At 46.4% G+C, this 288,358-nt stretch overlaps 3 protein-coding genes across 3 annotated transcripts; 2 read left to right on the top strand and 1 right to left on the bottom strand.

The window, feature by feature from the left end:
- The first annotated feature begins 17,722 nt into the window (after window positions 1–17,722).
- On the top strand, window positions 17,723–57,636 carry OS9 (OS9 endoplasmic reticulum lectin). Its single transcript, XM_056867233.1, has 15 exons — window positions 17,723–17,875; window positions 30,548–30,724; window positions 33,462–33,525; window positions 34,467–34,543; window positions 37,321–37,419; window positions 38,655–38,856; window positions 40,037–40,147; window positions 43,374–43,483; window positions 43,877–43,919; window positions 48,507–48,595; window positions 49,270–49,506; window positions 50,707–50,935; window positions 52,967–53,134; window positions 55,329–55,441; window positions 57,379–57,636. Exons 1-15 carry the CDS (start codon window positions 17,723–17,725, stop codon window positions 57,517–57,519), a joined length of 2,013 nt encoding a protein of 670 aa, XP_056723211.1. The 3' UTR covers window positions 57,520–57,636.
- Window positions 57,637–88,057: 30,421 nt separating this feature from the next.
- On the top strand, window positions 88,058–95,217 carry LOC130493477 (glycoprotein-N-acetylgalactosamine 3-beta-galactosyltransferase 1-A-like). The gene is made up of 3 exons (XM_056867230.1): window positions 88,058–88,262; window positions 90,025–90,689; window positions 94,996–95,217. The coding sequence occupies exons 1-3, from the start codon at window positions 88,058–88,060 to the stop codon at window positions 95,215–95,217; spliced, it is 1,092 nt and encodes a 363-aa protein (XP_056723208.1).
- Window positions 95,218–103,588: 8,371 nt separating this feature from the next.
- COL2A1 (collagen type II alpha 1 chain) lies at window positions 103,589–216,275 on the bottom strand. The gene is made up of 54 exons (XM_056867231.1): window positions 216,154–216,275; window positions 211,539–211,748; window positions 208,962–208,978; window positions 207,774–207,806; window positions 207,626–207,658; window positions 207,470–207,523; window positions 205,776–205,868; window positions 201,941–202,018; window positions 197,811–197,855; window positions 197,643–197,696; window positions 190,603–190,656; window positions 188,232–188,285; window positions 186,079–186,132; window positions 185,596–185,649; window positions 183,423–183,467; window positions 181,898–181,951; window positions 175,090–175,134; window positions 172,398–172,451; window positions 164,726–164,824; window positions 161,325–161,369; window positions 160,495–160,593; window positions 159,557–159,610; window positions 158,695–158,802; window positions 156,284–156,337; window positions 155,921–156,019; window positions 153,782–153,835; window positions 153,071–153,169; window positions 151,815–151,868; window positions 150,502–150,555; window positions 148,768–148,821; window positions 147,069–147,122; window positions 144,909–144,953; window positions 144,685–144,783; window positions 143,019–143,126; window positions 142,325–142,378; window positions 139,329–139,382; window positions 137,768–137,821; window positions 136,339–136,392; window positions 136,130–136,237; window positions 135,249–135,302; window positions 132,387–132,440; window positions 129,573–129,734; window positions 129,337–129,444; window positions 127,526–127,633; window positions 125,080–125,133; window positions 122,073–122,180; window positions 118,770–118,823; window positions 115,232–115,339; window positions 111,559–111,612; window positions 110,379–110,486; window positions 109,372–109,660; window positions 107,940–108,127; window positions 105,835–106,077; window positions 103,589–103,737 (listed from the first exon to the last, which is right to left on the bottom strand). Exons 1-54 carry the CDS (start codon window positions 216,245–216,247, stop codon window positions 103,591–103,593), a joined length of 4,467 nt encoding a protein of 1,488 aa, XP_056723209.1. The 5' UTR covers window positions 216,248–216,275; the 3' UTR covers window positions 103,589–103,590.
- Window positions 216,276–288,358: the final 72,083 nt, after the last annotated feature.

Genomic DNA, 288,358 nt, shown 5'->3' with positions numbered 1-288,358 from the left:
GCACTTAACACACTTAACGGCACTTAACACCCACACGCACATACTAACACAGCTACCCAAAGTGATCTTTCTTTTACCATATGAACACATGAAGCTGCCTTATACTGAATCAGACCCTTGGTCCATCCCAGTCAGTGTTGTCTACCCTGACCGGCAGCAGCTCTCCAGGGTCTCAGGCAGAGGTCTTTCACATCCCCTACCTGCCTAGTCCCTTTACCTGGAGATGCCAGGGATTGAACCTGGGGCCTTCTGCATGCCAAGCAGATGCTCTACCACTGAGCCACAGCATCTCCCAAAAAATCCACATGGAGCTGCCTTATCCTGAATCAAACCCTTGGTCCATCAAAGTCAGTATTGTCAGACCGGCAGCGGCTCTTCAGGGTCTCAGGCAGGGGTCTTTCCCATTACCTACCTGCCTAGTCCCTTTAACTGGAGATGCTGGGGATTGAACCTGGGGCCTTCTGCATGGCAAGCAGACGCTCTACCACTGAGCCATGGCCCCTCCCAAAAACCCACACGGAGCTGCCTTATTCTGAATCAGACCCTTGGTCCATCAAAGTCAGTATTGTCAACTCAGACCAGCAGCGGCTCTCCAGGGTCTCAGGCAGGGGTCTTTCCCATCACCTACCTGCCTAGTCCCTTTAACTGGAGATGCTGGGGATTGAACCTGGGGCTTCTGCATGGCCAGCAGACGCTCTACCACTTAGCCACGGCCCCTCCCCAGTAGGACTTGGCTTCCATAGGCCCCAGAGTCCATCTCACTTATCCCACCTGTGTGGTAATCCATTAGATAGGCATTTGCTTACAACTCAAATAGCAAGCACAGCCAGAAACCAGGCAGGCTTCTTAATGGGAGCTGTGCTTTGCAGCCCCATAATGGTGACAAGGGGCATGGCCTCCTCTCACACCGTCGCTCAACAACTCCTCCCAAGGCCCCTGGGACAAAGAGTCTCTAGAGATATTCAAAAGCACCGTCTCTTACCTCCATCCATCCCATCTTTTCTCTCTCAGGTCCCTAGATGAGCTGACCCTCCAAACAGCTGCTCTGGAAGCCTTTCGGGGCTGGGGAGGAACGGGGCTTGATCGGAAGGCCTGATCCTAGAGCCCTCCCGGCACCTGCCATCCTCTGATTTAATTATCTGGCTCTCCTTGGGGGGCAAACCCCAGGTCTGCCTGGTTGGCAGGCTACCTCCTGTCATGTTGGTGGGAGGTGTGGGGGAAGAAAGAGTCCCTCCCCCAAGCTTTGCCTGGAGAGGCATTTAACCCACCTCTGCTCCGTCAAAAGCAGCCCTCCCGCAAGAAAGGAGCGAATGCCTTCAGCAAAACCCAGATCCGCAGTGTCTCGGTTTAGGTCGAGGCCTGCAGGTCCACCACCCAGGACATCTTTTTTTTAAAAAACAAAAAAAACAAAGCAGATCCTCTTTACACAGACTCTCCACCCGCACCCCACAGCTGCATTGGCATAAATCTCGATCCCCCCATGCCCACCCAATGCAATCCCGTTTTGCTGGGATCCATCAATCCCCCCCCACCCATCTCCATCACACACACCCAGCTGTAACAAAGCCTATTCGAGCATCGCAGGGCTGAAAATGCTGGCTAGCGCTCTTTTTGGGGAGGGGGATGTACCTTGCGCCGGGGAAGGCAGGGGAGGACGGGGTCCCCGCGTTCAGCGCCGCAGCATCGTCCTCGTCGAGATCCCTGGGGGGTTTTCTCGCATCTTCGTCTCGGGCTCTCCTTCCAGCCCCCTGCTTCTCCGCCTACGGGATTTAAAACAAATAAATGGATGGATGGATGGATGGATGGATGCAGCCCAACGTCTACAGGCGAAGGCTTGCCGGCTGCTCCATAGAATAAAGGGGAGGATGGCTCCGCCCTGCCCCTAGCGGCAGGAGCGGGGAACGGAAGCCGGAGGACTCTGCGGAACAGTTGACCGCACGCCTGGGAGGTTGGAGGCGCATCCAAAGCGCTTTTTTTTTTACTGCGACTTTAAGGCCATTTTTGCGTGGTCAGTTTTGATGCTCGCTCGAAGCTCTTTTTAAAAATGCCAAGGGAGAAGTTCCGCTCCCCCCCCCACTCGCCTGCTCCTTGGTTCCTGTTTGCATAACCATCAGCATCTGCATGGCTAATGCGCCTCTGTTGTTTTGCATTGTTCCTTGAGGAGGATTCTTCACGGCAAAGGTAGCGTTAAGTGGGCTCTTTTGTTGTTGTTGTTGTTGTTTAAAAAAATATATTTTCTTATACTTTTCCATACAGTTAATTAACATTGTCAATTAATCCCTTTACAGCAGTGGTTCCCAACCTTTTTTTGACCAGGGACCACTAGGACTTTTTTGTTCGGTGCAGGGACCCCAAGGTTCAAAATAAAAATTCCGAGAATTTGAAAATAAACTTTAATCATAACTGTTAGTTAAACATTAAACTTAGAATAATATTTGAATATATATTTTTATAATAGAGAACTTTTAATTGAAAATATTAATTTATTATGGTTTTATAACTTTGTTTCGCGGACCTTAATTTAGTTCTCGTGGACCCCTGGGGGTCCACGGACCCCTGGTTGGGAACCAGTGCTTTACAGAGACGCTGTCCTTCAGTGTTACTGCTCTGAAGATGCCTGCCACAGTTGCCGGCGAAACGTAAGGAAAGAAAATTCCAAGACCATGGTTACACAGCCCGGATAACCTACAAGAACCAATGAACTCTGACCATGAAAGCCTTCGACAATATTTTAATCCCTTTAAAACCTATGGTTTAATCTACAGTATATAATACTACATAAAATTTCTCGAACTTCCCCTCATCCCTCTTCTATCACTAACTTATCTCAGTAGTCCTCTTTGCAATTATCTTCTAATTCATTATAAAATATTTTATCCTTATTTTAAGCTACTTAATTTCCTCTTTCTTTTAATAAATGCAATATTGTTACTATTAACAATTGAAGTAGACTAAAACATAACCTTTAACATCCTTCATGTTAAGTTCATTGTCACAGTATGAAATCCATACCTCCCACTCCCTCACAAATTCATCATTTTCGTTTTGATTTACTAACGCAGTCAGTTTGGCCATTTCTGCTAGTTCAAACATTTTATATATCCAGTCAACTTTGTCCGGTGTCTCAGACATTTTCCATTTAGCTGCATAGACCATTCTTGCAGCAGTGGTGGAGAGGAGGATTCTTCGCGGCAAACACCAAAGGTAGCGTTAAGTGGGCTCTTTTGTAATGCTATGCGCCGGCTGCGCAGTCACTTCCGGAATGACAGTTCAGCGTGCAAAATTCAAAAAAATATGTGGGGCACTTCAGCCTGGAACGCTCTGCTAATTACCATGCAAAAATCCCCTAAAAGTGCCTATTCACAGTCCCGACGCAAAAGGGGAAATTCCACCCCCCCCCCACTCGCCTGGAAAACAAAACAATGGCCCACAGACTGGAAACAATCCATTTACATTCCAATTCCCAAGAAAGGAGACATCAAAGATTGCAGCAACTATCTGACCATCGCATTAATTTCTCATGCAAGTAAAGTGATGCTCAAAATCTTACAGCAAAGGCTGTTACCATATTTGGAACGAGAAATGCCTGATGTTCAAGCTGGTTTCAGAAAAGGAAGAGGCACTAGAGATCATATTGCAAATATACGCTGGTTACTGGAGCATACGAGAGAATTTCAGAAGAAAATCAGCTTGTGTTTCATAGATAACAGCAAAGCTTTTGACTGTGTGGATCACGAAAAGCTGTGGCTGGTTTTAAAGGAAATGGGTGTGCTACTACATCTGATCGTTTTGATGCGCAACCTGTACTCTGGACAAGAGGCCACAGTTAGACCAGAATATGGAGAAACGGAATGGTTTCCAATTGGCAAAGGTGTCAGACAAGGATGTATTTTATCTTCCTATCTCTTCAATCTATATGCAGAACATATAATTAGGAAAGCTGGATTAGATTTAGATGAAGGTGGAGTGAAAATTGGAGGAAGGAACATTAATAATTTGAGATATGCTGATGACACTACATTATTGGCAGAAAATAGTGAAGATTTGAAACGACTACTGCTGAAAGTTAAAAGAGAAAGTGCCAAGGCAGGACTACAGCTGAACATCAAGAAAACAAAAGTAATGACTACAGAAGAATTATACAACTTTAAGGTTGACAATGAGGAAATTGAAATTGTTCAAGACTTTCTATTCCTTGGCTCCACCATCAAACAAAAGGGAGACTGCAGCCAAGAAATCAGAAGGAGACTGAGACTAGGAAGGGCAGCCATGAAGGAGCTAGAAAATATTTTGAAGTGTAAGGATGTGTCACTGGCCACCAAGACTAGATTAATTCATACCATCGTATTTCCTATTACTATGTATGGGTGTGAAAGCTGGACAGTGAAGAAAGCTGATAGAAAGAAAATAGATTCCTCTGAAATGTAATGTTGGAGGAGAGTGTTATGGATTCCGTGGACTGCAAAAAAAACAAATCAGTGGGTTATAGATCAAATCAAGCCTGAACTGACCCTAGAAGCTAAAATGACTAAACTGCGGCTATCGTATTTTGGTCACACCATGAGACGACAAGAGTCACTGGAAAAGACAGTCATGCTAGGAAAAGTTGAGGGCAGCAGGAAAAGAGGAAGACCCAACAAGAGATGGATTGACTCAATAAAGGAAGCCACAGCCCTCAGTTTGCAAGACTTGAGCAAGGCTGTCAAAGATAGGACATTTTGGAGGACTTTCATTCATAGGGTCACCATGAGTCAGAAGCGACTTGATGGCACTTAACACACACACACTCGCCTGCTCTTTCGTTCCTGTTTGCATAGCCATTAGCATGTGCATAGCTAACGCGCCACTGTTGTTTTGCATGGTTCCTTCAGGGGATTCTTCCAGGCGACGGCAGAGCAAACACAAAAGGTCACATTGTAGGGGCTCTTAAGTAAAGCGAAGCAGGTATGCGCCGGCTTCACAGTCACTTCCGGAATGACGGTTCAGTGTGAAATTTAAAAAAATATGCAGGGCAATTCAGCCTGGAGTGAGCTGCTAATTACCAGGCATAAATGGCCTAGGTGCACCTTTTCCCCGTCTGAATTATTAAAACTCTGCATGGGGGCTTACTTTTGAGTTTTGTGAACTCAGATGGGATATATGTGCATCTAGAGAGCAGCAAATCCAAGGCAAAACCTCCCGTGCATAAATGGCCTTGGAGTTCCATCTATCAGAGATACAGTGAGGGGAAAAGTATTTGATCCCCTGCTGAATTTGCCCGTTTGCCCTCTGACGAAGAAATGACCAGTCCATAATTTTAATGGTAGGTCTATTGTAGCTGTGAGAGACAGAATAACAACAGGAAAAACCCCAGAAACCCAGAAGACAAAAGTCAGAGATTGATGTGCATTATAATGAGTGAAATAAGTATTTGATCCCTTTGCAAAAGATGACTTAGTACTTGGTGGCAAAACCCTTGTTGGCAATTACAGAGGTCAGACGTTTCTTGTAGGTGGCCACCAGGTTTGCACACATCTCAGGAGGTATTTTGTCCCATTCCTCTTTGCAGATCCTCTCCAAGTCAGTAAGATTTCGAGGCTGATGTGTAGCTACTTGAACCTTCAGCTCCCTCCACAGATTTTCGATGGGATTAAGGTCTGGAGACTGGCTAGGCCACTCCAGGACCTTAATGTGCTTCTTCTTGAGCCACTCCTTTGTTGCCTTGGTCATGTGTTTTGGATCATTGTCATGCTGGAATACCCATCCTCGACCCATTTTCAATGCCCTGGCTGAGGGAAGGAGGTGCTCACCCAAGATTTGACGATACACGGTCCCGTCCATCGTCCCTTTGATGCCGTGAAGGTGTCCTGTCCCCTTAGCAGAAAAACACCCCCAAAGCATAATATGTCCCCCTCCATGTTTGACGGTGGGGATGGTGTTCTTGGGGTCGTAGGCAGCATTCCTCCTCCTCCAAACACAGCAAGTTGAGTTGATGCCAAAGAGCTCGATTTTGGTCTCATCTGACCACAACACTTTCACCCAGTTCTTCTCTGGGTCATTCAGATGTGCATTGGCAAACTGCAGACGGGCCTGTACATGTGCTGTCTTGAGCAAGGGGACCTTGCGGTCTCTGCAAGATCTCAGTCCTTCACGGCATAGTGTGTTACCAACTGTTTTCATGGTGACTATGGTCCCAGCTGCCCTGAGATCATTGACAAGTTCCCCCCGTGTAGTTCTGGGCTGCTTCATCACCGTTCTCATGATCATTGCAACTCCACGAGATGAGATCTTGCATAAAGCCCCAGACCGAGGAAGGTTGACAGTTAGGGTTAGGGTTAGGGTTCTCACCAAGCTGCTTGGCAATAGTCTTGTAGCCCAGTCCAGCCTTGTGCAGGTGTACAATCTTGTCCCTGACATCCTTGGACAGCTCTTTGGTCTTGGTCATGGTGGCTAGTTTGGAATCTGATGGATTGATTGCTTCTGTCAACAGCAGAACCCTAACCCTAACCCTAATCTGGCTGGTTGATAGGAGATCAAATACTTATTTCACTCATTATAATGCACATCAATCTCTGACTTTTGTCGTCTGGGTTTCTGGGGTTTTTCCTGTTGTTATTCTGTCTCTCACAGCTACAATAAACCTACCATTAAAATTATAGACTGGTCATTTCTTTGTCAGAGGGCAAACGGGCAAATTTAGCAGGGGATCAAATACTTTTTCCCCCCACTGTATGTCCTCTTCTTCCTTGCCCCCCCCCGCCCCCAACATAAGTTCTGTCAAACGTTAGAAAGGGTTTTTTTTTTGTTTCCTGGTGTTTTTTAAGTGCACCAAGAGAAGAGAGTGCAAGTCACCGTGAGTTAATAATTAAAGTTAATAATCAATAGATCCTTGTTGTGGCCAAGGTATTCCCCTACCCCTCCTGCTAGGGCTTTTATGACTTCAACAAGCTCAGGATAAAGGAAGAAATTTCAGCTGGGAATCTTGTTCCAATCCCAGCACCAATCTGGCCAGGAAAAAGCTTCACTTGCTGGAGGAGAGGGGGGCTATTCATAGCTACTAGTAAAAATGGATACAAGTCATGATGCATACCTATTCTCTCCAGGATCAGAAGAAGAAGAGTTGGTTTTTATATGCCAGCTTTCTCTACCACTTAAGGGAGACTCAAACCGACTTACAGTCACCTTCCCTTCCCCACAACAGACAACCTGTGAGGGAGGTGAGGCGGAAAGAGAGCTCTAAGAGAGCTGTGACTAGCCCAAGGTCATCCAGCTGGCTTTGTGTGTAGGAGTGGGGAAACAAATCCAGTTCACCAGATTAGCTTCCGCTGCTCATGTGGCGGAGTGGGGAATCGAACCCGGTTCTCCAGATCAGAGTCCACCGCTCCAAACCCCTGCTCTTAACCACTACCCTACGCTGGATCAGATGAGCATGCCAATTATATTAGGTGCTTTGGAACACAGGCAGGATGGTGCTGCTGTAGTTGTCTTGTTTGTGGGCTTCCTAGAAGGACTTGGTTGGCCACTGTTTGAATAGACTGCTGGACTTGATGGGCCTTGGTCTGATCCAGCAGGGCCATTCTTATGTTCTTATGCTGGATTTTTTTGGGGGGGGGGTGCATGGTAACAGCACAGGAGCTTTGCTAGGGAAAGAAAAAGCTTTAGCTCAGTCCTTACAGTTGCATGCTACTAAATGAACTGATCTCCAGCTGATAGGGATCAGTTCACCTGGAGAAAAATGGCTGCTTCGGCAACTGGACTCTATGGCATTGAAGTCCCTTTCCTCCCCAAACCCTGCCCTCCTCAGGCTCCACCCCAACAACCTCCTGCCGGTGGCGAAGAGGGACCAGGCAACCCTATGTGTGAAATCACCCTTCAATAAGGCTATATAAAGCTGGGTATCGTCCGCATATAGATGACAACTAACCATAAAGCTATAAGTGATTTAACCTCAGGGCTTTACATAAAGATTGAAAATCATGGGGAATAGAACTGCACCTTGTGGAATGCCATAGCTTAGGTCCCACGCTGATGATAAATGGTTTCCGATAGCAACCCTTTGGCCATTTATGCTTGGTAATTAGCAGCGCGTTCCAGGCTGAAGCGCCCCTTATATTTTTTTGAGTTTTGCACGCTGAACCGTCATTCAGGAAGTGACTGCGAAGCCGGCGCATACCTGCTTCGCATTTCTTAAGAGCCCACACACCAAAGAATCCCCTGAAGGAACCATGCAAAATGACAGCCGCGCGTTAGCTATGCAAACAGCGGTTGGCTAATGGAAGGAACAAAGGAGCAGGCGAGTGGGGTGTGTGGAATTTCTCCTTTTGCGTCGGGACCGTGAATAAACATTTTAAAGGTTGCATTTTTAAAAAGAGCTTTGAGCGAGCATCAACATCGGCCCAGCATAAATGGCCTTTGAGTCCGACCCGTGAGGAATGATTTGAACCAGTTCCCCGCGCATCCCCTGATACCTACTTCTGCCTCCAAGCGCCTCAACAAGATGGTAAGATCTACTGTATTGAAGGCAGCAGATAAATCCAATAAAAGCAACAAAAAGGCCTGCCCTTTGTCTATTTATTCCCCCATGCCAGCTGGCAATGCGAGCTATGCTGCTGCTCTTCCCCCTCAGCCCGATACCCAGAACACTAGCTGGTGAAGCTTACATGGAGACACAACCGGTGGGCTGCTTAATTGCTTTTATCCATAAACTTAAGTTTTTAGATTCGGGATTGAAAGTACAATCAGTAACAGAGGGCCAAGAATAAATAAAGAAGAGGAAAGAAGGGGGTTTTAAAGTTACACTAAGAGAGAGCGGGAAGGATTCATGTGGCATATGCAGAAGGAAGGAGAATAGAGACTTTTGCTGGAAGAGAACCACATTGTGTTCATCAAATGGAACAGTATTTCAACAAGGGCCATTTCCACACGGGTTATTTCCTCCGGGTTCAACACTGTTGGGACGCAGAGTCCCCACCCCACCCCTCTTCCCTACAGCATCATGGGGCATTTGAGCACCTCTCAGGCTTTCCCTGGCTTTCCCTCATTTTTTTCTAAACCTGCTTTGCCACAAAGTATGGATGGCTGCCATCAGATTTTCCCAGACCCTCCCTAAACAGCAGCCATTTCCCCTGTCCCTACAGCAGCCATTTCCCCCAATGCCACTAAAAAAAAAAAAAGTAGTTGACTGATCAGTATCAGCTTCTCTGAATTCCCAGCTTTCATTTTTTTAAAGCATGTCTCTAGCCTCTTTTGTTGCAGAAATATACCTTTCCCCTTTTACCTCTGCAATGAAAGGGGGAAGAAATGTGCTTTTTACACAATGAAAGCAAGAGAAGAGGATAGAAGCTTATTCTTTCTTTTTTTTATGAAAGTTGGGAATTCAGAGGAGGTGGTTTTCAGGTTCCATACAACGCACGGTTGACCTATAAAGCCCTAAATGGTTTAAGTACAGAATACCTGAGGGCATACCTCCACCCGTATCAAACAAACTGAGTCTTGAGGTCCATACAGGATCTCATGGGTCAGCCTCAGGAATCATCTCCTCCACCGTGCCCTGACTGAGGAACTCCCTCCCCTTCACAGAAATTGAGCCCATCTCTGAAGTTCTTCCAGATGGTTCTGGCCTGTCTTTTCTAGAAGGCCTTTGAGTAGGGATGCCAACCTCCAGGTACTAGCTGGAGATCTCCCGCTACTACAACTGATCTCCAGCCGATAGAGATCAGTTCACCTGGAGAAAATGGCCACTTTCACAATTGGACTCTATGGCATTGAGGTCCCTCCCCTCCCTAAACCCTGCCCCCCTCAAGCTTCACCCCAAAAACCTCCTGCCAGTGGCAAAGAGGGACCTGGCAACCCCACCTTTGCACTCGAAGCAAACAGAGTTGTATGCGGGAGCTGCTGTAAAATTACCATCTGTATATGATGTTTCAGCATGTGGTTTCCCCTCAATTAGACTGTGTCTAAATGAAATAAAATTATAAACTGCCTTGGGAATCATTTGGCTCTAAGTCTACACCCCAGCTAAATAAGTAAATAACCTCAAAATCCTTCTATTAACATGAACCGAGCACCGTGGCGCAGAGTGTTAAGCTGCAGTACTGCAGTCAAAAGCTCTGCTCACGACCTGAGTTCGATCCCGACAGAAGTCGGTTTCAGGTAGCCGGCTCAAGGTCGACTCAGCCTTCCATCCTTCCGAGGTTGGTAAAATGAGTACCCAGCTTGCTGGGGGTAAAGGGAAGAGGACTGGGGAAGGCACTGGCAAACCACCCCGCAAACAAAGTCTGCCTTGGAAACGTTGGGATGTGACATCACCCCATGGGTCAGGAATGACCCAGTGCTTGCACAGCGGACCTTTACCTTACCTTAAGTATAACCACCATGTGTGAATGTACATGTCTGGCTCATTGGAGGAAATGGCAACTTTGGAAGATGGACTCTAGGGCATTCCATCCCCCACTGAGTCACCCCCCCCCCAAATTCCACCCTCCCCAATTACTACCGTCCAGGAATTTCCCTGTTAGCAATCCTAGGAGGGGGAGAAAAAGAGGGATATTGAGATACCCTTGCAAGTAGGGTTACCACCAGCTCTGGGTTGGGGAAATACCTGGAGATTTTGGGGGTGGAGCCTGAGGAGGGCAGGGTTTGGGGAGCGGAGTAGGGTTGCCAACTGCCAGGTAGTAGCAGGAGATCTGCTAATTCAACTGATCTCCAGCCGATAGAGATCAGTTCACCTGGAGAAAAATGGTCGCATTGGCAATTGGACTCTGTGGCATTGAAGTCCCTCCCCTCCCCAAACCCCACCCTCCTCAGGCTCCGCCCAAAAAATCTCCCGCCAGTGGCGAAGAGAGACCTGGCAACCCTAGAGGGGAGGGACTTCCATAGAGGTATATATCCCCCATAGAGGGGAGGGACTTCCAACGGGGTATAATGCCATAGAGTCCACCCTCCAGAGAGGCCATTTTCTCCAGGTGATCTGATCTCCAGGTGATCTGGAGCTCAGTCGTAATAGCGGGAGATCTCCAGCCACCACCTGGACGTTGAATGAAAAACAAACAGCACTAATGGCTAACCAATTGATCTGCTTATTAATTCAATTTGCTAACTGATAATTTCAAAATTATTCTTACTATGAAAAAAGATAGATGCAACATATAACGACAGGTACTGTCTCTATAAGCATAACCAAATAAACATAACGTTGAATCTAGTGAGATACCTCGAACATACAAGTCATGTATTCAAATACAAGATTCGAACACAAGGGTTATACCACAAGATGCCACATATAATTCTGACCATATGAATCCAGTGTCAAAACTATCCTGAAGGTTGGCAACCTTACTCGCGAGTCCTTGTCGGTCACCCATTTGTAGAATTCTAATCCCTTTTCTGTAATTATTCTTCTCCCAACGCTAATCTGTCACTAAAGAATCAGATTTTTGCCTGCAGTATTTTATCGTGTCCCTTAAGCTCAGCCGTATACGGTCTGACTCTGTCATCCCATCATCCTTAATTACATTGAATAAAACAACTCGTACGGCTGAGCCTCCAGGATTTCCCTCTAACTAGCCTAGATTGAGGGGATCTGTGTGTTTAAACCAAACACAATCCCTTCCCTCCTAAAAGCGCAGCCCTGGGCAGCAATAGAGTAATCCAGTAATCTGGGCACTCTCATCTGCTGCAAAAACCCTCACCGAGTGGGCCGGGCAGCCGCTGAAAAAGAACAGCCCTCCCCACCAAAACGGCACGGTACAAAGCTTTCCATTCTATTCTCTGCTGCTGAGTTCCCGACGGTGTCATTCTGTGCAAGGGAAAGGCCCTGGGGTCCAGCACAATGCCTGATTCATGGAGCCAGTGTGCGTGTTAACGCCAATGAGACAATAAAGAGGCTGGAGAGAGCTGTGAGGGGCTGTGGCTCAGTGGTAGAGCCTCTGCTTGGCATGCAGGTTCAATCCCCGGCATCTCCAGTTAAAGCAGGGGTGAGGAATCTTTTTTCCACCAAGGGCCATTTGGATATTTATAACATCATTCGCGGGCCATACAAAATTATCAACTTAAAAATTAGCCGACCAAGCCCCAAGCAGACAGCTTCCCCAGATGACCCCCTTTGTGCAGGCAAGCAGGCAGGCATCCAACTGGTGGCACACTCGCCCACCTGGTGGCACAGGATGATCTGTTGCACCAGCCGGGCTTAGCTGTCCAGCCACATGCCAGAGTTGCTCTTGCTACCTCCAACACACTGACTAAGAACTCCCCCCCCCCTGCATTCTGGCCCTGCCCCCTTTAATCCCTCCATTTGTCGCCACTTCCGCCCCCAGCCCTCTTGTAGTCCAGAGGGAATATGTTTCTCCATGGCCCGGGTGGGAAAGGGTTAACACAGTTTCTTGGGCAGCCCCAGCAGCTCCATAGCTAATGACTCTTCTGCAAGGGGGAGAAAAAGCTTCCTTTTCTCGGCAAAACAAACTCACATCCGCCTTGAATAGAGGCTATTCCTGTCCGTGGGACGGGGCGGATCGCCAGTCTTAGATCCTTCTGAGCTAGAGATCTGCCAGGACCCATGAAGGGCCAGACCAAATGACTTCGCGGGCCTTAAACGGCCCCCAGGCCTGACATTCCCCACCCCTGAGTTAAAGGGACTAGGCAAGTAGGTGATGTGAAAGATCTCTCCCTGAGACCCTGGAGAGCCGCTGCCAGTCTGAGTAGGCAATACTGACTTGGATGGACCAAGGGTCTGACTTAGTAAAAGACAGCTTCATGTGTTCATGTGTTCAGCTCAGACTAATTTCACCTAATTTGCCATGACAGCCTGGCTGGGTAATACCAATGGGACCACCGCTGCTTAATTTAGATAACAAAAATGTTAGGGTTTTAAAAAATGCAAACTTTGTTTCTTTATTTATAGAGGAAGAGGATCGTTTCAGTTCTTCCTCTTCTGCCTGACATCTGAAAGAAAGCAAAAGACATATTTACAAACATTTCTTTGTTAAGTACTACATGACATTGATAGTGTATTATTTACCTTAAGTAATACAGTACTTGGCAGTAATAGGAAATAGGAGTCTTTCACTATTGTTGGTGTTTTTGTTCTACTTATGTGGAAATTGTATTAATATAGTTGTTACCTTGAATATTGGGGTTAATATTTAAATCTGACTGTGCTTTTTTTGGTTGTAACTAAGTTGTACACAGAAGTGTCTATATTTGTTCGTTACCTGGAGGTTGGCAACCCTAGAGAATGGGTGCCCATTACGGGAAAAACAGTGGAGAATAAGTAAAATAAATGTTATGGGGATTTTAGTTGTGGTTTGTAGATTGTACAGATAAGCCTCATCCACTTGTTGCAAAGCCCATTGTCGTTTGTTCTTTTGTTAATGGATCAGTTTTATAATATCTTGGTGGTGGCTGTTTACCTTTGCATCCTACCCTTCCTCCAAGAGGATGGTGAACATTGTTCTCTCCTCCTCCATTTTATCCTCCCAACAGCCCTGTAAGGTAGGTATTAAATGATTGCACCTCTTTCAATTTCCTATTTAATTTTTTAAAGGATTATCAGATCACTGTTATCCCTGTCATGATTAAAACGATTGTTTTCTTGTATGGGTTAACCCTTTGTCTTTTTATTTTGCATCCATCTGCTACTTCAAACAAATAAAAAGGGGAGGGACAAACTGGGGAGTGGCTGTGGCTCAGTGGTAGAGCATCTGCTTGGCATGCAGAAGGTCCCCGGTTCAATCCCCGGCATCTCCAGTTAAAGGGACTAGGCGAGTAGGTGATGTGAAAGACCTCTGTCTAAGACCCTGGAAAGCCACTGCCGGTCTGAGTAGACAATACTGACTTTGATGGACCGAGCGTCTGATTCAGTATAAGGCAGCTTCATGTGTTCATGTGTTCTACTGCAGTATTCTAATCTGTGCGCCACTGATAATGATTAAACCATGGCTTCAAATTAATCATAGGATAAGGACAAAATCCTGCATTTTGGATTTGCAGAGTACATTTTGCAGAGTACAGCCGTGTAAATGTATGCTATGAAATAATCAGGTGGGGTTGGCGGCAAGCTTATGCGTGCAGTGAGATGGGCTGCCAATGGCTTGCAGATTGTTGAAGGCAGAGATGTACCCATGCTGCCCCCTAATGGTGAAGGTACTGCGGAAACAATCCGCAGTGACAACTGTGGAAATTAAATCTAGGGCAGATATGAATGTATTTTTTTTAATTTTGCTTCTCCAGCTTTCACAACTGAATCCTAGAGAATCCACTTTGAGAGCCAGTGTGGTGTAGGATAGCCAGCGTGGTGTAGTGGTTAAGAGCGGTGGTTTGGAGCAGTGGACTCTGATCGGTAAAATGAGCATGGGGGTAAAGTGTAGATGACTGGGGAAGGCAATGACAAACCACCCCTTAAACATAGTCTGCCTAGTAAACGTCGGGATGCGATGTCGCCTCATGGGTCAGTAATGACCCAGTGCTTGCACAGGGGACTACCTTTACCTTTAATCTTACCTCTTTTCCACCCCCTTTCTCACCCAGACTCCATGGCAAATTTGTGATAAAACTCTAGTAGGTGAGATCTTCAGACAAGTTTACTTCTGAAATACCCTCTCACTGGAAAAGACAATAATGCTAGGAAAAGTGGAAGGTGACAGGCAAAGAGATGCATGGCTCCATGTAACATGAGATGCATCGACTCCATCAAGGAAGCCATGGCCCTCAGTCTGCAACACCTGAGCAATGCTGTTAACAACAGGACATTTGGGAGGTTGCTATTTCGTAGTTTCCATAAGTTGGAAGCAAATAAGTTGGACAGAAAATGATGCACACACACAGATCAAATCAAGCTTAAACTCTCCCTAGAAAATGACCAAGTTGAGGCTAGTGTCCTTTGGTCACATTATGAGAAGACAAAGACTCGCTGGAAAAGATTATAATGTTAGGAAAAGTGGAAGGCAGCAGGAAAAGAGGAAGACCCTGACGCGGAAGCCAGCAGATTGGCAGTCTGTCCAGGATAACACTATCAGAAAGTCCTCTGCTACTTAGAAAAGGGTAGTTTATTTCACAGTGCAAAGATATAATACAGATACTTCTTACACACTCTCCGCTCATAGCATCCCACACAGAGCTTCAGTTCCACTCCATTATATACACCTGGTGGATGCAGCCACCAATCACAGTAGATGCTTAGTCATTCTGACATGGCTACTGTATTGCATCAGCCTCCTGGCCATAACTGGATCAGGCCAGCTCCCTCTAGCTCTCCAGGGACTTTCCAGGCTGATTGCATCATTACTAGATCCATCTGATCTAACCTGCACCTGTCAAACTAATCTGACAGCCTTGTAATCTTGACAGACCAGACATGAGATGGATTGACTCCATCAAGGAAGCCATGGCCCCCATTTGCAAGATCTGAGCAAGGCTGTTAAGGATAGGACATTTTGGAGGACGTTGATTCATAGGGTTGCCTATGAATGAAAAGTTGGAATTGACTTGAGTGAACATAATTCACACAGACAGACACCTGGCCCCAGGTTCCTTGCAGAACCACAATTTCACAGTGTATAAACACTGCATGGGGGGAGGGACCAGTAACTCCAGGTGAACTAAAACAAAGGAATATGTGATGTTTATTATAATTTTTGAGTGGACAGTTGGGCCATTAGATCCTTTTCAAGTTTAAGATTTTTCTTTTGGAATACCTGTGGGATATATTAAAACAACAGAAACAAGTAATGGTTTGGTCCATAGCAAAATCCACAAATAAGGTAATACTTTTTAGCAATACCAAACAAAATAGAATACAATATACAAACTTTTCAATTCTGTAGAACTATTTATCCGGATAGATGTTTCAAAAAGAAAGAAAAAAGTGTGTATGTGGTGGGTGAATAACCTAAGAGATCTGAAAGATGTTCCCATTTAAAAAAAAAAATTCCCAGCCTGATGAACAGTTTTGGATAGCTCAAAAGCTTGCATGCTGTTTTATTTTATTTGCTCTTAATAAAAAGGTATTACATGGTGTTTGTTAACATGGATTAGTTACTCCTTTAACTTCACGCAAGTGAAAACAATTAGAATTGGTAAGGGCTTTCAGTGCTTACACTGGGATGGCATACAGAATACTAATAAACTAAGGACATATTTATTTATTTATTTTTCAAATTTATAGCCCGCCCTCATCCCCAGCAAGCCAGGCTCAGGGAGGGTAACAACAATTAAAAAACATAAAATACATAAAATCATCAATAAAACATTTATATGCAGGTGGCCATGTTTACCCTGACTTAAACTGACTTAAATGATACATAATTGACATATAAACTGACTTAAGTGCACAGTTGCACAGTGCACAGTGTATGCACTGAAAGCCATTACCTTTATTTACATATTTTAGAAGCACATCCAGAAATACATATACATATAAAGAGACTTTTATATGTATATCTTTATATGTATTTCTGGATGTGTTTCTAAAATATGTAAATATATATGTGACCACTGAAGAAGGCCACATGGGCCGAAACACGTTTGGGTTATTTATTGGTTATTGACATTGATTATGTTTATCATCAACTATGTTGGAAAATTAGCAACTATTTTTATATATTCTTTTAATAGATCAGCCTATATATTTAAGGCCCAGTGTTTTTCATTTAGGGTGAAAACACATAGTTGCTTTAGCCTTCTTTATTCCCTGTTTCAGCCAGGATTCAGCCAGGATCGAACACACGTTCGGCGAAACGCATGCTTTTGATCCTGGCTGAATCCTGGCTGAAACAGGGAATAAAGGAGGCTTAAGCAACCATGCGTTTTCGCCCTTAGTGTACACCGCATAATAAATAATATCAGCGTTTTGTTATAATGTTCAGCTTGACTTTTAGGTTCTTCGTTAAGGTTGAGTTTTTTCTTTTCCTTCTTTTCCATCCCTTTTCAGTAGTTTCATCCTCACAACAACCCTGAGAGGTAGGCTAGTTTGCGAAACAATCAGCTAGCCTATGTTTGCCACTGAGCTACGATGGCAAAGGCGAAGGGAGATTTAATTTTTTGTATCATCAACTGTTGGAAAATTAGCAATTATTTTTATATCTTCTTTTAATTGATCAGCCTGTATATTTAAGGCCCAGTGTTTTTAATTTAGAGAACACTGCATAACAAACAATATCAGTATTTTATTATAATATTCAACTCAGTTTTTAGGTTCTTTCTGTAGTTAAGGTTGAGTTTTTTCTTTTCTCTTTTTCTTCCCTTTTCGGTAGTTTCATCCTCACAACAACCCTGAGAGGTAGGCTAGTTTGCGAAACAGTCCGCTAGCCTATGTTCGCCACTGAGCTACTACGGCAAGGGGGGAATTTGGGCTATTAAAATGTAGCCTTGAGGCTATTCGGGCATGCCCCTGAAAGCGCGCTTAGCACCCATCCTCTGTTGTGCTATAGGCGCTCGCTCTCCTGATTGGCTGCTGTACCGTCCGACTGCGGGCCAATCGCTTTTTATCACATCTCCCCCATTGCCGTCTCCGCCGAGCGCGCGCCCTCCCGATTGGCTGACGGAAACGGCCCAATCCCTTTTCACCAGGGTGTTTCCCCCCCAACGCAGCCTCACGCCTTATGTCAGACGCTTCCTCCGTATCGTCCAATGGGAGGAGGCGTCGCTGCATGATTGACGTGGCAGGCGGGCCCTCGGAGACGCCGGAGCGCGAAGGAAGGGCGGAAGTAGGCGCGAAGGAAGGGCAAAAGCCGACTCGGGGGGAAGCACAATGGCGGCGTCCTGCGGCCCTCGGGTGCTCTTGGTGGCGCTGGCGGCGGCGGCGCTGGCCCCGGCTGAGGCTCTGGGGACGCTGAACCTGCACGAGCTCAGCGAGCTGAAATATGGGATCGAGATCGGGGCGGAGCCCGTCATGGCTGGGCAGGTACGGTCGGGGCCGAGGGAAGTTGGTGGGGGGGGGGCGGATTCCCCGGGGGAGAGCCTGTTGCAGCAGAAACAGCGAAAGGCGGCTTCGCTCCTTGGCTATTCTTAGGCCACAGGCTGTAAACGTTCTGGGGAGGGGCCGTGGCTCAGTGTGTAGAGCGTCTGCTTGGCACGCAGAAGGGCCCAGGTTCAATCCCCGGCGTGTCTCCAGTTAAAGGGATTACTAGTAGTTGATGTTGAACCTCAGCCTGAGATCCTGGAGAGCCTTGCAGAGGCTCAGTGGTAGAGCATCTGCTTGGGATGCAGAAGGGCCCAGCAGAAGGTCCCAGGTTCAATCCCCGGCATCTCCAGTTATAAGAGACTACTAGTAGGTGATGTGAAAGACACCTCAGCCTGAGATCCTGGTAGAGCCTTGCAGAGGCTCAGTGGTAGAGCATCTGCTTGGCATGCAGAAGGTCCCAGGTTCAATCCCCGGCATATCCAGTTAAAGAGACTACTAGTAGGTGATGTGAAAGACGCCTGAGATCCTGGTAGAGCCTTGCAGAGGCTCAGTGGTAGAGCATCTGCTTGGCATGCAGAAGGGCCCAGGTTCAATCCCCGGCGTCTCCAGTTAAAGGGACTGGGCAAGTAGGTGATGTGAACCTCAGCCTGAGATCCTGGAGAGCCTTGCAGAGGCTCAGTGGTAGAGCATCTGCTTGGCATGCAGAAGGTCCCAGGTTCAATCCCCAGCATGTCTCCAGTGATGTGAAAGACACCTCAGCCTGAGATCCTGGTAGAGCCTTGCTGAGGCTCAGTGGTAGAGCATCTGCTTGGCATGCAGGAGGTCCCAGGTTCAATCCCCAGCGTGTCTCCAGTTAAAGGGGCTAGGCAAGTAGGTGATGTGAAAAACCTCTGCCTGAGAGTCCAAGGCTTGGAACTTGGGTTTTCTTGGCTTATAAATTCACTGTTCTAAGGGGTAAGGAACACCCCTTAGAGGTTTTTATATCAGAGCTGGAAGGTAACACCAGGAGTCATCTAGACCAGGCCCCTTCACAATGTAGGAAATTCACTACTACCTTCCCCCCCCCGACACACACCCTCTGGGCTTGATGAGTCTTCCATCACATCCTGGATGCATGCACCTGGTAGACAGCGTACCTCTCAAGATGACAAGTCTGGTCAGCACACTTTAGCCTCTACCCCTCTCAGTAGGGAATATTACCAGCACACACCTCCTCCTTTATTGGGAAGCTTGAGTCCTCTTGTCCACAGGGGCCTGAGAAATTTCCTTCAAGCTTCAGGGAGGCTGGGGAAGTAGCCTTGTTTCAGTGGTCCAGAATCAATATCTATGGGGAGATTCTGGGACCGATCGCTCAGCTCAGAATGTCTCCTGATTTTCCTTCTCCTGTGGGTTACAATCTTCCGTGTGCCTGTGTTGAGTGCTCCTCCATGTGCTGAGATATCTTTTCCTCCTCCTCCTGTTGCCCTCTCAAGAGAGTTTCATGCGTTCTGTCCATGAACTCTTCAGCTTCCCTTATAAAATGGAGTGTGGGCAAGCGTGCCTTGAGCCCCTGTATCTTCTCCAGTAGGGCTACCAACTTACACTTGCTGCATATGTAATTGCTATTACCCTCAGGTAAGAATACAAACATGCCACAGACTTTGCATGTTGCTGCCTCAGCTCCCTCACTAGCCATGCTTCATCAATCCATTGCAGAAGTGGTTAGGTTTTTGTTGTACTTCTCTAAAATCTCCCCTGCCAAACTGTTTGGCCAGCATGGTGTAATGGTTAAGAGCGGTGGACTCTGATCTGGAGAACTGGGTTTGATTCCCCACTCCTCCACAGGAGTGGCGGAGGCTAATCTGGTGAACCGGATTGGTTTCCCCCCTCCTACCCATGAAGCCAGCTGGGTCACACTCTCTCAGCCCCACCTACCTCACAGGGTGTCTGTTGTGGGGAGGGGAAAGTGATTGTAAGCTGGTTTGATTCTTCCTTAAGTAGTGGAAAAACTTGGCATATAAAAACCAACTCCTCTTCTTTTGCTGCTTCACAAGACTCCCAGCTTGCAGAAGCAAAAAGCTTAACACGTATATAAGAACAAAATCAGGCCAATAGGCAATAAAGGGATTCTACTGATATTTCTATCAGAAAAATCAGTGTTTGATATTATCCAACACTGATTGCTAGACATCGAATTGCAAGAACTCAACAGCAAAGTCAGGAATGGGGTTTGTGTGTGTGTGTGTGTGTTTTTTATAAATTTTTATTGGTTTTTTAAAACTATAAATTCTTCATAATTTTAACAACAATGTAAAAATAATATCACAATCACAATTACATTAATTGTTGTCTTGATTACCATTAAACATAAAAAATAAATCGACTTCCCCGTCACCTCCATCTACCTCTTAATGAAGTGTTATTATCCTTCGTTAACATATTCTGATCCTAGTATTAATCTCATTCTAAAGTTTCATGTTATATAAAATTTTACATTCTGGATCAGAGTAAAAAGTAACCTTCCATTTTTCCCAGATCTTATACATTATCACAATGATTCCTTCAATTCTCCCCTTTTCCCTAGTTTCTCCAACTCCACCAGTTCTAACATTTAAATGATTTAATCCCTTTATTCTGAAACCTTTGTCCCTTTCCATTTGGCTGCATAAGATTGCAGCCAGTATAACATAAATTTAATCATATTAAACAACATCCTCTCCAATATTTTAGGGATATTTCCTGTTTAATCGATCTTATTTCAGTGTAAATCATATCCCAAATCCATATCACAAGTCCACCCCTTATTAAAAAAAAGGAGAAAAAACCAATATCCTTAGTACATTCCAACATTTTCCTTAAAGTAATAATCACATATTCCAGTATATTTTTATATCAATTGATAGTCTATATAAGGACTTGTTTACATAATCCCAAAATGATGTCTAAATCTTAATTCCACTACATCATTAATAGCCATGCCACCCTTCCACACTGTCAAAGCCTTCCAATCCAGCAATCATATTTAAATCAGTCCTTTAACCATGGTCTAATACTTCCTTCTGCAACTGAAATAAGTCAGTCAGGTATGGAAACAGGATTTCTTTATGCTCTCTCATTTCCTCTGACAGGGTGCGTGTCCAAAAATAATTCTTTCTGGGCTTCATTTCCATCATGGCTTCAATCTGTGTTCCTTGACCTGCTCTCTTCTTCCTTATATCCACACGTCCTTCCATGACTTTTTTAGATGAAAAGTCCATTTCTTGTATGTCTGATCTCTTTGTCACCAGCTGGTTACCTTCTTGGACTTGTGTCCTTCTTTGTGTGTGTGTGTGTTAAGTGCCGTCAAGTCGCTTCCGACTCATGGCGACCCTATGAATGAAAGTCCCCCAAAATGTCCTATCTTTGACAGCCTTGCTCAGATCTTGCAAATTGAAGGCTGTGGCTTCCTTTATTGAGTCAATCCATCTCTTGTTGGGTCTTCCTCTTTTCCTGCTGCCCTCAACGTTTCCTAGCATGACTGTCTTTTCCAGTGACTCTTGTCATCTCATGACGTGACCAAAATACAGTAGCCTCAGTTTAGTCATTTTAGCTTCTAGGGTCAGTTCAGGCTTGATTTGATCTACCGTATATACTCGGGTATAAGCCGACCCGAGTATAAGCCGACCCCCCAAATTTGAGGCCAGAAAAGGGAATTTCTTATTGACCCGCGTATAAGCAGAGGGTCAATAAGAAATTCCCTTTACCGGCAATGCTGCGCTCTAAAATGGCGGCCGCCATTTTAGAGCGCAGGGCCCCTGCCCCAGGTCGCCCTCCCACCGGCCTCCCAGGCCCTCCCGCCCCACCCCACCCCAACCCCAGTGCCATCCAAGGGGGAGAGGGGGAAGAGCCCCTGAACCCCCTACTTACCGGGAGACGCGGCGAATCGGCGGCGTGGCCTTCCTGGGCCGGCAGGAGGCCTTTCCAGGTCCCTGCCGGCCGGAGGAAGGCACTTGGGCGCGTGGGTGGCGGCGGCGCAGCCGGCAGGGGCCTCCTGCCGGCCCAGGAAGGTCCCTGCCGGCAGAAGAAAGGCGCCCAGGCGCCTGGGCGGCGGCGGAGCAGCCGGCAGAGACCTCCTGCCGGCCCCTCCAGGACCCTGCCAGCAGGAGAAAGGCTCCCTGCCGCCTAGGCGGCGGCAGAGCGGCCGGCAGGGGCCTCCTGCCGGCCCCTCCAGGCCCCTGCTGGCAGGAGAAAGGCTCTCGGGCGAGGCTGCGAGCGGTAAGTTCCTCCCTTCCTCCTCCCCCCTCCCCCCTCCTACCGTATTGACCCGTGTATAAGCCGAGTTCGGCTTTTTCAGCCCTTTTTTTGGGCTGAAAAACTCGGCTTATACATGAGTATATACGGTATAACTCACTGATTGAGTTTGGGGATGGCAAAATGTGAACATTCAGTGGCAACCTCATTTAACAGACCCGAAACAAAGGAGGGCATATAGGCTAGCAAGATTCAATGTGCTACCCTCATCAATATTACAGGGGAGATTTCAATCAGTACCACTCACTGCAAGGTTATGCTCCTGTGGAATGAATCACATAGAATCAGTTGCACTGGTTCTTTTGCCCGCCCCCCTTTATCAGAGAATCCACCTTAAGTTTACCAACCCATTGTTTGCTAGTAGGGAATGGGCACCCAGTTGAGTGTAAGGTAGCCTTTCTCACGTCTACTCAGGATGTGGCCACAATTGACCATGTAGCCAAGTTTTTGCAATGTGGAGCCGCGAAAGATACTGTAAATGGGAACAGGCGAGCTCTGTTGAGTAAAATTGTATAGTTATATCCTCTGTAGGCATTGTGTATGCCAATAAAGATTTTGATTGATTGAACTTGGCCATCTTTTTGGCATGGAGTAGAGGTCACTGGGTGTGTGGGGGGGAGGTAGTTGTGAAATTCCTGCATTGGGCAGGGGGTTGGACTAGATGACTCTGGTGGTCCCTTCCAACTCTATGATTCTATGATTGATTGAACACGTATATAATGTAAGAACTTCTCAGCTTCTTACAGGGCCTCAGCCCTGAACCCTCGCCCTTTGGCTTGCACCGAAGGCTCACACCTCTGGTGAGGAGTAGCCTTACACAGTTCAAGGTGCACCCAGCAGAGGGTGTGCCCAGCAGACAGACCCCCCCTTCCAATCAGCTACAACCCAGGCAAAAGAAACACCACTCTCCAGCAGGCTGTACACACCTGCAAACGCTGTCCTCCCACATAGTAACCTCAGCTAATTCTCCCCAGCAGTTGAGGAAAGCCCCTCCTCCCAAAAAAACCCTCACCACTCCAGCAGCTCTCTTTCCTGCTCCTTCACCGAGCCCAGCTGTCTGCCTCTGGCGAGGAAGAGCCTTTACTCAGTCCAAGGCTCACCCAGCAGGAAATTCACAACTACCTTCCCCACCACTCCCTTAGTGACCTCTGCTCTATGCCCAGAGGAATCAAAAAACCTCCAGGATCCCTGGCCAATGTTGCCTGGAGGAAAATTCCTTCCTGACCCCAAAGTGGTGATCGGCACTACCCTGGGCATGCAAGAAAGGGCCACGAGAGTCAATCACTGACACGACCCTTCCTACCCTCCCTCTCATGAGCTGCCTAAGTTCACAAAATCAGCATTGCTGTCAGATGGCCATCTAGCCTTAGCTTCAAAACTTCCAAAGAAGATGAGGGGGAAATCCCTTAAGGTTCCCAGGCCAATCTGACCTGGAGGAAAATTCCTTCTTGACCCCAGAGTGTCAATCGGCACTACCCTGGGCATGCAAGAAAGGGCCACGAGAGTCAGTCACTGACTCAACCTTCCTGCCCTCCCTCTCATGATCTGCCTAAGTTCACAGAATCAGCATCTAGCCTTTGGTTAAAAAATCTCCAAAGAAGGCAAGCCCACCACCTCCCGAGGAAGCCCGTTCCACCGAGGAACCGCTCTAACTGTCAGGAAGTCTTTCCTCATGTTTAGCCAGAAACTCTTGATTTTCTTTCAACCCATTGGTTCTGGCCCGACCTTCTGGGCCAACAGAAAACAACTTTGCACCATCCTCTCTGCAAAAACTGGGTTGGGAGGAAGCCCTGCTTTGGCCGAAGGAGTCTTCGTGGCTTCATGACCGCGTAGACTAGTGATGGAGTTCCCAGGCCTGATACCTGTTTTCAGGCCCCTCTCAAGGCTCGCCTTTCCACAGCTGAATCCCAAGGGCGGGTGGGAACAGGGACACCTTTGACTGCTTGGCAGGTGACCTCGGTGTGCGTTTGCAAGCGTGGCGCAGGTTGCGTCATCCTGCCTATGGCTTGCAGCATCTGTGCTGCGCTTGACCCCGCGGGAAACCCGATTCTTTAGAGGCTGCTGGAAGGGTATTGCCTTCGGCCTCCTTTGCCGTTTGCAAAGAGCCGGCTTAAGCAGAGGAAAGCCAAACGGCTCCTTCTCGGCTTGTTTTGGCCTCGGCTTCCGGCCTTGATCTGGCACCGGGGAGGAAGGGAGGCGAAGCTTTTGCCTCGATGACGGGGCACTTTCTGTTCCTATTGATTCACAGCTGTGTCCTGCGAGAGACTCCAGGTGGCAGGAAGAAGGGGGTGGGGGGGTCTGGAGACCAAGTCCTATGACGAACGGTTGAAGGAGCTGGGTATGTTTAGCCTGCAGAGGAGAAGCCTGAGAGCTGATATGATAACCATCTTCAGGTACTTGAAGGGCTGTCATAGAGAGGAGGGTGCCGAGTTGCTTTCTTCTTCTTTTTTTTGAAATTTTTTATTGGTTTTTATAATATAAATTTTCCATGTTGACAAACAACAATAAAAGTAATATAAAAAACTAAATCATAAGTAATGTTGTTATAACTATTTAAGTACTTAACAAATTTTCCTTTATTTTTTATTTTATTGACTTCCCCATCACCTCCGTCCGCCTCTTAATAAAGTATTCTATCCCATCGTGATATGATCTGATCTTAATTATTCTTATATCTCAGTTAAATTTCAATCACAATATTCTATTAATATAATTAATTACACTTCTTTATGTTAGCAATATCATCTACGGTAGATCAGATTAAAAGGTACTCTTCCATTTTCCCCAGTCCTAGTTCATATTCACAATATTTCATCCAAGCCTCCCATTCCCCCATAAATTGAACATTGTCCTTTTGGTTTAAAGTAGCTGTAAGTTTTGCCATTTCCACCAGTTCAAACCCGAGTTGCTTTCTGTTGCCCCAGAAGGTCGGATCAGAACCAACAAATTGAAATTAAATCAGAAGAGTTTCCGTCTAGACCAGGGATGTCTAACTCTTTTGTTACGAGGGCCGGATATGATATAAATCACATTTGGTCGGGCCAGGCCGTTAAGGTCGCCAACCTCCAGATACTAGCTGGAGATCTCCTGCTATTACAACTGACCTCCAGCCGATAGAGATCAGTTCCCCTGGAGGAAATGGCCGCTTTGGCAATTGGACTCTATGGCATTGAAGTCCCTCCCCAAACCCCACTTTCCTCAGGCTCCGCCCACAAAACCTCCCGCCGGTGGCGAAGAGGGACCTGCCAAACCTTCCGGCCCTGTATACCATAAAATTTAATGCCAGGTACCGGAGATACAAACTTTATAGAAGACACAGGCAAAGCCAATTAATGATATTATTTTTTACGTTATTTTTTACTTAAAATACAAACATGCTTAACACAATAACACTGTTACAGAATTTTCTTTTATTTAACAGTCATTGACACCTTAAAACTGGGGGGTTGGCTAGCTCGCAGGCCGAATAAGAGCTCTCAAGGGGCTGGATCCGGCCCCCGGGCCTTATGTTTGACACCCCTGGTCTAGGAAGAATTTTCTAACAGTTAGAGCAGTTCCTAACTGGAACAGGCTTCCTCGGGAGGTGGTAAGCGCTCCTTCCCTGGGGGGTTTTAAGCAGAGGCTAGATGGCCATCTGTCAGCAGTGCTGATTCTATGTCCTTAGGCAGATCATGAGAGGGAGGGCACCTTGGCCATCTTCTGGGCATGGAGTAGGGGGTCACTGGGTGTGTGTGGGGGGATGTAGTTGTGAATTTTCTGCATTGTGCAGGGGGTTGGACTAGATGACCCTGGTGGTCCCTTCCAACCCTGTGATTCTAGGAACAGCAGTGTATTTGTTTTAAATTGCAATTGAGGCTTTCAAAAGGAGGCTGCCTTAAGAGCAGGAAGGAGACCAGTAGGGTGACTTCCAGATTGGGATACGGTCTGTGCTGTTCCCTAGGCGTTGTGGCATCTGGAAGTGGCATCTGGCTCGGCCAGTGTGGTATAGTGGTTAGAATCTCTGGATTAATATCTGAAAGGGCGAGGTGTTCCAGATGACTCGGGTCAGGCCAGATTCAGATATGGAAGCACTTAACGCCCTAGTCATCTAGTTAGCATTTCCATTTCAGATCACTTAATTCCTAGCCAGAAGTACGTGGCAGTAACACTTCAGATGCATTTCCGGATATAGTGTGTTTGTGAAAAGGGCCGTCAAGTCGCTGCCCAGTAGGTTTTTCAAGTCAAGGGGCTGTCAGAGGTGGTTTGCCATTGCCTTCCTCTGCGTAGTGACCCTGGTATTCACATGGACACATGAAGCTGCCTTCTACTGAATCAGACCCTTGGCCCATCAAAGTCAGTTTTGTCTACTCAGATCGGCAGCAGCTCTCCAGGGTCTCAGGCAAAGGTCTTTCACATCACCTACTTGCCTAGTCCCTTTAACTGAGATGCCAGGGGTTGAACCTGGGACCGTCTGCATGCCAAGCAGATGCTCTACCACTGAGCTATGGCCCTTCATGGTCTCCCATCTAAGTACTAGCCAGGACCAACTCTGCTTAGCTTCTGAGATCTGACAAGATCAGGCTGGGCCGGGTCATCTAGGCCAGGGTTTCTGGATGTAGTACTCAAGTAATATTATTAGAGAAACTCTGCTTCCATTTTAAGCTTTTCATTAAAGCATGGCTGTTGCATTCTTACCACTGACTAAGGGGGTTACCGCACTTTGTGTTCCCAGCGATGTATTCCGAGTTTGTAAATGTTATTAAAAAAACATCACTTTAAAAGGGTTTTTGGATACTACGGCTTATAAATGGTTGGAAAACGTCTTCACAGCTAAAGGGGCCAAACAAAGTGCGAACAGTATTTTTTAAAACGTTTTCAAACTCTTAATACATCGCTGGGAATACAAGTGCGGTAACCCCCTAAGAGAGCCAGTGTGGTGTAGGGGTTACAAGCGTTGGACTAGTATCTGGAAGACCCAGGTTCAAATTTCTACTCATGCCATGAAAGCTCGCGGGGTGACCTTGGGCCAGTCACAAACACTCAGCCTAACCAACCTCACGGAGTTGCTGTGAGGATAAAATGTAGGGGGAAAGAATGACGTAAGCTGCTTTGACTCCTCTTTGGGGAGGGAGGTGAGGTACAAGTGAATAAAGTGAAAAATAAAATAAATAAATCAACAAACTGTTCATAGAATCATAGAGTTGGAAGAGACCCCCAGGGTCATCTAGTCCAACCCCCTGCACAATGCAGGCAATTCACAACTACTTCCCCACACACACACACACACCCAGTGGCCCCTACTGCATGCCCAGAAGATGGCCAAGGTGCCCTCCCTCTCATCATCTGCCTAAGGTCATAGAATCAGCATTGCTGACAGATGGCCATCTAGCCTCTGCTTAAAAACCTCCAGGGAAGGAGAGCTTACCACCTCCCGAGGAAGCCTGTTCCACTGAGGAACCGCTCTAACTGTTAGAAAATTCTTCCTAATGGTATGTTGTACCATCCATAATTAAAGGAGAGCAATTACACAAGTCCATAAAAGTTTCTAACCCCAAGGATAGGCAGGTCACAATCAAGGAGCCCCCTCTGAGAAGAAGCTCTCGATCAATTGAACTTCTCCTATTTTATAGGATTTTAACATCATCTCCCAACAATAGCCAACTTTCCCACTTGATGAGTTAGCCAAGAATGTGCACCCTTATCTTATAACTTCAAACACTGTACAAAGTTATCTATAGTTGAAGTATCTTCTTAAAATATATAAAAATGTTAGTTCGTTTTTGCTACTTTCTATCTTAACAAAAGTTTATTTGTGATTAGCAATTACAGGTTTCTCTTATATACGAATATCTTTTGGCCCTCAGTCAACACACCCATGTTTGAATGATACCTCCACTTCTTGCCATACAGACACTCCCAAACCTGGACTTCAAAGCATCTGATATTGATTGATATGCGTTAGGAGGCTTCTAATCTACACAAGGCCATCTAATAATGTTACTACTTTCTTGTTCCTCTCAAAGGGTATTCTGTTCTGGGTCTCTGAACTCTCTTTTAGCATGCTTCATTTAGAATCGTAGAGTTGGAAGGGGCCATACAGGCCATCTAGTCCAACCCCCTACTTAATGCAGGATCAGCCTAGAGCATCCCTGACAAGTGTTTGTCCAGCCTCTGCTTAAAGACTGCCAGTGAGGGGGAGCTCACCACCTCCCTAGGTAGCCGATTCCACTGTCGAACAACTCTTACAGTAAAAATTTTTCCCTAATATCCAGCCGGTACCTCTCCGCCCTCAATTTAAACCCATTATTGCGAGTCCTATCCTCTGCTGCCAACAGGAACATCTCCCTGCCCTCCTCTAAATGACAGCTCTTCAAACACTTAAAGCAACCACGTTCCTCCTCAATCTCCTCTTCTCCAGACTGAACATTCCCAACTCCCTCAGCCTTTCCTTGTAGGGCTTGGTCTCCAGGGCCCTGATCATTAGAGGCCAGGCCGGCTCCGTTTCCGTGCCCGGATACATTTTCGGCCATCTTTTTGGTCAAGTCCAGCAACTATTCCCCTATGTTTCTGTCTGTCTCCGTGGCGCAGGTTCAGGCCCCCCCACTCTGCCTCGGAGTTTGCTTGGTGATTTTTCTGCCGGGCACCTGCAGCCTGGCCTACCTTGTGGGGGTTGTTTTAAGGGTAAATCACAGGAGGGGAGAATGGTGCGCACTGCCCTGAGCTCCTTGGAGGAAGGGTGGGATAAAATATCCTAATGCGTGATGTGGTGGTTAAGAGCGATGGTTTGGAGCGGTGGACTCTGATCTGGAGAACCAGTTTTGATTCCTTACTCCTCCACATGAGTGGCAGAGGCTAATCTGGTGAACCGGATTGGTTTCCCCACTCCTACACACGAAGCCAGCTGGGTGTTCCTGGGCAAGTCACAGCTCTGTTAGAGCTCTCTCAGCCTCACCTACCTCACAGGGTGTCTGTTGTGGGGAGGGGAAGGGAAGGTGATTGTAAGCCCTTTTGAATCTCCCTTAAGTGGTAGAGAAAGTCGGCATATAAAAACCAATTCTTCTAAATTCAGGCTTGCAATTAGCCACTTGTCCGGTTGCCTCTGGGACTAGGAATCCTTTGTGGGTGATCAGGGAACTCTTATGAAGTTGGCTCTATTTATTTTTTTTAAAGGCCTGAGGCTGCTGCGTGTGGGTGACAAGGGAGGAAAACCTTGTCCCTTATTTGCAAGGCAAATGGAATGCATGGCGTTGTGAGCCCGAAGCGGTTTCTGCAAGCATTTCTCACTCTTCGTCTGCATGCAAATTTGCCCAGAGCAGGTGCCCGCCTGTTGCAGATCTGCCAGCTGGCATGGCGGTGCTCCAGAGCAGAAGGAACCGACATGTATTACAGCAGCATCCTTGAGACACATGAGCCTTCAGAAAGGGAGCTGTCGCTTCACTGCTCAGCTGGGGGGAATCTTGGTCACAGTGGGGTTTCCCATGTCAAGGAAGTAACTGTCCAGACTTCCACAGAAAGGGGGACAAATAGGGTTTTTAAGCTTGCAGTCATTTCTGTACAGTGCTGAGAGTTGGCGAGAGCAGGATCATACAGTGGATCCCCAAACGCCTTCTGCTTTCCTTCAAAATCCAAAAAGCCAAGAACACAGTCCACGTAATACCTTTATGAGGACTGACACATTGAGACACAACGGTGTGAATGCTTTTGATTTCACCAGAACTCTTCCAGGCCAGATGTTACAGAATCTAAAAGAGAGAGGAAAGAAACAGATGTTAAGTTGTCCACAAACCCACCAGATGCTGGAATGAGAAGGTCTTATTAAGAAGAAGAAGAGTTTTCTCCAGGTGAACTGATTTCTATCGGCTGGAGATACATTTTAATAGCAGGAGATCTCCAGCTAGTACCTTGCAGGTGGCAACCCTACCTCCCCACAACAGACACCCTGTGAGGTAGGTGGGGCTGAGAGAGCTCTAGGAGAGCTGTGACTAGCCCAAGGTCACCCAGCTAGCTTCATGTGTAGAAGTGGGGAAACTAATCCAGTTCACCAGATTAGCCTCCGCCGCTCGGGAATCAAACCCGGTTCTCCAGATCAGAGTCTATTCCAAACCACCGCTCTTAACCACTACACCAGGCTGGCTCTCTTAAAACTGTGACCTGGAAAAAAATCCATTTTTTGCCCTAATAGCTGGCCTGATGAAGAGTTCTGGGGAACTCAAAAGTTTGCATATTGCCATGTCTCATTGTGTTGGTCCTCATAAGGGTATTCCATGGATTGTGTTTTTGTCTTTTAGTTATGGACCAACGTGGCTGCAAACAGCTTTCCTGCAAAACCCTGCCTCCCCATCCCAGGCGTCTCACTGTTTATCTCCCAAAATCCTGCCGCCTCTTTTTCTCACCTTCCCACTCCCGTTCTTGTGCCCTTTCCAGAGTAAGGCTTCTGATGTGGTGACCATCTCCTCCAAATACAAGCAGAAATATGAATGCCGGCTACCAGCCGCCGCTGTGAAGATCCATCAGGAGAAAGACGAGGATCCGCAGAGCTACACCGGACTGGGGGTCTCAGAACTGCTGAAACCCATGGAAGCAGCTCCTTGCCTTATCAAGGTGACTTAGGGGCAGGGGTTGGGAGGCCCTGGGGACAGTCAAGTGAAGTAGGTGGCACCCTGGGGGTCTGTCTTAATAGTCCTGCTTAGCCCTCCCTTGGGGTGGGGTTTTCCTTCCATGCTGTCAGCATAGCAAGCGCAGCATATTACTGGGTCTTTATTTAGTGCTTAGACCAGGCAAAATGTTCTTATGGTATTAAAGCGCAATCCTAAGAGCGGGGGTGGTTAAGAAGCACCCAGGGATGGTGGAGCCACGCTGCCTCCTGAGCGGCTTCCAGGCCTGAAAAAGGAAGGCAAAAAGGGGATTTTAACACAACCCTGTGAAACTTCTCCATAGGGTTTCACAGGGCTACACCTGCCTTTTTACAGATGCAATTCAGTGCCATAAGCTCCGTGGCGCAGAGTGGAAAGCTGCAGTACTGCAGTCAAAAGCTCTGCTCGCGACCTGAGTTCGATCCCAGCGGAAGTCGGTTTCAGGTAGCTGGCTCAAGGTCGACTCAGCCTCCCGTCCTTCCGAGGTCGGTAAAATGAGTCCCCAGCTTCCTGGGGGTAAAGGGAAGATGACCGGGTAAGGCACTGGCAAACCACCCCGAAAACAAAGTCTGCCTTGGAAACGTCGGGATGTGACGTCACCCCATGAGTCAGGAATGACCCGGTGCTTGCACAGGGGACCTTTATCTTTAACTCAGTGCCAGCTAAAAGGGGCGTTGCTGGGCCAAAAGGGCTTTGGGAGCTGACTAAGGACAGCTCCGCCCCTGGGAAACGCCCCCTTCTGCGCCAGCATAAATGGCTGCCATGCTGCTCCCCGGAACTAGTATAAGTGGCCCCGCACCGGTGTTAGTGCCAGTTTAGCTGGCGCAAGTGGCACTGACGCCAGCACTGGGGTCGCGCCGGCTCCTAAGCCGGTTCAGCCCCCTCCGTTAGGATTGGAAAACTCAGTCTTTGGAAAACTCCTTGGAGGAAGTTTCACAGGGTCGCTGTGTTAGTCTGTAGTGGAACAGCTAGATTTAAGTCAGCAGAACCTTGGAGACCTACAAGATTTGCAGGGTATGAGCTTCCGAAAGTCAAAAGCTTAATCTGATGAAGGGAAGAAGTGTTAAATGTTCTTGTTTTTTTAGTATGTAGAGAGGCAGTACGCTAAACTAGAACTTCGCATTTGAAGTCTGCAGTTTTAGTTCAGTTGATATAGAAATGTCTATGTGTGCAGTCTATCATAAAAGCTGTTTTCTTATCATTAATTACTAAAGAAGTGCTTCTAATTTTTTCCTTCTTTGCTTTTTATTGTCTGATATAGAAGAATGATAAATTAATAACTTGCATTCAAAACCAATTTAAGTTTAAAGCTGATGAAGGGCGTATGCATGTATTATCACATTGAAACTTGGGCACAGACATATTTCTTTGCCCGACTTTTCCCCATTCTTTTTCCCCTCGTTTTCTTTTTTCTGTACCCTTATATATAAAAATTATATTAAAAAAAAAAGTTCAGACCCCAAAAATCTTGTTGGTCTCTCAGGTGCTGCTGGGACTCTGATTTAGCTGTCCTTGGAGGTAGCTCGCTAGCAATTTCATTTTATAGGCAGGGGACCTGAAGGTAAGAATGTATCTTGCCTGGGACCACTCAGTGAATGTGTGGCTGGGATCTGAAATAGGATTTCCCACCTCCAAACCCACTACCTTCGGTTCCTGTGCTTCCCTTCCCTTTTAAAGTAGGGCAATCTGTCTTTTAAAGGATTTTCTTCAGGTGATCAATCATTTGCCTCTTAACTAATTAAATTACATGTTAATAAACCTTGCTTCAGTTCCCCTTGTGAGACTATCAAAGGAAATGTGGGGTATTGTCGAAGGCTTTCACGGTCAGAGTTCATTGGTTCTTGTAGGTTATCCGGGCTGTGTAACCGTGGTCTTGGAATTTTCTTTCCTGACGTTTCGCCAGCATACAGATTAGCTTTGGATTACACACATTAACAGATCACTTCAGGATACAATGGTTCCATATTAACATACCATACCCTCATTAGCACATTATCTTGATACTTACAGGACAATACTTTTGCAGGACAATACTCAGCTCAAACCCAACCCCTTTCTGACTATATATTACTCTTCCTACACCCTTGACACTGAGAGACACTGTCCTTCAGTGTTACTACTCTGAAGATGCCTGCCACAGTTGCTGGCGAAACGTCAGGAAAGAAAATTCCAAGACCACAGTTACACAGCCCGGATAACCTACAAGAACCAATGAAATGTGGGGTCTTATGAATCATTTCTTCTGTTTGCCATTTCTAATTCCTTTCCCTCTCTTGCATGCTCACACACAGTAATATATCAGTAGCTAAAGAGCTGCCCATGGTTCTCGGCCTCGCGGATATTTAAAATTTGTCCCCCACCAGTTAATCAGCTTGAGATTTAATATACCAATTGAAGTGTGCAACCCTACTAAATGCCTATTGTTATATTTCTTTTTATTCTTTTCCACTGTCCAGATCTTGGAAAAACCTCTAATGCAAAATCGGCATGAATTTTGGCTTCTCCTACCAAAATTTAGCTAAATTGGACATTCCACTTATCTTGTTTATTTGCATTGGAAAAGCAGGGTTTTTTCGGGTTATAGAGATGTTAGTATGGTCCCTTCTCTGTCTCTTTTGTGAAAATGTCTACTGCTAGCGGTGACTTAGTGGGTTTTCCCTTTGGCCGAGTATCCTAGACTTCAGCATTCTCCCCTTTTGTTTCAGACTAAGGACTGGTGGACATACAAATTCTGCTACGGGAAACACATTCAGCAATACCATATGGAAGGTACTATTGTCTCATTTACCTGCCTGCCTGTCTATTTTATTTTATTAAAACCTTTATATCCCACTTTTCTTTATGGTTCAAGGCGGCGTGAACTCTTCTGCTTGCTGTTTCTCCATTGCCAATTATACCACTTTACACCACTCTCTCACCTTTTCACAACATAAATATTACCCATGGCAGCTCACAAAAAAACCAACAACTCTCATAAAAATCATACAACATAAAACAGCAATGTCAGCATTATCAAACAGCGATGCAAACAACGGGGCATTAAGACAACCAAACAGTACTATTGCCTGGTTTTGCAGGATTGGGGGACAGGGCTTGTACTTCACCTGAAAATAAGCTCTTGTAAGATTTTTGAAATTGGACGAGAATGAGCAGAGACAGATTTTCTTTTTTCCTTCTCCATGTATCGGTTTGGTAAGCCTGCTGCTAGGCTTGTCTACAATTTAGTAATGGCTTTTATGGCGCAACTAATATCAAAGTTGGCAGACGAGGGTCTGGTAGATTACTACTGGTGGAGCGTAGGGCCCTTTCTCACTGCTTTTTCCGGGTGCAAGGTTTAAAGGCAGTCAGAAGTCCTCCTAGAATCTTGTGATACTCTCTAGAGAGAGGAGACATCACTGAGCGACTTGCTTCTGGAATGTGCCCCAAACTCAACTTTGGGGTAACGACGAGACTAATCCACTCCCATCCACACATGTGTATTTAAATAGCCCCTGCTGCAGCCGTGTTCATAAGTCTGCAGGTATACCCAGCCCAGTAGCTTCAGTGTCGACCTGGAGGTGGGGTTCAGTTCGTTTCCACTTCGTTTCCAGTCTTTGGGCCATGCTAGAGTTTCTCATACGCCATCCTGCTTTAGTTCTCCTTGTTATCCCACTTTCCAAGTTGCTTACCTAATGGACATTTCCTCCTGTGTCTTTGTTTGTTCTCCCCAGAGTCTGAAATCAAAGGTGACATTCTGTACCTGGGCTATTACCAGTCTGCATTTGACTGGGACAATGAGACAGCAAAGGTAGGTGTTCCTTCGGGCCTGGAGTTCCTAATGCAACGGGGAAGGGCTAACATCGTATGTACAGGGATTTCTGAGAGCCGGCGTGGTGTGGTGGTTAAGAGCGGAGGTTTGGAGCAGTGGGCTCTGATCTGAAGAACCGGGTTTGATTCCCCGCTCCTCCATGTGAGCGGCAGATGCTAACCTGGTGAACCCGGTTGGTTTCCCCACTCTGAGGGGAGACCTGATAGAAGTCTATAAAATTATGCATGGTATGGAGAGAGTGCACAGGGAGAAGTTTTTCTCCCTCTCCCATAATACCAGAACGCGGGGTCATCTGCTGAAGCTGGAGGGTGAAAGATTCAAAACAGATAAAAGGAAGTATTTTTTTCACACAACACATAGTTAAATTGTGGAACTCCCTGCCCCAAAATGTGGTGATGGCTGCCAACTTGGAAGGCTTTAAGGGGAGTGGACATGTTCATGGAGGAGAGGGGTATTCATGGCTACTAGTTAAAATGGATACTAGTCATGATGCATACCTATTCTTTCCAGGATCAGAGGAGCATGCCTATTATCTTAGGTGTTGTGGAACACAGGCAGGATGGTGCTGCTGCAGTCGTCTTGTTTGGGGGCTTCCTAGAGGCACCTGGTTGGCCACTGTGTGAACAGATTGCTGGATTTGATGGGCCTTGGTCTGATCCAGCAGGGCCTTTCTTATGTTCTCTTCCACATGAAGCCAGCTGGGTGACCTTGGGCTAGTCACAGTTCTCTTAGAGCTCTCTCAGCCCCACCTACCTCACAGAGTGTTTGTTGTGAGGAGGGGAAGGCAAGGTGATTGTAAGCTGGTTTGATTCTTCCATAAGTGGTAGAGAAAGTTGGCATATAAAAACCAACTCTTCTTCTAAAGTATGGAGGGGGGGTGCAGAAGCAGCTTCCCTCCTCCTCTAGGCCAGAAATTGGCCTGGAGCTCAGAGGAGACTCAAGGATGGAGGTACGTCTTTCTCTCCTCCTTTTCCTTTCTTCCTCTTAGCCCTTATTCTCTCGGGGCACATTTACACACACTGAATAATGCACTTTCGCTCCACTTTCAATGCACCTAAGCGATTGTTTGCTAGTGAATTTTGCCATTTGGCACAGTAAATAAACTAGTTGTAAAGTGCAACGACAGTGGGCTGAAAATTCATTTATTCAGTGTGTGTGAAAGTCCCCTTTGATTTGGAATACCTTAGTACCAAAGACTAAACCATCCTGGAATCGGTAGGCTACAACATTTATTACAGGTAGAGTATCCCTTACCAGACATCCCATATCTGGACTGATCTGAAAACCAGACCCTTCGAGGCAGCAGGCAGGCAGATCCGTGCTGCCTGCTTTCAAGGTTTCCCCTCACCTAAAAAAATAAAACACAGTGTACACTTCATCACAGGTAGAGACTGAAAGCCTGCCGTTGTTTGTTGTTGCTCTAATTCAGTGGTTCCCACAGTGGGCAGTACCATCCCCTGGGGGGGGGATTACCTAGGGAGGCACTAAGAGGCAAGAGGGCAGCAGGGGGGCGCTAGAGGTGGGCCCCTTCAACTGTGTTGTTCACTAATTTACAATAGATCAAGCTATGGCACCATGCTGGCAAATTTGGTGGAAACTATCAGAATTTTTTTTCCAAACTTTGAAGAGCTGGTACCACTGGATCGAGTTCATCAGTTTTGTTGAATAAATTTCCACTAAAAAGTTTTAATTTGATTTTGAATAGATGTGCAATTCATTGTCACTGTTTTGAAATTTTATTCTTCTTTAGTGCATCATGCAAACCCCTATTTTGAATAATGCTTTTTATAGGGTAGGGGGTGCTGGAATGAGTTTGTGGAACCAAGGGGGGGTGGCCCCAAAGATTTGGGAACCACTGCTCTAACTTAACAGCTGACACAGATATTCTGGTGAGATGGTTACACCTTTGCTTTCTGATGGTTTTTGAACACAAAATAATTAAAAATATTGTTTAAAATTACATTCGGGCTATGTGTATAAAGTGTATATAAAACATAAATGAATTTGGGTCCCATCCCCAAGATATCTCATTATGTGTATGCAAAAATTCCAAAATATTCCAATATACAGAAAGATCCGAAATACGGACCACTTCTGGTCCCAAGCAGTCCGGATAAGGGATACTCAACCTATATGGCCAGAATTCAGTGAAACTACTCAGTGTTGGCAGGAGCCCCATGGCGCAGAGTGGTAAGCTGCAGTACTGCAGTCCAAGCTCTGCTCACAACCTGAGTTCGATCCCGATGGAAGTTGGTTTCAGGTAGCCGGCTCAAGGTTGACTCAGCCTTCCATCCTTCCGAGGTCGATCAAATGAGTACCCAGCTTGCTGTGGGTAATGGGAAGATGACCGGGGGAGGCACTGGCAAACCACCCCGTAAACAAAGTCTGCCCAGTAAACTTCGTGATGTGACATCACCCCATGGGTCAGGAATGACCCGGTGTTTGCACAGGTGACCTTTACCTTTACTCAGTGTTGGCACAGTATGGCCAAGTTATAAAACAGAAAAAAAATGGAGCATATAGTATAATCAGAAAGTGATCACCTATTATATCTATCTAGCTTATGTAGTATCTCTACAACCGAAATGGTTATCTAACTTTATACTTAAAATGTCATTACCATTAATTAGTATCTACTTTGTTGTTTCATGCTCGGGGGGTCACATATCTTATATTTGAAGGCTGGTTCTTGAGGCTTCCAGCCCCTTTCCCAGGCCGACTTCTGAATTGTCCTCTAACTCGGACTCCCCTTGCAGGCTTCTAAGCAGCACAAGCTGAAGCGTTACCACAGCCAGACCTACGTCAACGGATCCAAGTGTAACCTGAACGGGAAGCCCAGGGAGGCTGAAGTCAGGGTAAGCCAGCATGGTGTAGTGGTTAAGAGCGGTGGTTTAGAGCGGTGGATTCTGATCTGGAGAACCGGGTTTGATTCCCCACTCCTCCACATGAGCGGCGGAGGCTAATCTGGTGAACTGGATTTGTTTCCCCACTCCTCCACACGAAGCCAGCTGGGTGACCTTGGGCAAGTCACATTCTCTCAGCCCCACCCACCTCACAGGGTGTCTGTTGTGGGGAGGGGAAGGGAAGGTGATTGTAAGCCGGTTTGATTCTCCCTTAAGTGGTAGAGAAAGTCGGCATATAAAAACCAACTCTTCTTCTTCTTCTTCTAAGCGAGGGGGGCTGTGCGGTGGCACGAGGGCAGTGGCGGCAAATTCAGTGGGCCAACTCAGGGGTGTCGAACTCCCCTGTTACAAGGGCCAGATATGACATAAGTGTCACTTGGTCGGGCCGGGCCACGCCTCGCCAGCCCTGATCGAGAGAGGAGGGGGGTGGCCTGCCTCGGCTGGGTTGCGGGCTGGATAAGAGCACTCAAGGGTCCGGATCCGGCCCTAGAACCTTATGTTTGACACCCCTGGGCTAGCTCCTGTGACCTGCAAGGCCCTACCTCGAGGTGGGGCCTGGAGCTTGTCGGAAATGACAACTGATCCCCACAGTACCAAGATGAGTACAGCTGGAGGATACAGCAGCTTAGGAGGGTGGGCTCCGAGTCTGGGAGAAACCAAAGCCCTAGAGTGAACACATGAAGCTGCCTTATACTGAATCAGACCCTTGGTCCATCAAAGTCAGTGTTGTCTACTCAGATGGGCAGTGGTGATGTAGAGCCTCTGCTTGGCATGCAAAAGGTCCCAGGTTCAATCCCTGGCATCTCCAGTTAAAGGGACTAGGCAAGTAGGTGATGTGAAAGACCTCTTCCTGAGATCCTGGAGAGCTTAGGGGAATGACTGTGGCTCAGTGGTAGAGCATCTGCTTGGCATGCAGAAGGTCCCAGGTTCAATCCCCGGCATCTCCAGTTAAAGGGACCAGGCAAGTAGGTGATGTATAAGATCTCCACCTGAGACCCTCAAGAGCCGTTGCCGGTCTGAGTAGACAATACTGACTTTGAAGGACCAAGGGTCTGATTCAGTGTAAGGCAGCTTCATGCGTTCATGTGTTCAAGGTCCGACAAGATCGGGCTAGCCTGGGCCATCCAGGTCAGGGCCTGTATAAGGTAACTTCACGTACTTTCATTTCCTGAATGCCTTGATTATAGTTCCTGTGTGAAGAAGGCTCAAGCGACTACATTGCCCGCGTGGACGAGCCCCAGTCCTGCTCCTACGTGCTGACCGTCCACACCACCCGCATCTGCAACCACCCATTCCTGAGGCCCCCGTCGACCGCCACTCCCCAGACCATCCACTGTCACCCGGCCCTGAGCCCTGCAGAGTACGTGGAGTACTTCAAGGCTCAAGTGTGTAAGTACACCCGGGTGGGAGCTGCTCCCTTCTGCTCTTAGCCAAGGCTGAGGCTCTGAGCCTGTGTGCATCCTCTCGGTAGCACCATGGTTGTGCTGCCCCAGAAAGGTAGACTTAGCGCTGCTGCGGAGCATCAAACCCCCCCCATCACTGTGAGCAACTACCACTTTTGAAAAATATGTAAAACACAACCCCAGAAAGAAGTAACAGTTGCTTAAAATCAGGCGTGAAGCCCATGAGCCTTATGAGTCACTCCCATGTTTGCGCCCCACCAGGGTGATGGGGATGGCTTTACCTGGCTCTCCCTCCCCTTCGTTCTACCTGGCAGGCCACTGATGAGAGCCAGCGTGGTGTAGTGGTTAAGAGCGGTGGTTTGGAGCAGTGGAGTCTGATCTGGAGAACTGGGTTTGATTCCCCACTCCTCCACATGAGTGGCGGAGGCTAATCTGGTGAACTGGATTTCTTTCCCCACTCCTCCACACGAAACCAGCTGGGTGGCCTTGGGCAAGTCACATTCTCTCAGCCCCACCCACCTCACAGGGTGTCTGTTGTGGGGAGGGGAAGGGAAGGTGATTGTAAGCCGGTTTGAGTCTCCCTTAAGTGGTAGAGAAAGTCGGCATATAAAAACCAACTCTTCTTCTTCCTCTGATGGGAGTTCCATCAGAGAGGAAGATTTATCGGGAGTGGGATTGTTTACAAAAACAGACCTGAAAAGGCTTAGAACTTAGGGTCAAAAGGTGGTTGATCACGCAGCTGGCCCCTTGGCCTCTGTCTCCTGTTTCTGCCTCTTTGGCTCATTGCCCTTATCTAGGTTCCCAAACAACCAAGGCATGCAAATATTTTTCACTTGCGTGAGTTGGTTCCTAGCTAGCCATTTTGGTTTCTTGACTTAGAACACCATAGTTCTGTCTCTGGATGTTCCTATTTCAGATGTCTCCCACGGTGTATTAAAAGAGCTATGGGGCAGGAGAGCAGACTTGAGGAATACTTCAGTATCGGCTGTGAAAGAATTCTTGGTTCAGTTTAACTCTGCCTATGATGGATCTTGGCGTTTCTGGACTCTTCTGCGTTCAGTGTTGCAAGGCTGATCTTTTTGGCTTCTGTGGCGGGCAGATCCTTGTACGAGACCGGCTTCTCTCTCTTTGTCTGGTGTTGAGTAACATTTCCTCCCCCCCAACAGCTGACACCAAGCGCAAAGTGGAGGAGATTTCTGAAGAACTGAAGACTCTGGACACCCGGCTGTGGAACGAGCGGGACACCAGCTCTGCTGCTGCGGATGCAGATGGAAATGGTATGGCCCTGCTGCGTGAAAGGCAGCCCCACAGGGATTCTGCAGAAATCCTAGTGCATGGGGACGAGGGAGGTGGAGCCACTGCCTTGAACCCAGAAGCAGGTTTATGTTACCTTTTTTTTTTAAGTCAGAGAATGTAGACTTTCAATGCCTAGTATAAAGCTATAGCTGTATCGATCCTAGAGAGCCCCGTGACACAGAGTGGTAAGCTGCAGTACTGCAGTCAAAAGCTCTGCTCATGACCTGAGTTCAATCCCAACGGAAGTTGGTTTCAGGTAGCCTGCTCAAGGTTGACTCAGCCTTCCATCCTTCCAAGGTCGGTAAAATTAGTACCCAGCTTGCTGGGGGTAAAGGGAAGATGAGTGGGGAAGGCACTGGCAAACCACCCCGTAAAACAAAGTCTGTCTAGTAAATGTTGGGATGTGACGTCACCCCATGGGTCAGGAATGACCCAGTGCTTGCACAGGGTACTACCATTACCATTTACCTATATCGATCCTTGGACACATGAGCAGAAAGTGATGCACAATGTTCTTGCAGTTCTCCTTTTCGTGGCTGAGTGTTTTTAACTGCACATGCGTGTGTGTGAAGTGCCGTCAAGTCGCAGCTGACTTATGGCGACCCCTTTTGGGGTTTTCATGGCAAGAGACTAACAGAGGTGGTTTGCCAGTGCCTTCCTCTGCACAGCAACCCTGGCCTTCCTTGGTGGTCTCCCATCCAAATACTAACTAGGGCTGACGCTGCTTAGCTTCTGAGATCTGACGAGATCAGGCTAGCCTGGGCCAGCCTGAATTCTATCAATGCAAACCTGGGGCTCCAAAATGAAGCTGCTGTTTTGTGGAGTTTGTATGCATGTTGCCTTTTGGAAAAAGCAGTCACTGCCAGTGCAAGAACTTGCCAAGCTGGACCAGACCCGATTTAATGTACCGTGACATGTTTAGCAGTGTGTAGCCTGTGCGATGGAAAAGTTTCGTCCAGGGCACAGTGTTCAAACCTGCTTCCATAACCTGGTACAGGTAGAGTATCCCTTATCCAGACATCCCATATCCTGACTGATCCGAAAACTGGACCCTTCGAGCCAGCATGCAGGCAGATCTGTGCTGCCTGCTTTCAATGTTTCCTCTCACCTAAAAAAAATAAACTACAGTGTTCACTGCATCATAGGTGGAGACCGAAAGCCTGCCGTTGCTAGGTTGTTTGTCGTTGCTCTTGTTTAACAGCTGATACAGGTATTCTGGTGAGATTGTTGCACATTTGCTTTCTGATGGTTCCATGTACACAAAATTATTAAAAATATTGTTTGAAATTACATTCGGGCTATGTATATAAAGTGTATCTAAAACATCAATGAATTTGGGTTCCACCCCAAGATACTTCATTATGTATATGCAAAAATACCAAAATATTCCAATATACAGAAAGATCCGAAATACGAACCACTTCGGGTCCCAAGCAGCCCGGATAAGGGATACTCAACCTGTATGGCCAGAATTCAGTGAACCTACTCAGTGGCTGTACTACCATCAAGCCATTCATGTGCATATCTACCTTGGGATACTCTTTGGGTGAAAGGTCCCCTCTCTCTCTCCCTCCCTCCCTCCCCCCCCCCATTTTAGAGTTTGTAGGCTAAGCTCGCACACTTGGATGATCGCCTGGGGATCTGGGGATTTTTGCATATGCAAAAATTCCAAAATCTTCCAATATACAGAAAGATCCGAAATACCAACCACTTCTGGTCCCAAGCAGTCCGGATAAGGGATACTCAACCTGTAACTGGTGTTCTGCTTCTGTAGATGGTAGTTCCATTGTAGCCTCATTTCCTTCTTCCATTATAGATATTTGGAAAGTGCATTACTAATTGGCACATCTTCTCATTATTATTCAAGCTCACGTACAGCTTACTGTCTTATATAATTAAACTCCCACTGCGATTGCATAGCCATCCTTGAAGGGGGGCCACTTTCTAACAAGAGGTGTGTTCTGGCCACATTTACATCACTAAGGAACTCCCACAGTGCATTCCTAAGGACAGTTACTCCAGTCTAAGCCCTTTTATTTCAATGGTCTTAGACTGGAGTAACTCTCCTTAGGAGTGTGCTGCCAGTCACTTCACAAGGTCAGCCTGAGCTCGTCATGATCTTAGCAGTGTTGATGAAACCCCAGATGTTCCTCTTATTTATCTGCAAACTCTAGACACATCTAAATGTGAGTACAGTTAGGCCTTTTTCCTATGCGCTTTTGAGCTTAATGAAACCTTCATCCAGTAGAAGTGTCTGAACCTTTATTTAGGGTCTGAACTTTTATTTAGGGCTAGAAACATCTAAATGTGAGTACAGTTAGGCCTTTTTGCTGTGCGCTTTTGAGCTTAATGAAATCTTCAACCAATAGGAGGGTCTGAACCTTTATTTAGGGCAGGGGTGTCCAATCTTTTAGCTTCCCTGGGCCACAATGGAAGACGTTTTGGCTTCCCTGGGCCACATTGGAAGAAGAAGCACAATCAAGTCACACAAAAAAATTGGGGAAAAAATCTCATAATGTTTTAAGTAAGTTTACGATTTTGTGTCAGGCCGCATTCATAGCTGTCCTGGGCTGGATGCGGCCCAGGGGCAGCAGGTTGGACAAGCCTGATTTAGGGCCTGGGTCTCTTAGACCTGAGTATCAACTAATAGGCCTAATCTACTTCTTGACCCGGTGCGAGAGGTAGGAGAAAGAGCACGTCAGAGCCTTACGAATGTTGTCTTGGGGAGGAGCGAGCTGCTGTCCAGGGTGCTGAAGATTTGCCTCCCAGCTCCTAGAAACCCTGTTCAGCCCATGTCCTCCCTTTTCTCTAACCTGAAGCTTCAGAGCATCTAGGCAAAGCCCGTCTTTGCCGCCTTTGGGGCACTAGAGGCTTGGAAGCAGGAGCTGAGGGGAGGGGCCGTGGCTCAGTGGTAGAGCATCTTCTCGGCATGCAGAAGGTTCCAGGTTCAATCCCCGGCAACTCCAGTTAAAGGGACTAGGCAAGTAGGTGATGAAAGACCTCTGCCTGAGACCCTGGAGAGCCGCTGCTGGTCTGAGTAGACAATACTGACTTTGATGGACCAAGGGTCTGATTTGGTATAAGGCAGCTTCATGTGTTCATGTGAGATCCTCAGCATGTTTTGTCCCAAGCCGACGACAGAAGCTGCAGTTGAGAATCCCTCCTGCTTCCCACCCTCTTACATGCTTTTCATTCCGTGTTGGTCAGTGTCTCCGGCTCCTCCTCCTCCTGAGAGTGACTCGGGTGATGACGCCGACTTCTGGGACCAAGTGCTGCTTGGAGACGGGAAGGTGACCCAGATGCCAGACCAAGGAAAGGTAACGTGTGCTGGCCTTGGGACCCAATGTGGGTGTACTTAAGGCAACAAAGTGTGTCACCTTTACCTTTTAATTAATTGTTACACCAGGTTGTGAGCAATATCATTGTTCCTTTTTTTACAACAACAAAAAACCCTGTTGAGGTGCGATGACTCGGCCCAGCAGGCAGAAGACTGATTTGACGTGCTTGACCGGGTTGGTTTCCCCACTCCTCCACATGAAGCCAGCTGGGTGACCTTGGGCTAGTCACAGCTCACTCAGACCTCTCTCAGGCCCAGCTACCTCACTGGGGAGGGGAGGTGATTCTAATCCGGTTTGATTCTCCCTTAAGTAGTAGAGAAAGTCAGCATAGAAAAAACAACCCTTCTTCTTCTTTTGTATCCTCTTCTGCAGGATGAAGAACCCATCATGAAGACGGCCGACAACCACCTAGCGGGTAAGCATGGGCCCGTGGTCTAAAGGTGCTGAGTGGGGTTAGTTCGATGAAAAATAATCCTCTGTGGGTCATGCACCTTTCCATACATCTAGCTCCCCAGGTGCATTTTATCATCAGCCCTTTGTTATGAGTTTGGTCTTCGCTCAACAGAAGCTTGTGCCTGGGTATGCGCCTTTAATTATTGGTTTCATCTATTTTTTGAGGCCCCGGAGGACAGCTTGGTAAGCTTAACCCTCAAGGACTCTTATAAGGCTCCCTGGCTCCAGCATTTTGAACATAAGCTGTCACTTGTAAATTTGAAGGTGGAAGACCTTTTACACTTCTTCTGTAGATCAATGTAAAAAACATGTGGCCAAATTGATCTGTGCTAGAGATAAGACACTCATCTTGATGCTCAGAGGACATGTTCTCCACTTGCCCTGGGCCTGTTATCTAAGGGTAATCTTCCTTCCTATCTGGATTCTCTGGTTAGTCCAACGTTATGTAGAATCTTTATGTGTTCAAGATTTAATTGCCCCTTTTCAAGGGATTTGCTGGGCCATATCCCAAGGATCCCTTTTCCAGACCGGCTGTGTCCCTGCCCTCTTCAGTCAGCGGACTCCTTGGTGCATATCCTTTTGCACTATCCTTACATATACCAACTCAGACTAAAATGGATTATACCAGGTTTTAACAAATGGTCCACATCTTCTCGAGCAACTTTGGAGCAAAAGGTTCAGTCCCTCTTAGAGGACTCTGACCCTCAGCATACCTATTTTGTTGCTCGCTTTTTGGAGGCCGCAGAGAAGAGGTGAAAAGAGGTGTTTTTAAAGAGTGGCCCCATTTAAGTTTTATGGTTTTCTGTTCTTAGACCGAGGTCTTGAACAAGGGGGAAAGAAGTGTGAATCCATACAACTAGCTGTGTTGCATTTGGGGGGTGGGGCGGGAACTCGTCCTGAAGTGTAGCAAGCATAGTGTAGTGGAAAGGAGCGGCGGACTCTAACCTGGTGAACCGGGCTGGCTTCCCCACTCCTCCACATGACTGATGACTGAGCACAGTGAAAGGAATATAGGAGCCTAAGGTTATAAAGGCAACTCGGGATGAAATATACATAAACAAATTTTAGACTGCACTACTTACAAATGTCAGCTTACTCAGTTCGAAGGATTGCGATTTTCTTCTACGTTCATGCACTTTCAAAATGGCATAGAATTGTATTATTCGGACCGCTGAAGGAGGCTTCACAGCCGAAATGCACATGGTCTCAGCTGTGATATTGTTTGGGTATATGTTGTAATTTTGTGTTTTTACGTTTATTTGGCATGTTCAGCACATACATAGAGGCTAGGACGGCTACATACAATTTGTTTATATTTACATTAATTTTGTGTTTGTGTTATCTAATATTTTGTCTAATAGTTATTATATATTACTCACAAAATCACTTGTATCAATATCAGCCCATGATTTCAAGTTGATTCCTTACCTTTTGGGTACCCTATTCTAGTTTTTTAGGGTTAAGGTTTTTTCTCCCCCTTTTTGTTGTTGCTCATGCGACTTTCCATACATCTAGCTGTGTCGCATTTGGGGGGTGGGGTGGGAAATAGTCCTGAAGAGCATGCGGGAGCCAGCATAGTGTAGTGGTTAGGAGCGGTGGACTCTAATCTGGTGAGCCGTGTTCGGTTCCCCACTCCTCCACCTGAAGCCAGCTGGGTGACCTTGGGCCAGTCACAGTTTTCTTTGAACTCTCTCAGCCCCACCTGCCTCATAAGGTGTCTGTTGTGATGCGGTGGGGGGGGGGGGGAAGGCGATTGTTAAGCCGGTTTGATTCCCCTTAAAAAGGCAGAGAATGTCAGCATATAAAAACCAGCGCTGCTGCTGCTGCTTCTTTCCCTTGCCTCTTCTGCCCGCCGCTTCACTCCTTAGGATTGGTGTCCCATAAGGCTGGCCTCTGGCTGGCTACTTGCCAAGTGCTCTAATCTGCTGAAAATAGTATCTATGAAAGCCGCCTCTAATAGGTTTAGTGTTCATCAGTGTAGATTATCTGTTTCTGAAAGGGCGTGTAGGTAACACTGCCAGAGGCTAAAACTGCAGGCCTTATTTGTGCCTTCTAGTGCTGCCCATACTCCTTGGCTTTCTTTTTGAAAATAACTTTAGATCTTTTACACCAGGGGTGCCAAACTCAATTGTTATGAGGGCCAGACATGACATAAATGTCACTTGGTCGGGCCAGGCCATGCCTCGCCAGACCGAGAGTGTGTGTGGGGGGTGGCTGCCTCGGCTGGATCCCAAGCCGGACAAGAGCTCTCGAGGGGCTGGATCCGGCCTGTGGGCCTTACGTTTGACACCCCTGCTTGTCTGACTTTTTATCAAGAACAGTAATGTATAGAAATGTTGGTTTGTGTAGTGAAGTGGTGAGTTTATTTGTATAGCCATAGGCTGTTATAAACCCAGATAACCTACAAGAACCCCTATCCTAAAATATTTACAAAATTCTAAGAAAACTGATTAAAAATTAGTTACAGGATAAAAAGTGAAACAATAGTTATCACACAATCACAAATCTATAATCATACAATAAAGCTGGGGGGGGGGGAATCCATTAAAACTAAAAGTGCTTTCACTCGATATGCTTAAGCAGTTTCCTTTTTAGCGGCCTCAAGGGCTCTTATCTTCTAAGTAGCCAGGGAAAATCCAAACATTTTATAAGTCATGTATGCATCAGAGTCTGATAGTAGAAAAAAATCAGTGTTTCAGTTTCACAACAGAAGTTTACGCCTTTCAAAATCCCGTCCGGAAATTTAGCTCTGGCAGCGGGCATTTGTGTATCTCCATTTGCACAATCCCTTTGCACAGTTCATTCAGTTGTTGCCGGGGATGGGGCAAAGAGTTCCACAGGGCACCACGCTCTTCCCAGCCTGAAAACTCGGCACCCTCCTTAGCTCCTGGGACTTGCCGAAATGATACCCCAAAAGCACTTTTTAAAACTTTTTCTTTTCGGTCTTAACAATCAGAACCTTGGAATGAGAAAGTGAATGCCTCCGGGGGGTGGGGGCAGAGCGTAGGCCTCTCTGGTTATTGCAATTAGAAAATTGATGGAGCTGCTCTTAAATTAGGTCTCTCAGTCAGTAGTGTGCAGCAGGTCATTATTTCCATAGTTACCAATACAAGGCAAGTGACACTGAGGACTAGTGACTTGCTCGTGCCAGCTGGTAAGTTTGGGGCTGAAGAGGAACTGGGACCCAAATTTATCAAATCCAGGTTTGCTATGGCTCCACTGTTTTCTTGCACGCAGGACTGGCACGAAGGGCTGTGTGTATATTCTGTGACCACACCAAATAAGCACAGAAATTTGCACTGGGTGCAAAATTTGACACTTTTAAGAATCGTTGCTTTTATTTTTCAATGTCTTGACGTGTGTGTGTGTGGCTTTTTAGGAAGCTGCTAACTTTGAGTATAGGAGCCCCGTGGCGCAGAGTGGTCAGCTGCAGTACTGCAGTCAAAAGCTCTGCTCACAACCTGAGTTCAATCCCGACGGAAGTCGGTTTCAGGTAGCCGGCTCAAGGTTGACTCAACCTTCCATCCTTTCGAGGTCAAACAGGTACTGAAGAGGGGAGCAGGTACTTCTGCTCAGAAACAACAATTTTTTAAATGTTTTATTTTCAGTTTACGACTTACAAATACACAGATGCAAATACACCACATACATAATAAAAAAAGGAAAAACAACATTCATTCTTTTAACACCTACCCATCTAAACACTTTCTAGTAAACACTCATCACACATCAAACATTACATAGTGCCTTTCTTTGGACTATATCCTCTATCAAGATGTTGTCTCGACCACCTACTCCCCTTTATTTCTTATTTCATATTTTCTCAATTAGTGTTAACTACCCATTCTGTTTCTCATTAGAATATGAGAAACATATTCACTATATCTCTTATATAGTTTTCCAAAAAAAAGTACATATTACCGTTAGTGCGGTTTCTACTAAAAATCTTTACTTAATGTACTGTTACTTAGTATAAAGCTACATCTATATGATTCATCTATTACTTCATCAATTCACTCTTAACATATTACATGTTACATAAACTCATCCATTACACCACCAGTTATCCAAATTGGTGAAGGTTTACATGTTTGCATAATAATTATATGGCTTCCATTTTCTTTCAAACTCTTCCGTTAATCTTTCATTCAATAGATGTGTCAGCCTAGCCATCCCTGCAAAACAATAAATTTTTCACTGCAAATATGTGCCGAAATCCAGCTTTTTCTGTGCAGTGCGTTGTGTGCGAACCTTGTGGTAGTGGAGAGCTGTAAATAGCAGTTAGACTTACTATCAACATATGCTGGTGCCTCTCACCAAGCACTTGATCCCTCTCGCTCAGTCCTTTCTCTCTGCTGGGGCTTCTGCAGGGTCTCCAGCAGAGAAGCAGCTTACCAATACCAGCAACTGGAGATCCTGTAACTGGGGATGCCAGGGATTGAACCTGGGACCTTTTGTTCATGTTTCCACATCGTCTCGAGGGAGGCGATTCTAGCCAGATACTGGGCGCCATGAGGGTCCTAATGCTTGTTTGCCTGTAACTTTTCAGATTTCAAGAAAAAAATCCATTTCAAAGTGATCCGCAACCCAGGCGACCTGGTTCAGTTTATTCACGAGCTGAAGGACAGTGCCAGGAAGGTAAGCGTTTGTGTGGATGGGGGACGGTGCGTCGCCTTCTGGATCTTTCTGGCCTGCTTGTACTTGCAGTGAGAGTGTGGCTAGCATCAGGTTTCACCCACGGCCTTCTGGAAGGACGTAGGGAAACATTGGCTGCCGTCCAACTGGAAAAGTCCTGCGTTCAGTTGGACAGGGGTCTTTTATGCATGGCCGTTTCACTTCTCCATCACCCCCTCCGATGACTTCGGGTCTTTGTGTTGATTATGCATGCCGTTTCCAACCGTCAGAGGTGGCCTCGCTCTCTTCCTGCGTTTCTCCTCGTTTTGCCCGTGTCTTAAAAATTGAGATAAAACAGGTCTCTGAAAATGCTGGGAAACGTGGGGGGGGGGGCAAGGCGACCTCTGATGGTCGAAAACAGCATGCATAATCCAAAGACCCGAAGCTGTTGGAGGGGTGACAGCGAGTGAAACGGCCATGCATAAAAGACCACTATCTGTGTTTTTGCTGCTCCTTCCCAGAAGGCTGTGGGAGCAACCTGGCACCAACTGCCCCCCTGTACTGCTGTTGAACACCATTCTATGCAGGGGGCAGACAAAGGCCTTAAGACTTGCGGCGTGAAAAATCTCCTCTTCCTCCCTCCCTCCCTCCCTCCTCCCAACCTTTAATAATTTCTCTGCTCCCCTTTGTTTCCTCAGGGTAAAGAGAAAGCCAGCACATCAGAGGCGGCAGCTCAAGAAACCCCACCAAAAAGCGAGCCCACAAAAGAGCCAGAGCGTTCCGAGGAAGGAGGGCAAGAGGAGGAGGAGGAAGACCTGCTGGGGAAGTTTGAAAAGGAACTGGAGGACATCTTTCTGCCCAAGTCGGAGATGGCCAAGCTTAAGGAAGAGGTGAAGTCGGAGATGGAGAAGGAGTTTGACAACATCATTGATGAGGTGAGGAGCAGAGAGTGGTCCTGGCTGCACTCTGTCCTGGTCCCCAAAACACTTTAGTAGAGCCAGTCTTTGATAATCCCCGTTCTCGTAGCCAAACCACACATTACAACACACACGGGGAAATTTAGCTGTTTAAAAATTGCCACGGCTGTTTCGGCACTAGAAAAGGCCGGCGGGGAGGGCACAAGATTGTCTGGTGCCGCCACTGTGCAGGCCCGATTGGGCCCTCACAACAGTTTTTAAGTGGCTACTCCAGCATGGTGTTGTGTTTAAGAGCAGTGGTTTGATTTCCCACTCCTCCACATGAGCGGCGGATGCTAATCTGGTGAACCGGGTTGGTTTCCCCACTCCTCCACATGAAGCCTGCTGGGTGACCTTGGGCTAGTCACAGTTCTCTCTGAACTCTCAACCCGTCCTACCTCACAAGGTGTTTGTTGTGAGGAGGGGAAGGGAAGGTGATTGTAAGCCGCTTTGAGACTCCTCAAAGGTAGAAAAAAAGCAGGGCATAAAAACCAACTAAAAATAAAAATACTCCAATTACTTAGACTGGGGAGCTTAACCAACAGATGTGATATACCCTGAGATCTTTCTTTCACAGCTGTTAGACTAACCTTTCTCTCACAACTTTCAACCTCTCAGTTTTGGCCCTCAGAGCTCCACTGACTAAACCTCCCCCATCAGATCTCAGTTTTTGTCACTCACACATGAAGCTGCCTTCTACTGAATGAGATCTTTGGTCCATCCAAGTCAGTATTGTCTTCTCAGACCAACAGCAGCTCTCCAGGGTCTCAGGCAGAGGTCATTCACATCAACTGCTTGCCTAGTCCCTTTAGCTGGGAATGCCAGGGATTGAACCTGGGACCTTCTGTATGCCAAGCAGAGGCTCTACCACTGAGCCATGGCCCCTCTCCATGGCTCTCCAGGGTCTCAGGTGGAGGTCTTTCACATCACCTACTTGCCTAGTTCCTTTAGCTGGGGATGCCCCTCTCTTTCCTTCGCTCCCTGTCCTGGGGGAGCGATTATCTTTCTATGCCTCCCCACTCCCAAGACCCAGCAGCTGTAAAACCCCAGTTGGAGCAAGTGCCCCCCCCCACCAGCAGCAAAGGTTCTTTTAGACTTGTTGACGAAGTACGACTGCTGGCTTGAAGGCTCTTGATCCTTCCTAGAAATCTGAATGCGCCATTCCTCTTCTGACGGCAGGTAGAGGATGAGCTGGAAACGGAAGGCCTGAAGGGGGAATTTGATCGCAAACAGGCCTCCAAGTCTTTGGCCTCCACCCTCAACAAGCTAATTGACAAGCTGGATCCGGGGAAAGTCCCCAAGAAAGGAGATGAGGAGGAGCAGCAGCAGCAGCCAGAGGAGGAGGAAGAAGTGGCAGCAGCTGGAGAAGGAAACACCGCTCAAGACAGTACGGCTGCATTGGCAGCAGGTATGCCAGCGTGCCGACTGCTCGCACGTTTCTGTGGTTATGAACACATGAAGCTGTCTTATACCGAACCAGACCCCTGGTCCATCGAAATCAGTATTGTCTACTCAGACCGGCAGCGGCTCTCCAGGGTCTCAGGCAGAAGTCTTTCACATCACCTGCCTGCCTGGTCCCTTTAACTGGAGATGCCGGGGATTGAACCTGGGACCTTCTGCATGCAAAGCAGATTCTCTCCTACTGAGCCACAGCCCCTCCCATAATTCCAGAGGGCTGGCTATTTTAGTTTGTTGCAACCAAATGAAACTGAAGTCTAGTGGCACGTTAACCTGTGTTAGCCTTGTAAGGTGCCGCTTGACTTCTGTCTTATTGTGCTGTTAGGGTTGGAAATGTTGAGAATCCCTGAGTCAACCAGCAGGGGGCGGCGGTGTGCCGCAAGCTAAGGGTTCATGTTGACGGACTTCCTCCAAGATCGATTCAGGATGTTCAGGGGTTCTCCTGAATAGTTACAAAGGCTTGTGGGAACAGCTGGTGATGGGCAAGCCTCTGAGCTCTCCCTTCCAACAGTTGTACTGTGCCCTTGAACTGTTCTTCCCTGTACAGATTTGTAAGGTACGCGGGCAGGCCAGAAAGAGGCTGGAAATATGGATCTTGGTAACATATTGGATCTGGATCTCAAATGTGTGTAGCCAGACTCTCCCCGCATCTGACTTTCTAAATGCTTCTCTACACCTTACTGGACTGTTCTGCTTTCCAAAGCCTTCCTCCCTCTCAGAATGCTGGATTTTGACCCCTGTGCATGCGTGATGCTTGCAAGGAGTAACTAAGCTCACAACACTGGAATTGGCCTTTTCCCAATACGATGGCAATTTTATTTTTACTGTAGCTGGGAGAACTTGTGACCTAGTTGAATGCAGCCCACTAGCCATCTGCTGTGGGCTTCTAGGTGCTTGACAGCTGCCTGTTTGCAATTCCAAGCAGGGAGGGAAGGGACAAACAGGCAGGTCTTTATGCATGGGTACTTTCACACATGTTCACCCCTGGTCTGTCTCGGTTGTTCCTTGGAGATTTCCTTCTGTTAGAGATGACCTCATTGCCAGCCCTCGCAAATCCTGGGACTTCCCATCTCTCTGTTAACCCGATTCTTCCCTCTCCCCTGAGCTCAGCCCGGGTGAAATCCCCATGCATAAGGCAAAGTACGGGGCACGCCAGTTTGGTTTCTCTCACAGCCAGTTACAAAGCGGCATGTATAGAGACGGGGATTCAAATGCTTCCTGCTTCCTCGGAGCTCCTTCTGAGCAGAAAAAAGGCTTTTTAAGACCGAGGCTTAGATTCCCCCACTCTTTCAGATTGCTCCGTTTTTTGTTCTTATAATGCTTTTTTTGCAGCAATTGCGTTTTTTTGGGGGGGGCGGGATTTTCTCTCACAGTAAGCTCTACAAAGTAAGCCAATTACAAAGCAGCATTTAAAGGGGCGGGACTTGATTTGAGCTTGGAGCCTGCAGGTGCATAGATTCCCAACAAAAAGGTGTGGGTCCAGTGAGCAACGAACCTCAGGTAAAACTCCCAGGCATAAACGACCGAAGTGTTCTGGGTCCCAGTGGCTTTCTGTATGTTTCTGAACTGCATTCTCTTTTGGGGGCTGCCTTTTTCCTCTTGCTGCCCGGGACCACCTCGTTGCAAAATGGTCTGAATGTTTTGAAAACCTTGATTGTAATTAGACCAGGTCAGTGTAATAACTCTCTTGTATAATTTTGGGTACAGATTTTCCTTTTTATGAGCAGACAATACATTATTTTATTGTAGATATTTATATCCTGTTTTCTCCTCAATGGGAGCCCAAAGCAGCTTACAACATTTTCCCTTCTTCCATTTTTTTAACCTCTCATCCCTGTGAGGTAGGCTAGGCTGACAGAGAGTGACTGGCCCCAGGTCACCCAGCAAGCTTGCATGGCAGAGAGAGGATTCGAATGTGGGTCCTCCCAGATCAGCACTCTTAACACTTTTCCCACATTGCCTTCTGCTGCCTCTGTTCCAGATGACGACTCAGATGGACGCGTGAAAGTCAGGGTCACGAAAGTGCGGCCAGGGAGCGCTCAGCAGAAGGAGCTGCGAGTTCGAGAGATGAGCAGGGACAACCCGCAGCTGCGCCACGTAGAGGGTGTCGTTAAGGACCTGTTGGAAAAGGAGGGCCTTAAGGCAGAAGGTAAACACAGCCATGGGTAGTGGGAGGTGCCAGAGCCTTTCTGGTTTGGCTGGGATGGGGGGAGCCTTTTTGTGTTAAGGTGCATTCTTAGGAGGAAATAGAAAAGGACGTAAGGTCACTGCAGGCCTAGAAATGCAAACGCAATTGGCAACTACTAAAGGCTGGTAAACTCAAACCACCTTCCAGACTCATTTCGGCCCCCTGGCCTTCATCAGAGTCTGAAAAGAATAAGAAATAAGAATAGTTAACCTCAATTAAACTTTCCTAAATTTTGTAATTCTTCATAGAATTTGGAAAAGTTTAATTGAGGCTATGTAATTAATATTATTTATTCTTTTCAGACATTCCTGCATACATACCTTGGCAGTTTCAATTTTGCTACAATACTGTTATATATGTTGTATCATGTACCTGTGTGCATTATAAGTTACTACATTACACCACTGATGAAGGCCAGGGGGCCAAAACGCGTCTGGAAAGCTGTTTGAGTTTATCAACCTTTAGTAATTGCCAATTGTGCTTTCTTTTAATAAAATTTTTATGGTTTTAAATATATATATTTGCGCCTTAAAGTAACACATTTTTACACTTTTAGTCTTTTTCCACCCAACCTTTGGGTAATCAGCTTTGTTTTTTAGGTTGGGTCTTTCCTTTCCCCCTTTTCTTTTTTGCTGGAGATGCAAACCGCAAGGAGTCAAGGGCCATCCTGAGCCAATAATCTGAAGACTTAATCTGATCTTTAAAACTGTTCCCTGGAGGGTTTTTGAGGTCGAGGTTGTCCACTTTGGCTTGTCCAAGGAAGCGGCTGAGCAGGGGACACGCACCAAACAGGTTCAGCCCCTGATATCTTCTTCAGTGTATAGAATCTTGGGTTGTGGGGTTGGGAGTGATCTCTGCTCAAAAGCCTGGAGAGCAGCTGCCAATTTTGGCATCCTGACCTTGTGGAAAGGCAGTTTCTCATGCAGTTCCAGGGTCCTCTCTGACTTGCAAAGTCCTTGCAGAACTTATACAGGGGGAGGTGTTTGGGACAAACTGTGCTTGTCTTAAAGCAGGGGTGGGGAACCTTTTTTCCGCCAAGGGCCATTTGGATATTTATAACATCATTCGCGGGCCATACAAAATTATCAACTTAAAAATTAGCCGACCGAGCCCCAAGCAGGCAGCTTCCCCAGATGACCCCCTTTGTGCAGGCAAGCAGGCAGGCATCCAACTGGTTGCACACTCGCCCACCTGGTGGCGCAGGATGGCCTGTTGCACCAGCTGGGCGTAGCCGTCCAGCCGCATGCCGGAGTTGCTCCTGCTCCACATGGTTGGGGCCAGATTCTACAGCCGGCTCCTGCTACCTCCACTGGCAGGGATGAAATGAGGACACACTGGCTAAGAACGTGCCCCCCCATGCATTCTTGCCCTGCCCCCTTTAACCCCTCCATTGTCACCACTTCCACCCCCAGCCCTCTTGTAGTACAGAGGGAATACGTTTCTCCATGGCCCGGGTGGGAAAGGGTTAACACAGTTTCTTGGGCAGTCCTAGCAGCTCCATAGCTAACGACTCTTCTGCAAGTGAGGGAAAGGTTCCTTTTCTCAGCAAATCAAACTCACATCTGCCGTGAATGGAGGCTATTCCTGTCCACAGGAGGGGGCGGATCACCAGTCTTAGATCCTTCTGAGCTAGAGATCTGCCAGGACCCACAAAGGGCCAAATCAAATGACTTTGCGGGCCTTAAACAGCCCCCGGGGCTGACGTTCCCCACCCGTCTTAAATGGTGTAACAAACAATGCTTCTGTGTTAAAAGTATGGGCCAGCCCTAATTTACAGAAAAACAATATGTTCTTTTTCAGTAGACTTGAGAGGCTTCTAATCCCCTGCTTCAACTAGTGGTACTCATCAGAGGGTTAATAATGAAACAGGACAATTAAAACACTTGTTTTAACCCAGCGACCTTAAATTGAATTCAAACCATGTAAGTCCCATTTGTTGAGATAGTAAAGAACCGACAATGGGAAGCTATTATAGTACAATCAAAAACACATCTAAAGTCCTTGGATTTTAGCTAGTATTTGTCAACACCTAATAGGCAAAAGAAGCCAGAAGAGCCTCTCTCACCAAGCGTTCCCACTTGTCGTTTCTCTGAAAGTGAATCCCTGTACAGTTCAGGGAGTAGCTAACAACCGGCTGGCTTTTGTACCCGGGCAGGTAAAATTGAAATCAAGATAGTGACGACCGGTGGCCTCGGCGACGATGACGACGCCCACTGGCTGTCTGAAGAAGACACGAAGAACCTCAAGGACATTTTTCTCAACATTTTGGTGAGAAGCTTCAGATGTGGCAATGGTGTAAGAGGGAGTCCTCGTACCATGTGTGTGCGTGTGTTAAGTGCTGTCAAGTCGCTTCCAACTCATGGCGACCCTATGAATCAACGTCCTCCAAAATGTCCTATCTTTGACAGCCTTGCTCAGGTCTTGAAAACTGAGGGCTGTGGCTTCCTTTTTAGAGTCAGTCCATCTCTTGTTGGGTCGTCCTCTTTTCCTGCTGCCTTCAACTATTCCTAGCATGACTGTCTTTTCCAGTGACTCTTGACTTCTCATAATGTGACCAAAATACGATAGCCTCAGTTTAGTCATTTTAGCTTCTAGGGTCAGTTCAGGCTTGATTTCATCTATAACCCAGTGATTTATTTTTTGGCAGTCCATGGTATCCATAACACTCTCCTCCAACACCACATTTCAAAGGAATCTACTTTCTTCTTTGTACCTTCTCCAGGGCAAATTGAATTACCAGGCCTTTACAACTGCTATCTGACATGGAAGTCCCTCCTCCAGTCCCAAGAAATGGCCTGCCACTATGGTTGGCCGTGAGGGCAACAGTCCTTGGCAAATTGTTCTTTCTTTCTTCATTTTGTATCTTAAAAGAGGTGGCCCTGTCGTGAGGTAAGATTAGGTGACTGCCTCAGGTGGATTTTGCGCCTCTTTAAAGGCGATGACTGTAGATTCAGCCCACAGCGCACCTTCTCCCATGGCCAAACCCCGGCCTTTCTTCACTAAACTTTAAGGCTTGGTCAACCAGAATAGACTAGCTCCATTTTTAAAAATTTGAAGATCCAACGTCCTCTTTCTCTCGTCTTCCCCTCCCCATGCCTGAATTTTTATTGGGCGCTTGAAGCAGCAGCTCTCCTGCTCTCTTCCTGCTAAGATGCCTCATAAGAAATACGGTAATTGCCTCATGACCAGTGAGATAATCTCTTGCCTTACATCTAGCTCAGGTATCAAAGCCAGCTTTGAATACACCTTGTGACTGCCAGGCCTTCAACCCTTTCTCTCTTGGTAAAAGGGCAATTTTCTCAGCCAACCCTGGCTGGCTTTGTTGTTGTTGTTCCCTGTTTGTGGAGAACCCTTCAGTTAGAACGAGAAAGTGTGTGCTTCAGCTCAGGCTAGTTAAACACAGCTGGACATCCGGGGTCTTTTTTTTCCCCTTCTGAAATGGTTTGAAGGAGTTTTGGTAACATTAGTGTGGGGGGGTAGAAGAAGAAGAGTTGGTTTTTATATGTCGACTTTCTCTGCCACTTAACTTAGTCTGGATCCAACCCTATGTTTGTAACTGCGATTTTTAGGAATTTTCTGCGTGTCACCTTCAGAGTGCCCTGTAAACTTTTGCAGTCATTTTTTAAAAAAACTTTTATTCTGTGTGCATGACTTTCAGAAAGTTAATTCCTGCCCTAGTTATTCCCCAGTACTATGTGTGGGTGTGACAGTTGGACAATGAAGGAAGCCGACAGGAAGAAAGTTGGAGGAAAGTTTTACGGATACCGCGGACCACCAAAGAGACAAATAAGTGGGTTCTGTGATGGTGGGAAGTGTCTTTCATATACATGTCTGTGTGAATCCTGCTGGATCATGTGCTCATCAGATGATGGGAGGAAGGGTGTTCTCTGCGGTCCAAAGAGGTGCCAGGGTTTTTGATCATTTTTAAACCCTTGGCTGAGTCAGAAGATGGGGCATTTTCACCCCCAACTCCTAAATGCCTTAAAGCAGGTGTCGAACTCAATTATTACGAGGGCGGATATGACATAAATGTCACTTGTTTGGGCCGGGCCATGTCTTGCCATCCCAGATCAGCTGGCTCACAGGCCGAATAAGAGCTCTCAAGGGGCCGGATCCGGCCTGCGGGCCTTACATTTGACACCCCCACCTTAAAGCGTGTGTGTGGCTCTCCAGAGCTAACGGTGCCTATATTTCTCTTCCTCCAGATCCAGGGCACGCAAAGGGAGGCACACAAAGAGCAGCAGCGTCAACGCCAGCTGGAAGACAACTACCGTTTCGTCTGGGGGCACAGCCAGGAGGAGCTGCCGGCGAGTGGTGGTGCCGATTCGGACGATGTGGATTTCTGAAAGCCCTCGACCTTCAGAACTTGGGCAAGGGTGGCTGCTCTCTTGTAGGACGTGGCTGGCACCTTTTCTTTCCCTGGAGGATCGGTGTGTTCGTGTAGAGGCCGAGTCCCACCTGAATCCGTACAGAGAAGTGGGGAGGTGTGAGGGGTGGGATGTACCTTGCTCCCCGGAGTAGACCCATCTTCCTAGACAGGTTCCTGTCACACGAGGCTCTTTTGAACTCTCAGTTGCTCTTCCCGTCTCGACCTCATGGCTTTTCCTCTGGACAGAAACTTTGAGTACCTTCCCCTACCAATCAAAGCCCCGGCCTCCTATCAGCCGATCGTGCTCGGCATTAGGAACGCTGGCCACCTGACTGGCAGTTTTGAGTGGCGCTCCCCTCCCTCCCCCTTCCCAAAAGCAACTTGGCCTGAAACTGCTTGGCAAGGTGGCACGCAAAAGGCGACCCCTGTGGAAAGGCCCTGCAGATCAACCTCAAGTCCAGATGGAAAGCTGGAACTGGCGACCCTCCCTTTCCCCAGATCTTTCGCGCGCTCAGAGGAAATTTCACCCCCAGGCTTGTGCAATGACAAGACACTTTGTGTGCCTTGAATCGACACAGCTGCCGGCGGCGGTGAGGATGGGGAAAGGAGGGCCCGGGTGTTCCCCTCCTTCCCTTTGTGCTCTTCCGGCACCTCCTCCTTCCTTTGAACGAGGCAAAATTCTGCCCCTTCGTTTAGTTGACTTCTAAGCTGCCTTCACCCCACGTTGCAGCTTTGGGCTTCAGTGAGCCCGGCAAGAGAGAACACCATTCAAAGGGGGTGGGGCAGGGAGAAGGTGACTGACCCCTCTTGCGGGCGCTGTCCTCCGGCCGCGTTTTCAGCCACACTAGGGCCCGTAGACACAAGAGCGTGCGGACTCTATTAAAACCACGACAAAATACAGCTTTGCCTGTAGTCTGTGTGGCAAAGCCACGTGCAGAGTGCTGGCTGTGTTTTACTTCTGTGAAGTCTCAGAACTGCAAGCATGGTCTCTTGCAGAGAGGCGCCGACGACAATCTACTTCAAACGGTGACTAACCAGGGCTACTTAACGGGTGACTGGAGGTGGAGTATTCTCCCCAGGGAAGAGGTGGGGCAGGAACCATGTGGCCTCCCACCGACCTCATCAGCATACACGGGATGATTCATTGTTTATTTTTTTCCTGACAATAAATCCAGCTCAACCCAGTCTGGATATCTGTGTCTGCTGCTTGTTTTTTGGGGTGTTTTCATGTGAGCTAGGAGTGTCAGATTATCCCAATAGTGGAATAAATAGGTAGTGCGATGCACATCAAGAGGTACTGGTTTATTAAAGAAAAGAAATGATGCAAGTATGCCATAGGGCTGGGCAATCACTTGAAGATCCCATCAGCTGTCTGTTTTTTAAACCAGATTGATTCATTGATTAAATAAAATTTTATACATCGCAAAACTTCCATGAAGGTGCCATAATGTTCCAGTTAAAAAATTGTATCAGGGAATGGATAGAGGAGCATAAATTGGAAGACACAGAAAGGAAAAAGAATTCTGGGGGTGGGGGTGCTAGGAGGGAAGGAGAGTGGTAAACTGCAGTCAAAGCTCTGCTCACGACCAGAGTTTGATCGCAACGGAAGTCGGTTTCAGGTAGCCGGCTCAAGGTCGACTCAGCCTTCCATCCTTATGAGCTCAGTAAAATGAGTACCCAACTTGCTGGGGGTAAAGTGTAGACAACTGGGGAAGGCAGTGGTAAACCACCCCATAAACATAGGCCCCAATCACATTACCATTCTAAACTGAATGTCATCTGTTGTTGGCCTGTTTCTGAGTAAAGCGATACAGAGATGGACATTCATGCAACTCATTTCAATCTGTCTATGAGCCATCTCTAAAATACTCTGACCAGTTCAACAGTGCCACTATTGTTTTCCTTTCTTTTTTGGCCCTTTTAAATTGTTCTAAGAGGAGTTCTATAGCACCATAGCCATTCAATACATCTGAATGGTGGTGATACAGCCATTCAGTCATATATCACCAGCATTGGGATGCATTGAGTTGTTATGGTGCTATAGTGCAGGATAGCAATAGCTGCCCTTTCGGAAATGCTCCAGACAGTTCAAACAGCACCCTGGCCCAATTTAAAAGTGCAAGAAAGTGAAAAATGGGAGAAAGCAGTTTTAATAAAAAGTGGCAGAGCCCCGCGATGCCAATGGTATGCAAGCGACTTTGTCCAAACTGGTAAAAAAAAAATCTGTTGTCAAACTGGTTGTGTCTGAACTGACACAAAAATCCACTAGCAACCCGCTGCTCAACTGGATTATAAGAGACGTTTGAAAGGCTTTAACCTTTACTAGGAAGGAGCTATTTTATTTTCCTTGAGGAAAACTGGAAATGCTAGAAATTTTGGAGAAGTGAGAGAAAAAATCTGTGACTTGCTTTCAGAATAAATAAACTTATGTTCATAAAGAAGTTCTGGAAACTCTTCAATCTGACTTTTGACATCACTACTGAACAGAAACCACCTTGGTCACTGATAACTATGCTGGTTTACTACTAGATGCAGTGTGTCCTTGTTGGTTCTTCTGGACCTTTCCATTTAGTCACTAATGGTATCTTAGTGGGATGGTCCTGGGAGGTACAGTTTTGAGATGGCTGTACTCCTTCCAGATGTTCCAGTGAAGTGGAAGAAAGCTCTTTGCTTTGGGAAGGAAACCAGTGGGTGCCATGTTAGGGACTCCTGACCTTAGGCCTACTTAATTGCATACCACAAGCAGAGAAATATTTCTGAACATGTATATTCTGAAGAAGAGTTGGTTTTTATATGCTGACTTTCTCTGCCACTTAAGGGAGACTCAAGCCGGCTTACAATCACCTTCCCCTCCCCACAACAGACACCCTGTGAGGTAGGTGGGGCCAAGAGAGCTCGAAGGGAGCTGTGACTAGCCCAGGGGTCAGCAAACTCATTAGTCAAAAGAGCCAAATATCAACAGTACAACGATTGAGATTTCTTTTGAGAGCCAAATTTCTTAAACTTAAACTATATAGGTAGGTACACTGTTTATTAACTTAATAAACTTTAATTAAAGTTTTAAGTCTTAATTAAACTATAGGTACACTGAATAAAACTTGATATCATACTTAATAGTGATCTGATTTATTGATAAAAATTAAATTTTAAGTCCCTGCCATTTCCCCCTCCCCGTCTGGAGGCCTGGTCTACAGCCATAAAAGCCTATTGGTAGACCTGGCCTCCGGCTGAGTTCCATTGGGAGGCCAGGTCTACCCATTGGCTTTCTTGGCAGTAGACCTGGCCTCCGGAGGCCTTAGAAGCCAATTGGTAGACCTGGCCTCTGAAGGGGGACTTTCCCCTCCTTGGAGTCCAGGTCTACCGCCAAGAAAGCCAGTGGGTAGACATGGCCTCCCAATGGGACTCAGCCGGAGGCCAGGTCTACCAAAGGAAGCCCGCCCCGCCCAACAGCTGATAGGCGGGCAGGGGGGCAGGAACAGCCGAGCTGCCCACCCAGCAATTGCACGGCTAGAGGGGAGGGGAGGCTTTAGCCTCCCAACCATTGAGGGCAAGGGAAAGGGGGACCTGGCCATTCTCCACGGTGGCGGGGGGGAGAGACAGCACGCTTGCTCTCTTGCGCTCACTCTCTCTCTCTCTGTCTCAGGCGTGCAATCTCCGCAGCCCGGCTGCCGGCGCGAGTGGGCACGAGCAGGGGCTCCAAACCAAGTTCAGAGAGCCGCACTCAACGGGCCAAAGAGCCGCATGCGGCTCGGGAGCCGCAGTTTGCAGACCCCTGGTCTAGATAGTGCTCCATTCAGTTCTCAGGTTGGTGAACGGCGCATACAAATTATAGGAGACAATTTAAAATAACAATAAAGCTAGTTAGTTTAAATATTATCCATCAGGCTGTGAAAACAAGATGGGGGAGACCAAAAAAACACCCTAACTGATTAAATACCTGGGTAAACACAACACCCTCTCCCCCCCGATAACATAACAATCCAGTTTAGAGATGTTACTAGGATATGAGTCACCTCATCAAGGAGAAGGCCAGTTGGTATACCAAATGAAACTGGGAAAAGACACAGCTAGCTGCATCTGCTCCTGTGTTATGCTAACAGCAGCATCAAATAAGTGTGCTTAACACTGAACTGTTTATTTAGACCACGTATACGGAATATCCAATGCAGTGAAACACATCTTATTCCACGTGGTCTTTTGGACTTAAGCTCTTCCTGAGTCCTTCAAATGAAAAGCAGCAGCTGGCAACTTCTGAAAAAAGTGTGCGCTGAATTGCAGAGCAAACCTGCTGAATAGGTGACCTGAAAATGCAGGAAAACACAACACAACTTGATTCTTAATATTGTCGAAGGCTTTCACGGTCAGAGTTCATTGGTTCTTGTAGGTTATCCGGGCTGTGTAACCGTGGTCTTGGAATTTTCTTTCCTGACGTTTCGCCAGCAACTGTGGCAGGCATCTTCAGAGTAGTAACACTGAAGGACAGTGTCTCTCAGTGTCAAGGGTGTAGGAAGAGTAATATATAGTCAGAAAGGGGTTGGGTTTGAGCTGAGTATTGTCCTGCAAAAGTATTGTCCTGTAAGTATCAAGATAATGTGCTAATGAGGGTATGGTATGTTAATATGGAACCATTGTATCCTGAAGTGATCTGTTAATGTGTGTAATCCAAAACTAATCTGTATGGCTATTGTTGAATGTTGTCTTTGGAGGTTTTTCAGGGCAGGAAGCTTGGCTTCCTGCCCTGAAAAACCTCCAGACAAAGACAACATTCAACAATAGCCATACAGATTAGTTTTGGATTACACACATTAACAGATCACTTCAGGATACAATGGTTCCATATTAACATACCATACCCTCATTAGCACATTATCTTGATACTTACAGGACAATACTTTTGCAGGACAATACTCAGCTCAAACCCAACCCCTTTCTGACTATATATTACTCTTCCTACACCCTTGACACTGAGAGACACTGTCCTTCAGTGTTACTACTCTGAAGATGCCTGCCACAGTTGCTGGCGAAACGTCAGGAAAGAAAATTCCAAGACCACGGTTACACAGCCCGGATAACCTACAAGAACCAACTTGATTCTTGTTTGAGAATCAAGTTGCTGGGGCCAGGGGTATTTCCAAACTAGCATTCTGCTCTTTTAGGGGAAGTGTGACCCAGAGCAGGACTTCTATCTGGCCAACTTCCCTCAACTCTGCCTTACCCAGACTGAGCATCCGCTGGATTACAATTTAGTTATTCAAAACATTTTTATGCCACCTTTCCACCCAACTTAGGGTCTCCCAAGGTGGAGAACATTAAAACAGCTATAAAGAGTGAGCATGGTGTAGTGGTTAAGAGCAGTGGATTCTAATCTGGAGAACTGGGTTTGATTCCCCACTCCTCCACATGAGCAGCAGACTTTAATCTGCTGAACCGGGTTGGTTTCCTCCCATGAAGCCAGCTGGGTGACCTTGTGCTGGTCACAGCTCTCTTAGAGCTCTCTCAGCTCCACCTACCTCACAGGGTGTCTGTTGTGGGGAGGGGAAGGGAATTGTAAGCCAGTTTGATTCTTCCTTAAGTGGTAGAGAAAGTCAGCAATTGTATATTGTCCTTCTTCTCCAGTGGTAGTATTAGCCTCTCCCAGATGAGGCTGTTGTATCATAATGGTTGACATATCCTCAGGTGATCTCACTCATGTCAAATCGCAGTTTAATCATTAGCTGCATTTTCTTGTATAAATGTTACTGCTAGGCTGTTCTGGGGGGAAATGGTTTGATCGCGAGAAATTCTGGCCCAGAGCCAAAGGGCTACTTCAAATACACCCCAAGGTTTGTCCACACACGGTGGGGTTTTGCTTTATCTTCTCCCAAACAGCATTTCCCCAAGGAAGCACTGTAAACTGCTTATGGAACCTTCCTCAGTGAGTGCAGAAGACCGCAGGTTTCGTTCCACGGCATCTCATAAGAACATAAGAAAGGCCCTGCTGGATCAGACCAAGGCCCATCAAGTCCAGCAGTCTGCACACACAGTGGCCAACCAGGTGCCTCTAGGAAGCCACAAACAAGACGACTGCAGCAGCACCACCCTGCCTGTGTTCCACCGCACCCAAAATAATAGGCATGCTCCTCTGATACTAGAGTATTTCCAGTTCAGAGGATTTCAGAAATGGCTGCTCAAGATTAACGCATGGGCAGAATGTTCTTGGTTCGCTCCTCCCTTATCTCACAATGGGCGAAAACGCACGGTCGCTTTATCCTCCTTTAATCCCTGTTTTAGCCAGGAGCAAACGCACATTAAGTGAAACGCATGTGTTCGATCCTGGCTGAATTCTGGCTGAAACAGGGATTAAAGGAGGAGAAAGCGACCGCGCGTTTTCACCCAATATTTTGATCCGAGACTGGATAGTCAAATGCATGATGCTAGTCCATCCCACTATAAGTCCGAAGCAAGTAGCTGCTGGAGGCTCCCCGTGCGTTTGAGCCACCCGTATGATGTGGGATAGTAGGGGAGTGACCGCCGTGTCATTGCCCAAGGATTGGCTGAGGGGTTATCCAACCAAAGGCCGATTCTCCCCCTTTTTTTCCTTGGGACACCAGCGTTCCGGTATACAATCGTGACGGTGTGAAGCGCCCCCCCCTACAGGGCTGGTCGGGGGGGGGGGGTCTGTCTGGCCTGGAGAGGGTCAGGGCTTGGGGCGCCTCTTCAGCCTCAGACCAGTCCGAGGGAGAGTCTGAGCTTTCCTCTCCCTCGGAGGCTACCCGGGTGGCTCTATGCTCAGCCAGCCTTGGTCACAGCCCGCTTCCTCCCTGGCTACAGCTCTCCTCTGGCCTTTTATACTCTTCAGGCCAGAGAAGCTCTGCCCCTTCCACCCTCTGCCCTCCCCCCGGAAGTCCATAAAAGGAGCTCTCCTTCCCCGTGTCGTCATTTCCCTTCCTAGCCAGCGGCTGGCACCTGCCCCGCCCTTGCTCACCCACTGCTCAGCTGTTGGTTGGGGCTGGGAGCTTCGGGCGTGGGCAGCGACTTCCTCCACGCATCCCGGCGCGGTTGCTGGGCTGCTCCCGGCTTGTCGGGGCTGCGGCCGGCTTTTCTTCCGTCTGCTCCTGCAGGGAGAGAGGGGAAGACGGGCTTTGACTGGGCTGGGGCTGCTGGCACCGTGCCTGCCGCACCCCACAGACTCCTGCCCACAGGTAGGTGCTTCTGCTTGTGAGAGTCCCGCGGGACAGACAGAATACGGGGAATGACCGAAAATGCCGGGAAAGGGGGCAATTGCTCGCTCAGAAAAGGGGGTGGGACGGGGGAAACCAGTAAGGTCCTTGAACGAAAGGAGGTTAGTCGCGGGCTAGTCGTGTGATCACACGCATGCCGGCGTTCCAGTAATGTAGCAAAATAAAAGTAGCGGTTTAGCACCAAAACTATCGCTATAAACCAGGGATTGCTTAACCCGTTTGAAATTCGTGCCTAAGGTGGGTCCGATGCGCAGCCCATGGACGGTCATGCGTTTAGACCACGGGAATTCGCTACTTTTGGGGCACAAAGGCGAGACAAATTGGCCATGCGTTAATCCCCTGTGTGTGTGTGTTTTAAGTGACATCAAGTTGCTTCTGACTCATGGTGACCCTATGAAACAACGTCCTCCAAAATGTCCTATCTTTGACAGCCTTGCTCAGATCTTGCAAATTTAGGACTGTGGCTTCCTTTATTGAGTCAATCCATCTCTTGTTGGGTCTGCCTCTTTTTCTGCTGCCTTCAACTTTTCCTAACATGATTGTCTTTTCCAGTCACTCTTGCCTTCTCATAATGTGGCCAAAATACGATAGCCTCAGTTTAGTCGTTTTAGCTTCTAGTTCAGGCTTGATTTGATCTATAACACTGGAGAACAAAATAGGTCATGTTGTGCTAGATGAACTGATGGCCACTTTGTATGTTCTGCACGGAGATGATCAACAAATGCTGATTCTGACGACTCTTGAAAGAGTTGATCCATAAACCATTGTGTATAATCTCCACCACCCCACCCCACCCCCAGTGAATTGGATAGTTCAGTCCCAGCATCTCTACTTAAAAGGGCCTCAGGTAATTTGAGAAAGACCTCTGAGATGCTGGAAAGCCGCTGACAGTTGCTATAGACCATTCCAGGCTATGATGTATAACAGCTTCATACTGAACACACACAATGAGTCAGACCCTTGGATTATCATGGCCATTATTGTTTACTCTGATTGGCAGCAGCTCTCTGGGGTCACAGGCTGAAGTCCTTTACATTAACAACTATTAGTGTTGGTACTGGGAGACTGGCTGGAGGAACTTGTGTGTGTGTGTGTGTGTGTGTGTGTGTGGACTCTTATCAATGCCATGCAACATGCACTGTGTGTGTGTGTGTTAAGTGATGACCAGTCTCATGGCGACCCTATGAATCAGTGTCCTCCAAAACGTCCTATCTTTAACAGCCTTGCTCAGATCTTGCAAACTGAGGGCCGTTGCTTCCTTTATAGCTGGGGTGGGGAACGTCAGGCCCGGGGGCTGTTTAAGGCCCGCAAAATCATTTGGTCTGGCTCTTCATGGGTCCTGGCAGATCTGTAGCTCAGAAGGATCTAAGACTGGCAGTCTGCCCCCTCCTGCAGACAGGAGTTGCCTCTATTCAAGGCGGATGTGAGTTTGTTTTACCGAGAAAAGGAACCCTTTCCCCCTTGCAGAAGAGTTGTTAGCTATGGAGCTGCTAAGACCGCCCAAGAAACTGTGCTAACCCTTTCCCGCCCAGCCTGTGGAGAAATGTATTCCCTCTGTACTACAAGAGGGCTGGGGGAGGAAGTGGTGACAATAGAAGGGTTAAAGGGGGCAGGGCCAGAATGCACCGGGGGTGGGGGGAGTTCTTAGCCAGTGTGTCCTCATTTCACCCCTGCAGGCGGAGGTAGCAGGAGCTGCCTGTAGAATCCAGCCCCAACCATGCGGAGCAGGAGCAACTCCAGCTTGTGGCTGGACAGGTACGCCTGGCTGGTGCAGCAGACCATCCTGTGCCACCAGGTGGGCGAGTGCGCCACCGGTTAGATGCCTGCCTGCCCACAGGGGGTCATCTGGGGCAGCTGCCTGCTTGGGGCTTGGTCGGATAATTTTAAAGTTGATAACTTTGTATGGCCCGCGAATGATGTTATATATATCGAAATGGCCCTTGGCTGAAAAAAGGTTCCCCACTCCTGCTTTATAGAGACACTCGGCTGGAGATAGCAGGAGATTATCGGTTGTAATAGCAGGAGATCTCCAGTTAGTGCCTGGAGATTGGCAACCCTACTGGCATCCCTAATTAAACCTGATATCCCTCTTCTCCTCAAACCCTGGTGCCCAGGCTCCACCCCCACCCCCGTTTCCTGGAATTTCCCAGCCCAGAGCTGGCAACCCTAGGCCCCTGCCACCTAGCAGCAACTGCTTTCTGTTGTTCTTGCAAAGAATACTGGACTTTTTTTCCCCCTGTTCTTAAGCAGGAATGTATGCTCAGGGTCTCTTAAACACAGATCTGTTATCCCTGAACAGTACCAAGATCTTGAGTAAGCAAGTTTGCATTATGAAGTTAGAACACGTCAGCCCTCCATCAGAACAAATAAAGAAAAATAGATGTGCCCGTTCCCTGCTAGGTAGAATGTCCATGATTAAGATGCAAAACGCTGACGATTTCTTTAAAATAATAAACGAATAAAGGCATTAAAGGAGTGGGACCACACAGAGAGTCCGGTTCAAACCATTAAGGTGTGACATAGAACAGGTCTCTATAACCATCCTTTTTTCCATACCTTATTTCCCAGTGACATAGAACAGGTCTCTATAACCATCCTTTTTTCCATACCTTATTTCCCAGTGACAAATGAACAGGTCTCTATAACCATCCTTTTTTCCATACCTTATTTCCCAGAACAGCAAATCTTAAATGATCTAATTAGGGACTGGCCTGGTGCCACACATTTCCCCAGATCTCTGTGTAAACACATTTCTGTGACCCACACATCCGTGAGACCTATCCTTTAAATGCAGAAGGCTGCGGTATAGCCAACAAGCGCTCTCTACATTTGACGACACTTGTTTGCAATGTAGTTATTAGATAACATTCATACGCACTTGTGAAAGCAATCGCCACAGTTCCCCTTAGCTTATAAAAGCATAGATAAATATGTACCCTTCGCAAAGAGTGGACCAGTGCCTGAAGTAGGTGAAGGAGTATGATTGCAACGAAGATAAGGAATCTGTGACTTCAGGGTTGAGGAAGAGGGGGTGGAGGCCACAAAGAACAGCGGCTCAATAGGCTAACATTTTTTTTATATCCTGACAAAAGATTTCTGCTTTTAACAGTTGGCGTGACAGGCAGAATTTTTTTTTTTTAATGTCAGCAAAGAAAGCTGGGCATAATAACCTCAATCTCATCCATAAAATACAAATTGCAGGCTCAAGTAGCCTCACTGTGCCTTTGAGCCATGCAGGGAAAGGAGAGGGGGTTTAAAGGCAACTTGGTTTCAGTATTCAAGACTAGCTCTCCCCCTCCCACTCTGGTATTAGTATTTTAAAGAAGAAAAGTCAGAGCCCTTTAAAATACCTCCCCCCCTTTTAAAAAAATAATAGAGCAGGCTGCCCAGTTTTTAATAGCAAAACGGTGTGGATATTAAAGGGTTAAATCTTCCTCCCTTCCATGCAATGCCCCAAGGCAAAGTGAGGTATGTTTGCATTTTGTGGATGTGTGGTCTTTTGTCTCTTCCGTTGGAGCCCTAAATGAACATGCAGTTAATGTAATTTATGCAGGTACATTTCATACAATATATAAAGAGACAAAGATAATTACAACTATTACCGGATGGTCACCGAAAGAGCAAATATTATTGTGTTGACCCAGCCTCTAAAAGACAGCATGATTTAGATTGACCAGGTTGCTTCGATTTTGAAAATGTCCCAAATACCAATGTTGGAGTTGGCCTATGTGTATTCTTGTCTATTACCATAACAACAAAAACCTAGCTTTGTTTCCCTGCTTCTCCTTACTTTTTCTTGCTAGCTCATCGACTTCAAGGGTCCCAAGGAATTTCCTCATTTTACTTAGGCTACCTTCTGAAGTATGTAGCCATTATATCCTGCTGCCTTCTATCTGCCTTAATTTGGTAGTACAGGTCGAGTATCCCTTATCCGGACATCCGATAGCCAGACTGATCCGAAAACCGGACCGTTTTAGCTGGCATTCAGGCATTACTCACAGGCCCTCCGCAGCATGTCCATTTGCTTTCTGATGGTTCAACGTACACAAAATTATTTAAAATATTGTTTAAAATTACATTCTGGCTATGTGTATAAAGTATATAAAAACATATATAAAACTTAAATTTATTTTGTGTTTAGACTTGGGTCTCATCCCCAAGATATCTCATTATGAATATGCAAAAATTCCAAAATATTCCAAAATACAGAAAGATCTGATATACGGACCACTTCTGGTCCTGATAAGGGATGATCAACCTGTAGATTAGCACTGCAATCCCAAACACATATACGCAGAAGTAAATCCCATTGAATTCATTGGGACTTACTGGCTGTTACCGCACTAGGTATTCCCAGCAATGTATCAAGAGTTTGGAAATAATGGCTGTTACCACACTTGTATTCCCAGTGATGTATTAAGAGTTTGAAAACATTTAAAAAAATACTGTTTGCACTTTCTATGTATTCCCACCGATGTATTAAGAGTTTGAAAACATTATAAAAAATACTGTTCGCACTTTGTTTGGCCCCTTTAGCTGTGAAGATGTTTTCCAACCATTTATAAGCTGTAGTATCCAAAAACCCTTTTAAAGCGGTGTTTTTGTAACATTTTCAAACACTTAATACATCGCTGGGAATACAAAGTGCGGTAACCCCCATTATAAAAAACATCGCTTTAAAAGGATTTTTGGATGCCACGGATAAAAAATGGTTGGAAGACGTCTTCACAGCTAAAGGGGCCAAACAAAGTGCGAACAGTATTTTTTATAACAGTTTCAAACTCTTAATACATCAGTGGGAATACATAGAAAGAGCGAACAGTATTTTTTATAACATTTCCAAACTCTTAATACATCGCTGGGAATACCTAGTGCGGTAACAGCCACTGTCTAGTAAGTGGTTTGTTTTTTTAGGATTGCATCTTAGATGAGGGTGAATCAACTCAATCGCAGCATAATCTACCTCATCTGGTTGTTAGGATAAAACGAAGGAGAGAAGAATTATGTAAATTGCCTTGGGGTCCCCCATTGGGGAGAAAGGCAGGGTATAAATGAAGGAAGTAAATAAATAAAACTCAGCATCAATGCAGAGTAGGGTTGCCAGGTCCCTCTTCGCCACCGGCGGGAGATTATTTGGGGCAGAGCCTGAGGAGGGTGGGGTTTGGGGAGGCGAGGGACTTCAATGCCATAGAGTCCAATTGCCAAATTGGCCATTTTCTCCAGGGGAACTGATCTCTATCGGCTGGAGATCAGTTGTAATAGCAGGAGATCTTCAACTAGTACCTGGAGGTTGCCAAACCCTAATGCAGAGTCACTAGAAATGATGCAGGAGGGATGCACAACAGATCAGCGAGAAGGGGAAAAACCTGTTTTTGATGGGATTATACTAGAAAGCTTGGATTTTCAGCTTAGGGGTGCTACTGAACCAACTTGTCAGGTGTCTACTGTGGCATAAAATGGCTTTTTGTTTGTTTTTGGCAGTTTAAGGGTTAGATTTTCCTGAAAGGCTGGATATGACATAAATGTCACTTGGTCGGGCTGGGCCATGCCTCGCCAGCCCAGATCGAGAGTAGGGGAGGATGGCTGGATAAGAGCTCTCAAGAGGCCAGATCTAGCCTGTGGGCCTTATATTTGACACCCCTGAACCAGACTATTCTTCTCATTAACTACTCTTGTGGATAAAGCTGGCCGTAGCCTACTGACCCCCCTCAACCTATCTCAGGGCTGCATTCATGGAAGCTTCCAGGGAATGAGTAAACTGAGATTCTCAGCTGCAGCGCATGATCCAATGAAGCCTGGCTGGCAGCATGTCCTTGAGAGATACTGCCATGGGGGTGTGCTCTGTGCACCTGCGATAGGCAGAAACTAGTTCAGGCTTAGGGTTGCCAGGTCCCTCTTTGCTACTGGCAGGAGGTTTTTGGGGTGGAGCCTGAGGAGAGCTGGGTTTGGGGAGGGGAGGGGTATCAATGCCATAGAGTCCAATGGCCAAAGCAGCCATTTTCTCCAGGTGAACTGATCTCTATCGGCTGGAGATCAGTTGTAAAAGCGGGAGCTCTCCAGCTAGTGCCTGGAGGTTGGGAACCCTATTCAGGCTGGAAAATTCCTTCAAGATGGATACCTTCTTGACACATGCTCCATGGGACTTCCCCGGAAGATGATTTGGACACTTCAGCTGGTTCAAAACGCGCATCTTAGCATCTGAGGAAGTAAGCTCTGACTCACGAAAGCTCATGCTGGAATAAACATTGGTCATCTTTATGGTGCCACTCGACTTCTGTTTTGTCGAAATGCCACAGCCAGACTCATGTCAAGCATTAGTAAGACCATATTACGCCAATATTAAAATAACCGAATTGGTTCCTCGTATGCTCTGGAACCGAAATCAAAGGCCATTTATGCAGGGTCGATTCTGCTCCTCGCTCAATGCTGATTTTTTAAATCCGATCTTTAAAATTACTATTCACGGTCCTGATGCAAGAGAAGAAAGTCAAACAAATTCCACCACCCCCACTGGCCTGCTCCTTTGTTCCTTCGTTTGCATACCCATTAGCAATAGTCGTTTGCATAGCTAAGCCGCCAGCTGGGATTCTGCATGCTTCCTTCAGTGAACGCTCCGAGGCGGGGGCGGAGCAAATACAAAAGGTCATGTTAAAGGGGCTCTTAAGAAATGCGAAGCAGGTATGTGCCAGCTTCACAGTGGGAAGGACGGTTCAGCGTGAAGAAATAAAAAAAAATATGTGGGGCACTTCAGCCTGGAACACGCTGCTAATTACCTAGCATAAACCGCCAAAGTGTCCTGCAGATCACAAAGAACGCCTGCTCCCATAACCCTTCCTGAGGTACAGGATCCATTTCCTTGTTGGTGCCTTTGTGGGAGAACATGTTTGGACAGAATGGAGGCTAGCTGCCAACTTTCTAGGCACTGGATGTGGTTTTGGCCTTCTAATGCCTGCGAATTTGTAACCGTGCTCGTTTGACTGCACCTAATCCCTTTCAAACAAGTTTGAAATTAAAAAAAATATAATTAGATTCTGAAATACCTTCTTTCCTTTTATTCCGTTTGAATATCACGTGGTTCTGATTGACTGCAATTTTCTCTCTCCCATGGCCAGTTCCCTGCCCAGATGATCCAAGCAGATGCTTGGAGTGCATCTCAAACTGGAAGGAACAACTGCAGGAGGAACAACAGGTATGGTGCACCTGTTTCAGGTGGGTGTCAGAGGTACTTCCTCTGCATACCATCTTGGACCCTTACCCAGGGGCGTGAGATAGGGTTGCTAACCTCCTGGTAGTAGCTGGGGATCTCCCGCTATTGCAACTGAGTTCTTGCTGACAGAGATCAGTTCACCTGGAGAAAAATGGTCGCTTTCGCAATTGGACTCTGTGGCACTGTAGTCCCTCCTCTCCCCAAACCCCGGCCTCCTCGGGCTCCACCCCCCAACAACCTCCAGTTATTCCCAACCTGGATCTGGAGGAGGAAGAAGAAGAGTTGGTTTTTATATGCAGACATTCTCTACCACTTAAGGAAGAATCAAACTGGTTTACAGTCACCTTCCCTTCCCCTCCCCACAACAGCCACCCTGTGAGGGGCTGAGAGCTATGACTAGAGAGGTGATATGATAACCATCTTCAAGTACTTGAAGGGCTGTCAGATAGAGGAGGGTGCCCAGTTGTTTTCTGTTGCCCCAGAAGGTCGGACCAGAACCGACGGGTTGAAATTAAATCAAAAGAGTTTCCGTCTAAACATTAGGAAGAATTTTCTAATAGTCAGAGGGGTTCCTCAGTGGAACAGGTTTCCTCGGGAGGTGGTGAGCTCTCCTTCCCTAGAGATTTTTATGCAGAGCCTAGATGGCCATCTGTCAGCATTGCAGATTCTGTGACCTTAGGCAGATCATGAGAAGGAGGGCATCTTCTGGGCATGGAGTAGGGGTCACTGGGGGTGTGTGGGGGGAGAGGTAGTTGTGAATTTCCTGTATTATGCAGGAGGTTGGACTAGATGACCCTGGTGGTCCCTTCCAACTCTATGATTCTACGATGTATACTTGCAGTTAGGCGAAGATTAGAAATTAGCAATAAAATGCATTTGATGAGGTTAATATTCCAAGAACTCAGGCCCAGAAACAGTAAGCAAAGCTGAATTGGAGAATGTGGGTACTTCTGGGCAGATACTTTTAGAGCAGGGGTGGGGAACCTTTTTCCTGCCAAGGGCCATTTGCACATTTATAACATCATTCGGGGCCCATAACAGGTGTAGATCTCCCGGTGGGGGGGAGAGGCTAGGGTTGCCAGGTCTCCGGCCACCACCTGGAGGTTGGCAACCCCAGGGGAGGCCATGCAAAGAAGGCCTGGAGGGCGCCCCGCTCCCCCCCCCCATGCGGGAGGGCAGCCAGCGGTGGGCCTGAGCAAACGAGGCGCCAGGGGGGCGCAGCCCGCAGTTGATCAGCAAGGTAGGGAGGAAGGAAAACAGAGAAAGAAGAAAAGGGAGAAAGAAATGGAAAGAGGGGGAGAAAGAGAAGGACGGAGGGAGGGAGACAAAGAGACAGAAAGTGAGGGAGAGAGAAAAGCCTTCCCCCACACACACACACACACCCGCCGGCCCCATGCAACCTGGCCCCAGGCTCCATGCCCTCCCACCCCCAGAGTCCACAAAAGGCCCCCTGAAGCCCGATCGGCTCCTGTGCTCATGCTCTGCCGCCGGGAGCCACGGGCCTCTTTTCCCCCCTCCCTCTCGCTGCTCAACAGCCGACAGGCAGCAAGAGGGGCTTACAGTGTGCCCAGGCGTTCCTGCACGCTGCGGCTATAGGGGGCAGCCGTGGGGGAAGCGTCCCTCCCCCTCCTCTCGCCGACCAACAGCCGTCAGTCGGCGAGAGGAGGTCCAAAGGGCGCCGCAGCACCCCTGCAAGCCGTGTGCCGTGCCTCCGCGGCGGGGCCCCGGAGCTCCCAAGGGCCACAAAAAATGTCCTCGGGGGGCCGCATACGGCCCCCGGGCCTGAGGTTCCCCATCCCTGTTTTAGAGCATCATCCTATAGTCTCTCTGGCAAAGTTTGTACTAAGTGTTGCCGTGATGCTGGTGTGATTGTCATAGCCAGTCTGGTGTAGCAGTTACAGTGTCTGCCTAAAATCTGGGAGACCCGGGTTCAAATCCCCACTCTGCCACATGAGCTTTCTGAGTCTCAGTCACAGCTCTCTCAGCCTAATTTACCTCACAGGGTTTCTATTGTGAGGAGGATTAACTGGAGAAGAGGGAAATGCTATAAGCCTCTTTTGGTCTGCATTGGGGAGGGAAATGGTGTATAAATGAAGTAAACGAATAAGTAAATAAACTAGCCATGGAACTAGTCTCAAGTGATAAGACATTTGGTGGGCTTACTAAATAGCTGTTACTAAATAGCTTCAGTTAAGACAGGGGCAAGGCAGGAAATGTCATTTTCTTGCTCCTTTCACCACACATTTAAATCCACTCTACAGTGCAGTGCCATCCGGAGCACAGTTACATTTTTTTCGGTGAGCCAGCGTGGTGTAGTGGTTAAGAGCGGTGGTTAGGAGAGGGGAGTCTGATCTGGAGAACCGGGTTTGATTCCCCACTCCTCCACATGAGCGGCGGAGGCTAATCTGGTGAACTGGCTTTGTTTCCCCGCTCCTCCACACGAAGCCAGCTGGGTGACCTTGGGCTAGTCACAGCTCTCTCAGCCCCACCTATCTCACAGGGTGTCTGTTGTGGGGAGGGGAAGGGAAGGTGATTGTAAGCCAGTTTGAGTCTCCCTTAAGTGGTAGAGAAAGTCGGCATATAAAAACCAACTCTTCTTCTTCTTTCTAAATCCATTGACGTCAACGGGCTTAGCACGGGTGTAACTGTGATCACTTTTGGCTAATATTTGGAAGCGCTGGCTTTAAAGCCCCAACCTTTCGTGAAGTTTGCTGGTGTCAAGCTAAGGGCCTGACACTATAGCCTAACACTACTGCTCCCAGGCTCCTGACCTAAGCAGGCCAAAGTTTGGCTTAGAGTCAGGGCCCTGGTCATGTGCTCCTGGTTCCCATGCCTGTGTGCAGTATCTGTGTGTTATGCCTATTCTGTTTACTACATTCACCCCAGCTGCATAAATGTGTTATGTTTATACCTATCCTGAAAAAGCTTATCATGTGTTGTAGCTGCCTGTGTACTTTGTCCTAACCATCTCCAAAGTTTGAACTGTATTTCAACTCTGTATCCTTGCCTTGCTTCCTCATTAGTAGCCTTCTATGCCCAAAGGCAGCCAGCTTCTAACTTTTGTCCAATTTTGCTCCTAATAAAGTCTAAACTGCTTCAAAGCCTTGCCTGATAAGTTTTGCTTGCAGGAGGCTAAGGACAAACACCTGAGTCTGACAGCTGGGTGGTCTTGGTCCCTCTGTCAATGTAACCTACCTCTCCGGGTTGTTGTGAGGATAAGATGGGGGGGGGAGGGAAGCCAGCATGGTGCAGTGGTTAAGAGCAGTGGTTTGGAGCGGTGGAGTCTGATCTGGAGAACCGGGCTTGATTCCCCACTCCTCCACATGAGCAGCGGACACTAATCTGGTGAACCCGGTTGGTTTCCCCATTCCTCCACATGAAGCCACCTGGGTGACCTTGGGCTAGTCACAACTCTCTTAGTGTTCTCTCAGCCCCACCTCCCTCACAGGGTGTCTGTTGTGGGGAGGGGAAGGAGATTGTAAGCCGGTTTGATTCTCCCTTAAGTGGTAGGGAAAGTCAGCATATAAAAAACCAATTCTTCTTCTAAGACACTCTTGAGTTCCTTGGTGAAAAAGCCATTTTTTGGCTTAAAGGTGTTTAAAGGTCATCTCAGTCCCTGGCCCTAATTCTGTAAAGATGCATTGTTATTGCTGCGTGGATGGTGGAAAGCGCTCTGCACGCGATCAGAGGAACTCTCTCTCTCTCTCGTTCAGAGGGCCGAACCTTGAACAGCCTGCGGAATTGACCCAGCCCCTTGTCTCTCTCTCTTTTTTATTAAAGATTTTTAATGAATTTTCAAACAAAGAAAAAACAAAATACAAACAACAAAGAAAATACAAAAGAAAAAAATGTAACAATATAGATAGCTACATAACAAGAATGAAGAAATTCACAAAAAATAACCAGACATATCGTTATTACATTCTTATTACAATTATCTTTTTCATTATATTTCCACCTCCCTTCACCAGTGTACCCTTATTCCCTCTCACCACCGTGTTGAACTTCCGGAGAAATGTCTAAACAGTTTGTTAATAGATCGTTTTATCAATAATTGAAATTACAAAATTAAATCTACAACTTGTTCACTATACACATAAAATTCATTTTTGCCAGTTTATCCCAATATGCGAATGCTTTGGACCACAGCCCCTTGTCTCGTGGCCACTGATGCATGGGAGGTTCTGCCTTGAATCTGCCGCTCTCTAGATGCACATTTTTCCCTGTCTGAATTCTCAAAACTCTGCACGGGGAGTTATTTTTTAGCTCTGGCCATTTATGCCTGGGAGGTTCTGCCTTGGATTTGCCACTCTCTAGTCTAGATGCACATTTCCCCCCCATCTGAAGTCTCAAAACTCTACATGGGGGCATATTTTTTAGCTCTGGCCATTTATGCCTGGGAGGTTCTGCCTTGGATTTGCCGCTCTCTAGATGCACATTTTTCCCTGTCTGAATTCTCAAAACTCTGCATGGGGGCTTATTATTTTTTAGCTCTGGCCATTTATGCCTGGGAGGTTCTGCCTTGGATTTGCCACTCTCTAGTCTAGATGCAGGAGCCCCGTGGCACAGAGTGTTAAGCTGCAGTACTGCAGTCAAAAGCTCTGCTCACGACCTGAGTTCGATCCCGACGGAAGTCGGTTTCAGGTAGCCGGCTCAAGGTCGACTCAGCCTTCCATCCTTCCGAGGTAGGTCAAATGAGTACCCAGCTTGCTGGGGGTAAAGGGAAGATGACTGGGGAAGGCACTGGCAAACCACCCCGCAAACAAAGTCTGCCTAGAAAACGTCGGGATGTGACGTCTCCCCATGGGTCAGGAATGACCCGGTGCTTGCACAGGGGACCTTTACCTTTACCTTTAGTCTAGATGCACATTCCTCCCTCCATCTGAAGTCTCAAAACTCTGCATGGGGGCATATTTTTTAGCTCTGGCCATTTATGTCTGGGAGGTTCTGCCTTGGATTTGCCACTCTCTAGTCTAGATGCACATTCCCCCCTCCATCTGAAGTCTCAAAACTCTGCATGGGGGCTTATTTTTTAGCTCTGGCCATTTATGCCTGGGAGGTTCTGCCTTGGATTTGCCACTCTCTAGTCTAGATGCACATTTTCCCCCCATCTGAAGTCTCAAAACTCTGCATGGGAGCTTATTTTTTAGCTCTGGCCATTTATGCCTGGGAGGTTCTGCCTTGGATTTGCCGCTCTCTAGATGCACATTCCCCCACCCCCATCCAAATTCTCAAAACTCTGCATGGGGGCTTATTTTTTAGCTCTGGCTATTTATGCCTGGGAGGTTTTGCCTTGGATTTGCCGCTCTCTAGATGCACATTCCCCACCCCCATCCAAATTCTCAAAACTCTGCATGGGGGCATATTTTTTAGCTCTGGCCATTTATGCCTGGGAGGTTCTGCCTTGGATTTGCCACTCTCTAGTCTAGATGCACATTCCCCCCCCCCCATCTGAATTCTCAAAACTCTGCACGGGGGCTCATTGTTGAGTTTTGAGAATTCGGATGGGGAAAATGTGTATCTGATGTGCATCGAAATGCGCAAATCCAAGGCAAAACCTCCCGTGCATAAATGGCCGGTGTCTCCAGCTTGCCTTCCGCGGTGGCCAGCCTCCTAGCTTCCCTCTGGCGCACACCCTCTCCCTTCTTCCAGGCGGGCATCCGCCTCTGTCTAGACCAGGGCAAAGCCTTAAAGCCCTCCCGAGCGTAAGGTGCGGGGGGGGGGGAGAGAGCAATCGCGCCAATCAGGAGGGAGCTTGCCGCGCTCCAGCCAATGGGCGCGCTCGGGGGGCCGGCCCGTGCGGCTTAACAGGGGCACATTGCAGCTGTTCGGGTCCGCTGTAGCTTTTGGCGTCTGGAGGAGGCGAAGGGGAGCCGCGCCGGGGTCGTGGGGGGCGAGATCCAGGGGTGCCCCCCTCCTTCGGCGGCTGTGCAAAGGTAATGTGCAAACTGCAGCTTCTGCCGTGCTCTGATCCTAACGACTCCGCAGTCCACCCGCCCTTAGATGACAGTATGCATGGAGACAAGGGCTGGCTAAGGGGGAGACGTGATAGAGGTCTATAAAATCATGCATGGTTTGGAGAGAGTGGACGGGGAGAAGCTTTTCTCCCTCTCCCATAATACTAGGACGCCGGGTCATCTGCTGAAGCTGGAGGGTGAGAGGTTCCAAACAGATGACAGGAAGTATAGTTAAATTGTGGAACTCCCTGCCCCAGGATGTGTTGGCTGCTAGCTTGGAAGGCTTGAAGAGGGGAGTGGACTTGTTCATGGAGGAAAGGGGTATTCATGGCTGCTGGTTAAAATGGATACTAGTCATAATGCATACCTGTTCTCTCCAGGATCAGAGGAGCATGCCAAATATATATTAGGTGCTGTGGGACACAGGCAGGGTGGTGCTGCTGCAGTCGTCTCGTTTGGGGGCTTCCTAGAGGCACCTGGTTGGCCACTGTGTGAACAGACTGCTGGACTCGATGGACCTTGGTCTGATCCAGCATGGCCTTTCTTATGTTCTTAAGGCTTGAAGAGGGGAGTGGACAGCTTCATGGAGGATAGGGCTATCCATGGCTGTTAGTTAAAATGAATACTAGTCATGATGCATGCCTATTCTCTCCAGGATCAGAGGAGCATGCCTATTATATTAGTTGCTGTGGAACATAGGTAGGATGGTGGTGCTGCAGTCGTCTTGTTAGTGGCTTTCTAGAGGCACCTGGTTGGCCACTGTGTGAACAGACTGCTGGACTTGATGGGCCTTGGTCTGATCCAGCAGGGCCTTTCCTATGTTCTTATGGAAGGTTTTGCCTTGGATTTGCCGCTCTCTAGGTGCACCTTTCCCCGCTCCGAATTCTCAAAACTCTGCATGGGGGCTTATTGTTGAGTTTTGAGAATTCGGAGGGGGGAAATGTGCATCTATTGTGCAGCAAATCCATGGCAAAACCTTCCATGCATAAGTGGGGCTCTTTCTAGCCCACTCCTGTGCCCCATCTGTAGTCTGTACCAGAGGTTTGTCCCTCCCAGTCAGTGAAGCTTGGAGGTGAATTAAACCTTTCTTTGGGATGGCCTGGGAATCCTCGGTGGGCCCCCTGGAACCTCGCCCTCCCTTTATATTTCCAGATCCCTCCCCCCACAGCATCTGCACCCATTACCGTCTCTCCTTCCTGGTGTTCTCTCCCCTGCAATAAGGGGATTAAAGATCTCCTCCTCCAGCTTCTCCATCATACTGTTCCTTGGGACCTCCCCAACCCCCCCTCCCCTGCCTGGGCCATCTTAACACATGGGCACACTGGCCTTTGCCCGGGGCCCCACGAGCATAGGGGCTCCATGCTAATCAACATATGTTGTGACTTGTTGCCAATGAATAAATGAATACCATACTAAACTAAATGTTATAAACTATAAATATCAAGTTGTATTGTTCAAAGTTTGTGTTGATTAGTCTTTGCTGTACGGCATGTTTTTTAACGTTTAAACACTGATTTTGTTGGAAGTACCAATAAGTATGTCTTTAATTTTATTGCCCATTTACATTTTTATTCCGGTGAGTGGTTGTGTGGGTAGGGGCCCCAGTGCACTGCTTTGCCCCGGGGGCCTATAATGCTGTTAAGACGCCCACCCCCCAGATAATCACTCTTCTGGAATCTGGCTTTAATGTCTTAGGTGGTCTGGGGGCATAGTTCTCTTTTTTTTAATGCCTTCTCATCCCTTCTGATCCTAACAGGGATGAGGTGTGCAGGAGAATTTCCATTTCCTCACCCTGCCGAACCTGGCTTTGCTTTTTCTTACTCTCCTGCATAGATCCAGCCCACCCTCCTATGGGAGACAGAAGGCCTTCGGGGCCGTTGCAGACTTCCACTTCCAGGAGACCTGAATTTAGATATTAGCCTTCCCCCCCAACCACACTGCCCCACAGCTGCTTCCACCTTGCAGTAGCTCTGTAAGGGCACACCCAGGTAGCTCTAAAAATAGGAGAGTGGGTATATTTTTGGTGCATGGAAGAATTCAAGTTGAAATGGCAACCTTTCTATGATTATTACTCAAATAGCTTATAAATAATCTAGAATATCAGAAAGCAATTTAGTAGAGAATTCGTAGGGATATATAAGGAGTTGGCATGTTTAGATATTTGATAGAGTTCTAAGACGTTCTAGGGTCAAAGATTAAGGACACAACTTCTGACAATACTTTTATTTTTCCTTTTAAATAAAAACTGTGTTAAGGCTTGGAGAATAAAGTATGTTTTGTTTTGTTTTTCCCTCCCCCCTTTTTTCTGTATTTTCAATTTACAAAAACTTTTTTAAAATGCTGGTGGTTCTGGAGACCTACAGGGCTTGGGTGGTGCTGGAGACTATAACCAGCATTGTAAAAAGACACCTTTGCGACTCCTAAGAATTATGCCGTGTGGAGAACCTGTAGCGTCTGAACCGTCTCTGGAGCTGTAAGGATCCGGGTGCCATCTCTGCAGGACTGCTTTAAACAATGGCCGTGTGCCTGCCAATGGGCAAGCAGCCTGCAGGAGCCTCACTGCAGCCTGTTGCGATGACTATCTCAAATAAGGTTCCCCCAGGCCAGCGGTGGCCAATGGGGGTGGGGTATGGTTGCCAGATCCAGGTTGGGAAACTCCTGGAGATTTGGGGACGGAGCCTGGGGAGGACAGGGACCTCAGTTGGGTACAGTGCCTTAGAATCCACCCCCCCCCCCAAAGCATCCATTTTCTCCAGGGAGACTGATCTCCGTCGTCTGGAAATGAGCTGTAATCCCAGGAGATCCCCGGTCCCACCTGGAGGCCTGCATCCTTAAACCAAAGCCTGGCAATTGGGTTGAGTCTATGTTGCCCTGGCCTATTTTAAGAGGTTGACAGGGCAACTCTCCCACGCAGAGTTATTCCATTGATTTTGGTGGGCTTAGACTGAAGGAACTCTGGACGGGATTGAGCTGAAAATGTGCTTTTCCTCCTGCTCCCGTGGAGTGCTGGAGCAGCAAGGGTAGAAGGAGGGTTGGGGAGGGGCTGTGGCTCAGTGGTAGAGCATCTGCTTGGCATGCAGAAGGTCCCAGGTTCAATCTCCAGTGAAAGGGACTAGGCAAGTAAGTGTTGTGAAAGACCTCTGCCTGAGACCCTGGAGAGCTGCTGCTGGTCTGAGTAGACAATACCACTTCGTTTGTGTCCTTAAAACATACCATAAGTGATAATATAATAACAGAATGCCTGTAAACATATAAGTGTCCTTCTTTGGGGAAAAGTGGGCTATTGGTTCTAGGATGATGTGACTCAGGTTCTTTGGTAGAGTGGTTGGAAGCTAAGCAGGGTCGGCCCTGGTCAGTATTTGGATGGGAGACCACCAAGGAAATCCAGGATTGCTACACCGAGGCAGGCAATGGCAAACCACCTCTGACAGCGCATTCCTGAAAGGAATGCCTGCACCGGGCTTAGGAGGCAACCCAGTGGCGTTGGAATGCCTCGGGAACGCCTCCCAGGGCACCATTACGCTCCGGGAACGCCTCCCGGGACACCGGAAAGCCTCCCGGCTCGCCACTGTGGCCTGTGCCAGCGGCCGGATGCCGGTGGGAGGCTCCAGGCCCAGCATTGCTGCAGCGGTGGCCAGGGACCGGCGGCCAGGCTTGCACACCGGCGCTGGGGCCACTCAGGCCGGCGTGCGCCTTCCGGGTGCCGGCGGTGTGGGCCCTTGTGCCAGCGTGCGCCATTGCCAGCCTCCTAACGGCTTTTGGCACGGCCGCCGGCGCATTTCAGGAATGCGCTGTGAATGTCTCTTGCCTTGAAAACCCTACGGGGTCACCATAAGTTGGTTGCAACTTGTTGGCAAAAAAAGAAAGATATGAAAGGGTGAGAACCTCTGAAATAGCCAATACAGAGCATGTAATGGTCAGGCTTGGTATAACATAACTTGAATACAGACCAGTGTGTTGAGTTAACCAGAGTTACCATGTCAGACAGAAAGTCCGAGGTAAAGTGGCTGAGGTGTGTAGCTTGGGAGTAGCAGGTAGGGATTTCTGCAGGTGGTAAGGTGGTGAGGTAAACTAAAAGCAGAATGCTACACTGCTGAGCCTTAGGCTTAAAGTAGTCTTGAGACACACAGACCAGGATATTTGGACTTTATCCAGACTGGTCTTTGCCTCCAATTTCAGCCATTATAGATTAAAATCTTGTGAACGTGCATTGAAGGGACAAGGAGAGGGAAGAAGAGCGAGCACACACCCTTTTACCAGGGGCCATGGCTCAGTGACAGAGCATCTGCTTGGCATGCAGAAGGTCCCAGGTTCAATTCCCGGCACCTCCAGTTAAAGGAACCAGGCAAGTAGGTGATGGGAAAGACCTCTGCCTGAGACCCTGGAGAGCCTTGGAGAGGGGCTGTGGCTCAGTGGTAGAGCATCTGCTTGGCATACAGAAGGTCCCAGGTTCAATCCCCGGCATCTCCACTTAAAGGGACTAGGCAAGTAGGTGATGGGAAAGACCCCTGCCTGAGATCCTGGAGAGCAGCTGCCGATCTGAGTAGACAATACTGACTTTGATGGACCAAGGGTCTGATTCAGTACAAGGCAGCTTCATGTGTACTACCTCAACCGAATTCTGAGAGGGCAGTTGAAATACTATGGAGTAATTAGTCTGTAGTCAGTGTTATACATGCAGACTGTGTAATTCCCTTTCATTCTCTGTCACTCCGGCCTGGCTTTCTGTAGGGTTGAGGGAGGTCCTCTCGGATGCTGTGGAAACCTCTCCCCGTGATGGGCTTTTCCAGCCAGCGGGTTCTCCGTAGCCCTTCCATGCCTGAGGATCGGGAAGGAAAGGCCCTTTGGTGCCTGGATTAAACCTAGCTTGTTACTAAACACGCACATTTTTTCCCCCTTTTGGTTGCGGGATGCTCTCGTCTGACCTGATGCCTCTCAGCCAACTCTGTAAGTGAAAGCATTCCCATTTCAGGACGTGCGGAATTGGGGATAGATCCAAAGGAATCAGTGAGGCTCAGCAAATGCAAATGACCGCATGGCTCGCAGTCACTCTGCCAAAGAACTGGGCACGTTCTCTCTCTCTCTCTCGAGATATTTTTACTTGAAGATCAGGATCCCGCCATCTCACACACAGCGGCAAAGTTTTGTTCTATTGCTGCCAGATCGTTGTTGCCGTGTGAAACAGCTTGTTCATTGTACCATTGAACGACTGTGTACTATTGTGATTGTTCCTTTTCAATTTTTTATTGTTTTGCTGGTCAATTACTGCATTTAATAAATCGAATCGAGCGCTCAGTCACCCTTGCCAAAGAACTGGGCGTGTTCTCTCTCAAGATATTAAGATCAACCTCCCCTGTCTGAATGGCCATGGGCTGCCAACCTCCAGGTGGTTAAACCAAAATTCACACAGAACACATATACTCAAGCAATTTCAATGTAATTCCAATATTACTATCATTATCCAAAGGTATTATCAAAACAATAGTCACTGACTTCTGATGAATGATCATCTTGTTGCTAAAGAAAGAACTATTGTCAGATTAATATTTGATATTGAGATGTGTATACTTACCTATATTTAGAAATTGAGATTTGCATACTTACCTATATTTATATACTTACCTACTTTCCATACACTTTGTGAACTTGTATTTTGTGACTATTGTTTTGATAATACCTTTGGATAATGATAGTAATATTGGAATTACATTGAAATTGCTTGAGTATATGTGTTCTGTGTAAATTTTGGTTTAATTACTGACTATTTTTGTACTAACCTCCAGGTGGTGGCAGAAGGTCTCCTGCTATTACAACCGATTTCCAGCCGATAGAGATCAGCTCCCCTGGAGAAAATGGCTGCTTTGGCAATTGGACTCTATGGCATTGAAGTCCCTCCCCAAACCCCGCCCCTCCTCAGGCTCCGCCCCCGAAACCTCCCACTGGTAGCGAAGAGGGACCTGGCAACCCTACATGGGACAAACGTCCAGTATGGCCAAGATTTGCATGGGGCACAGATTTAGCTGCTGCCTCTGCAGGAGACACCTGTCAGCCACTTTGAGGTGAGGAGTGGATAATTGGCACGGCGCCCAGAGGGAAAGGAGGAGGACATGCAGACCTGTCCCCCCACCCCAAATGTCTGCAAAGGCCCTGCTTTTCCCAAACCAAAATAAGCTACACCATTGTGAGCGAGGCAGGATCTATGTTGTCAGGAAACTCATCCTGGAAAGAGGGGGGAAATCTCCATCTGGCTTACCAGCAAAGGGGGGGGGGGAGAAAGAGAGTCCAAACTGTCCCTGTTTTCCTGTGTTCTTTCCCTGATATTTTGCAGTGATTCCAGGTCAGGAAACCAGAGACTGTAACGTATAACTCTGCTCCCCACCCCTTATTAGTGGCCATCTGCAGTCCTGGTACCTCCCCGGTTACAGAAATGATGCTGCATTCTTGCCCCCTAAACTAGCCAGGCTCTGTCCTTCCCACAATATTTATCCCCTTCTGAACCAGAATGTTTCGATCGTGCCAGCCACCGCGGTCCCTAGGGCATCTCTTTTGCCAGCTCCTTGGGCCATTAGTTCTCTAAGCCCCGTGAGACCGAGGGTTTAATTAGTAATCACTTTGATCTGGTTAATAATAGATGGGGCAGGCTTTTAAACACGGCCGTGGCTGCTGCCACCGCCGGCCTATCCATCTACCAAGAGCTTTGCGGCACAGCATTTTTTGAGCCGGGCATCCTTCAGCCCCTCTGGCTGGGGAGCAGAAAAGAGTGTGGGAACTGTACAAAGCTGCCGATTGAAGTCCTTACCTGTGAGCAGGGCCATCTTAATGCATGGGCCCGATGGGCACTTGCCCGGGGGCCCCACGAGCATAGGGGCCCTATGCTAATCTGTGTATGTTAAGTGACTTGCCATAAATAAATACTATTATCGACCATTTACTTTTTATTCCTGTGAGTGGTTGTCATAGGGGCCCAGCACACTGGTTTGCCCAGGGGCCCATAAGTGCCTGTGATGTACCGGCGCTGTCAGGGGTTTGGGACAGCGCTCTCGTGAAGCTCCAAAGAAGACTGTAGGGGAGAAAACAAGATTTGGGGGTTGTGCTGGGGCAAGGACGTGGCTGGTTTTTAAGGGTCATGGATTTGATCACTTGGCTGGGAAGTCCTAATTGCTGTGAACTTTCCGTTCAGGAGACTGAGCCAGTCAGGGGATTACTTCTCGACTGAAGAGGAAAGCCTGTGTTTTCCCACCTCTTTCCCTAATGATTTCCTTCATTAGGTTGGGGTGCAGAAAGTTGGGATCAAAGGGGGTAAACTGCCTCTGGGACTCTACATGGCTGTGGGACCCCTTGAATAGGTTCATACTTAGGGTTGCCATCTATGGGTTGGGAAATACCTGGAGATTTTGGGGACGGAGCCTGGAGAGGGCCTAGTTTTGGGGAGGGACCTCAGCAGGGTGTAATGCCATAGAACTACCTTCCAAAGCAGCCATTTTCTCCAGGTGAACTAATCTCTGTTGCCTGGAAATAGGGTTGCCAGCTCCGGGATGGGAAATAACTGGAGATTTTTGGGGTGGAGCCTGAGGAGGGCGGGGTTTGGAGGGGGAGGGATTTCAATGCCATAGAGTCCATTTTCTCCAGGTGAACTGATTTATATTGCCTGGAGATCAGTTGTAATAGATCTCCAGCTAATACCTGGAGGTTGGCAACCCTACCTGGAGTTCACTTGTAATAATGGGAAATTTCCAACCAACACCTGGAGGTTGGCAACCCTATTCATATTTCATAAGGCTAATGGACAAACAAGATGGTCCCCATCTGATCTTTGACCTCCTGAGCTGTCCCTTACAGAGTCAATTGGAAGCCTCTTTGCCTAGCTAGTGAATCAGCCTTTGTGGGTATGAAGGAAGTTATTGTCATTAAATAAAAAGGTAAAGGTAAAGGTCCCCTGTGCAAACACTGGGTCATTCTTGACCCATGGGGTGATGTCACATCCCGACATTTTCTAGGCAGACTTTATTTACGGGGTGGGTTGCCAGTGCCTTCCCCCGTCATCTTCCCTTTACCCCCAGCGAGCTGGGTCCTCATTTGACCGGCCTCGGAAGGATGGAAGGCTGAGTCAACCTTGAGCCGGCTACCTGAAACCAACTTCCATCGGGATCGAACTCAGGTCGTGAGCAAAGTTTTGGACTGCAATACTGCAGCTTACCACTCTGCGCCACGGGGCTCCTTTGTCATTAAATACTACGTATTAAATTCATGCCACTATTCCATTCACTTAAATGTACAATGTTGTCTTCTGGCGGTGTTTGAAGAAGGTTAGACTGCCCCTGGCCTGGAGAAGAAAAAATCCTGTCTTTTTAATGGGATGTTATTTACAAGACATTAGGAAGAATTTTTTAACAGTTAGAGCTGTTCCTCAGTGGGACAGGCTTCCTTGGGAGGTGGTGAGCTCTCCTTCCCTGGAGATTTTTAAGGAGAGGCTAGATGGCCATCTGTCAGCAATGCTGATTCTATGACCATAGGGAGTTCATGAGAGGGAGGGCATCCTGGCCGTTTTCTGGGCATGGAGTAGGGGTCACTGGGGGTGTGGGGGGGGGAGGTAGTTGTGAATTTCCTGCATTGTGCAGGGGGTTGGACTAGATGACCCTGGGGGACCCTTCCAACTCTGATTCTATGATTCTACCTCCATGCTCTGAAAAGATTCGGCTGCCCCTTTCAACACGCTAAGCTTCTATTAAAGGGGAAGGACATTTTTCCCTCCAGGCCATTGGCAACCTTCAGGTAGGGTAAAGGAGGACTCCCGCATGGGCTGTCAGCCTTTAAACTGGCCCCTGTAGCTGTCCCTTTAATATCAGTTTGATCTGTGGCGAATACCAGGTTGTGATTTACCTCTTTGCCATGAAAAGCTTCAATAGCCTCTGTCAAAGGGACAGGACATTTTTCTCTTGCCCCATGACCATGATTTATCCTGGACCTCAGGGGTAAACCCTAGGGGTTACCGCACTTTGTATTCCCAGCGATGTATTAAGAGTTTGAAAATGTTATTAAAAACATCACTTTAAAAGGGTTTTTGGATACCACGGCTTATAAATGGTTGGAAGACGTCTTCACAGCTAAAGGGGCCAAACAAAGTGCGAACAGTATTTTTTATAACATTTTCAAACTCTTAAAAAACATCGCTTTAAAAGGGTTTTTGGATACCACAACTTATAAATGGTTGGAAGACGTCTTCACAGCTAAAGGGGCCAAACAAAGTGCGAACAGTATTTTTTATAACGTTTTCAAACTCTTAATACATCGGTGGGAATACATAGAAAGTGTGAACAGTATTTTTTTTAACATTTTCAAACTCTTAATGCAACGCTGGGAATACAAGTGCGGTAACCCCCCCTCTCTGCAGCTATGGCTATAGAACTTGTTGGAAAACAAAACCAGCACACATTTCAATGCAATACAACTATACTAAAGTGCAGAATAACAAGTGGGATACTTAACTAAAGACACTAATATTTACAATATATACAAATACACAAAAGTGCAAAGAGCAATATCCATTCTAGGTAAGTATTTCCGATATTGTTCAGATGTTAATAGAATGGATGTTGCTCTTTGCACTTTTGTGCATTTGTATATATTGTAAATATTAGTGTCTTTAGTTAAGTATCCCACGTTATTCTGCACTTTAATATAGTTGTATTGCATTGAATTGTGTGTGCTGGTTTTGTTTTCCAACAATACCCCACAGCATAGAGCCTACTTTGTTTGTTAGAGCTATAGAACTAGCAGAGCTTAATGGTATGAATTTTTTAAAAAATTTTTACAAAACATTGTAAGTGGTTTTGGGAGCCCTTTGGCTCCAAAGAGTTATTCATGTAATTAAATAATGAGCCTGTGTCTCCTGACACCAGGCTCCATTCGGCCTTCCTTTTCAGGCTTGCTTCTGCCTATCTGGTTTCTATGGAAATGGAACCAAATAGAGCTGGTGATGAACGGCCGAATCGCTGGGTTGCCACTGGGAAGGCAGCTGCAATATTCGTAGTTCAGATGCCTCATCCTTTCTCCCTTCTCTTTCCAGTACAGGCTATGTGAAGCGCATCCTTCTCGCGTTCGCCCACCCCTGATCGGTGGCAGCCAGGGGGCATGGGGTTCCTGTCCACAAAGAGCTCCCTGTTGGCTTTCCACCTGGGCCTCATAGCTGGCTTCATCAGCACCTTCTACCTCATCGGCAACCTGAGGTTGGGAGAGCTGCCCCATCCTGGCACTCTGACACCACGTGGCTTCAGGGATGCCGAGTGGTTTGTGGAGAAACTGGCTCTCTTCCGTGTGGCACACCCACACCTGGCAGGTAAGGGAAATAGAGCATTGCAGGTGAGTTTCAAAATGCTTGCCTGCATCTACTCAAGGATCAGGAGATGACTGCAGGGCTGGGTTTGGGAGAATGGACCCAGCCTAGTGGGTAGGGTTGCCAGGTCCCTCTTCGCCACCAGCGGGAGGTTTTTGGGGTGGAGCCTGAGGAGGGTGGGGTTTGGGAAGGGGAGGGACTTCAATGCCATAGAGTCCAATTGCCAAACCTGCCATTTTCTCCAGGCGAACTGATCTCCGTCGGCTGAAGATCAGTTGTGATAGCAGGAGACCTCCAGCTAGTACCTGGAGGTTGGTAACCCTACTAGTGGGAAAACTGATCTATTATTTATTATATATTTATTATTTATTTATTGCTTCAATTTAATACCCCGCTCTCCCCGGCCGAGACCAGGCTCAGAGCGGCTTACAGGGGAATAAAACCCATTTAATTGATAAAACCTTTTAAAACAGCATTTAAAATAGCCCTAAAAGTCTAAAACCAATCCTAAAACTACTTTGGCGCCTCTAATTGTAAAAAGGTTTAACTAGGCGAGCAGATGGAATTAAAATACTGTGACGGTGAGGTTGGGGAGGCCAGCAGTCATATATATGAAACCGTAGCTGGCCTCAACTATAAGCCTGGCGGAATAGCTCTGTTTTACAGGCCCTGCAGAACTCCTTAAGGTCCCTAGAGTCAGCATGGTGCAATGGTTAGAATGCAGGATTAGGGTCAACAGGACTTGGACTTGGGTTCAAATCCCCAACTAGCCACGAAGCTCATCATGAGCTGGTAACTCCCGCTCAGCCTAACCTAACTCACAGTGTTGTTGGGAGGATAAACTGGTGTGTGGTTAAGTCGCAGCCAATTTATGGTAATCCCTCATGTGGTTTTCAAGGCAAGAGATGAACAGAGGTGGTTTGCCATGGCCTGCCTCTGCATAGCAACCCTGGACTTCCTTGGTGGTCTCTCATCCAAGTACTAACTGGGGCCAACCCTGCTTTGCTTCTGAGATCTGACAAGATCAGGCTAGCCTGTGCAGTCCAGGTTAGGGCAGGGATAAAATAGAGGAGAGGAATAACATGTGTACAGTTTTGAGCTCTTTGGAGGAATGGCAGAATTAAAAAAAGAAGATAGCCTAGATCAGGGGTCCCCAGTGTTGTACCCACCAAGTGTTTATAGAAACTGGGCAGGAGCAGGTGGGTTTTTTGTCCAGCAAGGCTTCTGATTGGCCATTGGAGATTTGATCGGCTATGCAGATTTTTTAAAATGTTGCTTTGGCAGCAGCTGCCACCACACCACAAAGAACTTCACCGTGTGACTGAAGGGGAGGGGAGGGGCTATGGCTTAGTTTGTAGAGCATCTGCTTGGCATGCAGAAGGTCCCAGGTTCAATCCCCGGCATCCCCAGTTAACAGGAACTAGGCAAGTAGGTGATGTGAAAGACCTCAGCCTGAGACCCTGGAGAGCCGCTGCCGGTCAGAGTAGACAGTACTGACTTTGATGGACCAAGGGTCTGATTCAGTATACGGCAGCTTTATGTGAAGGTAAGTAATGGCAGCCCTTTTGAGGCTTCATGTGAAGCCTCCCGTGGCAGCCATTTTTTGGCTGTGCCCACCATACTATCTCAGAACTCCAAAGGTGCCCACAGGCTGAAAAAACTTGGGGACCCCTGGCCAAATACTCCTCCTCCATTAGATTAGGTGAATGTCTGGAAGGGTCTGGGCGGGGTGGAAAATTGTAAATCTGTGATTTTTTTCCCTCAGGTGAAGAGAGCAGCGTCTCCGACGATCTGTACGATAAAGTGCGGATCCTGTGCTGGGTGATGACCAGCCCTAAGAACTTGGAGACAAAGGCCCGCCATGTCAAGGCCACCTGGTCCCGCCACTGCAACATGGTCCTTTTCATGAGCTCGGTCCAAGATGACAACTTTCCCACCATAGGTCTGGGAACTAAGGAAGGCCGGGACCAACTGTACTGGAAAACCATCCGGGCATTTGACTACATCCACAAGTACCATTTGGAGCAGGCGGACTGGTTCCTCAAGGCGGACGATGACACCTTTGTGGTGGTGGACAACCTACGGTGGCTCCTCTCCAATTACACTCCCGACATGCCCGTCTATTTTGGCAAGCGCTTCCGGCCCTTTGCCAAGCAAGGCTACATGAGCGGGGGTGCCGGCTACGTCCTCAGCAGAGAGGCCGTGCGGCGCTTCGTGGCGGGCTTTGATTCCAAGGTGTGCAGCCACACGACTTCTGTGGAGGACCTGGCTTTGGGTCAGTGCATGGAGAAGATGGGTGTGGTGGCTGGGGACTCCCGCGACTCAGAGGGCAGAGAGACTTTCCATCCTTTTGTGCCAGAGTCCCACCTGAGAGAGAAGTTCTCGAAAAGATTTTGGTACTGGAACTATTGCTATTACCCCATCGTGGAGGTATGTGGCGAAATCCTTCTAGAAGCTTCCGGTGCAGGGCGGGGCTGGCTGTTTTCATGACCTACCATTTGGGTTGCCAACCGCTAGGTAGTATTTATAAAAAACACTCACCAATACTGTAAAGTTCAGTTAGCAAAAAATAACCAGTATCTTGACGCACATAACAACATAGTAAACAACCACAATGATAAGACACTGAACTCATCTATTTACTAGCCAGTGCAAAAAGTGATCAATATGTACAAAATAAACATACACTACTGCCATAACATGCATATAACACAAAATTACAATCAAAATACAGTCACTTTATAAACAGTTCATAGAACTCATACAGTCCCGGCCAGAGCCAACAGGATTCTGTTGGCTTCTGCCGGGTCTGTATGAGTTCTATGAACTGTTTATTTAGGTGACTGAATTTTGTGTTATATGCATGTTATTGTGGTAGTGTATGTTTATTTTGTACATATTGATCACTTTTTGCACTGTCTAGTAAACAGTTGAGTTCAGTCTTATCATTGTGGTTGTTTACTATGTTAATATGTGAGTCAAGATGCTGGTTATTAACAGATCTCCAGCTGATAGACATCAGTTCACTTGGAGAAAATGGCCGCTTTGGCAAATGGACTCTATGGCGTTGAAGTCCCCCCCCTCCCAAAACCCAGCCCTCCTCAGGCTCTGCCCCCAAAATCTCCAGGTATTTCCCAATCTGGAGCTGGCAACCCTACCTACCAAAAGGGTTGCCAGGTCCCTCTTCACCACCGGTGGGAGGTTTATGGGGCGGAGCCTAAGGAGGGTTGCGTGGAACACTTGAAAACGTGTGAAAATGCATGGGAAAAGATAATGTTTAGTTTGGCTCTTCATCGGGCACTCTATTGGGCACATCTACTCTGTTGGCAGTTAATGCTACTATAACTTTGCCTCTAGATTGACTGAACAACGCAATCTCACACAGTGCAGAGAGGCAGAGGGATTATCCCTTCCCAGTGGGTAAAAAGTCAAAGCCAGCCCATTCAAGGATGTGGCAGGGAGCAGTATCCTTGACTTGTAGGAGCCTTAGAATATTTACTTAGTTTTTTATTAGGCAATAGCTGCTGATTCAGAGGACTCAAGATGTAAAATTTCTGGAAATTTTGAAGCCATGGGGAACCCTCCCTTTTTCACCAGAAAAACATTGATATTTGGGAGGAAAATCGTCCATCCTGGACGATTTGAAATGACTTCTGGTGCCCCCAACAGATAAACAGGTTACTAGCTTAAACCGCTTTGTGCTGATTTATGGAGTAGGTACTGAGAGATGGAGCTCTGACCTAGATCGCCCAGGCTAGCCTTGCCTGATCTTGTCAGATCTCGGAAGCTAAGCAGGGTCAACCCTGCTTAGTACTTTGATGGGAGACCACCAAGGAAGTCCAGGATTGCTATGCAGGGACAAGCCATGGCAAACCAGCTCTGTTCGTTTCTTTATCTTGAAAACCCCATGAGGGGTTGCCATAAATCAACTGTGACTTGTTACACTTATCTCAAACAAATTGAAAATCCTGGGAATAGACGTAGATAATCTATTGATGCTGGACAGTCAAACCATTTTCCGAGTAATTAAACAAAGACCATGAAAGACAAAAAATCTTGCCCGCAATACCTCCATCTTGTTCCCCATCCAAATTAGGTATATCTTCTAATTTTGGTTTGCTCCAGGGTTATTTCTACTCTTTAAGTGATCCCTCCCTTCATAGGGTTTTTACGCTAGCAAGACTAAATGCCTTCCCGTCGGAGGTCTTATATGGGAGATTTAATAATACCCCCTTGAAAAGGAGAATTTGCTGTTGCGGCATGAATCAGATAGATTCCATTCATCATATTTTATTGGAGTGGGAAATGTTAGTCGACTTACCCACCAAACCTTTAATGCCGTTAATTGTAAACAGGAATTCTTCTCCTCATTCCCTTTTTAGATTCCTAATGAATGGTTACGATCCAGAAATTACAGAAACAGTAGCCATGTTTTTGAAGTACGCCTCAGTGATTAAGATCAAATCAAAAATGCAATAGCTGATATCATCATTTGCCTATTTTAGATACCTGTTTTATATGTATTCCAAATTCATCTTATTTCGGCATACTCCGTTTTATCTATGTCTATTGATATTTTATTATCTGATTAACCATGGAATGTCCTGAATGACTCGCTATGCCAGTAAAGGTTTTTTGAATTGAACTGCGACTTGATGTCACTTTCCACCACCAGTGAGAGATGGAACAAAGAGGCCTTCTTCTATGAGTCACAATCCATAGTGGCTTCGACAAAAATTGAGAGGCTCGTGCATCATGTGCTGTGCCACAAGATTCCATCAGAGGGTTCTGGGATGGACACAGGGCCAAGGCAAAATGGCAAGAGTTGTCTGAGCATCGGAGCAGGGATCGAGGGACCCAATTGGATTAAGTGATTAGATTAATTTGGACTTTAGCCCTTGACCACTGAGCTGCCAGGAATGAGAGCCAACAGGATTGTTTCCTGTCCAGGGAGTTTGGTCCTGGGTGACCCTTTCCTGGGCCTTTCCTCTTACTGTAAATTAAATATAGGCATAAGAGCATGGCTTAATCTTCTGGGGAATTTTTTTATCTGCCCTGAATTGAGAGCAACTTCTGGAAAGAGGATCGAAAGGCACTCTAAAAATGAAAGAGGGACACTGGGACACGCCAGCGTGGCATCCATCCTGAGGACATATAGTGCAGAGATTCATAGAATGCATTAGAGAGAGCAACTGGGGGGAATTATTCCCTCTCAATGTATAAAAACTCAGTGTTATCCGCTGAAATTGTTTGGCCAGCTCTAAAGCGGTGTAACTGGTACTTTCTGTTTCCATTTGTACATCCAAATACCAAGCAAACAAGGCTTACCCCACAGAGATGTGAGGGTAGGGTTGCCAACCTCCAGGAAGTGGCTGGAGATCTCCCGCTATTGCAGCTGATCCCCAGGTGACAGTGATCAGTCCCCCTGGAGAAAATGGCCACTTTGGCAGTTGTGCTGTGTGTCGTTGAAGTCTCCCCCCTTTCCAAACCCTGCCCACCTCAGGCTTCACCCCCAAAATCTCCGGGTATTTCCCAATCCAGAGCTAGCAACCCTATGAGGGAGAGGGGGTAAAGTGTCTCCTCTATCTAAATCATGGTCCTGGCACTCAAATGCCAGTTGTTGTTGTTGATTTAATGGGGAGAGGACATGAATGCTCTGCGGGCCAAATTACATGTTACGTTTTACACAAGTTCACCACAGGGGACTTGCCACCGTACTGTAGCTGTTTGTCCCGGTGGCAATTACGTGTAAAATCACTGCTGTGGCCTGATCCGGATGGGGACTCTGGTGCAGGGAGAAGAAGGGTTCCTACCTTCTCCCCTGCGTAAATTTCCAGTGTGGTGTAGTGGTTAGGAGCGGTGATCTCTAATCTGGAGAACCGGGTTTTTCCCCACACCTCCACATGGAGCCTTGCACAACTGTTTTAGCGCACTGGCATAAATCTGTCCAAGGTTTGCACACTTTTCCTCTAATGTTGCACTCTGTTAGGATGGCAAGGGCTCCAGCTATGGCAGGAGGCCTTTCACAGGTACCCCTTTTGGCTCCAAGAAGAGCAATTCTTTTTTTAAAAGCCAGCATTGTGCATGGCATGACGTTGCTTCTGAGGAAAACTCAGAAGTGGTGTCACGTAGCTCAAGGAATTTCCAGAAACTCTATTAGTTTCTGGTGGTTCCTAGAGCAGTGGTTCCCAACCTTTTTTTGACCAGGGACCACTAGGACTTTTTTGTTCGGCGCAGGGACCCCAAGGTTCAAAATAAAAATTCCAACAATTTGAAAATAAACTTTAATCATGTTAGTTAAACATTAAACTTAGAATAATATTTGAATATATATTTTTATAATAGAGAACTTTTAATTGAAAATATTAATTTATTATGGGTTTATAACTTTGTTTCGCTGACCTTAATTTAGTTCTCGCGGACCCCTGGTTGGGAACCAGTGTCCTAGAGTGACATGAGTGTCACTTCTGGGTTTCCCTGGAAGCGAGGTTATGGTGCACGCAGTGCCACATACCCTCCATGTCTTCACCTCCCCCCCACCCAGGCTCCCACAAATGTCCATGCCCAATGATGGGCTACTCTCGTTTGCAGCCGTTGTCTTTCCCCATAGTTTCTGTACTGCATTGAGAAAGAAAACGTGTTGACCTCACAAAGTAGCGTGACGAGATCGCTTTTGCAATGTTCGGCCCATGGTGCGGAACCCGAAGTTAACTGTGGCCTTCCTTGTGCTTCTCAGGGTCCTCAGTGCTGCTCCGACCTGGCCGTCTCCTTCCATTACGTAAACTCGGAGTTGATGTACACCCTGGAGTATCTGACCTACCACCTCCGTGCCTACGGTTACCGGTACCGGTACAATCCGCCTTTGTCTGAGAATGCAGCTCATCTGCAGCCCCATCCACAAGGAGTGCCCCTGGAGAGGACTAATACTACCACATTGCAGACTGAGAAGAGATTGTAGGGGGCACCCCCTTGGCAGAACTGGAGACCCACGCCATCGCTCGATGGGACTGACTTTCAACCGCACCGGTGCCTCGTTGCCACAAAGTCCTGTCTGTTTGTCATGTCCCTTGGGGCATTTCTCAGTGGAGAACCACCACACACACAAAAACAAAGCCAAATAGGCCACAAGACCAAATATTTTTTCTTCATCCCCAGGCGCGCATGTGTGTGGGTTCACTAGACAGGGCAGTTGCGTGTGGCAGCCATTTTAGACTGATGTGTGCTGAGAAGTTAAGAGTGAGGGAGGTTTATGTGGCAGTCGTGTTAGACTAGTGTGTACTAAAGAAGAACAGGAGGATTGCTTATGGTAGCCATTTTGGACGTGTGTACTGAGAAGAGTGAGGGGTTTTATGTGGCAGTCATTTTAGACTAGTGTGTACTAAGGAGAACGGGGATTGCTTATGGCAGCCATTTTGGTCTGGGGGTATGCTGAGAAGTTAAGTTTGAGAGAGTTTTATGTGGCATTCGTTTTATACTAGTGTGTACAAAGAAGAACAGGGGGGTTGCTTATGGCAGCCATATTGGACTGGTGTGTACTGAGAAGTTAAGAGTGAAGCAGTTTTATGTGGCAATCATTTTAGACTAGTGTATACTAAGGGGAATAGGGGGATTGTTTATGGCAGCCATCTTGGACTGGGGTATGCTGAGAAGTTAAGAGTGAAGCAGTTTTATGTGGCAGTCATTTTAGACTAGTGTATACTAAGGAGAACGGGGATTGTTTATGGCAGCCATTTTGGACTGGGGGTATGCTGAGAAGTTAAGTTTGAGGGAGTTTTATGTGGCAGTCATTTTAGACTAGTGTGTACAAAGAAGAACAGGGGGGTTGCTTATGGCAGCCATTTTGGACTGGGGGTCTGCTGAGAAGTTAAGAGTGAGGGAGTTTTATGAGGCATTTGTTTTAGACTAGTGTGTACTAAGAAGGATGTGTGTACTGAGGGGAATTGTTCATGGCAGCCATTTTGGACTGGCGTGTGCTGAAAAGTTAAGGCTTAGCATTATGCTGGTTTCCTCAAAGGAACCCAGTCCATGTTTGTTCATGTTCCCAATGCAAACAAGCGTATTCTGGACTCGTTTCTCTCACTGTGCAGAAGTCCCAGGCCTTCCACATAGCGTGAGCTGGGTTTGCTACTTACTACACGTTATCTCAACATACTGTGGTGGAGAAACCTGTTTCCAGGATGGTGGGTGAAAACAGGGTGTGTGTTGGGGGGTGTTTTATTGGTAGTTCGCTGCTGGAAGTAGGGTTGCCATCCTCCAAGTGTGGCCTGGCATTCTCCAGAATTGCTACTGGTCTCTAGACTACAGAGGTGAGTTCCCTTGGAGGAAATGGCAGCTTCATAAGGCAGAGGTCTATGGCATCAAATCCCTGCTAAGGACCCATCCCTTCCCAGGCTCCACCCCTAGCAGGAAGATAGAGCAGGCCACAAAAGGACGTAGCTCCCACTGCCACCAGATGAATGAGACTGAACAAGCAAGAATATTATGGAAGGACCTGAACTTTTCGACTGAAGGATAAAACAGTAGTAATTCTGGCTGAATGATGGTATCGCTGTAGGAGGAAGACTCTGGATCATAGAACTGCAAGGAGGAAAGGGGGCATACAGGCCCATTTTAAAAGGTCTGGGGGTGCTCCTCAGGATTGAGTAATATCACCACAGTGTGAACCATTTGGTGGTAGGGTTGCCAGCCTCCAGATGGTGGCTGGAGATCTCCCACTATTACAACTGATCTCCAGGTGACAGAGATCAGTTCCCCTGGAGAAAATGGCCGCTTCAGCAATTGGACTCTATGGCATTAATGTCCCTCCCTGCCCCAAACCCCACCCTCCTCAGGCTTCACCCACAAAATATCCAGGTATTTCCCAATCTGGAGCTGGCAACCCCATTTGGTGGTCTTGTGCTTTCGCATAGATAAATTGCTTCTTGCTTAAGATAAATTGGGCTCATGGTCCTCTGATTATCTCAGGTGGGAATGGGAGAGGTAGGAGAAGAGAGATTTTTGTTGCACCTCGTGGAAAGTATGGTAGATGTGGATTCCTCTATACAGCCCAGCTCCACACAGGTCCCTACCCATACGAGTTCAGATTCTTGCTTTGTTATAGAAGATATCTTGGGTATCTTGCTACCAGGAAGTGATGCTGTTCCCATAGACACTAATAACCAACAAACACCTGTGCTGCAATAAACCTAGTTAATAACCAAAGAACAGCATGAAGGCTCTACTTTTGCTATTCATACCTTTACTCAATTCATCCAAATACAAAAACAATTCCAATAAACGGTATACTACTATAACTATGTATGGGTGTGAAAGCTGGACATTGAAGAAAGCTAATAGGAAGAGAATAGATTTCTTTGAAATGTGGTGTTGGAGGAGAGTGTTGCGGATACCGTGGACTACCAAAAAAACAAATCAGTGGGTTATAGATCAAATCAAGCCTGAACTGACCCTAGAAGCTAAAATGACTAAACTGAGGCTATCAGATTTTGGTCACATCATGAGACAGCAAGAGTCACTGGAAAAGACAGTCATGCTAGGAAACGTTGAGGGCAGCAGGAAAAGAGGAAGACCCAACAAGAGATGGATGGACTCAATAAAGGAAGCCACAGCCCTCAATTTGCAAGATCTGAGCAAGGCTGTCAAAGATAGGACATTTTGGAGGACATTGATTCATAGGGTTGCCATGAGTCGGAAGCGACTTGACGGCACTAAACACACACACACTATAACTATAGAATATACTGTATACCTGGCAACCCCACATGGGGTTGCCAGGTCCCTCTTTGCTACTGGAGGGAGGTTTCTGGGGCGGAGCCTGAGGAGGTCGGGGTTTGGAGAGGGGAGGGACTTCAATGCCATAAAGTCCAATTGCCAAAGCGGCCATTTTCTCCAAGGGAACTGATCTCTATCAGCTGGAGATCAGTTGTAATAGCAAGAGATCTCCAGCTACTACCTGGAGGTTGGCAACCCTATGCCCACGTGAGGATCCCAGTCCATGGACTGAAGATCAGTCCATGATGGGGATGGCGCTACTGGTCTGTTAATGATTATGGTACTGAGCTGTTAATGATTATTTCTGCAAAGTTTCTATCTGTTCCTTCTCATGCAGCTACATTGTCCTCTTAATCGTGGTGTGAGGTGTGACGCTGGATTAAATGCCCATCCCTCCCTCAATAAAAAAACATCTTTCCCTGACCCAGGAATTGAAGACATTGAGACTTGAATTTGTTTAAAAGAAGTGGGATTTTTTTTACCATGATTTATATTTCTAATAACTTCCTGTCTCCATAAAACAATAAGAGCGGGTGAAATGAACGAGGAAGTGTTCATGCCATTGCAAAAGCCAGAATGATTACAACGAGCCCTCCGTTTACCCAGCACCGCCTCACCCACTGAACACAGCAGAGGGGCAAGTAGCTGTATATCTAGCATTGGCTTTATTATATGAATGTTCTGATTGATCTGTGCCTAGGGTTGCCAACCTCCAGGAGTAGCTGGAGATCTCCCGCTATTACAACTGATCACCAGCCAACAGAGATCAGTTCACCGGGAGAAAACAGCCACTTTGGCAATTGGACTCTATGGCATTGAAGTCCCTCCCCTCCCCAAACCCCACCCTCAGGCTCCGCCCTAAAAACCTCCCGCCAGTTTCAAAGAGGGACCTGGCAACCCTATCTGTGCCCCTCCTGTTAGGATCCCACTCCAGGTTTGGTTGCCTTTTTGGCAGGAAGACAATTTGTATATCTTTCCAAGGAAACGGTTTTGATCTTTGCTGCCAGCCAACCTAGACATCTACATACCTGATTCCCATGTGTGCCCTCTGCCTGCAGATACTTAAATCCGCAGGCAAGGGGTACACTTCCCCCAAACAGGTTCCAAAAAGTTTTTAAAAAATTAAACGGGGGGTTTAAATACCCCCCAAACTAAATAAAGCGTCTGCGCATTTGCAGACAACACACCCCCTTAGAGCCCCGCAGTGGCAGAGGAGCGTGGGATCCGGGGCGGCCAGCACAGGGGTCCACTCGGCTCAGCAGACATGTCTGGGCACCGCAGGGATCCATGGCAGAGCCCGGGAGCCCGCAGCGGAGCCTATCTGTGGTTGGAGTCCAGGAGCACGGTGGAGGGGGAGCCTGTCCATGGCGGCAGAGCATGAGAATTGGCCTGCCCCCCCCCCATTTCTGTAAGGTAAGCGATGGAAGAGATGGGATTCCTCCCTGTGAGTACTTGAGTACCCAAATTTTAAAACAACTGTACAGCTACCCCTCCTGTGCAAGGTATAACCTCGTCTGTATCTCATGGATGGGGCATAGGTATCACACAACTGTTGGTGAAACAGAATAGGGCTGGGAGGCCTGCTATAATGCTAGGGTAAAATATGACCATCCTTGCTTGTGAATCATGTGTCACAGGCTTATATTGTCAAACCACTGGTCTCTAATCTAGTATTGTCTGCTATGGCTGGCAATAACTCATCAAAGATCTCAGCCAGATGTTCAGCTACCTGAAATCCTTTGCAGTTGTTGAGAGATAGAACATAGGCCTTTTTGTATGTAGAAGAAGAAGAGTTGGTTTTTATATGTCGACTTTTTCTGCCACTTAAGGAAGAATCAAACCGGCTTACAAACACCTTCCCTTCCCCTCCCCACAACAGACACCCTGTGAGGTAGGTGGGGCTGAGAGAGCTCTAAGAGCTGTGACTAGCCTAAGGTCACCCAGCTGGCTTCATGTGGAGGAGTGGGGAAACCAAGCCAGTTCACTAGATTAGCGTCCGCTGCTCATGTGGAGGAGTGCGGAATCAAACCCGGTTCTCCAGATCAGAGTCCACTGCTCCAAACCATTGCTCTTAACCACTACACCGCGCTGTTACACCACCTACCTCACAGGGCATCTGTTGGGAGGGGAAGGGAAGATGATTGTAAGCCAGTTTGATCCTTCCGTAAGTGGTAGAGCATGTATTCTGCGTATGGAGGAGCTTATGGTCCCTCTCTTTGCCCCTTGAAGGTGTCTTACTGTCTGTCTGGTCCTGTCTCCTTTGGCCGGTGGTAGCTTTGCAAGAGCTTAGGTATGATGGGCTGTACCCATTTGCTCTGATCCAGTGATCCTGTGCAGGCATGGGAGATCAAGTGCATGCATGGGCTTTGCCATTCACTTTAACCATAGGGCAACTCTGCCATCATGTGCTGGCTATGTGCTAGGAAAGTGAATGGCACACTGCACGCATACCAGAATTGTGTGTGGATATTCAGATCATCTACTGAGTCCTGGCTTGGACTACTTGGTTTTCCCTACGGTAGATGGTAAGCATAATTTTTTTTAAAAAAAAAAATCTCTTGTTAGTTCTATGTAGTACTAGGTTCAGTTTTAGTCACCTTTATTGGCATAAAAATATGTCGTACTAATTGTTTGCCAAAGAAAGATTTGGCAGTGTGCGTCCCGTTTTTCCTTTGTAATGTACATGTATATTTATTGAACATAAAAATTTGCAAGACTTGAATTTGTGAAAAATAAATTTCATTTTATCATGAAAGCAGAAAAAAAGAGTCAATGTTCAGGTTTTGAAGTCAGTTAAATCACAAAGAAGTTCCGGTTCTGAAGTCTTAGCACCAATTTCCAAAAAAAAAAAACCTCAAAAAAGTTCTATACAGATAATGGAACCTATTGCTGTTTAGGTGCCCTTTTCATTCTCTCTGCTCTCTACATGGTATGGTATAAAGAAAATACACATCTCACAGCTCTCATACATATGGTGTGATGGAGTGGTTAAGTGCGGTGGTTTGGAGTGTTGGACTCTGATCTGGAGAACCGGGTTTGATTCCCCACTCCTCCACATGAGCAGCGGATGCTAATCTGGTGAACCAGGATGGTTTCCCCACTCCTACACGTGAAGCCAGCTGGGTGACCAGTGGAGATAGTACCCTTTGAGTCCTTATTTACAGGACTGTGGTATACAAATGGAATAAATAAATTCAGCCAAAGTGAAGCACTTTTATATGCCAGTAGCACTGGCAAACCACCCCCTAAACAAAGTCTGCCTAGGCAACGTTGGGATGTGACGTCACTCCATGGGTCAGGAATGACCTGGTGCTTGCACAGGGGACCTTTACCTTTACCTATTGTCAATGGCTAGCCTGATCAAGTCAGATCTCAGAAGCTAAGCAGAGCTGGCTCTGGTCAGACCACCAAGGAATACCAGGGGCATGACGCCGAGGCAGGCAATGGCAAGCCACCTTTGAACGTCTCATGAATTGAAAACCCCACGGGGTTGCCATAAGTCAGCTGTGACTTGACGGCCAAAAAAAACCCAATAATGTCAATGGCGGGGAGGCAGCGTGGTATAGCTCAATCTCATCCGATCATGGAAGTTAACCAGGGTTGCTACTTAGATGGGAGGCCACCAAAAAAGCCTCCGCAAAGGAAAGCAATGGCAAACCACCTCTGCTTCTCATGTGCCTTGAAAGCCCCTTGCAGGGGTCACCATAAGTTGGTTGCGGCTTGACGGCATTTTACATGCATACATATTGTCAATGGGAAATGAAACACAGTGAAACGCCACCCATTGAAATCAATGGAACTTGAAAACATTTCACATTTGTGGATTGTGCCTTTAATTTTTAATCCTTCATATGGAAAACTGGGTTTTTTTATAAGAGTAAAAGAAAACTGCCTCCAATGTTAAGGTGCTTTTTACCAGGTTGGAAGAAGCATTCTTTTGTTTCAGAGTCACAAAAATAAGCAGCACTTTTTTTTCCTTAATTTTTTCTTTTATTATTTCTGGTGTTTCAGATTTTCTCTTTCTTGAAAAATGTTATCCCGGGTAAGGTAAACATTGTTCAGACAAAGGTTACATCATAGGGTGAAAATTAATAACATGGAACAAATTCGACAAAGATGTCTTTTTATTCGGAATAGGAAAAGCTTTCTACCTTGAGTGCAAGGAGAGAGTGGGCAAAAATAAAGAAGAAAATGATATTAGGGATGGGAAGGGCAAAGGAACGAGAAAAGGTGAGTGCGTGTGATCTCATGAGCTGGACTATGTTTACAAATCTATTTTACATCTTAAAGACATTTGTGGCCCTTTTTTTTAATGGCTGTTTTCACTCTGTGCTCCCCAAAATTATACCTTCCTGTTCTTCCCCTCTTGGTTTGGAAGTAAAGGAACAGGAAAAAAGGAAAAAGAGAGGTTTTTTTTAATTAATCCACTTGCCTAGATTTGGAAAGTAATTATGTCAGTCCCAGGAAACTAGCTGAAGAAGCACTGCTTTTTATTAGGCCAACACAGGTGTGTGTGGAACTCAAAAGCTTGCTAGCATTTATGTCGGCCAAAGCTGCTCTCGTAAAACACGGTGCTTCGTCTACTTTCTTAGTTTTCGAATAGTGATCAAAACCATCTTTTCAGAGATGCTTATGATGAAACTTTGGCTGTCAATCAGGCTAACTCAGTGTCAGGAGGAGTTGGAGATGAGAGTGACATATCATCTTTAGCACCATCTTGTGGGGGGGGGGGCAGGGAGGACAGTATTCCCCTCAACCGGCACCTCTGTCCCTCTGTGGTTGGCATCACAATCACATACGAGAGCTAGATTTAGTGTGAGGTAGCTTAAAAAGGGGGGGGGAGCTTGAGAGATGACCCTATGCGTTCCTTCATTTTGCGAGCAGAAGAGGATGAAAAAAAGATGTGACAGGGCAGAACATGGGGGGGGGGGATCAGAGCAACTGACAAAAGCAAAAATAATAACAGACAACAAAGATCAGATCGACTTGTTCTTTCCAACATAGGTTTTTATATCAATTGATGTTAAAAAATACAGACTTGTTTTACAATAATAGCACCATCTTTAGTATTTATACACAGTAATCTTGCTTGTGATACACACCCAACATAGGGCGGGGGGGGTAAGAATTGGCTACAACCTGTATTTGGGGGCATCGGTGTCTTGGCGGAGAGGGCCCTTCATGCATGCTAGTTAGCTTCCTACCTCCACCTGACCCAAGAAAGGTCTTACAGGAAGATAATAAATAAATAATACCATTGCTCGTTGTTCCTTTTCATTTGTTTTTTTTTTCCTTTGCTTGCTTCATGGTTGGCCCAAGTGACAGCGGCCTCGGAAACAGAGAGAGAGAGAGAGTCCAAAATGTAAGTGCACAAGGTGGGGTGGCATTTTGGGAAGAGAGGAAGAGAGTTTGGTTCAATGGTTCAGTGCAGAAAGTCCTAGAAGTGATTGGGAAGTACCTGGGTCCTTTGGGTCGCTTTGCCTTTTTCGCATGGTACTGGACTGGTTTTTTAAAAAAATATTTTTAAAAATTTGTTGTGTTTTGATTTTTTTTTTTTTTTTTACAAAAAGCACACGGGGCCAATGTCAACACCAAATTCCTGATCAGCTCCACCAATGTCCATAGGTGCAATGTCGACAATGGGCAGGCGTGAGGTCTTCTGGGATCTGTATTCAATGATGGTCTTCCCCCATTTGCCTGTGTGTTTCTGTAACAAAGATAGAATGGGGAATTATTGGGGAATAACAAAGATAGAATGGGGAATTAATGGCGAGCCCTAGACAGATCAGTTGCTCAGAAAGTTGAAAGAATAAAACAGTACTAGAAGGTAGGGCAGGGTTAACCCATGATGCCAAGTATGTTAAAGCTCAGGGCCTTTTAGCATGATATGATTTTTTTTTTTTTTGGTGGTTGTAGCCCCAGGGATTGCTTTATCAAGGAGGAGAGTGGTATAGACAGAGATTAAAACTATAACCCTTTCCTCTCTTGCCTTTTCTCATTGGAAACAGTCACATACACGGCCTCAGTTGCTTTTACTGGTGCTGGGGAAAGCATATATTTCTCTGTATATTTTCCTCAGCAGGTGTAAAACTAGTTGGCGGGGGCGGAAGGGGGGAGAGATGCCAGGCAATTAAAGGGTTAAAGTCCTCTTTTCTGGTCATCCCCTTGAATACAGCAATCCTGGGTGCTGCATTTGCAAAATAAAAGGTGGTTGTTTCAGGGTATCAGACTTCCTGATAGAAGGAGCACCTGCCTATGTCTTTTTCAGGTGCTCCTTCTATCAGGAAGTCCGATACAAGCTAATTTCCTCTCCTTAATCTAATAAAGGATAGCTCTGAGGAAGGGAGACTGAGGAGTCTTCTATGGGAAGGATCACACCAGAGGGCGAAGCAAGAAGCTAAATTCTGTGCTGCAATTTATAAGATCCGTCAGACAAAGATGGGGCTTGGCAACTTAACTTAAAATAGAGAAGGTTATATTAATTCAAGGTCTGTTTACATTATATAAACTGTTTATGAATTGCATATCCTATAGTTTTAGTTACTGTATACTCTCCAATTTTAATTCTGTGACCTGGATAGCCCAGGCTAGCCTGATCTCGTCAGATCTCAGAAGCTAAGCAGGGTCAGCCCTAGTTAGTATTTGGATGGGAGACCACCAAGGAAGTCCAGGGTTGCTGTGCAGAGGAAGGCACTGGCAAGCCACCTCTGTTAGTCTCTTGCCATGAAAACCCCCCAAAAGGGGTTGCCATAAGTCGGCTGTGACTTGACGGCACTTTACACACACGCACACACAACCGATATGAATGTTTTTAATAGCATTTGCAGTATTAATAAATGAATCTGAATATGAATCTAACATAAACATTCTTGTGTAGCTGAGCCCTGAGACTTCACCTGTGCCTGCAGCTGACTGGTCGCGCTCTGGTTGCTACGCACCTTTGAAGGTGAGAACAAAACCAAGGAAGCCACTTTGACTTAAGACAGACCCCCATGTTGGGTGAGTTTTGGCGCTTTCTGCCCATTTTACAATCTTCAAGGGCAAAACGGTATCACCCCAATTAGGGAGAATGTGTAACGTAGGGGTGTCAAACATAAGGACAGTGGGCAGAATCTGGCCCCTTGAGAGCTCTTATCCATTCTCAAATTGGGCTGGTGAGGCATGGGCCGGCCGAGCCAAGTGGCATTTATATCACATCCAGCCCTCGTAACAATTGAATTTGACACCTCTGGTGTAACGGCTCCCATAAGCTCTGAAATATCATCTTTGTATCCAATCCAATTTATTGGCATATACCCAGAAACATAACATTAGCAGTGCACAAAATTCTCCGTCCATTCATTTTCAGTTTAAATACAGTTTAAGCTTTGGTCCTAGTTTTGACAACCTCCATCAGAAATTATGCCACCTTTAAAGTGACTTCAGGAATAGAATCATTCAATAAAAACCGGCATACAGGAGATTCTTGGCTAGATTTCATTTTATCAATCAAGGGTAGAATGATTTTCTTAATGGGGGCCGTTATGCAGATGACAATTTATGATTATATGCTGTAGCGTGTCATATTGACTCAAACCACATGCACACATTCTTTTCTCGGGGGGAATATTTTTAAATCTACCGTTTAGTACCTCTGAAGGAAGGGCATTAAGCCTGGCGAGCATAAATGCCCTCCATTGAAGGGGTTCTTCAAGCGTAACAAAGTACTGCTGTAATTTCCCATATTTAACTTGTAAACCTAATTTAAGAGGGGAGCATGTTGGTGGAGTAAATGGACATATATCATCTTCATATATCCACTTACCGTGCATCCGTCCTGCAAGGCGCTATATGTGAACCTGCTGTTTCCTTCAGGCCTGATTTCCACATCGTTGGATCCCTGAATCAGGAGAGCTTTCTTGAGATTCCCGGAGGCCTCGTCCATATAGGCAATGCTGTTCTTGCAGTGGTAGGTGAGGTTTTGCGAGCCTTCGGTCGACAAAAGGCGCAGGAAGGTCATCTGGATGTTGGCGGTGTTGGGAGCCAGGCTGTCATCCCCGTAGCTAAACTGGAAGGGAATTCGTCAGAGATTAAGGAGAGATCTTTGCAGCAAAAGGCCCAAGAAAGCAAGGCTGGGATGGGAAGGTGTGGGGCAGCCAAGACAAGAGGGAATTGTGATTCAGAAATTATTTCAGAAGGAAGGCTAAAGTCTGATGGTACTCGCTTGATTCAGTGAATGTAAGAACAGCCTAGAGAGCCATGTAGTGTAGAAGAAGAAGAGTTGGTTTTTATATGCCAACTTTCTCTACCACTTAAGGGAGAATCAAACCGCAATCACCTTCTCTTCGCCTCCCCACAACGGACACCCTGTGAGGTAGGTGGGGCTGAGAGAGCATGACTAGCCCATGGTCACCCAGCTGGCTTCATGTGTAGGAGTGGGGAAATAAATCCAGTTCTCCAGATTAGCCTCCACCGCTCATGTGGAGGAGTGTGGAATCCCAGGTATCCCAGGTTCAAATCCCAGCTTGCTCCATGGAAGCTTGCTGGGTGACCTTGGGCCAGTCACACACTCTCAGCCCCGACCCTGGCTAGTATTTGGATGGGAGGCCTTCAAGGAACACCACTGTCGCAACTCAGAGGCAGGCAATGGCAAACCACCTCCGGAAGTCTCTTGCCTTAAAAACCCCACCAGGGGTTGCCATAAGCCAGCTGTGACTTGACAGCAAAAAAAACACAGACAAAAAAAAACAGCCTTCCTCAATGGCACAAGCCAGGCCATCTATGCTAGCAATGTTTTGTTTTCAGTACAGGCTGACCAATGCTCAGGAGAACTGCAAAAGCACGACTGAGAAGCAACAGGTCAACTTCACTGGCTTGTTATTGCATTCCAAAAACTTAAAGCACTTTAGTTTTCTTAAGCGGGGTTGGCGATTTCTACAGATTCCTTCTTCCCACTGCAGATCCCTCCCTCTGCTGTTACTGAGAGTCTACTGTGGCCCAGGTACAAAATTCCGGGAGACTCAGAGGGCTGCAATGGAGGGGAATCAGCAAAAATCCCCACCTCCCTTTTACGAAAAATTACGATTTCAGAACTGTGTGGCTGGACACAGGTCTGCTGTCTGCAAAACTCACTAAATTTTGACTAGTCCTAGCTAGGCCTTTGTACCTCTTACAATCAGTAGCTGGTGACACTTCTGTGCATGGTTTCTTCTTTTGAGTATGACTATATTTCCAAGCACATTCAATGTATATATTTGTTAAATAATTATTATTGTTAGTGTATTTCCCACCTCCGCCTCCACTCTTCCTCCCATGAGCTTGGGACAGCGTCCACCATTCTCCTGTCCTCCATTTTAGCCTCACAACAATCCTGCCAGATGACCCTAGGTCACCCAGTGAGTTCCATGACTGACAGGGATTTTAATCTGGGTCTCCCTTGGTCTTAGTCCACCAACACACCAGCTCTTGTGTACTTATACCTCATCTTTCCCTCCATTCAGGGAACCTCAAAATGGATTTGGTAGTGTCTTAGAGACGTTATGGTTACAAAACATATGTGGGTAGGGTTGCCAGCCTCCAGGTGGTGGCTGGAGATCTCCTGGGAATTACAACTGATTTCCAAGCGACAGAGATCAGTTCACCTGGAGAAAATGGCCACTTAGGAAGGTGAGCTCTATGGCCTTATACCCCATTGAAGTCCCTCCCCTCCCCAAACCCCGCCCTCTTCAGGCTCCACTCCAAAAATCTCTAGGTATTTCCCAACCCAGAAGTGGCAACCCTATATGTGAGAGACAAAATTCATTAGGGGAGTTGACAGGCTGTGGGAAAGGGAAGGTCCTGAGTTTGGACCCTCACACACCTGGGTGTCACTCTGGTGCTCCGTCTAGGGCACCCCAATCCCTAGGGCTGGTTCCAACTAGGGAGACTTACATGGAAACCGCCATTGATGGTCTCTCCGAACCAGATGTGCTTCTTCTCCTTGCTCTTGCTTGTCCACCAGTTCTTCTTGGGGATGCTGCTAGGCTTGGGGTAGACGCACGTCTCGCCTGTCTCCATGTTGCAGAAAACCTTTATGGCATCCAAGGTACAGCCTTGGTTGGGATCAATCCAGTAGTCACCTGCCAAGAGAAGAAAGCGGTCAGGAGAGGGTTTGCCATTCACAAACCAAAAAGCCGTTTCTCTGCTATTCCACGCTAGTCATCTACAAATTTATCTCTCAGGGCCAGTTCTAGGTTTTGGGGGGCCCTGGGCTGAAAGTACCTGGGTCCCCCATCTGCCCACCACCAGGCCCACTCATGACTCCCTTTCCACCCCCACCTCTGTGTCCTGTGACTCCTTCTCCTGCTCACAAGCCTTCCCACTGCCCATGATCAGTGGCCCATACCACCTGCACACCTTTTCCCACGCAGCACTGGCCTCTGCTCACGGCTGGCAGTGCTGTTGCCATGGCCACTAGGAGTGTCGCCACTGTGCACTGCCCATATAGAATCACAGAGTTGGAAGGGACTACCAGGGTCATCTAGTCCAACCCCCTGTACAATGCAGGAAATTCACAACTACCTCCCCACACACCCCCAGTGACCTCCTACTCCATGCCCAGAAGATGGCCAAAATGCCCTCCCTCTCATCATCTGCCCAAGGTCACAGAATCAGCATCGCTGACAGATGGCCATCTAACCTCTTCTTAAAAACCTCTAACCTCTTCTTAAAAACCTCTAACCTCTTCTTAAAAACCTCTAACCTCTTCTTAAAAACCTCTAGGGAAGGAGAGCTTACCACCTCCCAAGGAAGCCTGTTCCACTGAGGAACCTCTCTAACTGTTAGAAAACTCTCCCTAATGTCTCGGTGAAAACTCTTTTGATTTAATTTCAACCCGCTGGTTCTGGTCCGACCTTCTGGGGCCACAGAAAACAACAACAGAAAACACACACCCTTCCCCCGTGACACTGGGCAGCTAGAAGAGTGGGTGTTGTAGAGTTGCAAGCAAACAGATGGAGAAGGGCACGCAGACAGATGGTAGAGAAGATGCATGGGTAGGAATTGGCAGAAGTGGGCCCCACCAGAAGCTCTGGGTCTTAGCAGCTGCCCCACCTCAAGGTCTGCTGGCACCATCCCCGAACACTGCACGGATAACACTGACCATGCAGGTGTCTATCGGATGTATGGAAGCACGCCACATGTTTAAGCAAGAACTCGACATGCAGAAAAAGGGATCTCCGCCCCTTCCAGTGAGGGCGACCTCTACTTGCTCTCGGCCGCAAAACACACCAACGGTGCTCTCTGGATTAGCACAAGCTGCACAGAAGAAAAGCCTGCCTCCCAGACCCCAAAACTTGGCAGTGCCACACCCCAACTCACTCACCGCTCTTCCACTCTGGGTGGCAAAGTTTCAGATCACGGCAAGTCCGGGCTGGGTTCTTCTTAGAGCCCTCGGGGCTTCGGATGCTTTCGATCTGGTTGTTGAGTGACTTCAAGGTGGCGTCAACCTCCACGTCGTGCTGCCGCAGGTTGCTGGAAGCCTGGTCGGACCGCATGTAGCGCAGTGGGTCGGGGCCTTTCTCTGTCTGACCCAGGCCAGCGAAGGCCGACATGTCAATACCGGGTCCTGGTGGGCCGGGAGGACCTGGAGGTCCGGGGTTTCCAGGAGGACCCTGTAGGGTTAAAAGGAAAGGAAACGGCGCTTGGAATCCTTGCAAGTAAATAAGAGGAATCTGCTGCCATCCCATTCTTGCCTGTGTCCCACATAACTCTCTCTGCATCCTCCTGTCTCACCCACTGGGACGGCAGGTTTTTTGGGCTTTTGTGCTTACAGTGAAATTTCTGGATGGTGCTGCTTTGATTCAGGAGGCTGACTTACATGACCTTTCCGACTCTAATTTCTCGCTACTAGTGAATTAGAAGAAGAAGAAGAGTTGGTTTTTATACCCTGCTTTTTCTCTACTTTTAAGGAGTCTCAAAGATGCTTACAATCGCCTTGCCTTCCCCTCCCCACAACAGACACCTTGTGAATTAGGTGGGGCTGAGAGAGCTCTAAGAGAACTGTGACTAGCCCAAGGTCACCCAGCTGGCTTCATGTGTAGGAGTGGGGAAACAAACCTGGTTCTCCAGATTAGAGTCCACCACTCCTAACAGCTACACCACGCTGGTTCTCTAGAAATGGCAAACATCCTATGTGAGTGTCACTAATGGGAAAACACAGAGCATACAGGGATTTAAGGCCATCCTCAAAGGAAGGATGATTTGGGCCACTCTGTTATTGATACCTAGTTTAGCTCCATAGAGAGATCCAAGCCCCAAAGATGGACAACATGGGGAAAGCAGATATGGGATGAGAAGCCTTTTAATTGATGGCTTCCTCCCGTTACTTACGGCAGGACCAGTTTCTCCACTGCGACCACGAGGACCAGGAGGACCGATGGGGCCAGGCATCCCATTAGATCCATCTTTGCCAGAGGGGCCAACTGGACCTGGGGGACCCTAGGAGAGAGAGCCAAAACATTTAAGTGAGAACCAGGCTGCACATCAGTGCGGGCATCCATTAAATGGACTCCTACGGGGAATTAGCCAGCCATGATGCTCTAAAGCTGTGGAAATCCTGCAACAAGGAGGCCTACATGTTCTGTATGCTGCATATATGTACCGCTAGCATTGGTTGATGGTCATCTTCAGCTCCCAGCCATGTGGTGTAGTCTAACTGCTAAATTATTAACTGTGGTAATTATATCAGGATTTCAGATCCCATAGGGCCATGCAGGACACCCACATGAGGAAATGCACACAGGATTTTTTCCCCTTAGAGAACACTACCCCAGATTTTTGGTCATCAAGACATCATTGATGTGACTGAAGGTAAGCTGCGGCAGCCATTTTGTGACCGGCTCCACCTGTGGCAGCCATTTTATGGCTGACGCCCCCTCCTGAGCAGCCATTTTGTGGCTGCACCCACCACACGGTGTCAGATTTCCAAAGAGGCCCGCAGGCTTAAAAAGGTTGGGGATCCCTGAAACAGAATAACCGAGAGCCAGTCTCCTTTTTCATTTGAAGTTCCTTCTTTCTAAATACGTTAACTTCTTTCCAAATCGTCCTATACCTTTGGAACCCCTGAAGATACTAAAATCAAGGGTCTAGAAATCTGTGCTTAACAATCCCCAAAATTTTAATGGATGAAAAATTCTAAAGAAGAAGAAGCGTTGGTTTTTATATGCCGACTTTCCCTACCACTTAAGGAAGAATCAAACCACCTTCCCCTCCCCTCGACAGATAACCTGTGAGGTAGGTGGGGCTGAGAGAGCTGTGGCTAGCCCAAGGTCACCCAGCTGGCTTCATGCGTAGGAGTGGGGAACCCAACCCGGTTCACCAGATTAGGGTCTGCCGCTCATGTGGAAGAGTGGGGAATCAAACCGGGTCCTCCAGATCAGACTCCACTGCTCCAAACCACCACTCTTAACCACTACACCACACTGAGTAATGAACTTACACACCACATCCAAGTACCAGGCTGTTACATGAAAGGGGTTTTTACTTATTGTACCCTGAAGGGCAGACTTACCCTGGGACCAGAAGGGCCGGCAGGACCAGCAGCACCTTGATCTCCAGAAGTACCCTAAGGAAGCAGGTTGGGGCGGGGGAGAGGGAGAGAAATACCACACAATCATTTCCCAGCCTTATATGGCTTTTCTGGCTATCCTTACCACCATAGTATAGTATAGTTTTACTATAAAGGTTTTCCAACCTTTTCCACATTACACTTAGAAATCCCTGCACGTTGTGGATCACAGATAGGTGTGTTCTAGGATGTGAACTCATTTCATCAGGACTTCATGCTGCCCTGTATGAACTCCGTATAGGAGCGAAGAACATTTACAAACAAGGTGCAATTTATATAAGCTACTGAGATACCTCTATACATACAATGTACAAAAACAAGTAACCACACTATAACCAACACACAGTATGTACAAAATATACAATCAAAGGGCAAAAAGTCTTTCAAAGGTCTCAGCAGAGTACCAAGTAAGTAATGAGTTCAAGTTCAATATTCAAGATGAATGAGAAGCCAAAATCTTCAATAGGATACGGCCGTTACAAATTCACAATAATGTGCGCTCTAAGAACACATCTATGTGTACCTGAGGGGGAAATCAACAGAGGTGGGCATTTCAGGGAAGTGCATCTTCTGTTACTGATCTTCTCGCTGGGGAGCCCCTAGCAGGCTTCCAAGGAAGCCACATTTTCTATGGAGCACAGGTAGAAAACCTTGGAACATGCTACTTCCTGAATTTTACTATGTAAAGTGCAGTCAAGTTGCACCTGATGCATGGCAACCCCACCGGGGGGGGGGGTTATTGCACCAATACATTGGTACGTCCTCGCCACCCGACCCTTTAAACCGTTTAGGGAAATCCTAACTGCACTTTCCCCCACTGACGCTTTCAACCAAAGCACCAATACGTAACATTTCCCCAACACACCAGGGTGAGCAGAATGTTTTTTGGGGGTGGGAGGAGCGGGGGAGTGCCGCATCATTGTGCAGCTGTACTCTTTGTGCCAATGGCCCAATGTCCTGTTGTCCATTGGTTCTTGTAGGTTATCCGGGCTGTGTGACCGTGGTCTTGGTATTTGCTTTCCTGACGTTTCGCCAGCAGCTGTGGCCGGCATCTTCAGAGGAGTAACACTGAAGGACTCTGAAGATGCCTGCCACAGCTGCTGGCGAAACGTCAGGAAAGCAAATACCAAGACCACGGTCACACAGCCCGGATAACCTACAAGAACCGATGAACTCTGACCGTGAAAGTCTTCGACAATATTTTGTCTTGTTGTCCCTTCGCCCTAACATTCTTCCCTCCCAGTGATAAACTCAAATGTTCGGTTAAAAAAAAAAAATTACGGAGTAGATGGAAGGAAGTTAAATGGCTGCCTGGAAACACAAACTGGGATGAACTAGAGGGGGGGCAGAGTCAGCGAGGGGAAACATGGGGAAAGTGGGTGTTGCCGCTGGTATTCGCAGCAACGTTCTTGGCCCGTCGCACCTGTGGAGGAAACATCACGGAGACGGCGCATTCAAAAACATCGACAGAAAAGGGTTTCCGGAAAGAACGATTACTCAGCGCTGTGAAAATGGTTCCACGACGAAATGGGGGGGAAAAGGTGCGGTGAGTGCTGAAAATGCAGGGTTTAAAAGGCCTGGAAAACGTTTTGGGACACTTGGTGCAGTAAACCTCAGGGTTTTCAAGGCAAAAGACGTTCAGAGGTGGTTTGCCTTTGCCTTCCTCTATATAGCGACCCTGTAATTCAGGGGTGGGGAACCTCAGGCCCGCGGCATGATTGGCTGCAGCCTGCGGACTTTCCCGCCACTGAACCGTGTGTGGCCAGCCGGCCGGCCAGGCAAGTGGGGAAAGGAAGCCAAGCGCCCACACTGGCCACGTCCCTCTGGGCCTGTGCGAGCAGAGGGACGTGGCCAGTGGGTGAGCATGAAGGGGCTCTGCCCAACCCCGCTCGCTTCTCATAAGCCCGCCGCCGCACCCCACCGCCGCATCCCTCCCTCGCAGGTAGGTAAGAAGGAGCCCCCCCTTGGGTCAGGCAGGCCGGGTGGGAGATACCCCTGGGACGGGGGCTGAGGAGCCTGGGTGAGCCAGGCAGGCAGGAAGGAAGAGAGGGGCGCTGGGCTGGGCTCCCTCCCTCCGCGCCAGATGGGCCTCCGCTCTGAAAGCAGTGGGGGAAGGAGGTGGCGGCGAGGCCCGGCAGGGCAGGGGATCCTCCTGTTGCTCGCCTCGAGCACATGCCAGCCCGGCCCACAGGTGAGGGGCGCAGTGACTGGGCTGGTGGCACCTCCCTCCCCTTCCTCGCTGGTGGCAAGCTCAGCTGGGCAGGGACAGCTGTCAGTGGGGCAGGACGCCGAGCCTCTGTGGGAATGGGAGGGTCTCCCGGCGCCCCGTGCGCTGCGGGCCGTTCTGCGTGCCCTCCGACTTCTCCTCTGAGTGGGCCAAGGGAGAAGGCGTGGTAGACCCCTGTGTTTGTGGCCGTGTGTGTGTGTGGAGACGCCAGAAAGGCTTCACTCTGATCGGCCTGGTGCGTGCCTGCCTGTGCCCGTTTGTTCATGGGAGGTTTTGCCTTGGATTTGCTGCTCAATAGATGCACATTTTCCCCATCCAAATTCTCAAAACTCAAAAAGAAGCCCCCATGCAGTTTGGAGAATTCGGTTGGGGGAAATGTGCATCTATTGAGCAGCAAATCCAAAGCAAAACGTCCCATGCATAAACGGCCGCCACCTCCGCCGGCAACTTGGCTGGCCATGCGTGCGAGGCGCAGGGCGGCTCGGTGCGCGCGCGGCTCCCTCCCCAGGTCTTATTCCGGCTTGAGGAAGAGGAGCCACCACCCCCCTCCTTCCTCCCTGCGCCAGCAGCATGGAGAAGCCCCTAGAGAGCCCAGCTCCGCCCCCCCCCCAAGTTTCACACATGCCTCCAGCTTTCCCCATGCCACCCGGCTCCAAGAAGCTGTTCTGGCTCTCTCAGGGCTTCTCCATGCCGCTAGCGTGGCCCGGTGAGTGCGTATGTATGTTGGGGGGGGAGCCGAGAAGGCTTCCCCCAATCTCGTGTGTGTGTGTAGGGGGGAAAGGCGTGTGTGCATGCGTGTAGGGAAGGAAAGCCTCCTTCCCTTTCCTTCCTTCCTTCCTTTCCTTCCCTCTCTCCCTCCTTTGCATAGCCTCTCCTAGGCTTTCCAGGCTGGAGACCTGGCAACCCTAGCTTTCCTTCCTAGCCTTCCTTTCCTTCTTTCTCTCTCTTTCTCTCCATAGCCTCTCCTAGGGTTATCAACTTCCAGGTGGTGGCTGGAGACCTGGCAACCCTAGCCTCCCCGCCCCCCTGCCGGGAGATCTACACCCGGTATGGCCCCCGAATGATGTTATAAATGTGCAAATGGCCCTTGACAGGAAAAAGGTTCCCCACCTCTGCTGTATTTCCTTGGTGGTCTCTCATCCAACTACTTGCCAGGAATGACCCTGCTTAGCTTCTGAGATCTGATGAGATCAGGCTAGCCCGGGCTATCCAGGTCAGGGCTTGAATTTTACTACAGAGAAATTAATACCCCTGTAGCAAACGTTTGTTTTTGTTCCCAATTTTAAAAATTGAGAGACACCTTGTGGCCCTTCTCTACCCAAATCAAGCCTAGAAGAGAACCGCTTGGGGGTGGACTCCACCCTATGATGCGCTGACACCCAAACTTACGGGAGGCCCAGGGAGACCCTGCAGGCCGGTGAATCCTCGATGACCCTTCAAGCCTCGTTCTCCTGCTTCGCCAGCTTCACCCTTGTCCCCACGAGGACCTTGCGGACCCTGGAAGGAGAGAACAGAAGGCGCATTCAGCCAGAATCACCGAGAGTCAGACAGCAGAGGATGTCCGACCTCGTTTGCAAAGCCTTTGATGACCAAACGTAGCCAGGTATGGGATAGTGATGCTGTTTGCTTGTTGCCTGAATATCTGAACATCAGGCTAAGATCCTGTTTATACAGCGGGGCATTCATGTGGTCAAGCAACCTTCCTGATGGCCCTACACTCGTCTCTGCTTAACCAATACCTCTTGATACTATCGGCTGATGTGTTCTGATGTCAGAATGGGCATCTGTGACATCTGCAGGTGACTCAGAATACTGGCCCTATGTTTGCAAGGCCCTCTGTGACATCAGATGGCCCAGATGCAGGCCTGAAGCATTACAATCCCCTCTGCCTGCCACTGACTTTTCTCTCTGCTCTGAAGCCACAAGTGTTTGGATTTCATAAAAGGTCTTGCAAGGGACAGAGAAGGTGAGCAGTGAGGGCAATGGGAGAACCTTTTTCCCCCCTGAATGGTATTGTTGATGAGCAACTTGTGCCCTGAATTAAATAATGCCAAAGCATGAAGTGCTGGTGTCGCTTTACTCTGCTCTGGTTAGACCTCACCTAGAGTACTGTGTTCGGTTTTGGGCACCACAATTTAAGAAAAATGTAGACAACGTGTCCAGAGGAGGGCAACAAAGATGGTGAGGGGTCTGGAGACCAAGTCCTATGAGGAAAGGTTGAAGGAGCTGGGTACGTTTAGCCTGAAGAGGAGAAGACTGAGAAGGGATATGATAACCATCTTCAAGTACCTGAAGGGCTGTCACATAGAGGAGGGTGCCAAGGTTTCTGTTGCCCCAGAAGGTTGGACCAGAAACAACGGGTTGAAATTAAATCTAGACATTAGGAAGAATTTTCTAACAGTCAGAGCGGTTCCTCAGTGGAACAGGCTTCCTCGGGAGGTGGTGAGCTCTCCTTCCCTGGAGGTTTTAAAGAAGAGGCTAGATGGCCATCCGTCAGCAATGCTGATTCTATAACCTTAAGCAGATTATGAGAGGGAACACATCTTGGTCATCTTCTGGGCATGGAGTGGGGGCCACTGGGGTGGGTGGGTTGGAGGTAGCTGTGAATTTCCTGCATTGTGCAGGGGGCTGGACTAGATGACCCTGGTGGTCCCAACTCTATGATTCTATGTTTACAACAAAGGATTTCAAATGACACCTTGTATGTGGGTCAGCTTCCTGGGAGGCTTTAACTGGAAACAGAGAGGAAACCCATGATGCTTGGAAGGTAGGATACAGGGGATACCGGTACTCTGTCTTCCTTTACAGGAAGGGCTACAAGCTGCACATGTTCCAGTGCAAATACAGCAGTAAGACTCAAACAGGCTGCAGTTCTCTAGCCCCCTCTACTGGAGGTGCCAAGTAAACAACCAGGGGATAAAATATTCTCAACTCCTTGTGGAGGCAAGGCCATAAAAGAAAAATAAACCTTTTAAGGCCAATTTTATTAACAGGAGTCGCAGTGAGAAGGCAGCAGCAGAGTACATCTCTTTAAATAAATCACAGGCTGGTTTTGTCTGTGAGGGGAATGGGCCTCTCCCGAGAGACTCAACGGTGAAAGCAGGGAGGTCCCGAGTTCAAATGTCTCTTCTGCCACACACGCACCAGGCGGTCTTGGGCAAGGGTTTTCTTTCTCTCAGGCGCAGCCCCCCTCCTCCATCTGCACTATGAGGACGATGGTCACACAGGCTGACCTTGCAGGGCTATTGCAAGGAGGACAACGAAAAGTGTGTGATGCTCTTATCTCTTCACAGGTAATTCTACCTTATTGCTAGGATGATGACTACTGCACTGAATTCTGGGGAACTGCTGCACCTGACAATTCTCCGGTTGGAGAAGGAAGGAGCACAGAAGATACTCCTGCCCATGAAGCATGCGAACGCTACAGACAAAAGGCAATTGACTCTGAAGTCCATACTGGCTTCTATTTCCATGAATGAAGACTTATTATTTATTATTTTGAACATTTTATTAAATCCTGCCTTTCCTCCAAGGAGCTCACCATTCACCATTCCCCCCTCCTCCATTTTATCCTCACAGCAACCCTGTGAGGGAAGTAGAGAGAAAGAAGGAAGAAGAAGAGTTGGTTTTTAAATGCCAACTTCCTCTACCATTTAAGGAAGATTCAAACTGGCTTATAATCACCTTCCCCTCCCCACAACAGACACCCTGTGAGGTAGGTGGGGCTGAGAGAGCTGTGATTAGCCCAAGGTCACCCGGCTGGCTTCGTGTGTAGGAGTGGGGAAACCAACCCGGTTCACCAGATTAGTGTCCGCCGTTCATGTGGAGGAGTGGGGAATGAAACCCGGTTCTCCAGATTAGAGTCTACCACTCCAAACCACCGTTCTTACCCACTACACCATGATGGCTGTCTCAGATACTCGTGCTTTGATATTGTTACATGACAAGCACTCCTCGTAACATACTGTTGCTGTGATACAGCCACATTTGAAAAACAGAGTCACTTTCCCCTGATTGATGCTTATGCTCAGAGGCTCAGAGAGGTAAGCCGGGGCAGCCGGAGGCAAAACATATCCTTCGGGCACTCCTCTCCAAATGCTGTCAGTAAATAACACAGGGCCAAACTAGACTTGTGGCCACCGATGCCATTTCAGATGAGAATTTAGCCATTTCAAAATTGCCATGATGGCCTGATCCTGAATGGGCCCACGGTGTGGCAGCATCAGGGGATCTTATGTCCCCCCACACCCGATACCAAAACAGTGCATGGAATACTGCCATAATAGATATATTCGATAATTTAGTATGTGGAATTTAATGATGATATATTCCTTCATAACCATAAATGCGAATTCACTAGATAGGCACAGAGGTTCTGATTGGACTCTATGAGGGACGGATTAAAAGGTCACAGGTGATATCGGAAGAAGAAGAGTTGGTTTTTATATGCCGACTTTCTCTACCACTTAAGGCAGAATCAAACCGGCTTACAATCGCCTTCCCTTCCCCTCCCCACAACAGACACCCTGTGAGGAAGGTGGGGCTGAGAGAGTGTGACTCGCCCAAGGTCACCCAGCTGGCTTCATGTGTAGGAGTGGGGAAACAAATCCAGTTCACCAGATTAGCCTCCGCTGCTCATGTGGAGGAGTGGGGGACTCAAACCCGGTTCGCTAGATCAGACTCGACTGCTCCAAACCACCGCTCTTAACCACTACACCATGACCTTGTTTTGCCCACTAACCTTAGTCAATATGAACCAATTCATTGGGGGTCCTCGGCCTTGTGGTAAACTGCCTCCCCCCAAGTACTCCAGCAAGTGTTATTGGCTTATGTCTTGGGGATACTAATCACCTTCGGCTCACAGTGGATTCAACATCATCTATGAGAGCTCAGAAGAAAATCGACTCGGTAATGGAGAGGTACTCACCGGCATGCCGCGTGCCCCTGCTTGACCTGGAGGACCCAACGGGCCTTGGGCACCCTAGAGAGAGACAAAGACAGGTTAGATGTTCTCCTGGCACCCTCTGCGTTTACGCTGAGATGAGTGGTGACCCTTGAACAGGATTTGGATGAAGGCAGGTTAAGGCTTTCCTTCTAGGGTGGAACCTAAGTAGAGTACTTCTCTCCGCAAACAGGGGAAAAAAGCAGATTGGGGAGGGCAAAAAAAACACTGGAGGAGAAGGGTCAAGAAGCCCCCCTCCCATTCACAGAGATCTTCTGTTGAAGACTGAAACCTCTAAGGTTGTCTTTTGTAGAACCAACACAAAAAGAAAAATGACAGGGGGAAACTACACACAACTAACTGTAATGTGTAATTTGGGCCCAGACTGAGAATCCCAGAGGATCAAAATGTTCTGAAGAAGAAGGAGAGTTGGTTTTTATATGTCGACTTTCTCTACCACTTAAGGGAGAATCAAACTGGCTTACAATCACCTTCCCTTCCCCTCCCCACAACGGACACCCTGTGAGGTAGGTAAGGCTGAGAGAGCTCTAAGAGAACAGTGACTTGCCCAAGGTCACCCAGCAGGCTTCATGTGTAGGAGTGGGGAAACCAACCTGGTTCACCAGATTAGCATCTGCCACTCATGTGGAGGAGTGGGGAATCAAACCCAGTCCTCGAGATTAGAGTCAACCGCTCCAAACCACCGCTCTGAACCACTACACCAGAAAAATGAGTTATATGTACCAGTTCAGGAAAGCTCCCACAACATTTTGTTAAGAACTATGATCAAGGTCCACCTCCTAATGCAACCTCTTGTTCCAACAGAATCAGCCAGATGCCTCTGGAAGTTCACAAAAAATGAAGGTGATGTCAATGCCTTATTTGTCCTCAGTGATACACTGCCTCTGCACATGGAGGTTCCATTTAGCTACCATGGCTAACAGCTGTTGGTAGACCAATCTGTTGTGATGTTGCCCAATGCTTTTAAAGTTGTAAAGTGTATCATTTATTAAGCGATGTTGAGTATTGCTTCCCTTTGTGAAACCTGAACCAGTGTTTCGGTGGTACAGGTTGAGTATCCCTTATCCGGACTGACTGGGACCAAAAGAGGTCCATATTTTGGATCTTTCTGTATTTTGGAATTTTTGCATATACATAGTAAGATCTCTCTGGGTTGGGACCCAAGTCTAAACACGAAATTCATTTATGTTTTATATATACTTTATACACATAGCCTGAATGTACTTTTAAACAATATTTTAAATAATTTTGTGTACATTGAACCATCAATGGGAGTGCTGAGGGCCTGTAATGCCTGCATGCTGGCTCAAAAGGTCCGGTTTTTAGATCAGTCCAGATATCGGATGTCCGGATAAGGGATACTCAACCTTTACCTGGTTTCTAGCATTATGAGAGAGGTAGAAAAATGTCTCTGGAACATATAGTTCTGGATTCGGCACAGTTCTTCTGTGGGCAAGATTTCTACCCATGGAATTCAACTTCCTCTCCTTCCCCCTCCCTCTGCAGCCCAAAATGCTCCCCTCCCAAAATGCTACTCCCAGGGACAGTATTTGGGGCACATTTTAGGCTGCAGCAGGAGGGGGGAGGCAAGGAAGTCATGCTCCATTGGTGGAAATCCTTCTGTCTATGGAAACGCCTGAATCCCAGAGCCAGCAATTGTTTATTTACGGTAGCCATTTAGAAATTCTTTCAGGTGGGTGCTAACCTCATGATGGTATGTCCCAGTGGATGTTTTCCCTCATTGTGAATTCCCTAAATATCCCAGAATCCCTTGAGAGAGAGAAAAGACAGGAGATGCCTACACATTTTGGCACATCTATTCACTTCTCCATGGCCACTGGACGACTACAGATTACGTCTAGCGCTGCTTACACACAGAACATAACTATGCAAAACGGTGTTAGGAGTGTAGCGGCTGCACTTTTTAGGAGAGGTAGAAAAGTAGCAAAGGCCGTGGAGCTTTTGGGTTGAGGGAATAACAGGAGGTCTGCGTAGATGGAGCTGCGGTGCAAAAATGCCCTAAGCATGCCAAACTTTCAGTGCTCTGGGAAGAGTTTGGAAGAATGTGGGGAGAGAGAGGGTCTCTTTCATAAATACATAGTGGCAATGCAAATTTATGCAATCATTCTTGGTAGAGGACGGTGCAATACTCAGGGAGAATTGTAAACCACAATATGCCCTCTAGATCTACCACCAATCCTACCTAATAGAGGGTGAGAGGAAGAATAGCCGCTATTCTCATATCCCCTAATGCTGGTCTCCCCATCCTCCCCCCCCCCTCACTGCCATCTGTGGGGATGATCTGCTGCAATCTAGTTCCACAGTGGCAACCGGAGTTTTTAACTGCCATATTTGTTTATTAATACGACGTTTTAAATTCTCTGTACCTGTATTGCTGGTCAATGACTACATTAATAAAGATTTGATTTGATGTTTTACATTGATGTTTTATGGTTTGAATTGATGTGTTTATGTGTTTTAGACAGCGTAACCTGCTCTGAGCCTGGCCTGGCCGGGAATTGAGGGTGGGCTGTAAATATGAAAAATAAATAAATATTTTTATTGAGCTGTTATGGTTGTCATAGAAGAGCCCTGTGGCGCAGAGTGGTAAGCTGCAGTACTGCAGTCCAAGCTCTGCTCACGACCTGAGTTCAATCCCGACAGAAGTCGGTTTCAGGTAGCCGGCTCAAGGTTGCATCCTTCTGAGGTTGGTCAAGTGAGTACCCAGCTTGCTGGGGGTAAAGGGAAGACTGGGGAAGGCACTGGCATGAGCTGTTATGGTTGTCATAGAAGAGCCCCATGGCGCAGAGAGGTAAGCTGCAGTACTGCAGTCCAAGCTCTGCTCACGACCTGAGTTCAATCCCGACAGAAGTTGGTTTCAGGTAGCCGGCTCAAGGTTGACTCAGCCTTCCATCCTCCCAAGGTCGGTCAAATGAGTACCCAGCTTGCTGGGGGTAAAGACGACTGGGGAAGGCACTGGCAAACCACCCTGTAAACATAGTCTGCCTAGGAAACGTCAGGATGTGATGTCACCCCATGGGTCAGGAATGACCCGGCGCTTGCACAGGGGACTACCTCTACCTATGGTTGTCATAATTATACTTGGATGAAGAACATGTAACCAAATTTGTGAAAAGATCTGGGGTGGGACAACTTCAAGTGCTAAAGTTCACCTCAAACACGCACGCTTCCTCTTGATTCTACTGTATAATTCACTAAGAGAGAAGAAAAATCTCACTACCTACTGAACGACTCCTGGGCACTTACTGATTCGCCTCTGTCTCCTTGTTTGCCAGTTGGACCAACGGGACCTGGAGAGCCGGGTGGGCCGGGAGCGCCAGGAGAACCAACAGGACCTGTCTCACCACGATCTCCCTGTCAGGGGACAAAGATGTATTTATTATTGATTTATATTTTGATTTATATCCTCCCCGCACACACACTACAGCGGGGCTCGGGTAAACAGAAGTCAAATAAACATTTAAAACCAGAAACAGTTAAAACAGATTTACACTCCACAAAATAATTAATAATAATAAAAAATGGCACCATAAGCTCCAGCAGAGTTGACTCCTGCTGCTAACAGACCATCCACAAAGTAAGTGGGGAGGGGGGGAGCATATAGAGGAAGGGGCTCTGCCTGGTGACTGGTGGAGTATTAAATCCTAAATTGTGCTCTTTGTTTTGCATCCTGCTGGAGCAGGGGGCAAAATTAAGTGAAATGGCAGACACCAGCACCAAAGAAGGATGCTGGGAGGGATTCCAGAAAGACATTTGTGGGGGAGAGACGTGGAGCATTTCGAGGCAACGGCAAATTAAGCAAAGTAACATTTTAATGTCAAAGGCTACAGCTTCCTAGTCTTATCTTTCACCAAATGATATTGCAACTTTTTGCATCCCACCAGAGTTATCCCATTTACAATGCAGCCCTCAGCAGAGTTACCAACTTTCTTAGTCCAATGAAGTCAATAGGATTAAAAGGGGCTAACTCTGCTTAGGATTGCACTGTTATCATTGACACTTCCTCAGTTCTGCCATCTTGACTTTTGGCATTTTGTTGGATAGCAACCAGTTGTTGTTGAAGGAACTTGAACCTTCAAATTAAATGATTTTGCTCTTCTTCTGGAAGTGTTGAAAAAGAGAGAGAAAAGGTCTGCCTCCTCGTTGCTACCAGATCTTTCCCTGTTTCCGAAAGTGATAACTCTTTGGGATGCTTGGCAGTTGTTGGGGTTTTCTCAATCTTTTTAGAACTCTCTACAGCTATACAAGGGTTGGCCGTTGGAAGTAGATCAATTCGCATTTCCTCCTTCTCCTCTCTTCTTAGGAGAAGTTTCCGCTAGGAGTGCTTCCTTGGGTTTAGAAGAAGAAGAAGAGTTGGTTTTTATATGCCGACTTTCTCTACCACTTAAGGCAGAATCAAACCGGCTTACAACCACCTTCCCTTCCCCTCCACACAACAGGCACCCTGTGAGGTAGGTGGGGCTGAGAGAGCTCTAAGAGAGCTATGAGTAGGAGTAGGGAAACCAAGCCGATTTACCAGATTAGTGTCCGCTGCTCATGTGGAGGAGTGGGAATCATTTCCAGTTTTCCAGATTAAATTTCACCGCTTCAAACCACTGCTCTTAACTACTACACCACTACCAGTTGTTTCTTTAAAAACTCGTTCATTCGTATTAGCTAGTTGTCTATTTGATGAGCTCACTGGTTTGACTTTCCCATTTTTGAAGTATCGAGAGGGAAAAATCCCAAAATGCTGCAGAAATTGACATTTTGACAATATTAAAAAAGGAATCCATGAAGTATTAAAATGTAATAAAATACGGTCATTAAGAACTGGGTCATGTATCCTTTCCACAGACTTTAGGTTAACACAAGAGAGTCCTAGCAAGTAAGATAAGTTTCTCTTTGCCTTCCATTTAGAGGACCAATCTATTGTCCCTGAAATTTATAAATATCAAGGACTATAGCTTTTGGTACTAAAATCAATGAGGTGGAAAATTCAGGGGCACATGGTATTCAAGATTTGTTCTCCTCTAATAAATAAAGGGGTTGACTCCGTAGATTATTTTTAGGACACAAAAATAGGGTGGAGAGCTTAAGAAAGCCCTTCTCAGCCAGGCAGGCTAGCTCCATGCTAAAGTGCTAACAAGAAGTAATAACAATTAAATCAAATAAACGGGTAAATAAAAATACCACAATATGTAGCCAACAACTACAGCGCAGAGGAGAAGGCCCTGTCCCTACCTAAACCCCAGCTGTTCCCGCCTCAAAACCAAAGCTATTTCAAGCACACTCGGCATCTTATCAAAGTAGATATTGAAAAACACTAAGAAAACATCTTCGCAAGAAGACACTCAAGCCTGCCGAGGCAGCTATCTTGAGACAAGGCGAAAAAGCCCGAAAAAGCTGGTGCAAAGAAATAAGTAAAAGAAAATAATAATAAAAGCAGGCACAACTCTTTGGAGAGCACAGCAAATCACCGCCGCCCAGATAACCAGAAAACGGAAGCCTTCTTTTGCTGTTGTGTTCCAGTAGTGAAATTTGTTTTGGGGTTTGTTTGAATTTAAGAGGCATGAGGAGAATTTAAGGAACTTATATATGATCAAATAAATTATATAAAATAATTAAAAGGAAAAAAATTCTACTAAGCAGTTCAGTGTGGTTAGCTCACAGCCTCTTGGCTAGAAGCTGTACCACTAGAGAGAGAGAGAGAGAGAGAGAGAGAGTTGTAATTGGTATCCTATGTCTTTGTATCCAGATCTTATATTTTGATCTGGCAAATACTGTCTCCTTCTCTAGTAATCCCTCTCTTGCTTTTTGCAGTTAGCGCCATGCATGAAACCTTTTTGGGTGTTTCTTTCCTTACAGCTCCCTAAGGCTTCTCTTCCCCCTTTCTTCCAACCAAAATTAAAATACTATCATCGGTGCAAACAGCTGATTTTCCAATCAGGCTTTTAGCCTATGAACCAATCTCCAAGGAGGACGAAGAACCACCAATCACACTGGAGGTTCTACTTTTCTCCCAGACAATAAGAGCTACATGTTTTATTCCCCTTGTTGTTCCTCAAGTCCAACTTATTAAACTGTATTTTTAATTTCTTGTGTCACCTGAGTGAAATACACAATACTTGCCCAACAATATACACTTCGCTACGTTGCTGCTTCTTTATACTATGCATACTCTTAAACATCTCATTTTTAACACCTATTAGCATGACGGATTACTGACCACCCAGTCCTTTTGATCAGGTATGTCTTTGGGTCAGACTCTTACCTTCACTCCGGCGGAACCATCTCTGCCTGGGGGACCATCTGAACCAGGGTTACCCTGAGAAGGTGAAAAATGAAATGCAGTTATTCCATCTGAGCCAGGAAAATGTCTGGATAGAGCTTTTGGAACAGTGACGTAACAGAGCGGGCCGTTTGGTAACGCTGACCTTAGAATAATCCCAGTTCATATCCCCTATTCACTGGCTGCCTAGAACAGTAAGAACATCAGAAGAGTCCTGCTGGATCAGACTAGTGGTCCATCTAGTCCAGCATCCTGTCTCACACACTGGCCAGCTGGTTACTCTGGAGGACCAACGTCAGGGCATAGAATCGGAGGCCTTCCCAGATGTTACCTCCCAGCACTGGTATTCAGAGGTTTACTGCCTCTGAACACGGAGGCTCCCTTCAGTCATCATGGCTACGAGCCACTGATAGATTTCTCCTCCTGAATCTGTTGAATCCCCTTTTAGAGCCGCCATCACTACACCCTCTGGCAGCAAATTCCACATTTTAATCACTCGTTGAGTAAAGTAGTATTTCCTTTTTCCCGATCTGAGTCTATTGCCCATTGACTTCATTAGATGCCTTTGCGTTCTAGTTTTTTGGTAGCGGGAGAAAACATTCTCTCTGTCTACTTGGTCTACCCCCACATAATTTTATAAACCTCTTATCACATCCTGCTTCAGTTGTCTCTTTTCTAAACTGAAAAGTCCCAGACTCTTCAGCTTTTCCTCACAGGAAAGGTAATCCAACCCACTAATCATCTTGGTTGCCCTCTTCTGTCCTTTTTTCAGCTCTGAAATGTCCTTTTCGAGATACGGGGTCCAGAACTGCACGCTGTATTCCAAATGAGGCTGCATCACAGGTTTATATAGAGGCACATTGGCTCTACCAGTATAAGGCTGGCAGTCATATGTAATTAGGGTTGCCAATCTCCAGGTGCTATTACAACAGATGTCCAGGTGACAGAGATCAGTTCACTTGGAGAAAATGGCCACTTTGCAAGGTGGACTCTGTGGGGTTATACCTCACTGTAGTCCCTCCCGTCCCCAAACCCTGCCTTCCTCAGGCTCCATCACCAAAATATCCAAGTATTTCCCAACCCAGAGCTGGAAACCCTATATGTAATTCCGCCAAGGCCATCCCTTCTAGTCCCCTCCGCTCAGTGGCAGTGCAAAAGCCCTGAGCACCAGTTTGTAATCTCTACTTTGTGAATGGCTGGTATGTAACATTTCTGGAAATGTTGCAGCCATAGACACAATGGGTATCTTTTCAAGGGGTAGGGATGTTTAGGGAGAAAACTGGGATATCACTTGGTGAGCATGTCATGATGTATACCTATTCTCTCCAGGATCAGAGGAGCGTGCCTATTACATTAGGTGTTGTGGAACACAGGCAGGATGCTGCTGCAGTCCTCTTGCTTGTGGGCTTCCTAGAGGCACCTGGTTGGCCACTGTGTGAACAGACTGCTGGACTTGATGGGCCTTGGTCTGATCCAGCATGGCTTTCCTTATGTTCTTATGGAGGATTGGGCTATCCATGGCTACTAGTCAAAATGAATACTAGTCATGATGCACACCTGTTCTCTCCAGTATCAGAGGAGCACGCCTATTATATTAGGTGCTGTGGAACACAGGCAGGATGGTGCTGCTGCAGTCGTCTTGTTTGTGGGCTTCCTAGAGGCACCTGGTTGGCCACTGTGTGAACAGACTGCTGGACTTGATGGGCCTTAGTATGATCCAGCAGGGCTTTTCTTATGCTCTTATGTTAACACCCCCCTTAAAACTTGCTGTTTTTACTAGTGGCCCATTTTGAGAATACAGTGAGGGGTGGGTCAACTCCCCAACTCCACACCAAAATGGCCTGCTGTGTTCTATCACTAAAGATACACAGCAGCCTCTATAGCTGGCAGTACAGGAAAGGGAGACGACTGCAACTCTCAGAGGGCCATATTTGTCCCAGAGCAGCCAGTGGCTAACTTCATTCATGGCTCTGATTTTAACCTCATTTACATGGAAGGGATTTCCATCAAAAACTGCGAGACTGCAGACACAAGTAAGCACAATTGGGATCAGGGCGTAAGAGCAGAAAATCAGAATGTACTACTACGAAACACAATTCTAACAAAGGAAGTATATTATGGAAGAATTATAGCAGAAACTTGCCAACCAATGGATCGGCATTATGGAACTCGAAAGAGAGTTCTTTCCTGCATAAGTATAATCACTGTTCCTTATCAGTCTTATTTATTTCAAAAAATCATCTCATTTTGGAGCGTCAGAAAAAACAGCAACTTCTTTCCCCCCCTTTGCTTTCTTTGTTACTGATAAATTTCAGGTCTATGGGAACAAGCAGCAGCCAAACAAAAAATGCCCCCAAAGATTAAGAGTTTTCCACCCCCACCCCCATTTTCCGGGTCTTCCACATGAGAAGCTGCCTGCGCTGCTCACCTCCCTTCCAGGTTCACCAGAGGGACCGGTCAGACCAGGTGGACCGACCGGGCCAGGTGGGCCTCGGTCACCGGGACCTCCAGAAGCGCCTTGTTTGCCAGGCTCACCCTGAAAAGAAAGGGAGACAAACACAGCTAGGTTCAGGTGCAAACAGATTCTTCTGCTTGGGGCAGAAGCCAGGTTTTTCCCCCGACAGCCTAAACCCAGTGAGAAAGTACCGGCTACGCGAAGCCCCACTTAAATCCTACGCCCTTGAGAGGGAAACTGTTCACGCAGTTGTTCTCCTCACACGTAAGGGCTAGAAACCTTTCCAGCGTTATTTGGTTTTAGAATGGTATTAACAATTCCCATACATGTCGTGCAGGATACTGAGATGTATGTGATCCTACATACTCAGCATTAGAAGAAGTAGAAGACTTCATTTTTATATGCTGACTTTCTCTACCACTTAAGGGAGACTCAAACCGGCTTACAATCACCTGCCCTTCCCCTCCCCACAACAGACACCCTGTGAGGTAGGTGGGGCTGAGAGAGTGTGACTAGCCCAAGGTCACCAAGCTGGCTTCATATGTAGGAGAGGGGAAACAAATCCAGTTCACCAGATTAGCCTCCGCCGCTCATGTGGAGGAGCCGGGAATCAAACCCGGTTCTCCAGATCAGAGTCCACCACTCCAAACCACCACTCTTAACCACTACACCACGCTGGCTCTCATTACAAACCTGATGATCTGGGGTGAAAGAAAGTTTTCTTATACTACTGGAATTGGTCTGATGGTTGTGTGAGCCTAGTGCTGTCAATTATGACTGGTAGTAGCCGCTCTGAACCTGGCTTTGGCCGGGGAGGGCAGGGTAGAAACTTGATAAAATAAATAAATTTTCAGACTCCCATGCAAATGTATTTTCCTAACAGTGAACTGACAGCGGATGCTGTCAGGGACTGAATATTGGCTTTTGCATATTTGCAAAGCACATGATCTATCATTGAATGAAGGTGCCCCAAATAAATATCTCAACGTGTTGAGGTAAATTGTACCCTTTAAAGAAGATCCTCTCTTCTGTGGGTATTAAATTATTTGATGCATATTATTGGGATCGGTTTGTGCTCAATCCCCATAACACGCTTAGCAAAATAAAATTTAAAAAAAACACACACACACTTAGCAAAATCTTTCTGATTTGTACATTTGGCCTCAATATTCATACAAGGTTGCTTTTTAAAAACCGAACTCTCTGCATGAGCCACAAGGAAGAGAAGCCTCTATGCGAGGACCATACCACTTCAGTTTTTCACGAGAATTGGTCATTACTTTCTGTTGGCCTTTTACCGTTTTTGTATGCTGAAGCAGGACCATTCTCGCCAGAACATTTCCATTTTCATACTCATCAACCTCAGTTATGACAAACTGAACAATATTGTAAAATTGTGTAAATTTACATAAAGAAGTTGGACGCCTCTCCTTACTGAATGTCAGTGTTTCAGAATATGATTATTTTTTAAATGACAAATTCACAAGAGTCTGAATGTATGGAAGAAGTAAATGCATGGCTTGTACTGAAAGATCCATTCACCTGAAAGAAGGTCAGATTACAAGATCCACAAACACTTGAGAATCTGCCTTTCTCCTAGTGCGTTAAGCACAAGAGTAAAAAAAAAAAAACCTTAATGGATCCTCCTGCAGAGGCAAGCAAACCCTTCAGGCATTAAAAATTGAGCAAATACTTAGGTTAAAACGGAAATTTTGGTGCCCTTTGACAGGCTGTGCGTGCCGCGTCCCAACATTTCTCTGACTCAAACTCCCCAAATCACTTACGGAAGGACCAGGCAGACCAGGGAATCCTCTCTCGCCACGCTGACCAGGGAGACCAACGATACCTCTCTGCCCTGCCAAACCTTGAGGACCAGGGGGACCATCAGCACCCTGCAGGAACGGGGAGAAAGGCAGAGATAGCAGGTAAAAAAGGTAGATAGCAAGTAATTTCCAAAAGCAGCGGCAGAAGCACTAGATCAGACCAGAGGCAAACGGGAAAAGACAAGGCAAATACATACAGGGGGGCCATCTTCTCCAGATTCTCCCTTCTCGCCTGAGGGACCAGCAGGACCTTGAAGACCAGGATCACCGGCACGGCCAGGCGGGCCTCCGTCACCGCGAGCACCCTTGGGACCATCTTTACCAGCAGAACCTGGGGGGCCTGGGGCGCCAGGGTTGCCCTAGGAAGAAAACACAAAGAGCTAGATGAGGGAAAAAATGCCCAACTCGATCCAGCCTGATTTGAAGAACTATACAACGAAGAAGAAGGAGAAGGAGAGGAGGAGTAGTTGGTTTTTACATGCCGACTTTCTCTACCACTTAAGGAAGAATCAAACCGGTTTACCATCACCTTCCCCTCCCCACAACAGACACCCTGTGAGGTAGGTGAGGCCGAGAGAGCATGACTAGCCCAAGGTCACCCAGCTGGCTTCATGTGTAGGAGTGGGGAAACAATCCAGTTCACCCGATTAGCCTCCGCCGCTCATGTGGAGGAGTGGGGAATCAAACCCGGTTCTCCAGATCAGACTCCACCGCTCCAAACCACTGCTCTTAACCACTACACCACGCTGGCTCTCATACTTGAGGGAGGGAGCATGAAGGTCCAGGAAGAGTCCAAATGAACAATCTACGTAAACACTTATTCTGTTGACAGGGAAGGAGAATTCACCTGGGACAGAAAAGAACCATTAGCTGCCAGACTGTGGGGACTGTGGGGGCTGCAACATGAGCTGTCGTTCTTTTTTCTTTTTTTTAAAGGAAAAAGGTTAAATCTTCTGCCCCCTACACTTCTTTGGTGGCTTCCAAATGTCTGAAACTCCACAGATATCTAGAACTTTGTTCTGTTGTTTTTTTCTTACTGGAAACTCATATAAGAGCCTTTGGTGCTATTAGGTTTGGATGTCCGGCAGCCCAGATTGAGCTGCCATGGAGGTTGTGGGGAGCCAAAATATCTCTGCAGCTTCACATTGCAAGTATGCATTACCATCTAAAGGGAGGGAGCCATAAGACCAGTAAGTCCAGAGCAAACCATGACCTAACTATACTACTGATGAGAGAAATAATGAAGTCGATCCAGCCTAACCCACGAACCATGAATCTAACTACTCTACTACATTTGGCCCCAGGGTTCCTGAGGTAACCCTTTCTACCTTATGGCCCCCTTGTGGAATCTGAGGCCATCTGGGTAAAAGAAGAAAAAGAAGAGTTGGTTTTTGTATGCCGACTTTCTCTACCACTTAAGGAAGAATCAAACCGGCTTACAATCACCTTCCCTTTCCCCTCCCCACAACAGACACCCTGTGAAGTAGGTGGGGCTGAGAGAGAGTGACTAGCCCAAGGTCAGGCAGCCGGCTTCATGTGGAGGAGTGGGGAAACAAATCCAGTTCACCAGATTAGCCTCCGCCACTCATGTGGAGGAGTGGGGAATCAAACCTGGTTCTCCAGATCCACCGCTCCAAACCACCGCACTTAACCACTACACCACACTGGCTCTCTTAGAGTTACTGGGCCTTCAGAGATTAGGGAGGGAGCTCTGAAGAGGAGAAGGTGGCATGGTACAGTCAATTCTTCTCAGATCTTGAAAGCTAAGTAGGGTTGGGATTTGGCTGAGAAACACCAAGGCTCTGCAGAGGCAGGCAATGGCAAACCACCTCTGCTTCTCATTTTCCTTGAAAACCCCTTACTGGGGTCGGCATGAGTTGGTTATGTCTTGATGGCATTTATGTATGCCTAAAGGCCTTCTCAGTACTACTTGGGGAAATACTTTCCTATGGAGCCCTACCAGGTTGGCTCATGCCATCAGTTAAACTTAGCATTAAGTGTCACTGATATCTGGTTTTTATCTCAGATGTACAACGGCTGTGCCGTTGTAAAATTGTTGAATCTGTTTCGATTTGGCTATTACTTTTACATTTTTTATTATTCTAGAAGTTACCTAAAAATTCATCCAAATAAATCTTGCAAATAGATCGCAGGATTGTAAATCCTTGCAGATAATTGAACAAAACCTGGATTTCCTGTGAAGTGAGTATGAAGTTATAACCAAGGAATAAGCATGCACTATAAGTGTCTCATATTTACAGCGCATTCCTGAAAGGAATGCCCGCGCCGGGCATTAGAGGCAAACTAGCGGCGTTGCCTCCTAAAGTGGTTTCTGCCCAGCGCCAAAAACCAGACACGCCAGCTAAAGCCAAAAGCTGGTGTATCTTTGCAAAAATAAAAAGGGGCATTCCTGAGCCGAAAGTGCTTGGGAGGCCAACTAACTTCAGCCCCGTCCCACGGCCGGCGCCGTTACACCCCGGGAACGCCTCCCGGGGCGCCGGAATGCCTCCTGGCTCACCACTGCAGCCTGTGCCAGCGGCCAGAGGCCAGCGGTCAGCAGCGGCAGTCGGGGAGCGGCGCCCAGCCCTGCACGCCGGTTTTTGGGCCACTAATACCGGCGTGCGCCTTCCAGGTGCTGTCGGTGTGGGCCCCTGAGCTGGCGGAGGCCGTAGTTGGCCTCCTAAGGGCTTTGGGCCCAATTTTCAGGAATGGGCCCTTAGTTTGCCAGGTTCTACCAACTCTTTTCAGTGACCCCTTATTTCATTTCTGTGCACTTGGGCTTTCCCCCCTCCCCCCCAAAAAAATTATTTTAAGTTCTAATCTTATCGCCAAAAAGTAGAAGTCATTCCTTCCTGGGTTTTGTTGCATGTGCACCCAGTACCTGCATCAGGACTTTGACTGGCAGTTTGGTAAAGAAGTTAAAGCTAAGAAAAAACACGTCCGTTGAATACTCTTCCCAGGTTGCCAGAGACCCAAACAAACAAATCCACGCCTGATAATCAAGAACTTACGTTGGGGCCTGGGGGTCCAACTCGTCCTGCTGCACCAGGGAATCCAGTTGCGCCCTGGGAAGAAAGGGGGAAGGAAGAGTATTATGAACAGAAGTTTTCAGAGAAGGTCCCAGCAAGTGGCAGAGATATTGTACAACCATCCTCTTGGTATCCAACTTGCTTTGGGCTAACAAATCCCTCAAAAAATGCTTGTTGAAATTTCAGCCTGTTAGGAAAGAAATCTCTTTGTGCTCTAAAGGACTTGCTGAGATCAAGCAGAGGGCAGAAGGAATTAGGGTATCCTTGCTATTTCTCTCCTGCCTTGTCTCAGAGCCTGGCTGGTACTAGGTGCCTGAACGGAAGAAGAGTGTATCCAACTGGTTTCTCGCAGCAGGAGATTGTGGTGGCATTGGGGTGGGGGAACCATCCACCAGTACATGGATTGTTTGATGGGGACCGCCCACCGAGCAAAGCTCAACTCCCAACTCACCCCACAGCCATACAGGCCAATATTCACTCGAAGCTGTGGCTGGATGTAACGGCCAGAACTCTCAAGGTTGCTTAAAAGCATCAGGCAAAGCAGTTAGCCTATTCACGGGGCCAGATGCTGACTGCTGGAAACCTATTTCACACATGCAATACAAACCTTGCTTGTTCCCTAGAAAAATCAATTCACAAAGGCCACATCCACACATTACTGGGTATTACACTATCATGGAACTACAGCACTCATTTGGAACTGGACTGGCTGGTCCATACAGCCAAATTCAGCTGCAAGCGATAGGCAAGGATAGTGCTACATTCTGGATATGTGAACATGTGGCCATTTAACGTCCATTTATGTGAAACTGACTTGTACTGAGAACCAACCACCAATCAGGCTTGGACTGTGATCCTAGCTCCTTCATAAAGGTATAAGGAACTTAAAAGTGAGTGAGCATAATGCTGGCTACATCAGGGGTGTCAAACTTATTAGTTACAAGGGCCTGATATGATATAAATGTCACTTAGTTTGGCCGGGCCATATGTACCATAAAATTTAATGTCAGGTACCGGAGATACAAACTTTATAGAAGACACAGGCAAAGCCAATTGATAACATTATTTTTCCTTAATTTTTTTACTTAAAATACAAACATGTTTAACACGATAACACTCTTACAGTGTTTTCTTTTATTTAACAGTCTTTAATCATGGACACCTCAGGACGGGAGTGGGGGTGGCTGCCTGGCTGGTGGGCCTGCAGCGGGCTTGCCAGCCCAGATTGGGACTGGGGGAGGGTGGCTTCCTCAGCTGGCTCACAGGCCAGATAAGAGCTCTCAAGGGGGCGGCTCCGGCCCACGGGCCTTATGTTTGACACCCCTGGCCTACATTAACTAGCAGTGGCTCAAGGTTTCAGGCAGAGCCCACCTTCCCAAGAGCCTTCAACTGGTGATGCCTTTAATTCAGGGGTATCAAACATAAGGCCTGTGGGCCGGATCCAGCCCCTTGAGAGTTCTTATCTGGCCCATGAGCCAGCCAAGGCAGCCACCTCCCCAACTCTCGACCTGGGCTGGCGAGGCATGGCCCCGGCCCGACCGAGGGACATTTATGTAATATCTGGCCCTCATAACAATGGAGTTCAATACCCCTGCTTTAATTGATCCTATGACTTTACACATGCCAGACATGGGCTTTGCCATTATGCTACCAACTTTATCCTCGCACTGACCAGGTGGGGTGTCTACAGCAGGGCCTGCAACTTTTTTATTTCCTGGGCGCCACATTAATCGTTTTAAGTTTGCTGTGTATCTAGCATGGTCACACATATACACACCTGCCCATCCTTTCTGCACTTGCCCCCCCAAAAAACATGTCTTCCCCTTCTTCCTTAACGGTGCTGACAGATTAGAGGCATGTGCAGAGCAACTCCAGAGAGGGAACTGAAAAGCAGAGGCATGCAACCCTTTTGTACCATGAAACGCACACACACCCCCGCCCACATCCTTTAGAAAATCTTTGGCTCAGCCCAAAGAGAATGGAAAGGGACCAAATTCACAGGCACCGGCTGACAGTTTCAAGGACGAGGCAGTGGAGACAGGCAGGCTGATAATTTTCCACAACAATTGTGTTCACATATTAGCCAAATGGGCTAATCATAAGAACATAAGAAAAGCCCTGCTGGATTAGACCAAGGTCCATCAGGTCCAGCAGTCTGTTCACACAGTGGCCAACCAGGTGCCTCAATCAATCAATCTTTAATTTACAGTCATTTGACCAAATCAAAATAACATACGATCACCATAAAACAATATTAATTGCTCAACAAATCCATAGATAAAAATTATCGACACGATCCCAATAAAATCCCATTTCTGATCATATTCTAACTTCTAAAAGGTTTATCTAATAGCATTTACTATTTATGACACATCTTTCTGTGCCTTATATATAGCAGCACAAAGTTCAGCCACACATCTCGAGATTAATGGGTTAGTATCTTCCAAAAGTCGTTGAGTACGAATTTCATCAGACAGACCCATATTGTTTTTTAAAATTTCCTGGATAGTCTTGACTCTTATCTCATGATGGAAACCAGGTGCCTCTAGGAAGCCCACAGTCAAGACCACTGCAGCAGCACCATCCTGCCTGTGTTCCACAGCACCTAATATAATAGGCAAGCCTATTGCTGCTCTCCAAGGTGCTGAACAAGGTGACTAGCACAGCTGGTGTTCCAAGCTATCCCTGACAAATTGATCCAAGGTATTAAAAAAAATGCCCAGCCTGTTACAACACCCACTTATCATAAAGGAGGGGAGAGTTGCTTGTAAGGGAAAGAAACGGGCCAGGATAGTGCCATGTCCCATGCTGCAAAGGAACACAAATTATTCTCAAAACACTTACCGGGGGTCCCTGTGCTCCACGTGCTCCTTTTGGACCATTTACACCAGTTGGACCCTAAGGAGGCACAAAACAAAAACAGTGTTGGATGCAGATAAGCTTGCCCGTGACCTTCCATGGTCTGCGTGACACTCATTTCAGTGAAGCGACTTGCCCTCCTGTGGCTTCCTTGTCCTTCCTGGCAGACCTCCCTGCCGCCTTGTTGGCGTACAGCATCTCCCACTTTCCTTGCATGATGCTAACCTGATTGATATACACACACAGAGCACAAATTGCAATTTCCTGCCTTACAGGGACTTTTTGCATAAGGAGCAAGACCTTCGGAGTCAAGATGCTTTGCAAATCTTCCAGGAAAGCTGCTCTTGCTTATTTCATTTCCCTTCTAGAGCTTTCCCATGAAGGCACGTGGACATTACTGCATTTCACAGTAGGCAATAAGCCCTGCTGGAGGACCCCAAAGGTCCTGCATCCTGTTTCCAATAGTGGCCAGCCAGCACTTCTAGGAAGCCACCAAGTGGGGAATGCCCCCCACCCATTATTTGTTACCAGCATTTGTTATTCAGGGGTATACTGGCTGTGAACATGGAGGTTCCATTTAACTATAATGGGTAATAACTCTCGATAGAAGTGCTCTCCGTGAATTTGTCAAATCCCAGTTGACTAATAAACAGGGGGGGGGAACCCATCAATTCAGTGTAAATCAACAGATACTAACTTATTACACTGCTCTTGTAAACTTTAGGACCCAGCCCAGATTCTAAGCTTTGCCCGCAGTGCCCAGTCAGGGTTTCAAAGAGGCAGCATCTCTCTCCACCATCTCAAAGTAGCTCCACCCCAAGTTCTTGCTGGCCGCCAGCCAAGAATCATGAACCAGACTGACCAACCTGTGGGCCAGGAGCACCCGATGGTCCTTGTGGGCCTGGGGTCCCGGCATCTCCCTTCTGTCCCGATTCGCCTTGTTCGCCTTTAGCACCAGGTTGGCCATCAGCACCCTGCACAGAGGAGGAAAAGTGAAAGGGTAAGACAGGCATCCAAGGGGCACACCACAAAAGGAAAGGGATAGAAGAGTCAGGAAATATCAGGCCGTACTCACAGGGGGACCAGCAAACCCAGCAGGGCCGGGAGCACCCGGTTCACCACGGTCACCCTGAAACAGAAACAGTGGTTATGTACGAAAAGGGCCAAAGGCACAAAAAGAGACAGCTATTCTTCTGAGTGCCCTATTCTAGGGGTGACCGACTTCTGTGTTTCATGGAGCCGGACTATCTGGACCCCTCATGGATAGTCAGGTCTACAATAAAGATCACCTAGCAATAGAAGCTTCTTCTTGGATGACATGAAGTCACTGGGGTGGGGGCTAAGGAATGCATGTGCTTCCAAACAGACTGGCCAATGAGCCCTCTGCTGTTACACATGAAGCTGCCTTATACTGGATCAGACCATTGGTCCATCAAGGTCAGTATAGTCTACTCAAAATGGCAGCAGCTCTCCAGGGTCTCAGGCAGAGGTCTCTCACATCACCGACTGCTTGTTCCTTTTAACTGGAGATGCCGGGGATTGAAGCTAGGACCTTCTGATTGCCAAGCAGATGCTCTACCAACAAGCCTCAGCACCTCTCCAGCCCTTTCTCCAGAACGTTTATAAGATAGCACTACCGTAAAACTTATATGAAACACGTATTGTTCCTTTTCCTTAGAAGTAAAACAGTAAGCAGGATTTTCAAATTCCAGACCTTGCTTAAAATTTAGTAGGTCACCAGGGAGGGTGGGGGCAGATGTTTCAGGAGCATAATTTTGCCCATAAGGCCATCAGCCGGTCATTCCTAACATTTGCCAAAAGTTCTATTCTGCTACACTGCTGAAGCACGGGAGCATCCCTGGGGGGCTGACTTTTCTAAACTCAGTATAATAAGGCCCAGCTCTTCCAATACTGGGACTTGCCTCTTTCAGGCACTTAGCAATAACAGAAGATCAAAGAGTCAGAAACACCAATTTATGAAGCATTTCAAATAAGAATGCAACCCCAAGCTAAGCCCAATAGATCTGTGTTTCACTTTGCTAGCTCTGGACAAGCAAAAACGCTCCTTGAGATGATCCCCACAGAACCAGATCGCTTCCCTCACTCAGTACAAAATGATCCCAGGAGAGTTTTCCCCGCTGTCAAGTCTCAGCTGACTTATGGTGACCCCTGGTATGGTTTTCAAAGTAAGAGACGTTCAGAGGTGGTTTTCCATAGCCTGCCTCTGGGTCATGACCCGGATATTCCTTGCAGGTCTCCCACCCAAATACTTGCCAGGGTCAACCCTGCTTAGCTTCTGAGGTCTGACGAGATCAAGCTAGCCTGGGCCATCCAGGTCAGGGCATTTGCGTGTTAGACCTTGCATTATTAACAAGCCATCCCCATATGCAGCGAGTGCTCCAGGACCACCCCGCTAAGATTCTCTAGAATAATATAGGCCGAGATGGATTTCCTCCCCTTCCAACATAATTCCCCAGGAGAATTCATAATCACATCACACTTACGGGAGCACCGCGAGCACCTGCAGCACCAGATGGGCCAGGAGGGCCAGATTCACCCTAGAAAGGAATGACAGGAGAAAAGATAAAGCAGTGAAGTCAAACAGACAGGGCTTTGATGTCAATACACAGTCTTCTGAGAATGAGGGTATTCTCCGCTATTAGGGCAGGATAAGAGGAAGATTTACGATCTGAGACGTTGGTGAGAAACCTTCCTCCCACCAACAGTGTGAGGAAAATGAGATTGCTCAATAGTCTGGGGCACTGGTCTATGAAGCCACGGACAAAACATGGTCTTTTCTGTATTAAAATCATGTATAGGTGGCTTATTTATTTAAAACATGTATATCCCACCTATCTCATTAGTCTCAAGGCAGCTAACATTGCCAGGACACAAAAATACCATAAAAACAATTCACAGGTATATTTATATATATTATATATATATATATTATATATAAATATAAACATGTATAGTAAAACATAGTAAAACATGTGTTTTATAGGGTAAAACATATGTTTATAGTAAAACATGTGTTACCTAAATCCTCCTTCTTATTATTGTCAAAGGCTTTCATCGTCAGAGTTCATTGGTTCTTGTAGGTTATCCGGGCTGTGTGACCGTGGTCTTGGTATTTTCTTTCCTGACGTTTCGCCAGCAGCTGTGGCAGGCATCTTCAGAGAAGTGTCTCACTGTCCTTCAGTGTTACTCCTCTGAAGATGCCTGCCACAGCTGCTGGCGAAACGTCAGGAAAGAAAATACCAAGACCACGGTCACACAGCTTGGATAACCTACAAGAACCTTCTTCTTCTGTTTTAATTTAATGTTATTCTTAATTTTCTACTATATGATTGAAAAAGACATTCAATTTTGTCTGAAATTCTGAAACTGGACTATTATGTATAAAAGATGTTAATTTTGCCATAGTCGCATACTCCGATAATATCATGAATCTATTCCAAGAACAGAGAGCACCGTGTTTAAGTGCATGCATGTGAAATCAAAAGAACTAGATGACTAAAACAATTGAGCCAAGCTCCACAAGGAGGTACCTGTCTCCCAAACTAATCTATTTCTTTTGGCTTCACCTGCCAAATCGGAGTACTCTGGGCTCTCTTGTTCATGCCTAGCAGCTGCTTTGAACGCTGATGGTCTTGGTTTCGTTATCATGTAATAAACTCCTTTTCTACTATGCTACTGTTCCTCGCAGTTTCCAGTGAATATGCATTTCTGGCATATCTACGCTACAAAAGTATATTGGTTTCATACCAGCTGAAAAGTCACGGCTTCCCCCAAAGACTGCTGGGAATTGTAGTTTTGTAAGGAAGCGGGGCAATTCAACATTCCCTATTCCCCCATCAAACAACTACATTTCCCAAGGTTGTCTGAGAAAGGAAGCAAGTTTAAAACTAATGTAGACATAGTCTCAGACATCTCCTGTGACAGAAGAAGCAGAACAGACTACTGCTGGGATAGAGGGTGAAGAAGCAGAAATACAGGACCTCAGCAACTTTCCCCTCCACCCCATGTAGTCAAGAACAGCCAAGGAGTAACAGGTTCACTTACCTTTTCACCATTGGGACCACCAGGGCCAGGAGGACCAATGGGACCAGTCAAACCCTGGCAAAAGGAAGTCAAGGGTTAGATGTGCCAGTGAAAAACCACTGCAGCCTGTTGGATCAAGGGCATCCTGCTTTGCTGGAAGTTTCAGAATAAGACATCATCACAGTCTTTCCCAAACTTACGACACCGAACACATGAGAAACCACCCTTCGTTCTCACACTTGAAAAGATACCTATCGATTTTTCCCAGTTGGTTTGCAGAATAATGGGCAGAGATCCTCCTTTCAACCATGGGATAACATTTCTTCCTGGCATCCCACCCTCCCCTTTGCACAGCAATTTGGAGCTCAAGAGTGGGCATGGTTTTTTTTGCCTGGTGATGCTTCTAGGATTCTTCTAGAGTCAGCTAAATCAACTACTACAATGCTGTCTTTTTTTTCTCATCCTGAAAGCTGTGGTTCACTGGCAGTTTTCACTGTAAGCTCTTTCTCTCTCTGACCATCCCTGCTAGCTCTCTACAGATCGGTATCATTCATGACTGGACGGAGGTAGACGAGCTGCTGGAAATCAAGTGTCCATTGAACAAAACACAACAAACACAGCTTGGCTTAGAATTTTATTCTGCAGGAAGATGCAGTAGCCAATTTTCTTCCATGGAGGCTAAAGGAAAGAGATAATCTCAGATTGCCTTCGGTTCTTTTCAACGTAAATATATTTATCGATTCAGACGTGTAGCTGTGCTATTCTCTAGAAGTAGAACAAACTTCAAGTCCAATAGCATCTTAAAGACCAATAACATTCGCTGGGGTACAAGCTTTTGTGAGTCAAGGCTTGCTTCTTTATCAGATGAAAGCTTATACCCTGGAAAATTTTGTTGGTTTTTCCAGTGCTACTGGACTCGAATATATTTATAGTGATTTGTGTTTCTCAGAGGCATATTTTGTTTTCTGAAATAAAACTGGAGGCGTACTTCACACACACACACACACACACATTCACAAAAATTTGATTCCACTACAAGTGTGCAAGAGTCAGACCCTCCCTCAGTGGAATCTACCTCCTGTGTTTTGCATGAGATACTGTTCTTATAGAATGACCCCCCTCAGAGGAAGCTAGCTATGGTCGGTGCATGAGTCATTGTTCTGGACTCGCCTCCAGTCAGAGGTACATACAGATCAATGACTCAGAGATACAACAGGCAGCCCCCTCAGTGATCAGCTAACTCAGCTGTGCGTCTGCATCAGGGAAGATAATTCGGCAGCATCTCTGCGCTGCAGGGAAAAGTAGGTAAATCCAGGCTACTGAGCATGGGCCGCTTCCTCTGAGGGTGGGTCATTCTCTGCAAGCGTCTCTCTTTTGCAGAGATGTAGCTGAATTACTAGCCCCCCTGCAGAGGACAATGGAAGCAGGCAAGATCAAAGCTGCCTCATCATGCAGAAACACAGTGGGTGGCTTCCTTTGCGTGTGGGTACTTTGGACCCATGGGAGCACTTAATTATTTGCATTTATTGTAGATAAAGTCTCTCATTGAGCCTATAACAGATCATTGGGCAGCTCCAATACACCATCAATGCAAGTTCATACATATAATTATCCAGTTTCTTCTTAGAGAATGTCACCTTAACATCTCACTAACCAATTTTTTAAAAAGATACTCCATCTATGGAGCAGAGGTTGGAATTACCCTATCATATTCCATTCAGATCCCAGGCATTCATTAATTTGTCTCTAAAAAATCTGATGTGTTAATTAAAGGATAACACCCCCCCCCAAAGATCACTTTTCTTTCCAAAACTCATACAAGTTGGAACCAGAACTCAATAAGAATGGCCAGAAACATCTGACACTTCATCAGCGCCTGGAAGATTAGGGGTGTGCATTTGGCAAAGCCAAACAAAAAAAACCCCTGAAAAATACCTTAGTTTTTTTTCTCCCCAAACACGGCAGTGATTTAAGGGAGCCGAAAAATGAATCCTGAATAATGCAGAATTTTTCCAGCATTTTGGGGGGCGCTTTGGCCTTGCTGCCATTTTTTAAAAAAAGACTGAGGGAGGAATCCCCTCTCTCCTCCTCCCTCTAACTTACCTGCTGGCTGGTCGGGCCCACCATTCAGCTCTGCACTGCTGCAATCTCCGAAATCCACGTGGGCTTCGGAGATGCCGTGGAATATTTCAGGTACAAGTTTAATAGACCCAGAAAATTTCAAATTTCTGAAAAAAAGCTGGGGGTGGGGAAAATCCATACCGATATGGGGGTTCGGCTTTTTCAAAAATTTCCAGGTCCATTAAACCCAAACCCAAAAAACACCAAAGAAAAAATAATGGTGCACGCCCCTATGGAAGATTTCCCTTCATGACATGCAGAAGTATTCCTTAAGTTTAATGCTTGGTGAATATTCCGTAGCTTAACACTTGGTAAATACTCTTTCAGCTCCTCTGACTAAACTCTAACGGACTAACAGTGCCACCCTAAGCAGACTTATTTCCTTCTAAGGCCATTGAATTCAGTGGACATAGAAGGGTGTAACTTTGCTTAAGATTTCACTGTAATATGCTTTATCAAGATCTCAGAGGCCTACTCCTAACCAAAGCCTCATCATGCTCTGCCCCTAGCTCCCCCATATTCGATAGTTGTTTCCTTTCCTTTTCAAAGAGGAGAGAAAGAAATGTATATGCATACAGGAAAAACAACAGATGAATACATGGGCATTGAAACACATGAACACATGAAGCTGCCTTATACTGAATTAGACCCTTGGTCCATAAAAGTCAGTATTGTCTACTCAGACCGGAAGTGGCTCTCCAGGGTCTCAGGCAGGGGGTCTTTCGCATCACCTACTTGCCTAGTCCCTTTAACTGGAGATGCCGGGGACTGAACCTGGGACCTTCTGCAAGCCAAGCACTGAGCTACGGCTACATTGGATGTACTTGCCATATTTGTCTGCTTGTTTCACTAAACAGGCAGTTTGATGTTAAGTTAAAATTAAGCTGTGGACTTACTCTGCCACCGTCCTTGCCAGGTGCACCTTCTGGACCCTTCTCGCCAATATCACCCTGTCAGGGGAGATCAAAGAAAAATTGGCAATAAGAAGCCAATAGAAACTGGCCGTTCTGAGAACCAATTCAGTTTGTGAAAACAACCCTAAATGCACATTTCACAAGTTCACAAGTTCCAACAAGGTTGGAAGAGACCACAAGGGCCATCCAGTCCAACCCCCTGCCATGCAGGATCCCACAATCAAAGCGCTCCCGACAGATGACCATCCAGCCTCTGCTTAAAGACCTCCAAAGACGGGGACTCCACCACCCTCCGAGGCAGTGCATTCCACCGTCGAACAGCCCTCACCATCAGAAAGTTCTTCCTAATGTTTAGGTGGAATCGCTTTTCTCTTAGTTTAAATCCATTACTCTGTGTCCTAGTCTCTGGAGCAACAGAGAACAAGCTAGTTCCCTCATCAACATAACATCCCTTCAAATATTTAAACATGGCTATAATGTCATCCCTTAACCTTCTCTTCTGCAGACTAAACAAACCCAGCTCCTTAAGTCTCTCCTCATAGGGCATGGATTCCAGACCTTTGACCATTCTGGTCGCCCTCCTCTGGACACGCTCCAATTTAATTGCACTTAGCTGTTGAATGTGGCACCCAAATCTCCAGTGGTTGTAGGCAACCACAAAGAGGAAACCACTTACTCTGTCTCCCTTTGGTCCAGAAATACCTGCTGCTCCTCTCTCACCGGGCATTCCCTGCAGACCTGGGGGTCCTTGAGCTCCAGGGGGGCCAGAAGGACCAGATGCACCCTGGAACAGAACAAACAAGACAAGATGTGGATCACACTGGATTTTCAGAATCAGAGATAAGATCCCTCATATTTCTCTAAGTAAGTAAATATTTATTACGGTCCTAGACCAAAGGAGCCCCGTGGCGCAGAGTGCTAAGCTGCAGTACTGCAGTCAAAAACTCTGCTCACGACCTGAGTTCGATCCCGAAGGAAGTCAGTTTCAGGTAGCCGGCTCAAGGTTGACTCAGCCTTCCATCCTTCCGAGGTCAGTCAAATGAGTACCCAGCTTGCTGGGGGTAAAGGGAAGATGACTGGGGAAAGCACTGGCAAACCACCCCGTAAAACAAAGTCTGCCTAGGAAAGGTTGGGATGTGACGTCACCCCATGGGTCAGGAATACCCGGTGCTTGCACAGGGGACCTTTACTTTTACCTTTTTAGGCCAGAATGCTGTTATATACACAGAATTAAAAGTGTAACATAGGTTATAAATATCACAACATCAATCAGACCCCATATGATTGATAATCATTTATCACCACTAAAATATAGAATAATATAATACTAAAACAAATGAAAATGAATAAAAGAAGACAATAACTGCTTATGATCCTTCCTGATCCTTCCTGAACCAGGGTAGACCAAGATTTCCTGGTCTTTAAGACCAGCCAGCCAAATTTTGCCACTTTAAAAGTCATTTCCTGATTCTTATCTGATAATGTATTTCTCTAAACGGACACCTGCATTATGTGACCCAGCAGGCAACCACATGTATCACTTCTGACCCAACAGGACTTCTGCCACCATACCACCATCTGCAACACTTTCTGAAAATGCAGCAGGAGGAATTTAGACTAGCAAGGGACGGCAACTGCAACATCGCTCTTTGCGTTCAACCACCCCTTCGTGACGAATCAAACCCCTGCCGAGCTGTGTAGTCCAAAGTCAACTGGTGGGGATATCTCCCAACATGCTCCTTGCCACTCAGACCAAATCTCAGCTATTTTCCGCACACTCTTTCTCTCAGCTCAGCTAATGTGGCTGGAGGATTCAGAGGCTACAAGCTTTTGTATGTACTGCCATCCGTCAGAAGAAGAAGAGTAGGTTTTTTATATGCCGATTTTCTCTATCTTTTAAGGAGAATCAAACCGGCTTACAATCTCCTTCCTATCCCCACAACAGGCAGCTTGGGAGGTACACATGAACACATGAAGCTGCCTTCTACTGAATCAGACCCTTGGTCCATCCAAGTCAGCACTGTCTACTCAGACCAGCAGCAACTCTCCAGGGTCTCAGGTTGAGGTCTTTCACATCACCTACTGGCCTAGTCCCTTTAACAGGAGATGCCGGGGATTGAACCTGGGACCTTCTGCATGCCAAGCAGAGGCTCTACTAATGAGCCATAGCCCCTCATAGGTGAGGCTGAGAGAATTCGGAGAGAACTGTGACTAGCCCAAGGTCACCCAGCTGGCTTCATGTGGAGGAGCGGGGAATCAAACCCAGTTCTCCAGATCAGTCAACCGCTCCTAACCACTACACCACACTGTACTACAGAACAGCAAGCTATGCAAGGACCTACCTTGGGTCCATCAGTACCAGGAGTGCCGGGAAGTCCACGAGGACCCTGCAAGCCTTGAGAGCCTGGAGATCCACGTTCACCTGGGAAGCCCCGTTCGCCCTAGAGGAGGAAAGTGTTCACAGCTCAGGGTGAGAAAAGGGCCAGGCTGCCTCTTAAAACATGCACTGCTCTTCAAGCAGGCATGATTATCCTAACATGCCGCGTTTTTAGTATAGGCCACTTACTCTGGGGCCCACCAGACCTGCAGCTCCAGCTTCTCCGGGAACACCCTAAAAGCAAACAAACAAATAAAAAGAGTTAGAAAGGGAGGGGGGGATCCACAGGTCCAACAACCAGATGAACTTGCTATTAATTGTGAGTGCCCAAGGAGAGAGAAGCCCTGTGGAGCAGAGTGGTAAGCTGCAGTACTGCAGTCCAAGCTCTGCTCACAACCTGAGCTCGATCCCGACGGAAGTTGGTTTCAGGTCGCTGGCTCAAGGTTGACTCAGCCTTCCATCCTTCCGAGGTAGGTAAAATGCTACCCGGCTTGTTGGGGTAAAGGGAAGATGACTGGGGAAGGCAATGGCAAACCACCCCGTAAAACAAAGTCTGCCTAGTAAACGTTGGGATGTGACGTCACCCCATGGGTCAGGAATGACCCTGTGCTTGCACAGGGGACTACCTTTACCTTTAGCTACCCAAGGAGAGGCCATTAAAAAGCAGGGCCCCTAGGTCAAGATGGGCATCGTACTTCACAGAGATTTCCCTGATCACAATGTTTTGAATTGAATAATTTTCAGCTTTTCCCCCTTACACATCTACCTTCTACCTCTCCCTAGATTTAAAAGCAACTGGCTATCCATCAACCACTTCACACTTTGAAAAGGGGAAAGGGAATTTAATTTTTCCTTGACATTATAAAGAGAAAAGCTGCCACGTCTCTCAAGCAGTTGACCAATCTATTTGACACCAGATAACACAGTATCTGCTTCTCAGAAAGTGTCTTTTTTAAATGTTTTATTTTTGAAATGGAGCAAAGGGGTAGAGAAAATACAGGAAAGGGAGACATTCAAAAAATAGAACAATTCGGATTTTTAAAAAATTGCTTATATGCATAGATGTTACATGGGTGCATGGCCTACATAAGTCAAGACAGTTTACCCAACATAGAAGTATAGTTTATAGAAATATCAAAAAATGTCTTTAGCTGTTTTATTCCAGGAGTAAATATAGCCTTTCCTTTTATTTCAGGCTCATCTGACCAAAGGTCTTGAGCACAACGTGCATAGGATAAAATAATTTTAACATGGAGTAATATATTTATTTCATGCAATATTATTCTGTGGACATACTAAAACAATGTGGGCTAGGGAGTCCGGGCAAAATGGGCATTTGAGTTCTTCTGCTGTAATTTTATTGTATTGCACTTGTAACATAATTATGCTTATATTAGACGAGGGATTTAAAAAAACACACGTGAAAAGGTAAAGATAAAATAAGAGAACGCAACAAGCAGAGGTGCCCTTTAGGGAAGGTGGCCCTGTGTTTTCAGCCGTAACCAGCATATTTCTATTAACTCTGACAGGTCTCCAGTTCTATACTGCAAGTAAATATCGCCATAAACTACCAAACAGCCTGGGGTCGCTCCAGAAAAGGTTCTGCTGTGTTTCCATAACCTCACTAGAGATTAATATGTTTTTAAAAAGAGAATAACAACACACACTCTTTAACTGCTCTGTCTTTTTGCAATCTTGAAGGCTGAAAGTCTTCTGGCCACCGCTGAAATCACATTGCTACTCCCTAAATGGTCAAACAGTAGCAGGGTTTCTTGGCCACATTGTCCTCTTGAAATACCTACAGCTGATTGACTTCGTACACAGGGAGAGGTTATTGTTTGAGGATAAGTAACTTTGCAGTCAACAACCTCCGCCTAAACAGTTAATCCTCTGCTGAATTCTTGTTCTGTCCACATTATAATAAGGGTGATCCTTACTATCTCCCAGGGCCTTAGGGGTTTCATATTTCAAGCAATGTCAACCATACACATGGCCCCCCTACTACACGTTTCGCTGTTTAAGCTTCATCAGAGGGATCAGAGTTCTTTTTTTTCCAGAGTTCTTTTTACTGTGTTCAGCAAAAAGAGTTCTGATCCCCCGATGAAGTTTAAAAAGTGAAATGCATAGTAGGGGCCGTACAGGACAATAAATCTCTCACCAGTCACCTTGCATCTTTCCCCCTTTTTTGGTTTGTGTGAAAGTGGTAATCTCAAAAAGAAACACAGGGAAACCCTCAAACCTGGCTGTACCCTAACCTCCTGGAAAGCTAGGACTCAAATCCTAATTCAGGACCATGTGATACAGAAGACACTCCTGTGTACGGCATGCAAGTCCATCACTTCTCCTTACCTGGTCACCTGGTTTTCCACCTTCACCTGGAGGGCCTGGGGGCCCTGGAAGTCCCTGGAAGCAAGAATACCCCAGTGTTAGCATGGCTCGGTGGACTCTGCTAGGGACAACAGTACCCTAGAAAAGTAGTGGCATGTCTAGGCTCAAGTAACAGAAGAAGAGGAAGGAAGCATTGAACAGGCCCCTTGAATGAAGCTATGCCCACCTTCCAGAGCTTCCTAGGAACAAATTCTGCAAACCCATACTATCCCCATAAATCCCAGCAGAGACATTCTGTTCCAGAGATTAGGATCATAGAGTTGGAAGGGACCACCAGGATCATCTAGTCCAACCCCCTGGACAATGCAGGAAATTCACAATTACCTCCCCCCCACACCCCCAGTGACCCCTGTTCCATGCCCAGAAGATGGCCAAGATGTCCTCCCTCTCATGATCTGCCTAAGGTCACAGAATCAGCATTGCTGACAGATGGCCATCTAGCCTCTGCTTAAAAACCTCCAGGGAAGGAGAGCTCACCACCTCCAGAGGAAGCCTACCCTACAGGAGCAAATTATGGCTGTCACCCGTCCTCCAATGACCAGAGTCATCACATGCATACATCTCATAGAATCATAGAGTTGGAAGGGACCACCAGAGCCAACTAGTCCAACCCCCTGCACAATGCAGGAAATTCACAACTACCTCCCCACCACACACCCAGTGACCCCCTCCTCCATGCCCAGAAGTTGGCCAAGATGCCCTCCCTCTCATGATCTGCCTAAGGTCACAGAATGAGCATTGCTGACAGATGGCCATCTAGCCTCTGCTTAAAAACCTCCAGGGAAGGAGAGCTTACTACCTCCCGAGGAAGCCTGTTCCACTGAGGAACAGCTCTGTTAGAAAGTTCTTCCTAATGTTTAGACGGAAACTCTTTTGATCTAACTTCAATCCATTGGTTCTGGCCTGACCTTCTGGGGCAACAGAAAACAACTCAGCACCATCCTCTGACAGCCCTTCAAGTACTTGAAGATGATTATCACATCACATCTCAATCGTCTCCTCACCTCTCAAAGCGAGAGGCATCTACCACTAGGACTTGTGAACAGCCAACAGAGAAACAAGGGGTTGGAACAGGCTGAATAAAACTTTAGCTTCCTGGGTCTCTTGGTCATGTCAAAAACGTGGATGAGAGTTTCCTGTGTGATTGGCAGTAGCCTCAGGACAATGCAGAGCCAGGGGACACGGATAGATCTTTGAGGGCTGGTCAGAGTTCACTCTTTATGGTGAGCTCATATCTTTCCAGCAGAGATCACCATTCATAATTTCAGTGGTTAGGGATCACCCTCTAACTTTAACTCACATAGGGTTGCCAATCCCCAGGTGGTGGCTGGAGATCTCCACTGATCTCCAGGTGACAGTGATCAGTTCACCTGGAGAAAATGGCTGCTTTGGAAGGTGGACTCTGGCATTTTACCCCATTGAAGTCCCTCCCCTCCTAAACCCTGCCCTCCTTAGACTCCACTCCCAAAATCTCCAGGCATTTCCCAACCTGAAGCCTGCAGCAACCCTAAACTCCCATGTTCATGCCTAGAGCAGCACTCTCCAGCAAAGACACTCAACTAGCAGGACTGGGAGGAGAAGTTCTATGAGGGGAATTATGCAGCCCTGTCCTTAAAGAGGCAACACTGTGCTCACCTTAATGGGGCAACACTCTACTCACCTGGAATCCAGAAGGTCCTGGGGCACCTTGTTCACCTCTCTCACCTGCTGGCCCCTGAGAAGAAGAAGAAGAGATTCAGTGTAGGCCTAAAAGAGCTGTATGCCTAGGAGAGGGAAGCGTGGCACAGCTCCCACGAGAAGCCCTTCCGTGGGAGAATGGGCGAAATGGATGGTCTTTGTTGAGTTAAGAGGGCTAGAGGTTTATGGCATTGTGAGATGCAAAATGTATTATGCCAAACACACAACGGGGAGGGGAGAAGGTGAGGCTAGGAAGGTATCTCTTCCATCCTTGATATGTTTACTTGAAAAAAAAATGGATAAGGTATCTAAACTTGGCTGTAGGGCCATGGATAGCTCTTATTCATTTATTATTATTTATTTAAATTGTTTATTAGCCACCTTTCTACCCTGTGGAAATCAAGGTGGCTTACAATGTAAATAAAACAACCATTATTTAAAAAAAACTCATAAAAGATCTTGAAATTACAGTTAGGACTGCCAATAACTTAAGACTAAAATTAGTCAAATGCAGTCCTAAATAAAAAATGTCTTCAACTGATTCCTGAAGATCAAAAGTGAGGGAGCCAGATGCACCTCCCTGAAGAGGTTGTTCCATAATCATGGGGCTGCCACCTAAAAGGCCCCCCTCTTGTGTGCCCACCAGATGAGCTTCTTTAATTGGTGGGACAGTCAGGAGGGCCTCTTCTGGTAATCTTAATTCCCAGGCAGGATCATATGGGAGAACACATGAAGCTGCCTTATACCAAATCAGACCCTTGGTCCATCAAAGTCAGTCTTGTCTACTCAGACCGGCAGCGGCTCTCCAGGGTCTCAGGTTGAGGTCTTTCACATCACCTACTTGCCTGGTCCCTTTAACTGGAGATGCCAGGGATTGAGTCTGGGACCTTCTGCATCATGCCCAGCAGATGCTCCACCACTGAGTCACAGCCCCTCTGTTCAGAAGATGGTCCTTCAGATACCTCAGTCTCAAGCCAGGCAGAGATTTAAAGGACAAAACTGATATCTTGACCTGGGCTCAGGAGCTGATTGGTAGCAGTGTAATTGCTGCAATATTGGGATCACATGCTCCCAGTAGCTGGCCCCAACCAGCAGTCTAGCTACGGTATTCTACACTAGCTGCAGCTTTTGGACACTCTTCAAGGGTAGCCCCAAATAGAGCATATTGCAACAGCCCAGCCTGGTACTGAGTGTCCAGTTTCATTAGTCTGTAATTTCTTCCCCTGTAAGGACAGGGTATCAAGTAGGGAGAAATAAGCTACTTCCAACAGTCCTGTAGAATAAACAAAGACTTTGAGTATACTCACTATACAAGTAATCTCCCACTGATTGTGATCAACAGAACAACCAAAAGGAAGCCCACCCATTCTCTTGCCCCACCTTTCCCTTGTCCGTAAAAAAGCTCCCTTTTCCTCTGATTGTCCCCTTCCATCTCCCCTTCCTTCCCATCCTTTGTCCTTCTTTCCTTCTTTTTCCTCATTGTCCCTGAGGTATGACACTAAGCAGAATGGTTGTGTCATAGCCGACATTGTAACATCTCTCCTTATAGGGAATTTTTACACAGCGTCTTTTATAGACAAGCGTATTAGCTCAGCATTGTTTTAACTGTTTTTAAAATTATTATATGTGTGTGTGTGTGTGTGTGTGTGTGTGTGTGTATCAATGATGTTAGTAAACATCATATTCTAGAATATCAAAACAGGCAGAAAATACTCACTGAAGGTCCAGGCGGCCCACCGGCTCCCGTTTCACCATCTTTACCAGGAAGACCCTATAAAGGAAAGAAACAAACGTCTTGGTTATCTCTCACACACAATCTTATTTAAAAAAAAAACAGAGTCTAAAATACAGGCTTCCTAAAAAGCACAAACATAGTTATAAATATTACCAACACATTGTTGGTATATATAAATATTACCAACACATTACCAACCAAATATTACCAAACATAGTTATAAATATTACCAATACATAAATTGACCAAAATCTGACCAGATGAATTTGGGCCTTTTACAGGCCTTCCTCAGTGGTCATGCATACTCAATTTAACAATACGCAGCTGGATTTTTACAATTTTACAATACACACAAGACAGAGACGAGCTCTCTGCAAGAACAGCCCTATACGGTGAAGGTTAAAAGGCCCCCAGAGTTTAAACCCCTTTTACATAAACTGTGCTTAGGTTATGTAACACATGACCTGTGTGTCTTTATCAGACTTTCTACAAGTGAGCACAGTTCCTGAAAAGCCCATTCCTGAAAAATGGGCCCAAAGCTCTTAGGAGGCCGACTACGGCCTCTGCCAGCGCAGGGGCCCACACCGCCGGCGCCCAGAAGGTGTAAACCGGCTTGAGTGGCCCCAGCACCAGCGGGCAGGGCTGGGCGCAGCTCCCCGACCGCCGCCGCCTGCCGCCGGCCTCCAGGTGCCGGCGCAGGCCGTGGCGGCAAGCCAGGAGGTGTTCCTGCACCCCAGGAGGCATTCCCGGGGTGCCGTTATCCCCAGGAGGCATTCCCGGGGTGTAACGGATCCGGCCGCAGGGCGGGGCCGACATTAGTCGGCCTCCCGAGCACTTTCGGCTTGGGAACGCCCCTCTTTATTTTTGTAAAGATCTCCCATCAACCCTATGAGGGTTGCACGGGTTTTTGGCGCCGGGCGGAGGTTTTGGCACTGCTGAAACCTCTTTAGGAGGCAACACCGCTAGTTTGCATCCTAAGCCCGGCGCAGGTATTCCTTTCAGGAATGCGCTGTAAATGTCACACTGCGCCAAGTGGTGTCTTGGCTAGGGTCAAGCCTACACCTGTGCTTTACTCTTTTTTTGGCACAGGTGGATTATAAGTACCTTGTGAGAGCATGATGCACCTCCACCACCATCCATGTTATCTGTATTGCAACACAAGTGTATAGCAATTGTGTGGTGATGACAACGGCATCTTTTTAAAAATGCCGTTGTCTCTGCTAGGAGTCAGGGGAGGGAAAGGAGGGCTTTGTGATACACACTGGGAGGGAGCAACTATGTTCAAACCCACTTACTCGTAGACCAGGAGCGCCAGGAAGTCCCTTCTCGCCGGCTTTGCCAGGTTCACCCTAGACGAAAAGAAAACAAAGATGGCGACTGAGAGCACTTCTGGCCAAAGCTGAACATTTCATCAAGCAAGGAGTGGAAACTCGACTAGACAGACTCTGCTTCACCCATCCGCCTTTCTGTCTTAATATGACCAACATGAGTGGTTTTACGGGACCAATGGCCCAAGCAGGGAAGAAAAGGATGCTTCGCAAAAGCTAAAAAGGTAAATAAGCCACTATGAGCACAACATTTCCCAGGGTCCTCTGCATAAAATGACCTCCCTCTTTTGTTCCTGCCTGATGATGGAAATCGTGCACACGCAAGTCTTACACGGCCTGGGACCATGGTATCTACGGGACCGTCTCTGCTGGTACACCCCCCAGTGAGCTTTACGCTCCACAAACAATAATTTATTGGTGATCCCTGGCCCAAAGAGTGTCCAGTTGTCCTCAACTATGGACAGGGCTTTCTCTGCCCTGGCCCCTGTCTGGTGGAATAGTCTGCCCAGTGAGATCAGGGCCCTGCGGGACCTGCGGGAGTTCCACAGGTCCTGTAAAACTGAGATATTCTGCAAGTTTTCTGTTTGAGGACAGCAACTGTTTAATTTCAGCGCTGGCCTCCCTAACCTTTCTGCTATATCATCATCAATTTATATCGGGGCTCCTGACTCTTCTCCAGTCCATTATTGGCCCTATGGGCCATGGGTTTATGTTCCACACCATTGTATTAATTATCTAACTGATGTAGAAGTAGGATTGTTTTTATTGCACATTGTGTGTTGTTTTATTGTATATGAATTTATTGTACAATATTAATGCTGTTAGTCGCCCTGAGCCTGGCCTTAGCTAGGGATTGAGGGACGGTTACAAATCAAACAAACAACAATAATAGTAGTAATAATAGTAGTAATAGTAGTAATAATAGGAGGAGGAAGAGGAGAAGTAAGAGGAAGAAGAGGAGAAGGAAGAGGAAGAAGAAGAGGAAGAATGAGAAAAGGAAAAAGAGGATGAAGAGGAGGAAGAAGAGGAAGGAGGAGGAGGAGGAGGAGGAGGGATTTCCGGCCAGATACTTCCTTATCGACATCATGGAGTCTTCGTTGCTGTGTCAATAGCTAAGAGTAGCTATTCCATATTATAGCTTTTCCCCATTTCCCTTCCTAACCTTCTTGGTACCATTGCTTGGGCCAGACTTGTCAATGGATATCACCTGTAGGTTGACTTACGTTAGCACCTTTAGGGCCTGGGAAACCCATCACGCCCGGCTGACCGCGGGCCCCTTGTGGACCAGGAGGGCCAGGTCGTCCATCTTCTCCCGGGGCACCCTAGTGAGAACAATCACAACTCATGTTAAAAAGTCTGAAAGTCTGAAAGTAACAGAGAAGGTACACCTAACTGGCTTGAAGGGGTACTCTGTTCCAGAGGAGAGCTACCAGTTTCCTTTGGAGTCTGAATGCTTATTTCCCCATGGAAAACCAGCATCGAATTGGTGCCTATTATTAGCTGTTGTACCCTCTCACTCCTACCCAGTAAGGGGATTCAAATTCCCAGAGGTAGGCCTGAAGAGCTCACCAATGTCACATTAACACCCACCTATCCCTCAACAACACTCTTCGTAAAAAGACACACTTTCAGAGTCAGTATCCCCCACCACAAACATGCACAATATCCCAGATTCATCACCTAAAACTCCATGTCCACTGCTCCCCCACACTCCATATCTGCCTTCAAAACCAAACCCAGCATTTCTGCTCTTTCCCTCCTCTAATTCAGCTTCTTCCTATTTCCTTCATTCCCACATCTTAAATTTTGTGTTCAAATATCACCCTTATCTGGTGACCCCTTCCTCAGTTTGGCTTCCACCTCTTTCCCCAAGGTCAGCCCTCCCTGTTATTCTGGATCAGACACAAGGAAAAAAACAACAGAACGTCACTTACAGATGGGCCACCTTTGCCTTGAGGTCCAGCATCACCGGGACGACCCGTGAGACCCTAGTTGCAAGAGAAAGGGAACAGCCAATCAAGATGCTTCCTTTCCCTTTTCCCTTGAATCGTTGTTGTCCTCTGACTCTTCCATGCTTACATTGTGTGAATCACACAAAATTAAATAACCCAGTTATTTTATGAATCCACAGCTTCTGGCGTACAGACAGCACGAAGTTAGTAAAACGGCAAGGAACAAAAGGAAACTGAAGAAGTACTTAGTACGAAACGGCGTGAGTGCCTCTGGAGGATTTTTTGTCCGTTTTTCTATTGAAATATTGTGCTATACTTTGTGTGCATATTGTAACTGTCTCTACCTTAGGCTGCAAGCCATAATTGGGACATTTTTGGCTGTAATATTGAGGCACATGCTTTGTGTCTACTATTGCTATTGCCTATGAATCGTGATTTAGGCTATATGCCATACTTGAGATATTCAAATGTATTGGTTTGTTATGGATTGTGTGTCTTGTGATATGTATATATATGTGTAGGAGTAGTTGATTTGTACATATAGGATGTTAGAGGATTGTTATCTGGCTAAGCATATACGTTGGATATATATTTTGATACTGACTAGTGTTGTATTGGGGCCATTCTATTGACTTTTGTTACTATATTGTGTGAATCTTCATATGCAGACCCAGAAGAAACTTACTGATTAAAATATGGGGTCTAAGGCAAACACGGCATCACTGTTCTTTAACAATAAAAAACTTGTAGAATGTTTACCAATTGGCATCCAGAAAGGATCCCAAAATGGCCCAGAAAATACCCTTTGATCTGGGCTGAATGATTTGGCCCTGCTACTGGTTTAGGAGAAGAAACTGGTCAAAGAAACTTTAGATCCTGTCCGATTTTCTTTGAGACAACCATGGTGACAGCTTTCACAGGTAGATTAAAAATCTTTGAATTTGTCAATATCACTGTCCAATTGTCTGAAACAAATGAAGTCACCACTGGGTTTGCTATGGCCTGAAGGACCAACCTCCTGGGGAGCCCTAAGGATAAGAAAGTTAAAGAGCTGTTCTGGAACCCTCAATGGACATTAAAAACCAGGATAGAAGTAATCCACAACATGTTTCTGTTGCCCCAGAAAGTCGGACCAGAACCCACAGGTTGTAATGAAATTAAAAAAGGTTCTCAGCTAAACATTAGGAAGAACTTTCTGACAGTTAAAGGGGTTTCTCAGTGGAACAGGCTTTCTCGGGAGGTGGTGGGCTCTCCTTTGGAAGTTTTTAAGCAGACTAGATGGCCATCTGACAGCAAGGCTGACTCTGTGACCTTAGGCAGATCATGAGAAGGAGGACAGGAAGGGTTACGTCAGTGCTTGGCCCTTGTGTTTGTACATTTTTAACAAATGCTGTCTTTTTAAACCGTTTTGTATGCATCTTAATTATTGTTAGTTACCCTGAATATTTATTGTTAAATAGAAAAACAGGGTAAAAATATCCTTGTGAAACAAAATCCCTAAACACGTTGACTTGAATTAACTTCTCAAGTTAAGTCTGTGTCGGCTTACAGTGTGTAGGGCTTCAGCTGCTGTCTTTGTACCTGAAGCAAAAAGGTCAGTCATGACTCTTCCTTATTCCCTGGCCAGCAACTTCTCTGGAATCTGCTCCAGACACAAACAATTGCTGCTTTGTGGGGAGCCCAGCTTTTCAAACGTCCGCTGCCGTTTTCAAGTCCAAGACTGAACTCTGAGGAGTTCTGGGCCCTTCTGCTCAGTATCCCAAGCAGATAGAGTTGCCAGGCCCCTCTTCGTCACCGGCAGGAGATGTTAGGGGTGGAGCCTGAGAAGGGTGGGGTTTGGGGAGGGTCTTCAAAGCCATAGAGTCCAATTGCCAAAGCGGCCATTTTCTCCAGGTGATCTCTATCAGCTGGAGATCAGTTGTAATAGCAGGAGATCTCCAGCTACTACCTGGCGGTTGGCAACCCTACAAGCAGAGGATTCTCCATGAACGCAGGCATTTTCAGGATGGGGGGAATATTCCCCAATGCTGAAGTGGTAGCAGGTCTGCATCTGAAGACCCTTTCATACACCCTGCCCTCCGCTCCCCCATGCCGGCTGTCCAGTCCCACTCTGCATCTTACCCTCGCACCAGGCAGGCCAGGTTCTCCCGGACGTCCAGGATCTCCGGAGGCTCCTTTGGGACCCCCAAGGCCGGGAGGACCACGTTCTCCAGGAGCACCCTGTTCAGAGAAGAACAAACAAGAAATATATTATCCCAAAGCCTATTTTAGAGGGATCAGAATAAACTCCTCCTTGCTGGGTTTGAACCGACGATGTATAATCTAAAGGTTTCTGGGCAAATCTAACACTTCAACCACTTCTGACAGCTATCAAAGAACTGCATACAATTGCAGAGAAAGAAACGAACAAAAAATGCAATTTGAATTCACACTAAGCACCCTCCTTCCATTCACCTGAGAGAGCAGGTATGGTTAGACACTCACCTTGGGACCAGCTAATCCATCCTGACCTGGGAAACCACGATTTCCTGGGGAGCCCTAAGGATAAGAAAATGATGACAATGCTATCAAGAAAGTTACATTATGTAGTCTGGGGAATACAGAATGAATCTCACGAGTAGCAGTAAGCTAAAACAGGGACCTTAAACATTATCCATTTGAGTGGGGGGAAATACATGGCTTTTTAAAAAGACAAGACAGAACAGCAGACTCAAGAACCTGCCAGCGGTGGAACACAATAACCAATGTGTGAGCTAGAAGGGGGACACAATCCTACATTGTTTCCTGGGCTTCTGCTTGGATTCATCCTGAATCTAAATAATACAAACATTTTAGATTCTGACCCTCATAGTTTGCACACCAGAAAACCTTAATGGCTTAAGGGGGCACTTTGCATATTATATTGCTATACTTAAGAGATCGTAACGGTACCTCTAAAATCATTAAAAGGTGAACGTTTGCAAAATGACTCTTGTCAAGGAACAGTAGTTACTCCCTTTGGACAGCCAACCCAGGTTTGCTACTATGTAAACATGACAGATCATCCTTAGGACTTCTGAGTTTGCATTATAAAAATACCTGTACTTTCCTTTCCTTTTCCTTTTATCCCTTAGAAGCTCCTTGATCAATTGATCTTGAGCAGCATATATCTAGTGTTGGAGGGATATAAGGACTGAAACAAATCTTGCCACTGACAATGTAGCCTTGGGGTCCCTATCGCTTAGTAAAAAAGGCATTATGCCAGTCACAGAGGCATTGGATTTGTATATTAAAAGGGGGGAAATAGTGCTATCCAAGTTCCTTGTAAAAGCAGCATTGCAAAAGGGCATGGGCTAATGAGTCAATAGAGCCAGAGGAGCAAGGGCAGATCCTGTCTGAGTATGGGATATTCAGAATTCTGCCCTGCATTACCATAGAAGGGTTAGCATTCAATCTAGCCAAGCAAAAAGCTCTACAGAGACGAGGAGTTGTCAGATAATATGTATAGGCAGGCAGACCACGTGGAGGGGGTATTCCGAAGAACTGGGATGAACAGACGCGACGAAAAATACCTGTGCTGGATATCTCAAGGCTAGTCTTCAAAAAGAAGTGCAGCTGGTATATTACAATCCCAAGGACCATGTCCAAATGGCAACTGCCTTTAAAAGATGAGGCCACCCAAGACTTAAGCACTTTGGATGCCACACCAAAGATGGCCGCCCTGCTCTGCCTTGGCTTGCAAGTTCCTGGGCTCAGTAGATTGTCTTTGCTTACCCTCAATTTATTTCTTTTTTTTTGTTTTTAAATAAAAAATTATTATAGCATTAAAAAGGAACAATACAGTCCAAACATCGACCAAAACTTACAGGAATATAAAACATATAATATTTCGAACAAGCAATCGCTTTATGCACCACCTCCATCTGATTCTAGACATTTAAGTATATTTTCCATTCTGGAAATTGTAGGACTCCGTACTTCCTCTCAATCCTCTATGTTTTTATCATTGGCAATAAGTCAATTTAATCAAGACATAGGTCTCTTTCACTTTAACAAACCAGCTAATTATATCTGGTGAATCTTTTCCCCTTTCCAGCATCTAGCAAAATTTACCCTTGCTATTGTTAATATGTGGAGGAATATATCGAGATATTTCTTACACATGATCGGTAGACAATTTAATAAAATTGTTTCTGGTGCTTACCCTCACTTTCATGTCAGCTATCAACAGGGCTTCCTCCACATTCCCACAGTCTTCAGTCTCTCATCTACCTCTCCTTGACCTTTCTACAGTCCCGATGCTGAACTGTTCTTGGTCCTCACTAAAGCTGCTCTCCTTCTATTGTATGCTTTTGCCTCTCTATTTAAACAGCTTCCAGGCACACTTTCTAGTTCCCTTGTTTCATCTTCCTCCGAGTTCTCTGGGCCCACCAGCAACTCCTCCTCATAACAACACAGCATCTATGGGGAGAAGCTCAGTGGGTACAGCCACTGCTGTTCATGCAGAAGGTCCCAGGGTCAATCCCCAGCATCTCCAGTTAAGTGATGTGAAAGATCACTGCCTGAAATTCTGGAGAGCTGCTGCCAGTCAGAGTAAACAGTACTGACCTGGATAGACAAAGGGCCTGACTCGGTATTAGGCAGCTTCATGTGGCCTAATTCCCCTTCTCGGTCCACCACACCCACTCACCTTGAGCAGCAGCAGCAACAGCTTGCACACGGTACACCACAGAGATGCCAGTATGGCTAAACCCTTCTGTCATGTTTTGCCAAAAAATGCCACCCGTTGCAAAGGGCTGTCCTACACGGCCTCCTAAGTGAGCCTGGCTTATGCCACAGAGGTCAAAGCTCTTCCCCAAAGGGAATGGTACCCTGCTGTTCTTGCAGAATATCTCACCCCATATGACTTCACTTACCCTCTCTCCAGGTGGCCCAATCGGTCCCGCTGCTCCGGGCTCACCACGACCCCCTCTCTTCCCTTCTTCACCTGCTGGTCCAGGACTGCCTTGTGGGCCTGCAGGTCCCTGCATAGGGGGGGGGGGAAATCACATAGTCTCTCAGTTCTTAATTGCCATGTGTCTTTGTATGCCAATGGTCACTGTATTTAAATACAGGCCTCGCCAGGAGCTGCTCTGAGAGACACTGTCCTTCAGTGTTACTGCTCTGAAGATGCCGGCCACAGTTGCTGGCGAAACATCAGGAAAGAAAATTCCAAGACCACGGTTACACAGCCCGGATAACCTACAAGAACCAATGAACTCTGACCGTGAAAGCCTTCGACAATATTTTGTGCATAAGAATGTTATAACTGATATTTTTATATGTAGCCTGTATTCCAGGCCCTGTGTTTTTAACAATTTTATAGTGTACCCCTTGCAATAAATGTAATTATTTTTGTTATAGTGTATAGTTTGTAGCTCAACCTTTGAAGCTCTCTTTACTTGACACATATACCTGTATGTTTATCCCAACAGAGCAAATAGCAGCACCCTGGGACAATTTCTATCAGAAAAACGGTGCAGGGGAAGGGTTAAATCCCTCCTCCCTTCACACCGTGGTCCTGATCCAAGCTGGGTGGGTCCATGCATCTGAAAATTAAATTTAGAAATGAAACAATGGGAGTTCTGTTTATGGAACTCCCAAAATCCTGCGTGGGTGAGTCTTTTAGTGCTAAGGGCCAATGAATCAAAAGGGCTGTAAAAGACTGAACAGAGGGCAAAAGGCCTACCACTTGAATGCCAGACTACTTACTATAAAGTCACATGGTTAGATACTTACGGGTTCGCCTTTGGGGCCGTGTTCACCTTTGAAGCCTGCAATACCAGGTTCTCCCTGCAGAGAATTAAAAACAAGGGTACAGCACATTTTAGGGTGGCACAGTTAGAAGAAGAAGAGCTGGTTTTTATATGCTGACTTTCTCTCCCACTTAAGGAAGAATAAAACCGGCTTACAATCGCCTTCCCTTCCCCTCCCCAACAGACACCCTGTGAGGTAGGTGAGGCTGAGATAATGTGACTAGCCCAAGGTCACCCAGCTGGCTTCATGTGTAGGAACGGGGAAACCAACCCGGTTCACCAGATTAGCCTCCGCCGCTCATGTGGAGGAGTGGGGAATCAAACCCGTTCTCCAGATCAGAGTCCACCGTGCCAAACCACCACTCTTAACCACTACACCACGCTGGTTAGGGTGCAGGGCAGGTGGTAGGATCCTGGATAGCTTGAGGATGACACTGTTATTTATTACAGCATTTACATCCCACCTTTGCTCGTAGTTCAAGGCAGCTTACAATAATAGTTAAAAACATTTTCAGTTAGAACCAAAATAAAATAGCAAACCCCAAATCTCTCCTCCCTCATCCTCTTAAAAAAAGATGCCTGCCATTCAAACCCCCTTCAAAAGCCCTGGCAAAGAGGCAGGCCTTAGAGTTTCTCCTGCAGATCTCCAAGGAAGGGGGCCTCCTTCACCTCTTCAGGGAGCCCGCTCCACAGAACTGGAGCCACCATGGAAAAGCCACAATGGTCAGACAGGCCATCCTAAGTCATGAGACAGCCAACAGATGGCTGCCTGATGACAGTAGCTGCACACAGGGACATATGGAAGGAGATAGTCCTGTTAGGGTACAGAGTAGGTGGTAGGACCCTGGAAGACCCCTTTGGAAAGATAAGGCACCTTTAACTCTTCACATTAGCCCCATGTCTGTCTCGCGAGTTCCTTACCGACTGGCCTTTGGGACCCAAAGGCCCAGTTGCACCTTGAGGCCCAGGAGGTCCACGAGGGCCAGGAAAACCAGGAGCACCGGCAATCCCTGGAGCACCCTGTGGACAACAGTGAGAAAAATCAAACAAGGTCAGGACCACGAAATGCAGCTAGCTTGAAATACAGCAGATCCATCCAGAGAAGGAGGAGGAAGAGGAAGAGGAAGAGGAGGAGAAAAGGAAGAGGAAGAAAACACAAAGAGCTAGATGAGGAGAAAAATGCCCAACTCGATCCAGCCTGACTTGAAGAACTATACAACGAACAAGGAGAAGAAGAAGAAGAAGAAAAAGGAGGAGGAGAAGAATAAGAAAAAGGAGGAGGAGAAGAAGAAGAAGAAGAAAGGAGGAGAAGCAGTAGAAGCAGGAAGAGGAGAAGGGGAAAAAGACTTTCTCTACCACTTAAGGAAGAATCAAACTGTCTTACAATCACTTTCCCTTCCTCTCCCCACAACAGACACCCTGTGAGGTAGGTGGGGCTGAGAGAGCTCTAAGAGAGTGTGACTAGCCCAAGGTCACCCAGCTGGCTTCACATGGAGGAGTGGGGAAACCAACCTGGTTCACCAAATTGGCATCCGCCGCTCATGTGGAGGAGTGGGGAATCAAACCCGGTCCTCCAGATCAGAGTCCACTGCTCCAAACCACCGCTCTTAACCACTACACCACGCTGGCTCCCCTGTATAACACAGATCCATGCTCAATACTTTTCAATGGAGGCGGAGCTCAACCCCAGAGGCAAATGTCCCCACCTATCAACCTCCTCTCTTTCTTCACGCCAAGAGTGTAGTACTCACCGCAGATCCTTTGGCACCAGGGATCCCGTCCGTCCCAGGGTTGCCCTGAAAGCAAGAAGAAGATGAAGATGAATGGGGATGCTGGATCAGGGCACCAGAACCACTTCAACCATCAGCGTTGGCAAATCATGCAGAATAATACCCTGCCCCTCACTAGTGGGAAGGTGAAGCTTTGGGAAGCCCCTGGAGGTGGATTTCAGCAGCTGGGACTTTCCCCCCAACATCTGGGAGCAACTGGTTTCTGAGGGGAAAGTGAGCTGGGTCTCAGATCATCGTTGAACATGGCTGGGATCTCTTCACTGATTCCCCAGAAGGGATAGTCATCCTTTTTATTTTATTCCTTTATTTGGCCTCTACCAAGGTTTGGAATAATAAAGTGGAATGTATTTCTCTAAACCAGTGGTTCCCAAAGTGGGCAGTACCACCCTCTGGGAGTCAGTGGAATTAACTAGGGGGGCACTAAGAGGCAAGGGGGCAGCAGAGGGCACTAGAGGTGGGCCCCTTCGACTGTGTTGTTCACTGATTTACAACAGATCAAGCTATGGCACCATGCTGGCAAATTGGGTGGAAAAATCAGAATTTTTTCTAGACTTTGAAGAGCTGGTACCACTGGATCGAGTGCATCAGTTTTGTTGAATGAATTTCAACTAAAAAAATTTAATTTGATTTTGAATAGATGTGCAATTAATTGTTACCGTTTTGAAATTTTATTGTTCTTATCCTCTTTAGTGAGTCATGGAAACCCCTATTTTGAATAATGCTTTTTATAGAACAGGGTAGGGGGGCGCTGGGGTTGAGTTTGTGGAACCAACTTCTCTAAACCATGCCCCCATGAGGCATTAGATCAAATCCTGGACCCTGGCATACATCAGGCAATACAATCCCAATGACATTTACCCTACACACAGGTGTGTATAGGATTCCAACCCCGTAGAGGGAGGACACTCCTTGGTCAAGGTATATACATATTTGGGTAACAAAAGAACAGGAAATCAAGAAACTCTGTTAAAAATAACTAGCTTTCAACTAATTTGCTTTCTGTATTAGGCACGGTAATACAGACACCAGATGGAGTTGTGATTAACTCTGTATTTCGACGGAGTCCAGAGAAAAGGGGTCAGATTTCTCTGTGGCCCAGGGCCAGCAATTAACGTGGCCTGACCACTGACGTCCCCAGTGATGTGCTTTTGAGCACAAGAAGCCTACTGTTCGAGGTTTCACCTATCTGAAATACGCAAAGCAGCGTCGCTGAAGCCAACATGAGCTCTCAGGTCCAGTGCATTTATTTATACATTAATACATTTATTTGAGAGCTTGCACAGTTTCCGTCCTGGGATCGTGCGGTGCGTTAGAATGTTATTTTTCCATTCCTGACTGGCAAACATATTGCTTCTCAATCCATCTTAATAGGGGGTTAGTTGTGTGGGGGGTGATGCAGTTTAGCTAATTGTCTATGCAAGGGATGGCCCAGGTTAGCCTGATCTTGTCAAATGTCAGAAGCTAAGCAGGGTCGGCCCTGGCTAGTACTTGGATGGGAGACCTCCAAGGAATACCGGGGTCACTATGCATAGGAAGGCAATGGCAAACCACCTCTTGCCTTGAAAACTCTACTGGGTTGCCATAAGTCAGCTGTGATTTGATGGAACTTTACACACATATTTTCCTTGACCTGGATAGCTCAGGCTAGCCTGATCTCGTCAGAAGCTAAGCAGGGTCGACCCTAGCAAGTACTTGCAAGGGAGATCTCCAAGGAATACCAGGGTCGTGACGCAGAGGCAGGCAATAGCAAACCACCTCTGAATGTCTCTTGCCTTGAAAACCCCACAAGGGGTTGCCATAAGTCGGATGTGATTTGATGGCAAAAAAATATGCGAGGCTACACTCTGCTTTGTTATACTAATTACACCAGAAACTGCGCTGTGGCTGGATTGATCATCATATAAAGTACACTACAGAGAACATCAAGAGCCCCATGGCGCAGAGTGGTAAGCTGCAGCACTGCAGTCCAAGCTCTGCTCACGACCTGAGGTCGATCCCAACGGAAGTCGGTTTCAGGTCGCTGGCTCAAGGTTGACTCAGCCTTCCATCCTTCCGAGGTCGGTAAAATGAGTACCCAGCTTGCTGGGGGTAAAGGGAAGATGACGGGGGAAGGCACTGGCAAACAAAGTCTGCCTAGAAAATGTCGGGATGTGACGTCACCCCATGGGTCAGGAATGACCCGGTGCTTGCACAGGGGACCTTTACCTTTTTACAGAGATCATCATATACAGACCACAGCAAGGCCCAAAGTTTATCTGTCTAGACTTTCCTCAATCCAACATGAAATGTATGGCCACCTTGCCCTGCTTAGCTTCTGAGATCTGACGAGATCAGGCTACATGTTGGCCTGCCCCTTATCCAAAAACAAGGAAGAGTGTGTGACTACATCTACTTGCGAGTAGATGTATATTTTGTGTCAGAACTGGCATGGGCATGTTAGCAGGTGGAGTCTAAAGACGTTCAGCAACCTCCACAGGTTCTTTAATCCACACCCGATTCCAGCAGACAGAAAAAATCAGGCCAAATAAAAACAGGGAACAAACCAGCTGGGCATTGAAAGGTTGTATGACTTCTCCCTTAACACTGCCATCTGCTGGCAGAGTTGTACTATAACACCTAGTTGCAAGCCTTGAGCTTTTAGATCCATCTCGGAGTGACGGTAACAGAAGGTATTATTTTTATTTGTTTATTTATATGCTTATTTCAATACAGAATTAGCTCCATATGTAAGTAAAAAGCAATGGAATTAAAGTTACATTAAGAATATTAAGAATAGATTAACAACATTAGTAATAATAAATTTAAGTCAAAAAATAAGCTCTAGAATGGGGAGGTAATGCCATTTAGATATTTATACCCCGCTTTACTCCCCAACAGGGACCCAAAGTGGCTTACAACATCAGAAGCAACTAAGAGAGCAGAAAACATTTTAGCACGCATCTGCCTGGGGATGGAAAAGCAGCAATCAAGAAGGAGCACATGAATTGCTGCACAAAGCACTAAGGATCAGGGTGACTTCTGCCATTGGATATGTTTGAAAATACTTTGATAAACCTTTGATCAGGTGGGGTAAAGGGTAGAGCTGGAATGATTCCCTGCTTGCTAAGAGGGGATTGTGTTAGCTCAGCCAACCACAAAGAAGATCCCAATAATTATGCAATTGAAACTGGATTCACCATTATTCTGCATGTTCTGCCACATACAGGCCCAGCCAGGTTAGAGAGCCTGTTGTGGTCTGATTCTATGGATTTTTTAAGTGCAAAAAAAAGGATGTCCATCTTTTGCCCAATGTGGTGTTTTTGTACAGCCCCTTCCAAGGGCCAGGTGTGTTCCAGTTCTGATTTGGAGAACCAGATACTTACTGGAGCTCCCGCAGGTCCAGGTGAGCCGGGGCTTCCAGATTCACCTCGGGATCCTTGAGCACCCTCAGGGCCACGAGCACCGGTGGGGCCAGCTTCACCCTGCAACAAGACGGAGAGAAGAACATGAAGGAAATGTCCCAGCGATGGTCACTGGGATCCTGAAATTTCTTACTATAAGCAACCAGACCTGCGTATTGCCTGAATGCAGCACAGAAAGAACATCTTGGTGACCTGCAGTGGCCAGAGAGTACTTGGCTGTTATCCAAGGGGTTTTCCTGAAGCCCATCATCCTGTGTGATGCCTGGCAGGTAGCTTTCCTTTCTATCCTTCTGCAGTTTCAGTCCAAACGTTATTCCAAGTTTGCTAAATGCAGATCTGCTTTGAGTCGTGTGATGTCAAAAAGCATGGGCCACTGATAAACGTGAGGATGCTGCTTAAGTGGCCGTAGTGGCCCATTTCACATTTTTCCTAGAGTGGCATCCTTCTCCAAAAGTCAGAAGCTCCCCCCCCCCCACAGTGTTATACCTGGTCTGCTCTAGCTTGCTGGTTTTCCCTTAAGCCTTCAGGGTGCTCTTTCCACATCAACTAGACTACCAAGAAACCACCCTGCATTTCTGCTATGGCAACCCAACATCTTGCAGAGAATTCCGGAAGGTGGATATGCAGAAGCACCACCGCTTCTTTTGAACTATGAGCATGATTCGGAACGCACCTAAAATGTCCCAGTGTCTACGCATTGTAGGAGATTCACAGTGGGGAGGGGGGATGCTCTTCTTTTGGGGAGGGCTCAGGTTCAGGGAAGCCTGACCCACCATTACAGATCTTCTAACTGAAGATCCGCTAATAAGCTTGTGAGCAACACCAGGTTTCTTAGGAACACAGTCTGAAAACCTAATACAAGAGTCTTCATGAGATGAAGAACAACAGGAAATGGACCACTTTGGAAATAAGTTGTTACAATAATTTATAGCTGGAGCAGAACTCAAGCTATTTGGTTTGCAACTTTTCCCATCAAAAGTAAAAAAGGAGTCTTTAGCTCAGTAGTGTGGTACAAGTATAAGGTCCAGTATCTTAAACTAAAAAGCATAACCAAAGACCTTTCCAAAGACCTTGCGCTCACAATCCCAGAGAGCCAATCCCAGCCACAGACAATATTAGTGGCTAGATGAATGAGTGGTCTGATTTGGTACAAAGTCAGTCCTTATAGTAAATATCCAGGACGTAGCATTGTGGAGCCTCTCCAAAAGATATCTTTGATCAAGAACCCAAAGCTTTAAACAGTGTCTTCAGAGAATCTGGAACATGATTTCCACTATGATTCCTCCCTGGACACAATTTAATATTCAGTTGACCTCATCAATAGAACTTGGGCGTTCAACTTTTTTCCCTATAATTTGCCGCTTGGATTGGCAAATCAAGAGTTTCAACAGAGTGTTATTCCAGAGGCAAAAGGCAAAGCTAGTAAATTTGTTTTAAAACCAGTACAAAGCATCAGTTCAGTTGCTGTCAAGATCCAGGATGGATTCTTACAGCCAAACTAATGAGGCAAGGGGATGTGAAGGCATCTGAGACATGGCAACAGGCTCATGTTCCAGTGTCACCGTACTCCCAGATCCAGATTTCTCGCAGCATCCCCTCATTTTTACCACCAGCACTACAAAAACTTCAGGAAGTATTTTAGTGGCAGCACCTGAAGTTAGCTCCCCACTGTTTTTTTCAGAGTCGTGTACTCCTTACTGATGCTTTTTAAAATGTAATGTCTTTCCTCAAAACCTATCTGTGATATCAGGGTTGCCATCAAAATTACAGAGGCAAGAGTAACTCTAAATCTGTAGAGTTAAATGTAAGTCCCGCAGTGTCTCTTTACGTATTAAGGATTACACAGTTTGGATCTGGGGTTCCTACTGGGAGGGGCTGTGGCTCAGTGGTAGAGCCACTGCTTGGCATGCAGAAGGTCCCAGGTTCAATCCCCGGTATCTCCAGTTAAAGGGGCTGGGCAGGTAGGTGATGTGCAAGACCTCTGCCTGAGACCCTGGAGAGCTGCTGCCGGCCTGAGTAGACAATACTTCCTTGGAAGGACCAAGGGTCTGAGACCTGAGGCCTGAGACTCTAGAGAGCTGCTGCCAGTCTGAGCAGGCAATACTGACTTTGATGGACCAAGGGTTTGATTCAGTATAAGGCAGCTTCATGTGTTCATGTCTACTCTGTGTTCCGTACAAAAGTCAGACATGAATTACGGATTATGTTCAAATCCTGTGTGTTTGACGCCTGATTGAGAGTGTGACTGAGGTGTGGGAAGTAGCTTCAGCCTTGCCACCTGTGAAGGTGTAACTCTATTTGGCCCATTGTTACACAAATGAACCTGAGAGATCTTTAAACTCGCACACTTCCTCCCCTCCTTCTTTCTCAATAATGAAAAACTCAATAATGAAAGACTTCCGTAGCAAACCTCAGTTTGTGGTTACAACTGAACCACAAACTATGGCTTCCTCTATTCCTTCTAAAGTAGGCTTTCAAACCCAGATTAACAACATGATTTAAAATCCTGGTTTAAAAGAAACACCGCTAACCATCGTTTTTTTTATTTCAGATACACCTACCAACTATGGCATGCCAGGAAAATTGAAGTATTTAATTATCAAGCTGGGAGCAGTGGGGAAGGAGGGAGAGGGAGTGAACAAGTCTGAGGATCCTCCAAATTTTGCGAGAAACTGGAAAAGCAATAAATTCCCTGATTTAAATAATTGGCTCAACAAGGTTAAAGATACCTATGCTTTAATTAAGCTGACGTACTAAAATTACTAAACTGAGGCTATCGTATTTTGGTCACATCATGAGATGACAAGAGTCACTGGAAAAGACCGTCATGCTAGGAAAAGTTGAGGGCAGCAGGAAAAGAGGAAGACCCAACAAGAGATGGATGGACTCAATAAAGGAAGCTACGGCCCTCAGTTTGCATGATCTGAGCAAGGCTGTCAAAGATAGGACATTTTGGAGGACTTTCATTCATAGGGTCGCCATGAGTCGGAAGCGACTTGACAGCACTTAACACAACACACACACTATAATAACGATAAAAATACCGAAGAACTTGATGCTCGCTGGAATGCAACAATTTTAAAGATGGAGAAAGCATTCTGACGTATAAATTGTAGAGAGGATGTAATGGTAATGCAGATTTTAGTTAAATAGAAAAATAGAGTATTATTTGATTAATTGCTATAGGCATTTTAGTTATATTAGCGCTGTTTGTTTTGTTTTTTAAAAATAATTTGTATCACCAGTATTTGATTTTTTTAAAGTAATGTTATATCTAGGTTTTTTCCCTTTTTCTTTTATTCTAAGATTAAATGTTTCTAATTTTTTAAAAAAAGTCTGAGGATCCTCCGTGCTTGTCCTCATAAAAACCCTGGTTTACTGTTGCATTACTACTGGGTTTGTGAAAGACCAAACACTCCTTCAAACTAAAGTGCCCTGAGCGACCATATAGCTGTTGTTTGAAATTGAATGAACTGGTGTGACCGTTATGGTTTCTTCCCAAATAACTCCAGGAACTGTAGCTCTGTACAGGAGAAAGGATTTCTAAAGGAACTTTTTTTTGGGGGGGGGATTCCCTAATTCCTGGATGGGGCAGGGGGAATGCTGCAAATATTTTACCGCAGCCGCTGTTGCTATCCCCTACTATTGCTAATGCCTATTAAGCCGAAGACAAAATAATGAGTCGCACTGCACAGAACATGGTCTGTTCCTTTGTTTCCCCCTTAGCCGGTAACTCTTTTGTCAGGGTGAATTGTTTAATTCCTCTCACCGCCCCCCCCCCACGTCAGTCCCGCCTTATCACCCATCAAAAGTGAAACGGTACTTTCCATCTTTCTTTCTTCTCTCCCCACTCCCTGCCTTACTGTGGCGAGCGGCAGCATTTCCCCCCCCCACACCTCAGAAGACCCTCCATCTTTTTATAATGAGGACGCTGATGGTTATTGAAAGGCCATTGTCAATTCCTGTCGGGCGTTCCACAAAAGGCCCCGGTTTCCCCTCAACCCACACACACACACTGCCTTTTCACCGTCTGGTAACCCTAGAAACCAGTCCTGGGGGGAATTAGCAACCTGAAGCCATACACCACGTGGCAATGGGAATTCCCAGAGGAAGGCCCCCCCCTCTCTTTCTTTCGCCTTGCCCTAACAGACCCCACATTAAGGAAACCAGATATGCTGAGATGGGGAGCGTTGAGCATTAGGGCCGCTAATGCCTCTGAAAGAGGCGAAATGCCAGTCGATTATCTGATGGCCCTGACCCCTTTGGACACCTTCTGAGCTTCCAGTCCAGTCCATGGCAAATTGCCCCCCCCCGCCCCGCCCCGGCTTGAATCCAGCCTGAATTTTACCATCACCGTTTCAATTGCCCGGGTGATATTTAAACTGAGAAGGACTTCGGGCATCGCCAAGGGAGAGTTTCCCCAACTTGGATGCCGGCCGCTCCCACAACCTGCCAACGGTTGCATCGTGTAACACTGGAGAGTCTGACTGCGTCAAGGCATGCGGGGTGAGAAACGAGGCAGGTTCCGCCTCTGAACGCTCTAAGAAGCACTGCCAGCCAAATGGAGGAGCGCTTGGGAATTCAAGGGGCCGTGTTACTTTGGTAACATTCACAGTTAGAGGTTTCAAGGTTTTGTATAGGTCTTCAAAGTCAAAGATTAATCTTACGTATGAGCAGGGCACCCAACCAGATAAATCGTTTAGGGAAAGCAGTGAGGGTTGTCCTGCCTTTCTTGTGTCCAGCTAATGGTTCTACACGCAATTTTAAGCAAATTAACACTTAAATAGGCCTTTGTGGGAGGTATGCCTGAACAAAGGCCCAAATCTCTTTGGTTACAAAAACATCACTGTTTGACCTATGCTCCTAAACGCCTCTGCTTTTTTTGTTTGATGGTTTTGTGAAATTTAATCTTGCACATACAAAAGGGTAGACCTTTAAGCCTTGTTGAGCTTCCTACAATTGAAAGCTCTTTCCTCTCCTACAGCGGTCCAAAATGGGGACTGCCTGCATGAACACATGAAGCTGCCTTGGTCCATCAAAGTTGGTATTGTCTAATCAGACAGGCAGCGGCTGTCCAGGGTCTCAGGCAGAGGACTTTCACATCACCTTGTCCCTTTAACTGGAGATGCCGGGGATTGAGCCTGGGACCTTCTGCATGCCAAGCAGAGGCTCTGCCACTGAGCCACAGCCCCTCCCTACTGAATGCTTGACCATGATGTCAACAGGGGATGCTCATAAGCCTTATACCTAGGGTTGCCAGGTCCCTCTTCGCAACCGGCGGGAGATTTTGGGGGCGAAGCCTGAGGAGGGCGGGGTTTGGGGAGGGGAGGGACTTCAATGCCATAGAGTTCAATTGCCAAAGTGGCCATTATTCTCCAGGTGATCTGATCTCTATCGGCTGGAGATCAGTTGAATTAGCAGGAGATCTCCTGCTACTACCTGACAGTTGGCAACCCTACTTACCCCAGACCCAATCTCAGTTTCCCTTAAAACTGCAAAAGTATTTGTGGATCCAGACTACAGAGATCAGTTCCCCTGGAAGGAATGGGAGACTCTATGGTATACCACAGAGTCAATGAGAAACTGAAGTCCTTGAGTGATATCGCATTCCCACTGAGCTCCCTTGCCTCTTCAGGAATTTCTAAAACCAGAATTGGCAACCCTAGAGAAGATGGAAGCTCAAACGAACTTACCTCCTGCTCTCACCCCCAAACTTCTCAATCAGACCCACTTATTGCAGTGTCTGAACTGTGGAAATCCAATCTGTATGCAGGAGGCCACTCAAGACCTTCTATGGAGCAGGAGAAGACCAGTCTGGTTATTCATACTCCAGCTCAGAGTCTTCCTCAGATATACTCAGAAAAGGGAATGAGCGTTTTAAAGAGCCCTACAGCAAATTATACTAACACTTATGAGGAAATGTGGGTTTTATCAGATAGGAAAACAATTGGGTTTGGGGGCCTCTTTCATTCAACAATACTGTACTCCTTCAGGTCCCTGTGACCACCGTGCAACCCCAATGTGATAATCCAACTAGACAGCCAAATTGTAGACTGGAATGAAATGGAATGTAATTTTCCTCCCCTGTCTCTCAATTATTGGGAACTTTTATAAAAATTAAATCTTTTTTTTCTACATAGGACAAAAGTAATCATTAAAGTACTCTGAAGAAAACTTCACAAAGTAAAATTTTCCAAAGAAGTCGACTAACAGTTAATGGGTTTTAAGGTCAAGAGATTTACAATATGGAGATTTTTCAAGATTGAACTTTCTGGCACTCTTACAGCCCATTCCTGAGAATTGGGCCGAAAGTCTTCTAGAGGCAGCGTGACCTCACCGCCAGCGTAAGTGCGTGTAATTGTGTGATTACATGCACTTATGCTGGCGGCAAGGCTAGTCCAGCCGGTGTAAGTGGGGCCGCAAGACCACGCCTCGCCCTTCCACCGGCGCGGCCTCTTCGTGGCGCAGGCCACGGCGTGGAGAGGCCGCGCCGGCGCAGGGGGGAGTTCTGGGGGCGTTCCGGGGGGAGGAGGCGCCGGTTAGGCGGCTCCCTATCCTGTTTCAGCCATGGCCACCAGCTGTGAGAACAGCATTGCTTTTGAGCAGGCGCAGCCTCGCTGTTTTCAATGGGGCAAAAAGCCCTGTTAAAACAAAAAAAGATGGCTTTTTTTTTTGTTTTCCGGTGCCACTGCACCTCTTCCCTGCCATCTCCGCACGCTGTATTTTCAGGAATGGGCTGTTAATTCCTAACTTGCTTGTGCTTTTCTCCCTACAAGCCACCCCAGTTCTCTTTCCCCTTAGAGCTTTTTCCTTCCTTTTGTCTACACTCTGTACCTCGGCTGGTCCATTTTCAATCACTTCCGTGTTTCTTTCTGTATTCACAAGCTTCCAGGCATGCATGCACAAGTTTTTTTTCCCCAATATAGTTGTGAATTTTCCTGCCATTTTTTTACTTCTCAGGCAGGGAAACCAGGACCATGTCCCCACTTTGCGTTTGCAGCTCCGATTTCTACGGGGTTTCCTTGCATGTTCGCACTTCATCTCTTCCGAAGGATTCCGGAGACGTCTCCAGAGCGCAATTTCTCCATTTTAAGAGCATTCGCTTATACGGCGAATTAATAGAAATTAAACGTTTTCCTCACCGGGAGCCTGAAGTGCGAACATAAAACCTGTCTTCAATCCACTTCCTGCTGCCAGCCCACCATCCACTCCCCCTGCCTAACTGCCCACGCTGGACCAATCGCCGTCCTTGTTTCAAGCACCGAGTGGGCATGCGCAGCAGGCTACCACCTCAGCCAATCACAATGCTCCTTCGAGCTGGCGCATGAATGCTTCCGCAAGGGGAAAACATACGGATTTTATTTAATACAGCGGAGGAAGGCGTCGCAGTGGGAACAGAAATTTTAAGTCGTGTTGGATGCTTGAGTACTGGACATGTTTAAATTGCGAGGTAAGTTGCTAATGCGTTCACAGGCCTGATGAAATGCGTCTAACCTTCCTGCAGCAGCAGTGCAATATTCAGAGCGGAGGAGGGATTCCCACGGTTGCTTAAATGTCGGGGGAGGGAAGGAAATGCAGGACACGCCAGCCCGAGGCAGCAGAAAGACTAATTTGAGCTTGGAGTGCTACTTACCTTTGCACCTGGTGAGCCGGGGAAACCTGGCGCTCCGGCAGGGCCGACGGGTCCCTGAACAAAGGAGAAAACCGGTTTCAATCAGTGAGACAACAGCAGGGCAAAATTCTTTTAATTGTTTAGAATCGCTATAGAAAGTTTAGAGCGCAAAGTGCATTATAATACAAAGCACAAGCATGAAAACTTCATTTAGGATCCAGTTGTTACAGTTGAGAAAAACAAGGCAAGGTGGCGCTATTCTTTCTGGTTCAGGTCCAATACTTCGGTTGCGCTTGTAATACAGAAATATCACAGGTTACGACTGGACATCCCTGATCCTGTCCGTTTCAGTTCCCCATCAGTTTAACAAGAAGAAATTAGTTACCAGCATTATTTAGAACATCTGTATCCCACCTTTTCCATTACAAGCCTTCAAGGCAGCTTACAACCACAAAACCACATTCACAAAAAAATTCAAATAATCTGAAAATGGATAATATAAAAACACAAATCAACAATCATTGCGAAGAAATCAAAACGAGGAACCACAGCCAGTTAGCTATCAAATGCTCGGAATGAATGTATTGAATTAATGTAGAGACATTAAGATGTATTGCTATGAAGATAGTTTCAGTTGGGTTGCCATATTAGTCTGTAATAGGAGAACAAAATCTAACAGCATTCCTGAGCTCTTTCGGCGAAAAGGAGGCGTAAAAGAGGCTGCGCCGGCGTAAGTGGGACAGCTGCCGGCGGGCAGCCCACTTATGCCACGCAGAGTGGCCCGGACACTGGCGGGGAGACCCGGACGCCGTCCTCCCCGCGCTGCTCCGGCAGCACAGCACAGGGTCGCCGGCACAAGGCGTTCCCGGGGTGTTCCGACGCCAGGCAGCCTCCAAAGCCTGGATTTTTCCTGTTGCAAGAAGGTTTCGGCCCCAGCCTCCTATGACCAGCGCAGCCATTCCACTCAGGAATGCGCTGTAAGTCTAGTGGCACCTTAAAGACCAACAAAATTTCTCCAGAGTGTTAGCTTTCATGAGTCAAAGCTCACTTTGTCAGCATACAAATTTTGGATAACGTTGTTGGTCTTTAAGATATCGGACAAAGTGAGCTTTGACATCTGAAAGTTTATACTCTGGAAAATTTTGTTGGTCTTTAAGGCGTTCCTGGTGTCGAATTTTGTTGTAAGGTGTATTTCTGTCACAGAGTGAGACTGGCGCAGTGGATATAGCACAGCTTCTGTGTACGATCCAGCCCAGGCTGAAATTTAGACAAGAGTAACAGGAGAGCTCTGTTGCTCCTTCTTTCCGCCGAGTAATACTAACCAACATTGAGTGGCCTCCAAAAAGAGCTGGAGCCATCTCTTCGTCATATCAAAACCAAACCACTCATCTCTTTCCCCAAGCGTCCTTATTCTCAGTTCCTCCCCATACTCTTTGATATTTTTATACATCCTCTCAACCAAGTATGAAGCCTTGGCCTTTATTTATTATACTTTTATCTCCCTCCCTCCTTTCCCCCAAGGAGCTCACGGTAGCACACACGTTTCTTTCCACGCCTCCAGCTACCATTCCCTTGGGAAGTAAGTTAGGCTGAGAGAGAATGCTTGGCCCACGCTCACCCCAGGAACGGCATGGACAGGCGAGATTGGAACCTGTCCCAGCCTTGGTCCAACATTCTAACCACTATACCACGCTACCTCTTTTTAGCATTCTCCTTTGGGGGGGAGAGCAAGAGGGCGTCTGCATGATATGCTGCAGTGATTGGGCTCTCGCAATATTTTAAAATCTTTTTAAAATGGAGACTGCGTCCACGGGTCGGACCTGTGGACACCGTCGGGTTGGACGTGTGGACACCGTCACGCCTAGTTTGGCCCAAGGGCTGAGCTTTCCACTCGCTCAGCCACACCCCATATTTGGTTCATAACTGATTGACTCTTTGTTCATATTGTGCTGGGGTGTTTTGGATTTGTTAGCCGCCTTGGGTGTTCTTCTTGAACAGAAAGGTGGGATATATGAACCAATCAAATAAAACAACCCTGAGGCTGCCTAAAATAATTACAAGCTGAAGAAGAAGAAGAGTTGGTTTTTATATGCCGACTTTCTCTACCATTTAAGGAAGAATCAAACCGACTTACAATCACCTTCCCTTCCCCACAGCAGACACCCTGTGAGGGAGGTGGGGCTGAGACAGTGTGACTAGCCCAAGGTCACCCAGCTGGCTTCATGTGGAGGAATGGGGAAACAAATCCAGTTCACTAGATTAGCATCCGCCACTCGTGGAGGAGTGGGGAATCAAACCCAGTTCTCCAGATCAGAGTCCACAGCTCCAAACCACTGCTCTTAACCACTATACCACGCTGGCTAGGGTTTTTTTCCTCCCATAAGGCTAGTCTTGCTAAAGAAGTGTAAGATCAATGGACTAATAGCCAGTAATTTGATTTAGCATTCTATCTTACATGCACGCACTTCCTAAGCTTTTCGTACAATGTCTGCTTTCTTCTGTTTTCAAAACGCTGTATGTACATTTGTTCAATTAAACATACATTTGTCCTCTTACACTATTTTCTTTTAAAATCCAAATCAGTTTCCTGGTATGCATATCTATCCTTGGTATTTTAAGAACAATACCATTAATACATGATGCACAATTTTAAACACAGAGGAAAATAAATACATTTCTAGGAAGAATATCTCTTAAAAGAAAATTCACTTACGGGTGGGCCAGCTGGACCAGGGAGACCATCATTACCACGAGCACCCTGCAGGAACAAAAGGGCAAGAGTAAGAAAAACAAGCAGAAGGCAGTATTGGAAAATCCTTAAATCCTTAAAGTGTTGGTATATCACCAGTGCGCATCCGTAGGTACATGCTACAGGAGCATAAAATACGAACAGTTCCAAGAGTTACCTCTGGTGTACCTTCAGTGGCAAAACCTTGTCTTTGGGTGCTTTCACACTTGCTTAATACTGCACTTTCAATCCACTTTAATGATTGTTTGCAAGTGGATTTTGCCGTTTCACACGGTAAAATCCAGCTGCAAAGTGCATTGAAAGTGCATTATTTGGAAACGTGTGAAAGCGCTCTTTTTTGTCTTGTAGGGCTATTTATTTACAAGTTTCTATACATACCCGGCATAAAACTATGCAGCTTATGATTTAAAAAAACATTAAAAAACTGAGGACTAATGCACAACAATAAAAAGTTACAAAGTACAAAAAAAAATATCCCAGTAACAGAATAGGTTGCCTCAAGGCCATCATAATTGGGGATCCAGTGACCTGCAAGATCACTATTTTGGAGGGGCACAGAAAGCCGCTGTGGGAGGAAGGTGGTGGGGAGGTTGCCTTTCTTAGTCACAACACTGGTCATGACACTTAGAAGAAGAAGAGTTGGTTTTTATATGCCGACTTTCTCTACCACTTAAAGAAGAATCAGATCAGCTTACAATCACCTTCCCTTCTCCTCCCCACGACACCCTGTTTGTCTATACAAAACATCCCGTGGGAAATGGTTAAAAACTTGGTTTTATTCAAAACATCACCTGTCTAATAAAGTAAAATGTCAATTTTTATTGAATGATTCAGTACCTGAGATCACTGAGGGTGTTGCCAATTTTCTAGTGGATGTGATGAAAGTGCAAAAACTTACAAGCTCTGATATTTGATTATATTGTTCTTTGTTTTATTTCTCTGATTTTATGTTTTATGATCCCTTTTTGTAACAATTGTAATAATTTTTATGCCAATAAAGGTCTATGAATGAATGAATGAATGAATGAATGAATGAATGAATGAATGAACAGACACCCTGTGAGGTAGGTGGGGCTGAGAGAGTGTGACTAGCCCAAGGTCACCCAGTGGGCTTCGTATGAAGGAGTGGGGAAACAAATCCAGTTCACCAGATTAGCCTCCGCCGCTCACGTGGAGGAGCAGGGACTCAAACCCGGTTCTCCAGATCAGAGGCCACCTCTCCAAAGCACCACTCTTAACCAGATCAGAGTCCACCACTCCAAACCACTGCTCTTAACCACGCTGGCTCTCCAAGCCTTAGTAATTAAACTCAAGGATAACGGGGTACAGGCTTGCGATCTACCAGCAGCCTGGCTAGTAATGAAAAGCTTTTCAAATCCGTTTGAAGGCATCTGAAGGGGGTGTACCAGAAAGTTCCCTAGCTATGGCACAACTACAGACAGAGGGTGAAGTTTTCTGCCTCGTGGTTCTAATCTCACAACCATGCAGAATCCTGAGAAGGGCCTCCGGAGGGGAACTCTGCGATAAAAAGGCCTCCGATGCTAATGGTCTGACACCCGTGGCCTTCTGTAACTAAAGACTAATTGCCTGGCAGGCTCACTCGGGTCCCAGGCAGAGTGCCAGAGAGATCAGTGGGAAAGAAGCGAGGCCACACGAAGGATAAGTGAATTAAGGTGCTCAAGAGCCCGTGCTTTCTGGAGAGACAAACTTTTCTACTTTGTACAAATGGCCAAACTAACCAATAGTCTACATGGGAAGAATGTAGAAGACTTTAAAAAAGATTGGCAAAAGGCCTTTGTACACTGGACTAACTCAGCAAAGATTGACTTCACAAGGATTGTGAAAGAGTTGTGAATGAATTGTTATGAAGATGGGAAATAAAACATATAGTGGATAATATGAAGCTAAGGGATACTTCTCCGGAAGTCACAATGGGGGAGGGGGGTGGGCACACAATCACAGGGGGGAAAGAGTTCTATTAATATTTAAGATGTATTATTATTATTATTATTATTATTATCATCTGTGTGTATGTTTTTTTTCAATGTATGTTTTAATAATGTAATCAAAATAATGTATAAAAAAGAAACGATTGTTTTTTCTTTCTATTTCTCTTTTTTTCTTTTCTGTAATTTGGTTGTAATTTCTTTTTTATTGTTTATTGTTTAAATATCACCTTTCTTTGTTTTTTTTTCTTTTTCACCAATTAATAATAATAAAAAAATTGTATATATAAAAAAAGAATCCGTGATTTCCAAGCAAACCAATTCCAGGTTTAATCTCGGCAGTTACAAGGATCTCAGGTTGTGGGGCTGGGAAGGATCTCTGCCTTGGAGAGCCAATGCCCAGATTGGACTGTACATAAGAGTTGCCAACCTCCAGAAGGGACCTGGAGTACTCCCAGAATTACAACTGACCGCCAAACCGTAGAGATCAGGGGTGCGCATTCAGCAAAGCCGAACCAAATTAAAAAAAAAACAACCTTATCAGTATTTTTCGGGGTGGGGGGTTCTCCCAAACAAAATGGTTGTGATTTAAGGGAGCCGAAAAGCAGAACCTGAATAATGCCGGGTTTTTTTGGCATTTTTTCCAGGCCGTTTCGGGAATCCCCTCTTCTCCTCACTTAGCAGCTGGCTGGCCGGGGCCCGGCGTTTAGTTCTGCACCGCTGCTGCCTCCGAAGTCCACATGGGCTTGGCGGCGGAAGGAAGAACCGCTGAACATTGGGCTCGGGCCCAGCATTCACCTCTTTGCTGCCACTGCCTCCAAAGTCCGTGTGGAGTTCGTGGACAGTGGCACAGAACCAAACGCTGGGTTCAGCAGAGCAAAGCCCAGTTCAGATCTATGCCACCTGCGAAATCCACGTGGAGTTCGGAGGCGGTGTGAAATTTTTCAAGTTCGGGTTTAATAGACCTGAAAATTTTCAAATTTCCCCAAAAAATTAGGGTTGGGTGGGGGGAGGAACATACCGGTATAGGGGTTTCAGCTTTTTACGGCTGTTTCGAAAATTTCCAGGTTTATTAAACCTGAACTCAACAAATATAAAAAAAAGTACCCACCCCTAGTAGAGATCAGTTTCCCCTGGGGCTTCAGAGGGCAGACTCTATGGTATACCACAGATTCCACATTATCCTCCTCAAATCCCCCCTCCACAAGCTCAGCCCCCCCCCCCAAATCTCCAGGAATCTTTCCCAGGTCGGAGATGGTGACCCTCGCTGCATGGACCAATGGTTTGACTCCATATAAGGAAGCTGCAGATGCTCAAATCCTTTGAAAAATGAGAACATTCTTCACAAGTCTCTTGCCCCTCCTATCAGTCAGCCAGAATGGCAGGCAGGCACTCCCTATCTTATACTGATAGTAAAGAAGTTAGCCAGTATTCTGTCTCAGAAAAGGCAGGATGTGGGTGGGTGCAGGATCAAGGAGAAGTTTCTCTTCTTTCCCACTCCTTGCATGCGTAGGAAATAACTTGTACACACAAGCCTTCCGAGCAGATTCAACTTGCTACTGGATCCAGATCTAGGGTTAGCAACCCCTTAAGTGGGGCCTGGAGTTCTTCGGAAATCACAGCGGATCTTCAGACTACAGAGATCAGCTCCCTTGGAGAAAATGTCTTCTTTGAAGTGTGGGCTCTATGACACCACAGGGTTGCCAGGTCTCCGGCTATAACAGGAGCCCCCTCAGCAACTTGTTGCTTTGCCCGCCGGCACCTAATGTGCCAGTTGGAGAAATAGGGGGGGAAATTGGGGCGCACACTGACAGCACACAAGCCCACTGACATCACTTCTGGTAAAAAAAAAGCAAAAACCAAGTGACTTCAGGGACACTCTAGAATTTACACCATAGAGTAGGGGGGGTGTTTTGTAAATCCCAGAGCATCCCATTACATCATTTCCAGTTTTCACCAGAAGTGACATCAGCACACCTCCATCATACCAGTGTGCCAGTCCCTAAACCCTGCTTTCCCCTAGCAGTTGCCTGGGCAACCCTACATCACATCCCTGCAGAGCTCCCTCCCCTCTCTAAACTCCACCCTCCTCCAGATCTCCATGTCTCAAGATGGGATTGGCGACCCTATGTAGGATTTTCTGTATCTTTCCTCTGCAAGGATTTCCCCTGGAAGTGACATTGAGGGCTTGTGCACCACTACATCGCCCCTGCCCCATGGCCAAAACTTCCCGGGGGTGGCCATATTGTGTTGGTCTACAGGAGAACCAGTTAGCTTTGAGTCAAGCAGCACCTTAGAGGCCAACAAGAGTTTCAGGGTATTAATATTTATTTATTTACTTACTTATTTATTTAATATTCCCATTTTTTACACCACTCTTCCCTGCCAAAGCCAGGCTCAGAGTGGCTTACAGAATATAAAAGTCATATTAATCAATAAAAGCATTAAGCCATTTTAAAATAGCCCTATAAAATTATAATCATTATACTCATTTACCTGGGCGCCTCTAACAGTGGCACAGTTATAAGGTATAAGCTTTCAAGAGTCAACGCTCCCTTCCCCTCCGCATTCCGGATTAGCCGAGTTGAAACCCTGGAGCTCTGGGCTCAAGTTTTCCTGCTAAGATTCACTGCCACCCCCTGGGGAGGATCTGTGCCCAAGTACTCCACAAATGGCAAAAAGGGAATTTCACGCTACGTTTATTACAGTCTCAGATGACAGCTGAACTCTCGGGAGACAGAAGAATGGAATGCTGGAAACCTGCCCGGGCATGATGTATTCAACCCACAGATTTGCTAAACTGTGCGTAGTTGTGCCTGTAACTACAGCTTTGTTTTACAACATATTCTCCCGGTAGCTTTCACCAAGTTCAGGGTGACACATCTAGGCGCTATGGAGCAATATGCTTGTCTTTGCGGTTTCCCTAAATGCTGCATGATGTGCCCAGCCTTACAGCTGTAGTTACCACAACTGGGTATGACTGTACCATTGTACCTTTGCTAATAAGCACTGCTTCCATTTGCCAGCTTTTTCCTCCCTGACGCTGTCCATTAATTCTCCAGCTCCAGTGGGATGAAAGGCAGCCCCTCCGGCTTCTGTTCCCTCCACTTCCCTGTCCTCTGCTCCCTCCCCTACTGCACTGTTTCCCGACCTGTGGGTCAGGACTCAAAAGTAGGTTGTGAAACCTCTGAGTGGGTTGTGGGCCAGCCTTCCCTAATGACCAGCCCTGCCCTTTCCATGGCTTTCTTTTGTATTTTGGAAACCTGACCCTGGAAACAGTATCTCACTTGTCATACATTAGTTGGTATTTTTTTCTTTACTGCATATACAAGTCAATCAAGTAAAACGTGTCCTGATGGTTACTAGAATAAAACTCTTAGGGGAGATTAAGAAGAAGAAGTGTTGGTTTTCATATGCCGACTTTCTCTACCACTTAAGGAAGAATCAAACTGGCTTACAATCATCTTCACTTCCCCTCCCCACAACAGGCAACCTGTGAGGTAGGTGGGGCTGAGAGAGCTGTGACTGGCTCAAGGTCACCCAGCTGGCTTCATGTGGAGGAGTGAGGAAACAAATCCAGTTCACCAGATTAGCCTCCGCCGCTCATGTGGAGGAGTGGGGAATCAAACCCGGTTCTCCAGAGCAGAGTCCACCACTCCAAATCACCGCTCTTAACCACTATACCATGTAGTGGAGAGGGAGAGTAAAGGAGAAGGAGAGGGTGGCCAAAGGCTGGAAAGCAGCCTCCATATGCAAGGGCTGTGTATGTCGGAATGCCACTTGCTGGGAGTTCATAGTAGGGGAAGCTGCACCCTTTGTGTGATGTTCGTTGGGTTTCTCAAAAACATCTGGCTGGCCACCGCAGAAAATAGAATGCTGAACTAGATGCGTGCACACTATAATCCACATTACCAGAGAAACTAGCTGGAAGGAAGACTCATTGCAGGCAGTCTTGGAACATTATTGGTTATTTCAGGTTTGGGCTTTGATCCGTTCGGCTCGCAGTGGCGCTTTCCTACGATGCAAGGAACCCTCCCCTGATGCAAGAGGCTCTTCCACCAGCAGAGGCGCCTCCGGCAGCAGAAGGAGGTTTCTTTGTGCTGCAGGAAAATGGCACCGCTAGTGGAGTGGAACCATAAGATCCCTGGAACCAAGGGATCTTCCGCGGCTGGTTCCATTCCTCGACCCTGCAGCTGTTTCCCCTGCCCCCGTTATCTTTTACTCTGCAATGTGATTCTCCGCTGCTAGCCCTTGTAAGGCCCTGACCTGGATGGCCCAGGCTAGCCTGACCTCATCAGATCTCAGAAGCTAAGCAGGGTCAGCCCTGATTGTACTTGGATGGGAGACCACCAAGGAATACCAGGGTTGCTGTGCAGAGGAAGGCACTGGCAAACCACTGCTGTTAGTCTCTTGCCTCGAAAACCCTAGTGAGTTGCCATGTCAGCTGTGACTTGACGGCACTTTACACACACACAGCCCTTGTAGGTTAGAAGAGGGAGACTAACAGCAGTGCCACAAGAAACATTGCCTCTGTACTGAAAAGAGGGTAACACTGTTCGCAGTATGTGTAGCGCTTTCTCTCTTGGGGGAGAGGGCATTGCACATGTATCCGCCACAGCGATACATTAATTTCCCTCTGCTTTGCACACTGAGAGAGCAAAACGATCTTGTTCCCTCTGGAGGTAGGTTAGGCCACAGTGAAGAGGGTCAGGATAGTAGCAGAGAGAGGTTTTGCCACTGGCAGTACAAGTTCTGATGTCTGTCCTGCAATAGTCACAAAAGACTAGGCCACATGACCACAGCAATTAAGGAATGTTCACACTTACAGCAGCACCAGATGGGCCAGGACGTCCTCTCTCTCCCGGAAGGCCTCGAGGACCCTGAGGAACGTCACAGATAAAAATCAGAACAGAGATCGCATCCTTACGAGTCTCCTAGAGAGCAGCTTTCTGTGTGCCAAAGAATCACATTTTCCTACTTAGAGGAGACTGCCAAAATGTACAGGTTAGCATGTGGGTGCAGCTCTGACCAGGATGACCCAGGCTAGCCTGATCTCGTCAGGTCTCAGAAGCTAAGCAAGGTTGGTCCTGGCAAGTACTTGGACGGGAGACCACCAAAGAAATACAGGGGCGCTACGCAGAGGTAGGCCATGGCAAACCCCTCTGAACCTCTCTTGCCTTGAAAATCCTACATGGTTGCCATAGATCAAATGCAATTTGATGGCACTTTCCACCATCAAGCATGTGGGTGTACAGATGTGTGTGCAGGAAGCGCATTTGGTTTGTGTTTGTGCACAATCCACCTGGGAGTGCTCTATCCCAGTGCTCTATCTATTGCACACATACACACAACCCCACGTTGATGCAGGACCAAGTATGAGCAGAGGTGAATTCTGCCTACTGCAGTGGGGTGCATGGAGAAAGGGAGCTTCAGTCCTCCCCCTATGGCATTTTCCCAAGCTAGAATTGCCCTGGGGAGCTGCTGTGTACCCTCTTGGGGAAACTGACATATACTGACAGCTACACATAAGTTTCCCCAATGGAGCAAACTGACTCAATGGGGCCATTTTGGATCAGGAAACAGCATGGGGGGGGGGAGACAAAAGCCCACTCTCCCCACACATCATGATCCTAGGAGTTAAATTCCCAGCACTGAAATCACACAACATGTGTGTTAATAGTTCACAAGTGTACCATGTGGGCTTGGTAGTATGTGCATTAGCCCCATGGAAAAAGTGCCCCGGAATGCTATATTTTTCCAAACATCTGTTTGTCACATTCATGTCTGATGCACCTATGCACATTAAAAAACCTTAAGTGTGCAAAAACGTAGTATGTGAACAGACACATGTTCTTAAAGAAACAGAGGCAACCTCCAAGTCCGGAGGGGATAATGCTACAAACATTATTAAAACTTAGTATTCATATAGTTATCAATAGTAAGCATGACACATAAATTATTTTGCTGTAATCCTTACAATGGCCCTATAAAGTAGTAGAAGAAGAAGAGTTGGTTTTTATAGGCCGACTTTCTCTACCACTTAAGGGAGAATCAAATCGGCTTACAATCCCCTTCCCCTCCCCACAACAGACACTCTGTGAGGTAGGTGGGGCTGAGAAAGCTCTAATTGAGCTGTGACTAGCCCAAGGTCACCCAGCTGGTTTATGTGTAGGAGTGGGGAAACCAACCCGGTTCACCAGATTAGCGTCCGCCGCTCATGTGGAGGAGTTGGGAATCAAACCCGGTTCTCCAGATCAGAGTCCACTGCTCCAAACCACCGCTCTTAACACTACACCATGCTGGTTTGAACTGTCTGTCGTCCACAATAATCAAAAAGTGGTTTGTGCTCACCATGGGACCAGGAGAACCGCTTTCACCGGCAGATCCAGCTTCACCCTAGAACAAAGCGCAAATGGTAAGTCAACCACTATCAAGTCTGCGTCATCAAACACTGCTAGAACGGACATACCAGGAACACAACCAAACCTCTCTTTGCCATTCTGACCGGGTAAGTGCTAGAGGGCGCTCCGCTAGCACATGTGACTACATCAGCAGCCCATTGATGGCTACGAATCTCAACTGGCAACAGATTTCTGGCAGGAAGGTAGGAGAGAAAGGGAGGACCAGGAAGGACAGTTACTTCCAAATGTTGCAAAAGGAATCCATGGGGCTGTAGGAGTAAAGAGGGCTGAATGCTCCGTCCACATACCCCTCCCCCATGCCTGATACCACTCCCAGCTGGAGAAAGAATTGCACCCGTTGGAGAAAGAATTGCATTTTCCCAGCAAGAACACGTTGCTGCTTAACTGCTGGACAAATGCAATACCTCTGAGACAGAAGCGCTCCCTTGAGGAGAAGGCTCTGTGGCTCAGCGGTGGAGCATAAACTTCGCAAGCGGAAGGTCCCAGGTTCAATCCCCGGTATCTCAGATTAAAAGGATCCGCTAGTAGGTGATGTGAAAGACTTCTGCCTAAAACCCTGGACGGTCAGAGGAGACAATACTGACCATGTTGGACTGATTCAGTATAAGGCAGCTTCATAGATATATGATCCCATACAGCAAATAAGCATCCACTACTATCCAACTCATTGTAATTTACCCTCATACATGCTCTTCTTTTCACTCTAGGCACATAGAACTTTTAGATTCCTCCTAAGCTCATTAGGAGAGTCACATGCATGCAATTATAACCATCACCAGCAAGTGACACCAGTTGGTAGCAAGGTGGATGAGGCCAGTCTAGAAGTGGGGCATTTGTTACTTATAAATATTATGTACATAACTTCATTACTACTGGAAAACAGCAATCTACACGTTACACAGTTGGCTACCAGAGAAAATAAAGCCTTTTGCTAATAGCTTTCACTAACGCCAATAAAGCCTTCGTATTCGTAAGATAATAGCTTTCAATTGTTCCTGCTGAAACTTGTAAAAAGGTACATTCGAATCCAGTTACATTTTAGAAACCAACAAGATTTTTGGGGCATAAGCTTCTGAGAGTCAAAGCTCTCTTCGTCCTAGGTCTATTACATTGTAAAAAGGTGCTTTGTAAACTCTGCATTATTTGGTGCTGTTCTTTGTTACTGTTTCCCTGGAGAATACCAACTCGCTTGGTTTAACACAGAGGGGAAATTGATTTGTTTTCGTACTCTTCAAAAAATTTTCCTGGACACCAAAATTAATTTCCCCCATGATTCCTTTCAAGGGGAGGGCCTTTTTTTGAAAACAAACTGTTACTGATACACTTTTCAAATTGTACACCACCTTGCATACCTTGATAGAAGGGCAGCTTGGACGTTTTATGAATTAATGCATTAATTCACTTTGCCATTCTGCAAACTATGTAAAATAGAATTGTTCAAAAGGGCATTTTTCATAAAGGAAACAGCTATATTATACTGAAATGGTTCAAGAAAGCATTTTTATACTGGGAACAGATCTAAACTATACCATGGTGTTTAGTATGTATTAACTGTTTGATATGTGCCTTTTCCTGCTCTCGCTGCATGGCTTTCTACTTATGTAACAGCACTTTCTGCATTCTGTAACATATCATGTCAAAGCTACTTTTTTTTAAAAAAATATTTATCTGAATTTTTCTATTTTATGAATGTCCCCCCCTTCCTGTATTTTCCCAACCCCTTTGCTCCATTTTAAAAATAAAACATTCTAAAAATGAAAAAGCTACTTTATGCTTTGGTTCAGGTTTCTGTAATCCTAGTCCTATTACATTGCTTATTAGATGTATCATCCTACCGACTGCATTGACAGACACTACATAATCCACCTCGAGTCTCAGTGAGGAAGGCTGTCTAGAACTAAAATGGTAAATAAAAATAATACAGTCACCATTACAAGTTTAACCTGATTGGGGCAGTGGGGTTCTATCTGAAGAATCAAGCTAAGCATGATACATTTATTTGCAAGGGGCAAGAGAAAAATCCTGTCAGTATCCTACAAGAAGAATGGATTTCCCAATCGATAGCCCGTGTGGGGGAGGGACAAGACTGAGCACTCTCTTACCTTGGCACCTGCAGCACCAGCTTCTCCCTTGGAACCGTCCAACCCAGGGTAACCCTAGGGAAAAGAGAGCAATACATAACAGTTACATTTGATCTCCTGGCACACGTGTGTAGGGAGAGAAGAAGAAGAGTTGTTTTCTATATGTTGACTTTCTCTACCATTTAAGTAGAATCAAACCAGCTTACAGTCACCTTCCCTTCCCCTCCCCGCAACAGATACCCTGTGAGGGAGATGGGGCTGAGAGAGCTCTTAATAGAACTGTGACTAGCCCAAGGTCACCCAGCTGGCTTGGTGTGTAGGAGTGGGGAAACCAACCTGGTTCACCAGATTAGCCTCCGCCGCTCATGTGGAGGAGTGGGGAATCGAACCCGGTTCCCCAGATCAGAGTCCACACCGCTCCAAACCACCACTCTTAACCACTACACCATGCTGGCTGAAAAAGAGTTGACTTTTTTAACCCTGTTATAATTCTTGCATACTTACTCGGTGTCCTTTCACGCCAGGGAGACCTGGGGTCCCAGGGAAACCTCGAGCGCCCTAAAAAGTAAATGAGATCCATTCGGGTAAAAAGTACAACCACTTTTCCAGTGGATGCTCACTCTTCATAGCCTAAAATACACTGACCTGCTAAGGAATTAAACTGCAGGAGCTATGTGGCAGTAGCTGAATAATCAGTCACTTCTCCTGAGTGAGGACCTATCCAACTTACAGGGCATAACACTGAAACATAAAACCAACCTTCCTATGTTAACCAGCAGCCTATCTAGCCCTTTATCCTGTCTCTGGTGATGGACAGCATGAGAAACCTAAGGCAATGCTCTGCTCCCTGCCATCTGCTCCTTGCCTTCAGCGGCTGATGGATCAGCAAGTCACCCAAAACAGACAAGAGGCAGCAAGCGGAATTATGATGTAATCCACTGACATCATAATACTAATTCATGACACTCAGGTTGCTAGGTGAAGCTCAAGCAGGCCCTAACACACGCACACACCTCTGAAAGCTGAATTATGAATCTGGTACCAAGTTCTGGTTCTGTATGTAATTGTGCTCTCTCTATACACACACACATATATAGAAAAAGAGTGCACAATTGCATACAGAACCAGAATTTGGTCCTAGATTCATAATTCAGCATTCTTAGAGTCTTTGGTCTTTCTTTTAAAGCAGGCTTGTCCAAACTGCAGCCCCCGGGTCGCATGCGGCCCTTGAAGGCTATGAATGCGGCCCAACACAAAATCGTAAACTTACTTAAAACATTATGAATCAGCTATCATTAGTGTTAGTGTATTTTATACACTATTTATGTATTTTATACACTATTTATTTATACACTATTTTATACACTTCTTCCAGTGTGGCTCAGGGAAGCCAAAAGATTGGACACCCCTGTTTTAAAGGGAGATTTTTTAAAAACTGAGGTTCCTTTTGAACAGAGATTCTACTCATTTTGTCTGTACAGATAGTAAACTGGATCAAATGGAGCATTTCCATGTGCAGAAGGATTTCTGCCTGCAGAGAAGAAGAAGAAGAAGAGTCGGGTTTTATATGCCAACTTTCTCTACCACTTAAGGCAGAATCAAACCGGCTTACAATCGCCTTCCCTTCCCCTCCCCACAACAGACACCCTGTGAGGTAGGTGGGGCGGAGAGAACTGTGACTAGCCCAAGGTCACCCAGCTGGCTTTGTGTGTAGGAGCGGGGAAACCAATCCAGTTCACCAGATAAGCCTCCGCCGCTCATGTGGAGGAGTGGGGAATCAAACCCGGTTCTCCAGATCAGACTCCACTGCTCCAAACCACTGCTCTTAACCACTACACCACGCTGGCTCTCTTCAATTCCATGGCCTGTTTATATTGCACAAATTAAGTGAATTTGCATAGTACTTTGCATAATGTATTTGTCCTTATCAAGGCTAACAGAAGCAATGAGCCACGTAAGGTGCTGTATTCTTGCCAGGTGATTGCTGGGAATCCAATAGCCCCTATCGTCCCCCTGCTTTGGAGATTTCAAGAGCAATCCAAAGCAGGTCTACTCAGAACCCTACCAAGGTCTATTCAGTGGGGCTGAATAGACCTTGGAGCATAACTTTCTTGCCTACCTTCTCCCACTGCAGCCCAAAATGTCCTCTGGAAATGCTCTGTTGGATCCAACCCAGTTTGAGCAATGACTGATTGACACTGCAATTTTCCTTGTATGGTTCTTAGTAGACCTGCTTTGGAGCGAACCTCAGCTTTTAAGGGCAAATACTTCATGTAAAGTACAAAATGCGCAGAAATGCAGGGGGAGAGCGAGGTGACCTCTGCTGGCCGGAAACGGCAAGCACAATCACAACAAAGACCCAAAGTCGTCGTCGGAGGGACCGCGAGAGAAGCAGCCGTGCATAAAAGGCCCTCGTGAGCTGTTAGGTTTAATAGGGAAAGGTGCAATTCTAGGCTCCCCCACCCCCCAAGGAAAGCAACACGGTTATTTCAGCCTGAAATCACAGAAGATTGCCTACTCTAAAACTCTGCCACATTGATTTCAGGGTCAGCCCAAAGGTTTTGGGCACGCTAGGAGGAACCACGTGGTTTCTGTTGTGTTTCTAAATTCTTTTTGCCTGGGCACTGATATTGGCAACACGCTGATCAAATCCATACCTGAGGCCCGGGTGGCCCACGCTCTCCTGATTTGCCAGGCTTGCCTGCTTCACCCTGAAAAGAAACACAGAAAAAAAATATCACTTTTTTTTTTATAACTTACTAAAATATTTTATTCTTTCCCTTCCTCCAAGGAACTCAGAGCAGTGCACATGGTTCTCCTTTCCCTGTTTTATCCTCACAACAACCCTGTGAGGGAGAAGGAGAAGGAGGAGAAGAAGGAGAAGAAGAAAAAGAAGAAGAAGAGTTGGTTTTTTTATGCCGACTATCTCTACCACTTAAGGAAGAATCAAACCGGCTTACCGTCACCTTCTCTTCCCACAACAGACACCCTGTGAGGTAGGTGGGGCCGAGAGAGCTCTAAGAAAGCTGTGACTAGCTCTCACCCAGCAGGCTTCATGTGGAGGAGTGGGGAAACCAACCCGGTTCACAAGATTAGCATCTGCCGCTCATGTGGAGGACTGGGGAATCAAAGTCGGTTCTCCAGATTAAAGTCCACAGCTCCAAACCACTGCTCTTAACCACTACGCCACGCTGGCTACACCACCGTTTACCTGACAGTGTGTGCCAACACCCTAGGTCACTCAGGAAGCTTCATGGCTGAGGGGGATCTGAAAACCCAGGACTCCGAGCCCAACACTCTAACCACTAGAAATGCTGGCTCCCTATAAGAGACTGTCAGAATCCCCAGAAGAAAATCTAAGCAGATGAGCCGAGTTCAACCCATGATCCAATTTAGCCCAGTGCCTTCTCTCCGTATAAAACTTTTACTAACTACGGGTTGGATCATAATTCTAGATATTACAGATTAGAAATATTCATTAAATAACCCACTTAAATACTACAACACAATGTGTTACAAACTCTTCACTAGCTTAGCATCAACTAAAAAAATTACCAATATTTTCAGGAGCAAATGTTCTCATGTTTTACATCAGTCTTGGTTAAAAAAGAAAAGTTGTATCATGCCCTTAGGGTTGCCAGGTCTGGGTTGGGAAGGGGAGGGGCTGTGGCTCAGTGGTAGAGCATCTGCTTGGCATGCAGAAGGTCCCAGGTTCAATCCCCGGCATCTCCAGTTAAAGGGACTAGGCGAGCAGGTGATGAGAAAAACCTCTGCCTGAGACCCTGGAGAGCCGCTGCTGGTCTGAGTAGACAATACTGACTTGGATGGACCAAGGGTCTGATTCGGTATAAGGCAGCTTCATGTGTGTTCATGTGTGGGAAATACCTGGAGATTTTGGGGAAGGAGCCTGAGGAGGGCGGGGTTTAGGGAGGGGAGGGACTTCAGTGCCATAGAGAGCAATTGCCAAAGCGGCCAGGTGAACTGATCTCTATTGGCTGGTGATCAATTGTAATAGCAGGAGATTTCCAGCTCCCACCTGGAGGTTGGCAGCCCTACATACCCTTGATCCCTTTACTTGACTTTGTGAATTCAAATTTAACCTGATCAGATCGCATTCAGTTAACTCAGGCTAGACAATCTGACCTTCTCACTGCTTGCTGCAGATACTACAAAGGAAACCTCTACACCACAAACACACATACTTGTTCAACTATTATCGCCTCAACCAAAGAACCTTAGAAATTGTGTTGTGGTTGTTAAGTCAGTTCAGTGGTTTCCACAAGGGACAGGTTTGTGTGGTTTCTACTGTGGCGGCTTCCACATGGACGGTCCCTGCAGTTTCCCTGGCCCTGTCACATGGCTGCAGCCACCTTTCCTCCAATAGGTCAACAGGGCTTTTCCAGTTTGTTTGTTTTTTCAATCAGCAACTGAACATTATTATAGCAATATAACATTATAACATGTCATAGGTTCTAAGACGTGTTATAATTCCCAGCTTTCATTTTTTTTGTCTCTATCCCTTTTCATTGAGGAGAGAGAAAGGGACAGGCATGTGTCTGCAACGAAAGAGGCAAGAGACTTTTTTTAAATGAAAGCTGGGAATTCAGAGAACCTGTTACACATATTGTTGTGACGTTATCTCAATATAACAATATTCAGTTGCTGATTTAAATCAAAAAAAGCAACAAAAGCAAAAAAAAAAACTTTTCGACTCCTCCGGAACTCTTTATTGGGCTGGATGTTTTAAAAAAATTCTTTCCTATGTTAAAAGTACCCTTCAAGTTGAACTCTAGAGTTGCAAGAGAAGGGGCGGTTAGAATCTCTCTCTGTGCTAAGTGGAAACCACCAGCCAATCACAGCCCAGACCAGGCAATAGCCTTGCCTAAGTTCCTGAAATATGGGGCAGGTACCCCATTGGGGGACGGCGCTCAGAAGAACCACAAGTAGCACTACAAAGAGTATACATATCTCTCAAGCTGCAAGCGTCAACCATCGTGAGACAGTGAGATCAAGATAAAGAATACTCACATCATCACCAGGTTTTCCAGCTGGCCCCGGTGGCCCACGGGGACCCATCGGACCCTAGAGAGAAAAATACTCGATGAGTGCCAAGCAAGGTATTTTAGGACAGTAAATTCCAGTAACAAGAAGAAGAAGAGTTGGGTTTTATATGCCAACTTTCTCTACTACTTAAGGAAGAATCAAACCGGCTTACAATCGCCTTCCCCTCCCCTCCCCACAACAGATACCCTGTGGGGTAGGTGGGGCTACAAGAGCTGTGACTACCCCAAGGTCACCCAGCTGGCTTCACGTGTAGGAGTGGGGAATCAAACCCGGTTCTCCAGATCAGAGTCCACTGCTCCAAACCACTACACCACGCTGGCTCTCAACCCACTGGTTATGACTTATTTCCTAGTGGACTGTGAGTCGCAATGAAACGGACAAGGTCTAGAGGCTTGAATTTTTTACCTGTAGACTCTGGGTTCATTCCCTTTCCTAAACATGAACTCCCCAAGTCATGCTGGTTTTTCACAGCTGCCATTTCCCTCTTTTATACATTCATGTACTCGCTTTCTCAAAGCCTGTCCTTCCACACCAAGAGGAAATCAGCCTAGTATTTATTTATTTTGTTATGTCATCGTGTTGGCATTGACTGCATGGGGTGGAGATGGGACCCACCATACGTAAACTGCCAATACACCAGCGAACAGCTCATGTACGGCTCTCGAGGGCAGCAAATGTCGGCAGGAGAACAGAGAAAACTGGATGAAAACTTCACAGAGAGGTACTACACGGCCCCTCAATCTAGGCTACTGGGCAGAGGAGGACCCCAGGGGCTCTTTTTACATGCTGCCCCTCTCCTCACTGGTTAAAAGGACCTGCTGAACTGACAAATATGATCTATTATACTCATAATTAGGGTGGCAAAAGAAAAGCTATTTTAATACCCTTGCAATGCATACCCATGGGTGAAACAGGGGTCTTTTATGCATGGCTGTTTCGCTCGCCGTCACCCCTTTGTCGACTTCGGGTCTTTGTGTTGATTAGGCAGGCCGTTTCTGACCATTGGAGGTTGCCTCGCTCTCCCCCTGCCTTTCCCCGCATTTTGCCCGCGTTTTCAGAGACCTGTTTTATTTCAAATTTGAAAATGCGGGCAAAACGCGGGGAAAGGCAGGGGGAGCGCGAGGCGACCTCCAATGGTCAGAAACGGCCTGCCTAATCAACACAAAGACCCGAAGTCGTCGGAGGGGTGAAGACGAGTGAAACAGCCACGCATAAAAGACCAGCGACTCTAATATCCGTTATTGATTGGGAATATGGACACAGGGCAATGTTCTGGCATGAACTTTGGTAAGGAGCCCAGCAGGTTACTGATGGGTTGTGTGTAACACTGGGCAGCTCTGGCATGGAGTACAGTGAAGCTATATGGACAGCTGGAAGATGACTACGTCAACCGGGCTGAGGAGGACCCCAGGAGCTCTTTTTACAGACTCCCCCTCTCCTCTGGTTAAAAGGACCTTCTGAATTGACAGGAGGGTTTGGCACTATGGCCCCTCATCGATATTATGAAACTAGGTGAACTGCAATATTCCCTGTATGCTTTTCCCCCTTCACAGCTCTGGGGGTGGGATTTGCTCTCTCCTGACATATCCTTGCTTTTAAGGGAGCAACTGAATTCAAATCATCTCATCTACTGATGTACATTTCTCTTTGTGTTTACAGCCCCCCCCCCCCACTCTGGATCTTTTAGGAGGACCGAAACTCATGTTTATACTTAAATGGGATTAAGTCACCACTGAGATATTTTTGCATGATGAACCTCTCTTCTCCACGCTCTCTTGAGCATGCTGCGAGAGTTGATCATGAGTTTTCTACATCTATCAACTGCCAGGCTAGGGAGCCAACAAGAACCTGAAACCATAACTCCGCCCATCAGCAGAAATTTGTCCAGTGATGAGAACCTATTTTACTTCTCTAACTTCTTCCCAGACAGATTTTAGAAAGTCGGATACACGGCATGGCAACAGAATAGGTCTAAAAGAAATTCATTCCTAATAATCTAGATTTGCTAGATCTGCGTTACAGACTCATTCAAGTCTTTGCAATGGATTCATTCCAGTGCTTAGGCACTTTGCATTAAAGCTACTGTTAATTGGGGTCTCAGACTGATCTTAAGTGTAATCTTTAAAACTTTAAACAACCATTTTTAGGGGGTTTTTATTTTTGAAATTTCTATTAATATGCCTTTATTCCGATTCCAAACAGGCTGGTTAAGTGACACTATACAAATCCGTTTAAAACCAAGTTATCACACAAATTTTCCTACTTTCAGAATGGCCAAATATATATGTAAATTCAAGTGTTTCATTTAAAAGCTTTCTATTCTGCATTAGCAACATTCACAAGGGGGAAATTTCCATCTAAAACCATTCTTAGCTTCACCTGCCATCTCATAACGGCTTGTTAAATTGGAAATACTTTTATTCAGTGGAGTAAGGGTTGAAGTAAACAATATATTCAACTCGGGGTTGCTGCTGAAAATGGCAACCTTGTGTCAAGTTCTATCGTGTAATATATAAACAGACTTCTTGGTGTACTTTTCCCCTCAAACACACATCAGCCTGTATCAGTGATGTGACATGACAGTAGAAAAGCTTAATGTAATGTCACACCACAGGAAAGTCTACTTCTGTGAGACTGAATTGAAAGAATACAACACGGGCCTGCCATTTTAGCAGCAGTCCTATGTTAAACATCATGGACAAAAACGCATGGTCGCTTTAGCCTCCTTTATTCTGTTTCAGCCAGGATTCAGCCAGGATCGAACGCATGCATTTCACTGAATGTGCATTCGATCCTGGCTGAATCCTGGCTGAAACAGGGAATAAAGGAGGCTAAAGCGACCATGCGTTTTCACCCCATGTCTACTTCCTCAAAGACCTGGCTATTCTGAAAGTATTTTCAGATGCAAATAAAAAGTACATTACAAGATACCACAGGTTTCCTCAATAAACAGTCCACTGATAATCTCCCAGAAAACAACACACCAGCAACAATGAATGAAGATCTGCTACACACCAACACTCCACACAAAGATGGACTATAAGCCATTAGGAATGTGGTCCATGATAATGCAACAACATTGCTATGTCTACTCCCATGGCACCTCACAATAGGTTGGATTCCACAGTCTGCAACAGTCCTTGCGCAAACACAAGTGTTAAAATTACTCCTTGCTGTCTGCTGACATTCAGTTAAAGAAACTGTATCCCCCTCAATCTTTTCCACTTGTGCAAGATATAGCACAAGGTGTTTCTTCGGATACTAATTTCAAAATTCAATCAGATCATGTGAAACTTTTTTGTACATTCCATTGGTCTACACACACATTGCTATTTCATTAAAAATTATACTAATGTGCTACTTGTTGCTGCAGCCGTTGCACTACCCATTTCTGGAGCCAACCTATTCATAGTTGACTTACAGTGCATTCCTGAGAGGAATTCCTGCACCGGTCATAGGGGGCAGCGCCCCCCCCCAAACCTCCTCATGGCGTGAAAAATCTGGGTAACCCTTCTTAGGGTTGCACGGGAGACGCGCCATCTAAAAAGGTGGCGTATCTCGCCAAAATAAAAAAGGGGCATTCCCGGCCAAAAAGGTAGGGTTGCCAGGTGCCCGCTGGTGGTGGGCAAACCCCTGGCAATTGAATACTTGAGGGTCAGCGGGCAAATGTGCATGCACGCGTGCATACCGCACGTGTCACTTCCGGTTTAGAACCGGACGTTCCGCCTCGTGAGGGGCCTTATACATCTTAGTTTGAGTGGTAAAGGGCTGCTTTACCACTCAAACTATCAGATATAAGGCCCCTTGCGAGGCGGCACTTCTGGTTCTAAACCGGAAGTGATGCACATGCATCGGCGTGCGCACACACACATTTACACGCAAAAGCCTCCCACTGGAGAAGAACAGGGACCTGGAAACCCTACTGAAAGGACTTTGGAGGCCGCCTAAAGGTGACTCCTCCCCCAGCCCAGCGCCAGAACACCCTGGGAACGCCTTCCGGGATGCCGGAACACGGGCTTTTATGGCAGCATCCCAGGATGGCGCTGCCATGGCAGCGGCCGGCGCCCAGCGTCTGGGCCTTCCTGCCAGCATTTGGGTCACTAACGCTAGTGTAAGTTGCACGGACACCGGCGCGGGGGGCCCAAACGCCGCTGCGGCACCTTCCTGGCCTCCTAAGGGCTTTCAACCTTCAGGCTCAGGAACGCGCTGTTTGAGCAACACTTTCTCTCATCTCCCAAACCCAAGCACTTCTCCTGCATCTGAAGCAGATCAACAACTTCTTCACCATAAGGATCCATGCGAAGAAGGCCCACTGAACAATTCTACCAGGCCCAACAACTTCCATCACAACATAAACCTGGGCCTGGACTAGGGTTGCCAGCTTCCGGATGGTGGCGGGCAAACCCCCGGCAATTTACCCCTCTGCCCACCGACCACCTGCGGGTCGGCAGGCAAAGTGCACGTGCATGTACATACCGTGCGCACGTCACTTCCGGTTTACAACTGGAAGTGCTGCCTCGCGAGGACCTTATATCACTCAAACTCTTAGATATCACTCAAACGTTTAGTTTGAGTGGTAAAGGGCCACTTTTAAGAGGCATAAGGCCCCTTGTGAGGCGGCAGTTCCGGTTCTAAACCGGAAGTGACACTTGTGCGTTGGTGCACACCCGTGCACGCACATTCCTGATATTAGCAGAATAGCCTCCCGCCGGAGGAGAGGGGGGACCTGGCAACCCTAGCGTGGACCAGTCCGCACAGGAAATTCACTTGGAGTGCCTCGCAGTGCGCTTCTGTGATGGATACATAAACCCGCTGGTCACAATCCAGCTACTACCTTGAACGCACCACACAACCCATCATCTGCAGTAGGGCTCCCCAAACCTTTTGAGCCTGTGGGCACCTTTGGAGTTCTCAGCCAGGGTTGTGGGCACAATGACAAAATGGCTGCAACAGGAAGCAAAGCCAACCACATTATGTCGGAGACAGAAGTTACATATAAAGACAGTGACTCTTCAACAGTTCACGAAGAAGCTCTGTATAACAGGATGACTTTTTATTTGCACAGCCAATCAGGATCCCTACTGGGCAAAAGCCCCACCTAGCCCCACCCACTTTCTGAAAGCAGGTGGCGGGCACCGTGGTACCCACAAGCACCATGTCGGGGACCCCAGATCTACCGCCAAGCCATGCAATTCCATCCACATCTGCTCCAGTTGTAACAAAGAAGCTGTGATGTCATTTCCAGGGTGAACCTGGAAGGGATGCCACACCGACAGTATCATGTCACTGGAAATGACACCATGCCATCAACGCAATGGCAGTTTTCCAGCTCGTTTTTTCTTCCGCTGCCCTACCAGCAGTCCTAATCTTTACTGGCACTTCCAGTTTTAAATTGTAATGTTTCTGGGCTCCATTTCTATCTGTTTCGGGGGCACAATTCAAAGGGGTGGTTCTTTCCTACAAGGGCCGCCCTACATGGCTTGGGGCCAGAGTACTTGAAGGGCCACCTCCTCCTATACTGTCTAGACTGCCAGCTACGTTCTTCCTCACAAGCCCTCTTCTGGATGCCCTCCTGCAAAGGTGAGGTGGGTGGCAACCAGAGACGGCGCTATCTCAGCAGTGGCCTCCTTTACTGTGCAATGCCCGCCCCTTCAATCCCATCTGCTGCCTACCCTACTCTCTTTTAGGTGCCAGGCTGAAACACGTCTGTTTACCAAGACATTTAATGACAGGGTTGATGGATTGTTATTAACATTGTTCTATAGTTTTGCTTTCAGCTTGAGAAATGTTTACAACACATTTTAAGCTGCTCCATGCCTTATGTTTTATACTCTGGCTGTATTTTTGTTTTGTTTTTTAATGCAATGAGTATCAAAGATTTGTCGTGTTTCTTTCTATAAGCCTCCCTGAACAGGTTCCCTGAGAAGTAGTACAAAAATGTTCCAAATGAATAAATAATGGCTAACCAGTCAGCCATAAGGACTTGTAGTCAATGGCTATAAAATTATGCATGGTATGGAGAGTGGACAGGGAGAAGCTTTTCTCCCTCTCACATAATACTAGAACACAGGGTCATCTGCTGAAGCTGGAGGGTGACAAATTCAAAACTTATAAAAGGAAGTGTTTCTTCACATAACGCATAGTTAAATTGTGGAACTCCCTGCCCCAGGGGGTGGTGATGGTGGCTACCAACTTGGAAGGCTTTAAGAGGGGAGTGGACATTTTCATGGAGGAGAGGGCTATCCATGGCTACTAGTAAAAATGGATACTAGTCATGCTGCATACCTATTCTCTCTAGTATCAGAGGAGCATGCCTATTATTTTGGGTGCGGTGGAACACAGGCAGGATGGTGCTGCTGCAGTCGTCTTGCTTGTGGGCTTCCTAGAGGCACCTGGTTGGCCACTTGTGTGAACAGACTGCTGGACGTGATGGGCCTGGGTCTGATCCAGCATGGCCTTTCTTATGTTCTTATGCTGGATCTGTGTGGAGGTGGGGCGGGCTGAAGGTGGGTAGGAGGAGGAAGGGGAAGCTGGACCAAACAAATAGGAAGTGGAAATAGCCCTGTTGATATTATACCACATGGGCTACAGTTGTTCCAGCTTCTTCCATTGCCATGCCAGTAAACACACCTTTTGGGGTTTGAATACGTGTCACAAATTAGGAATCAACTGGTATATATGTAAAATTACGGCCAAGGAGTTAACTAGTTGGCAGTCCAGATGTCAAGTTAAGTTTTCATGCAGTCTATCAGAAAAGGAACCCCAGGGACAATTAAGTCTCAGACAAGGGTAGCTTTCAGTCAGCCAAACCACAGGCAAGAGTATCCCGTAGCTTCCCTTTGCCAGTTATCCACTGAATTTGAGGTTTGCAGAAGGCAAGAGACCTGTGGGAGATCGATAGGCACGCTTGGCAGTGGAAAGGAGGAGTACATGAATGTGTCAATTGTGCCACAGTGTACACACCAGGTCTTTTGCAAAGGCATCCTCCCTTCCCACATACTCACACTAGCGCCAGGTTCTCCAGGTTCACCAGGGCTGCCTTGAAATCCTTGAGGGCCCTGAAAGAAGACCACAAAAGGACTCCTCAGTGCTTACCTCAGTAACGGGTGACACTTCCCTTTGTTTCAAACATGAGAGACCATCCAACTAGGCTCAAAGGTGTGGGTACTTACAGGAGATCCTGAGGGTCCCGGAGGGCCTCGTGGTCCCATAGGTCCCTATATTTGGAAATTTAAAAAAAAACATTGTTAAAAACCAAAAACTAATCTGGCACAAGTGGGACCTTTGGTCCCAACTGCAAAGGTATAAAGAACCAGAGTAGACGTAATTTTGTGGCAGTTGCTCTGAAACAGCTCCTTCCATTCTTTCTCTCCCCCCACCCTTCAATGCACCATCCAGGACTATTTGTATTTATAGAAGTCACTTGGAGGCAAAAAAAAACCACACGTGTGCTCACTTTCTCTTGGAAGCGATCCATGTTTACAAAGCCTGAATTTCATTTACAGCTTGCCAAGAATGGCTAGAGAGTAGAAATTTCCTGCTGGAAGCCTTGTGGGATCTTCGAGAACAGTAGCTGCTGTTTTGTTTTGTTTTGGCCTACTTCAGCCCTCGATCCAAAAGTAACAGAGACCCGGCCCCCTTAAAACAAATCTCTCTGTTACTTCCCTCTCTATAATCATCTATTTCGACTATTTTGGCCCACGGTTCAGGATGCTCTGGCAAGGAGTATAAAGTCCCCCGGGGCCATTTTTAATTCCCTATTTCATGTTGAGCGGCCCGCTTGAACCGCTGGGGCAATCTTGAAATGCAAAACCAACAAATGCTAAACGTAAAGGAAAAAACCTTATTTATGAGATGCGGTTGGCTGAAGCTTGGGCACTAGGAAAGCCATGCTGATAAGCGACTGAGGCAGTCTGGTTAATAAGAAAAGGAGCACCTCGGCCTCGTTCCAGTACCAGTTTTTAGAGGCCCAGGCCAGGGAGCTGATGCCATCAGCTCTTGAGGGAACTATGAAGGGCCTGAGAGACACCAGCTGATGTAGGTTCTCTTCCACCTTCCCTGGAGCTACTGAAAGAGAGATATCCAGGCCAGGGAGTTCATAGCCTTTGTCCGGTGCTGTGTTTCTCATGCTAACTGTGTGTACCAAGAGAACGCACTATACACAACCTCCTCAGTATGTACAACTGCCATTTTTGTCTAAAAAAGAAAACACTTGGATTTTGCAGCTTCAGTGTGCATGACCTCAAAAACTAGATTTCCACAGGTTTGAGCGCAAAATATGCACACTGCCCATGCAAAATATGCACACTGCCCATTCCAGACAAAATGCTGACTGCGCATACTGAGGCGATCGCTCTAGTGCAGTGATGGCGAACCTTTTAGAGGCCGAGGGCCCAAACTGCAACCCAAAACCCACTTATTTATCGCAAAGTGCCAACACGGCAATGTAACCTGAATACTGAGGTTTCCTCCCAGCTTGGCAAGGAGGGGGGCCGCGGGGAGTGCAGGGAAGGGGGGGCGGCTTTGAAGGGCTCCGCGCTCCGCTTCAAAGCCCCCGCCGCCCCCGCGCGTGCCCACAGAGAGGGCTCGGCATGCCGGACTTGGCATGCGTGCCATAGGTTCGCCAACACGGCTCTAGTGCGTTTCCCTGGCACGTAGGATAGGAGCACAAGAAATGTAACGCATGATGAGGGCTACCATCAACTCCTCAGAAGACAACCAGTGGCCCCAGATAATTTCTAATGTGGTTTTCTCTTTTCTTGGATGATATATAGACAGAACTCAAACCCTACTGGCTTCAGCAGGACTGTGCTAGCTGACTATCAGTTGCAAAACCTGGGTGTGTCTAAGGATGTTTTCTCATGTGAGGCTTGAAGGGGTTCCTACTACCGGTATATTCAGTTTGTAACATGAATAAACACCAGCAAGGGCTAGAATGCTCCTTTACATGAAAAACACTTCTGTTTAAAAACGGACTCAAGTCTGATAGCGCCTTAAAGACGAACAACGTCTATTTCAGCATGGGCTTTCTCGAGTCGGTGCTCACGTCCTCATCCAGTGAGCTCTGACTCACCAAAGCTTATGCTGAAATAAATTTTGTTACTCTTTATGGTGCCACCAGACTCCTGTGCAATTTTGCTGCAACAGGCTAACACAGCGACCCCTCTGGAATTATTGTGTTCTGTTGTAACGTCATGTCTGAAAAATGGTGTTCAGATTCATTTGGATCGTCTATTTATTTATTTTATTTATATCCCACCTTTCTCCCCAGTGGGGACCCAAAGCAGCTTGCCTTGTTCTCTTCTCCGCCATTTTATCCTCACTACATTTTATCCTGGGAAGGAAGGCTAGGCTGAGAGTATATGACAAGCCCAAGGTCACCCAGCAAGCTTCCATGGCCGAATGGGGATTCAAAACGGAGTTCCCCAGATCCTAGTCCAAAACTTCAAGCACTGCACCACACTGTGTGTTTCTAGTTCTGCTCTGGGGAGCGCCACTTCATATATGATATTCTCCTACGCAACGATCATCCAGTTGCATGTAATTATGCACAAACAGACACCTGTGATTCTTCACACAATAGTACAGACAGGGTATACCTTTGTTTCCTGCACAGGAAAATATCAAGTGTAAACCTTATACGTGCAGGAAGCGTCCCAGAGAAACACATGTATTTTCTTTTCACGTGCCATTGCAGAAACTGTTCTGGTCTAAACTAGTCTCTGAACAGAAGAACCAAGTGGTGTATCTGTTGCTGGGCCATCTCACGCTGTAGGAGGGAGGATCAAAGGTTTGAATGCTCCCCCTTCATAAAATACTTCCTACATCTGCCAGTGAGAAAGTTCTAGGCTAGATCTTCCCTGCCACATGTTTGTTTTGTAAGTGTAGACCGTGTTTTATGTGAGGGAATATAATGGTACAATCCAAAACACAAACATCAAAAGAGATTCTGTGGGCTGATTAAGCTCTTAATAATGGACATGAGCCATGGACTTTACATACTGGGGGTAGATTGGTATTTTTCGCATTTGGGTTTAACAGGCACGAAAATTTTCGGAAAATCCGGAAAAAAACAAATCTCCCCAAACCAATATGTTTTTTCCCCCAGCTTTTTCAAAAAAAAATTGGGCCCATTAAACCCTATGGGAAATCTTCGTGGGACTCGGGGGGGTGGGGGGATGGTTAAGGTAGAGCCACCAAATTTTTAGCTTAGCTACAAGTGACTCTCCTTACAGGAACCCCCAAGTTTGGTGAAGACTGGGTCTTGTAAGAAGAGGCGCCAAATTTGCAGCATAGCATAGCTGCAAATTAAAAAATACCCCCCCAAGCCATGAAAAGTTTTCCCATGAACTAATATAGGAGCCATTTCCTATAACTTTTAAAGGGAACAGCTCCATGTTACCCTATAGTGAATCTTTCCGGGGCTCTACTGAAAATTTAGTGCCTCTACCTTAAAAAATAGTCCCGTCCCCCCGAGCCCTGGAAAGATTCGGCTTTTTTCAACTTTTTCCTTTTTGGCTCTATTAAAATGGTGCCTCTTTTTTCAGTTCAGCATATCCGAATGCATACCGGTAGTAGAGAATAAAAGTACTCTTGCCCTTCAACATTTAGGGCTATCTAAATGAGGTCAAATGCCATCAATCCTGTATATCTATATGTATATTTAGGAGTAAATGCCAACAAGTTAAATAGGACTTACTTCCCAGTACGTGTCCTAAGTATTGTGGCCATGTCCATTTTGGCCATTTTCAAGATGGCGGAACCATCACAACTTTCATTGATGCCTACAAGGACCATAAGGTTTGCTAATATCTCAGTATTTTTACAAAGTGCACCATTTTGCCAAGCACGTTTCAGTGCCGGAGGTATTAGACATACTCAAGGTATACTAACAGCACAGACTTACACTGGTTAAATAGTCACTCCCTCTTCTCAGGAAGTGTCAACCCCAGAGAGTGCCAAGGTTGGCATTTGCCAAGATTAGCCAAGTATCTGCTCCCCTAGGAAATCTGCTATTTACACTATGCATGAAGTGCCCAAAGTCAGAGGCATTCTGGAAGAACTGCACTCCCTACCTCCTTGCCTGTCACAATCCTGGGGCTATTATAGTCACTAGGAAACACGGGGAACAGCAGTTACATGAATAAAACTACAGATCTGGAACACAGACTTCTCAGCACCATTAAAACTATAGTTCTCAGGATTTTTTCCCCAATAAGCCATCCATGATAACATAAAACTGATAATACCTTTGTAGAACAGATATGCCTTCAAAGGGCTTAGAAACTCTCTGATTCCTTACCATCGGTCCTTGCATGACTCCCATTTGAGCACCACCAGCTTTCTCGTCAAATCCTCCTGCCATCTGAGCAGCAAAGTTCTACAAAGAGGAAGCACACACGCACACACACACAAAAAAACGCCCAGTCAAATCTCGGCAAAGCCATTTCAATGGGATGAGGAATGCAAGGTGATAAAATGGAGAACATTTGTTCAATAGGGAACATGAGAAGGCTTTTCGAAAGCTCAAGAGTTTGCCTTAGTATCTGATGGGCAACCCTAAACACATCACAAATTAGGGCAAGTTGATTCTCTTTTCACATTTTCACATTCCTTGGGGTTTATGCCTCAGGGAAAATATTTATGGGGGTAATATTGGTGGGAATGATTTTCACCTGGAGGGAAAAAAAAATTAAGGATTTCCAAGCAAGCATTTGCAGGGACCCCCTGGCTCAACGACTTTGTTTCAACGCTTGCCACAGACGATGAGGGGGGAGGTCTACAATGATAGAAATCAATCTAAGACAGAAAAAGAGAACACAGGCCTTCAAACCACTTCTTAGGAAAACAAAGAGTGATTCATAACACCTGGAGACAGGGTGTCTGTAACACTCAGGTACATCAGTGAATCTAAAGGACACTTGGAATAATTAAGAAGTGTGGTTTAAAAATGGACGCTGTCGAAACAGACCTGGCTCCCCAAAAAGATGATGAAGAAGAAGAGGCGTTGGTTTGTATATGCCGAATTTCTCTACCTTTTAAGGAGAATCAAACCGGCTTACAATCTCCTTCCTTTCCTCTCCCAACAGGCAACTTGTGACGTAGGAAAGGCTGAGAGAGTTCGGAGAGGACCATGACTAGCCCAAGGTCACCAGCTGGCTTCATGTGGAGGAGTGGGGAAACTAACCTGCTCATATGGAGTCCACCGCTCATATGGAGGAGTGGGGAATCAGACCCAGTTCTCCAGATTAGAGTCCACCGCTCTTAACCACTACACCGCGCTGGCTCTCTAGAGCGCTTGCACACAATTAGAGGTGAACAGGAAGGTTTAATGCTGCCCAGAAACAACTGAACACACTTATGCACAGGGGTCCATTATATCAACTGTGGGTTAGTTATTCCTTGATGTATTTCAACGGCCCCTTTGTAGCCACCAAAAGGATGGTTAGACAACAGCCAAGGGCAGATACTGTACACTTTTTTCAAGGCATATCCCTATGTGGAGTAGCAATTCTAATATTTATTAGGGATAAAAAAGTATACGAGGAGTCGTCTGTAACCTCAAAGCAGTCTCTATTAAAGGGATATGATCTTAATATATTCTTTTGTGGAACAACATGTCCAATAGCTGCAAGCAGACAATGGGAATAATCTTCTACTTAATTATTCCTTTAAAAGGTAAAGGTCCCCTGTGCAAGCACAGGGTCATTCCTGACCCATGGGGTGACGTCACATCCCGACGTTTACGAGACAGACTTTGTTTACGGGGTGGTTTGCCAGTGCCTTCCCCAGCTGTCTTCCCTTTACCCCCAGCAAGCTGGGTACTCATTTTACTGACCTCGGAAGGATGAAAGGCTGAGTCAACCTTGAGCCGGCGACCTGAAACCGACTTCCGTTGGGATCGAACTCAGGTTGTGAGCAGAGCTTGGACTGCAGTACTGCAGCTTACCACTCTGCACCATGGGGCTCCTAATTATTCCTTTATATGCTTGATATTGTATATGAACTGCTAATAGTTTTAGTCCTGGGTAAGATACAAAGGGTCAAAGAGTAGAAATTCAGTTATGTCAGTAACTCTAAAAAGTGTTGTTCAGGAAACTCACCAATGGATTGTGTATCTTTGTCTGGACTTGCAGATGATTTGATTGTTCCAAAATCTACCTTGGAAAGCTGCTGCCAGCCAGAGTAGACAATGCTGAGATTGGTAGACCAATGGTCAGAAAAAAGCTACCTCACATGCTCAGCTCACACAACATTGTCCTTGTGACCCACAACTAGTCCTCAACATCTCCACGAATGAGGCTTCCATTATTCACTTAGAGCCTCAGCTGTACGTTACTGCTTCAGATGTTGTTAAGGAAAGTCTACATCTGGCTGTGGCAGGCTTTATACTATTAGTGCAAGCAAAGTTCACCAGGACTAAATTACCTAAGATTGGACTACCTAAACTTAAACTGAAATCGATGCGCATTACAAATTTCCTTTACTGTTTCGTAGCCTGAGGGGCAAACTACGCAATACCATTTTTAGCGAGTTGGGCCCAGGTACCCCAATCAGGTACCCTGGACCAAACTCACTTCCTCACAGCCCCAAAGCAGCTCTGCGGAATGTCATTTTTAAAGCTTATGGGGGCCTGATTCAGCTCGGGACTGCTGAAGAGGGGCTCTCCCTCTTCAACCATTTTTCCAAGCCAAAATGGTCCCAGTGGGGATTCCTCACTGGGGCTTCTGGGCGGCTAAAAGGAAGAGGAAGAAGAAGAGCTGGTTTTTATATGCCAACTTTCTCTACCTTTTAAGGAGAATCAAGCCAGCTTACTATCTCCTTCCCTTCCTCCCCCCACAACAGACACCTTGTGAGATAGGTGAGGCTAGAGTTCGGAGAGAACTGTGACTAGCCCAAGGTCACCCAGCTGGCTTCATGTGGAGGAGTGGGGAAACCAACCCGGTTCACCAGATTGGAGTCCGCCGCTCATGTGGAAAGCGTTAAAAATGTATCTTGTAGTTTGGCCCTCAGTGCAGCCCAGAGACAGGCACACTTAAACCTTCTGAAATCAGTTGGCCTTTTTTTTGCCATCAAGTCACAACTGACTTATGGTGAGCCCAGGTGGGGTTTTCAAGCCAAGAGACATTCGGAGGTGGCTTGCCATTGCCTGCCTCCAATGTCACGTCCCTGGTATTCCTTGGAGGTCTCCCATCCAAATACTTTCCAGGATCGAGGTTGAGAGTGCGTGACTGGCCCAAGGTCACCCAGCAAGTGCCCATAGTTTACATGTGCCCTAATCTATGCTGGATTCGTGTGGCCCAAATTTGTACCCCCCAGAAGGGATTGTAATTTGCTCTTTAACGGAGGGGTTTTAAAACTTTCTGCCCTGAGGGAACCTTCCCACTTCAACATATCTTCCAAAGAGCCTCTAATAGGGCGAAGACACATGGTCGCTTTAGCCTCCTTTATTCCCTGTTTCAGCCAGGATTCAGCCAGGATCGAACACATGCGTTTCACCGAACGTGCGTTCGATCCTGGCTGAATCCTGGCTGAAACAGGGAATAAAGGAGGCTAAAGCGACCATGCATTTTCGCCCCATGTATTACAGAGGATTTCTGGGATAATAAGGCATCAAGATCTTATGGGCCACTGGCAGCTCTTCTGGGCATCAGTCTTCCCCGGAATGAGCCAAAAATGTGTCCACGAACACACGCAATACAGGCTAAGATTGGTAGTGATGAGTAAGCAGAGGATGTGTACCAACTTTTTACCAAATTTTACCGTTACCAAATTTTTCGTTGTAACTGTATTACATTTCTGAGGAAGCTCGCTCAAGGTTTCCCCGAACAAAGTTTGAAAACCACCTCTCTGACACAGCAAAAATTTACAAATTGCAAAGGAATTCCAGCCAATTAAAAAACATTGCGACCCTATTTTCATTCTGAGTATTTCTGAGTATTGGACTTTTTTTTTTTTTTGGTCACATGGGCTATGTGCTGAAAAACTGAATTAAACCGAAGGCTTTTGCTTAGTTAGGACACCAGGAATGGCTAACCGACCGTACAGTGAAAGGACTCTTTTAATCTCTTTCGGTGACCACACGTCCTGGCATGTCGAAACCCGAGGGGGCAGGACAGCAAGGAGAGGATACTCACTCCACCAAGGCCAGGGGGACCCGGGGGTCCAGGAGGGCCGGGATTGCCAGGTGTACCAGGTTCGCCATCTCTGCCACGTGGGCCAGGAACACCCTGCAGAAAACAAGGAAGGGAAATGTTCCCCAAAAGTCAGGTCGGGGAACGCATCCTCTGTCCTCACATTACACTGGAAAAATTCGGGGAGGGGGGGGGAGTCATGCTGCTCAGATCCGTATATTTAATGACTAAGCATATTTTAATCTATCATAAATTCTTCCTTACTAATTTGACATGAGTATTAACAAAGAAGAGGGAGAAGGAGAGTTGATTTTTATATGCTGACTTTCTCTCCCTTTTAAGGAGAATCAAACTGGCTTACAATCTCATTCCCCTCCTCTCCCCACAACAGACATCTTGTGAAGTAGGTGGGACTAAGAGAGTTTGGAGATAACGATGACTAGCCCAAAGGCACCCAGCAGGTTTCATGTGGAGGAGGGGGAAAACCAAACCGGTTCCCCCAGATTAGAGTCCATTGCTCTTGTGGAGGAGTGGGGAATCAAACCTCGTTCTCCAGATCAGAGTCTACCGCTCTTAACCGCTACATCACACGGGCTCAAACCAAGGACAGTTACATTAACACAGAGAAATGCTTGGGGAAGAATCACTGGCTACATGGGTACACCATCATATTAGATGATGCTAAGCAGATGTAATAGCCAGTAGTCGATGTACTGGTACGTACATTCAGGTATTCCAGGAAACAAGGCTGGGATTGGGCAGCAGGTACTGTAGTAGGAAACATGATCCCCTGTACCAATAATGTGATGTGCAAAAGGGCATCCAAATGAAGGGAGCAGCGCTTCAGGTGCTACAAGCACGTAAATCGAGGCCCACTTCCTCTATGGGAATGTCCCGCTAAGGAGAAAACACCATCAGAACATAGAATGGATTATTGGCCTGAGATGACAGCACAGCCTCTCATGCCATGTTAAAACACCCAACAGATTTGTCAATATCCGCTCACCTGGTCACCTGTGGTGAGCAAATACCTCCAGGCGATAAGGCAGAAAAGCACTTTGTAGATCGTGAATTGAATGTCTCCCCCCCTCCCCCTTTCAAGACCTTATTGTCCTACAATTCACTTTCACCGCTAAGTGTGGTCAGGCAAGCTGGTCAGAAAACCGTCTGCGGCCACGGAACTTCTGCAGACTTGCTTGTTTGTCTGCACAGCAATATGATTTAATCTTAAATAGGCATAAATCTCGCACACCGTCTGTTTCGACATACAGAATATTGCCGCTGAAGAGTGCAATCCTACGCAGAGTCACTTCAGCCTAAGCCCGCTGATTTCACTAGGTAGCTCTGCGTAGGATTGGCAGTCAAAATTCAGTTTTGTTACTGAATCATAGAAGTCCTACAGGCTTGTGCCTTTTCATACTTGCTGCTGAGTAATAATGGCCAAAGTTCCAAAAGCCATCTATAAGTACTCTCCTTAAACCCTCCTAAATTATTTAATTCCCCCTTCTGAACTTCTTGTGACTAATATAATACCTTTATCATGAATTCTCTGCATGTATGTGTGAATCAGCTAGAGAGACCTGCCTAGAGGAGAGGGCAAGTCTGGTATTTTCAAACAGACCAAAGCTAAGACAGGTGAATGCTGTCCAGGCACTTTCAAAAGCTTCCCCCGTGGGCGTGTGAATGGCTGATCTTACCTTTTCCCCTTTGTCTCCGCGTTCTCCCCTTGGACCTTGTTCACCTGAAGGTCCCTGAAACAGACAAGGACAGAGATAAGTTCAATTAAATGTTTGTGAAGATTTTTTTCATATCCACCCTCCCAAATATTTAAGCAATGTACCAGATGTCCCTACCTGTGGTCCAGGGGGTCCTCTTGGTCCTACAACCTGGTCAAGAGAGAGAAGGAGGGAAAAAACAGATTACCGAGGTTAGTTGGACACACACTTTGAACCGCTGGCTTCAAGAGTTGAGGGAGAGGCATACAGAAAATGTCAGACTTACATCTTTAATATCGCCGGGTTCCCCTTTTTGTCCCTGCAAAACGCAAAGAACACACTTCGTTGTTTAAGCCAGCAAATCCGTACACATGCACAATTAATGCAGTGTCTTATACATCTCACCCTAACACAATGACAACCTCTATTTAGGACCTCTGCTTAAACACCTTTGGGGTCTGTATATTTATACGGAGTAGAAAGCATTCAGTCCCGATGTTGCAAGGCAGGTATGCAGAAGCTTCACCCAAACCATGAATAGTCTCACTGAAATCAATGGAAGTATTCATCGGTCTTCAGTGAACCCAATGTTTTGGCCTTTTTTTGCTGGGTCAGGTGAGGAGGATACCGTTCGCATTGGCAGGACCGCCAGACAGCTTGATTCTGCTGTGATTCCTTAGAGCCATTTTTATGCGGTGGGTTCACTGGCTTCTGCAGATTTACTCCTGCTTTTCGCAAGGAATCGGGCCCAACGTAAGCATAGGAACGATACGCCAAATTAGTGCGTGTAGAACGGAGTCAATGAGGTTGCCAAATGACCAGCAAAAAAAATAGCCTAGCTTGTTCTTGGACCTTTATATCTTGATTTGCAGGTATCAGCAGGTAAAGCTTTCCACAGCACAGGAGTACATGTCAGTTAGTCACAATCCTCTCATGGCGATCCCATCCACCAGGAAGGGGTTTTTCCAGGCAAGACACAAGCAGAGGTGTTTTGCCCACAACACAGAGGTAACCATTCTTCATTATTTAAATCTGCACAGGGGGTTAGATCCTACATAAAGCTAAGCACTATTCCTCTTTTTCACCTCTGCAGAACATTGTTAAAAGAACAGGGGTTGGATCGTATGACTTCCTTCCGCCAAATTGTCCTCCAGCTGAGAAAGACTTCCTCCCAACAAAGTCTTTTCTCCATCAGGGGAAGCCTTCCTCCATCAGAAAAAGCCAGGCCTTTTTATGTGTGTGGTGGGACTCACTGTTACTGAGTGTGGCACTTTTGGGAGGGGGGGACAGAAAAAGCACCGTAAAAAGTCATTCCCCATTTCAGGAAGATAACTTAGCAGAAGAGTTATTGGATCCAGTTTAGCAGAAGGGAGTCATTGGATTGAACCCCCAGGAGCCAGTAATAAAACTGGCATGGGGGGGGGGGGGGCGTAGGATAAAAATGGTGACTGTGAATAGGATTCAGTTGCCTCACCTTGGGGCCAGGTTGCCCTGTTAAGAACAAAGGGGGGAAAGAAAAGAAAGCATCAGAACCATGTTTCAGTAAATCACATAAGCATTTCAATATATACCGATCCCTGCATCCGCTCACACAAGATGCAACCACAAGATATGGGAACAGGAAGACAAGGATGGGAGTGTCGGGGGTGGGGAGAGCTTTACTTTTATAAACCTGACCGCTAAGATTTCCTTTCTGTGTTAGAGATGACACCGCCCCAGCGAAACGATTTGTACAGGATTTGTACACCTGAAGTGTGACGCCCCATGCAAAATGACACCAGGGGGGAAAGCAGAGAGGGACAACCGGAATCCCCAGAGCCAGGCTACAACTCTGCAGGGCCAGCACATGCAGGGCAAGGCTAAAAACTCTGGTGTGGCTCAGTTCCACTTTGCCTTGCAAGAATTAACAGCTGAGGTTTTTTTTATCAAAGCAGCTGAAAGAACCGTGCAAATTTGTGATTCTGCATGAAGGTGCAAACACCAAAGGCTGTAATCCTATACATGCAGATTCAGGAGCAAATCCTAGAGAACTCAACAAAGCTTACTTACTTCTCAATAACCTTACACAGGAGAACAACACATCAAGTCCCCATTGACTTAAGCAGGACTTGAGTTGCAAATTTAAGCTAATTTACTTTGTACTTCCCCCATTGGTAGCAACTGGACTTTACCGAGCAAGCATGGTTAGGATCGAGGGCTGTAACTGCGTGCAGAATAAACAGCAGCATACATTAAAAAACCAAAGCATTAAGAGAGAGACACAACACAGAGGTTAATAGCCACATTCAGCACAACTGCAAAATAACAATTTGCTGAGAAAAGGCACAGTTGACTTTGGGGAGTCTCAACCCTTTGCTCACACTGGCAGCTTTACAGTGTCAGGTATTTGGGGGGGGGTTTAAAGGAGCCCCTATGGCAACCAGCATGGGCAAAAGGGTTAAAGAAGGCCACTTCTAATTTTAGTGTGTCTCCTGGGCTAAAGCTAATTTTAAAGCAATTTTTTTTTTAAATCTGAAAGGAGGTTTAAATTTTTTCCTTGCACCTTTAGCATGAGCATTACAACTTTTTTTTTTTTTTTACAAAGCATGCCTTCTGGGCAAGCCCTCGGAGAGGTAAGGATTATGAACCATCTCCAATAACTCAGGTACAAAAAAACTGGCCCCAGAAAGTGCTCTCTTGTCCCCAGGTTAAATCTTGGCCTGTTGGCCATATTCTAATAAGCCCAGAGAGCCTCCAGGCAGCAGTATCAGAGGGCCCTGAAAAGGAAAGAGCGCCAAACATTCCTTCCGCTACATCTTTCCCAAGCAGACGATTCCAATGAGATGGTCCTTTATTCAACCCCTCCTCCCTGGGACTGGGCTCAAAGCCTATACCTTTTTTTGTGCCATACACCTTGACCGGAACTATCAATAGAAACAGCTAAAGATGGCACACGGGACATAATCCCAAAAAAAAAAAATTAGCTGTGCTTCAGTCACAATGACATTAACTAGTTTAAAGGATGGGCTATTTGCATAAATTCAATTGGTTTCAATGGGATTTAGGTGCACTTTTAGTGACTACAGGAGGCACGCTGAATGCTTAAAAACACCATATTCATTACTACTATTACTACCTTCTATTACTGTCATCATTTTCCGTGGATTGCAACCTCTGACTGCAATCCTGGACACCTTGTAGGTTTGCTCAAAATCCCGCTGATTTCAACAGAGCTTTATTTTCCCCTAATGTGTTTAAGCTGGGACAGCTAGTGCTTAAAAGATTCCATAAAGGAAGAGGTTTTGCCATGTGACAATAATATAATTGGATCTCTTCTGTCTCAGGGCTGTCCCTATGAAGACCACCCTGTAATTTCTGCCCCTTAAATGATAGTTAAACATTGTGCGGGGGGGGAAGAGGAATCACACTAACATATATTTAGCTCAGTGAAGCGGTCTTCTCATTTCCTCAGCGCTTTAAAAAGCAGATAAAGTACAGTAATGCCCAGTGGGATACAGAAAAACCTGATTCAGTATTGCCTTGTGGTGCCTGGCAGTTTGGTAATTTGCCAGAAGGTCTTAGACCAAACTTGTAAATAGTCCCTCCTTCACCTGATCACCTAGGGTGAGTAAAAACAGCCCCCAGGCGACCAACCAGCCAGGGAGGCTTTTATAAACTGATAAACAATTTGTTCTTATTTTTGACTTCTTTCAGGCCACAGACAACTAACACCATGCGATCAGCCAGGGTAGTCAGCATTTTAGCGACCTAGCCCTTTTGACGGTCTTGTTAGCAACAAACTCATTTAGACTTTCGTCTCAAGACACAGACAAGTGGATCTTTCCTTAGTGAGGGCCGCAGCTCGAACGAACCAGTTATTTCAGATTTTTCTGCACCCTTTAAGCAAAGAAGCTCCCCGACCCCCCGAGCTGGATTAATCAGAAGTAGCCTTTCCCAGCAGTAGCCTTCCCATGGATGCCCCCGGATTCGCATCCATGGCTCAACCCCGCATTCCTTTTCGCTCTGATCCCTCGAGTAATTTATTTATATGGAACGGAAATAAATAAATTACGATCGCTGGTGGCGGGCCGGTCAGTTGGGCAGATGGGGCAACATTCTCCGAAGGGTATCTCGGGGCTGGCACAGTCTTTCAGTTCTTCGCAAAGTATATCGTCGCAGAGGATAGTCCCAGTGTCGCAAACACAGATCTGGCAGGGCTCGGGTTTCCACACATCTTTATCACTATACCTCTGCCCATCCTGTACACAGCTGCCTGCCTCATCTGTGCCAGAAGGGGAAGGAAAGAGGGGAGTAGGGGGGTGGACAAGAGAGGCGAAAACCAGGAGAAGGAGGGAGGAGAGAAAGAAACAGGGTCGTGACATCAGCATTGGTTACCGCGTTCCTCTACCGCGAGCGCAAACGTGACCTCCTCCGTTCCCCACCAGATCTCGTCTCCATCTCCTTCAAAGTATAAGGCGATGTTTTCGGCATATTATCACCAACAAGGAGACTCAAAATGCCTTTGGTGAACTGCATTCCCTCCCCCCCTTCATTGTCTCTCTGCCGCCATTTTGAAATGCTTTGAGAGTTCAAATGGGGGTGCCAGATGAAGGGAAACTTAAGTTGTCAGTGGTCTCTTGGTACGGTCTGCATTTTTATATTGATAAAAAGGTAAAGGTCCCCTGCGCAAGCACTGAGTCATTCCTGACCCATGGGGTGACGTCACATCCCGACTTTTCCTAGGCAGACTTTGCACTCTACAGGGTGGTTTGCCAGTGCCTTCCCCAGTCATCTTCCCTTTACCCCCAGCAAGCCGGGACCTCATTTTACCGACCTGGGAAGGATGGAAGGCTGAGTCAACCTTGAGCCAGCGACCTGAAACCAACTTCCGTTGGGATTGAACTCAGGTCGTGAGCAGAGCTTGGACTGCAGTACTGCAGCTTACCACTCTGCGCCACGGGGCTCTTTTTTTTGTTGGACTGGGGTTTAAAAACTGGATTTTAATTAATATCTGTTAATGTTTTGTTTTGTTTTGCAAGCCGTCTCGAGCAGTTTCCCAGAGAGGTGGCATTAAATAAACTGTAGAAATCTGAAAGGCTGCTTTCCATGTCCTTCCCACCAGGTCTCTAAGGATGAGGGTAGGGGAAACTATATAACCCACACATAAGCCTCTCAACCAAACCTGTGAGGTAAAGCTGAGGCAACAATTGAGTTTGGTGTGGCTGATCCCCGTTCAAATCCCTCTCCATCAAAGAAGTTCACTGAATGCAGCCTTGAGTACCATCCTGTCTGGAGCAGAGGATGCCATTTTTCAGTGAGGGCCTCTGGGAAACATAGGCCCAAGTCTGCATCCCGGTCTTCATTCCAGCTTATCTGAAGCTCAGTCGTCCACCAAAGCGAGAGTTCAAAACTGGCTGAAGCTCGAAGGAGACTCAAAACGCTGCAAGCAAACTGCTCGGCCAAACTTTTCCATACGGTCAACTTGGAGGAGGACCCCATTCCTGGAGGAGGACCCCATTCACAAGCTGCTTCTACTTTCATGCTTGTTTCACACCACTTGGCCAAAACCAGAGGCCCTGCTAGCATCCTCATCCCCCACATCCCCTCAAAGTTCAAGCCCTTAGGCCATTTCTTGACCTCCTGAGACCATTCCGGGCCACATTGTTTGTTCAGTTTGCAATCTTGACCCAACAATAACAACAGCCAACCTGGGAGTAACCGGGGACCTTTATCTGAGTGGCCTCCCTAGCCCACGGCAGAACGAAACTTGTGCCTAACAAAGAATGACGACTCTAGCTGACTCCAGGCACATAAAGACGGGGGAACGCTGTTTTTATCATCACGAAAAGCAGCAGAAAGCCCCAACAGATGTCAGATCCGTGAAATTTCTTGCAGTGGAGAGGGAGATGGAGAGTTGGAAGCAGGGCAAGAGGAGACTTTGGTGCTGCAATCAGAAGAGCTGACGGCTGTTATACCCATTAGGACAGCTAAATAGGAAAGGATTCTCGACGGAGAAGGGGGTCAGGAGAAACCCATTAAAAATGTGCCCTTTTGGCATGTTTTAAACATCCCAGTGAAGGCTGGAGAGTGGCAGAGAGATGACAGGGGGGCTATTGTGCAAGGAGCAGGGGAGCCTGCAGGAGCCCAAGGGACCCATCCAGGAATGAATGGGCCTTTTCTCGAGCGCACACAGAGCGCGATTCACATGGCTCTGCGAGGGACTCGTTTAAATAAATATGGGCAGCCTTTCAGCATCTGGAAGCCATTGCTGCCAAGTGCAAACAAACGTTCATAGAGAAGGGAACGGAGCTCGCTCTCTGACCTGGGAGAATGCTTTGAAGGGGGGTGGGAGTTATAAAAAAGATGAGATTCCCCCACACTAAGGTTAAAATCATCCAAAGCAGAGAATACACACACTCCCTATTTATTTTACACACATGCATATACTCCTTGTCACACTTTTTAGCTCAACAGATGCTACACATGAAGCTGCCTTATACTGAATCAGACCCTTGGTCCATCAAAGTCAGTGTTGTCTACTCTGACCAGCAGTGGCTCTCCAGGGTCTCAGGCAGAGGTCTTTCTCATCACCTACTTGCCTAGTCCCTTAAACTGGAGGTGCCAGGGAATGAACCTGGGACCTTCTGCATGCAAAGCAGAGGCTCTACCACTGAGCCACAGCTCATACTTTAAAGCAGAGGTTCCCAAACTGTGCTCCGCGAAACATCTCCTAGTGCTCCATGAAGAGATTGGAAAGAAAAATACTACTGTCATTCGGTTCAGTACATAGGTGCTAGGTGAAAATTAGTGCTCCGTGATTAATTTCTCTCCTGAAAAGTTCTCCATGACTCAAAAAGTTTGGGAAACTCTGCTTTAAAGCATCCTAGAGATTCCACGTCTTTGCCGCGCAGCAAAGATGCAGAAAGTCAGCCAAAATAACTATATAGCGTAGGGCCAAATGGGTCTCTAACAGTGTGATTCTAAGCAGAGTTACACCTTTCTAAGTCTGCTGAAGTCAACAGGTTGAGAAGGGCGTAACTCTGCTTAGGACTGCACTATAAGGTTAGGAATGTAGAGCAAACCACAGTCACCAATCGTCCAACAAATATTCAGGGAGAAAGGCACCTGTCCATGAATAGGCGCTGGAAGGAGAGGGCGGCCCTCTCGAAGCCATCTCAGATCAGGCTGAGTACAAGACCACTTTCTGCTGCTAACTTAGCAAGCTCGATCGCAGATACTTGTTGCACAGTAGAGCAAGGGACTCAACTTGCTTTTTTCTGGGATTTCGAGCTGCTTGCGTGGTCTGTGATCTAGATAAAAGCAAGGCTTTTTCTCTCTCCCCCCCCCCTTTAAGCTCTATTCTTTGCAATTGATTTACAGTCTGGGGCATATGGAAGCATGGATGGAATTCAGGCAATAGGAGACCTGCCCGAACACGTGAAAAGAGAGAGAGAGAGAGAAAGAGAGAGAGAGAAGTTCTTACTACCTAATAAAGTTTCCATCTTCCATCCCTGAATAATATCCCAGACAAGAAAAGCTTGTAGAGGGGAGAGAACAGACTGCCTCTATGCGGAAAAATCCATTTGATAATATGAAAAGAAATGACACCAGCATAGGAGAAATGAATTTATCCACCTCCCGATTTGGAGGGGGGAGGGAACCCTCCTTAGTTTAAATTTATGCTTGTGTACGTGCGCACATATTGTGCGCATGCATTGGGGGTGAAGAGAGAGCACAACAAACGAACTGATGGGCCTCTGGAATGTTTTGCCCCCCCTTCAGGTGGCCTCTTCAATTGGGGGAAAAAATTCCCTTCTGCTCCTTCAATGACAAAAAAAAAAAAAAACAAGAAAAGAAAAGAAAAGAAAAGAAAGATCTGTTAGCTATCAAATTCCCTGCGATCTCTTTCCTGCACCTTACATCCCTGGCTGAATGGGGGGGGGGAGAGAGAAGGGGGAGGCTGGATTTGGTGCACAAAGATCTTTCTTTGTAAAAAGCAAAAAAAGGAAACTTTCAAAAGAGTCTTGCTTGTCTGTCTAGGAATGTTCTCCTTTGTCTGGATCCCCTCTTTGAGACCCCCCACCCCACCCCACTCCGTTTAACTCTTTCCCTGCCTCTGCAAGAAGCCGGCGCGTGGATTTTTCATCCTTCGTTTGGGGCTGATTTCAGAACCTGCTTTTGGAGGTTGAGCCTCTGGAAGCCTACACCGCTTTAAACCAACTCCTCCCCACCTCCCCAGACTCCCAACAGGCCCAAGGAGCAAAGAAGGATAAACCAGCATTGCGGACTGATGTGAGTCCTCTCATTGCAATGAATAGAAAGGAGTCCTCCCTTAGGACAATGAGCGGCTTTATAGGGGAAGCGAAGGCTCTGGCGAACTGAAGATTTGGGGCACTTTCCCACTTGCCGAACAATGCGCTTTCAATCCACTTTCAATGCACTTTCAACCTGGATTTTACTGTGTGCAACGGCAAGGTGGATTGGAAGCGCATTATTTTGCACGTGTGGAAGTGCCCTATTAGGTAAAGGGCAGCCGGGGAAATCGGACAGGCCCCTTCCCGGATCCAAGTCCGCAAACCCTAAAAGCGCTCCAAAAACGATCGATCTAGACTCGGGGACCCCTCACTTAATCGTCTCTCCCCACCCCCCAAGACTTGCTTCCAGGAAGGCGAAAAGGCACAACTCACGTATGTCCGCATCCTGACCCTGGACCACTGCTAATAAGACGACCTGAGTAGCTGCCAGGAGCACAAGAGTCCTTGAATCCACGAAGCTGAACATGTCTAAATGTTAGACATGCAGGGACTTTGCGCGGCGGAGGCAGGCGAGGGAGAGGGAGGAGGAGGAGGAGGAGGCGACGGTGGTAGTGTTCCCCAGTGGCTACCGAGCCTTCATGCAGCCGACTCTCCCCTCGCTCTCGTCTGCGGAACCAGGAGGATCCCAAAGCAGGCAAAGTCCCCTGCCGTCTGCTGGGGCGGCGGCGGCTCTCTGGTCCCCTCCGCCTCCTCGCCGCCGGCGTATATGCCCGGGCCCCCGTCCTCCCTGCCCCCCAGCGGCGCTGTAACCCGAGCCCCCGACGTTAGAGACCCCTCCCCGCCTCCGATCCGGAGCCCCGGCCCTCCAGCCCAGGCGGGCGGCGGGCGGACCGGAGGGAGGCGTGTTTGCTTATGGGATGCAGGGGGGGGGGGCTTCGGAGCCTGGCACTCCCTCTCCCCGCACCCCTCCCACCAAGGCACCTCGACGGCCGGCAGGCTGCAAAGGGAAAGCCCTCCGTCCCACCCGCCCCGTCGCGAGAAGAGGTCCCCTCTCCTCCGGCTGCAAGCGGGGGCTTGAACACACTTGAGCACATGAAGCTGCCTTATACTGACTCAGACCCTTTGGTCCATCCAAGTCAGTATTGTCTACTCAGACCGGCAGCGGCTCTCCAGGGTCTCCGGCAGGGGTCTTTCCCATCACCTACTCGCCTAGTCCCTTTAACAGGAGATGCTGGGGATTGAACCTGGGACCTTCTGCACGCCGAGCAGATGCTCGACCGCTGAGCCACAGCCCCCTCCCCTCTCCAGGGAGGCTTTCCCTTCGAAAGAGGCCGGGAAGCTCACCGGCCGGTTGGAGAGAAGGATCCCGCGCCGCGTAACCGCGCACCTGCCGTCCGCTCCGGAGCCAAGCCGGAGTCACTTCGCTTTTCGCGAGACTGCCGGCGGGCATCGCTGGCCGGGCATTGCAAAAGACTTCGGCCGTTTACGCACGGGAGTTTCTGCCTTGGATTTGCCCCTCTCTAGATCAGTGGTTCTCAACCTTTTTTGCTCCATTCCCCCCTTTCACCATTGTTCAGAATATAATTCCCCCTTCCCAAGATAGTCTAAATCAGTGGTTCCCAGCCTTTTTTCGGCCGTGCCCCACCTGAGCATCTCTAAAATCCTGATGCCCCCCTCCCTGTGACATATAATTCTTATTATTGTCGAAGGCTTTCACGGTCAGAGTTCATTGGTTCTTGTAGGTTATCTGGGCTGTGTGACCGTGGTCTTGGTATTTTCTTTCCTGACGTTTCGCCAGCAGCTGTGGCAGGCATCTTCAGAGGAGTAACACTGAAGGACAGTGTGTCTCAGCGTCAAGTGTGTAGGAAGAGTAACCCCTTTCTGACTATATATTACTCTTCCTGCACACTTGACACTGAGACACACTGTCCTTCAGTGTTACTCCTCTGAAGATGCCAGCCACAGCTGCTGGCGAAACGTCAGGAAAGAAAATACCAAGACCACGGTTACACAGCCCGGATAACCTACAAGAACCAATAATTCTTATTATTCCAAAAGTGAACTCCTATTCACCACTCCTCTCTATGAGCTGGCTTTCCCCCTCTCCAGTGTCACCAGCTGACTGCCGTGTACATTCTGATTTTAGAGGATTAACACTGAAGGACAGTGTCTTCAGTGTTAATCCTCTGAAGATGCCTGCCACAGTTGCTGGCGAAACGTCAGGAAAGAAAATTCCAAGACCACGGTTACACAGCCGGGATAACCTACAAGAACCAATGAACTCTGACCGTGAAAGCCTTCGACAATAATTTTAATTTTTAAAATGTGTATGTCACAATATATATTTATATACTGTATATGAGGCCTCTTGAACCATAAGAAATGCAAAAAAATTCACTGTTAATAACTCATTCTCGAATTGCCCCCCTTAAAAATCAAATTGCCCCCCTGTGGGGCGTGTGCCCCACGTTGGGAACCACTGCTCTAGATGCACATTGTCCCCATCCGAATTCTCCAAACCCAACAATAAGCCCCCATGCAGAGTTTTGAGAATTCCGATGGGGACAATGTGCATCTAGAGAGCGGCAAATCCAAGGCAAAACCTCCCTTGCGTTTTTGCCCTATTTTTCCAAGTTAGAAGACGACCACTCCTTCGTTTTGCTCCCGAATTCTCCCCCCCCCCCACCCTCCCCAGATCCTGCTATTTGCAATCCGGATCATATCTGGCTGCAGCTCTAACCCTGCGCTTTTCCCGCCCACCCGTTTATGCATGAGAGGTTTTGCCTTGGATTTGCCGCTCTCCCCGTGCACATTTCCCCCGTCTGAATTCTCAAAACGGAAAATTCGGATGGGGAAAATGTGCATCTCGAGAGTGGCAAATCCAAGGCAAAACCTCCCGTGCGTAAATGGCCTTCTTCCCAGATTCGGCCTCCAAAAAGCCTCCTTGCCTTGAGGACTCCTTTTCCCTCTTGGGCGCTGCTTTTTATGAACCACTTTGGGGGGGGGGTGTTTGAGGTCCAGCTAGAAAGTGCAAATGGTGTGTGTGTGGGGGGGAGGACACAACCGAGGGGAGGCGTCGTGCAAAACGGGCCGGTTTACTCCGCAAGACGCGACCCAAGCAACCGAGGCAAGGCGCTACTCTGCACCAAGACACCAGCGTGGCCCCAGGCGAGTCCCCGAGATCCCGGGAGCGCCTTTGGGGCTCGCCTGGCTCCAAGTGCCTTCTCTTTCCCTGCAGCATCTTCACAGGGTAGTTCACAGTGGGTAGCCGTTTTAGTCTGTGTGCAGTAGTAGAAAAGGGCAAGAGTCCAGTAGCACCTTAAAGACTATCTGGTAGGGTATGAGCTTTCGTGAGCCACAGCTTTTCGTGAGCCACAGGTATCTGAAGAAGTGAGCTGTGGCTCACGAAAGCTCATACCCTACCAGATAGTCTTTAAGGTGCTACTGGACTCTTGCCCTTTTCTACTACTTTCACAGGGTCGGGTTCCCAGGTCCTTCTTCGCCACCGGCAGGCTTTGGAGGCGGAGCCTGAGGAGGGCGGGGTCTGGGGAGGGGAAGGGAAGGGACTTCCATGCCATAGAGTCCAATGGCCAAAGCGGCCGTTTTCTCCAGGGGAGCTGATCTCCATCGGCTGGAGCTCGGTTGTAACCGCGGGAGATCTCCAGCTAGTACGTGGAGGTTGGCAACGCTATCACAGTGATATGGTAAACAAGGGTTCGTGGGGGGAGAGAGAGACCGGAGATCGTTATTTCAAGAAAACAGTTTATTTGCAGCTGCTAACTCAGAGGCCCTAATGGGCAGAAATCTCTGAGCCCCGATCATACTGAGGAAGGGATATTTATCCAAATTCAAGATATGACAACCCATCAACATTCAGGGTAGCGTTGATAACACTCCAGACATAGAGGCGGCGCAGTACAGTTCAGTTCTATCCAGTTCTTGTTATGGTTTACTGTAACCCTCCATGACTCTTGCCCCAGTTACTAGCTCACAGACACACAGGGAGATTCTGCCCAGCAACAAGCCATTCCCTGGCTGTCCGAATACATTTCAATACATTTGCAGAAAGGGAAAGAGATTATTACAAATTGCTAAATCAGTGGATCTTCCATAGTCAGGGGAAGTCTGCCTGCTGTCACAACAGGGGGAGGCGGCACTCAGGCCGAACGCGGTCGCCTCCACGGCGGTAGGCACGATTGGCAAGAAGGGTGCATCTGTGCCCGCGCGCAGAGACCCCCAGACCACTTCCCGGCGAAGAAACAAGACCGGGGCCCCTCTTTTTTTAATTTTTATTATTTTTATAAGAAGGAAAAACAAAACGAATTATAAAAAAACAAAGAAAACAATAACGTAAAAAAATACAAAAAGAGCACTTATACATCATTCAAAAGACCGGGGGTCCTCTTGGGGGCGGACGGGCCGGCGAGTGGGCGCGCCCCGCACAGCTCTTGCAAGCAGACACGTGCGCTGGGACTCGTTTCATTCATTCGCCTTCCTTCCTTCCCGTGAAGGGTGACGTCGCCGCCGAGTCTCCCTCCGCCTTGTTCTCCATGCCGCTTGGCCCTGCGCCGCTTTCCCCCACGCTGCGGTGGGGGCAGAGACCCGCTTCGGGTCGTGATCTTCGCCCTGCTGACCCGCCTCTTCCCAAATGTATAAGGGGAGGGGAGAGAAGATCATGACCCAAACCGGGCTGTCGGAAGGGAGACCATAAGAAAGGCCGTGCTGGATCAGACCAAGGTAGGGTTGCCAACCTCCAGGTACTAGCTGGAGATCACCTGTTATTTCAATTGATCTCCAGTTATTTCAATTGATCTCCAGCCGACTGCAGCAGTACCATCCTGTAATGCCTATAATCTTCATTGTTATTGGAAATGTATGCTTTTATACTCAGTCCGCATACTCACACTTATAAAGATGCTAAGCCCAGGGCATAAGGGTTAGCATCTAGCGCAATACCATATTCTGCACACATATATAATGGCAATACCCCATGTATAAGGGGTCAAGTATTATTCTGTGGTGCCTATTCACTCCTGTGTGATCACTGAGTTAGCATAAATTAGCCATTATGAATCAGGTGCCAGTGAGATCATCCTCGCAGGCCTGGTACAGCTAGCCGCCCTATAAATCCTGCCTGTGTTCCACAGAGCCTAATATAATAGGCATGCTCCTCTGATCCTGGAGAGAATATGTATGCATCATCACTAGTAGCCATTTTTACTAGTAGCCACAAATAGCCCTCTCCTCCATGAACATATCCACTCCCCTCTTAAAGCCTTCCAAGTTGGCAGCCATCACTACATCCTGGGGCAGGGAGTTCCACAATGGAACTATGCGTTGTGTGAAGAAATACTTCCTTTTATCTGTTTTGAATCTGTCACCCTCCAGTTGTAGGCAGCTGATCTATGGTTACCAACCTCCTGGCGGGGGCTGGAGATAGGGTTGCCAGCTCCAGGTTGGGAAATACATGGAGATTTTGGGGGTGGAACCTGAAAAGGTTTGGGGAGGGGAGGGACATCAATGCCATAGAGTCCAATTTTCTCCAGGGGAACTGATCTCTCTCAGCTGGAGATCAGTTGTAATAGCAGGAGATCTCCAGCTAGTACCTGGAGGTTGGCATCCCTACCTGGGGATCTGGAATCACAACTGATCTCCAGACTACACTTGTTTGTTCTAAAACGTTTATTCCACTTCTGGAGAAAATGACAGCTTTGGAAGGTGGACTGAATGGCATTATAACCTACCGAGGTACCTCCGCTCCCTAAACCCCACTCTCTAGGGTTGCCACCTCTGGGTTGGGAAATAACTGGAGATTTTGAGGGGTGGGGCCTCAGGAGGGCATGCTTTGGGGAGAGGAGGGACTTCAATGGGTATAATGCCATAGAGTCCACTCTTCAAAGCAGCTCTGTTACGTGTTTAAACACCGCTTGTCTAAAGCCTGATCGTTTCTTCTTACACAAAAAACTACTGTTGGAAGACGGACAAGTGTGTGAGAATGCTTTGGGATGTCTCACAGGCACCGATCCAATCAGGACTCTTCACGGTCCCTTCTGCCTCACCCCTCAAGAGAAGATTATAGATGGGACAACATGGGGAAATACTTTTGCAGAGTTTTTAGGCACATCTGGTGATCTGGATTTGTTTCCCCGCTTCTCCACACGAAGCCAGTTGGGTGACCTTGGGCAAGTTACAGCTCTCTTAGAGCTCTCTCAGCCCCACCTACCTCACAGGGTGTCGGGAGGGGAAGGGAAGGTGATTGAAGGTCTCCCTTAAGTGGTAGAGAAAGTCGGCCTATAAAAACCAACTCTTTTTCTTCTTCATCTGTTTATTTTTTAAAATATTTATAAACTATCCAAAAATTCATTGTAGTATTCCAAATCCTGCAGTTGCATTCCATCAAAGTCATCACATCAGGGGTATCACTGCAGTAGGCTCAGAACTGGCCCAAGCTCATGAAAAACCAAAGTTGTGTGCATGTGGCAAACGTCGCCATGGAGCAGTCTGAACCCTCACCAAAAATAACCCACAGGGCTTGTCATGAAAAGGACCAAGTGTGCCTTACCCTTGTTTGGTCATGGATGCTAAAAATGAACCCTATCAATAAGCCGGCAGCAAAGCCGTCCCATTCTTCGGCACAGAAGCGGCTTGGATTTTCACCCCATTGGATTCAGACAGGGCGGCTATTCTGCCAGAGCTTAGAATAACTGCAGGGCTTGCCAAACGCAGCATGGCTTTGATAGGACATCGAGCCGTGTGGGTTTCGCCTCCTATTTTTATCTTTCCTTCCAGCCTATCATTAAGACATGCCTATATTCCTTGGCAGGGTGCTGGATAGCTCCAAATGCCGCATCCAGCCTTCTCAACCAACTTGCCTCGCTCCACTTTCTGATCTGAGTTACAAGAGAGAGGCGAAAACGAAACGCCCTCATAACCATCATTTGTGAAAACATTCTCAGAAGGTGAGAAAAGCTCTTCAACAATTGCTGAATTGCCAGGCAGTGTAGCCCTTTTCAGTAGTCAGGCTTTTGATGCTTCTATCGTGTACTAGGAGAGCATGTTACCATTACCTACACATGAACACATGTAGCTGCCTTCTACTGAATCAGACCCTTGGTCCATCAAAGTATTGTCTACTCAGACCGGCAGCAGCTCTCCAGGGTCTCGGGCAGAGGTCTTTCACATCATCTGCTTGCCTAGCCCCTTTAATTCGAGATGCCGGGGATTGAACCTGGGACCTTCTGCATGCCAAGCAGAGGCTCTACCACTGAGCCATGGCCCCTCCCCAAGAATGAAGCTACCTTATACTGAATCAGACCCTTGGTCCATCAAAATCGGGTTTGAATCAGACCCTTGGCAATTGGACGCATCACCTGCTTGCCTAGTCCCTTTAACTGGAGATGCCGGGGATTGAACCAGGGACCTTCTGCATGCCAAGCAGATGCTCTACCACTGAGCCACAGCCCCCCCTACAATTCTCTCAATACGTGTTGCCATTTTGTGGGAATAGGGCAACAAGCCTCTTTTCCAACTCTGGTACCATACATAAAATCAGGAACCCTAACAAAAGGTTTTTGATCGTGTATCCTGAAGCTGGAAATGATGTGTGCTGCCTTGTGCACAAAATATGGCGACTGCACATATAGAGATGGTTGTGTGCAGTGCGGTTTCCTGGTATGTGTGGTAGAACACTAAAATCACAATGACGGGAAAGGGCTGTGCCTTTGGTTGTAGCAGCTACAAGTCATGCAAGATTCGACCAGTGGTTCAGCATCTCATTTTCCACCATGGCCAAGCAGATGCTTGTGAAAGGCCCACAAGCTACTGGGATTCACTGGGACACTCTGATAGGGTTGCCAACCTCCAGGTCTAGCTGGAGATCTCCTGCTATTACAACTGATCTCCAGCTGATAGGAATCAGTTTACCTGGAGAAAATGGCCTCTTTGGCAATTGGACGTTATGGCATTGAAGTCCCTCCCCAAACCCCACCTTCCCCAGGCTCTGCCCCAAAAATTTCCAGGTTTTTCTCAACCCTGAGCTGGCAACCCTACTCTCCGTATATGGAGGTTTCATTTATCCATTATGGCTAAGAGATTTTGATTAACAACCGAGACAGACCAGGGGCAAACGTGAGTGAAAGTACCCATGCATAAATGACCTCTGTTAACCCAATTCTTCCCTCTCCCCTGAGCTCAGCCCGGATGAAATCCCCATGCATAAGACAAAGCTGGACACGCAAGCTTGGTTTCTCTCACAGCCAATTACAAAGCAGTGTGTAAAGAGGCGGGGATTCAAATGCTTCTTGCTCCCTGGGAGCTCTTTCTGAGCAGAAGAAAGGCTTTTTAAAACCAAGGCCTGGATTTCTCCCCCCCCCTTTCAGATTAGGGGCCCTGTGGCGCAGAGTGGTAAGCTGCAGTACTGCAGTCCAAGCTCTGCTTACGACCTGAGTTCGACGCCAACGGAAGTCAGTTTCAGGTAGCCGGCTCAAGGTTGATTCAGCCTTCCATCCTTCCAAGGTCTGTAAAATGAGTACCCAGCTTGCTGGGGGTAAAGGGAAGATGGCCGGGGGAGGCACTGGCAAACCACCTCATAAACAAAGTCTGCCTAGTAAACGTTGGGATGTGACGTCACCCCATGGGTCAGGAATGACCCAGTGCTTGCACAGGGGACCTTTACCTTACCTTTCAGATTGCTCCGTTTTTTGTTTTTTGTTCTTAAAATGTTTTTTTTATGCTGCAGTTTGGTTTGGGGAGGGATTTTCTCTCACAGTAAGCTCTACAAAGTAAGCCAATTACAAAAGCAGCATTTCAAGGGACGGGGACTTGATTTGAGCTTGGTGCATAGTTTCCCAACAGGAAAGTGTGGGTGCAGCGAGCAACAAACCTCAGGTAAAACTCCCAGGCATAAATGACCAGAGGAACAGGAAGTCCTGGGATTTGTGAGGGCTGGCAGTGAGGTCATCTCTAATGGACGGAAAACTCATGCATACCTCCAAGGAGCAACCGAGACAGACTGGGGGCGAACATAAGTGAAAGTACCCATGCATAAACGACCAAAGTGGATGCCTCCTGAGATCTTCAGAAGTACCCATTGAGCTAGAGGAAAGCTAGGATTAGCCTTTTACTTTGGGGAAGAAGCAAGTGGGCTCTAGGAAACTCATTGGTTGTCAACTCATGATGACAATTATGGATGCCACATTAGGGATGTGTGTAGACCAACGATAGGGTTTTCAATAGATTCTTGTAGGTTATCCGGGCTGTGTGACCGTGGTCTTGGTATTTTCTTTCCTGACATTTCGCCAGGAAAGAAAATACCAAGACCACGGTCACACAGCCCGGATAACCTACAAGAACCAATGAACTCTGACCGTGAAAGCCTTCGACAATGTTTTCAATAGAGTTGCCAACTCCGGGTTGGGAAATTTGTGTGTGTGTAAAGTCCCTTCAAGTCGGTGCTGACTTATGGCGACCCCTTTTGGGGGGGTTTTCATGGCAAGAGACTAACAGAGGTGGTTTGCCAGTGCCTTCTTCTGCACAGCAACCCTGGTATTCCTTGGTGGTCTCCCATCCAAATACCAACCAGGGCCGACACCACTTAGCTTCTGAGATCAGGCTAGCCTGGGCCATCCAGGTCAGGGCGGGTTGGGAAATACCTGGAGATATTTGGGGTGGAGCCTGAGGAGGGTGGGGACTTCAATAGAGACAACCTACCAAAGCGGCCGTTTTTCTCCAGGTGAACTGACCTCGATTGGCTGGAGATCAGTTGTAATAGTGTGAGATCTCCAGCTGCCACCTGGAGGTTGGCAACCCTAGTTCTCAACACTGCCTATGCCTAGAGAATTTGGGTGTGGACCCCAGGGAAGGTGGGCTTTGGGGAGATTGTAATGTCACTTCCGCTGGACACACGAGGTGGCCACTACTAGTCCCTGTGTTCTTTTTCAAAAGATATTTTATTAACAATTTAACATTAAAAACACTTAACATTTTCATACCTGCCCAAACATACAGTGTAAGTCTTCCGAGGGGTTCGGTTTGAAATTACCTTTATTACAACAGTCTTCTTACATCTTTCAAGAAATTAGTTTGATTAATTATCTATTTTGAATCCATTACCGACATTTCCACGACACGTTGGCAAAGGTGTTTATTGATTCAATGCTTATAACTATTCATCTCTCTAATTCGTAAAAACAATTAATTATATTATCTAATTCTACTGTTGATTTTTTACTATACTTTATTCTTTATTTCCATTTGCTACTCCACACTAATCTGTTCCATATATCCGTTTATTCTGCTGCTTATATACAGATCTGCTGCCTATATGTTACTATTCTAAAAGGTAAAGGTCCCCTGTGCAAGCAACGGGTCATTTCTGATCCATGGGGTCCCAACGTTTACTAGGCAGACTGTTTATGGGGTGGTTTGCCAGTGCCTTCCCCAGTCATCTTCCCTTTACCCCCAGCAAGCTGGGTACTCATTTGACCGACCTCGGAAGGATGGAAGGCTGAGTCAGCCTTGAGCCGGCTACCTGAAACCAACTTCCGTCGGGATCAAACTCAGGTCATGAGCAGAGCTTGGACTGCAGTACTGCAGCTTACCACTCTACACCATGGGGCTCTTGTACTACTAGACAATAATATACCATCACCCTTCTTTACTAGATTGTCATTTCAGTTTAGCATAAACGAAGTAAAGTTCCCATTTCTTCCGAAAATCATCCATCAACCTTCCTTTCACTAGATTAGTTTTGCCATCATTGCATATTCTGGTCCCTGTGTTCTTTAATTACACATTTTCCAAAACACATCATGCTTGATATTTTGATAATATGCAAGTGCAATTAATTAGTCCATAAAAAGGCAAATAACTCATTGGTCACTGCCTTTATTTTTAATCTGTCAAGAGCTGTTCCTAGAGCTAAGCAGGTTTAAGCTTGCACTTTCTTACCTTGTTATGGTCTGTGCTGACGAAGGGGAGGGGGCTTTGCAAAAAAACAACAACACCTGACAGCTCTGCACCTGGACTTCTGTGTCAGATCATATAATGTTTTTCAACATCTTTTTTTATTTTTTTGTGTTTAATTATTGGTGATGGGTCTAATCTTTTTTCGGGGGTTGCCGTCTGAAGCTGAGTCTTGGACACCTGTGATACGCATTCTTGATCTGTAGGCGCAGCTAAAATGTGGCAGACAGGGGAAGGGGCTAAGAATGTAGGATTGCCATCTGGCCTGAAGAAAAACATCCCGTCCCTTTTATAGAGGTTTAATGTGTAGAAAGAGAGCCCCGTGGCACAAAGTGTAAGCTGCAGTACTGCAGTCAAAAGTTCTGTGCACGACTTGAGTTCGATCCCGACGGAAGTCTGTTTCAGGTCGCCGGCTGGAGGTTGACTCCTCCTTCCATCCTTCCGAGGATTGTAAAATCAGTACCCAGCTTGCTGGGGGTAAAGGGAAGATGACTGGGGAAGGCACTGGCAAACCACCCTGTAAATACAGTCTGCCTAGTAAACGTTGGGATGTGATGTCACCCCATGGGTCAGGAATGACCCCGTGCTTGCACAGGGGACTACCTTTACCTTTAATGTGTAGAAACGGGCAGCTGAAGCTTTTCATGGCATGGAGGGAAATAACATCACCCAGTAAATAACATCTCATTAAGCCTCTATTAAAGGGATGGGACTCCCCACCCACCCCTACCCCAGGCCTGCTCACAAGTCTTCAGGAATCAGTTGCCAAATAACCAGAAACAATTACATCTGTTTGATAGGTGGGCCCATAAACAGTATAATGTATATAGAGAGTATGCTCTCAAGTAGAGAAAGTTCTTTCCTATCATTTGGTGCCCAAGATTCTTTATCTGGAGGTGTGAGGGGTTGAATTTGGGACAGGAGAGCATTATCAACAGATTCCCACCAGTATCCATGCTGCAATAAATCAGTTTAACTTTTACTCACTTGGCTTTATTTTCCCGTTATTTAATGTTTAATGCTTCTATTACTTAAGCAATGTTATCCTTTAGTGTTCTAGCGTAGCACAATTTGGCATTAATCTTAAAATCTGGTGTGTGTGTGTGTGTATTTGCCATCAAGTCACACCCATCTTATGGAGACCCTGTAGGGTTTTAAAGGCAAGAAATGTTCAGAGATGGTTTGCCAGTGCCCACCTCTGCGTAGCGACCCAAGTATTCCTTGGTATTCTCCCATCCAAATACTGACCAGGGCTGGCCCTGCTTAGCTTCCGAGATCTGACTAGATCAGACTAGTCTGGCCCATCCAGCTCTGGGCGAAACATGTGTGTGTGTGTGTGTTTTTAAAAAACAAAACAAAAACAGGTTCGAAGACAGAATCCTGATACACCCAAACTGAAATTAAATAGTGCATATTAATGACCGAAGTCTCTTGAAGCAAAGGAGAAATTGCATGAGTCAGCAGTTGCTCTCTGCTTACAGCCATACCAGTTCAGCCTATAGGCTTCCTGGTTTAGTTGTGTCTTCAATACAACAGACCTGCCAAAACCAGCAGGTCCTACAAGACAACTGCTAATAGTTGAACAGCTGATGTTCAACTAACTCGTAGGTTTAGGTTGGTGGGGGGAAAAGTCGGAACTGCATTGTGGGTTTAATTTTAATCTATATCCTCAATGTTGTTTCATTGCTTTCCTCATTAATACCTCGTACTTCCAGATGGGCATAAATTCCCCAAGGTGTGTGCGAATTCTTTGGGAGCAGACTCTAGGGAAAGGATCTGGGAAACACATTCCTTTTCTGATGCTTTCATCTTTCTTAAGAAGGGGCAAAGGTCTGAGGCTCACAGATTTTCCCACAGCAGCTTGGCGCTTTGGGGTCTTGCAACAGAATTTCTACTGGAGTGTAAATTTTCTTTTTGAAAACACAACTTACGCAGGCATAATATCCTAAGAAGGCAAATGATTTTACAGGAATGGCCCTCGCAAAGTTGCCACACAGACATCGTTCCCAAATCAATTCTCCAACACTTCTAGATTATAAGACTGACTTCAAAAGCATGAAATATATCACTGGACAAGTTCATGATTTATGGGCCTTGGGGGCGGGAATGCGATCCTACTCTAGCTACAGTTCCAAACTGTCCTCTGTAATCACAAAAGTAAGATCTTTGATCTTCAATGTCTAGAGATTTAATTCAATGGAAAATGCTGCCTCTGTTTTTTTTACTTTTTAAACGTATTAATCGTTTCCATATCATTCATCATCTAAAAAAAAAACCCTTCAGTGATCAACACACACACAAAATCCAGTTCAGGTTTGCAGTGCAATCATATTTCCCTTGGGATAGAAATGTCTACATTTTCTAAATTGCTTTACCTAATAGGCATAAGAATTACACTGTGTTGCCTGAAGGATGTTTGCTTTTTAAGCCAGGAGTTGGAGGTGTGAGTGAGGAAATCTGCAGAATTTCATAAGCACTACCGAGACTCCAGGTCCCTACGAAGCTCTCAGAATTTGCGGGCAGCTTTCCAATACGTAAGATCGGCTCTGCGTTTTATGCAGCAAACCCCAAACCCAATTCCTGCACGTGTACTTATTTATACAGCGCTGTGGGTGGGTGTTACACTTTGCAGATAAACCCCTGCTCCAAGGAGCTTACAGTTTGAAATCCAACACAAAGCAGCCAATAGAGGGAGGAATGAAAGGAGGGAAGAAAGATTGATCATTTGCTTTCTAAATATTATCCCTGCATAGATTTTCCTTTTCTTTGCTGGGAACTGATCTTTATAGTCTGGAGATCAGTTGTAATTTCCAGGATAACTCCAGGCCTACCTGGAGGTAGGCAGCTCTAATTATGGGGGCCCTTGACATCATCTGCCCAAGGTCCCCCAAAACCTGGAACAAGCCATAGGATAGCCCTAAGGTTGCCAACCTCCAGGTGGTGGCTGGAGATCTCCCACTATTACAACTGATCTCCAGCTGATAGAGATCAGTTCCCCTGGAGAAAATGGCCACTGTGGCCATTGGATTCTATGGCATTGAAGTCGCTCCCCTCTCTAAACCCCTCCCTCCTCAGGCTCCACCCCAAAATCTCCAGGTAATTCCCAACCCAGAGCTGGCAATCCAAGATAGCCTGCAAGGGATGCCCACCACCTTACAGCCCAGCTTGTGATGTTTTGTAAGGAAAAGGTTGCTGATAATTAGACGGCGCTTTCTCTTGACCCAAAACGGGGCATCATGTTATAATATTTTTTGATAAATTCCCTTAACCAATTTTTTTTAAAAAAAACCTATTGTATAAACAGAGTTGTTGGGATGGGCAGGCTTGGAGCTGGAGAACAGCAGGAATCGCATCTCGTAGCAGGAGCTGAGCAAACAGCGTCCCTCGGGGCTCAATTCAGACATCATACCAAATCAGTGGTTTAATAGTGGGGTGGTGCACATTCAGACAACCGCTCTAACAGTGTAATTAAACCATAGCTTTGTGCAATGTCTGAACAGAGTCTCAGGTGGGATAATTTTAATTGGGATACTTATAACTGTGTAATCATGACTGGTCCTATAGCCTGCAAATCCGTTTGGAATTAAGTGGAAATGAAGCGTAGGTTTACTATGTGTTCAGCTAAAAAAGAATTACTGTCTCATTCCTTTCCCTCCTCATGGTCTACCAGGTTTAATAGAGACCTCTAGCGGTTGAAACATAAAATTAATCGTTGAGATTGTGTGGAAAACAGACATCTTTATGGCAGGGGTCGTATAAGGTTAGCGTAGGGTTGCCAGGTCCCTCTTTGCCACCGACGGGAGGTTTTGGGGCGGAGCCTTAAGAGGACAGGGTTTGGAGAGGGGAGGGGCTTCAATGCCATAGAGTCCAATTGCCATAGTGGCCATTTTCTCCAGGTGGACTGATCTCTATCATCTGGAGATCAGTTGTAATAGCAGGAGATCTCCAGCTAGTACCTGGAGGTTGAAACCAAAAATTGGACTGGTATTAAATAGACTAGCAGCAGGAAAAATAATACCAAGCTCGAAATATTCAGTAAGAAACTTGTATTCTACAATGTGTTCGTGAAAAGTGCTGTGCTAAATCATACAAAACACAAATACAATTTCAAAGGAAACTTAACTAACTAATGGAGATAACATACATAGGATGAATTTATACAAAGTAGCTGAATACAAACGCTACAACGTTTTGCAAGGCAACAAAATCACAAGATAGTAAGGTAAGTACGAATAGCAATAGCATAAAGTCAATTTCTCAATTTCTTGTAGCGTTTGTATTCAGCTACTTTGTATAAATTCATCCTATGTATGTTATCTCCATTAGTTAGTTAAGTTTCCTTTGAAATTGTATTTGTGTTTATATGATTTAGCACAGCACTTTTCACGAACACATTGTAGAATACAAGTTTCTTACTGAATATTTCGAGCTTGGTATTATTTTTCCTGCAGTACCTGGAGGTTGGCAACCCTGGGTTAGTGTGAACGTACCAAATGATGTTATGTGGCAGCTAACGTTGCCAACTGCCTGGAGAAAAAAAAAAGTCCTGTCGCTTTAATAGAGGCTTAATGAAATGTTATTTACCCTGTGTAATTATCTCCATACCACGAAATAATTCAATTGCCCATTTCCACACATTAAGCCTCTGCTAAAGGGGCAGAATTTTTTTTCCCTTCCAAGCTGTTGGCAACCCTAAGAACACATCTTACATAAACTGTTCAACAGCTGAAAGTTAGCAAAGTTTAATAGTCACAGAGATAAGGAGGTCCCTGCCACAATTGACCATGGAGCCAAGTTTTTGCAATATGCAATGTGGATCCGCGAAAGACACTGTTAACAAGAACAGGCGGGCTCTGTTGAGTAAAATTGTATGATTATGTTCTCTGCAGGTATGTGTATGCCAATAAAGGTTTGTTTGTTTGTTTGTTTGTTTGATTGATTGATTGATTGATTGATTGAGGAGGTCCCCACTCCTAATCTGGCACCTTAGCCACGGCTCAGTTAGACACAACATTCTTATCCTGTGCCTAGGATTTACTCTAACCACACAATGTTATCCAGCAAAACTCCTCTTTAAAGCTATATCAGCCTCCAGCGCTGGAGTTGATATCGGTGTTCTACAGAAAGCAGCCCTCATTCCTTCCATTGTCATTAAGGTTGGCAACCTCCAGGTACTAGCTGGAGACCTCCTGCTATTACAACTGATCTCCTGGAGACAGAGATCACTTCCCCTGGAGAAAACGGCAATTGGACTCTATGGCATTGAAGCCCCTCCCCAAACCCCCCCTCCTCAGGCTCCACCCCAAAAACCTCCGCCGGTGGCGAAGAGGAACCTGGCAACCCTCATTGTCTCACACGAGGCCCACGCTGCTAACTTTCCTTAAAGAACCAGGCTGTATAGGTCCCACCCTCTCATGCTTGATTAGTTTTGCAGATATGTGCCTGCTACTGAGAAGGGTGAGGGGTACCGGACCACCACTCCTTCTGTCCACATAAAGCCTCTCTCCAAAGAAGCTTTTCTCGGCAGCTTATTTTTGTCATCGACTCAGGCAGGATCCCTTTCTTTAAAAACAAATAGGTTGCCACAATGGCCCTTTTAAAACCTTCTCTTTCTCTCCCTCATGGCCTTCTCAGTAGGGAAAGACTTAATGTTTGTTCCGGGAAGCGGTATTTAAACCACGCCGTTTGTACAGCAGGAATAAGAGCAAGCGACCAAGGAACCAGCTGCACACACCTCCTACCTAGAGGAAGAGGAGGTGGCCGGGGAATTTGGACAAGAATGCCCTCTATATTAAAAACAAAACCAAAACATACACAACCCAACTGTCTGAGGTTGTGGTCTCCCTTGCTAGACGAGGCGTGTTGCGAGAGTCAACATTTAAAGACGCTTTTAAGAAATTGTTGAATGAATGGGAGAGATGTCAACGGGCAGACTGGTAGATGGCGCTCCAGAGTACAAAGGGGAATTTATAGTTGTATATCAAAGCCGGCGCTCAGGCTTCTGTCACATGCTCTGGTACGCAATGCATCTCTTGAGGTCTCTGCAACATATAAGATCTTCCTCCAAAGTTGTCATAAGGATTGGTACTTGGGCTTTCTAAAGGGGAGGGGTGGCAGCAGCTACTTTGCATGCCCTTAGATCTTGGGGAAGATGCGCATAGGGTTGCCAACCTCCAGGTACTAAGTACAGGAAAGGCTGATGATATTCAATCAATCAATCACAAGTTTACAAAAACTTGTATCCAACAATGAACTGCAACAAATCTTAATAGAAGTTCATTGTTGGATACTTGTACCTGTATGGGACTGTTTATACCAAATTCCCTCGCCATTCTTCTATGAAGATTACTCATAGTGGAACTTTTGAGACTTGTACCCTTTAGGACTGTTAACATAGGATTGTATATAGATTTTTGTGTTGTATGTCATTCACTGCACTTACGGTAATGCACCTTGTTTTTGTAAACTTGTGATTGATTGATTGAATATCATCAGCCTTTCCTGTACTTACGGTAGTTCCTTACCTTTGGTAGTAGTACAGAGGTGTTTATTTTGGTTGCTTAACCTCCAGGTACTAGCTGGAGATCTCCTGCTATTACAACTGATCTCCAGCCGGTAGAGATCAGTTCACCTGGCGAAAACGGCCGCTTTGGCAATTGGACTCTATGGCATTAAAGTCCCTCCCAACTCGAACCTGGAGGTTGGCATCCCTACAGAGATCACATCATTGGGCTAGTCACAGTTCTTGAAACCAGTGAAAATAAAGACAGCTAAATAACAGTGTGGGAGAAAGCATATTAGTCCAGAGGGGAAAGCTGTGTTTGGGAAGTTAGTTGAAACAAAGCACACAGAGAACACGCACGCCTACCTCAATTAATCGCGGGCGGGGGGGGACACTGCTACCCCTCTGCACGGCAAGTTGTGTGTTTGCCGGATGTGGACTGGAGGAATTTCTCCATCTCCCCGCAAAAGTTTTTTTGTTTGTTTGTGTTGAGGATTTTGGTAGCAGGGTGAAAACCCATCCAAACTGCATGTAGAACTAACAGAGATGGCTGCCCCAGTGCCCCGTCTAAAAATGTAACCTGACAAGCAACGGGCTGTTGTTTTGTGCATACCAGTGATGATGAGTCAGCAGCGAAGGGTCAGCTGTGAAACCTCCCCTGTGAGCTTCTAAAGGACGGTGGAGCCCGTTTACTCCCTCCCCCCTACACCCCGGTCCAGGTTGGAGCGATAATCAGCTCTTTCAGCTTCGTTTCCAGGGGGCAGGAAACAGGCCGTCTGGTGTTCCTGACTGCCTTGAGTGTTCTGGCAGGCGCCTCGGCTTCTGCAGGTTGCTTTTGAAAAGATAAAGCCGCTTTGGAAGAGTGTGTAAAACAGGCTCATGAACTCTAGGGCTGAGGCGGGGGGGGGGAACCCATAAAGAGTAATGAGCATCTCTCACCTAGATCCCAGTCAGATGGGCCCTGGAAAACCTTAACTTTTCTTCCAAGGCACAGAAGGGAGGAGCTGTGGCCGGCCTCCTTCTCCATACCAGATCCATGAGTAGGGTTGCCAACCTCCAGGTACTAGCTGGAGAGCTCCTGCTATTACAACTGATCACCTGGAGAAAATGGCCACTTTGGCAATTGGACTCTATGGCATTGAAGTCCCTCCCTTCCCCAAACCCCGCCCTCCTCAGGCTCTGCCCCAGAAACCTCCCGCCAATGGCGAAGAGGAACCCTGCAACCCTATCCATGAGCAAGATGATACTCACTCTTGTATTTATCTTATCTAGGGTTGCCAACCTCCAGGTGTTGGCTGGAGATCTCCTGCTATTACAACTGATCCCCAGCCAATAGAGATCAGTTCACTTGGAGAAAATGGCCACTTTGGCAATTGGACTCTATGGCACTGAAGTCCCTCCCCTTTCCAAACCCCGCCCTCCTCAGCCTCCACCCCAAAAACCTCCCACAGGTGGCCAAGTGGGGCCTGGCAACCCTAATCTTACCAGACCCTTTAGGAATGGATTTGCCAGTTGTACAGCCAATGTCTGTAGCTGTACTTTTAGCAGCTGCTAGATGTGCAGGAATTATCTGGGGATAAAGTTGGACCTGTTGTGTGCAAAGCTGGTTCTTGCACATCGAGAGGCTGTTGAAGGAACTAGAATAGGTCATTTGTTGCTTTTTTCTCTAGCTAGCAACCCTGCTGAAGAATGACTAGAGCTTAGTCTTGACAGACCAAGGGTGGCAACTAGCAGGAGATTTACTCTGTGGTGGGGGCCCTCACTGGTGATGCAGTCAATTATGTAATCTTTCAAAGAGGGAAAGCATCCAGAGCGGGGCCAGATCTGTTTTTCATGAACAGCATGTGGACTGGTTTAAGGAGCAGAGGCCCCTTGGATGTGTAGATCCTAACCCATGAAGGGTCAAAAACAGTCCCTTGAATTGGACCTGGAAGCACACAGTGCAGCCGACATAACCCAGGTCAAATATGGCCCCATTTTGATATGCCAATCAAAAAGCAGGCAATGTCATATTGTACTTCCTGAAGCTTTTGAGTCATCTTTGAGGACAGCCCCACTTAGACTGCATTAATGTAGTTGAGCTTAGACGTTAGCAAAATAGTATCTCATGAGTATTTCTCCATACTACACTACATCATGGACCAACAGGGTTGCCAGCTCCATGTTGAGAAATACATGGGAGATTTTTGGGGTGGAGCTTGAGGTGGGTGGGGTTTGGGAAGGGGAAGGACTTCAATGGGGTATAATGCCATAGAGTCCACCTTCCAAAGCAGCCATTTTCTCCAGGGGAACTGATCTCTGTCACCTGGAGATCAGTTGTAATAGCAGGAGATCTCCAGCCACAACCTGGAGGTTGGCAAGCCTATGGAGAGAGGGGAAACCTAGAATATGATGTTATAAGATTGATACTACGCGATATAGGAAAGAACAGGATAATTTGACACAGAGATGCCATTTTCAGTGGCAGCCCCATGCAACAAAAAGGAACCAATGAATGGGACATTATTCTTCCCTGTTGCCCCAGACATCCTTGTTGGCAAGGAAGAAGAAGAGTTGGTTTTTATATGCCGAATTTCTCTACCACTTAAGGGAGAATCAAACCGGCTTACAATCACCTTCACCTCCCCACAACAGACACCTTGTGAGGTAGGTGAGGCTGAGAGAGTTCTGAGAGAGCTGTAACTTGCCCAAGGTCACCCAGCTGGCTTCATGTGTAGGAGTGGGGAAATCAACCCGGTTCACCAGATTAGCGTCCGCCGCTCATGTGTAGGAGTGGGGGAATCAAAGACGGTTCTCCAGATTCGTGTCCACCGCTCCAAACCACCGCTCTTATTCACTACACTATGCTGAGATGATAGGGAGAGGGGGCACTGGGCCCTCTGGAGTACCTGAGCCATTTTCTTTGTCTCCTCCTGGAGTTTCATAGACCTTGCATAAAGATTATTAACAGGTCGCCAGAATTTACTGATGTTTCCTAACCACCCCTCCAAAGGCAAACTCTGCCAGTCTAGACAAGATCCAATGTGCAAAGCAAAACTTTGAGAGATAGGTGGACAAACCGCGGGGGGGCGGGATTCGACTTTTCGTCAAGTGCAAAAGCTGTCTCCCCTCTCCCACGTCCAAAATGACATGTCCAATTAACCTCAGACTTTCCCAAAAATATTTCCTCTGGCCTAATGGGCAGGCATGAGAAACGTCTGGCAGAAAGGTTCCTTGTCAGAACGCAGACTTCTAATGGAAACTGTCTCATGGTCTCAGAGCCTCCCCCCCCCCCCCAGCTCAGCAAATAAGCACTCGGAGCTATTCGCCTCTCCAAGAAATCCCATTCCAATTCGGCTTCGGCAACAGAATGGAATGTGCTTCTGGATCAGTAGTGCACTCTCGGCTTCTGAGCAAGGAGCATGAAATGAGGAAACGAAAAAAGAAATATCCTTTGGACAGGAGAGACGGCTCCCATAATACATCTCCTCTGGTCCTCTCTAGTGCAACCAAAGCTTCCACTTTTCTCTTTGCATTTTTGCTCCATTACGGCATCCGAGAGCTGGCGTGTTTGTTTAGATCACATAATATTTCAAAAACACGGCGGCACAGGCAACAGATTGTATGCCAAACAATTTCCAAACCCCCATGCACATTTCTGGGGACATGTGTGAATGCTCTTTCGCATTCTAGCGGATCGTGTTTTATCAATAAAAGTCCAATATGGTTTGGCACACTGCTGGAATAGGTTTGGTTCCCTCTCACACATGGAAAACCTTGAACATGAATCTGACTACTGTGTCGTTTTGCAGAACAAGTTAATGGTTCGGATTTGTTCCAGCTAATCGTACGTATACTTCCTTTGGAATAAGTTCCAGTGCGGCTTCTTGTCTGCTGTATCCCATGCATTCTATAAAGCATTCTTGAAATAAAAAGAACTATCTTTAGTTGAGGACCAAGGTTTTGTAGAAAGCTTGTATTGTGTAGTGCAGGGTTGTCGAACTCATTTGTTACGAGAGCCGGATATGACATAAATGTCACGTGGTCGGGCCAGGCCTTGTGTACCATCAAATGTAATGCCAGGTACTGGAGGTACAAACTTTATAGAAGACGCAGGCAAAGCCAATTAATGATATTGTGTTTTACTTTATTTTTTTACTTTAAATACAAACTTGCTTAAAACAATAACTCTTACAGTGTTTTCTTTTATTTAACTCTGTCATTGATAATTGCCACCTTGGGACTGGGGGAGGGGGCTGCCTCGGCTGGCGAGCCCGCAGCGTGCTTGCCAGCCCAGATCGGGAGTGGAGGGGGGTGGCTACCTCGGCTGGCTCTAGGGTTGCCAACCTCCAGGTACTAGCTGGCGATCTCCTGCTATTACAACTGATCTCGAGCTGATAGAGATCAGTTCATCTGGAGAAAAGGGCAATTGGACGCTATGGTGTTGAAGTCCCTCCCCAAACTCCGCGCTCCTCAGGCTTCTCCCAAAAAACCTTGTGCCGATGGCAAAGAGGGACCTGGCAACCCTAGCTGGTTTGGTCTGAGCTATTTGGTCTGAGCTGTGATATTGTTTGGGTATATTGTTATATTGTCGTAATTTTGTGTTTTTATGTTTATTTGGCATGTTCAGCACAGATACTTAGAGGCTAGAACAGGGCTGCATACAAGTGGTTTATATTTATATTAATTTTTTGTTTGTATTAAATTTACTATATATTATTCACAAAATCACTTGTATCAATATTAGCCCATGATTTCATGTTGGGTACCTCACCCTAGCTGGTTCACAGGCCAGATAAGAGCCCTCAAGGGGCCAAATCCAAGCCCCAGGCCTTATGGTTGACACCCATGGAGTAGTGGTTAGAGTGTTGCATTAGGACCATGGAGACCTAGGTTCAGGTCCCCACTCTGCCAGGAAGTTCTTTTGGTGATCTTGGTAGGGTTGCCAGGTCCCTCTTCGCCACCCGCGGGAGATTATTGGGGCGGAGCCTCAGGAAGGCGGGGTTTGGGGAGGGACATCAATGCCATAGAGTTCAATTGCCAAAGTGACCATTTTTCTCCAGGTGATCTAATCTCTATCGGCTGGAGATCAGTTGAATTAGCAGGAGATCTCCTGTTACTACATGGCAGTTGGCAACCCTAGATCTTGGGCCAGTAAGTTTCCCCTCAGATAGCCAGGTCCTCCACGGCCACTGGTGTGGGGGGGTGGGGGCTAGAAATAGATCCATGTAAGCTATCCTGAGCTCCTTGGAGACAGGGCAGGATAAAAACCTCCGATAGATAGATATTTTTAAAGAAAAAATATGCTACATGGATTGCTTCCTGCCTGTTGCGTAAGCCTACGCTAACCACAAATGCCTGAAAATTCTCCCAAACATTACTCCCAAACATTACTTTTATTTATTTATTTATTGTACTCCTAACCTGCCCTCCCTGGCCAAGGCCGGGCTCAGGGCAGGTAACAACATTAAAAATTACCAATATAGTGATAAAACAGTAAAAGCCATTAAACCACTCCCAAATTATTAAAAAGATAGCCGCCACATAGTATAGTGCCCACGGCAGCAAGAGATGCCGAACCCAAGATCAATCTTGGGTTGGTTATTTTACTTTGAGGAGGGGCTGTGGTTCAGAGGTGGAACCTTTGCTTGGTATGCAGAAATTCCCAGGTTCAATCCCAGCATTTCCAGTTAAAGAGACCAGGTAGTTGGTGGTGTGAATGACCCTGGAGAGCTTCTGCCAGTCGGAGTAAAAAAAATGCCAATTTTGATAGACCAAACGTTCTGATTCAGTATAAGGGAGCTTCGTGTGTTCAAATGTTCATTATTCATTCCGGTTGAAGCCCATGAGTGTTGGAATGTCCCTGAATGTCATTATGTGTCTCCCACAATATGATTTTCTTTCCCTTTTTTTTTTAAAAAAAAGTCAAACTCTTACTTTGAATTGTAAACTTGGTTTTTTTTCCACTTTAGGTTTCTGTTTACTTTCAGTGTGAGACATTCAAATCGTGGCTTGTTCATCGTAAAAAGGAGAACAAAATAACATGGATCTTTGTGCAGATCCCTATATGGATATTTCTGTGTCTTCCTTCCAAGAGCAGATTCTCCTTCACTAGGGTTGCCAACCTCCAGGCAGTAGCTGGAGATTTCCTGCTATTACAACTGATCTCCAGCCGATAGAGATCGGTTAACCTGGAGAAAATGGCCGCTCTGGCAACTGGACTCTATGGCATTGAAACCCCGCCCCTCCCCGCCCTCCTCAGGCTCCGCCCTAAAAAACCTTCCGCCGGTGGCAAAGAAAAACCTGGCAACCCTATCCTTCACAGACACACACACACACACACACACACATGCTCCTTGCTGACTTATTTGACCTTGTCAGTTTCATTGATGGATATTTGATGGGAAGAAACAATATAGGTCATGTTTCTCCTCCAAGGGTGGAGCAATTTTGGGCAAGTATCTGACTAAGGTTTTAACTTGTGTGTCTTACAGTGAAAGAAAGCTGCAAATTCCAGGTCAATTCTCACTTACTCCTCCCAAGTCAATTCTCACTTACTCCTACTGGGGTTGAGGAATCTTGACTCCTGGGTGAGGGAGGGTAGATCTTGTCCGTGGAATATATCCCGGCTTCTGGGTAAGACCTAGTTTACTGTCTACTCCAGCTCCAAAGCAATGTCAGCACTTCAAACATCTGCTTATGTATCTTGAACAAGGACCATCCGGAGGTTAAGGCACGCAACTATACACACTGCAGATGGAACCAGACAGGCTCTCTTCACACTGCCTTTACAATCCCTCACCCTGATTAGCTAGGGTTGCCAGCTCTGGGTTGGGAAATACTTGGAGATTCTGGAGACGGAGCCTGAGGAAGGCAGGGTTTGGGGAGGGGAGGGACTTCAATGCCGTAGAGTCCAATTACCAAAGCGGCCATTTTCTCCAGGCGAACTGATCTCTATCGGCTGGAGATCAGCCGTAATAGCAGGAGATCTCCAGCCACCACCTGGAGGTTGTGAAAACAGCAGCACGAAGGCTCACAATAATGTAAATATTGTATTAATTACTAATGAAAATAATTGTTAAAGAGCTTGGCAATATAATTTTTGACAATATAATTAGAAACAAAAAAGAAGAAAAAGCATTGCTTCATGCATATAATCAATTCAACACAAAGTAAGTACACCCAAAGCAAAATACATGTACACGGGCGAATTGCCCTCAAATGAGAAAAATGTTCCACTAACAAGTGGTAAAGAGTCTCTGTGGTGTACTTGATATATCAAGAAGAAGGTGATGAAGGAAGCCAAGAAGCCGAGACGACACCTCCGGTTTGGTATTCGTTTCGCATGTGCTTCTTCAGTCGGATGTTGCCATCATGTGAAAACTCTCTAGGCAAAATAAAGGCTTATATAACATAAAATCCATTGCTAAATATTTTCTGATATATAAAAAACAGAATGTTCTTACCATATGTCTTACAATTGACCCAGGGGGTTCATAGACCACAGGTTCTCATGTCCTTCAGCGAGGTAACAGATCATGAAATAATGTCAGGGTATGAATTTTAAAGTAGCAGCTCATTACATACAGGTGAATTGAATACATGGCATTCTGAGGGTCTTAAAGCTACATATTACAAAAAGCAGGATAAATCAAAGTCACTGTTAAGTCCAGTAGGGGTCAGTGTTTTAAAGAGAAAAATGAGTTTCATTTCTTGCCTGTGCAAAATCTGGGCTACATTTTGATGATGAAAAGGTTTGGGTCTATATTTCCATAATGCAAAGAAGAGCATGTCATTCTCTGAGTGTCCCTTTTTCAGAAAATGCTCTGTTAATGGCGCTTCGAGATTCCTCGCGCGTAAACGCGCTTTATGCTCGCCAATTCTAAGTTTTAATTGGCATGTGGATGAGCCAATATAAATTAAGGAACACGGGCACGTGACCGCATAGACCATATTGTATGATGCACAGTTACTAAAATGTCTTAATTTATATTTAAATTTAAATGCTGTAGAGCTGACTTCCTTAACTTGTAGGCTTAACGGGCAAAAGGTACAGGAGCCACACTTAAAATGGCCGAAAGTAACTTCCTGTTGTACCGGAGTAGCACTTGTTTGTATTAATTGGTCTCTCAGTGAGTTTGTTTTTCTCAAGCCAAAGAGCGGAAATTCTTGGCAACCTGGAACGGTGTGCAGAATGTGCCAATGCTTGTTGATTATCCTTTTGATATCATTAGTAAGATGATTAAATTCTAGGGATGAAACAATCCTAGTGGTACTGCTCTTTGTTTGCTCCGACAGAAATAATGACTCTCTAGTTTTTAGTTCCGCTTTAGTATAGGCTGCATTTAAGACCTGGTCATTGTAACCCCTATTTCTCAGTTGGACACATAATGCAGATGTGGTTTGTATGTAATCCTGATGAAAAGTAGAATTGCGTTTAAGCCTTAAAAATTGGCTGAAAGGTAAGTTTCTACGCAAATGAAGAGGGTGGTGTGATTCAAAATGTAACCCTGCGCCACGATCTGTAGCTTTTTTAAAGGGTTTGACTGCAATCTGACCCGTCTGGGTCCTAAAGACCGTAATGTCAAGGAAGTCGATAGATTGTGGGTCAGAACCTCCAGAAAATTTAAGATGACTGTCCAAAGAGTTGATCCACCTGTTCAATTCGGAAAAGGTGTTGACAGAATCCAGGACAAAAAATAAATCATCAATAAATCTAAAATAAAATAAGACGTGTGATAGAAAAAACGTATTGCAAAAAAGAAACTTACTTTCAAAATCCGCCATATATAAGTTGGCTATGGCAGGGGCGCACGCGGAGCCCATAGCCACGCCTTGTTTTTGTAAAAAAAATTGGTCCCGATAGCGAAAAAAATTGTTCTCAAATAATATATCAATAAGTGAAAGAATAAAATGAGTGGGAAGGTGCGGATTGTTTCTGGAATCTAAGTTGTCCTGGATGATGTTCCTTGCGGCATCTAATGGGATGTTGGTATACAAAGCCGCAACATCCAATGTTGCAAAAACTGCTTGTTCAGGGATCTGCTGCTTCTCTATTTTCCTAATAAAATCACCGGTGTCCTTAATATAGGAAGGTGTGAGGATGCTAAGAGGCTGCAAAAATGAGTCAACGTATTTAGAAACGGGTTCAAGCAGACTACCGCAAGCTGAAATAATGGGTCTACCTGGGGGGTTGTTCAGTGATTTATGGATTTTAGGTAAAGAGTAAAAATGAGGCACTTTAGGAAATTGTACCAATAGAAAATCCATAGTGGATTTATCTATGTAATTTAAAGACAAACCTTCATATAATACAGTTTGTATAATTTTAGTTATTTTATTAGAAGGGTCCTTAGATAATTTAATATAGTATTGGCCGTCATTAAGTTGTCTAAGATTTTCAGACTCATATTTTTCTGTGTCCATAATAACCACCGCACCGCCCTTGTCAGCTTCGCGTATAGTAATGTGGGGATCATTAGCTAAAGACTGTAATAAGCCTTGGTCAGTTTGTGATAAATTGGATTGTTGAAGATTTCTCCACGCCTTCCTTTTTTCCAATTTTGCCACGTCTCTAAGGACTACAGCGGAGAAGGTATTAATGAAATGGCTGGAATTTTTAGGAAGAAAAGAAGATTTAGGTCTAAAGTTTCTTATGGCAGAAGTCTGGCCCTGGAAAAATTCTTTTAATTTAATGGTACGAAAAAATTTAAATAAATCTACACGGGTTTGAAATGCTGAATAGCGCGGGGTAGGGACGAAACCAAGACCTAAATTCAAGACACGTAGTTCATCTGACGTTAGAGCTCTAGATGAAATATTTACTACTAAGTTTGTTGGTACTGTTGTTGGCGCCTTGGGCGTCTTGGTGGCCTCGGGTCGTAGGAAAAATCCCATCTCCCGGATCGAAGATGGTAAGAGGAACCAAAAGAGCCCCCACTGGAGATGCTAGAGTTACCTCCTTCCGAGGAGGAGGCTTCTGTGTCGGCGGCCCTAGCTCCGCCCTTACTTCTAAAACTTCTAATTTGTTGTCCCTGCCCGTGCCAAAAATAGATTCTATTATTGGAATAATCATCACGGTCCCTTTGAAATTTGCGACTTTTATAGCCCTCAATATCTGCTGCGTATTTTTCCAAATCCTGTTCTAATTTATTTAATTGCGTCTCATACGCCTCCTCGGAGAGGTTGGCAACCCTAGGGATGGCCCAGGCTAGCTTGATCTCGTCAGATCTTGGAAGCTAAGCAGGGTCGGCCCTGGTCAATACTTAGGTGGGAGACCTCCAAGTAAGTCCAGAGTCGCTACACGGAGGTAGGCAATGGCAAACCACCGCTGAATGTCTCTTGCCTTGAAAACCCTACAGGGTTGTTGTAAGTCAACTGCAACCTGAACACACTTTCCACCACCACCACGCAATCCCCACCTCCCTTTCGTCCTCTCCTCTTGATGTCTCCCTCATGGTACATTTCGTCCTCTCCTCTTGATGTCTCCCTCATGGTACATTTTAAACTGTAAACTCTTTGGGGCAGGAGCTTGCATTCCTGGTACACTATAAGCACCATGCACATAAATGATGAAGTATGTGAGGATAATGTTGATCGTGGTGATGATGAAGAAGAAGGTGATGATGAAGAAGGATTAATTGCAGGGCAACACTGTGCTCATTTTAGGATGTACTTAGGGCTCAGTGTGGTCTGGCTAGCTTAATCTCTCAATCTATCTTGGGTTGTTTATGCACCTTTACTCACGTTCGCCCTCGATCTGTCTCAGTTGTTCCTTGGAGTTATGCATGGGTTTTCTGTCCATTAGAGATGACCTCGCTGCCAGCCCTCGCAATGTCCGGGTCTTCCCATTCTCCTGCTATTACGACTGATCTCCAGCCGTTAGAGATCAGTTCACTCGGAGAAAATGGCCGCTTTGGCAATTGGAGTCTATGGCACTGAAGTCCCTCCCCTCTCCAAACCCCGCCTTCCTGAGGCTCCACCCCCAAAATCTCCAGGTATTTCACAACCTGGAGCTGGCAACCCCAGTCTGCGCCCACCACTCGGTGTCAGAACTCCAGAGGTGCCCGCAAGCTCCGAAAAGTTGGGGACCCCGGCCCAGAATTTAATTTGTGAGAGTGTTTTCACGTCTCACTAAAACTGCATCATGAGGTGGTTTGCATTTTTTTTTTAATGCGTTTAAGGCTTTTTCACGTCTAAAAGCCGAATTCTCCGGATTCTTTCAAAGACCTATAGAAGGATGCTCTGTCCTCTCACACCCTGGCAGTAAAGCTAAGCTTTGCTCACCAGAGAAGGAACAGACCGGTTCCGTGCCAGCGACGACTTTACCTCATTTTCAGTGCGGTCCCATATACCTCCAGAATCTGGAGAAAAGCCATGGCTTCTACCGACTGAAATGGCTCTTTCTTCTCCGCTGTTGCCCGATGCTGAAAGACCCTTCAGAGAAACGTGGCATCCGTTTACAAGCAGTGGAATGAAATAGCCCATCTTCCTTGGGCGTTTCCCCCTGCTCGGTTCTTCTGTGGCTTTTCTTCTCCCCCTTCCCTCCGGTTTCTTTGTCCGTTGCTTTATTTTTGGTGCTGCATATATAAATGGAGGAGCTACTTGCTGAGGGAAACTTTCAGGTGTACGGGATGCAATGGCGCTTAAGGCGAAGATTGTCCGGCTGGAGAAAGGCAGGAGAACCCCCAAATACAAAATAAAGTCCCACCGTGGTGAGGTACAGCAGGGAGTTTCTCACGTTTTCTTATCAGAGAGCCACACTTTTTAAAAAGAGGACTGTGGTACTGAAAATCAGCTTCAGTGAGACAAACCTGTAGTTTTCTGCTCCGCAGGAACAAGAAAAGATGTGATCGAGTGCTTCCTCTGCCTTTTTTAGAAATTGTGCATACTGCATAGCTAACATTTTTAGCCTATTTTGAGCGGCATGTGGATTTTGCTGGCCTTCACCTTTCCAGCGAGATGACCCTGTAGTGCTTAGTTCTTCTTCCCAGGATGCAAACGCTGTAATCTAACACCGACAGCAAAGCAACATCTTCACCCAAAGCCGGCATGACCAAGTCTTAAGATCATGACCTGAAAAAAAATCCCCTTTTCCTCCCTCAATTTTTTTTTTTTAAATTGTAATATCTGGCTTCATGAAGATTTCTGGCGAGTCTGCAAGTTTGCAGAATGTTTTGTGTCATTCTGATGACGCCTAAAAGAGATTACATGGATTTTGTTTTGGATTTTCCAAGAGCCAGCATGGTGTAGTGGTTAAGAGCGGTGGTTTGGAGCGGTGGACTCTAATCTGGAGAACCGGGTTGGTTTCCCCACTCCTCCACATGAGCGGCGGAGGCTAATCTGGTGAACTGGATTGGTTTCCCCACTCCTCCACATGAAGCCAGCTGGGTGACCTTGGGCTAGTCACACGCTCTCAGCCCCACCTACCTCACAGGGTGTCTGTTGCGGGGAGGGGAAGGGAAGGTGATTGTAAGCCGGTTTGATTCTCCCTTAAGCGGTAGAGAAAGTCAGCATATAAAAACCAACTCTTCTTCTTCTGGTTTGTTTTTTTACATTTTTGTTTAATTATTTATTTTATTTACTTCATTGATATGCTACCTTTCTCCCCAATAGAGAGACCCAAAGCTGCTTACATCATTCTTTTCTTCTCCGTTTTATCCTCATAACCACTGTGAGAGGCAGGTTAGGCTGAGAGTGAGGGACTGTCCAAAAGTCACCCACCGAGCTTCCATGGTTCTGGAGTAGAAATTCTGCAGTCTCCCAGATCCTAGTCCAACATTTTAGCTACCACACCATGCTGGCTCAGTTCTGAGTGGCACCCCTGGTTCTCCCATCCTGTCTTACCCTCCCAACATCCTTGTGAGGTAGGTTAGGCTGAGAGCAAGAGTGGGTGACTGGCCCAAGTTCATCCAGCTAGCTGCATGTAGAGCCAGCATGGCGTAGTGGTTAAGAGCGGCGGACTCTAATCTGGTGAACCGGGTTTGATTCCCCACTCCTTCACATGAAACCTGCTGGGTGACCTTGGGCTAGTCACACTTCTCTGAACTCTCTCAGCCCCACCTACCTCACAAAGTGTCGGTTGTGGGGAGGGAAGTGGAGGTGATTGTAAGCCCCGTTAAGACTCCCTGAAGGTAGAAAAAAGCAAGATATCAAAACCAACTCTTTTTCTTGTCAGGTCTCTCTTGACCACTGACAGGGGATGGGGGGGTTGGTGGCCAGATGCAGGTTGGGAAACTCCTGGAGATTTGGGGGTGGAGCCTGGAGAGGACAGGGACCTCAGTGGGGTACAATGTTATAGAGACCACCCTCCAAAACATCCATTTCTCCAGGGGAATTGATCTCTGTAGTCGCCAGATTCTCTGCCTAGCCATCGGCAGTCTTAGAAGGCAGGTACTAAAAGATCCACTTCTCAGAGAGAAAGTGTTCATCTATACTTGGGGAAGTAGAGACGCGAGAACACATGTGTTTTTTTGTTGTCCTTTTTACAATGGAATGCAAATGAAGATAGAGACACTGTCCTTCAGTGTTACTCCTCTGAAGATGCCTGCCCCAGCCGCTGGCGAAACGTCAGGAAAGAAAATACCAAGACCACGGTCACATAGCCCGGATAACCTACAAGAACCAGCAAATGAAGATGATTTACCCTCTACTAAAGAAAATCCCGCCCTGACCTGGATGGCCCAGCCTAGCCTGATCTCATCAGAACTTAGAAGCTAAGCAGGGTCAGCCCTGGTTAGTATTTGGATGGGAGACCACCAAGGAGGTCCAGGGTTGCTGTGCAGAGGAAGGCGCTGGCAAACCACCTCTGTTAGTCTCTTGCCATGAAAACCCCAAAAGGGGTCGCCATAAGTCGGCTGCGACTTGACGGCACTTTACACACACCAAAAAAAAATCCCAGGTCGTTCTGAAAAAAATTAACTCGAAAAACTCCTTTGTGATGAAAATTCACAGGTCACAAGTAATGTTGCTAAGTTCCATGCTTTTGTATAAAAAGTTCACCGCAAGTACAATGGGAAAAATGTTAAATGAACTTAACTCTCAAATTTTATATTCATATTTTAACTGTATTTTATTTTTATTTTAGCTTTTATAGATTTATGTATAGACTCCATTGTCATTGGAATTATACAAGTGGTAAAACGGTCTTACTATTATCATGAATTAGTCTTCTGGTGTTGCCCTATCGAAAACTGTTTTTTTTTCTTCTTCACTTGAATGTTTTATATATATGAATATGCATTCTACTGGTCAAAGACCATAACGATAATAAAAGTAAAGTTTTATTTAGTCTCTGTAGTCAATCAATCAAGTTTTATTTCGATACAATATCAACTCTGAGTAAAAATCAAAGTTAGGTTAAAATGATAAAATAAAATAAAAGATCTCTGTAGTCTGGAGATGAACTGTAATTTCGAGGGATTCCCCAGGACCAACCTGGAGGCTGGCATCCCTGGTTTCATGGGCCACCTCAGTCCTAGGTCAAAACTGTAACCACTACACCATACTGACCCTCAATGTCACTTTAAGAACACGCTGGTTTACTTAGATAGATTTCAGTGGAGTATTTTCTGGTGTAAAACTTGCCATGTGAAGAACTTAACTCACTGATGTCACTTATACCAGCTGAAGATTTGATCCCCATTAGCATCCATTGCAAGGCACTAAATTATACTACCTGAGTATTCTGCTCCAAAAATGTGGGTCATTCGTCTCTGAATTCTGGACTTCATTGCTACCCTGCAGTTGTCCCTTGTACATAGGGTTGCCAGGTCCCTCTTCACCACCGGCAGGAGATTTTTGGGGCGGAGCCTGAGGAGGGCGGGGTTTGGGCAGGGGAGGGACTTCGATGCCATAGAGTCCAATGGCCAAAGCAGCCATTTTCTCCAGGTGAGCTGATCTCTATCGGCTGGAGATCAGTTGAATTAGCAGGAGATCTCCTTCTACTACCTTGCTTGTTGATGAATGAAGTATAACATATATATTTTTCATCTTTAGTCTTGAGCCTCGTGCTGCCCTCTCTCTTAGACTACCTGGCAGTTGGCAACCCTACTTGTGCAACTAGGCAAGGTGGGGGGGGGAGAGAAGGAAACGTTGTTTCTGGAAGGAGCATTTTCTGTGGAATATGTACTTAAAGGCAGTGCTTCCTTGATCCTTTTGAACATATTTTGTTTTTCAGTTGACCAGAGGAAAGAGAGAAGAAATTTTCTTCCACTCCCTCTAAAGCTGGTGTTGCGGGGTGTCTCCTCCCAGAGAGGTGGGCTATGAAAAGTCAACTTTGGGGGGAAAGGTAGCTTGTGAACAAAGAGGCCTATTGAATTTACAGGCTGGAGTTCATAGAGAGAAGGAGCTGAACAGCTGGCATTTCTCTCTCTCCCCCCCCCTCCTCCCCCCTTTCTCACCTAATCCCAACCAGGGGCGATGGAGTCTGAAAATAACCTGCACGTTTCAAAGAGCAGTAAAAACTCAACAATGGTCTCCACGTCCCTGTCCCCCCCCCCCATCACAACTTTGCCTTCTTACTTTCCCCTCGACTAAGCCTCCCTAGACTGACAGCCAAGCAACGCTTAGACTTAACAAACCTGGGTTGCTATTATCGGAAGTCAGGGTATTTTAAACCTTCACTTCACAACCTTTCCTTGCCTGAAAATCAGAAGCGAGACCTACATAAACAGCGAAATGGTAGAGTTTATTTGAATGTTTATTTGAATGTTTCTCCTCTGTCTTTCAGCCATTCGCTTCCACAGTAGACAGAAGATCCGATATCTTTGAAGCATCTACAGAAGTGCAGCATCTGGTCAGTGGGTTTTAATGTTACCAGTATTTTTCTATTGTGGGTAGGGTTGCCAACTGTCAGGTAGTAGCAGGAGATCTGCTAATTCAACTGATCTCCAGTTGATAGAGATCAGATCCCCTGGAGAAAAATGGCCGCTTTGGCAATTGGACTCTATGGCATTGAAGTCCCTCCCCTCCCCAAACCCCGCCCTCTTCAGGCTCTGCCCCCAAAATCTCCCGCCGGTTAAGAAGAGGGACCTGGCAACCCTAATTGTGGGGATTTTGGAGTTCTGCAGAACTATTGGGGACAATGTGGGACTGCATTCAGACATCAAAATAAACCGTGGTTTGTTTATTTACTTACTTGTATTTCATGTATACCTTGCCTTTCTTCCCAATGAGGACCCACAATAACTCACATCGTTCTCCTTTCCTCCATTTTATTCTCACAACAATCCTGTGAGGTAGGTTAGGCTTAGAGTATGTGACTAGCTCAGGGGTCGGCAAACTCATTAGTCAAAAGAGCCAAATATCAACAGTACAACGATTGAGATTTCTTTTGAGAGCCAAATTTCTTAAACTTAAACTATATAGGTAGGTACACTGTTTATTAACTTAATAAACTTTAATTAAAGTTTTAAGTCTTAATTAAACTATAGGTACACTGAATAAAACTTGATATCATACTTAAGAGTGATCTTATTTATTGATAAAAATTAAATTGTAAGTCCCTGCCATTTCCCCCTCCCCGTCTGGAGTCCTCGTCTGGAGGCCTGGTCTACCGCCATAAAAGCCTATTGGTAGGCCTGGCCTCTGGCTGTCCCATTGGGAGGCCAGGTCTACCCACTGGCTTTCTTGGCAGTAGACCTGGCCTCCAGAGGCCCATAGAAGCCAATTGGTAGACCTGGCCTCCGAAGGGGACTTTTCCCCCTCCTCGGAGTCCAGGTCTACCGCCAAGAAAGCCAGTGGGTAGACATGGCCTCCCAATGGGACTCAGCCGGAGGCCAGGTCTACCAAAGGAAGCCCGCCCCGCCCAACATCTGATAGGCAGGAACCGCTGAGCCGGCTGCCCAGCAATCGCGGGGCTAGAGGGGAGGGGAGGCTTTAGCCTCCCAACCATTGAGGGCAAGGGAAAGGGGGACCCAGCCATTCTCCACGGCGGGGGTGGGGGAGAGACAGCGCGCCCGCTCGCCCGTTCTCTCTCTCTCTCTCAGGTGTGCCGGCTCCGCAGCCCGGCTGCCGGTGCGAGCGGGCGCAAGAGCAGGGGCTCCGAACCAAGTTCGGAGAGCCGCACTCAATGGGCCAAAGAGCCGCATGCAGCTCGGGAACCGCACTTTGCAGACCCCTGGACTAGCTCAACATCACTCAAGGTCAATCTTTTGTGACAGAGAGAGGATTCAAATTTGGGTCTCCCAGCCCTCGTCTGACATTCTAACAACTACACAGCACTGGGTTTTTTTAAATAAACCATAGCTTGCTCTATAAACCCCTATTAGTTGTGAATGCACATGGTCCAACAAACCGACAAACTGGGGTTTGTTCATTGCCGCCGCCAAAAAATAATTTCAAGCAACGGTTTTAGCTGGTATGTTAACTACCGTGTGTACTAACTATGGTGTGTTGTGGTGTCTAAATTCACAAGCCACCATTTGTTGCAATGGCCTGGCTAAAGAGATCACAGTACAGAGAAGACACCCTCCCTGTTTGGAGGCAGCAAGGAAAGGAAACAGCCAGGATTTATGGATAAACTTAAATTGTTTCTTAAATCTGGCAGATGAACTAGAGTTTGTTGGATGAGCCCCAGTCTAAATTAACATCTGAACGCAGACCAGGATCTCTACTGTGCAGAATTCTCTAGACATGCAGACTATCCATTCAGAACAGCGAGGCTAGCACTAGGACACTGGTTCCTGAGACCATCAGGAAAATGTTCAGTCACCTGAGGTTTGTTAGAAGTTTCTACTACATGCCAGAGTGGTAAGACATTTTCCAGTGTTTTATAGACACCGTGGACTGCCAAAAAGACCAATAAATGAGATCTAGATCAAATCAAGCCTGAACCTTTCCTAGAAGCTCAAATGACTAAACTGAGGTTATCATACTTTGCTCACATCATGAGAAGACAAGATAAACTGGAAAAGACAATAACGCTAGGAAAAGTTGAAGGCAGCAGGCAAAAAGGAAGATCGAACATAAGACTCAACCAAGGAAGCCACAGGCCTCAGTTTGCAAGACCTGAGCAAGGCTGATAATTATAGGACATATTGGAGGTCATTAATTCATAGGGTCACCACTGACAGCACTTAACATACAAACTTACAGTGCCATTACCCTGATCTGAAATGGCTCCTGCTTGTTCAGTTGCGAAAACATACAGATACTGATAGTATATTTATATGTTTCTCCCCTGGTGAAAACAACATCTCCCCAGGGTTATTTCAATAACATATAAAAGACTGATCAAATCAGTCTTTTATATGTTATTGGACTGTTTGGCATTTGTTCTTGGACTGATTTGATCATACATATAGGCATAGAGCCATTAGCAAGGATTGATTTCTGATAAGTTGTGAATAGGCATTTAGTCAGACAAATGTACAAATAGTATGTTTCCTGTATTCATGATTGTATCTATATATGTGCACTAGGGGTATGTCACGAGTTGTCTATGGCTTATTGTGAACACATGTGCAATATAATTTGTTAATACCTAATGGCTATACTATGTGAATTTTGGTACCTGTTGGCGATACATAGATAGGTGTGGTTTTATGTGACATTAACATGCTAGAGAGGCAGAGACCCTGGGCAGTATCCTACCATCGAGTTTCCCTGTGCTCCTCTGCATTGCTGTAACTGAAAAGATAATTCTTTGGATCTCAATATCCATGCAAGGGAAAAGTCATGATGGTCAGCGGCCTGGCATGTAAATATACTGTCATGGGCAAATGCACAAATGAAGGAAGAATACAGAATTTTCCCATTTGAAATCCATATAGACTTCATATGTAAGGAGAAAACAGGTTTTTCAGAAGCCTGACTCTAAAAATCAGCTTAAATGTTTTTAGTCAAGGAGCAGCAGCTCCATCCTTGACTCTTAGAAAGGCGCTTGTTTCTGAGGATATTCAGAGCAACCTTGAAGCCGGCGAGGAAGCTTCCAGGATGTTCTCCACTGAATGCAGGCAGCATCAAGGTGTTTCTGACTTTTTGCTCTGTATTCTGATAACATTTGCTGACTGTGAGCAATGATGTAATGAAATGTCACAATGTGATTTTATATGATGTTTTAAGTCCTTTTAAAGTTAAGAAGGTCTTTCCAAGATAAGAAGAGAGTCAAATTAACCGTATTCTTAACATGAAGAGAATGCTGGGAAAAGTTATATTTAAAGAAATATCGTAAAGCCATAAACTGATTGTTTAGTTACTAAACAATGTACTAAACTTTAGTACATGGCCAGGTCCGGTAATCCTTACAAGGTGAGAGCAACAATGCTGCTGCTCAAAGTTCCAAAAGTGCTGATGCACTGGAAGAATTTCAAGATCAGATCCTACCAAGCACCGTCAAGGGTAGGGAAGGATACTGATTGTGAAAGGTATATAAGGAGGAACTTCTTAGCCAGCAGTTAGAGTTCCTAACAAGTTGATACCCGTTGACTTGAATGGATCTCTCCATCCCTTACCTGGGATATAAAGACTTTGAACCTTGATTCTTGCGTGGATTGAGGCTCTCAGACTTTCCATATGGGTTAAGACTTTTTTGCCTAAAGAGGTCTCTCTAAGTATTCAGTCCTTGTGTGGACTGGGTACTTACAGATTTCTCCAACATTTACAAGTCTTCCTGTAAGACTGGAGAACTCCCCAAAAGGGGGATTCTTTTCAAGATAGCCAGCCCTTGCTAGGCCTGGATATCTAAACTGAATGCCTGCAGACTTCTCCATCTTATGAATAAGATGGAGACTCTTAGAATCCATCAACCTTTGTGTGGAGTCTAGGAGTTTAGATCTTTCCATATTTGAAATGGAAACACTGAGAACTCATTGATTCTAGCAGGGTTTGATGAGTTCTCACTAAGATCTATCTAGCCTTGTATAGGCCTCCCAGTCCTGACAGACATGGAGATTGTAAAACCTATAGCTTCCTTCACACAGGTCTCTAGCCCTTCAACGAGCTGAAGACCAGGAGCTGATCCCCTGAGCATGCGTCAGAGATTTCTCTAGCTAACAGAGAGACCTCTGAATATTCTCTGAGCATGAGTCAGAGAGATCTCTAACAAACAGAGAGAAATCTGAACTCAGTTCTTACACAGAACTCTTGACATTCACATGGCTTTAAGCTTTGCATAGCTTTCTAGTTCCGACACAGCTAAAGATGGCATGCACATACACACCGAAACTCCCTGATCTTAGCATAGATCAGAGGCCTTTCATAGGCTAAAAACATTTCTCTATGGTTTCATGAACTTAGTCCTGGCATGGACTGAAAATATGTTTCAAGGGCTCATGACTTCAGCTCTTACATGAACTCATGGAACCAGAGATTTCTCTAACCTTTGCATACACCAAAGAGATTTAAATACTAAAATAACACATAGAGGACCAAAAAGGTTTAAATATCCTTTAAATATCCTTTAAATATCCTTAACATGAATTAGGAACTTTTCAGATCTCTCTAGACCCTGCCGTGCTGGGGAGGTTTGCAAATGACATGACTAGGTGAAGTATGTCTTATGTTCTATGATGTTCTAGGTACTTTGAATTAAGATGCTTTTAACTAAATTAGATCTTATTCATAACACTAACCATTTTATACAAGATTTCTGTAATTTTATTTCCTTAATGAAATATTATTACTGGTTTAAGGTTTCAATTCTCATATAGAGGAATAGAGATTGCTTAAGATTGCTTGCATATATGAACATGTTTAAGACTCATAATGTCTGAACTTTATAACATGTTTTAGAATTTTGTAACCATTTACATGCATATATATTATGTAAAATAAAGTGTATATACATTCACATCCTTTTCATAATTTATTGGAGCACTTCAAGAGAAAACTTACTTCAGTAAGAAGCATTGAGTCCTGCTTAGTAGGTGTCTAACTGAATAAGATAACATACTTCTTCTCAGGAAGGGGTCCATTCTAAGAGCATAGGCACTAAAAAGCACTGACCTGCTTCAATACCCTTCTACAGAATAAATTGAGGACACGGTAACAAGAACCTAGAAAAGCATGCACCAATGTCAACGGTTTTTCATTCCTCTGATGGGCCTTTTCCTTAATGCCATCACTCAGCAAAAACCCCGTTGAAGCTCAATTGCAGCTTTGTCCAAGAGCAAGGAGCAGGATCGGATCCTTTTATGAAGCTTGTACCAGCACACCAATATAAACACCACTTAAACAGACCATCCTTCATGGGTAGTTTTTCATCCAACTCCAACAGCAACAGGAGCAGAAGCCAGGTGCCAGGCTTCTCCACCTGAAGAGGAAAAAATGAATGAGACAGACTCGGAAAAGCCAAAGTCTTTGTACTTGGATGTTTAAGATGAAACATGGGATGCTTAGTTTGCTCCTGAGGAACCTGTTTTGTACCACCACCTCTCCTGACCCTTCATCTTTGAAGGTACATGAAGCTGCCTTATACTGAATGAGACCATTGGTCCATCAAGGTCATTATTGTCTACAGACTAGCTGTGGCTCTCCAAGGTCTCTCGTAAAGGTCTTTACCATCTCCCCAACCTGAGCCTCTTAACCGGAGATGCTGGGGATTGAACCCAGGACCTTCTGCATGCCAAGCAGAGGCTCTTCCACTGAGCCCTGGCTCCCTCCCATTGCTAGTGGTACCCATGCCGCAAAAATGGATAGTTTTTTCATGTGAGTCTAAAGCCATTGCGCTTATTTATGCTAACAACACCCAGCGGTTGTTCATAGGGAACAGTAAACAGAAGATAAGCATAAGTTATTATTCTGGCCAAAGTAAGATGTATGTTTGCACAAAGGAGAGCAGTTGAACGAAGAAATGGCTTATACAGTCTTCACGTGTCAACAGATACTTAATTACATGGCACTGTGTTTTACTTTAATTTTTGTAGACCACTGTCCTGCCTATCAGAGCCTTTTCTGCAGCTTGCAACATAAACCCACATAGGTTGTTTATGCATGGGTACTTTCACTCACATCCGCCCCGGTCTGTCTCGGTTGTTCCTTGGAGTTATGCATGAGTTTTCCGTACATTAGTGATTACCTCGCTGCCAGCCCTCTCAATGTCCGAGTCTTCCCATTCCTCTGTTAACCCGACTCTTCCATCTTCCCTGAGCAAAGCCCTGGTGAAATTTCCATGCATAAGGCAAAGTGCAGAGCACGCAAGCTTGGTTTCACTCACAAACAATTACAAAGCAGCATGTCCAGAGGCGGGGATTGAAATACTTCCTGCTTTCTGAGCAGAAAAAAATCTTTTTAAAACCGAGGCTTGGATTTATCCCCCCACTTCCTTTCCGATTGCTCTGTTTTTTATGTTGTTGTTCTTAACATGCTTTTTTATGTGGCAATTGGGTTTGGGGGGGATTTTCTCTCACAGTAAGCATTACAAAGTAAGTCAATTACAAAGCAGCATTTAATGGGGCAGGGACTTGATTTGAGCTTGGTGACTGCTGGTGCATAGATTCCCAACTGGAAAGTGTGGGTCCAGTGAGCAACGGACCTCAGGTAAAACTCCCAGGCATAGATGACCATAGACAGTTTGTTGGATCCAAAGCTTCCAAAAACAGAGCAACTTCATAGAACTGATTTTTACATGCTGCACAACCGCGAGTCCTGGATGATGCTAGTAAAAGTTTGTGGTGGTTCACAAACATTGATAACTTCTTCAACAGAGATGCCCGTGCTCAAGTCTTACCTGGATATACCACCTGCTGATGAGGAAGTCCTGTACTAATGGATGGAGACTTAGGACTCAAACAGATGAGATGAAGATCACATGCCTGGGTCATGTGCATTAAAGGCAAATTGCAGATTTGTGCAGCCTCGGTTTGCCTCAGAGTCATGCAGAAAACAAGAGTTTAACCTCCACTTAATTTCGCCGTTCAAACTCAGCAACTGCAACCTCATTTTGCTGTTGGATTTTATAGGAGAAAACATATATCCTTTAAAAATGGTGAATCTAGATAACATTACATTTCCCAACCCAGAGCTGGCAACCCTAATGGTAGGCCACAGGCCCACAGAATATTCTGCACAATCACTAGGGTTGCCAGCTCTGGGTTTGGAAATACCTGGAGATTTTGGGGGGAAACTTGAGGAGGGCAGGGTTTGGGAGGGTCAGGACTTCAATGCCATAGAGTCCAATTGCCAAAGCAGCCATTTTCTCCAGGTGAACTTATCTCTATCGGCGGGAGATCCGTTGTAATAGCGGGAGATCTCCAGCTACCACCAGAAGTCTACTGGAAATCTCAAGCACTTCTGGCAAGAAAACAATTACAGACAAAAATATGCTGTTAAGTCTATTCAAAATATGAAATGCACACACATTAATCTGTACAAGGTTACAAGTGATGCAATAACATGCAATACATGTGTAAATTCTGTTTGGAAATGCATCAACTCGTCCGTGAGACTCTAGATTCGCCATCCAGGTTTACAGGAAGGCTATGTGCCTGCATTGGAACATACGTTCTGATTGTTTAGCTTCTGGGGACTGCCAATGACGAAATAGCGGCTTGCGAGACCTATTTTGGCTTTCACCTACGCAGCTTACAGGACCTAGAGTCGTACACATCTTCAAGGACCTAGAGTCTCACGGACGAGTTGATGCATTTCAAACGGAATTTACACATGTACTGCATGTTATTGCATCACTTGTAACCTTATACAGATTAATGTGTGTGCATTTCATATTTTGAATAGACTTAACAGCATATTTTTGTCTGTAATTGTTTTCTTGCCATAAATGCTTGCGATTTCCAGTACCATCTGAAGTCTGGCAACCCTAACTATCACAGCTGCCTCTTTGTAACTCCTGGAGGGTTGTATGACCCTCCCCTAAGCAATATCAAAGTGTCACATGAGTTGCAGCTGTCAGGAGCCGAAGGCAGTTGCTCGTTCATTCTTCACTTTGCAGTGAGCACGAATGATCCAAAGACAGTTCCAGCTCATTAGGCAAGGCCTAAGCTGTCTGCAAGACAGACATGGCTTCATCCAAAAGAAGTAGACGCTGACATAAACATACTCCTGTATATGTGGACTCATCTTGAAAGCAGAATGGACATTGTTATGAGTCAGTGAGCCAAAGTTAGCTACATCGCTGTTTCTAACTCTTGCCCCCAATGGGCTTAACACAAAATTTACAGTGCATTCCGGAAAGGAATGCCTGCACCGGGCTTAGGAGGCAACCCAGTGACGTTGCCTCCTAAGGAGGTTTCGGCACCACTGAAACCTCTACCCGGCACCAAAAACCTCTACCGGCACCACCGAAACCTCTACCCGGTGCAAAAAGCTGGTGTATCTTTAGAAAAACAAAAAGGGCGTTCCCGAGCCGTTTCGGCTTGGGAGGCCGACTAACGTCGGCCCTGCCCCCCGGCCGGCGCTGGAACACCCTGGGAACACCTCTTGGGGCGCCGTTACACCTCAGGAATGCATTCTGGGGCACTGGAATGCCTCCTGGCTCGCCGCTGTGGCCTGTGCCAGCGGCCGGAGGCTGGAGGCCGGCGGTAGGATGCAGCGGTGGCTGGGCCCAGCGCTGCTGCGGCGGCGGCCAGGGACCAGTGTCAAGGCCTACATGCCAGCGCTGGGGCCACTCATGCCGGCGTGCGCCATCCAGGCGCCGGTAGTGTGGGCCCCTGCGCCAGCAGAGGCCTTCGTCGGCCTCCTAGGGGTTTTGGTAAGTGCTGCCAGCGCATTTCAGGAATGCGCTGTTAATCTCACTTGCTTTCTCTAGCTGCAGTTGGCTAGGTTCTCTTATCAGCTTTCGCTTTGCTTCCATGATTTAAAAAAAAGGTAAAGGTCCCCTGTGCAAGCACCGGTTCATTCCTGACCCGTGGGGTGATGTCACATCCCGGCGTTTTCTAGGCAGACTTTGTTTATGGGGTGGTTTGCCAGTGCCTTCCCCAGTCATCTTCCCTTTACCCCCAGCAAGCTGGGTAATCATTTTACCGAACTCGGAAGGATGGAAGGCTGAGTCAACCTTGAGCCAGTTACCTGAAACTAACTTCCGTTGGGATCGAACTCAGGTCGTGAGCAGAGCTTGGACTGCAGTACTGCAGCTTATCTCTCTGTGCCACAGGCTCTTCCATGATACTGTCGTCTCTCACACCTGATCCTTATAATTAGCGGAGGATAGTCTTGCAGTGAATTCGTTCCTGTAAGCTTCCTGTAGGAACCCTCTGTGGTCATTTGGAAATGTTTTCTTTTTCAGGTAGGTTTGAGAAGATTATATGCAATAATTTATATACTGCTCATCCGAATACCCTATTATGTGCTTGTTTGTTTATTAGTTTCGTTGGAAAATTTCTCGATAGCGTACGCTGTATTACTTCCTTAGGCTAATGAAGCCTTATGGTGAAACATGGTCTATTATCTAGAACACACGTTCTGGGAATTGTCTTTCAAGCCCTACTTTGAATTTGGCTTCAACCCCAGTGGACTGAGTCCGGCTTCCCTGAGAGTCACCAGACTTTGGTTAAGCTGGTTTATTCCTCAGCTGGATCTTTCAGTGCAGCACAGCATCTAGGCCTGCGGGCTATTTTCTGCCTATTTCACATTACGGTTTCACTGATTCGCCAATTCCTTCGGGAGGAATTGAAGGCTAATGTAAAGATATTCATCATGGACATTTCGGGGGCCAATTTGAGAAAATGCTTCTCTTTGTTGTTTATGTTTTCTGGGGTTTGTGTTGTATTATTATGGTGCACTGTTGTCTCCTATGTTTAGCACTGTGTGTTGTATATATATTTGATATATTTGAGCCGTGTGTTGTTCCTTTTTTGGTTGAGTTGCTCCCCTTTCAGCATAGGGTTCCTTTTTGTTCTATTTCGGGAGAAGCAAAGTGTAAAGGAAACAAATATATTTACTACCAACACTCATATATCATTTTCTTGACTTACATTTTTATCTCTGTTTGGGGAGAAGCAAGGTATAAACAAGCCATGTTTACTTCCAACACTCATATATCAGAAGCTGGTGGGAAAGTCCTGGCTTGGTTGTACAAATGAAGCAGCTGCAGAGAATGAGAAGGAGAACAGGTTACAAAGTCCGTGGGTTCTGTCCAGGTTTGCCATTAGGACTTGTAAATCAGAATGCATTGTGAATTCCCTGCTGGGGACTGTTCCCAGTTGTATAGGCAACCCAATTCTAGGATTGCCAGCTCCAGGTTGGGAAATACCTGGAAGTTTTGGGGGTAGAGCCTGAGGAAGGCAGGGTTTGGGGAGGGGAGGGACTTAAATGGGGTATAATGCCACAGAGTCCAGTTTCCAGTTACACAACTGGAAGAGGTATGGCATCATACTATGTCATGCAATGCCATGCAACATTTATTCCTGCTTTTGGGGCCATTTCATGACAGACAAGTGGCACTGACAATGACATCAGCACCCTCTCCCAAATATGCCATGGTCTTGATCTTAACTGGGTCTAACATGTCTGGAAATTGAGTTCCCAACAGGAATTTGCAATGCACATCTGAATGAAAAACCTCTTGGCAGAGCTAAACATGACCCAAGAACATAGTAATAAGTATTTAGACCTCTTTTCTATTCCTTGTATTTCTATTCCTTGGCTCCATCATCAACCAAAAGGGAGACAGCAGCCAAGAAATCCGAATCAGGTTGAGACTGGGAAGGAGCTAGAAAATTTTTTTAAGTGTAAGGATGTGTCACTGGCAACCAAGATCAAATTCATTCATGCCATCATATTCCCTTTTACTATGTATGGGTGTGAAAGCTGGACAATGAAGAAAGCTGACAGGAAGAAAGTAGATTCCTTTGAAATGTGGTGTTGGAGGAGAGTGTTACAGATACCACGTACTGCCAAAAAAACCCAGAGCTGTGAGTAATAGATCAAATCAAGCCTGAACACTCCCTAGAATCTAAAATGACCAAACTGAGGCTATTGTACTTTGGTCACATTATGAGAAGACAAGAGTCACTGAAAAAGACATTCATGGTAGGAAAAGTTGAAGGCAGAAGGAAAAGAGGAAGACCCAACAAGAGATGGATTGAAACTATAAAGGAAGCCACAGCCCAATTTGCAAGACCTAAGCAAGGCTGTTAAAGATAGGACGTTTTGGAGGACATTGATTCATAGGGTTGCCATGAGTCAGAAGCAACTTGACATCACTTAACACACACACATTTAGACCTCAGAGAAGAGAAAGGTAAACAATTGAAAGTAGGTTGAAATTAGAAGTAATATGATTGTCACTTTGCAACCCAAAGATCTACCAGGTACCTTTAAACCCTTGTCTAAACTTACGTTGGAAGATGCCAAGGCAGCCTCAGCATCCCCTTTCCTTTCATGGTCCCGTCATCCATCTTTATTCCTATTTGATGTGCAACATACCTGAATCTGACAAAGCAGGGGAGGGAGGGGGGAGGAGGATCCATGGCTCAATCATTTTTCAGTGCATCATTGGTTTTTCAGAACAGACCTCTGTGTTGTAACTTGAGAACCCTGAAAAGTGGTTCTAGTTCTGGAAAAAAACTGCAATTGGAAGATACGTTTGATGGCCACCCGGGCTGCTAGGAGAGAGAAGCAGAGACAACTTTTCATATATTCAGTCTATTGAACCATCCCTGAACAGAGAGCCAAATGGGGAGACCAAAGATTTGCTCTCTGTAGCACCCGCTTCTTTGCATTAACCAGGGCATGCATGGTGGATCAAGACTTCAGTCTGCATCTCAAATTGCCTTTTCTGCCCAGTTTCTGTTGGTACTGGAAAGAACTTTGTTTAATAGATCATCTTGTGTTTGTGAAGCCATTTGCAGATGGAAATAGATGAAACTCCTCGTCCTCAGTTCTTTTTTTTAATAACTGAAGAACAAACAAACACCGAAAAACTTTCTTGCGGGTAAGTCCTGATGCAAGGAAGAAGGAAGTCTTGCCTGGAGACACTAGAATGCATTTGTCTGATTATTGCATCTGTTGAAAGTGAATTATCATGCTTCTTCCGCTATTATTAAACTACTAGAGATCTGTAACCAAAGATTGCCCTGACCTGGATAGCCCAGGCTAGTGTGATCTTGTCAGATCTCAGATGCTAAGCAGGGTCAGCCCTGGTTAGTGCTTGGATGGGAGACCTCCAAAAACGTCCAGGGTCTGGGAGCAGAGGCAGGCAAAGGCAGACCCCCTCGGAATGTCTCTTGCCTTGAAAACCTACGGTTGCCAACCTCCAGAAGGGAACCAAAGAAATGAATGGAAGCATACTAGCCACTTGTTGGCAGATGATATGAGATCAGTACTACTCATGGGAGTTGTTGAAATATAAAGGAAAAATACCAGCTGGCAATATAAGGGTTTGAGAAGGAACTGAGGAAAGAACTGAAACGGCCATCTTCCTTTTCTACCAGACACCTGTGAAAAGAAAGAAAAGAAAAGAAATATTACATCATATAGAATAAACATAATTGTATAATGCATAGGAGACTTATTATTAAATATTATTATTTGGAATTATTATGGAATATTATTATACCTTTTTGGATATAGGAAATTGGACCCCCTTTCCCAATGTCATACTTCATATTTCATATTTGTAATAAAGCAAGATGGCACTCTCTTCTAAATCGTAGCCTCTAGGCAGGTTCAAAGAACCGAACTCAACCCCTTACTCTTTTGTATTATCACCATTAATGGTTGTTAATCGCCTTACGGATGCCGTAGACTGCCAACAAAACAAATCAGTGGGTTATAGATCAAATCAAGCCTGAACTGACCCTAGAAGCTAAAATGACTAAACTGAGACTATCATATTTTGGTCACATCATGATATGACAAGAGTCACTGGAAAAGACAGTCATGCTAGGAAAAACTGAGGGCAGCAGAAAAAGAGGAAGACCCAACAAGAGATGGACTAACTCAATAAAGGAAGCCACAGGCCTCAATCTGCAAGATCTGAGCAAGGCTGTCAAAGATAGGACATTTTGGAGGACATTGATTCATAGGGTTGCCATGAGTCGGAAGCAACTTGACGGCACTTAACACACGCACACACATACACACACAATCACCTTTAATAGATAAATCCTGGAGAACAGTTTTGCACAGGGAAAGCCTTTGAAATTGTTTTGTGTAGGTCCTCTACTAGGATGCGGGAGGACATTTCTGGTTATCCAGAGAACAGCCCCAAACTCTTCTTGCCCTTCTTGATTGGTTTGGAAAACCACACTATGGAAAGCATAAACATGTCATTTGTTTTTTCAAATCCCTCACTATATTTTATTTCCAATTCCCTGATTATTTTGACTGAAAATAACAGAAGGTGTGAAATATCTTCCCTTGGCACCAAGGAAGTCTCACCATCGGAAGCCTGGAGACAATATCCAAAGTTCCATCATTAGGGTGATTCGTCTACCTCATCCTCGGTCCCGATGAATGTACACTCACAGCCCTCTTGGCCTCCTCAGCTACCATTCACAAGCCGCATGGGTTGTGGCCCTGTGGAGAATGTTCCCTTTGTGCTCTGTGAGGACAGGTGGTCCTGTAGGTTTGTTGAATTTGCTACATATCCCAAAATATGAGGGGGGAAAGAAGAAGAAGAAGAAGAAGAAGAAGAAGAAGAAGAAGAAGAAGAAGAAGAAGAAGAAGAAGAAGAAGAAGAAGGTTTTATATGCTGACTTTCTCTACCTTTTAAGGAGAATCAAACCGGCTTACAATCTCCTTCCCTTCCTCTCCCCACAACAGACACCTTGTGAGGTAGGTGGGGCTGAGAGAGTTCGGAGAGAACTGTGATTAGCCCAAGGTCGCCCAGCTGGCTTCATGTGTAGGAGTGGGGAAACCAACCTGGTTCACCAGATTAGAGTCTGCCACTCATGTGGAGGAGTGGGGAATCAAACTCGGTTCTCCAGATTAGAGTCCACTGCTCCTAACCACTACACCACACTGGCTCTGGCTAAGAGCAGTCTAGAGAAAGGGGCAGAGGGTTAAAGATATTCAGCAGTAGAAAATTAGCTTCTCAAGAGTTGTATAACTGCCATTCGTCCATTCATTTATTCATTGTAGTTTTGTGGATTCTTTATGGCATAAACAGAGGAGTGCCCTAAAAATTTGGGGATGTCTGAAAAATTATTCCTCTCCCTTTCCAGCCATAGGATTTTCAGGCACAATACCACCTTGCAAGTTTTATTTTGGACTGCATTTGGCTGATTTACAGAGTAATCTTAAGGGAGTTAGTTTCCCGACTCCTACACTCCAGCTGAGTGACCTTGGGCTACTCACACTCTCTCAGCCCCACCTACCTCACAGGGTGTCTGTTTTGCAGAGGGGAAGGGAAGGTGATTGTAAGCCAGTTTGATTCTTCCTTAAGTGGTAAAGAAAGTCAGCATATAAAAAACAACTCTTTCTTCTTCTTCTTCTTCTTCTTCTTCTTCTTCTTCTTCTTCTTCTGCGCAAGCGGCACTAACGGCAGCTCAGGGGTCACCCCGGTTCTAAACCCCTTTCAACCCACTTTAGGATTGCTCTGTTAGTCTTTATTTATTGGCAGTCCTGATTGGTGTTTTTAAACTGTGACCTTTTATGGGTTTTTATAATTGCTGTTTTATTTACATTGGCTTTATTTTTATTTTTATAATGGTTTTATTCATAGCTGCCTTGAGATTCACAAGGGAGAAAGTTGGCTAAAATGTTTTAAATACTCCTTAGAGGAGGGTGTATTTTCTACAGTGTGTGTAAACTTGGTTGTATAAAAGAACAATCCAAAGAAGGTCTACTTTAAAGTATGTACCATTTTATTGAATGGGGGTCACTCCTAGGAAAGTGTCCTGAGGAATGCAGCCTCAGTACACTAATACTGACAGAAAAACTGACACACACTGTAATTTGTTGTGTGTGTGTAAAGTGCCTTCAAGTCACAGCCGACTTATGGCGATCCCTTTAGGGGTTTTCACGGCAAGAGACTAACAGAGGTGGTTTTCCAGTGCCTTCCTCTGCACAGCAACCCTGGTGTTATTTGGTGGTCTCCCATCCAAATACTAACCAGGGCTGACCCTGCTTAGCTTCTGAGATCTGACGAGATCAGGCTAGCCTGGGCCATCCAGGTCAAGGATGTAAATTTGTTACTTTGTAAATTTGTTACTTTGTGTTTATTATCTTGCTGTTTCATGGTTTGATCAACTGGTACCTTACTTGTTGCATGTTATTTTTTTACTTTTAATTTAATAAATCACCATGAACGCTACTTTGGACTAGCCAGTTGCTGCTTTTCATCTAAAGGACACAGGAGGAATTAGGCTGAAAGGGTAAGCAAGAAAACAACAGAAGTGTTTTGTTGCAGCTTCCGAGATACCATAAACGCACCATTAACTGTTAATTGTGTATTTTGTTTTGTAGTCAACAATTAATTTGTCCAAGGGATCTAAAACCAGTGGCTGAATCCTTGGTAGCAGGCCAAAGTCTTTTATGCATGGTCTGTTTCCACTGGATCTGCTGCTTTCTAACTGAACAGTATTTACAGTCGAGTTCTCAAAACACTTTGGTCATTTTTGCATGGGAGGTTTTGCTTTGGATTGGCCTCTCTCTAGATGCACATTTTCCCCATCCAAATTCTAAAAAAACGATTAATATGGAATCCTGGGAAAAATTATGTACCTCTGAATTGAAATATACTGTGTGCCAAGAGGTGAAAGAAAATTGGTATAAAACATTTTACAGATGGTATTTGACTCCAAATATGATCTCTCAGATGTCTTCTTCTGGGAAAAAAGGTGTCTGCTGGAAATGTCAAGACACAGATGGCTCTTATTTTCATGACTGGTGGACTTGTCCCAAATTACAGATGTATTGGAAAAAGATCCACCGGGAACTTCAGATGATAATGAAAACAAAGATAACATTTGACCCCAAATATTATCTTCTTAGCATGGTACCACCAAATATTCCTTCGAAATTTCATGATGTCTTCAAGTATGCCGCAACGGCTGCTAGAATGGTTCTAGCAAGAACTTGGAAACAAACGCATACATCAGAAATAGAGGATTGGGAAAAAAAAATGTTGGACTACGCTAGTATGGCCAAAATGACTTTCGTTTTAAACCCAAAGTTCAATGAATTCACAGAACAATTCGATGAAAAGTGGGAGTCATTCTATACTTATATAAATTTTTAGTCATGCTAAATAAGATTAGCTTGATCGTCTGTTAAATAAACCAAAGGTTTCACTATATTTTCAATGTGTAACAGATACTTAATCTAAATGATTCCTTCAACATGTACTTTTTCAACTAGATACAGTGCTCTACAAATGATTAACATTTAGAATATGATGAGTTTACTTTTAATGGAATTTGTTATATGGTTTTTATATATTATATTGTTTCTATTTACTAATGTTTATCCTCTCCTTTTTTTTCTTTTGTATCCCCCCAATTTTACAAATAAAAATATATATTAAAAAAAAAATTCTCAAAACTCAACAATAAGCCCCCATGCAGAGCTTTGAGAATTCAGATGGGGGAAATGTGCATCTGTGTGTGTGTGTGTGTAAAGTGCCGTCAAGTCGCAGCCAACTTATGGTCTAGAGAGCAGCAAATCCAAAGTGAAACCTCCCATGCATAAATGGCCTATGCGTAGGGGCTCCCCCCACCCCCCAAGAAATTCTAGGAGTACCTTGTGATCAATTATGCATCCCAGGGTGCTTTCACACATGCTGAATAATGCACTTTCGTTCCACTTTCAACGCACTTTAACGATAATTCGCAAGTGGATTTTGCCATTTCACCCAGCAAAACACAGCTGCAAAGTGAGTTGAAAGTGGATTGAAAGTGCATTATTCGGCATGTGTGAAAGCACCCCCCAGTGAAAATGCGGAGTTTCCGAGTTCTTCTCCTCTGAAAATGCTGCTTTGTGATTGGCTGTAGTGTATTTTTTAAAAAATATGTCACCAGCCCCCACCAGCCCTACAGCAGGAATCTTTCATTTGATCTGAACTGAGTGGCCATTTTACAGCCAAAGCAGAGAAGGGTCCGGATGACTCCCCAAATACACCCCAATTTGTTTCTGGCTATCTCAATGCAGGGGCATAAGAACATAAAAACAGTTGCTTGGTCATTTCCATTTCATTGTTCCATCGGTAGTCTTGCACTTGCAAATGAAAAAAAGGCTTTCATGCCTACAAGAGGATGCGTATAGGAGGAGGGCGGGAAATCAGCCCAGTCCTGTTCAGTCCCTGAGGTCTGAAAACACTCGCTGTGAAACTGACCAAGAGCCCAGCTCTGTTCGATCCTGGAGGTCTGAAAACACTAGCTATGAAACTGACCGGATGGGAATCAGCCCACTCTGTTCCATCCCTGAGGTCTGAAAACACTGTGAAACTGACCAAGAGGATGGGGGGGGCATCAGCCCAGCTTTGTTCCATCCCTGAGGTCTGAAAACACTAGCTGTGAAACTGACCAGGGGGGTGGGGATCAGCCCAGCTTTGTTCAGTCCCTGAGGTCTAAAGACACATGCTGTGAAACTGACCAAGAGGATGGGGGGGGGGGTCAGCCCAGCTCTGTTCAATCCCTGAGGTCTAAAGACACTTGCAGTGAAACTGACCAAGAGGACGAGGGGGGAGGAATCAGCCTGGCTCTGTTTGGTCCCCAAGGTCTGAAAATACTCACTGTGAAACTGACCAGAGGAGGCATATGAGGGGAGGGTGGGAAATCAGAGAATGGGTGTGGGGAGACAAACCTGAAGAAAAACTATGCACAGGACTGGCTTTTGATCTGGGATAGAGGCAGACTTTAAATGAGCGGCAAAACAGCATTCTGAAAACGCAGGGAACACATTGGGGGGAGGGAGGGAGAGTGAAGTGACTACTAAAGGTCTGAAAAATCATGCAGAATTCCAACAAAGCCCCAAAGTAGTCTGGCAGTGATTGCGATGCAAACTATCTATGCATAAAAGGCCTAAAGAAACCAGAACTCCCCAGAAAGACCTTGCCAGGTCCCTCTTGAGCACCGATGGGAGGTTTTTGGGGGCGGAGCCTGAGGAGGGTGTGGTTTGGGAAAGGGAGTCCAATGGCCAAAGCGGCTATTTTTCTCCCGGTGAACTGTTCTCTGTTGGCTGGAGATCAGTTGTAATAGCGGGAGATCTCCAGCTACTACCTGTTGGTTGGCAACCGTAACAGTAACCAACTCTAGGTTGGGAAATTCCTGGAGATTTGGGGGCAGAACCTGGGAGAATGGTCTTTGGAGAAGGGAGGGACTTCAGTGCCATAGAATCCACCCTCCAAAGCAGCCATTTTCTCCAGGCAAACTGATCTCTGTAATCTGGAGATTAGTTGTAATTCTGGGAGATCTCCAGAGCTCACCTAGAGGTTGGCAACCCTACATACACCCCCATCTTGTCCTCAGAGGCCATTTCCTGCAAGGCCTTGTGCCTGGAAGAGATATTGCCTAGAGTTTCCCACTTTTAATATCCAAGAGATGATGCTATGATAATGGTTCTGTTGCACGTGTGGGACATTTCTGGTGTAGATGCCCAGGACGATGAAATCTGCCTTCCCCAAACAGAGATCCTGGGGAGGAGGGGAGGAAGAAGAGGGGGGGGCGATTACTTATGTGTGGTTTCCTTCATCCGTCTTTTTGGCTTTATTTAGCCGCATAGGATAAATTTCACTCGTGCCAACGTTACCCTGCCGTAACTCTCTCCGTGTCCGTCCATTTGCTAGTGTGCTAGTGACAACAGAATCCAAGCAGTATGTATTGGTGTCAAAGGCAAAAGAGGAGGGGGGGGGGAACCTAGGAGACAAGGATGCCTGTGTCTGGAAGGAAATATAAATAGAAAGCATTTTGCTCCGCTTTCGGCTGGGGGATGAAGCAAAGCTACTTTGGAGGTTAAATAAATGATTGGGCTGGGAACAGAGAGCTGATTCATTACTGTGTGAACGCCTGTTTATGGAGGCATAATTTCATTGATGGGGAGTCTGGTGAGTGGATCCTTCACCCCGGGGAAAGCCAGTGCTGAGCTATCTGTCACAGACTCCCCTTAGGTGGACTCACGCCTGCAAAGGTGGGCTTATTTCTGTCTGTTGGCAAGCTCACATCCGAAGGGGAAAGGGGAAAGACAGACAAGAGACAGACACCCGACAGACAAGAGACAGAGAGCCAGTGTGGTGTAATGGTTAAGAGCAGTGGTTTGGAGCTGTGGACTCTGGAGAACCGGGTTTCATTCCCTGCTCCTCCACATGAGCGGCAGAGGTTAATCTGGTGAACCGGGTTGGTTTCCCCACTCCTCCACACGAAGCCAGCTGGGTGACCTTGGGCTAGTCACAGCTCTCTCAGCCCCACCTACCCCACAGGTTGTCCATTGTGGGGAGGGGGAGGGAAGGTGATTGTAAGCCGGTTTGATTCTCCCTTCAGTGGTAGAGAAAGTCAGCATATAAAAACCAACTCTTCTTCTTCTTCCTCTACCTGTCTTTTTTGCTCCCAAGGCAAAACAAAACCATGCAAGGGTGGAAGAAGAAGAAGGAGGAGGAGGAGGAGGGGGAGGAGGAGGAGTTGGTTTTTATATCCTGATTTTCTCTACCTTTTTAAGGAGAATCAAACTAGCTTTGAATTAGAGTCCTGAATTGTGACAATTCTCACTTTTTTAAAAACTAAGAAAATCTTCAGAAGTCTAATCTTGATAAACCCTCAGTTGTTGAACTGTAATGAGGTTTATGCTGGGTCATTTATCAATAGGCAATCAGTACTGAAGATCTGATATTTATAACATCACTGAAGATACAACTAACGGATCAGATACCCATAGGGTTGCCAATCTCCAGGCAATAGCTGGAGATCTTCTGCTATGACAACTGATCTCCAGCCGATAGAGATCAGTTCACCTGAAGAAAAAATGGCTGCTTTGGCAACTGGACTCTATGGCATTGAAGTCCCTCCCCTCCCAAACCCCGCCCTCTTCAGGCTCCGCCCCAAAAACCTCCTGCCGGTGCGAAGAGGGACCTGGCAACCCTAGATACCCATCTGGCCTATGACTGGATTCCTCTATTTTCCTCTTCCTCTTGCTCTGCAAAAGAACAGGTGTAACACCTGGTTTTCTCAAGAGAACATAACTGATTCTAGTAGCTACTGTCTGTCACTGAGTATTGGCTCCCTGTTCCATGAGAACGAACCTCACAGAATCCTTACCACCAGAAGTAAACCAGCAGGAACCATTATCTAGAGTCTTATGAAAAGATTCCTACAACTTCTTCCTGCGCTGCTCAGAGGAGCATACACATCACAAGTCCACACACCGTTGAATTACTGTTCCTATTACAGGGGCCATAAATAGCAAGGAAAGAAAGCCACTGGTTATGGCCACAGCGTGGTAGGAAGTTCAAACAGAATAACATTTAAAGAGGCAGCCCCACCTCATTAATGAAGGAAGAAGGCCAGTAGGGTTGGCATTGCTGTCGAGTCTGACATGCAAACAGCTGAGGCGTGTGATGCTGGGAAATCAGCTTAGATTGGCAACTGGATGGGGTGTGCGGCGCTGCCAACTTAACCCGCCAGTGAGCATAGAAGAGTCCACTTCATGTGAAGCTGGCGTGGAGAACCAAGAGGGATATGCAAGATGGATGCTCTGTTTTGTTTGTTCTGTATTTGCGTGTGCACACACGCTTTTTTTTCTTGTAAGGGTATTTCTCATACCATGATATGCAGGGCACAGTTTGTTCTGTATTTAAATGGGGGGGGTCATTCACTAAAAAAAAGATATTTAATCAGCTGCTGGAATAACATGGTGTAATAGTTAAGAGTGGCGGGACTCTAATCGGGAGAACTGCGTTCGATTCCCCACTCCTCCACGTGAAGTCTGCTGGGTGACCTTGGGCCAGTCACGGTTCTCTCAGAACTCTCTCAGCCCACGCAGAGGCAGGCAATGGCAAACCACCTCCCAACATCTCTTGCCTTGAAAACTCTACAGGGTCGCCATAAGTCATCTGCAACTTGATCGCACTTTACATACACACACACACACTAGGGTTGCCAAGTGCCAGTTGGTGGCGGGCAAACTCCTGCCAATCCACCTGGCTGCCTGTTGACCAGCTGAGGGTCAGCGGGCAATGTGTGCACGCACATCTGCCCGCCGCATCACTTCCGGTTTACACCCAGAAGTGCCGCATCGCAAGGAGCTGTTTACCACTCAAACTCCCAGTTTGAGTGGTAAAGGCCCCTTGCGATGCGGCACTTCCGGGTAGGGTTGCCAGGTCCCTCTTCTCAACCGGCGGGAGATTTGGGGGGCAGAGCCTGAAGAGAGTGGGGTTTGGGGAGGGGAGGGACTTAAATGCCATAGAGTTCAATTGCCAAGCAGCCATTTTTCTCCAGGTGATCTGATCTCTATCGGCTGGAGATCAGTTGAATTAGCAGGAGATCTCCTGCTACTACCTGGCAGTTGGCAACCCTACTTCTGGGTGTAAACTGGAAATGAAATGATCGCATTGGCGCAGCCGCCCGCGCAATCTTGCCTCACAACCGCCCTGAAAACCTCCAGCCACAGGATAGGGAGGACCTGGCAACTCTAACACACACACAGAGAACAACGGACTGAAGGATAGGCCAATTAAATTTGCCTCCAGTCATCATACACTCCTCTTAGCTACACATTACATTTTCTCGCATCCTGCGTCTTGCATGATCAGATGTACATGCCAATTCAGGACCACAGAACGTGAGGAGAAACGGCTTAGATCTTCTCCCCAGCATCCTTTCCCTGACCTGAAATGGCTCCAGGGAGCCACTGAGGTTCCCATTGGGGGCTGCCCATATGATCATAGTACACATGCCGCCCTCAGTGGGTCAAATAATGACTCCTGAGGGTCATTTCAGGGCAGAGAAATTACATGGGGGAAATAGGGCTGTTGAAAAAAAATTCGGTAAAATTTGGATTCGGCAAAATTTGGCCTGTTTTAATTCGGGAAATGCCGAAGTCCGAACTCCCCTACTTCGGATCCGTGGAATTCGGCATGAGATTTGAGTTCGGGGGAAAATTCAGCCGAATAAAGCCATAAAAACTACATTCCAGCCATTCCGTGGCTGCAGGGGGCGCATTTTTGGGGGTACAGCCCCCAAACCTTCAGCTTAGCTTCAGAGGAGCCTTCTTGCAAGAACTCCCAAGTTTTGTAAATATGGGATCAGGGCCCCCCGAAATATGGGCCCCAAAAGGGGTCCCCCCTTAATGTGCATTTTTATTCCATTTACAGCACACATTCGAGCCATTCCGTGGCTGCAGGGGGCGCATTTTTGGGGGTACAGCCCCCAAACTTTCAGCATAGCTTCAGAGGAGCCTTCTTGCAAGAACCCCCAAGTTTTGTAAAGTTGGGATCAGGGCCCCCCGAAATATGGGGTCCCCCCTTTTCCCTATTGGGATGAATGGGATCAGCCGATCCTGTGTGCATCTAGAGAGCGGCAAATCCAAGGCAAAACCTCCCGTGCTAACCATTGCAATGCAAAGCAACACGTGAGCTGTGCATTGCATGCTGTTAATTAACTCAGCAAAAAGGAAAAAAGGAGCAGGTGACTTGGACCATGCAAATGTATTGTGAAAGTCAGATTTTGCAAAAACATTTTTGAGCAAGCAGCAAAACAGACTGTGCAGAAAAAACACCCAGAGTTTGTATTTTCTGCCCTGCTCCTTCTTCTCATGGTGGAGGGACGCTCCCCCCTTATGCAAACGACCCCACCAAACTCAAGCAAGTCTCACCAGCACCACCCCCCACCTCTCCAACCAATACGGCGCCGCGGTGCACCCCCCAAATGGGGAAAAAATCCAAGACGCAGGGGATCTCACGCAAGCCGCCCCGTTGCACTCAACCCCAGGCTAGGGGCAAAAACAGGGAAAAACACCAAGGAGGAGGCACGGCCTGGGTGCCGAGCGGAGAGAGACTCGCTAGCTGCCGCACAGACTCAACTTTAAACTTTAAAACTTTAAAAGCAGTACACACACTCCCACAGAGGTGAGTGGTCACACAACCCTCGGCAGAATGGGCGAAAGCCTCCTTTGGCTTCCACACACCACCAGAAACTGCCCCACACACACAGACTCTGCTTCCCCGCCCCCACTTACACACGGGAAATAATATAGATTAAAGCCCCCAAAGGGCTCTTACTGTGGATGTCTTCTGTTCCATCAGGACGGACTGGGAGGACTGGGTAATCCAATACGATTCCATTTAAGCCCGGGAGGTTTTGCCTTGGATTTGCCGCTTTCTAGATGCACACAGGATCGGCTGATCCTATTCATCCCAATAGGGAAAAGGGGGGATCCCATATTTCGGGGGGCCCTGATCCCATCTTTACAAAACTTGGGGGTTCTTGCAAGAAGGCTCCTCTGAAGCTACGCTGAAAGTTTGGGGGCTGTACCCCCAAAAAGGCACCCCCTGCAGCCACGGAATGGCTCGAATGTGTGCTGTAAATGGAATAAAAATGCACATTAAGAGGGGGACCCCTTCCGGGGCCCATATTTCAGCCCCCCCGATCCCATCTTTACAAAACTTGGGGGTTCTTGCAAGAAGGGTCCTTTGAAGCTACGCTGAAAGTTTGGAGGCTCTACCCCCCAAAATGCGCCCCCTGCAGCCACAGAAAGGAGCGAATGTGCACACACACACCCCACGGCGATTTCTCTCTCACACAAACAGATACTCTCTCTTTCTCTCCCCAGGCCGCGCAGCAGCTGGGCTCACATGCTCGCGACTGATTGGCCAGAAGAAGACCCTGCTTGGCCACCGATTGGCCGCGGGAGAATGCTGCTTACTAACTGATGATTATGCTGCTGCGCCGAACCCTGAATTTGCCGAATTTATTCACTGAACACCCCGAACTCGCCGAATTCGGCTCCCTGTTTTCCCGCCTTTTTTGAGTTCGGTTCCATCTGAACTAAAAACCGCCGAATCGGGGGGAATTCGGCTGTTTTTCAGTTTGGGATGAACCAAATCGACAGCCCTAGGGGGAAGGTCTCTGCCACTTCAACCCATGCACCGTGATCCCGATCCATATCCAGCTAGGGTTGCCAGCTCTGGGCTGGGAAATACCTGGAGATTTTTGGGGCGGAGCCTGAGGAGGGCGAGGTTTGGGAGGGACTTCAATGCCATAGAGTCCAACTGCCAAAGCGGCCATTTTTTCCAGGTGAACAGATCTCTATCGGCTGGAGATCTGTTGTAATAGCAGGAGATCTCCAGTTTGTACCTGGAGGTTGGCAACCCTATTCCCAGCATGGAACTTGGAAGTCATGTCTGATCATGTGACTCAGGGAGTACATGTGGGAAACAGCCTGTGTCATTAGGCCCCCTGGGCAGGGCTCAGACATAGGGTTTTTCATGCCAGGCAACTGGGATTTCCCCCTATGGGACAGCTCTAACACTAGGCAATGCCAGAGCAAGCCCTCTTTTGTTTCTCTGCACATATTGGCAGGGATGGAGACGGGGTTGCTAGCCTCCAGGTGTGTGGGGGGGCTGGAGTTAAGGATGCTATAGCGGGAGTTAGGGATGCTATAGTGTGTCAACGGCATGACATCATTTCTGGGATGAACCTGGAAGGGACATCACATCAACAACTCGATGGTAAAGCCTCCACCATGGTGTTTATTTTACAAAATGCCTTTTTGCCCTCGTGGGAGCCATTCATCCCTGTGGGGAAAGAAAAATTCTGGCCCTTCTTCTTTCTCTGCCTCTGCCAAAGGTTTCAGTGAGGGATAGGAACATGTACAGCAGATTAGGATGGAACACCAGCCCTGACAACCAAGCCACAACCAAGATTTGGTTCTGCTCATTATCAACCTGAAGAAAAGCTACGCGGAATTTCTAAAAGTCATTTTGTTTCTTAGCGTGGCCTACGCCAAGAGTTGTTCTTCATTTGCCCTAGCCCCTTTTCTCTACATTGGCTTCCAAACCCCTTTGGGAAAAAAACAACATTCCCGAAGGAAATGTATTTGCACTGGACAAAATCCAAGTGTGGGCAGCTGGAATGTCCCCAAACCACCGACCTCTCATTCCCTCCCCCTTCGCTCAGCTGGGGTCTCCTGATAGAGATCCTTGTGAGCCAGGGTGACCTCACACAAAGCTGCCTTCTATCTTTGCCCAACCAGCTCGAGAATGCCGGAAAAATGCAAGCTCGAGGGAGCCACGGTCCGAGCGAGCTTGTGTTCGCGGAGGGTCCCGTGGTTTCAACGGTGACTGGGCTGATTGGAAATAAGGGAGGTTGGATGACACATCGAGATTCCAGCCGCCCGAGTGGGAGAAGATGGCCGGCGGGATGGGAGGGAAGAGAGAAGTGTGTTATTTGGCTTACTGCAACACGCTCAGGTCAGGTAACGAAAGGCCCAGGTCTAACCGAGGCAGGATTTGGCGTGCTTTCGGTATCCTGTTTGTACAGGAAGAGCTGGCTGGTTTGCTAGCCGGGATAATTTTCTGTGGGGTTTCCTAGGGCTTGGCAGTTTGTGCCCCCGCCCAAAGGCAGTTACAGATAGCACAGATGTCTCCGGGGTTTTTTTTTTTAGGAGACTGCTGCTACCTGACAGAATTAGCACCCAGGTCCAATTGGCTGTTCTCCTAAGGCAAATTTTATGCAAACCATACCGGCTGCTATTACGCAGAGAGACTGAAAAGTCTTTTCTTTTTTTTCTTTTTTTTACAGGTATTCCCACCCCACACACATGCAAACTCACCACAGCAGCAAAATCCAGGGCTACAGCTCAAATACAATTTCATACACACTCACAATTTCAGAATCTGATTGTCAATAGCCTTTTAAAATTTGAGGCGTACTTGAACCTTAAGTCTTGCGGATGAATTTGAAGGATATTAAGCTTCCCACCATATCAGTGTTGTAGCCAGTGTAGTGTGGTGGTTAGAGGGTTGGTTTAGGAAAAGGGAAGCCAAAATTTGACCCTAAGCAGCCAGGAAGTTTACCTAGTGTCCTTGGACCAGTTACACTTATACACTTTTGGGTTTTCCGAACAGATAGGGTTGCTAACCTCCAGGTACTTAGCACAGGAGCAAATTGATATAGCAACGTGCAAAATATATTAAGTGCTACAATATCACAACATCAAATATATTTAGACAAATGTTGCTATCCCAAACAATTATATACAAAAGAAGAAAATCCTATTTAATCCTGGATATGAATCCTAAAGTTTCAAATGTAGAATTCCACTTAAGTTCATAACAGGGAAAACAGAAGAGAAGGTCCAGTTGGTACCATCAGAGAAAGCAGAAGGGGATATGGCCGTTTCGAATTCTTCTTCAGTCCCACTTCTAATCAGTTCAACAAAAGTTCTTGTACTGTTTTTCCAGCATAAAAGGCTTACAATATCTCACATCAGGATAATTGGTTGGTTGGTTCCCCGCAGGGATACAAAATGTAGCAGGATTAATATTATATCCCAGATTAAATAGGATTTTCTTCTTTTGTATATAATTGTTTGGGATAGCAACATTTGTCTATATATATTTGATGTTGTGATATTATAGCACTTAATATATTTTGCACTTTGCTATATCAGTTTGCTCCTGTGCTAATTTCCAAACCCATAGGTATAAGTACAGAGATGTTCTCTTTGATAGTAACCTCCAAGTACTAGCTGAAGATCTCCTGCTATTATGACTGATCTCCAGCCGATAGAGATCTGTTCACCTGGAGAAAATGGCAGCTTTGGCAATTGGACTCTATGGCATTGAAGTCCCTCCCCTTCCCATACCCTGCCTTCCTCATGCTCTGCCCCCAAAACCTCCTGCCAGTGGCGAAGAGGGACCTGCCAACCCTACCAAAAGATGAAATAGCATACATACAACCATTGCAGGGTGGGGGAAATAGTGGGTGGGTAGGGTTGTTCTGACTAATCCCCATTGCTTGTTTGGTGTTCGCCATACCAGTAGTTGCAAAAATCATTTTTAAAATTTACCTTTAAACTGATTGGTTTGTTAAAAATTTTTTTTTGCCATCAAGTCACAGCTGACTTATGGTGACCCTGTAGGGTTTTCAAGGCAAGAGATGTTGGGAGGTGGTTTACCCTGGTATTCCTTGGAGGTCTCCCATCCAAATACTTGCCAGGGTCGAGGCTGAGAGTGTGTGACTGGCCCAAGGTCACCCAGCAAGTTTCCTTGGCAGAGTGGGGATTCAAACCTAGTCCCTAGTCCCAGATCCTAGTCCAACACCTTAACCACTAGGCAACACTGGCTCTCAATTTGTTAAATGCAAGTGTACAATTTAAAACTGTGCAAGCACAAAAGCAGATGAAATATCTATGTGTGTAGGTAGCATAATGGTCCTGAACTGAGTGTGTGCAAAACATGGCCCCAGGACATGCTAGCGCAGCGGGAAAGCGACACAGCAACCGCACAGCCACAACCTGCCTTGCAAGTAATTTGCGATGTTTGTCAAGCAAATAAGCAAGTGATCAACTCTGGGGATCCACTCCCCAGGTTTCACACCCAGACAGCGCAGTAAATTTGACCGCTGAACTCGCTCGCAGCAAAATGTGTGGTATCCCTCCCTGCTTGGAAAAAGGCCTCTTCATATGTTTGAAATGGCTTTGGGTGATAGGAGCGGTCTATCCATGGTGCTAAATCTAGAAGGGCGAGATTGCGTTGTCATCACGTGATAAAAACCCAGCCCGAAACTTCACAGAGCTTTAAAGTTCCCCTGTAAAGAAAATAACAGCCCTTCTAAATTCTGTGTTTCCTGGATGTGTCTTATCCATTATCAAAATAACGCTTGCTGTAAGCTTAAGCGGAACCCCTGGCTGGTTTTTTTCTGACCGAAATTTCAAGTACAGTCCAGAGGACATTTGACTCTAATTATTCTTAATTATTTTTCCTCTTGGCTTTCCTTTGGCTGTCCACAATCTTCTAATCTCAGTTGAAGTCTCCCCGAACAGCTGGATGGAAAGCACCAACCTCTGCCAAAACCCCAGAGCCTTTAAAATCAGTAGGACTGCCTAGAGGGCCTTAATGGGAACTGATTCCAAACTCCCCACTTTCTCACATGCAATGCAGTTTGGGGTTAATGAATACTGCAGCTACGGTGACTCATTATGATCTGAACATAGAACTTATTTTTGTCTGAAACCGTCACTGAACAAAATATTGTCTCTGCTGTCAGTGGGACAGAAGGATGGAAACCTCAATGTTTTAGTATCCCCCCCCCAAAAAAAAACAACCCTCCAGCCATCTTATTGCTGATCAGTAGTGCAGTTCAGTAATCAGAGTTAGGGGTATGCACACAAAAAATCGGTGTTTTTTTGGATTTTGTTGAGGTTTTTTTCAGCTAAAAAAAATAGGTGAAAAATACCCATTAGGTATTTTTCAGCTATTTTTTCAGGTCGGCTTTATTGAATGCACACCCATAATCAGAACTGTAGTGGATCAAATCTGCTGTCGCATCCCAGATGTAGAGGTACACAGTACGGTCACTCAGCACTAATGGAATTGCACTCTTCACATGCTCATATGAGTCTTATTTCCTAAGGCTGACCTCTAACATTCAACAAAGGCTTCAGGAAGAGCTATAGCTCAAACTAAGTCCCTAGGCAAATTCAAATGACCAAACAGATATGTTACTATGTATTGAATTGACTTGAATGGGCTTATGTAGAGGCCTGCTATGTGAAATATAACACAACAAATGAAATCAACATAGGCAATTTAAATAGGTCAATCCGTGTTTGGAATGAGGAACTGAAGAAGTCATTAGATGAAACGGAGCTAATTTTCTAGAAGACCGTCTTCACCTCAGCAGTCTAGTTTGGAGTGCTTTTCTAATATAGTTTTGTGGATATCACTTTGGAACTTTATAATAGCTTTGGAATTTAATGGACTTGACATTATACTTACCTGCTGCACCTAATCCCCTTGTGGGTTATTACCCTGGATACTTACCTGGTATTGGTTGTCTTATTGTATATTTGTCAATTTCAGGCCATTAGATGCTTGCATGTTAATGAGTCGGATGCGACTTGACGGCACCTAACACACACACACGTGTTAATATATAACAGTTGGTAATTTAAGGTTGGCCGTCTATGTGGATTTCATTTGTTGCCTTATGTAGAGACCAGCAGGCATTAAAGAACGCATGGGCCTGAACATGTGTGCGACTTGTGACTACTTTCGCTTTTACTTTACTCTGTGGCTCAAATCAGGGTTCGTCCACATCACCTTCTGAGCCTAGGATAACTGTGATTTCTCAGTCGGCATAGCCTGGGTTGACTCCCTTGCACTGCCATAGACTCAAACTGTCATATGAAACCCTACTGCTCTGCGCATGGTCAGTTTAGCCCAGTGAGCTATCTGGTATTTCAATTGCCCTTGACTGCAACTACAGCTTTCAGCGCTGTGCATGGGGCCAGCCGGCACCCCTTGCTGTAATTGTGGCTGCACTGTTTCCTAGTTGCCCCAGTCAGCAACAGTGCAGGAACCACATGGTTCATAGCAATGGTTTTTCACCTGTGTGTTAGGGTTTCCAACAGGCCTGTAGAAAAAACATCCTGTCCCTTTAAGAGAGGCCTCGTGTTTGGAAATGGCCAGCTGAAGCTTTTCATGGCATGGTGGTCAGTTGCAATACCCGCTAAAATAATCTTCTACTAAGCCTCTATTAAAGGAACAGGCCATTTCCCCCCCTCCAAGCAGCTGGTAACTCTATGGTGCACCCATGTACATAACCTAGGGTTGCCAGCTCTAGGTTGGGAAATACCTGGAGATTTATGTTGCGGAGCCTGAGGAGGGGAGGGACTTCAATGCCATAGAGTCCAATAGCCGAAGCAGCCATTTTCTCCAGGTGAACTGATCTCTGTCGGCTGGAGATCAGTTGTAACAGCAGGAGATCTCCAGCTACTACCTGGAGGTTGTCAACCCTAGGGGGTAAGTATGTGGTTGGCATTGCAATGGTGCTCTCAAGACTGAACTGATGCTGCAAGGTTGGAGAAAGGGATTGAGGGCATCTTCTTTTAAGCTTGTATTCAATTAGGACATTGAAAAATGTCTTTGGGAGAAACAAGTCATTCTGCTCAGGGGGCCGAATGACCTCTTAATCCTTGCAAGGACAGGGCTGAGTGAGGACAGCTTTTCTGGGCATGCCTGCATTCCTGGCATACCGAGGACCGAACAGACAAATTCCTGTCAAGAGGAGGCCGAAGCAACCACCGCCGGGGCTTGCTTCTGCCTTGATAGCAGTCGGCAAAATAGGTGGTGCGACGTTGCTAGGGAACGGACCTTCCTCCTAGACAAAGGGCCTGCTGTCCTCCACAAAAGGGGATGCAAGGCTCATCGAGGCCCCAAAGGTTCGACCAGGGAGAAAGAACTGGGAGAAGCCCCTTTCCATATCCTGGAAGCTGGTTAATATTTTGGATGGGGACAGCCGAGAAGCAAGTGATCAAATGTAGTCTGATCGTGTAGAGTTAAATACACACTTTAGGGGAAAACTCTGCTAGGATTTTAACGTTATCACCTGTCGACAGTATAGGAGTTGAAAGCGAATAGGGTTGCCAGCTCCGGGTTGGGAAATACCTGGAGGTTTTTGGGGCAGAGCCTGAGGAGGGCGGGGTTTGGGGAGGGGAGGGACTTCAATGCTATAGAGCCCAATTGCCAAAGAGGCCATTTTCTCCAGGGTAACTGATCTCTGTCACCTGGAGATTGGTTGTAATAGTGGGAGATCTCTAGCCACCACCTGGAGGTTGGCAACCCTAGATTTGAAAATGAATGAAGTAAATGTTATATGCGCTGAACTCGATCATGCTTAAAAGTTCCTCGTGCGCAAAGGGGAATGTGATTTTTGCTGATTCCTGTGGCAGACCTCCAAATCCTCCAAGCTATTCCTGGAGGTCCCCCAAGGGCAAGGGGCATGGGGTATTTGGGGCTTCAATGGGAGGGAGGAAGCAGGGAGGTCATACTGTGCAGATGGAAAACCTTCCATCCACAGAAATCTAGCCCGTCGTATCTTTATTATTTTAAAATAAAGTGTATAGAGGTTAAACTTAAATGTATAGCATAATACAAGATAATACTTGTGTGTGTGTTAAATGCCATCAGGTCACCTTCGACGTATGGCAACCCTATTAATTAATGACCTCTAAAAAGTCCTGTTATTAACAGCCTTGCTCAAGTCTTACAAATTCAGGGCCATGGCTTCCTTGATTGAGTCAATCCATCTCATGTTAGGTCTTCCTATTTTCATCCTGCCTTCAACTTTCCTAGCATTATTGTCTTTTCCAGTGAGTCCTGTCTTTTCATAATGTGACCAAAGTACGATAGTCCCAGGTCATTTTAGCTTCTAGGGAGAGTTCAGGCTTGATTTGACCTAGAACCCATTTATGTGTCTTTTGGATGGCCCACGGTGTCCATAAAACTCTCCTCCAACACCACCTTTCAAATTAATCAACTTTCAACTACTTGCTACTTACAACACATTAAATGCATAATGAATATTAATTGTTGCATGTTCCCTGTTATGCTAATCGATGTATCTAATTCTCAACATGGCCCCGTCTGTGGATACTTAAATCTGGGGACTGGAGCCATGAACAGGCCAGATAGGTTCTACAAACCTAAGAAAAACCTCCGGTTTGAAGAAAAATCTGAAATGTAACAAACAAACAAATACAAGGGTTAACCCCCCCCCCCACACACACACACACAAAGTAATAGAATTAGCACCTGTACCTTTAAGGAACTAATGCCCTCTGTGACCATTGCTAGGCAACCACAACAATATTACCAGCCTTCCGGCTTTGGTTTCTGTCAGTAAAGGGCAGGGGGAGGGTAATTATAATTACATATTATTTTATGCAGTCTTTTTGGTGTTTTATACCATTGGGCCATATCTTGTACTATTTCTTTCTCATGGTAATGTAATATGAACATTTTGATGTACATGCTTTGTCAAACACCAGAACTCATACTTTGTTCTAAGTTTTGCATATTTTGGGACATTTTTACATATCTCATTTCTGCTTGAGGAAGGCTCCTTGCACCGATGAAAGGTTCTGTGCTTGGAAGGAGTGTAATCCTATATTTACCTTTAATCCAGAGATTAAAGTGGTATTTGATTGGAGGCAAACAATACCACCTCCTCTCACGGTGAGCAAAAAGAATAATAGTAATGGCATAACTTTTCACCGTATGAAAGATGAAAACAGGCAGAACCCTGTGCACCTAAGCCATTGTGGCGTTCGCTTGGATCAGAAGGGTGGCCTATGCATTTGAAAAGGAAACTAAACTCCAACCACCCCTTTCTCACACCACGGACTGCAGCTTGAACGCTTCCTCCCAGATCTTGCAGTGTGCTCATCCTTAGGGAGGGACTGCGGCTCAGTGGCAGAACATCTGCTTTGCACGCAGGACGTCCTAGGGACTAGGGTTGCCAGGTCCCTCTTTGCTACTGGTGGGAAGTTTTTGGGGCGGGGCCTGAAGGGGCAGGGTTTGGGGAGGGGAGGGACTTACATGCCATAGAGTCCAATTGCCAAAGCAGCCATTTTCTCCAGGTGAACTGATCTCTGTCGCCTGGAGATCAGTTGTAATAGCGGGAGATTTCCAGCTGCTACCTAGCGGTTGGCAATCCTAATTATTTGTCCAGGCGGGGGGCTGCACAGGCAAGCTTGGATGGGGGAAAGGAAGATGGGGGGGGGGAAAGCTGCAGGAAGAAAGGGCCAGGAGGGGGCCAAGCACATCTCCCCTTTTTACAGGTTCTCTCCTGTAAATGCCCCCCCATTCCCCCCTCCATTAGGGTTACCTACCTGGCACCCATGGGTCGTAGAATATGTTTTTGTTCTTTTCTGGACTTATTTGCCCACCCCAGAGGGAGAGACTCTTTAACAATCGCTGCTTTTCAGTACGAAAGACTAAAAACACCGCCCGCCCCCCCATTCTCCATACCACAATTTTTTCCAATCTACAGTTTGAATACTATGGAACACAAAGGACTTGTTTGTGCCTCTGCTTTAGCTTTATAAATCTACAATTTGGGCTTTAAAAAAAAAAAAGAGCCCTCCATAAATTATCTAATTCTAGCAAACAGAAAATTTGAGGAAAGCTTGTTTTATTTTAGAAGTTTACCTAACAATTCAAATGCCAGTTGCAACACACAGTTGCTCATTGCTCCAAGGAAAGGTACAGTTTTCTGGGGTTTAAAAACAAAAGTCAGAAGTGGGCCCAAGTTAAATTTCCATGCAGGGCTGAGGATGAATCTGGGAGAGGGTTCATTGGAGCAAATCATGGAATCTGGAGTGAAAAGCGGAAGTTAACCTTGACATATGCGAAGAAAGAATAAAGGAAAAGGTGTATTTGTGCATGTGGAATTTACAGAACCTTTTCTGACACCGGTATTCAGCTGGAGGCCGTATCTGACAGCACATTTCTTGTAGAAGTCAGCATTAGTTGGTCATTTTAAGGGGTGCGAATTCGAGGGCTGCCAATTTAGGGTTAGAGTCTGGGTGAAATTTGCAGAAGGGAGGGAGCTCAGCAGGAATGTGAGGCCATGGAGTCTCCCCCCACCCCTTTGAAGCTGTGATTTCCTCCAGGGGAACAGATCTCCGGAGATCAGTTGCAATTCCGGAAGAACTCCAGACCACACCTGGAAGCTGGCAACCCTCATAAGTTCACAGTGCAAGTTTTGACCTTTAAAGCCCTGAGTGGTTTGGGACCATACTGCAAGGACTCCCTACTCCAGTAATAAATATGGAGCAGTACCAAATAAAAATATCATCTACCGGTATTAAGAAGTAAAAACAAACAATGACATAACACTAAACCAATAAAATATAATAAAATGTGAGTTATAAGAAGAATCATAGAATCATAGAGTTGGAAGGGGCCATACAGGCCATCTAGTCCTGTGTGTGTGTGTGTGCTAAGTGCCGTCAAGTCACTTCCAACTCATGGCGACCCTATGAATGAAAGTCCTCCAAAATGTCCTGTCTTTGACAGCCTTGCTCAGGTCTTGCAAACTGAAGGCCGTGGTTCTTGTAGATTATCCGGGTTGTGTGACCGTGGTCTTGGTATTTTCTTTCCTGATGTTTCGCCCACAGCTGTGGCAGGCATCTTCAGAGGAGTAACACTGAAGGACAGTGTCTCTCAGCCACAGTGAAGGCTGTGGCTTCCTTTATTGAGTCCATCCATCTCTTGTTGGGTCTTCCTCTTTTCCTGCTGCCCTCAACTTTTCCTAGCATGACTGTCTTTTCCAGTGACTCTTGTCGTCTCATGATGTGGGCAAAATACGATAGCCTCAGTTTAGACATTTTAGCTTCTAGGGTCAGTTCAGGCTTGATTTGATCTATAACCCATTGATTTGTTTTTTTGGCAGTCCACGGAATCCGTAACACTCTCCTCCAACACCACATTTCAAAGGAATCTATTTTCTTCCTATCAGCTTTCTTCACTGTCCAGCTTTCACACGCATACATAGTAATAGGGAATACAATGGCATGAATTAATCTAGTCTTGGTGGCCAGTGACACATCCTTACACTTCAAAATATTTTCTAGCTCCTTCATGGCTGCCCTTCCCAATCATCTAGTCCTACCTGCTGTGTAATGCAGGATCAGCCTAGAGCATCCCTGACAAATGCTTGTCCAGCCTCTGCTTAAAGGCTGCCAGTGAGGGGGAGCGCCCCACCTCCCTAGGTAGCTGATTCTACTGTCGAACAACTCTTGCCCACCTTCTAGACTCATCCCCTCCAAAGATGGATCCTGGAATAGAGAACACCGGTTGGTACACAGCAGGCATGCAAAACTCCAGTAAAAGGGCAGGGACAAGATAGATGTTGAAGAGCCATGACCAGTAAAAATAGACCAAGGGTGCCCAAACTTTCTGAGCCTGTGGGCACATTTTGAATTCTGACACACGGTGCTGGGGACAATCGCAAAACGGCTGCTGCGTAGGGTTGCCAACTCCCAGGTACTAGCTGGAGATCTCCTGCTATTACAACTGATTTCCAGCCGATAGAGATCCGTTCCCCTGGAGAAAATGGCTGCTTTGGCAATTGGACTCTATGGCGTAGAAGTCCCTCCCCTCCCCAAACCCCGCCCTCCTCAGGCTCCACCCCAAAAACCTCCTGCCAGTGGTGAAGAGGGACCTGGCAACCCTACTGCTGCAGGAGGCAGAGCCAAGCGCACACCCAGAGCCAGTCCAAGCACTGGGAAGAAGAGGGGTAATTTTGACAATGCGCTGGGAAACAGGCATGAGAGGCGGAACAGAACCAACGCTGTGGTAGCAGCGACCACCGGAGCAACTCTTATTTTAATCTGCACAGCCAATCAGATCTTTAATGGCTAATCAGAAGCTGTGCTGGGCAAGAGTCCCACCTGGCCCCACTCACTTTCTTAAAATATTTTTGGCAGGCACCAGGAAAGGTGTGAGTGGGCACCATAGGGCGCACAGGCACCATGCTGGGTGGGGACCCCTGGAATAGACAAGACTGCACTAGATTGACACATGTTCCCAGTTAGCAGAAGACAACTTCTTGTGGCTACCTCCTGTTTCCCAGCGTATTGTCTAAATTACCCCTCTTTGGGGAGGGGCCGTGGCTCGGTGGTAGAGCATTTGCTTGGCATGCAGAAGGTCCCAGGTTCAATCCCCAGCATCTCCAGTTAAAGGGGCTAGGAAAGTAGGAGATGTGAAAGACCCCTGCTTGAGACCCTGGAGAGCCGCTGCCGGTCTGAGTAGACAATACTGACTTTGATGGGCCAAGGGTCTGATTCAGTATAAGGCAGCTTCATGTGTTCATGTGTACCTCCTCCCAGAACCTTTTGCATTGATTCCCCCCTCAGGCTGTTCCTGTCCCCCAGGAGACACATTGTGGGATACAGCAGAATGGGGGACGGGAGGCGAGGAAGCCCCTCTCCGCTGACAAAAACTCGATTAGCTGAGATTTTTCTATGGGATCCAAACTGTTGTGTTTACTTGGCAGTCTGTGAATCGAACCAGAAGGGCCAAGGTGGCATCCTTCAGCTGGGCATAAGTTTAGGAGAACTTCATACAGGCACCATATTCATGGAGTTGCCAGGAAAGAGACCTTGGCGGTGGCATCTGGCTTCCCCCGTATTTGAGCACACTTTGTCAAGATCAATATTGAATCCATTTGGAGACAGATGGCAGAGATGCACCCTGCTTTGGGAAGGGGGAAGGCGCTAGAACAAGCCCCTTTCTTCCTTAAGGGGACTTCCTTTGAGGGAAAAGACAGTCAGGGTGGTTAAAATTCTGCAGCACCACCACATATTTCCTGCAACAACATCAAATTATTTGATTCAAAGTAAATAAGGCACGGCATTTATTTTTATTTTTTTGGCATAAGCTTGCACTAATTCCTTGCTGCTTTTTGTATTGTTCTGCACTTTCAAGACTCAGTTGTATTACATCAGTGGTTCCCAAACTTTTCGGGCCAACACCCCCTTGGTTCCACAAACTCAACCCCAGCGCCCCCTATCCTATAAAAAACATTATTCAAAATTGGGGTTTTCATGACTCACAAAAGAAGATAATAACAATAACATTTCAAAACAGTAACAATTAATTGCACAACTATTCAAAATCAAATTAAAACTTTTGTGTGTGTTAAGTGCCGTCAAGTCATTTCCGACTCATGGTGACCCTATGAATCAATGTCCTCCAGAGTGTCCTATCCTTAACAGCCTTGCTCAGATCTTGCAAATTGAGGGTCGTGGCTTCCTTTATAGAATCCATCCATCTCTTGTTGGGTCTTCTTTTCCTGCTGCCCTCAACTTTTCCTAGCATGATTGTCTTTTCCAGTGACTCTTGTCTTCTCATAATATGTCCAAAGTATGGCAGCCTCAGTTTAGTCATTTTAGCTTCTTAGTTGAGATTTATTCAACAAAACTGATGAACTTGATCCAGTGGTACCAGCTTTTCAAAGTCTGGAAAAAAATCTGATCGTTTCCACCAAATTTGCCAGCATGGTGCCATAGCTTGATCTATTGTAAATTAGTGAACAACACAGTTGAAGGGGCGCCCCCCTGCTGCCCCCTTGCCCCTTAGTATCCCCCTAGGTAATCCCACCGCCCCCCAGGGGGTGGTACTGCCCACTTTGGGAACCACTGTATTACATGAACAGTAAAACCCTTCCTGCACTGTATCACTTGGAGACTGCAGGATGCAACTGCATAGCTGAATTCTTTCTAGTATGCCTGGGAGAAGGCAAAGAGATTGCTCTTAAGTATCAGATTTTTCTGTGTGCAGGAACACACGAAGCCAGCTAGGTGACCTTGGGCTAGTCACAGCTCTGTTAGAGCTCTCTCAGCCCCACCTACCTCACAGGGTGTCTGTTGTGGGGAGGGGAAGGCGATTGTAAGCCGATTTGAGTCTCCCTTAAGTGGTAGAGAAAGTCGGCATAGAAAAACCAACTCTCCTTCTTCTGATAGCTTGAGCCTTGCAACCTATGCTCAAGAGGGCCGCAGCCCATTGTCTGAGAGCCAAGGCTTACAGAGAATCTTAAAGCATGCGTCCATTTAAATATGGGATAAATAGTTCCCATATTTGAGCAGAGGTTAGGGACAGGAGTAAGGAATAAATGGGACATTGTCGCTTGAGCTAATGGTAGGTTTACACAGCTCTCTCTGTGTGTGTGTGTAGATTAAAAAGGCTAATGACGGCTTGCTTGTAAATGTTAGTAAAGCCCTTGCTCATGTCTAGGAAAGAGGCTGCAAGGAAAAGAGTCAACATGACCTGAAAATTCTCAGCCAGCAACACACTGGGTAATATTCTATAAGAGCAAGATCAAAATCAATGCTGAGACTTTGGGAGCCAGCACTTCCTATGCTGAGAGCCGCCCCCTTATAGCCTGCCGATACAGACTGCATGGTCATGAAGTCTCTAACCCACCAAATCTTTCCTTCTCTGATGGCTGCCAACTTGGAAGGCTTTAAGAGGGGAGCGGACATCATCTTGGAGAGGGCTATCCATGGCCATTAATAAAAATGGATGCTAGTCATGATGCATACCTATTCTCTCCAGGATCAGAGGACCTTTCCTATTATCTTAGGTGCTGTGGGACACAGGCTGGATAATGCTGCTGCAGTCGTCTTGTTTGTGGGCTTCCTAGAGGCACCTGGTTGGCCACTGTGCGAACAGACTGCTGGACTTGGTGGACCTTGGTCTGATCCAGCATGGCCTTTCTTACATTCTTATGTTCTTACCCCACACTGGCTCTACTACGTGTTAAAAAGGTACATGTCCGGCTACAGAAATCAGACGTTTTTACACGCCTGGCAGCAGTGCAAGCTGCATCATGGAGCGTTACCCACTGCAGGCGTTTTCTTGACAAAGAAAATACATGTCTCAGCAAGAACTTGGTTAGCTGCTGCCCCCTACCCATGGCCAATGTATCTGCGCCCCTGGGGCAAGCTTAGAGAAATACCAGGACTACTTCTACAGATTTACAAGGGAAGAACCAAGCAAGAAATGAATTAACCAATGAGTCGTTCAGTCTTTACCTCTTCTGTATTCAGCTGTAGGGCAGAGCTACATTTTTATAAGAAATCTGAGGTTGCAGCTGCAAACAGCGCCTCCGTCAAGCTCTTCCCTCCCCCTTCTACTATGTTGAGAATTACCCATTTACTGATGTCATTTTCCCGTCTCCATAGGCCACTCGTATAGACAAGGGGCAGGAAAACATTCCCCAGGGTGAAATCAGAGCACAAAGAAAGGCGGGAGAAGTGGCAAACTCAACACGGGGCTGCCGTTTTTAGATGCAGCCCTGTTATCTTTCTAACATGCAGTTCTCTCCTCGGGACACAATAAAAGGGGGTGGGGGAGTGATAGGGTAGACCAGACTCAGATCCTTCAGCATTTTTTTTTATATAGCGGTCTTTATTTAAGAACAACACATTACCCAAAAAAATACCGTTTTCAGGCTTTTAAATCATTACTTGCAGAAAAAAAACATAGAAAAAAAGGTTACCAAAGAGACTGGTATAAAAACACACAGACAGCTCAAAAAAGTTACAAACTCATCTAGGAAGAACACAACCGAGGGAAAGGCAAAGAGGGAGGTTTGTACAAAACTACTGTTTACAGGTACAGAATATATAAAATGTTCCCTATCTGATGGCAAAAATACAACCGGACATTTACTTATTTACTCTTTAGAATTTAAAACAAAAAAGGTACACCAAGAGGTAATATGTGACATGTGATCTTGGTGAGCAGGCCTGCGACCTTCAGACCAGAATCCCCCAACGGCACCCCGCAGTTGCTGCCTGGCAGCAGACGCGACTATGAGCAGACCAAGCACAGCCGCTGTGCGACACCCC

This window comes from Euleptes europaea, chromosome 1 (genome assembly GCF_029931775.1).
Source record: "Euleptes europaea isolate rEulEur1 chromosome 1, rEulEur1.hap1, whole genome shotgun sequence".
NCBI classification, from domain to species: domain Eukaryota; kingdom Metazoa; phylum Chordata; class Lepidosauria; order Squamata; family Sphaerodactylidae; genus Euleptes; species Euleptes europaea.
This window is presented reverse-complemented; position numbering and strand designations above follow the sequence as displayed.

Coding starts and splice junctions, on each gene's coding strand:
- OS9 (XM_056867233.1), top strand. CDS start 17,723: ATGGCGGCGTCCTGCGGCCCTCGGGTGCTCTTGGTGGCGCTGGCGGCG. Junction 33,526..34,466: donor TCAGCAATACCATATGGAAG/GTACTATTGTCT, acceptor TGTTCTCCCCAG/AGTCTGAAATCAAAGGTGAC. Junction 38,857..40,036: donor GTACTTCAAGGCTCAAGTGT/GTAAGTACACCC, acceptor CCCCCCCAACAG/CTGACACCAAGCGCAAAGTG.
- COL2A1 (XM_056867231.1), bottom strand. CDS start 216,247: ATGTTCAGCTTCGTGGATTCAAGGACTCTTGTGCTCCTGGCAGCTACT. Junction 197,856..201,940: donor GAGTCATGCAAGGACCGATG/GTAAGGAATCAG, acceptor TTCCAAATATAG/GGACCTATGGGACCACGAGG. Junction 108,128..109,371: donor CCACCCAGAGTGGAAGAGCG/GTGAGTGAGTTG, acceptor TTCTCTTGGCAG/GTGACTACTGGATTGATCCC.
- LOC130493477 (XM_056867230.1), top strand. CDS start 88,058: ATGGGGTTCCTGTCCACAAAGAGCTCCCTGTTGGCTTTCCACCTGGGC. Junction 88,263..90,024: donor GGCACACCCACACCTGGCAG/GTAAGGGAAATA, acceptor TTTTTCCCTCAG/GTGAAGAGAGCAGCGTCTCC. Junction 90,690..94,995: donor GCTATTACCCCATCGTGGAG/GTATGTGGCGAA, acceptor TGTGCTTCTCAG/GGTCCTCAGTGCTGCTCCGA.